Here is a 263878-nt window from a genome sequence, read left to right as displayed (position 1 = left end):
TTTGAGCCCTGGTCTGGGAAGATCCCACATGCCCCGGAGCAATTAGGCCCGTGAGCCACAACTACTGAGCCTGCGCGTCCGGAGCCTGTGCTCCACAACAAGAGAGGCCACGATAGTGAGAGGCACATGCACCGCGATGAAGAGTGGTCCCCACTTGCCGCAACTAGAGAAAGCCCTCGCACAGAAACGAAGGCCCAACACGGCCATAAATAAATAAATAATCAAGTGCACACGGAACATTCTCCAGGATAGATCACATTTTGGATCACAAATCAAGCCTCGGTAAATTAAAGAAAACTGAAATCATATCAAGCATCTTTTCTGACCACAACGCTATGAGACTAGAAATAAATTACGTGAAAAAAATGTAAACAACACAAACCCATGGAGGCTAAACAATACGTTACTAAATAACCAAGAGATCACTGAAGAAATCATAGAGGAAATCAAAAAATACCTAGAGACAAATGACAACGAAATGACGATCCAATACCTATGGGATGCAGCAAAAGCAGTTCCTAGAGGGAAATATATAGCAATGCAATCCTACCCCAAGAAAAAAGAAAAATCTCAATCTACCCTTACACCTAAAGGAACTAGAGAAAGAAGAACAAACAAAACCCAGAGTTAGTAGAAGGAAAGAGATCATAAAGTTAAGAGCAGATATGGTCTTTATTATGTTGAGGTAGGTTCCCTCTATGACAAACCCACAGCAAGCATCATACTCAATGGTGAAAAACTGAAAGCATTTCCACTAAGATCAGGAACAAGACAAGGATGTCCACTCTCACCACTCTTTTTCAACATAGTTTTGGAAGACCTAGCCACAGCAATCAGAGAAGAAAAAGAAATAAAAGGAATACAAATTGGAAAAGAAGTAAAACTGTCACTGTTTGCTGATGACATGATACTATACATAGAAAATCCTAAAGATGCCACCAGAAAACTACTAGAACTAATCAATGAATATGGTAAGGTTGTAGGATACAAAATTAATGCACAGAAATCTCTGGCATTCCTATATACCAACAACAAAAAGTCTGAAAGAGAAATTAAGGAAACACTCCCATTTACCACTGCAACAAAAAGAATAAAATCCCTAGGAATAAAGCTGCCTAAGGAGGTGAAAGACTTGTACTCAGAAAACTATAAAACACTGATGAAAGAATCAAAGATGACATAAACAGATGGAGAAATATACCATGTTCTTGGATTGGAAGAATCAACATTATGAAAATGACTATACTACCCAAAGAAATCTACAGATTCAATGCAATCCCTATCAAACTACCAATGACATTCTTCATAGAATTAGAACAAAAAATTTTACAATTCGTATGGAAACACAAAAGACCCCGAATAGCCAAAGCAATCTTGAGAAAGAAAAATGGAGTGGGAGGAATCAGGCTCCCCAACCTCAAACTATACCACAAAGCTACAGTAATCAAGACAGTATGATACTGGCACAAAAACAGAAATATAGATCAATGGTACAGGATAGAATGCCCAAAGATAAACCTACACACATATTGGCACCTAATTTACAACAAAGGAGGCAAGAATATACAATGGAGAAAAGACAGGCTCTTCAATAAGTGGCTCTTGGAAAACTGGACAGCTACATGTAAAAGAATGAAATTAGAATACTACCTAACTCAGAGGACCTTCAAGATGGCAGAGGAGTAAAATGTGGAGATCACCTTCCTCCCCCAAAATACATCAAAAATACATCTACATGTGGAACAACTCCTACAGAACACCTACTGAACGCTGGTAGAAGACCTCAGATTTCCCAAAAGACAGGAAACTCCCCACATACCTGGGTAGGGCAAAAGAAAAAAGAAAAAACAGAGACAAAAGAATAGGGACGGGACCTGCACCTCTGGGAGGGAGTTGTGAAGGAGGAAAAGTTTCCACAAACTAGGAAGCCCCTTCACTGGTGGAGATGGTGGGTGGGCAGGGGGGAAGCTTTGGAGGCACAGAGGAGAGTGCAGCAACAGGGGTGCAGAAGGCAAAGTGGAGAGATTCTCGCACAGAGGATTGATGCCGACCAGCACTCACCACCCTGAGAGACTGGTGTACTCACCCATTGGGGCAGGTGGGGGCTGGGAGCTGAGGCTTGGGCATTGGAGGTCAGATCCCAGGGAGAGGACTGGGGTTGGCTGCGTGAAGACAGCCTGAAGAGGGGTAGTGTACCACAGCTACCCAGGAGGGAGTACAGGAAAAGGTCTGGAACTGCCTAAGAGGCAAGAGACCATTGTTTTAGGTGCATGAGGAGAGGGGATTCAGAGCACTTCCTAAACGAGCTCCAGAGATGGATGCAAGCCACGGCTATCAGTGGAGACCCCAGAGACGGGCATGAAAAGCTAAGGCTTCTGCTGCAGCCACCAAGAATACTGTGTACAAGCACAGGTCACTATCCACACCTCCTCTCCCAGGAGCCTGTGCAGCCCGCCACTGTCAGGGTCCCATGACCCAGGGACAACTTCCCAGAGAGAACACACGGCGCACCTCAGGCTCTTGCAATGTCATGCCGCAGGCTTGCCTGACATTCTGTACCCCTCCCTCCCTCTGGCTTAAGTGAGCCAGAGCCCCCTAATCAGCTGCTACTTTAACCCCATCATGTCTTGGCAGGGAACAGATGCCCTCAGGTGACCTACACACAGAGGCAGGGCCAAATCCAAAGGAACCCCAGGAGCTGTGTGAACAAAGAAGAGAAAGGGAAATTTCTCCCAGCAGCCTCAGGAGCAGTGGATAATATCTCCACAATCAACTTGATGTACCCTGCATCTTTGGAATACCTGAATAGACAATGAATCATCCCAAAATTGAGGTGGTGGACTTTGGGAGCAACTGTAGACTTGGGGTATGCTTTCTGCATCTAATTTGTTTATGGTTTTATGTTTATCCTAGTTTAGTATTTAGAGCTTATTATCATTGGTAGATTTGATTATTGATTTGGTGGCTCTCTTCCTTTATATATATATTTTTCCCCATTTTTCTCTTTTTGTGAGTGTGTATGTGTGTGCTTCTTTGTGTGACTTTGTCTGTATAGCTTGCTTTTACCATTTGTCCTAGGGTTCTGTCTGTTGGTTGTTTTTTATTTTTATTATTTTAATTTTTTTTACTATAGATTTTAGTACTTGATATCATTGGTGGATTTGTTTATTGGTTTGGTCACTCCCTTCTTTCTTGCTTTTAATTACTTTTTAATTTTTAATAATATATTTTTTAATTTTTTATGTTAATGTTATTCTTTCTTTCTTTCTTTTCCTCCCTTTTCTTCTGAGCTATGTGGCTGAAAGGGTCTTGGTGCTCTGACCAGGTGTCACGCCTGAGCCTCTTAGGTGGGAGAGCTGAGTTCACAACACTGGTCCACCAGAGACCTCCTAGGCCGACGTAATATCAATTGGTGAGAGCTCTCCCAGAGACCTCTGTCTCAACACTAAGAACCAGCTCCACTCAACAACCAGCAAGCTCCAGTGCAGGACACCCCATGTCAAACAACTAGCAAGACAAGAACACAATGTCACCCATTAGAGGTTGCCTAAAATCATATTAAGTTCACAGACACCCCAAAACACACCATCAGACACAGCCCTGCCCACCAGAAAGACAAGATCCAGCCTCATCCACCAGAACACAGGCACTGGTAGCCTCCACCAGACAGCCTACACAACCCACTGAACCAACCTTACCCACTGTGGGCAAACACCAAAAACAACAGGAACTATGAAACTGCAGCCTGTGAAAAGGAGACCCCAAACACAGTAAGTTAAGCAACATGAGACGACAGAGAAATACACAGCATATTTAGGAGCAAAGTAAAAACCCACCAGGCCAAACAAATGAAGAAGAAATAGGCAGTTTACCTGAAAAAGAATTCAGAGTAATGATAATAAAGATGATCCAAAATCTTGGAAATAGAATGGCGAAAATACAAGAAACATTTAACAAGGAACTAGAAGAACAAAAGAGCAAACAAACAATGATGAACAACACAATAAATGAAATTAAAAATTCTCTAGTAGGAATCAATAGCAGAATAACTGCGGCAGAACGGATAAATGACCTGGAAGATAAAATAGTGGAAATAACTACCACAGAGCAGAATAAAGAAAAAAGAATGAAAAGAATTGAGGACAGTCTCAGAGACCTCTGGGACAACATTAAACACACCAACATTCAAATTATAGGGGTCCCAGAAGAAGAAGAGAAAAGGGGACTTAGAAAATATTTGAAGAGATTATAGTTGAAAAGTTAGTCAAGTGCAGGAGGTGCAGAGAGTCCCAGGCAGGATAAATCCAAGGATAAACATGCCAAGACACATATTAATCAAACTATCAAAAATTAAGTACAAAGAAAACATATTAAAAGCAGCAAGGGAAAAGCCACAAATAACATATAAGGGAATCCCCATAAGGTTAACAGCTGATTTCTCAGCAGAAGCTCTGCAAGCAAAAAGGTGTGGCAGGACATATTTAAAGTGATGAAAGGGAAAAACCTACAACCAAGATTACTCTACCCAGCAAGGATCTCATTCAGATGCAACAGAGAAATTAAAACCTTTACAGACAAACAAAAGCTAAGAGAATTCAGCACCACCAAACCAGCTTTACAACAAATGCTAAAGGAACTTCTCTAAGTGGGAAACACAAGAGAAGAAAAGGACCTACAATAACAAACCCAAAACAATTAAAAAAATGGTAATAGGAACATACATATTGATAATAACCTTAAATGTAAATGGATTAAATGCTCCAACCAAAAGACATAGACTGGATGAATGAATACAAAAACAAGACCCATATATATGCTGTCTACAAGAGACCCACTTCAGACCTAGGGACACATACAGACTGAAAGTGAGGGGATAGAAAAAGATATTCCATGCTAATGGAAATCAAAAGAAAGCTGGAGTAGCAATTCTCATATCAGACAATATAGACTTGAAAATAAAGAATGTTACAAGAGACAAAGAAAGACACTACATAATAATCAAGGGATCAATCCAAGAAGAAGATATAACAATTCTAAATATTTATGCATGCAACATAGGAGCACTTCAATACATAAGGCTAATACTAAGAGCCATAAAAGGGGAAATCAACAGTAACACAATAATAGTATGGGACTTTAACACTCCACTTTCACCAATGGACAGATCATCCGAAATGAAAATAAATAAGGAAACACAAGCTTTAAATGATACATTAAACAAGACGGACTTAACTGCTATTTATTGGACATTCCATCAAAAAACAACAGAATACACTTTCTTCTCAAGTGTTCATGGAACATTCTCCAGGATAGATCATATCTTGAGTCACAAATCAAGCCTTGGTAAATTTAAGAACAATGAAATTGTATCAAGTATCTTTTCCAACCACCATGCAATGAGACTAGATATCAATTACGGAAAAAAAGTGTAAAAAAATACACACACATGGAGGCTAAACAATACACTACTAAATAACCAAGAGATCACTGAAGAAATCAAAGAGGAAATCAAAAAATACCTAGAAACAAATGACAATGAAAACACGATGACCCAAAACCTATAGGATGCAGCAAAAACAGTTCTAAGAGGGAAGTCTATAGCAATACAATCCTACATCAAGATACAAGAAACATCTCAAAGAAACAACCTAAACTTACACCTAAAGCAATTAGAGAAAGAAGAACAAAAAAACCCCAAAGTTAGCAGATAGAAAGAAATCATAAAGATCAGATCAGAAATCAATGAAAAAGAAATGAAGGAAACAGTAGCAAAGATCAATAAAACTAAAAGTTGGTTCTTTGAGAAGATAAACAAAATTGATAAACCATTAGCCAGACTCAACAAGAAAGAAAGGGAAAAGACTCAAATCAACAGAATTAGAAATGAAAAAGGAGAAGTAACAACCAACACTGCAGAAATGCAAAGGATCATGAGAGATTACTACAAGCCACTATATGCCAATAAAATGGACAACCTGGAAGAAATGAACAAGTTCTTAGAAAAGCACAACCTTCCGAGACTGAACCAGGAAGAAATAGAAAATATAAAGAGACCAATCACAAGCACTGAAATTGAAACTGTGATGAAAAATCTTCCAACAAACAAAAGCCCAGGACTAGATGGCTTCACAGGCAAATTCCATCATTTAGAGAAGAGCCAACACCTATCCTCTCAAACTCTTCCAAAATATAGCAGAGGGAGAAACACTCCCAAACTCATTCTATGAGGCCACCATCACCCTGATACCAAAACCAAAGATGTCACATAAAAAGAAAACTACAGGCCAATATCACTGATGAACATAGATGAAAAAATCCTCAACAAAATACTAGCAAACAGAATCTAACAGCACATTAGAAGGATCATACACCATGATCAAGTGGGCTTTATCCCAGGAATGCAAGGATTCTTCAATATACGCAAATCAATCAATGTGATAAAACATTCTTAATAAATTGAAGGAAAAAAACATATGATCATCTCAATAGATGCAGAAAAAGCTTTTGACAAAATTCAACACCCATTTATGATAAAAACCCTCCAGAAAGTGGGCATAGAGGGAACTTATCTCAACATAATAAAGGCCATATATGTCAAACCCACAGTCAACATCAGTCTCAATGGTGAAAAACTGAAACCATTTCCACTAAGATCAGGAACAAGACAAGGTTGCCCACTCTCACCACTATTATTCAACATAGTTTTTGAATTTTTAGCCACAGCAATCAAAGAAGAAAAAGAAATAAAAGAAATCCAAATCAGAAAAGAAGATGTAAAACTGTCACTGTTTGCAGATGACATGATACTATACATAGACAATCCTAAAGATGCCACCAGAACACTACTAGAGCTAATCAGTGAATTTGGTAAAGTAGCAGGATACAAAATTAATGCACAGAAATCTCTTGCATTCCTATACACTAATGATGAAAAATCTGAAAGAGAAATTATGGAAACACTCCCATTTACCACTGCACGAAAAGAATAAAATATCTAGGAATAAACCTACCTAAGGAGACAAAAGACCTGTACGCAGAAAACTATAAGCCACTGATGAAAGAAATTAAAGATGATACAAACAGATGGAGAGATATACCATGTTCTTGGATTGGAAGAATCAACATTGTGAAAATGACTATACTACTCAGAGCAATCTACACATTCAATGCAACCCCTACCAAACTACCAATGGCATTTTTCACAGAACTAGAACAAAAAGTTTCACAATTTGTATGGAAACACAAAAGACCCTGAATAGCCAAAGCAATCTTGAGAAAGAAAAACGGAGCTGGAGGAGTCAGGCTCCCTGACTTCAGACTATACTACAAAGCTACAGTAATCAACACAATATGGTATTGGCACAAAAACAGAAATATACATCAATGGAACAGGATAGAAAGCCCAGAGATAAACCCACGCACCTATGGTCACTTTATATTTGATAAAGGAGGCAAGAATATAGAATGGAGAAAAGACAGCCTCTTCAATAAGTGGTGCTGGGACAACTGGACAGCTACATGTAAAAGAATGAAATTAGAACACTTCCTAACACCATACACAAAAATAAACTTAAAATGGATTAAAGACCTAAATGTAAGGCCAGACACTATCAAACTCTTAGAGGAAAACATAGGCAGAACACTCTATGACATACATCACAGCAAGAGCCTTTTTGATCCACCTCCTAGAGAAATGGAAGTAAAAACAAAAATAAACAAATAAGACCTAATGAAACTCAAAAGCTTTTGCACAGCAAAGGAAACCATAAACAAGATGAAAAGAGAACCCTCAGAATGGGAGAAAATATTTGCAAATGAAGCAACTGACAAAGGATTAATCTCCAAGATTTACAAGCAGCTCAATATCAAAAAACCAAACCCAATCCAAAAATGGGCAGAAGACCTAAATAGACATTTCTCCAAAGAAGATATACAGATTGCCAACACACACATGGAAGGATGCTCAACATGATTAATCATTAGAGAAATGCAAATCAAAACTACAATGAGGTATCACATCACACTGGTTACAATGGGCATCATCAGAAAATCTACAAACAATAAATGCTGGAGAGGTTGTGGAGAAAAGGGAACCCTCTTGCACTGTTGGTGGGAATGTAAATTGCTATAGCCACTATACAGATCAGTATGGAGGTTCCTTAAAAAACTAAAAATAGAACTACCATATGACCCAGCAATACCACTACTGGGCAAATACCCAGAGAAAGCCATAATTCAAAAAGACACCTGCGGGCTTCCCTGGTGGCACAGTGGTTGAGAATCCGCCTGCCGATGCAGGGGACACGGGTTCGTGCCCCGGTCCGGGAAGATCCCACATGCCGCAGAGCGGCTGGGCCTGTGAGCCATGGCCGCTGAGCCTGTGCGTCTGGAGCCTGTGCTCCGCAATGGGAGAGGCCACAACAGTGAGAGGCCCGCGTACCACAAAAAAAAAAAAAAAAAAAAAAAGACACCTGCACCCAATGTTCATTGCAGCACTATTTACAATAGTCAGGTCATGGAAGCAACCTAAATGCCCATTGACAGACGAATGGAAAAAGAAGATATGGTACATATATACAATGGAATATACCCAGCCATAAAAAGGAACAATATTAGGTCATTTGTAGAGATGTGGATGAACCTAGAGACTGTCATACAGAGTGAAGTAAGTCAGAAAGAGAAAAACAAATATCGTATATTAACACATATGTGGAATCTCGAAAAATGGTATAGATGAACCAGTTTGCAAGGCAGAAATAGAGACACAGATGTACAGAACAACTGTATGGACACCAAGGGGGGAAAGCGGGGTGGGGGCAGGTGGTGGGATGAATTGGGAGATTGGGATTGACATGTATACACTAATATGTATAAAATAGATAACTAATAAGAACCTGCTTTATAAAAATAAAATAAAATAAAAATTTTTTAAAAAATAAGCTAAGTAAAGTCACCATTTCAAACATCTAATTGTGGTGGTATTGGTGGTAGATGCCAGGGCTCTCCTCTAAGGGGTCACCACTAGCACCTGGGTCTTTGCACAGTCCTCCTTGCACCTAGGTCAGCTGGATACTCCCTCTGACCCAGCGCAAACACCAGGGACTGAGCACCCTGTCTGTGAGCAAGGTGCTCATTTCCCTCTTGGATTGGCTTCTATGTCCATCTCAATAATGAAGACAGGAAACACAAACACAATTTAGCCTCCAAGCAAATATATGACCCAGCTGAAAGGAAAGAAGGATCCCCAATATTCAGGTCTATAGCTGCTCCCCATCCTTTGTCTGACACCCTCATTAGTCCTTCCTCTGCTTCCCCACTCCTCAGCAAACTACTCCCCTGGAAAACATATTTATTGAACACTATGTACCAAAGAGCTTGAGCTTTGTCTTGTCCTCTGGGGCATCAACCCAGGCAGGTTTCATCACCACCCTCTCCAAGAGTCTGGAGCTCCTATCCTCTCCCCCTCCCTTTTCCCCCTTCAGATGTGACATACCTTGGCAGAGCCTCTCCCAGGTCATTACAGTGACTGTCCTGTGGTTCATCTGGAGGGCAAGTATTTGTGTTTTCAGGGAGAAAAAAAGGTGGAGGATCCAAAAAAGGGTGAAGATTTACCTGAGATGGAATTGCATAGACAAGAGAACGTGGGAAGTATTCTCTGTTTCGGTGTTACGAAGTAATGATGACAGCTAATCTTTGTCACTTAATATGCTCCAGGTCCAGAACTAAGCGTTTTATTGGCAGTGTTTAATTTAATCCTCACAAAGACCATATGTAATAGGTAGAGTAGTGCTAAATGGCATGGGGTTTAAGAATTCAAGCTCTGAGGTTAAGTCTGATCCCCTCACCTACCAGCTATATGACCTTGGGCTATTATTTAACCATTGAGCCTCAGTTCCTCATTCATAAAATGAGAAGAATACCATCTAGGATTGTTGGAAGGGTTGGGTGAAATGAGATTATGAATCTAAAGCATTTAGGATTAGAATCTGAGGAGGAGGGGGCGCTTTTTAAAATAATGATGCCCAGGCTCCTTCTTGGACCAACCAAATTAGAATCTTTAAGAGTAGGATCTAGCACTGATATTTTTTTAAATGTTTGCTGTGTGATTCCAAGGCAGGGAAGGTTGAGAAGAGTGAGCTAGAGGTCTTTCTTCTGCACACTCCAGTGTTTGCCCTCAGCTATGACTAATTGGCTTCTGCTTAAGAATGATGACAGAGCCATTAACTAACTACACACAGGGGATATGTTCCCTACATGTAACATCTCAGTTTATCTTTAGAACAACCTACTCAAGCAGGGACCATCCCCCTCATTTTACAGGATTTTCCCTGAGATCACACAGTAAGCGGCAGGCCCAGGATTTGAACTGAGGTCTGTCTGAATCTATGGCATGTGCTCTTCCCCCAACCCTGCAATGACTCTCCAACAGCAGTTCTTTATGTGGGCCATTTGGCCTAGAGAAATGACGATAGAACTAGATAAGCAAGCATAACCCCAAGCACTAACCCAATCAGACAATAGCTGGTGGTTATCTGGCCAAACCTGCCCCCCTCAGGTTGTTTTTGGGCTCTCTCATATGTTTTTAAAGTTTCTGAGTCAATTGCCAACATTTAGAAAAGAGCTGTCACCTAAATGCTAGATTTCTAACTCTCCTCGAAAAATCAGATCTGGTAACACTGGCACCATACTCACAGGGCAACAATGAGCTGGTACATGCTCTCCAGTTCCCCTCTTCCTCATCAGGCCCTCCTCCGTCACTTATGAGTCCTGACTGATCTCTAGGCACTTGATTCAGCCACCCTGTCTTGCATCTTCTACCTCTGCTAGAGCTGGTTCATTCCAGTGTGTGAGAAACAACTGTGTACATCTCTTCCCACCTCTTTGTTTAGTGAATCAAACTGGTAGCTTGAAGTAGACTGCTGTGGAAATATTCAACCCCCAGAAATGGTGAATGCTAATAACCAAGTCTTCTGTTTTTCTTTCTGAGAGCCAGTTTGCCAGCACACCATTATCTCTACTCTTCTCAGCCACTGTCTGGTATTCTGAGGACAGAGATGTGTTCTGAATAAAAAGTGAAGGCAACAGAAACACTTGAGAAACTGTACCTCAGCTCTGCTTAGCAATTGATCATACATTTCTAACCTTGTTTTTATAGTATTTCAATTTAACATGGTGGGTATATACTCAGAACAAACCTCCTGATGAAAACTAAAGCTGCATAATATTTTAAAATATTTTTTTAAATGAATCATTGAGCTGGCAAGAAAACCACGGAAACCAAAAACAAAGTTAAAGTGGGACCCCTGGGAAGTGAACAAGCTCCTAGAAAATCTGTCAAACAATAGTATCATGAGTTTTCACATTGCCAAGGTACAGGGGCTGAGAGACAGAAGATAAAGCCTCATGCCTGCACAAGATCATGAGCAAAATAAGAATCTGTCCCAATGTAAACTGATACAACCACTATGGAAAAGAGTATGGAACTTCCTCAAAAAATTTAAAACAGAATTACCATATGATCCAGCAATCTCACTTCTGGATATATATCCAAGAGAAATGAAATCATCTCAAAAAATATCTGTCTGTCAACAGATGCATGGGAAAAGAAGATGTGATGTATATATTTAAGGGAATATTCCTCAGCCATAAAAAAGGAAACCCTGCCATTTGTGAAAACATGGATGTACCTTGAGGGTATTATGCTAAGTGAAATAAGTCAGACAGAAAAAGGCTATATGATGTCATTTACAAGTGTAAACTAAAAAAGCCAAACTCACAGAAACTGAAAGTAGATTGGTGGTTGTCATAGGCTGGAGAATGGGGGAAATGGGAGGACGTTGGTCAAAGGGTATAAACTTTTAGTTATAAAATGAATAAGTTTTGGTGACTATAGTTAACAATACTGTTGTATACGTGAAAGTTGCTAAAAGAGTAGATCTTAAATATTCTCACCACATACAAAAAACAAGTAACTATGTGAGGTAACGTATATGTAAATTAACCTCATTGTGGCAATCATTTCACAATATATATGTATATCAAATCATATATACCTTAAACTTACACAATCTTGTATGTCAATTATATCTCAGTAAAGCTGGGAAAAAATAATAATTTCATACAAATTAAAAATTTATGTATTAAAAAAAGAAACTTGCCATAAAACTGCGACTCCAAAGAGCCAAAGCGAAGCTGAATGTGAAACTGACCTGCTATGCAGAAGAGGACCCCCTACAGTTTGGTTGTCTTGATCCTGGTGCTGGGTGAATTTAGAAAAGATGTCTAAATCTTCCTTGAGAGCTCATAACTATGGTGTGGTCTACATGTAAGATTGTGACCCAAATTCATGATACCACAGAATTTAAAAATCTTAATGAGTTCAAGTTTTGGGTGCTCCAAACAACCGGCAGAAGCAAACACACACCTCTCTGAAGGAATATCTTGAACCTGCACTGCTAAGCATGCAGATAAAGTTGCAGGAACAAAAGCTCACAATCAGAAAACACAAACCACACATGAAAGCAAGCCCCCATAAGTAACAGCAGACAGAAACAAAAAGTAGGGTCAGACACATGAAGATTTGGGGTATTGGGAATAAGCAGATGCAGAAAATAAGTGTACTTAATGTATTTCAAGAAATAAAAGAGAAGTTTGAAAATATAAACAAGGAAAAAGAGTCTACTAAAAAAAAAAACCCTGAGTATTGCAATTTAGGTTAAAAGTTTAAAAAGCTGAGTGGATTTGAAATCAAAGTACTTCTTTCTTATTTTTAATTTTTTCTCCCCAACTAGATTTTGAGACACAAGCCCCTTGAAGACACAGGGTCCAGGCTGAACACTTCATAGGTTATTGCTTGCCGAACAAAGGAAAGTAGTACTCAACTCTGCTTTTGAAAGTCAGCAATAAGAACTCAGTTTGTGACTACTTTTTCAATACTCTGTTGTAAGATCCAACAAATCACTTCTAAGGGAAAGGAAGACATGAAAGCAGACTTAGTGCAATGCTGCCAGTGACTGGCCTGCAGCAGATGGCATTGGGCTTGGTAAGTGGTCCATCTACTCCACTTCTCATCTTGGGAAAACTTGTGAAGTGAGCATGTGTCCATGTCCACTTGGTAGAAAATCTATTTTAAGTGCCTAGTGATTGGAATTTTAAATACAAATTACTATAAAACATTGATGCGGTACTTAAAGAAATCAAGGCCATATGGAACCATTCATTACTCTTCAGAATGTATGGCATCTCCCTGGTGCAATGTGGCATGTCCACTAACGTGTGAAGATTTCTGGAATAGTCCGATACTAAAGCCCACACAGGGTATGATTTAGGGCTCAGGGGACATCAGATCTGATTTTTGCCTCTCCCAAATCCACACCTGGAAATGGAGCAAACCTGTGAAACAGGAAGATGACAGAGAAAAAATTTTACACTTTGACAAAGTTTGCAAGTATGATATGAAATTCTCAAGCTAGAAAGGTATGAGGCTTGTGCTTATGTTACAGTGAACCCTGGCTATAACATAGAAAATACCACATAAAGCTACTACTGCAGTCGCTGTGAGGATGGTGTATTTGAGCTTGAATGCTATTCATTAACGATGGTTCAAACATCTTAGGAGAAAGTTCTTCACTGAAAGATCTTTTCTCTGAGTCCGGTTCTTCATGGTGGCCTATCAGAGGAGGGTGTTCATGGGACGTGCTTTGTGAGCCCGCTTGGCCCACTCCAGGGAGTGGAGTTCAAGGCGTGTGACCTAAGAGCACCCGGGTTCTCACAAGAGAAGAAATTCTGGTCCATGGTTAAATCCCCTCTTCTCAGAAGGTGGCTCTTCTCCTCATGTTGGGAAAGGCTCACCTGCACTCTTTTTCCCGCTCCCTGGAGTAGTTCACATTCCTTTAGCACATTTCTGTGCCCTCTTAAGGGCTAGTTATGCTCATTTCTGGAAGGATACCTGATGCCACCAAAATGGGTGACAAAATCGCTAAGTGAGACATATGTGAGGAGGAAGTATCTAGGCCTCCAGCATTAAATCTGAACCTCACACATTTGCACAGCATTTTGAGTCCTTTTGTTATCTCATTTCTCAAATGTATAATTTGAAGGCTTTTTTTTCACACTTAAAATGACTTTCATAAAATCTATATATGGGAAACAAATAACTAAGCCAAGTGAATAATTCCATAAAAGAACACAATCCCCCATTTCATAATATATGCAAATGTCAAATCACTATGTAGTATACCTGGAACTAACATAATATTATATGTCAACTATATTTCAATTAAAAAAAAAACCATCATAATCCCTGGGGTACCTGTCCTGTTTGGGGAACTGACCAAACCCAGGTACTTTTGGTCAGGCTTTCCTATTCTCTATGAAACTTCCTTTGGAGTTTGTGGAGATTTTGCCAACCAATAAAAGGATGAGGTTTGAGCTGGGCCTTTTTTCCCCCCACTTTTTGTGCCATAAAAATATGCTGTTGACACGGATGGACCTAGAGACTGTCAAACTGAGTGAAGTAAGTCAGACAGAGAAAGACAAATATCATATGATATGGCTTATATGTGGAATCTAAGAAAAGGTACAAATGAACTTATCTACAAAACAGAAATAGAGTCACAGATGTAGAAAACAAACTTATGGTTACCAGGGGGTAACGGGGGGGAGGGATAAATTGAGAGATTGGGATTGATATATACACACTACTATGTATAAAATAGATAATTAGTAAGGATCTACTGTATTGCACTGGGAACTCTACTCAATACTCTGTAATGACCTATATGGGAAAAGAATCTAAAAAAGAGTGGCTATATGTATATGTGTAACTTGATTTTTTTTTTTTTTGCTGTACACTTGAAACTAACACAACAGTGTAAATCAACTACACTCCAACAAAAAATTTTTTTAACAATGTTGTTGAAGAGTGAATAGGCTGTCATGACAACTGACTGGAAGGGTTGTGAGTGACATGGAGCCTTAAGATGGGAGAGACTGTGGGCTGCACAGGTGGCCTTTCTCCAGTGGACAGGTAGTGGAGAGGAGGGCCCAAAAGCTAAGGGAAGGTCAGTGGCCTCAGAAACCATTGTCAGCAGGCCCCCGGACCTGATGACTCTCTGGGTTAAGTGGCAAAATTAAGTTACTTTATCTGCTGAGTAGAGAATCAGGCCTGATCTGGGGAAACCATAGGCAAAAGAATTCCATGAGGCCCAGACTAATAAAGGTGGCCATTTCGACCCATTGCCCCCCTAAAAATGCAATGTTATAAATAAATTGTTCTTCTCAAAATAATTGATCCCCAGGTGAACAATTAGAGTTGCATTCCTTTCTCAGTAGTATAAGACTTGTTTGTCTATATAGGTTTTAAGTTATTCCCCTCCACTTTTTCACAGTTGCTGTGCATTAATACTGAAATTAGGCCAGGTCGAAATTCATCTGTCATTGTTTCTTAACTTCTGAATTCAAGAAATACTCAGAAGATGAGAATGTTAGATGGCTTGAAAAATTCCTTCTGGAAGTCCTTAATGTTGTCTACTAATGCTACTTCATTCTGTCAGATGTAAAAATTTATTAACCTTGAACGTCTCAACTTATCCAATATGAATCACAGGTACTTAAAATGTTTTTTAAAATACTTATATTTTTTACTTGTCCTATATCTCTGAGAGTGGATCTCCCATCTCCCTCAGCATATACTTTTTTTTCCACTTTTTATCGAGAAATCTAACCCGCTTTCAGAAAATCACAGAACAGTTTAGAGTTTATGTAACAGTGCACAGTTTAATGAGTGGTTACCAAGAGAACACCCATATTAAAAAAGAGAGAGAGAGAGAGTGAGAACACGCATATAAGTAATACCTGGGTCAAGAAATAGAATATTACTAGCACCTTACAAATTCCTGGGGTGCCCTTCCCCATCGAAACCCTCCTCTCTCCTCCTCAAAGTAATCACTCCTAACTTTTGTGGTAATCATTCCTTTGCTATTCTTCATAGCTTTCCACCTATGTTTGCATCCCTAAACACTATCATTTAGTTTTGCCTGGTTTTGATCTTCATATGAATGGAATCAACACCCTCATCTCTCGAAACTCTCCTCATCGAAACCCTCCTCTCTCCTCCTCAGAGTAATCACTCCTAACGTTTGTGGTAATCATTCCTTTGCTATTCTTCATAGCTTTCCACCTATGTTTGCATCCTTAAACACTATCATTTAGTTTTGCCTGGTTTTGATCTTCCTATGAATGGAATCACACCACATATGTTCTTTTGTGTCTTGCTTCTCCCTCTTGATATTATGTTTGTAAGGTTCACCCATGTTGCTGTGTGCTACTGTACGTCACTCATTTTCGTGGCCACATGGTACTCTTGTATGAAGAGTTGTCTATTTATCCATAACCTGTATAGAGATATCTAAATTTATCTCTTGTAATATTGATGGCTAATTGGGTTGCTTCCAGTTTAGGGCAATTGCGACCATTGTTTTTCTGAACATTCCTAGGCATGTGTGCATGAGTTTAGTATATACTTAATAAAGGCACTTCCAGGTCAAAGCCACGTGCATCTTTCAATTCACTGAATGCCAGACAGTTCTCCAAAGTGGTTGTACAGTTTACACTCTCACCAACACAGTATGAATGTGCACCTCATCCACTCTCTCACTAGCACTTGGAATCGTGAGACTTTAAATTTTAAATTTTCTTCTTTTAGTGATGATGGATTTAAACAATTTAGATATAATTAAGATTAATTGGGCAACTGCTAAGAAGCAGTGCCTGGATTAGGAGTTTCTGTACATATTTAATCATCATTAATCACAATAGCCCTATAAAAGAGATGATATTCTCCCCATTTCAGAACTAAGGAAACTGAAGCCACAGCCGGGAGTTTCCCAGCTGAGCCCCTGACAGAACTAGGACTTCATCCTGGGTCTGGTTCACTGTAAAGAGCACGGTCTCTCCACATTATCACGCAGTCTCCCCTCATCATCATCTGGAAGACTGCTGACTGGGTTGGAGTGCCTCCTATGGCCCATCTAAGGCCTTTGCTGGGGCCTGGGGCCTGGCTCTGACCTCACACATGCCCAAATTCAGATGACAGATCTCACCACCCAAAGGAGACATTACAGGATGTTTCCGCTGCACTAACCCGGCAGAACCACATTTCTCTTGTTATAAAGAATTCCTCTTAAATGCTCTTTAACTAGCTTATTCTGTTTCATTTAATGCCCAGAAACCCACTCTCCTCTTTCAGCTTCAGCCTTAGTCCTTTTGCAGTGGGATTTTTCCCTTCCAGACTGAGCTACTGGAGGGTAAAATTGTGTCTTGATCCTATTTGTAAAAAAATCACGGGGACTTCCCTGGTGGCACAGTGGTTAAAAATCTGCCTGCCAATGCAGGGGACACAGGTTTGAGCCCTGGTCTGGGAAGATCCCACATGCTGTGGAGCAACTAAGCCCGTGCACCACAACTACTGAGCCTGCATTCTAGAGCCTATGAGCCACAACTACTGAGCCCGCGTGACACAACTACTGAAGCCCATGCGCCTAGAGCCTGTGCTCCACAACAAGAGAAGCCACTACAATGAGAAGAGCAGCCCACGCACCGCAACGAAGAGTAGCCCCTGCTCGCCACAACTAGAGAAAGCCTGCGCACAGCAACGGAGATCCAACACAGCCAAATAAATAAATAAATAAAATCATGTTTGGGGTGGTGACAGTCAAAAGGTACAAAGTTTCATTTATACAAGATGAGTAAATCCTGGAGGTCTGTACAACATGTGGCCTATAATTAACAATACTGTATCATACACTTAAAATTTTGCTAAGAGGGTAGAGCTTCTGTTAAGTGCTCTACTATGAAACAAAAAAATCTAATTTAAAAAACAACAACCCCCAAAGAAAGAAAGAAATAGGGTGGAAATAAACTTTTCGAGGTGATGGTCTCATGGATGTATACTTATCTTCAAACTCATCAAGTTGTATGTTAAATATGTACAGCTTTTTTTGGTCATACCTCAAAAAATGGTTAAAATAGAATAAAATAAATTATAAGTTGAATGCCCAGGTCAGAGATCAACATGGGAGAAAGAACACAGGGAGCAGGAGATGCGGCTCCCGTTCTCTGCTCCATCCTCAAGTCACTCAGGCCTTTTGACCTTCCCCAGTCTCAATTTCGTCTTCTATAAAAATGAAAGGGCTGATGAGAGAATCTCAGAGGCACTTTCCAGCGCTAGCATCTGTGACTGTGTTAATTTCTTCAACAAGCACTTATCTAACACCTTCTGTTTCCACCCTTTTACAAACAAAACTTCTGGCCCGTATCATTGATACTCAGGTAAAATGCCACGGAGATGTTTTGTTTTCCCTTGTTTCATGTTTGTGGGTATTTGTTATTTCTTCATGGTTTACCTATTTCTAACCTTTAGATTAGTTCTTTTTCAATCAAGGGCCATCTTTGCTGTTTCCCCAATTGATTGTGAGGCCAGGGATTGTGTCTAGCTTGTCTTTGCCTCTTCAGCACATAGGAGGCACTCAACAAATGGAGAAGGAAAGAGAGAAGGAAGGAAGGGAGGACAGATCTTTGGAATCTTCCTATACCTGTGATATCACTGAGCACAGATAGTCGCTATTTAAACTACACTCCCTGCTCACGGAGCTGCCATTGGTAGCAGGCTCTGACCTTTTACTGTATCAGCAAATCATCAGAGCTATACAAAATTACATTACTTTTATTGAAGCCTTTTGCAGGTACCTAATGTAATCATGGCCTTGATAAAGGATGCCAAGTGCTCCTGAGTGCAAAGGAGAAGAGAAAAATATTATAGTAAAGTTACCAGACTCATCTGGCTCCTAACCATAGAAAATCTGCCCTGGAGGATCCTTATTTCTGCTGAATTGGCATTACTGTAAAACAGCCTGCTTTCTGTTCATTTGTGTTAGTATGTTTTAGAGATGCTCTTTAGGAAGGTCTAATTTTCCTTACCTGGGTCCAGCTCTGGGCCCTGCCAACTTCCTGGTGACCCATGATTTACTATGAATATGTCACAATTACACTTGCTTCCAAAGTTGCCACCACGTCCCTAACTCAAGTGTAAAATACAAAATTCTTGTTTTGCTCAACCGTGTTTTCCCGTGCTTAGCCAGGGTGCCCTCCTACACTCATGTGACAACCCCTGGCCCTTGGAAAAAGAAATCTATGGACTTCTGGACCTGGAGTGGGGAGGGGGAATGGGGGAAGATGGGGGGAGGGATAGACTTGCCAACACCAACCCCCCACCCCACTCCCCAAAGTCTAACCACTGGCTGGTTTTGAAGCTTTAATCAGGCTGCTGATTTATTTTTTCTTTACCACTTAGCTCTAAGGTATCCGGGAAGGAGGACTAAACTCTAGGTGGAAGGGTGAATTCTTTTTCAAAGAACTGGAATGAGCCTGTAATAGAGCCAGACTGCCTTCAGCCTAAGTTTCTCTCTACAAGGTTTGCCTTTCTCAAGCCAGCCAGCCCTTGGAGAGGTTCCGAGGGAAGACCCTGTTTCAGTGGGGAAGGCAGAGAGAACTGTCTCAGCTCTATACCAGGCGATGCCAATGAGGAGTTAAGGTCCTGGAGTAGGGGAACCGGTGGGAAACAGACATGACTATCGTACTCTTGCCCTTTTTGGCTCCCCTGGAGCACATCACAGCAGATGCTGTGTGTCAGGCCCCAGAGTTGATTACGGTACAATCCCTCCTCCCCTTCTCCCCTTCCTGCCGTCCCTTTCTACCTCCTCTTCCCACCCTCATAGTCCCCAGTTATTCAGCAACAGAATCCTGGGAGTGGAGGGTCCGACATCAAGTGCCATGTCCTTGCCTGTTTGTCCCAAAGCTCTCAGCCTCTCAGTGCTGTGCTAATGCCAAGGCTCTGAGGACATAGCTTCTGTGGGCCCATTTTTCTTTCTTTTTTTTTTTTTTTTTTGTGGTATGCGGGCCTCTCCCGTTGCGGAGCACAGGCTCTGGACGCACAGGCTCAGCGGCCATGGCTCACGGGCCCAGCCGCTCCGCGGCATGTGGGATCTTCCCGGACCGGGGCACGAACCCGTGTCCCCTGCATCGGCAGGCGGACTCTCAACCACTGCGCCACCAGGGAAGCCCCTGTGGGCCCATTTTTTAAAACTAGATGATAGATTTCTTAAGGGTAGGGATACATCTCAGTCTTTTTCCCCTCCTGGGTTTACAGGAGCTGTTACAACAGCTCTGCCAATATCCTCCAAACATTGTCTGAGATTGAAAAACAGTATCTCATACATCCATGCATTACTAGTTTTGAATGTTATTTAGGCACCATTGTAAACACTTATTATGAATTTTTCTCAATTCATCGATAATAAAGTAGAGCCACAATCATGGGAGAGGCCTTGGCTCCTTTTGACATTAAAAGGGGGCCCTCATATACAGAAAGGTTGGGCAAAAGATATCGATGGATGTTTTTGCCTGTGTGACTGCTGAGTATCCCCATTCCCAGATCCCTGGCTTCCTATTCTTTTGCGATGATGCTAAGGGGAGATGCCAACACTTTCTCATGGACAAGAGGGTTCTGCGCTATTAGGTGATGGGCTTGATGTGTTTGCACTTCTGCCTTAGTTGACCTGCAACTATTGTCATAGGAGATTCACCCTGGGGGGAAATACCCCTTTTTAAAAGGAGATGAGCAACTAATAAAGCCCTTAACATCTATTTCGGGTTTTATAACCACAACCACTAACCACATTCTAATCTTGCATATCTTTTTTTTTTTTTAAACAGACATTTTTCACAGTTCTAGAGGCCAGAAGTCCAAGATTAGTGTGCCAGCATGGTCTGGTTCTTTTTTTTTTTTTTAACATCTTTATTGGAGTATAATTGCTTTACAATTGTGTGTTAGTTTCTGCTGTATCACAAAGTGAATCAGCTATACATATACATATATCCCAATATCTCCTCCCTCTTGCATCTCCTTCCCACCCTCCCTATCTCACCCTTCTAGGTGGTCACAAAGCACCAAGCTGATCTCCCTGTGCTATGCGGCTGCTTCCCACTAGCTATCTATTTTACATTTGGTAGTGTATATATGTCCATGCCACTCTCTCACTTCATCCCAGCTTACCCTTCCCCCTCCCCGTGTCCTCAAGTCCATTCTCTACGTCTGCATCTTTATTCCTGTCCTGCCCCTAGGTTCTTCAGAACCTTTTTTGTTTTAGATTCCATATATATGTGTTAGCATCCAGTATTTGTTTTTCTCTTTCTGACTTACTTCATTCTGTATGACGGACTTTAGGTCCATCCGCCTCACTTCAAATAACTCTATTTTGTTTCTTTCTATGGCTGAGTAATATTCCATTGTATATATGTGCCACATCTTCTTTATCCATTCATCTGTCGATGGACACTTAGGTTGCTTCCATGTCCTGGCTATTGTAAATAGAGCTGCAATGAACATTGTGGTACATGACTCTTTTTGAATTATGGTGTTCTCAGGGCATATGCCCAGTAGTGGGATCGATGGGTCATATGGTAGTTCTATTTTTAGTTTTTTAAGGAACCTCCATACTGTTCTATATAGTGGCTGTATCAATTTACATTCCCACCAATAGTGCAAGAGTACCCTTTTCTCCACACCCTCTCCAGCATTTATTGTTTGTAGATTTTCTGATGATGCCCATTCTAACTGGTGTGAGGTCATACCTCATTGTAGTTTTGATTTGCATTTCTCTAATGATTACTGCTGTTGAGCACCCTTTCATGTCTTTGTTGGCAATCTGTATAGCTACTTTGAAGAAATGTCTACTTAGGTCTTCTGCCCATTTTTGGATTGGTTGTTTGGTTTTTTGATACTGAGCTGCTTATATATTTTGGAGATTAATCCTTGTCAGTTGCTTCATTTGCAAATATTTTCTCCAATTCTGAGGGTTGTCTTTTCTTCTTGTTTATGGTTTCCTTTACTGTGCAAAAGCTTTTAAGTTTCAATAGGTCTTATTTGTTTATTTTTGTTTTTATTTCCATTTCTCTAAGAAGTGGGTCAAAAAAGATCTTGCTGTGATGTACATCATAGAGTGTTCTTCTTATGTTTTCCTCTAAGAGTTTTATAGTGTCTGGCCTTACATTTAGGTCTTTAATCCACTTTGAGTTTATTTTTGTGTATGGTGTTAAGAAGTGTTCTAATTTCATTCTTTTACATGTAGCTGTCCAGTTGTCCCAGCACCACTTATTGAAGAGGCTGTCTTTTCTCCATTGTATATTCTTGCCTCCTTTATCAAATATAAAGTGACCATAGGTGCATGGGTTTATCTCTGGGTTTTCTATCCTGTTCCATTGATGTATATTTCTGTTTTTGTGCCAGTACCATACTGTCTTGATTACTGTAGCTTTGTAGTATAGTCCAAAGACCAGGAGCCTGATTCCTCCAGCTCCGTTTTTCTTTTTCAAGATTGCTTTGGCTATTCAGGGTCTTTTGTGTTTCCATACAAATTGTGAAATTTTTTGTTCTACTTCTGTGAAAAATGTCATTGGTAGTTGGTAGGAATTGCACTGAATCTGTAGATTGCTTTGGGTAGTATAGTCATTTTCATAATGTTGATTCTTCCAATCCAAGAACATGGTATATCTCTCTATCAGTTTGCATCATCTTTAATTTCTTTCATCAGTGTCTTATAGTTTTCTGCATACAGGTCTTTTGTCTCCTTAGGTAGGTTTATTCCTAGGTATTTTATTCTTTTTGTTGCAGTGGTACATGGGAGTGTTTCCTTAATTTCTCTTTCAGATTTTTCACTAGTGTATAGGAATGCAAGAGATTTCTGTGCATTAATTTTGTATACTGCTACTTTACCAAATTCATTGATTAGTTCTAGCAGTTTTCTGGTAGCATCTTTAGGATTCTCTATGTATAGTATCATGTCATCTGCAAACAGTGACAGTTTTACTTCTTCTTGTCCAATTTGGATTCCTTTTATTTCTTTTTATTTTCTGATTGCTGTGGCTAAAACTTCCAAAATTTTGTTGAATAATAGTGGTGAGAGTGGGAAACCTTGTCTTGTTCCTGATCTTAGTGGAAATGATTTCAGTTTTTCACCATTGAGACCTATGTTGGCTGTGGGTTTGACATATGTGGCCTTTATTATGTTGAGGTAAGTTCCCACTACGCCTACTTTCTGCAGGGTTTTTATCATAAATGGGTGTTGAATTTTGTCGAAAGCTTTTTCTGCATCTCTTGAGATGATCGTATGGTTTTTCTCCTTCAATTTGTTAAGAATGGTTTATCACATTGATTGATTTGCATACATTGAAGAATCCTTGCATTCCCGGGATAAAGCCCACTTGATCATGATGTATGATCCTTTTAATGTGCTGTTGGATTCTGTTTGCTAGTATTTTATTGAAGATTTTTGAATCTATATTCATCAGTGATATTGGCCTGTAGTTTTCTTTTTTGTGACATCTTTGCCTGGCTTTGGTATCAGGGTGATGGTTGCCTCGTAGAATGAGTTTGAGAGTATTCCTCCCTCTGCTATGTTTTGGAAGAGTTTGAGAAGGATAGGTGTTAGCTCTTCTCTAAATGTTTGCTTGAATATGCCTGTGAAGCCATCTGGTCCTGGGCTTTTTTTGTTGGAGGATTTTTCATCACAGTTTCAATTTCAGTGCTTTTGATTGGTCTGCTTATATTTTCTATTTCTTCCTGGTTCACTCTCAGAAGGTTGTGCTTTTCTAAGAATTTGTCCATTTCCTCCAGGTTGTCCATTTTATTGGCATATACTTGCTTGTAGTAATCTCTCATGATCTTTTGTATTTCTGCAGTGTTGGTTGTTATTTCTCCTTTTTCATTTCTAATTCTGTTGATTTGAGTCTTTTCCTTTTTTCTTGTTGAGTCTGGCTAATGGTTTATCACCTTTGTTCATCTTCTCAAAGAACCAGCTTTTAGTTTTATTGATCTTTGCTATTTTTTCCATCATTTCTTCTTCATTTATTTCTGATCTGATCTTTATGGTTTCTTTCCATCTGTTAACTTTGGGGTTTTTTTGTTCTTCTTTCTCTAATTGCTTTAGGTGTAAGGTCATGTTGTTTACTTGAGATGTTTCTTGTTTCTTGAGATAGGATTGTATTGCTATAAACTTCCCTCTTAGAACTGTTTTTGCTGCATCCCATAGGTTTTGGGTCATCGTGTTTTCATTGTCATTTGTTTCTAGGTATTTTCTGATTTCCTCTTTGATTTCTTCAGTGATCTCTTGGTTATTTAGTAGTGTATTGTTTAGCCTCCGTGTGTGTATTTTTTACAGTTTTTTTCCTATAATTGGGATCTATTCTCATAACGCTGTGGTTGGAGAAGATACTTGATATGATTTCAATTTTCTTAAATTTACTGAGGTTTGATTTGTGACCCAAGATATGATCTATCCTGGAGAATGTTCCATGAGGACTTGAGAAGAAAGTGTATTCTGTTTTTTTGGATGGAATGTCCTATAAATGTCAATTAAGTCCATCTTGTTTAATGTGTCATTTAAAGGTTGTGTTTCCCTGTTTATTTTCATTTTGGATGATCTGTCCATTGGTGAAAGTGGGGTGTTAAAGTCCCCTACTATTACTGTGTTACTGTCGGTTTTCCCTTTTATGGCTGTTAGCATTTGCCTTATGTATTGAGGTGCTCCTATGTTGCATGCATAAATATTTAGAATTGTTATATCTTCTTCTTTGATTGATCCCCTTGATCATTATGTTGTGTGTTTCTTTGTCTCTTGTAACATTCTTTATTTTAAAGCCTATTTTGTCTGATATGAGAGTTGCTACTCCAGCTTTCTTTTGATTTCCATTTCCATCCCCTCACTTTCAGTCTGTATGTGTCCCTAGGTCAGAAGTGGGTCTCTTGTAGACAGCATATATACGGATCTTGTTTTGTATCCATTCAGCCAGTCTGTGACTTTTGGTTGGAGCATTTAATCCATTTACATTTAAGGTAATTAAGGATATGTATGTTCCTTTTACCAGTTTCTTAGTTGTTTTGGGTTTGTTTTTGTAGGTCCTTACCTTCTCTTGTGTTTCCTGCCTAGAGAAGTTCCTTTTGCATTTGTTGTGAAGCTGGTTTGGTGGTACTGAATTCTCTTAGCTTTTGCTTGCCTGTAAAGGTTTTAATTTCTCCATCGAATCTGAATGAGATCCTTGCTGGGTAGAGTAATCTTGGTTGTAGGTTTTTCCCTTTCATCACTTTAAATATGTCCTGACACACGCTTCCGGCTTTCAGAGTTTCTGCTGAGAAATCAGCTGTTAACCTTATGGGGATTCCCTTGTTTGTTATTTGTTGCTTTTCCCTTGCTGCTTTTAATATTATTTCTTTGTATTTAATTTTTGATAGTTTGATTAATATGTGTCTTGGCATGTTTCTCCTTGTATTTATCCTGCCTCAGACTCTCTGCACTTCCTGGACTTGACTATATCTTTTCCCATGTTAGGGAAGTTTTCAACTATAATCTCTTCAAATATTTTCTCAGTCCCTTTCTTTTTCTCTTCTTCTGGGACCCCTATAATTCTAATGTTGGTGTGTTTAAAGTTGTCCCAGAGGTCTCTGAGACTGTCCTCAATTCTTTTCATTCTTTTTTCTTTATTCTGCTCTGTGGTAGTTATTTCCACTATTTTATCTTCCAGGTCACTTATCCGTTCTTCTGCCTCAGTTATTCTGCTATTGATACCTTCTAGATAATTTTTAATTTCATTTATTGTGTTGTTTATCATTGTTTGCTCTTTAGTTCTTCTAGATCCTTGTTAAACGTTTCTTGTATTTTCGCCATTCTATTTCCAAGATTTTGGATCATCTTTATTATCATTACTCTGAATTCTTTTTCAGGTAGACTGCCTATTTCCTCTTCATTTGTTTGGCCTGGTGGGTTTTTACTTTGCTCCTAAATATGCTGTGTATTTCTCTGTCTTCTTATGTTGTTTAAGTTACTGCATTTGGGGTCTCCTTTTCGCAGGCTGCAGTTTCATAGTTCCTGTTGTTTTTGGTGTCTGCCCCCAGTGGGTAAGGTTGGTTCAGTGGATTGTGTAGGCTCTCTGGTGGAGGGGACTGGTGCCTGTGTTCTGGTGGATGAGGCTGGATCTTGTCTTTCTGGCAGGCAGGACTGTGTCCAGTGCTGTGTTTTGGGGTGTCTGTGAACTTAGTATAATTTTAGGCAGCCTTTCTGCTAATGGGTGGCATTTTGTTCCTGTCTTGCTAGTTGTTTGGCATGGGGTGTCCAGAACTGGATCTTTCTGGTCGTTGGGTGGAGCTAGGTCTTAGCGTTGAGACAGAGATCTTTAGGAGAGCTCTTGCCAATTGATATTACGAGTGGCCAGGAGGTCTCTGTTGGGCCAATGTCCTGAACTTGGCTCTCCCACCTCAGAGGCTCAGGCCTGACACCCGGCTGGAGCACCAAGACCCTGTCAGCCACACGTCTTAGGCTTCTAAAAATGCATCAAGCATCCACTGCACAGAAGTCTGATTTTCTCCTGTTGTAATTCACTTTCCAGTCCTTGCAGATTGGCTCTATTAAGTCACTCTTCTGATGCTCAGCAAGGCTCTAATCTTGCATATCTTTAAAAAACTAAATAGTTGCTGAAAAGTGAATCAACCACCTCAGGGATGAGACCCAAGCTTGCAGCATTTTTCTCCTGAAAGGGTTGTTTTTCAGAACAATCTTGGGAGGTAAAACTTGGGCTTGCCAAATCAGTATTTGGGGGCCTAGTCAGTATTTGTGTCACTGTTTTGCCTGCATGAACCCTGCGTGAACCCAGGTCCATTATGTGTCCTGAGCCAAATGTCATCCCAATGCTCCTGACACCCTTGCTGTTGCCATCCTTGTTGCCATGCATGCAATGCTGTTTGACATCAGTCTCTCTGCAGGTGTCACTGTGGATTGTCATTAACCTCCTTGCTGTGGGCTCCCTGTTCTTGCTGCCACTGGCTGCCAGGTACCCTGGATCCCTGCAAAATGGCCAGTGGCAGGGCACCCTTGAGCTCACTCAGTCACACCACAGGGCCCGTCAGGCTGTGCTCAGGGAACGGCAGCTGTCGGAGCACTAGATTACAGGCTTCTCCAAGCTCCCAGTGCATGACCCCACCAACGCCTCCTTGTTCTAAAGTCGTTTTGTACCAATGACACATCTCCACTTTAATTCTATTTCTCAAGTTCCTTTCATCTGAACCACGAGACTTTCTCCCGATGCCCAATCCAGAAAACATGCCAACTGAAGAAAGTTTCATTCCTAGGCCAGGCTTTCCAGGTCACCCAGAAGCCAGTCAGAGTCTGCTCCGTGACTGTGCTTGGAGAAGGCCAGACGCCTTGAGACACCCTACTCATCAAGGCCCGAGCACCCTGCCTACTCCTCTAGGGCCTTCATCCTAGTTACTCTGGAGTCTTCAGTTCGTTTTAATTTTCACCTCCCAGCCACCATGTGTAAGGCATTCAGAGGGTCAGGATGGGAACAGAAAGAACTTCGGTAAAGTTTCAAGAAGAATGTTCTGATTAAAATGAAAATACATAGTGACCGCAGTTATGTTGCTTCTCTCCCAGCCTTCGATGCTAAGAAACACAGCAATGTGTATGAGATAGGATGAAGTTACTCACCGGAAGGAGTAGCCCAAGCTGGCGGAGCAGCTGGCCAGAGGCCACACCCTCCCCCCACCTCTAACCTCACGAGGCTCCTCTAAGCACAGAGACTCCATGTTTCCCTGGTGAGGACAATCAGATACCCTGAGAAAAGAGAGAAAGTGAACACGAAGGACTAGGAAGAGACAGTCTCTAACTGCCACACACGGTTATGTACAAAGTTTGTTCAGACCAGAATTCATGTTTCTCATCATCTCAGCTGAGCCCGTGAGGGTTCATGAGACAGGCATTGCCTTCAGGTGCAGGGAGTTGAGGCTGAGACAATTATGTGGGGTCACAACAAGACTGAGGTCTCAGCCACAGCACCTGTCTCCAAATCCAGCCTCCCCAGAATCCCCCTGACAAAGAAAATGTCTTTCTCCACTACCTCTGGCACTTGTCAAGAGGCGCCTCTTTCTGGTGAGTGTTTGTAACCAACTCAGTTGGTGTCACTGTCTTCCTTAAGTAGAGAATGATATCAGAATTTAGGGATCATCCCAGGGACCACAGTCACCTGAATCCCAGCGCACTTCACTGTTCCCGGAGGTTCTGGGAAGGTCGGACACACGTGGTACCCTGACGCCAATCTTCCCAGAAAAACACCTTTCACCTGCGACACTCAGGGCACTTCTCTTACCTGCTTTATCACAGTGAGGTAGGCCACAACCAGGACCACCAATTTGCAGATGGAGAAAGAGAGGCAGAGGGCAAGAGGGAGAAGCAGAAACATGTATCCATCCCTGGTGGTTGCATTCACTATCAAACTTCACAGCATCCACTTGTTTGGGTTGGCACCTCTTATTGTTGTACAGAAAAAAAGAAAGTGATTTCTCTCCTTACTAACTTACCCCAAAGGGGGAGCTGGCCCGGCACTGGCAGGTTGTGGTTTTCCTAAGTGGAGCAAGCATCCCCAGGGCCGCCTTCTGCGCAGCCCAGAAGACACAGGTCTTTGCCTGTTTTTACTGATCTCCTCCTGCCATCTTGTGGCCGAGAGCTGAGCATACATGCAAATTCTGATAATTTCCCTTGCTCTGAATTATCAGTCTCTATCCCTCGCAATCCACACCCTGAGAGGGAGAATCCACTGGACCCATAATTTATTTACTCCTTAGAATGAAATAAGTGAAAAGAAACTGATTGTCTGAGAACATGGTAAAGTTACCAAAAGGGAGGCGGAAAACATCAGATGCCAACTTTTAGCAAGTTGATCTTTTGCTGAAATTGGGTAGCTGAAGTGCCCTGAGAATCGGGGCCCTCTCATTAACTCAACTTTGTTCTGAATGCAAAACTAACTAGGATTCAGGACAGATTCTACAAACAAGTCTTAATTTAACCAGTGATGCAGCCAGCCCATTAGTGATATTCCAGAACATTTATGATGCCTCTGTTGCATAGTTCAGCTACATTTACTATTCTCTCATTGTTTAAATTGGGACTGTTCATGTTTTAAGTAACAGCAAATATCAACCAAATCAAAGGAATTTCTTGGCTCCTATAACTGAAAAAAAAAACAAAAGTGGGGGAAAACCTAGGCACAGATTGATCCAGAAGTTCATGTTGTATTAGGCTCTGGGTCCAAGTCTCTGTGATTCTTTCTACTCTGACCTCCACTGAATGTTGGCATCAACCCCGGGCTGCAGAACTCACTGTTAGCATTGCCAGGGCAGGCCTCATATCTTCAGGCTACATGGTCCAAAGAAAGATAGGATCTCTCTTCAAGTAGTGCCCAGAAGATCCAGGAAGCTTCCTGGTCAGAAGTCTGTGGTAAATATTTCCCCCTCTTTGTGAGGACCAGGCTGGGTCCTGTGCTCACCCCCAAGTCAATCACAATGCCCAAGGGGAATGGGATCCTCTGACTCGTGTAAACCAAACAGGGGCCACTCCTGGAGTTGGAGTGGGATCAGTCTCATGCAGCACCCTTGGCTGCCACAAAACAAGGTGGGGCATTGCCAAAGAAAATGGGCGATTTTCTGAATTTTGATGGAAGCAAAGGAATAGATGCCAGGGAGGTAGCCCATACAAGTGTACTACACTAAGTGTGGTCTCCAGTGTTTTTCACCATATACCTCAGTCAATAAACATGATGCAGGGACTTCCCTGGTGGTGCAGTGGTTAAGAATCTGCCTACCAATGCAGGGGACACAGGTTTGAGCCCTGGTCTGGGAAGATCCCACATGCCCTGGAGCAACTAAGCCCGTGCGCCACAACTACTGAGCCTGCACTCTAGAGCCCGTGAACCACAACTACTGAGCCCACACATCTAGAGCCTGTGCTCTGCAACAAGAGAAGCCACTGCACTGAGAAGCCCACGCATCGGGATGAAGAGCAGCCCCCACTCGACGCAACTAGAGAAAGTCCGCGCACAGCAATGAAGACCAAACACAGCCAAAAATAAATAAAATACATAAATTTATAATAAATAAATAAACATGATGCATATTTTGCTGCCAATGTAGCTACCACTAATGTAGCAATATGTGTACATTATAAAACAAAAATATATTTTAAAGGCTGAAATAAAAGAAAAATTGTAAATAGTTGTTTTATGTTATTTTATTTATTAACAGGGGTTCAAAAGCTCTTTGCCGTCAAGACTATGATTGGAAATACTTTATTCTCTTTTAAAATCTTAGCTTAATACTTTATGACTCAAAGCCCTAGTCTTTTTTTTTATTTTTTAATTGATGTATAGTTGATTTACAATGTTTCGTTAGTTTCAGGTATACAGCACAGTGATTTGGTTATATATATATATATTCTTATATATATAACATATATTCTTTTTCAGCTTCTTTTCCCTTACAGGTTATTACAAAATATTGAGTATAGTTCCTTGTGCTATACAGTAGGTCCTTGTTGGTTATCTATTCTATATATAGCAGTGTGTGTGTTAATCCCAAACTCCCAATTTATCCCTCCCCATCCCTTCCTCTTTGGTAACCGTAAGTTTGTTTGCTATGTCTGTGGGTCTATTTCTGTTTTGTAAATAAATTCATTTGTAATTTTTTTTCAGATTCCACATGTAAGCAATATCATATGATATTTGTCTTTCTCTGACTTACTTCATTTAGTTTGATAATCTCTAGGTCCATTCATGTTGCTGCAAATGGTGTTATTTCATTCTTTTTATGGCTGAGTAATATTCTATTCTGTATACGAACACATCTCCCGTATCCATTCATCTGTCGATGGACATTCAGGTTGCTTCCATGTCTTGGCTATTGTAAATAGTGCTGCAATGAACATTGGGGTGCATGTATCTTTTCAAATTAGAATTTTCTCTGGATATATGCCCAGGAGTGGAATCACTGGATCATATGGTAACTCTATTTTTAGTCTTTAAAGGAATCTCCATACTGTTCTCCATAGTAGCTGTATCAAGTTACATTCCCACCAACAGCATAAGAGGATTCCTTTTTCTCCACTCCCTCTTCAGCATTTATTATTTGTAGATTTTTTTGAAGATGGCCATTTTAAGAAAAATTTAAGAAAGTTTATAGAAGTATGTCAGGTAGTTAATAAAATGTTTTTTTCTGGATTTTGGATGTTTGTGGCATTTCTCAGCCTTTGAAAATTTCTTATGACTTAATTATAAAACAAATTTATTAATGTGTTATAACTATTTATACAGTAATTTTCTCATTCTAAGTAAATATTCACTTTCATACTTAATTTTACATTTGGAATCTTAAGTGGGTTCCCCCAAGTTATATAATCTCCAAGTCCCACAAAACCTTGATTCAATCCTGCTGATGCCCTGAGATTTCAAACCCAACTCCTGCCCTTCTGCACCCCTCTGCCACTTGAGTGGTACAAGTTGTCCCTTTCAAACCTTGTTTTTACTTTTGATTGCCTCACAAACCAGCTGTTCTTTCAATTAAATTTTCACGTTAGGGCTTTCTGAATTAGTGAAGTTTATACTTATTTAACACTGAAATCTCAATAGTGAAAAAAAATCCCCAAATTTGGAGTTATTTGTATTTCAACACTCACTTTCATGTCCCACAGTAAAATGCTTTGACAGCATTCTGTCCAGCTGCTTTGCCACACCAGAGGTCTAGTCTTTAGTTTATATCTATACTTGGTTTTAATGGCTTTTATAGAAAAATGAGATACTGATATGTAGATTCAAATTAGGAAAATTATATAATTATATTAATGGCTACACTTCCTAATTCTTGATACTAGTTTTTCAGTTCTACCCACCCTTTACACAGTTTTTTTTCCATCTCCTTGATACCAAAAGGTTTTTTTAATATACAAATGAACCCTTAATTTGGAAGATCATAAGACTTTATGTTTTTAAGTGTGCAGACGTGGGAATTTTTATAGATGATGTCATTTTTGGCCACAAATCACATCTTGATGCAATATTCCCAGACATGTTCAAATTGTTCTCTTTATAGCAGCAGTTACAGTCATTGTAAAGCTGCTTCTTTCTCACTCTTATTTTTAAAATATCACCCATTCTTTCAAGGTACTGATTTTAAAAATACTCATTAGTAGCATACTACTAAACTACTTATCACAGGACATGTTGGCAAATTTATAACAATTAGGGTTTTTTTTCTTTTCTTTTCTTTTTTTCTTTTTTTTGGCGGTACGCGGGCCTCTCTCACTGTTGTGACCTCTCGCGTTGCAGAGCACAGGCTCCGGACACGCAGGCTCCAGACGCGCAGGCTCAGCGGCCATGGCTCACGGGCCCAGCCGCTCCGCGGCATGTGGGATCTTCCCAGACCGGGGCACGAACCCGTGTCCCCTGCATCGGCAGGCGGACTCTCAACCACTGCGCCACCAGGGAAGCCCTTTTTCTTTTCTTGGTCAAAGAAAAATGCATAACTCATCTTTAAGTCCAAAAATTTCTTTTAAACACTTTGACATAAGCAATTTAAAAACCTCTATGTGGTACAAAAGTTTTTCATGGCCAAGTCTATCCTCCACCATTTCATTTACAAAATACTATAAAGATCCTCTTACTGAAAGGTCTTGTTTTTATAAAAGTAGCCATGTCAATGACAACCTGTAACACTAAACTGTAGCGAGAGGTGATTCATTGCTGGCGAATAGACAAGTGAGGGAGCCATTGTCAGGTCTCAGCATTGTGGTTGCCGCCTCGCCCTAAGGACAAGTCACGTGACTCTGGCTGCCTGCCAGTGGACCTAGAGAGGCGCTAAGGGAAAGCCAGATTGTAAAAACAAGTAAGACAATTTTTATTTCTAAGTTTTTAGTTTATTTCTAAATTTTAAATAAGCAATACAATAAAAGAGAACTTCTGTGCTTTCTTCATGCATCTCAGGGTTGTCATGTGCTCCTGTGGTGTGCACTCCCCCCAGTCTGGAGACCACTGCCCCTTGGTAGTACTTTCAGGATGCTGGTCATGCATGTCCCACCCCAACCATGGATTTCTAAGCTTCTTAGGAGCAGGGGCTGTGCCTGGTCCTTCCCATCCCTCCCGAGAACCCAGCACAGGGAGAGCAAAGCTCAACTGCTCCGTGACAATGGATTGATGGATGACTGCATTCTGCCAGCCAGGGGTCCTAGGTTGTGCAGATGCCCGTGCAGACCCAGCTGGAGTAAGGCTCAGAGATGAATAAATCCCAGGCTCTATTCTTTTTTTTTTAAAATTTATTTATTTTTGCTTGTGATTTTTGGTTGTGTTGGGTCTTCGTTGCTGTACGTGGGCTTTCTCTAGTTGTGTAAGCAGGGGCTACTCTTCGTTTGTGTGCACAGGCTTCTCAATGCAGTAGCTTCTCTTGTTGCGGAGCACAGGCTCTAGAGCACATGGACTTCAGTAGATGCGGCACGTGGGCTCAGTAGTTGTGGCTCACGAGCTCTAGAGTGCAGGCTCAGTAGTTGTGGCGCACGGGCTTAGTTGCTCCAGGGCATGTGGGATCTTCCCGGCAGAGCTTGAACCCATGTCCCCTGCATTGGCAGATGGATTCTTAACCACTGTGCCACCAGGGAAGCCCCCAGGCCCTATTCTTGAGCCTTCCTCATGTACTGGGGTGAGGGATGTATAAACATGAGATATCATACAACCCAGGGCAGAATGAAGTAGGAGCTGCAGGAGAAATGCAAGAAGGGGTGTGGGAGAATGGAGTGAAAGAATTTTGGTTCTCATTCATTCTCCTTAGAAGGATTGCAAAAGGCTTCCTGGGGGAGGTGGCATTTTGTTCAGTGGTATAGTTTTTTGTACCATTGAAACAAGGGGAAAGGATAGAGAGAAGAGGATGAAGTGGCCTTTAGGAGATGTCGTCAAGGAGGAGGGCCTGTTGGGAGAAAGTATAGGTGGAGGAGGGAGAGCTCACCATATCACTCTCCAGGACAGACTAAAAAATTCCACAGGTGGTGGGCTGGGACATTATAGTAGCATCTCCTCAGAATTCCAGATACTTTGGAGTTTTAATAAAAGTGTTTGCCTAATGGGTAGAAAAAGTCATTAGATGTGGGTTCACAGATATTCTTCTTCTTCCTCTCACATCAGTAATATGGTCCTACCTTACGGAGGCAATAGCTTTCCTCTGTCTAGGATGCCCTCCCCAGAGGGTCACACAGCTGGTCCCCATGTCAATCTGGGGCTCCACTCAGATGCTGCCTCCTCAAAGGGCTTCTCTGACCCCCCAACTGAGGGGAGAGCACAGGCACTCTCCATCACATCACACTTCTTTTTTGTCTCAGCACTTAAGACCCTAATGTTTTCTTGGTTATTTTTATAGTCATTTGTTAACTGTTCCCTCCACACTTCCCCCACTCCCCCACATACAAATATAAGTGTCAGGGCTGCTGTGCTCACCCAGCACAAGTATTGAGTGAGTGACTTCACCCAGGTCCTCTTAAAATACTTGTTATAAAGTCATTTTGATGAAATGGTCCAACTTAAGATTACCCCAAATCCACTTATGGGAAAAAAGATAGCAGGAGGGAGACAGAGAGAGACAGAGACAGAGGAATATAAGAGAGTGGGAACTGCTCCAGTGAAATCTGATGTACGAGGTTACCAGGCAAATTTAGTTTAACTCTTATTTAAATCTAATTAATTATTTTCTCTTACTTCGGTTAAATAATCTTACTGTGTTTTATGCACCTCTCAAAGGTGCCTTAGGTTATAGAAAAATGTAGTAGAACTAATAAATACATTAAAAATATTTGGGGTATGTAACTTTTGAGAATTTGATTTCTCCACAGATTTCTTTAGGAACAGTAAAGGTATTGTCTTTGTTTCTCAAGTTTAGTTAATCACAGTTTCTCTGAGAGCACTTCTTTGAAATACAGATTTCTAGGCCCATCCACTGAAGATTCAAATTCATTAAGTTTAGGGTGGGGTCCAACAATCTGTATTAAGCTTCCCAGGTGATTCTGCTGGTTCAACAGGTTTGGGGAACAATATATAAATGATCCTATACCATCATCTAGTAAACAACATCAATGGTTCATTCTACTGCTTGAAAGTTCTGTAAGGAAAATAGTGTTAAAGAAATGTAAGATTTTACTTACAATTTGCTGATTATAATGTTGACACTAGGCCAGACTCTCCCTGAACGTGCAGGACACCTCAGGGGGCCTCTTGGGTGGCCGAGGGCCTTTGGCCTCCCTGGGAGGAGAGCAGTGCAGGACCTCAGTCTCTTCTGCACCAGCAGCCGTGCCTGGGCTGGGAGCACCCTGAACCTGTTACCTTCCAGAGAGCAGGAATCACTCTGAACCCTTCCCTTCTTGGAAGAGGCTGCTGCACACATACATGGAGTGACCGTGACTGACAGGTTCTTAATGTGGTGTCCATGGGCCCCACAAGAATCCATGCAATGGCCTTGAGGGTCTGAGTGCAGAACTTGGCCGCATTTCCGTTACCTTGAAAAGAGGTTTCTGAGCATTCATCCTAGGTTCTCAGTGGAGCCCACTACTCAGCTTAGAGAAGGAGGCCGTTTCTTCACAGCATCACAGGGCCAATTGGCCGCACTCCTCGGCAGCCCCACCCCACTGGGGGAGGTTTGTGCTGGGGAGGGACTCGGGGCCCTCCTTACGCTGCTGCAGAAGAAGCACAAACACAAACACTCGGGGCAGCGATCCGCAGGAGGAAGCTTGAAGGTGGAAATGGGCTGCCTCAGCCAGGGTCTGGGGGCAGGAGTGCAGGGGTGACAACAGCTACCATCTGGGCCTCCAAGTTCATGGGCAGGTTCCTCAGGTCGCCTCTCATTCTTCAGAGGGAACTAAAGTGTCAGCCTGAAAAATGGGGAGGAATGGGCATCCCTGTGACCCAGCACAGCTCTCAGGAGGACCATCATAGATGACAGTTACCATCAGATGGATGCCGGCTGTGTCACGTGCTCGTCCCCAGAACACCTGTGAGATAGGTGTCCTTTCCCGGTTAGGAACATACCAGGGTCACGCGGCCGTTGACAGGCAGAGCAGGCTCTTAACCTCAGGTCTGTCTGACTCCAAACAGCAAGCTAGCCCCCTTGGATGAGTGAGAAAAACCAAGGTCCGTAGGCACTGGGCTTTGCTGGGACTCAAGCCAGCCGGCGTCTCCTGGTCCCGGTCCGGACCATCCTACCTCCCACGGAGCTTGGCAAGAGGAGGAAGGAAAGCAGGAACTGGAAGCTGTGCTCTGTAGAGGAGGAGCAGGCGGAGGCATGCTGTGAATGCAGGGAGAGAACAGGTGTGAGGACACCCTCTCCCCAGCCTCGAAACCCCGGGGCACAGTTTCTGCCTTGAGGCAGAATTGAAGGGGCTAAAACTCAGGGGCACAATCTGGGGATGGCCCGGAGCCTTGGAGGAGAAAGCTCTTCTGGAGCCAGGTGTCAAGGTGAGTCTAGAGGCCACACCCAGGCTGCAGACCCAGTTCAGCCCCAAATGAGGAGCTGGGCCCTGGGCCTCACTAGGAGCTGTCACACCAGTTCCAGCAGGAAGAAGGACCTGCTCGCAGCTGGCATCAGAAAGCCACCCTGGAACCCTCTATCTGGTGCTATGAGCCCAGCTCTGAGTATCACTGTCCTGCCCCTCTCCTCTGCCCCGTGAAGGGCTCCTCTCCCACCATCTCCCAGCAGCTCCTTCTCTTCCTCCTCACAGCGTGGGTCACACTGCAGGGATCCCACCGGGAGGGTGTAGCTCACCCATACGCTGGGTGTCTATTTTGCCCCAAACTGAATGTTACCTCATCATGCTTTGAGGATTACCTTTGTGCTGTTAAATTATGTCAGTACCACAAAGGTACAAGCAATTATTTTTAATTCTGTAGACTATGTTACTCTAATCAACAGAAATCAACTGATGCTTCTTTAGCAATTGAATTTAATATTCTTCATGTTACAGAATTTGGTAAAAATATGATAGGTTATTAGTGCAAAACAAGGGGCATGTTTTGATGACATCAGCAGTTTTCACACCATGCACCCTGAATTTTGGGTTCTAAAGATGAACTGTTAAGTCTGGGAGGACCACATTACATCCCAGTTCTCTCTGACCATTCAGAAGAATAACATCCAAGTCATTATATCTCCCTCTTCTGAATTTCCAGAATTTCCACTTAGTAATTTCTCATAGTATTTATCACACTCTGCCCTGTGTATTAGCACTGCGTATCCACACTCAGTTCATCTCCTGGGCAGGAGGGATGGGTCTTGTCACCCTGCACCTCTCCCCCAGTATACAACATCTGTTGCTCTGTCCTTTCTCTGCCTTTTACTAAACTTCCTGGCTGACTTAAGTGCTCTCAGTGTTCCCAGGACACCTGGGCAAGCTGCTCTCTTGGCACTTACTACATTATGTCCATTTGTTGTCCCCAAAAGATCAGGAGCCCATCACAGCGAAGGAGTTTGTCTCATTCACCTCGGTGTGCCTAGCTCCTGGCACAGAGTAGATAGCAAGTAAATGATGAATGAATGAATGATTAGTGAATATCTGTACACGATTTTTTTTTTTTTTTTTTTTTGCAGTACGTGGGCCTCTCACCGCTGTGGCCTCTCCCATTGCGGAGCACAGGCTCCGGATGCGCAGGCCCAGCAGCCATGGCTCATGGGTCCAGCCACTCTGCGGCATGCGGGATCCTCCCGGACCGGGACACAAACCCATGTCCCCTGCATCGGCAGGCGGACTCTCAACCACTGTGCCACCAGGGAAGCCCTGTACACGATTTTTTAACAGTTTTATTGAGATATAATTCACATATCCTAAAATTCTACCATTCAAAGTGTACAGTTCAGTAGTTCTCAGTATATTCTCAGAATTGTGCAATCATGACCACAATCTAATTTCAGACCCCCTGAAACTACTCCTAGAAAAAACCCTGTTCCCATCAGCAATTATTCCTCACTCTTGCCACCACCTCTAGGCCCTACTTTCTGTCTCTATGGATTTGCCTACTTTGGACATTTCACATACATAGAATCATACAGTATGCAGCCTCTGTGACTGGCTTCTTTCATTTAACATAATGTGCTCCAGGTCCGTCCATGTTGTAGTATGTATTGGTACTTCATCTTTCAAATGCTGAATAATTACCCACTGTATGGGCATACCACATCATGTGTATCAGTTCATCAGTTGGTGGATATTTGGGTTGTTTCACTATGGGGCCAGTATGGATAATGCTGTCTATGAACATTCACGTACAAGTTTTTGTGGGGACATATATTTTCATTTCAATTGGGTAAATACCTAGGGGTGGAATTGCTGGATTATACAGTAACTTTAAATGTTTAACATTTCGTGGAACTGCCAAGCTACTTTCCAAAGCTGTACCATTTTACATTTTCATCAGCAGTGTATGAGGATTCCAGTTTCCCTTCCTCCTTGCCAATACTTGTTTTACCTGTCTCTCTGATTCTAGCCATCCTAGTGGTGTGAAGTGGTAGCTCATTGTGGTTTTGATTTGCATTTCCCTAATGAGGTATTGAATATTTTTGCTCAATATATGGAATATATTTTTTCATGTGTTTATTGGCCACTTATATCTGTACACTATTCAATCCAATTATAAACATCAGAACTTCACAGAGAAAAACTTCATAGATGAGGCCCAAAGAATAATGTTAAGTGACTTGTCCAAGGTTATGTAAGCTATAGCAATACAAGGTCTCAAATACACTCCTGACTCCTAACCAGTGCTCTGTTGTTGCCCCGCTGGCCCTTCTGTCAGGTTGCCTCTCGATCCCTACCCCACTGGATGAGCGAAGTGTCTGGATTCCTTATGAGTCAGGATAAGTATATGCTCGAGCTAGCGCTGCTTGATTTTATGCCTGTTGGCCATCTGTTTATCTTCTTTGGAGAAATGTCTATTTAGGTCTTCTGCCCACTTTCTGACTGGGTTGTTTGTTTTTCTGATACTGGCTACATGAGCTGTTTGTATATTGTGGAAATTAAGTTCTTGTCGGGGGCATCATTTGCAAATATTTTCTCCCAGTCTGTAGGTTGTCTTTTCGTTTTGTGGATGGTTTCCTTTGCTATGCAAACGCTTTTAATTTTAATTAGGTCTCATTTGTCCCACTCCAAATAGACTTTCTACAAACCCTAATCGCCAATCCCAAAAATGTCTGTTGTCTTTGTACCTCCCTGGAGTCCCAGTATGCTGGAGAAATTCCGATGATTCTGCCCCAAATATTTTCCATTCTTCTCTCTTTTGAGGGACCTCTGGTGCATCAAATTATGTTGATCATATGCCTCAGTTTATGATACACTGACATCATTTGCCCATGGGAGGCAGCCTTTTTCATTTTCCTCTCTCATCCACCATATTCAATCTCATTTCCTTCCTCCCATAAGCATCCACTCTAGTGTATGCTGTTTCCCTTTAATCTATTTCCATAAGTATATTTAGATTTTGTGTGCCCTAGAAAAATATTTAGTGTAATTTTGCATGTGGGTTTCCAAACTTATGTTAATGGTATTAACTCTAATTTTCCCTCAGTGGTATGTGAGCCTTGTCCATGATGCCATACATAAACACGGTTCGTCGCTTCTGACCCTGCAGAGGATTCCCTTGAGGGCAGAGTCCACCTTCCTTAGCCATTCATTCCCCTAGTGATAGATACCCAGTGGCCTCCAGTTAGTCCATCTTTTTGACACTCAGTTTTCTCATCAGACAAAAACTCTAGTGGTGATAATACCTCCTTTTACATAATGATCGTGCTGATTGATACTTCAAAGTTTTGCCAACTACCATGTTCCAGTTCTTTGCCATCCCATATGGTGCTGTAAGGAGCAATCCTCTTGTCCATGCCCCTACACCCACATCTTTCCTATCCCAGCCCTCAAGGTCCACAATGGCTCAATAAATGGGGGCTATTATTAGTACTGCTGTGGCAGACAAGGCCATTAGCATAAGATTTGGGTCTAGAAGACATGTTTCTGGGCTGTGTCACCTTGAGCCTCCATTTCCTCTTAGGAAGTAAAGATAATCACACCTTCAGAGAATTGCTGTGGATGAAATGATAGGGTAGAAGCGAGTGCTTTGCAAAGTAGGAAGCACTGGTGGGTTAGCTAGTCTGCTGTAGTAGGGATGGAGAAGGCAGGATAGCCTAGGGAAGGAGGAGAAGCAGAGGAAGGAAGAAGAGGAACAGGCTCTCGGAGGCGGCAGGAAGGCCCTTGAGAGGCCTCGGTGTGCAGCACAGCAGCAGCCTCTGCTCTCTGGGAAGTGGCCTGGTGAGGAGTCAGGAGTCCCACATGAGCCCAGCTCTGTGTGGTCAGGGGAAAGACCTCCTGATTGGCGGTTATCAACCCCGGCTACACATTAGAATCCCCTGGGGAGAACCCCACGGGGAGCTCTACCAAGTACCTACCTGGGGTCCCACATCTCACCAACTGCGTCTGACTCTCCGGGGTAGGCCTGGGAACTACAATGTTGACAACCTTGGCTCTCCAACTCCTTGATTCTTAGACATTTTTTTTTGTCAGTTCTTCTCACTGACCACAAGATGGTGCCCTCTTTCTGGGAAATCTTTTGATGTTCGACAACAATCCATTTTCTCTATTAATCCTGAAAGAATGGATTTGAAATTAACAATCTTCACAGCATCTCATTAAGCCAGAATTCTGTGCCCTTGGTGTCTAGCCATGTAATGTGCATCTTTTCCCTTCTGCTGGAAACCGTATTGAGTTGCGATAGGTCATCTCTTGTTTTGCATTCTTCAAGGGACTATGATGCAAAGCAGAGGAGGCATTTATTGCTGCTTTCTGATCATAATCATCACTATCAATAACAATCAATATGTATTTAATCTTTTGCCATTTGCAAAGTGCTCTTTACCAACTATCCTCAGAATAACTTTGAGAAATGGAAACTGCTGTTCTCACTTCTAGATGAGAAAACAAAGGCTCAAAGCACTAGCTCAACGTTACAAAGCAAAAGTTGGCAGAACCAGATCCAGGGCCCTTCCCTCTGTACTCGGATAAGAGCAGGTGCATCAGAGAGATGAGCTCTCAACTGATGGGGCCCCGACAAGTACAGCCCTGAGAGAGGAAACTTCTCAGGATGACCTCTGGAAGACTTCCTGAGCAAGCTTGGAAGATGGACAGATGTCCTTCTGGAATTTCACACTATCACAGATGACAAACAGGTCAGTAGGTGACACATTTGACTGGGTTGAGTCGAGACGAGATGAGGTGACGTATGTGAAGTTTTTAGTGCAAAGCTGTATAAGGCAGCACTCAACAAGAGGATGGATTGTATTATTTGAAATTTTCTGTACCAGGAAAATGAACTGCCGTGCCAGTGGGTAAAATGAATCTGCCTTAAAGAAAAAGTTATAAATTCATCTGAAAATCCTTTTCTACTAGCAAGTGATGTCTTATGAGGTTAGTGGATCTGAGGAAGGTCATTTACAAGATCACAGACTTACTACCAGACGGAGTCCCACAATTGATCAGGAACCCAAATGTCAGGACCCAGGAGCCCAATCCCTCTGGGTGTTTTTACCCCAGATGAAGGGGCTGCAAGTGTAGGTTCAAGTTACTTGGACTGAAGAATGTTTTCAGGACAGAAGCAGTTACATGGAAGTTTATTAAATTAGTATTTTGATCATTTTACTGACTCCAGTGTACATCTTAGCAGTTGTTGGACCCGTTTTCTGTACTTCAGCTTCCCTGTCTGCAAATGGTATAACAGTATGTATCTCACTGAATTATTATAAGGATCAAAATAGTTTATTTATAAAGCACTTAGAACCATGCCCAGCACATAGTAAGCATGATGTGTTTCTTAAATAATGTTAAATAAATAAATGGATATGAGTATAGCCATTTACGTATTTTACAAATAAAATTTTAATTTTTTTCAAAATTCCAAGTAATTTAAAAATTATGTTATTTGCACACTTGTAGGTACAAGGAATATATATATATTCAGGGAGATTAAAATATTGCCTATGACTAAAATTTGAAATCCCACTGAAAATGCATAAATTTGATTAGAACAGTACTATAGTCTTTGGTGCCTTGTAAACATCAGAAATAGGTTAAAATTTCTTTAAGTCTATTATATCATTATTACTGATGTTGACAAATAAGCCTATCAACTGTCTAAAGAAATACAAGAATAATGCAGTGATCAGATTTTTCTTTTTTTTTTTTTAAAGAAAAGTGTTCCTTTTTCTCCACTTGATTTCTTCTAAATTTGGAGATTAGTGGTCATTTTGGAGGGTACTCTTGGCATTTTCCCAACTATAAAGACCCTCAGTGTGACCCTCGGTCACCTCCTAGGTGAGAGGGAGTGTTCCACAGCAATACTCAGCTCAAACCTCCATCTTCAAAGTATGAATTTAAAGCATTTTTTAAAAAGAGAGAGAGAGCATATTTGCTCTGAGAGATTTCATGCAAACCCAGGGAGAAAGACTGGAATGCTGAGAGGATAACTGGGATAGGACTTGGAAGAAAAAACACATGAATTGAAATGTTGCTTTCCAATCTAGGGGTCATTTTCATGTTTCACTTTAGCATTAGTAGAACTACCATATTGTTTCCTGGTAGGAGGTTTTCTTTAAGTCTTTGGTTTCTTTTTCTTGCAGCCTGTTTTATGAAACAGACTCTGTGGAGAGGAGATGGGGATAAAAATGTACCATCTCCAGCTACCTCCTGATAAGCCCTCCTCTGCCTTCCTGGTACGTAGGCCCGAACTACAGGGCCTAGGTAAACTGACAAAAACTGTATTTTAAAAGGAGTTTAAGTTCTTTAGTGCCAAAATTATAGGGCGTTTACACTGAGAACTCCATAGGCTTCTGTGCGTTGAGCCAAGGCTCTAACTAATATCACATTATTGTTTCTATGGAAAAATGAAATTCTTGTTTCAAATATCTGACCCCAAATGAACTTTTGCAACAGAACTTGAGTGGGGGACTATTTCACATACACCCACACACTCAGGGACCGTTCCTGTTTCTATCGATCAGGCTGTCCACCAGTCTGTCTAGCTATTCACACTGTCTTTTTATTAAAGAATAGCATAACTGGCAAAGAAAAGTGAAAACAAAAAGCTAAGATTGAAAGACTAAAGTTAAACATTTTATACTTTTTGAGTTCAAAGCAATGGTTCTATTGTAAGTTCATCTTCACTGAGTTAAACAAAAAAGAATCACTATTAAAACTGATCTTGTTTTTATAGAGGTAGTGTGGTATAAAACATAATACATGATTTTTGTAGCTGTAAACTATGAATCTCAGGGTCAAGCTACTTTTCTAAGCCTCAGTTTTCTTGTCTATAAACAGGGATGATTACATTGTCTCTCTAGGATTAGTTTTTATGTGAGATTTAGAAATGTCTAGCATTAAATCTGGCACACAGTGGTTATTTCCTGTCCTTTCTCCCTTATATCCTGTTTAACCTCTTTTTGAACTCACTGTTTCACTTCCCTAAAAATATTTTCAAATCACATTTAATTTTCAGAAGGCTTGATTTAAATGTTTCTCTATTCTTGGGTACCTTATCTATCCATCTGATTGACTTAGGTTAATGCCCAAAATAGGCTAATATGGATAATTATTAACTTATAAATTATTAATACATAGGTTCAAAGAGCTTACTTATGTTAATTGTAATCATTTATTTAAACTGACTCACCTGTGCCTACTCCCCCAAAATATTTGATTTCCACAAGACTTTGTGGATTTCACTTTTTTTTTTTCCTCTTGAATAGGGATTTAGACTCTTGTAACAGCCTCAACCAAGTCCTTCTGTGACAACAGTTAGCAAAGTCAGGTTGTATGTGAATGAGTCAAGGAATGACCTCAATGGAGGACAAATTGGATTTTATTTAAGTAGGTTCGTCAAGCGTTCTTTCCCATTTACTGTTAGGCCCATTTTACAGCAGAAGCAGAGGCAAGGGTGGCAGTGACATCCTGTGACCAGAGCAAATGCATGTGAGCAGTGGGAAGGAGCCGCGGTCCACAGGGTCCTATGGCCTCAGGTGAGCAGAGCCCATTCTGCTGCTTAGCGTGTCCAGGACTCTGCCCCTCTCAACACTCTCTCACTGGTCCCCATTCCTGGTGTCTGTCCTCCTCCTGGCTGTCAGAGTTGGGGGATCTACTTGTCGGTTGGAATTTGACACCCTTGCTCCTTTTTCTATGGTATCATAATCCTCGATTTTTTTCAGGCAACTCTGTGTCCACTGGAGATCAGGTCCTGCCTGCCAAGCTTGAACTCAGGGTAGAAAACATACTCTCTGTTGTAAGAAAGTCTGGAGGCCTGGGAGATTTAGAGTAATTTATAGCCCCCAACAATCACATGGATAAGTCCATATTCTAAAATGTTATTGCCTTCAGTTTAAAATAAGATCAGAGAAGGGGGACCTTCAAGATGGTGGAGGAGTAAGACATGGAGATCACCTTGCTCCCCACAAATATATCAAAAATACATCTACACGTGGAACAACTCCTACAGAACACCTACTGAACGCTGGCAGAAGACCTCAGACCTCCCAAAAGGCAAGAAAATCCCCATGTATTTGGGTAGGGCAAAAGAAAAAGGAAAAAACAGACAAAAGAACAGGGACGGGACCTGCCCCTCGGGAAGGGAGCTGTGAAGGAGGAAAAGTTCCCACACACTAGGAAGCCCCGCCGCGGGTGGAGACGGTGGGTGGGCTGGTGGGAAGCTTCAGAGCCACTGAGGAGAGCGCAGCAACAGGGGTACGGAGGGCAAAGCGGAGAGATACCCGCACAGAGGATCAGTGCTGACCAGCACTCACCAGCCCGAGAGGCTTGTCTGCTCACCTGCCGGGGCGGGCGGGGGCTGGGAGCTGAGGCTTGGGCTTTGGTTGGAAGCCGGGAGAGGACTGGGGTTGGCTGCGTGAACACAGCCTGAAGGGGGCTAGTGCACCATAGCTAGCCAGAGGGAGCCCAGAAAAAGTATGGACCTGCCTAAGAGTCAAGAGACCATTGTTTCGGGGTGTGCGAGGAGAGGGGATTCCTTCCCTGTCTGCCTACAGAAGGCAGAGCACCATCTAAGCGAGCTCCAGAGATGGGTGCGAGCTGCAGCTATCAGCTCAGACACGAGACACGGGCATGAAACGCCAATGCTCCTGCTGCAGCCACCAAGAATCCTGTGTGCAAGCACAGGTCACTATCCAAACTCCCCATCCCCTCAGAGCCTGTGCAGCCCATCACTGCCAGGGTCCCATGATCCAGGGGCAACCTACCCAGGAGAACGCACAGCACACCTCAGGCTGTTGCAACATCATGCTGGCCTCTGCCACTGCAGGCTCGCCCCACATTCCCTCCCTCCCCCCAGCCTGAGTGAGCCAGAGCCCCCGAATCAGCTGCTCCTTTAACCCTGTCCTGTCTGAGCGAAGAACAGACGCCCTCAGGCAACCTACACGCAGAGGCGGAGCCAAATCCAAAGCGGGGAGCTGTGCACACAAAGAAGAGAAAGGGAAATCTCTCTCAGCAGCCTCAGGAGCAGCGGATTAAATGTCCACAATCAACCTGATGTACCCTGCATCTGTGGAATACCTGAATAGACAACGAATTCTCCCAAATCGAGGAGGTGGACTTCGGGAGCAACTACAGACTTCGGGTTTGCTGTCTGTGACTGACTTGTTTCTGATTTTTATGTTTATCTTAGTATAGTTTTTAGTGCTTGTTATCATTGGTGGATTTGTTTATCAGTTTGGTTGTGCTCTTCTTTTTTAAATTATTATTACTATTTTATTTTTTTTACTTTAATAATTTTTTTAATAACTTCTTAAACTTATTATCTTTTTTTCTTTCTTTTCTTCCCCCTTTTCTACTGAGCTGTGTGGCTGACAGAGTCTTGGTGCTCTGGCCTGGTGTCAGGCCTGAGCATCTGAGGTGGGAGAGCTGAGCTCAGGACATTGGACCATCAGAGACCTCCCAGCCCCACCTGATATCAGTTGGCAAGAGCTCTCCCAGAGACCTCTGTCTCAACGCTAAGAACTAGCTCCACCCAACGACCAGAAAGCTCCAGTGATGAACATCCCATACCAAACAACTACCAAGACAGGAACACAACCCCACCCATTAGCAGACAGGCTGCCTAAAATCATACTAAGTTCACAGATACTCCAAAACATGCCACTGGACGAGGCCCTGCCCACCAGACAGACAAGATCCACTCCACCCACCAGAACACAGGTACCAGTCCCCTCCACCAGGAAGCCTACACAACCCACTGAAACAACCTTACCAACTGGGGACAGACACCAAAAACAACAGGAACCACAAACCTGCAGCCTGCGAAAAAGAGACCCCAAACACAGTAAGTTAAGCAAGATGAGAAGACAGCGAAATACACAGCAGATAAAGGAGCAGGGTAAAAACCCACCAGACCAAACAAATGAAGAGGAAATAGTCAGTCTACCTGAAAAAGAATTCAGAGTAATGATAGTAAAGATGATCCAAAATCTTGGAAATAGAATGGAGAAAACACAAGAAACGATTAACAAGGACCTAGAAGAACTAAAGAGCAAACAAACAATAATGAACAATACAATAAATGAAATTAAAAATTCTCTAGAAGGAATCAATAGCAGAATAACTGAGGCAGAAGAACGGATAAGTGACCTGGAAGATAAAATAGTAGAAATAACTACCGCAGAGCAGAATAAAGAAAAAAGAATGAAAAGAATTGAGGACAGTCTCAGAGACCTCTGGGACAACATTAAACACACAAACATTCGAATCATAGGGATTCCAGAAGAAAGTGAGAAAAAGGGACTGAGAAAATATTTGAAGAGATTATAGTTGAAAACTTCCCTAATATGGGAAAGGAGAGAGTCAAGTCCAGGAAGCACAGAGAGGCCCAGGCAGGATAAATCCAAGGAGAAACACGCCAAGACACATATTAATCAAACTATCAAAAATTAAATACAAAGAAAAAATATTAAAAGCAGCAAGGGAAAAGCAACAAATAACAAACAAGGGAATGCCCATAAGGTTAACAGCTGATTTCTCAGCAGAAACTCTGAAAGCTAGAAGGAGGTGGCAGGACATATTTAAAGTGATGAAAGGGAAAAACCTACAACCAAGATTACTCTACCCAGCAAGGATCTCATTCAGATTCGACAGAGAAATTAAAACCTTTACAGGCAAGCAAAGCTAAGAGAATTCACCAAAACAGCTCTATAACAAATGCAAAAGGAACTTCTCTAGGCAGGAAACACAGGAGAAGAAAAAGACCTACAAAAACAAACACAAAACAATTAAGAAAATGGTCAGAGGAACATACATATCAATAATTACCTTAAATGTAAATGGATTATATGCTCCAACCAAAAGACACAGACTGGCTGAATGGATACAAAAACAAGACCCGGGGGCTTCCCTGGTGGCGCAGTGGTTGAGAGTCCGCCTGCCGATGCAGGAGACACGGGTTCGTGCCCTGGTCCGGGAGGATCCCACATACCGCGGAGCAGCTAAGCCCGTGAGCCATGGCCGCTGAGCCTGCGCGTCCGGAGCCTGTGCTCTGCAACGGGAGAGGCCACAACAGTGAGAGGCCCGCATACCGCAAAAAAAAAAAAAAAAAAACAAGACCCGTATATATGCTGTCTAAAAAAGACCCATTTCAGACCTAGGGACACATACAGACTGAAAGTGAGGGTATAGAAAAAGATATTCCATGCAAATGGAAATCAAAAGAAAGCTGGAGTAGCAACTCTCATATCAGACAATATAGACTTGAAAATAAAGAATGTTACAAGAGACAAAGAAACACACAACATAATGATCAAGGGGATCGATCCATGAAGAAGATATAACAATTGTAAATATTTACGCACCCAACATAGGAGCACCTCAATACATAAGGCAAATGCTAACAGCCATAAAAGGGAAAACCGACAGTAACACAGTAATAGTAGGGGACTTTAACACCCCACTTTCACCAATGGACAGATCATCCAAAATGAAAATAAACAGGGAAACACAACCTTTAAATGACACATTAAACAAGATGGACTTAACTGATATTTACAGGACATTCTATCCAAAAACAACAGAATACACTTTCTTCTCAAGTGTTCATGGAACATTCTCCAGGATAGATCATATCTTGGGTCACAAATCAAGCCTCAGTAAATTTAAGAAAATTGAAATCATATCTAATATCTTTTCTGAGCAAAATGTTATGAGATTAGATACCAATTATATGAAAAAAAAGTGTAAAAAATACAAACACATGGATGCTAAACATAGCCTCCTAAAAAACCTAGAAACTTAGAGAAAAAACCTAGAAAAAAATGAAAATGAAAACACAATGACCCAACACCTATGCAGCAAAACCAGTCCTAAGAGGGAAGTTTACAGCAATACAATCCTATCTCAAGAAACAAGAAACATCTCAAATAAACAACCTAACCTTACACCTAAAGCAATTAGACAAAGAACAAAAAACCTGCAAAGTTAGCAGAAGGAAAGAAATCATAAAGATTAGATCAGAAAGAAATGAAAAAGAAATGAAGGAAATAATAGCAAAGATCAATAAAACTAAAAGCTGGTTCTTTGAGAAGATAAACTAAATTGATAAACCATTAGCAAGCTCAACAAGAAAAAAAGGGAGAAGACTCAAATCAACAGAATTAGAAATGAAAAAGGAGAAGTAACAACTGACATTCCAGAAATACAAAGGATCATGAGAGACTTCTGCAAGCAACTCTATGCCAATAAAATGGACAACCTGTTAGAAATGGACAAATTCTTAGAAAAGCACAACCTTCTGAGACTGAACCAGGAAGAAACAGAAAATATAAACAGACCAATCACAAGCACAGAAATTGAAACTGTGATTAAAAAGTCTTCCAACAAACAAAAGCCCAGGACCAGATGGCTTCACAGGCAAATTCTATCAAACATTTAGAGAAGAGCTAACATCTATCCTTCTCAAACTCTTCCAAAATACAGCAGAGGGAGGAACACTCCCAAACTCATTCTATGAGGCCATCATCACCCTGATACCAAAACCAGACAAAGATGTCACAAAAAAGGAAAACTACAGGCCAATATAACTGATGAACATAGATTCAAAAATCTTCAATAAAATACCAGCAAACAGAATCCAACAGCACATTAAAAGGATCATACACCATGATCAAGTGGGCTTTATCCCAGGAATGCAAGGATTCTTCAATATACATAAATCAATCAATGTGATACACCATATTAACAAATTGAAGGAGAAAAACCATATGATCATCTCAATAGATGCAGAAAAAGCTTTCGACAAAATTCAACACCCATTTATGATAAAAACCCTCCAGAACGTAGACACAGAGGGAACTTACCTCAACATAATAAAGGCCACATATGACAGACCCACAGCCAACATCCTTCTCAATGGTGAAAAACTGAAACCATTTCCTCTAAAATCAGGAACAAGACAAGGTTGCCCACTTTCACCACTATTATTAAACACAATTTCAGAAATTTTAGCCACAATAATCAGAGAAGAAAAAGAAATAAAAGGAATCCAAATCAGAAAAGAAGAAGTAAAGCTGTCACTGTTTGCAGATGACATGATACTATACACAGAGAATCCTAAAGATGCTACCAGTAAACTACTAGAGCTAATCAGTGTATCTGGTAAAGTAGCAGGATATGAAACTAATGCACAGAAATCTCTTGCATTCCTATACACTAATGATGAAAAATCTGAAAGAGAAATTAAGGAAACACTCCCATTTACCACTGAAACAAAAGGAATAAAATACCTAGGAATAAACCTACCTAAGGAGACAAAAGACCTGTATGCAGAAAACTATATGACACTGATGAAAGAAATTAAAGATGATACAAACAGATGGAGAAATATACCATGTTCTTGGATTGGAAGAATCAACATTGTAAAAATGACTATACTAACCAAAGCAATCTACAGATTCAGTGCAATCCCTATCAAACTACCAATGGCATTTTTCACAGAGCTAGAACAAAAAATTTCACAATGTGTATGGAAACACAAAATACCCTGAACAGCCAAAGCAATCTTGAGAAAGAAAAATGGAGCTGGAGGAGTCAGGCTCCCTGACTTCAGACTATACTACAAAGCTACAGTAATCAAGATAATATGGTATTGGCACAAAAACAGAAATATACATCAATGGAACAGGATAGAAAGCCCAGAGATAAACCCACGCACCTATGGTCACTTTATATTTGATAAAGGAGGCAAGAATATACAATGGAGAAAACACAGCCTCTTCAATAAGTGGTGCTGGGAAAACTGGACAGCTACATGTAAAAGAATGAAATTAGAACACTTCCTAACACCATACACAAAACTAAACTAAAAATGGATTAAAGACCTAAATGTAAGGCCAGACACTATCAAACTCTTAGAGGAAAACATAGGCAGAACACTCTATGACATACATCACAGCAAGAGCCTTTTTGATCCACCTCCTAGAGAAATGGAAATAAAAAAATAAACAAATGGGACCTAATGAAACTGAAAAGCTTTTGCACAGCATAGGAAACCACAAACAAGACGAAAAGACCACCCTCAGGATGGGAGAAAATAGTTGCAAATGAAGCAATTGACAAAGGATTAATCTCCAAAATATACAAGCAGCTTATGCAGCTCAATATCAAAAAAACAAACAACCCAATCCAAAAATGGGCAGAAGACCTAAATAGACATTTCTCTAAAGTAGATATACAGATTGCCAATAAAGACATGAAAGGATGCTCAACATCAGTAATCATTAGAGAAATGCAAATCAAAACTACAATGAAGTATCACCTCACACCAGTCAGAATGGCCACCATCAAAAAATCTACAAACAATAAAAGGTGGAGAAGGGGGTGGAGAAAAAGGAACCCTCTTGCATTGTTGGTGGGAATGTATATTGATACAGCCACTATGGAGAACTGTATGGAGTTTCCTTAAAAAACTAAAAATAGAACTACCCATCCAACCTTGCAATCCCACTACTGGGCATATACCCTGAGAAAACCATAATTCAAAAAGAGTCATGTACCAAAATGATCATTGCAGCTCTATTTACAGTAGCCAGGACATGGAAGCAACCTAAGTGTCCACTGACAGATGAATGGATAAAGACGGTGTGCCACATATGTACAGTGGAATATTACTCAGCCATAAAAAGGAATGAAATAGAGTTATTTGAAGTGAGGTGGATGGACCTAGAGGCTTTCATACAGAGTGAAGTAAGTCAGAAAGAGAAAAACAAATACCGTATGCTAACACATAAAATATGGAATCTAAAAAAAAAAAAAGAAAAAGAAAAAAAAAGGTTCTGATGAACCTAGGGGCCGGACAGGAATAAAGATGCAGATGTAGAGAATGGACTTGAGAACATGGGGCGGGTGAAGGGTAAGCTGGGACCAAGTGAGAGAGTGGCATGGACATATATACACTACCAAATGTAAAATAGATAGCTAGGAGGAAGCAGCCACATAGCAAAGGGAGATCAGCTTGGTGCTTTGTGTCCACCTAAGAGGGGTGGGATGCGGAGGGTGGGAAGGAGATGCAAGAGGGAGGAGATAAGGGGATATATGTATACATATAGCTGATTCACTTTGTTATACATCAGAAATTAACACAACATTGTAAAGCAATTATACTCCAATAAAGATGTTTACAAAAAAAAAAAAAAAGGGCAGGGTCCTATAAGGTACCATGGGGGAAAAGGAAAAGAAATAAGATCATAAAGCTTTCCTTGTTTTGAATTGAAATGTAGAGTTTTTTCTTCCCCTCTCATAAAGATGTGTTTCTATTGTGCAGCTACCACGTAGCCAAAGCTCAGAGATGTCCCGACACCCTGCATTTACCGTGTGTGTGTGTGTGTGTGTGTGTGTGTGTGTGTGTGTGTAAGGTTAATTCAGGTGGCTTAATATGAAACCAAAATGCCTAGTCCTACATTCAACTTCAGGAGTGCTGATTTTAATTTTGTGGTGCAGAAATAAGGCCAAGTAAATTGGCAAAAAGTAGACCTAAAAATGGCTTTAACTTACTAATCCACTACATCTTTGACAGCAATTTTAGATAAAAATGGTCCAGAGGACAAAGTGCTTAATTAACGATGAGAAAATGATTCCTTCAAGTCCCATATTAAAGAGTTCTCCCTGCAGTAATGATTTGCCCAGACTTTTATTCATGCAAAAGTGACGGCTACTTCTTGCTTCTGTCCCCTTCATTCCAGTATTGTTCAGTCTGCATTTCTGTGAGTCGGGAAATTGTGCGCTGAAATGCAAAGATTTCCTCTTCTCCAGTAAACATGGCGAGTCCTTCTGCTGAGTCCTGGTTACCAAAAAACAAAACAAAACAACCACCTAGCACCAATTAAAACCCCCACAACTAAAAATTTAAAGAACTAAGTACAGGCTTTAAAAAATACTTTTTGGGTTTATATTTCAAAATATTCTATAAATTTTCTTCATATACAATTTCTTAAATTAGACTAGAGAATCAGCTAATTTAAACCAATAATCAATAAACAGAACAAATTACCAGGGAGAAGACATCAGATGAATAATTAAAGCTGAAACAACACACCAAAATCCAAATAAGAAAATTTTTGCTCAGATGAAAGTTCTCTACAAAATCTAATGGAAGGACATTCCAGACAGAAAAGGAATTTTTCCTCAAAAAGTGCACACCAGAAATAAGTAACAGAAAAACCAAGAAGTTCTGGTATGTCAGGACGAGGCTGAGACCCTCTCCTGAAGCTCCACAGACAGGGCCACATTCCTGAGGGGAGGCCTGAAGACGAACCTCTGAAGAGTCTTTTCCAAACTGGGTGACTGAGAGGTCTCCTGTGGGCCTGGAGATCGTGCCTGGGAGCTTACTTCGGGAAGGCCAGAGCTGCTTTTGCTCTTGAGCTGCTGGGACACTTGATCCTCCCATGTAGCGGCTGAGCTGGGGATCCCCCTGTGAGGCCAGTAAACATTCTGGGACTGGTGATTCTAACACCAGCCTGTGGCCAGAAGTGAATGTTGAATTTTTGTCTCTTTCCTTAGGGGTTTTTCAGAGAAAAGTTCTGGATTCCTAAGTCCAAGTTACTGACCTACTGTACAACTGCATCACCCTATGGTGAAGTGCCCTGATTTCTTCATGATTATTAGCCCCAAGTGCTTAGCTTACTTTGCCCTGTATCTGAACCCTGATCAGAAGAAAAATTTTAAAGCCAATGATTTGAAGGACTTTAGGACTGAGATCATGTAGCCCCTTAAGTGTATTCTTCCAAATTGTTGAAGACTTTATTTGGATGTATCACTCTTAGAGAAATGGGATCATAAGCAGCTATTTATTTCTACATGTAGATTTAAATAATCATATTTTGAAAGTTTACTTTTTAAAGAATTATTGGGCTCATTTTCCCAGATTCCTGAGAATGCATAATTTCTACTCAGGTCAATAAGGAACTGTCTCCTCATTCCAAATAGCCTTTCACCACTGGGGTTGAAAGAATGGGGCTGGCCTCATTCTGGGGGTGAATGTTTATAGTTTTAAATTTTTGACTAATATTTCAATTGCCTACAGTTGAGAAATATACCCTGTAACATTCATACAGAAGGAAATGCAAAGTCACTTCTGCTTGACTTGGGGTGAAGCACCAGACCCCAAGCTCCAGGAGAACTAGGCCAGCATAGGCTGGTTCCCAATGGAGTGTCCCCAGAGCCTGGCACCCACAGGTGTTCCACGAATGTCTACAGAATGGGGGTTAGGAGATGAAGCATGGATTTCTTTTAAAGCAAGGGCCTTGCCAGGCACTTCATAGTCCTGGAATAGCCAGTTCACATGGTTGGATACTGTATCATGCACTCTACAAATCCAGCAGACATGAAGAAGGATATCCAGAAAGGGCAGCATGGTGTAGCAGAATGCAGAATGAGCCCAGAACCAAAGATGGTGCCTGGATCCAGCTCTGGCCTGCCATTAGTCAGTGGTGTAACTGCAGGTCCATTAGTCCACCTCACTGGACTTTGTTTTTATCATATGAAAAAATGATCACGAAGATTCCTTCCTCTCTAAAGCTGTAATTCTCTACATTTAGTGATGCTGATACGTCTGCTATACTGGCTTTAGAAGAGAGCAGCAAATCAGTGGTTAAATACATACTGCATTCCTTCTTCAAAATGTAGCCATGCATCAAACCAAAAACAATTAAGCTGTTTTATAATAAAAAGAGATTATGTTAATATCGCCTACCTGGCTCAGCCCCAAATCATCCATCAGTATTCTGCTTTGCTCCAACTCACTGTCATGATGTTCATACAAAAATAAGCTTGATACGGGAGTTGATGCAGAGCAAATTATGCGCACCTGAAACAGAAGAAAACGAGTAAACGGTGTTAACTCCTTACCTTTCACAAGTTGAAGGTAAAAAATTTCTCATAAAAATCTGTCGTAACAGGGAGCTTGGATTTTTGCTTTTAAAATGTTCATATTTGTTCTAACAGTTTGAGTCTCTTTAAAGTGATATATACATATATATGTATATATATATATATATATATTTTTTTTTTTTTTTTTTTTTTTTTTTCTGTACGTGGGCCTCTCCCATTGTGGAGCACAGGCTCCGGACGCGCAGGCTCAGCGGCCATGGCTCACGGGCCCAGCCGCTCCGCGGCAAGTGGGATCCTCGCGGACCGAGGCACGAAACCGCGTCCCCCGCATCTGCAGGCGGACTCTCAACCACTGCGCCACCAGGGAAGCCCAATATATATATTTTAAAATGGTTCTAAATATATGCAGCAAAACTGGTACTTCGTGAAAATACACTTTTATGAGTTTATAGGATGCGTATTTACAAAAGAACAATAATGCCTTGAACACCTCTCTTTCAATCTAAGTAACAGTTTAACTTTATTTCTACTTCTACACATTTTCTCCAAGTCCTATCTTTATTTTGGAAAAAATATATATTTTAAAGCTTCAATCTATGACATTTTTTTCCTATTTCATTAATCTGTTTTTCTAATTAGAGATTTTAGCTAATTATCCTGAAGTTATCCTAAAGTTACTAAAAATTTCATTAATCTCCATGCTTAAACGTCTAAAAAAAAAGCATAAGCAAAATGTGGTTGTCAAAGTTTCAAAACTGGCAGGACCCATTTACACTGTATCTTCTTCATGAATAAAAATCTTGCATAAATAAGTGAATACAGAATTTCTTTTTAAAAAAATAATTATATGGAAATCTCTCTTTTTTAAAATTTATTTTTGTTTATTTTTGGCTGTGTTAGGTCTTCCTTGCTGCGCACGGGCTTTCTCTAGTTGCAGCGAGTGGGGGCTACTCTTCGTGTGGTGCGCAGACTTCTCATTGTTGTGGCTTCTCGTTATGGCACACAGGCTTAGTTGCTCTGCGGCATGTGGGATCTTCCCGGACCAGGGCTCGAACCAGTGTCACCTGCATTGGCAGGCAGATTCTTAACCACTGCACTACCAGGGAAGCCTCAGCATTTCTTTAAGGTGGATTTCAATATTTGGAAAACGTTCTTCCTATTTCTGGAATAGCTCTGAAATGTAAATAGACAAACCACATAACCCATATTCAGAAAGCCTAGGATCACAGATGTTTCCAATTGCATTTTTGAAACAAAATACTTTTAAAAAAAGCCTTTTGACCATGTCCATATTTTTTCTTATAGTTTGAGTCTCTTTAAAGTGATATTTTTAAACTGCATAGTACTTTACAAATATTCCCCCACAGCTTATACCACCCTCTGAAGTAGGGAACAAAGGTTTTATTGGGCAACCTGGGGCCTGGAGAGGTCTCCACTTGTGATACCACCCCAGATCTTCCAGTTCTAAATTCAGTGGTTTTTCCATTACAACTGAGGTTGACATTTTTACCTGACTGTTTGGAGCCCATCTCTGTGTGCATCAAAGATGCTCCCCAGATGCACCATTACCACTTCGCTGCATAGGTGACTGCTAAGTTCAGTGCACTGCTACTCTACTTATACCCTGAGTTTCCAGATGCACTGCTACTCTACTTATACCCTGAGTTTCCAGAATCTACATTTATTCCAGCATCCTGCCAGACATCCTTCAAAAAGACTAAGCTTGACATTAATATTTCTTGATAATATCATAGTGTTTGAGTGTCCATATGTGATCATATATCAGAAACAGCTTTTTTATCTTTATAAATTTTATTTCCACTAGTTTATATACAAAACATACTCTTCTTGATGTTTAAGGAGACCTGAATTTGTTTTCAGGATTCATAGCCATCCTTTTAAAATCATTATTTAAGTAAATACGCTGATACTTTAAAATAATGTATTGATGTTTGGGACTAGTCTTTCTATATCCAGATAGCCTTCTACCTCCTCTTATAAATTATTTAAATCACAAATGACACTTTTTTCATTACTCAGATGGGAATGCCCTTATTTCACAGATACATCTAGAATACATTCTAGAACAATGTCTGTTTAATGCTCCCAATTTCTGAAATAATTTCGACTATGCTTTAAAAACAGTATAAACTCCAAATGCGTGATTTAGTTAAAGCAAATGTTAGGAGAGTAGTTCTGATATTTCATCATATTGCCAGATAAATCTTTTTGTCTAATGAAGAAGTGAAACAGTGGGGGGAGGTAGGATCAGGGGGTGGGACTAAGGGGTGGGGACCATAAGTTTTCTTTAAGGTATTCATAGCTGAAAGATTAAAAAAATATAAGAGTTTATCAATCCTCCAGTCTAAGAACCACCCACCAATGCCCCTCTCCCTCTTTCTTCTTGAAGCACTGCCCTCTAAAAACAGAGTGCCACCTCCAGGTGGTTTATTCTGGACTCCACGCGATTATTTCAGAGCAGAGCCTCTGGATGAGTGACCCAGAAGGAGACAAGTGACAGGACTTGACCCCTAAGCTCTGGTGTTCTCAGCTTCCTGCCTCTGCTAACTCCCTGCTCGCACACCCCCTGGAAGCATGCAGCAGATTTTGATCGTGCTCACTAAGGCAGGCTGCCCTCGGCGTTGCACCAGAGCCACGCTGGCTGCCCTTCATGCTCAGGCCCATCACAGGGCCTTTGCTGCAAACTCGCCACCCTGGTGAGGGCTTTTCACTCTGCACTTTGAGCTTGGCCATCACATCTCAGCGTTTGTAAGCAGCACTTGAGGAGCTGGTGAACGAGCAGGCTCCAGGCCCCATCCTTGGTCCTCATTTGCTGGTGGGGGTGGGGTAGGCTCTGGAATCTGGATCTTAAGTAGCTCAGATGATTCTGGTGCAGCTGGTCCTCAGCAGGACTTTCCATGCCCACCCCCATGTCCCACACAAAGATCAGTTTACACTCCCCCTGTACTCTCACAGTACCAACTCCCCTCTCTTTCCAAGAAAACATCCCAGTGAGGACTTTACACTCAGCTCTGTGCATGTTCCATTAGTGTTTCTTCAGCACTAGACTATCAGCTCCATGAAGGCAGGCACCATGTCTGGCTTTGCTTGTCACTGAATTAGCACTGTGCTTGGCATGATAAATGTTGTTGAATGAATGAATAAAGGAAACATTAAAAATCTCACCTCTCCCTCCCAGCAGATTCTGGTACTTTCTCCTCCCCTCAAAGTCCCTTCAATTTTAGATTCACTGCTCTATCTCCTTCTGTGCAAGGAAGAAGGAGGAAAAATTGTATCTAACAGTGAAACAATATTTTACTCTAATGTGAAGTAGTACTTATACTTTACTATAAATATATATTTATAGGTATATACTATTAATCATGGCTCACCTTCATTGAAAGCTTACTGTACACCACACGATGTTCTAAGTACTTTACATGCTCATGTACCTCACAACAATCTTATGAGGTAAATACCATTATTGCCTTAATTCAAGTTCAAGAGGTTAAGCTGGTCTTCAAGGTATTCAGCCTGGTCCCAGGGCCCACTCCTTAACCACTAGGCAATACTGCCTCTGATGAAGGGACAAAGGCTCTGCAATTCATGCTAAAACACTTGGATTTTTTTTTTTTTTTACCCAGATGACAGGTACTGGGATTTCTGGGTCAGAGGGAGAGAAAACTAATACTGAGGAGGGCACTTTAGTCATTCATTCATTCATTTTGTTCATTATTTTATCAGTCCAATAATTTATTCATGCAACAAGTATTTATTGAGCACTCAATCTAGGTAAGGCATTGTGCTGTGCATCCTCACAGACAGAGCATATGATACGTCTGGTTGAATGAAGGATTTGGTAATATAACAGACTGTCTTATGATGGGATTTTTTTTTTTTTTTTTTTTGCGGTACACGGGCCTCTCACTGTTGTGGCCCCTCGTGTTGCGGAGCACAGGCTCCGGACGCACAGGCTCAGCGGCCGTGGCTCACGGGCCCAGCCGCTCCACGGCACGTGGGATCCTCCACGGACCGAGGCACGAACCTGTGTCCCCTGCATCAGCAGGCGGACTCCCAACCACTGCGCCACCAGGGAAGCCTGGGATTTTTAATATAGCCCTATTACTATTACTGCTACTACCAATAGTACTTATACAGCATTCAGCTTGTGCCAAGTGTTGTTTTAAATGGTTTACCTGTATTAGTTTATTTTGTCCTCACAACAGTTCTCTGAAGTAAATACTATTATTATCTCCAATTTGCAGTTGAAGAAACAGGTTCAGAGAAGTGAAGTAAGTGGTAGACCAAGATTCCAGCCCAGATAATTTCGCTCCACAGTCCAAAATGTTTAGTTCTGAGAAAATGTACCAGATCCTTACCTTGAAATCATAAAAGTTATCAATGAGCGTTATGAATCTCCGAGCTTGGGTTCTCTTTGCCAGGGTAAATTGTGGAATGTTTCGTAAAAACACTGTATCAAAATTCTTTGACAGTTCCAAATAGTCACTGGCTCCAAGTGGCTATAATTAAAATGAAATAAAGAATAGAAAATTGAAATAAGCCAATTCTGGTTGAAAACATCTTTTTCTTGTCATGGTGTGATCTAGGTGGTAGCTCTGGGGTAACTTGACCAAACGGGGCAGTTCTCAGAGTAGGCTGAGGAAGAGTTCACTATACTGTAACAGTGCTGTAAACAAGTAAGAGAGAAGGCAAGACCCTGGTGGGAAGTGAAAGAATAACTCTGGCCGCCTCCGCTGGTATCTTGTAGGCCCCCACCCTAAACCCGGTCTTTACTCTTTTTATTTATACGACATGACTTTAAACACATCCTAACAAATCCTTCCTATGACTCAACTGCAAACTGTCACTACTGGTAAATAGAGCTGTCTTATCATGGCAGTTGAATATTATGTCACCATTTTGAAATAAAGACTATGCTCCAGCATGAAAAGCATCAGAAAATATTTTTCATTTAATTTGAGGTACAATTACTCAAGTACAATGTAGTAAACACTGTTAACCTCTGTAAGGAATACCAGAGGGTTTGCATGACCAGAAGTAGACCAAGACCTGAAGCATAACGTGGTGCAGCTGCTACTTCTACACACGAGGAGGATGCAGCACTCAAGGTCCACAAAACTATTCACAAAAGTGCCACCTACAGATGTAAAGTGCTTGCTCCTGAAACGGGAAGTTAACTCACGACAGTTATAAAAACGAACAACATTTTTTAAAAAAAATATGTTCCCATCTCTGAACTCACTTCAGGAATGAAAGACTCCACTCTGCTGAAATGTTCCATTTTGGTGATAGCCCGAGCCTTCAGGCCTATCCCAGCCACAATAAATCCCACATCTTGTGGGAAAATGTGTCATTTGCATGGCATTTGCCCTTTGAGAGTATGACTAGCGAACACTCTTTGGGGTTAGGAACACTCCCAGTAGAGTCACTTCTCATTTTAAGTTGTGTGTGGATGACTGTGCCCTGTGAGCAGGAACCAGGAGCAGGGCCAGGAGAGTTGTTTCTGGCCCTGCGAGAATGTGGAGGAGACTAGCAGGCCAGGAGCTGCCTCTGGAAGCTCCTGGATCCCAACAACTGATCCCTGGGACACAGATGGCCAAGCCTCCTCAATTTCCAGCAGAATTCATTAATACTCCTCCCTGTTCAAAAATGTCTCCCTCACTGGGGTGGTAATTTGCATTAAAACTCCTGCTTTCAGAAATGTAGGCAGGGCTATGTTCCTGGGAGAATCAGGGAATTGCAAGGAAGGGGAGAGTCATTCTCACCTTAGAGTCCATCCATTTAAGGCCACCACTATCTTAATGAGCAGCTAAAATCAGTTATATTCAGAAAACTTCTAGTGGAGGTGTGGAGAGGTAAGAGTGAACCGTAGAGTGAAGCTTTGGGGAGGTGGTTCCCTCAAGAACAACAGTTCCAAGAAGGATGCAATAACTATGAGCCTAGGGCAAAAGGGCACAACACCAGAGAGAGAGCACAAAGAATGACATGATGCCTTTGAAATCTGCTTAGAGAGGCCCCTTCCCCCTCCCCCACACCCGCTCTCCTCTCACCAACCAAATAACAAATGGGGCCAGAAAAGAGATGACCTTGTCTTTTCCATTTCCCTTCCCTGGCTGGACAGCCTCTACCTCCAGACCCAGTGCCTGACCTTAGCTGAGACTCCCTGCTCACCTCAGCCATAGGGGCTTGAATGTGCACGTGGTTTATTTTGGTCTAACCTTGACTCTGTTATGAGGAAACACTGCTGTCAAGCTAGATGTGGACCAGGAGGGTGTGTTAACAGAGCAGCTCGGAACAAGGGCTCTAGACGCCTTGGTTTTAATCCTCAGTCTGTAACTTATGAATGGTGTGTCTTTAGCAAGTAACCTAATCTTTCTGTTTCTTAGTTTTCCCATCTGTAAAATGAGAATTGTTTCCTATCTCACAGCATTGTGAGGATTAAACAAAATAATGCATGCAAAGCATTTTACACAGTGCCTGGAACATACATTACCACTCAACCCACTTTAGCTGCTTTTTATTTTTATTATTTTAAGCTCAAATGATTAGGCTCAGTACAAATGAGTTGAAGGTGTGAAGAAATGTCATTCTCAATAGGACCAGGTAGCGTTGCTCTACTCCCCGACTACATCCTAAACCCTAAATCGGCCTTCATGCATTTGCCTGTCCTCAGAGTCACAGCAGGGACCAGATGAGACTGTGGAATCCCATGTAATAAAAACAAATCCCGAAAGGGGGAGGGAGAAGGTAATATACAGTGTCTTCCTGTAAAAAGGAGAACTCATACAATAAGACACATGCTCTGAGGGTGACACACACTAGTTTTCTGAGACCAGTTAGAATTTAGTGTCCCATCTTTTGTAAATCAGAAATTATATGTAAAAAAAATGTAAAACCTCATCTTAGGTATGTAGTTATGTATAATTAAGCTCACTCTTTATGCATGGATATGATTTCTATCAGTATAACTACATGCCCAAGGAAAATCATTATCAGAAGTGCACTGAAGTGCCTAGGGCCGCTGAAAATCAGAATTCTGCCCACTCAGCTATTTTTACAAATTATATACCTTTGTCAGTAGGCTCTGCATTTGCCATTATACTGGCAAATATCCCTTTCCTTCATATCCCTCATACAATTATGTGCTCATTCATGTAAAGAAAACTAAGCTTAATACAGTTACCTATCTCCTTTAAGAACAATAGTCATTGGGGGAAGTTGTTTAATGGGTGCAGAATTTCAGTTTGGGATGATGAGAAAGTTCTAGAGATGGAGAGTTGTGATGGTTGCACAGCATGTGAGTATAATTAATGTCATTGACATGTACACTTTAAAAATGATTAAAGTGATAAGTTTTATGTTATATATTATTTTACCACAATAAAAAAATAGTCATTAAATAAAGGAGAGCTTATTAATTGCCAAAGAAATCCCAATTTAGGCTATGAAGAGAGTAATATCACCTTTTTCTTTAAAAATATGAAAAAGAATGAAATGTATTAATCAAAGAAGGAAGTCTTTTCCCCAAAGAAATCAGCTCCAAAAAGATTAATTTAAAACATAAAGTTTTTAAAAATATATATTTAAAGAGTCTGTTTTCTTATCCTGGCTTCGATGTTGAAGTGTCTAAGAAGTGACACTCAACAAACTTCCCCAGGATTGAATCTGGGGAGAGATGGGGGTTTATTAGTTAGAAACACTATTTTTCATTAATTAAATAAGTTAAATAGTTGTGAGAGAAAATACCATAAGGACTTTGGAATTATGGTCTGTCACGTCTAGTATGTGACCTTGAGCAAGTCTTTCTGAACTTCCATTTCCTCATCTGTAAAAGAGGGATCATAACTTGTCTCATAGGTTTATCCCAAGGATTTGGTGCATTGATTGCACGTAAAATCTTACAACAGTGGTGGTTACATAGCAAGTGATCAATAAATGTTAGTTCTTAACTTACAGAGTTCATGTGAGAAGTAAGTAAAATGATTTATGCATAGTATGCTGTTTGGCATACAACACTTAATAAATAATAGCTATTCTTTTATTAACTATTAAATAACCTTTTCCTCAGCTCACAAAGCCAGGCAAGTGAACAGTTCAATAGTCCAGTCTGACTCTGCCTTTGCAGTCAGGAGGTAAGAGCCACTCCCTCTGGTCCTTCCTGTCTGTGGTCCACCAAAATATCTGCCCTCCTGGCACCTCAGCCCTCCATGAAGTCATATGTAAATGACAAAAATAGCATATGTCTCAGGCCCTCTCCTTCCCACATCTTGTGGTAATAACATGAGCACCTGTGTGTGATAAAGCCCCAGGCCCACATAATGAACAGCCCCTAACCCATTACATGTCACAGAGGAAGTGTTTAATATTTATTGAATGCATTAGTGAGTATATGAATAAAACACAACATAGCCTGGGGAGCAGACCTACTCCTTCTTTTATACCCATTTGTCACCAAAGTAATTGAAACACCTACCAAAAAATCCCACTTTTTCTTAATTGGACCAAATTCCTCAATCCCCAGGTAAGCCTTTGTTATATATCCTACAAAACACATGTAGGAACATTCTAGAAAAGCTATAGACCATAATGTTAACAATGGTTATCTTTGCATAGTGGAATGAAAGATTAATTTTGTTTCTTTGTTATACTTTTTGGACTTTTTTTCCCCAGTGAACTTGTGTTACTTTTTTTTTTTTTTTTTTTTTTTTTTTGCGGCACGCGGGCCTCTCACTGTTGTGGCCTCTTCCGTTGCGGAGCACAGGCTCCAGACGCGCAGGCTCAGCAGCCATGGCTCACGGGCCCAGACATTCCGCGGCATGTGGGATCTTCCCGGACCAGGGCACGAACTCGTGTCCCCTGCATCGGCAGGCAGACTCTCAACCACTGCCCCACCAGGGAAGCCCACTTGTGTTACTTTTGAGTAGCAAAAACAATAATGCTTTTTTTGGAGATCATTTTTATAGCGGGCATCTTATCATTTATGCCTCACCTGTGTGAGATCATAGTATCGGTTTTGTCATGGACATTTCTCTTTTTAATCCCTAAGCTTTCTTAATCTATAGAAGTAGGATTTTTCTCAGTGACATTTAAAAAAAGAAATCATAAGCTGAATGCGTGTGTTCTCCTTTAAAGTTTGACAAAGAAAAACGGATTTGATATTTGGGTTGAAATCTGACTTTGGTTGTATAGTTACATTCAGCTAATGTTTCTTCACATCAGGGAGACAAGGGGGAGGGAGGGGATGGGATGAATGGCAGCATTCCCAAATAGTTCATGTTCAGCCCTCATGGCCCAGCACCAGAGTTCCCAGATCAAAGGCCTAGTAATATCAAAATGCAAGTCTTTGCCTTTAACAGTTGTTGTTTTGTGTGTATCAGTAAAGAGTTTACCCTGTATATTACAAAGAGGAGAGACACATATGAACCTCAGAAATGGTCCTGAGATTAGACAGTGGATGATGTTAATTGTGCATCTTTTCTTTAAAGGAATGAATTGGAATCTAGATTCATCTTTGCAGACCAACTTTCTATAATCAAAAATAACTTGCATATATTTATTGCTACCCTTTGAAGAAAATGAGTGGTGAAAAATAATTTAAAATGAAGATCGACATTTCTATGCTTACCACAATTAAACTTGATGCTTACCACAATTAAAATAATTAAAATTCACTGCAAAATTTTTCTCCAGGAAATTATGCTATATACACAATGAGATCTGTACATGAACTGGAAATAAAAAATTGCTTATATAAAATAAAAAATCAATAGTATACAATATCTATAGCTTGTTAGCGCAGGCTGATATGCTCCCATTGATATCGTGTCTTAATCTGAGCAATTTTTCTCCACGTGAGCTTGATGACCAGCACGTTGTGTTTCTTTTTTCCATAACTGTCAGACAATATCCAGTCCATCTGCACGTGTTTATTACCTCTGCTCCGTTTTCTCTCTCTCTCTTCCCCTTCTGCTCCTCTAAATGAACCTAAGTTAAACTTCATCATCTCCATTTCTTTTATCCTTTCTTTCATATTTTCTTTTTTTCACTTCTTCATGATTCATTTTGGATAATTTCCTCTGACCTATAATCTACTCCACCATGTTTCTCCCCAGCTGTGTTTTATCTGCTCTTAAACTCATCCATTGAGTTCTTAACTTTGGATACACTTTACAGTTCTGGAAATTCTACTGGTTCTTTTTCAAAGTTGATATCTCTCTTTTTATATTTTCTAGATTCCTACACTTAAATTTCCAAGCCTATCTTTCTTTTTAAATCTCTTTGAATATGTAAGCTTAGTTGTTTAAAATATGAACTCATAATTCCAATATCTGGTGTTTTAATTTTATTGTCTTGTCTCCTCATATGTTTAGTTAACTTTGTGTACTGTATTTTTTCTTTGAAAAAAAAAACACTTGTAGAAAGAATTTCAAGTTCAAGGCTTCAAAGTATTCTCAGCTACTTGGCTCACACAAAGTTTGACTGAAGTCCACAGAGAGCTGGTTTACTTCGGGCTCACTCTTATTCCTAGAGTGCAGTCCTTTAGGGCTCCAACCAAAGTGGAGAGCAGTTTACTAGGTGCCCCACCTTTGGCTGGCCCTAGTCTCTGCTTTTTGTCTCACTACCCAGCTAGGCTGCCAAAAGCAAGTTCAGTTCAGCTCAACTTGTTTTTTAAAAGAAGACTGCTAGTGCTCACCAATATCTATGTTTTCTTCATTTTCCTGGGCACACAGCTAGATTACATTTAGGTGTGGCCGTGTGATCAAATTCAGGCCAGTGGAATGCAACAGAAGGTGATATGCATAACTTCTAGATCTGGCCCATAAATACTGCCCGCACAGACTCCTCACTTCCTTTACTCATCTCCTGGTTGAAAAGAGAAGGCTCTGAGGACTTAAAGGAGGGTGGAGGCACAACAGGGATGAAGCCTGGATCCATGAGGGACCACATGGAGCAGTTTCCTGGCCAACCTGCAATGGATGGTGATATGAGCAAGAAACACATGTTTATTTGTTAAGCCTCTGAGATTTGGGGGTTGTCTGTTTCCACAGTTAGCCTATCCTAATACTTCATTCATCCAACTTCTTTCATTGTCCTAACTACAAGGGTGGTGCAAATTACTGACAAAGAGTCCACAATTATTGTAAGTGGATGGCTTCCTAACACTTCCTGTATGAACAAGGATTCTTATTCACATAAGATGGTAACTATCAAAAGTTTCTCTTCAAATTTTCTTCAGATTATCATTAAAATTTTTTAAATCAGGAACTGCATTTAGCCATTTCCAACATCAAATGTGATTCTTAAAAAGCTATATTCATAGAGTTAACTTTTCTCATTACAAATTTGAAAAGATTTTATTTGACAGTTTTGTTCAAATTCAGTGTTTGACATACTTAAAACATCTTTGTATATTTATTTTTCTTCTCATGATTATATAATATACAGAAATATAATAAATGTTTTCACAAACCACATATAGATGCTGCCAAATCATATTATATAGCCCAGTGTGCCATGGTATCACCAATGGTATCATTTTTGATGTGTGACATCTTGATCACTATGACCAAGAAGCTGATACTAATGCTTCCACAGGACCACTCATCCCCTCACTTTCAGTAGCATTCAGTATTTAAAGGTGTCTGGGGCATTCAAATGCATTAACTAAAAAATTCTCGGTAAGATTATGATAATTTAAAATTCATTTAAAATATTTTTGGAGAAATGAAGAATGTCTACGTGGGGTAATCTGATTACAATTATGGCTCCAATTATTTTTGCCTCCTTGTCCACACCCTTTGGATTGTGACTTTCCAGCTGTAGCATGAAGACATGGAGTCTATCTGCACAACTCTACAATCTGGGCTGGACTTGTAATTTATCACAGCCAATAGAATGAGGTAAAAGTGACAAATTTCCAGTTGTGAGCTTAGGCCTCAAGAGGCTTTGCCTGCTTCTGCTCACTCTGTTGCGGCACCTAGGCTGGCCTGCTAGAAGAGGAAGGGACAGAGGAGAGCCAATTGTCTAAGCTGAGAAAGTATCTCAGGCCAGCCTACAGCCAGCCAGCCCCCCAAACAGATGAGAGAGCCCAACCAAGATCAGCAAGGCTGAGTGCTGATGCATAAGTAAGCTCAAAATAGATCAAAACAATTTCCCAACTGACTTCCCAGCTTCCTAGCTGACTAGAGAGTGATAATTTATTATCATGCTTATTTTTTTTAAGCCACTGAATTTGGGGTGATTTGCTGAAATACTATACTTGCTACAGAGAGATTTACTAAGAAAAGCCCATGTTTTAGAAGTCACTAGCAAGTCCAGCACATGTAGAAAAAATATGACCTAGCTTTTATAGCAAAAGATTGGTTTTACACTAAAAATAGAACTACCATATGACCCAGCAATCCCACTACTGGGCATATACCCTAAGAAAACCATAATTCAAAAAGAGTCATGTACCACAATGTTCATTGCAGCACTATTTACAATAGCCAGGACATGGAAGCAACCTAAGTGTCCATCGACAGATAAATGGATAAAGAAGATGTGGCACATATATACAATGGAATATTACTCAGCCATGAAAAGAAACAAAATTGAGTTATTTGTAGTGAGGTGGATGGACCTAGAGTCTGTCATACAGAGTGAAGTAAGTCAGGAAGAGAAAAACAAATACCATATGCTAACACATATATATGGAATCTAAAAAAAAATTAAAAATGATACTGACGAACCTAGGGGCAGGACAGGAATAAAGATGCAGATGTAGATAATGGACTTGAGGACATGAGTAGGGAGAAGGGTAAGCTGAGACGAAGTGAGAGAGCAGCATTGACATATATACACTACCAAATGTTAATTAGATAGCTAGTGGGAAGCAGCCACATAGCACAAGGAGATCAGCTTGGTGCTTTGTGACCACCTAGAGGGGTGGGATAGGGAGGGTGGGAGGGAGACGCAAGAGAGAGGGGATATGAGGATATATGTAAACATATAGGTGAATCACTTTGTTATACAGCAGAAACTAACACAACATTGTAAAGCAATTATACTCCAATAAAGATGTTAAAAAAAAGATTGGTTTTACATAATTAATAAATACATGTAAGCACATATAGTGTCATTTATTTTATGTTCATTTACTTTTGTAATCAATTCTGGAATTTTTATAGTGCAGTATAGAACTTATTTCCAAAAATAAAACATGATTTACTGTACATAAGAACTGGAAGAAAAAAAGCCATAAAATTATGTGGCATCCTTATTTAGAGTACAAGACGACATGGACCCAATTGAATGAAAACAGAAAGCCATAGAGAGAAAGCAAGTTGACATGAAAAAGGAACTGGGGGAGACAAGGACTGACTGCAATAAAATTAAAATTGTAAGAGCATTCTGATAGAAAAATAATGAATTTGAACAGACGATTCATGGAACAAAAATTATAAGGGGCTAATAATAAGCAAACAAAAAATATAGTCAAGCTCAGTAGTAACCAAAGTAAGACAAAATAAGAATGATGTATCATTTTTCATATTGCAATTCTGTAAAGAAAAATAAATCACACTACTCAATGCTGGAAAGCATATAATGAGACATCCATTGCTGCTGGACGAGTAAATCAGTTCAGCTGTTCCAGAAAAAAAGTTGTTGGGTTGTATTAAGAGCCCTAAAAGAAGTCATAAACTTGACCCAGTCATTCTGCTTCTAGAAATCAATCTATAGGAAATAATCAGAAATTCAACCAAAGGCTATGCACAAGGATTATTTATGACTATGAGAACCCAAAAGCAACTTTAAAGTATAACAAACAGAGGAATGGCTCAATAGGGCACATTAATATAATGCAATAATATGTTGCCAACAAATAATGGTGTTTATGAAAAATATGATATGGAAACATGCTTATGGTAAAAAGTTAAGTGAAAAAAGGATAATGAAAATGTATAATTGTATTCAAAACATATATGTAGGACAAAGGCTAAGTAAATATGTAAAAAATACTAACAGTTGCTATCTCTAAGTGGTCTGAGTGATAGACTTAGAGGCATTTTTATGATCTACTTGAAGATTTTTCTGATGACTCTTAAAAAATACGGTTTGAACTGTGTGGGTCCACTTACATGCAGAATTTTTTTGGTAGTAAATACTTCAGTGCTACATGATCCATGGTTGGTTGAATCCAAGGGAGTGGAACCTCGGATGTAGAGGAACAGAGTATACAGAGGGCCAACTATAAATTATACGTGATCTTCAACTGCGTGTAGGGCCAGCACCCCTAATCCTGCATAGTTCAAGGATCAACTGCACTATTTATTCACCTCAGTGTCCCTAGCACCTTGCACAGACCAGGGAACAGAGTCTTGTGTAATACAAGATTGGTGAATAAATGAATACAGTCACCAATTCTTCTTCAAAATCAATTATATTTACTGAATGTTTAATAAATACAAGGTATTGTACTAAATCCTACAAGGACTTTGCAAAACACAGAGAAGACACATTTTTCCACTTTTTTGACTACACTTTTTTGATACCTATGGCAGCTGCAAATATTTATAGTTACGTTTTGCATTAGTTGATCTGCCTATGTAAGTAAACCATAGCATAAGACACTGTTTGAAATCATAATTAGTATTATAAATTCATGCATTGTGTCCTATGAATAACTAAAGCATATGATTATTTTTGAGTACTAAATGTCACCCCAGTTAGTAGCATCCTTAAGTATATTATTTTAGCTCAAAATTCAAGTAGCATTACCAAATGCAGATTCTTCTTATGATAGATAAGGATGACAGTCTCCATCTTTCTACCTGAGCAATTAAAAAGTTTGTCTTTGATGTGGCTGGTTATCTGAATAATTTTCTAAACAGGAACAATTAAAATCCACTTATTCAATGGTTTATGCATTCTCGACTATTGTTTCAAACTCTTTGTTTCTGTGGAAACCTGATGAAAACTTAAAGAACTTTAAATCTATAATGAGTTTGCTAAGGGCATTTGTTTTCCTTAATTACCAGGAACATACAGCTGGATTATATGTAGCACAGTTTCTCTAACAAACTTTTAGGAATAAAGAGCTTGCCTGCTGTCTTCTTTCTCCTGTATGAGAAACGGCACAGCTGTCTGTTTTGGTTTGACCCTGAGGCCGGGAGTGAGGATTTTCTCAATGCCACACCAATGTGAAAGGCACGAGCATTACCACCAGCCTGCCTTCTGCCCTGCAATGAGCAGTTAATCCACTTCAGTGACACGAATGAGCTGCCAGCTTGAGTTTCTTTTTTCTCTGCCTGGCTAATGCTTGTTCTGCCACCATTATTTCAGCTCAAGTAGGACGATTATTATTTCAAGCACTGTCTAGATTATACTGTCCTAAGGGTTACTCTTTTTCTGTATAGACTCCTCTTTATAAATTCCTTGTAGTGATGCCCTGATAGCTCCTAATTAAACAAGTATGTGTGGCACCTTGCTTTGTTTACACAGAAACGACAATATCTCAGATCTTAAAGAGAAGTACCTTTTAATAGGAAAAAAATGCTTGAATGGAATTCAGATGAATGTGTCCTTTTCAAAACAAACAAAAAAAATAAAAAGAATTGACATTAAAACAACTATGTGCACCAAACTAATAAAGATAATAATTAGAAAAAGAGCACTGAAATGTGTGCAAATAATTTCCCAAGGTTGGTCATATGGCACCTTAATATGAGAAATCTCATTAATATGAAGACTATAACATCCAGCTGGGAAATATCTCGCCATTCCAGAAAATACTACCAACTCTTACACATTCTACTTCAGATGTTCTTTTTGTGCTGAGGCAAAGTCTTACTGCTTGATTTATACAGTCGCAATGGCAGGAGGCTACTTCTACCTAGATCTGCCAGATCTTTGCCTAACACTCTATCCCCTCTACGGCCAAATTACAATGGTTAATATAGTATTCTATTGGAGGGGGGTGTCATATTTTTATTTTAAGAGAATTTGTAGAAACAATGACAACAACAACAAAAAAAATCAATGTGGCAAACCAGAGGCAATTGTACCCTTTCCCCACCCTGACGCAACTAGCTCCACGTATCTAATAGATCTCCAAATCCTGGAGATGTCTAATTCTGGAGATTCTGGAACTGAAAACTTTCTCGAAACACAAACCGCATCATATCAGATCTACTGAGTGCCTACTATGTGAAAAACACTGTGCCAGGTTTATTTCTAGGAATTCTTCTAGTTCGACTGGGGAGTAGAAAACCCATTTGACTTATAGCCTGCAGCATAGAAAACCAAAATGAAAAATATGGAGATAGATTAAAAATACAACATTAGAAGTACATGAAGAAGTAGGAAATCATTAGCATCATCATTATTATTAATAAGCACCACTGAGTGTAAGCATCAATACCACTCTAAGGCAATACATTAAAACCACAAAAGAATCTCCATGAGATGGTAAGAATTACTGGAATGGATTATACTAACCACCTGGGACTGAGTAAGTAGAGACCATAATTTGTTAAGCAATTAGCTGGCATCTGACTGGAACGTCCAATTGTTTAACAGACATCTAAAATCTAAGGAGTGTCAAGAGTTGCCCCTTTAGGAAATGAGATAACTGGCTTTGATTATGCCAACAAAATTAACATCATGAATGAGTTCGTGAAGCTTAGAACCCTCTATTCAGAAAGACCCTAATTACTTCTGGAATTAGAAAGTCCTGCCCAGGTAATTTATTCAGTTTAAGCTTTCAATTTAACTATGTATGATAGTCAGAAAGCAGCCTAGAGTCTATACAAAACAGGACTGCTTCTTTGGTTTTTAAGTCTGAGAGAAATGAGCCTTCACAGCCTCCTTCACAGACCTTGGCTAACCATGTCCTAGAATCTACCCTCACCATGGGATTATTCAGCCTGGCTAGACTCTCTTGCTAGTTCTCAGGGTATCTAAAGTTTCTGAATTAAGGTAATGAGAGGGTTATGCTTTAGGTTTTATAAGAAGCCATGGGGGCAAGGGGACTTCCCTAGTGGTCTAGTGGTAAAGACTCCATGCTTCCAATGCAGGGGGCATGGGTTTGATCCCTGGTCAGGCAGGAAGTTCCTCATGCAGTGCGGAGCAGCCAAAAAAAAAAAAAAAAAAAAGCCATGGGGATACTTAGAATTACTAGGTTTTGTTTATAATGACTCCCAAAATTTGTTTAAGCTTTAAGCCAATTCTAACCAGATTCTAGAAAAATGGGAACAACACAAGTGAGCTGAACAAGGCATTATACTGAGCATTTAGCCTAATAAGACAACCCACATTCTCCACGTCCAGGAACACAAGCAGCAGGACAGTTTTCAAAAACATGCCATATACAATGTGTGTATATGTGTATAAGTATTTCACTAGTTAAAGATTTTTTTTTTCTTTGCCTGCGTTGGGTCTTTGTTGCTGCATGCAGGCTTTCTCTAGTTGCAGCAAACGGGGGCTACTCTTCGTTGCGGTGCAGGGGCTCCAGGGGTGCGGGCTTCAGTAGTTGTGGCATGTGGGCTCAGTAGTTGTAGCTCACAGGCTCTAGAGTGCAGGCTCAGCAGTTGTGGCACACAGGTTTAGTTGCTCCACGGCATGTGGGATCTTCCCAGACCAGGGCTCGAACCCGTGTCCCCTGCGTTGGCAGGCAGATTCTTAACCACTGCGCCACCAGGGAAGTCCCAGTTTTTTATTTAAGTTTTAGATTGGAAAGTATTTAGTTTAATGTGGTCCTCTACTGTTAAGTAACCATGTATAATCAATCTTTTAAAATCATAAACAATGAGGAAATTTTACTTTAGCTGCACAAACAGCTAGTTTTTTGAAATGATTAACCTAGATATTAGCAATCCAGCAGACATTGAAAAAAATATTTGCAGGGGGAAGAAAAATAGCCCAATGGTTGCTAGAATCATTTCACAAAATCATTTATTAAAATAATGCTATAATAACCCCCTTCTAATTTCCCACTGCAAAAGGGATTTTCTTAGCTCATTCAAAACAAATGGAAATTTAAACATTATTGTTAAAGCCTCAGATATTATGATATCTGATTGTATAGACTACAGAAGGTAATAAATGTACGTGGCCAAGGCTGATACATGTTTCCATCCTTTTCATTTTCTATTTTTAATTTAATGATTTTAATAAGAATGTACATGATAATGATGAAGTAATTAGTAACAATACTACCAAAATCATTGAAATCAGTAACTGATAGAAGATTAGCACTTGATGGTGAACATAACTGAGCCATCCTGAGCATCCCTCAGTAGAGGGCAGTATTTGCTACATCTCATGGGAGGAAAGGCAATGTTATAAATTCATCTGGCTTTGAGATCTATCTGGAAGAAATTTGAAAGATTACCCCCATATGGTGCAACATGAGGTTCTATACCCTTTGCTACTGGTTCTACACGTGCATATGAAATGAAAGGTCGATCAATGTTAACTCTTCCTTCTGGATTTCAGGGGCATGAAAAGTTACATTTAGGACACTAAAAAGTAACTTTGTAAAGAACTTTAGAATAGCAAAGAAATTATTTTAAATTTGAGAATGATGGCTTCTGAACGTGTTAAAATCTAACAAGTGAAGAGATTTTATTGTTTTTGTTTTGCTTTCTTTGTGAGCCATCATTGGGAAGAAATTGAATCCTCTTAGAGGTGGATATTGGAAAAGCCTAAGCAGAGTCGGAAAAGTAGATATTCAAGAATTATCCTTCCTCATACTCTTCTGCTTTCCAAATCATGGAAATACTCAGTGAAAAATGCTAAATACATACTCTAAAGATATTAAAATATGAAACAGAGCAAGGCTGTGTATGCCTCTCTGTACCGCTGCATACACAAAGGGCCAAATCCTTGAAACTTATTAAGACCAATAGAATTCTTCACTCCATCTTCTTGTCAAAGAGACAACTTTGAATTATCTGCTACCCAAATTTTATTAAAAGATACAACATTCGTGAAAGGCTTGAAAGTGAGTCTATCCAATCTCTAAACATTTAAAACTATTTCTCTGGCTCAAGTCAAATAATAAAGAGAAAAAGCTTAGTTGCAAAGTACTTTTCTGGCCTCTATAGCCCTAGTTTCATTGAACTGTACTTTGTCATTGTGCCCCCAGCTTATATATAAGAATCTGTACAATACAAACTTGTATTAGCAGCAGGAATTGTGCTGAGAAAATTGTCCATTGGTATCTTTCAGACGTCCCTTTATGAAAGGTACAAGTCCCGCTCCCCAATCCGTCCCCACAATCCCCCCCACCCCAGCAAAATCTTCACTTCTGAGTAACTAACTTGCTTCTCTCTTCTAACTTACTAAGTATCCTTTCCCCTCTTTGGCTGGAGGGAGGCTAAGTGTTGATTTAATTTTTCAATTTTAAGAACTTTGTAGAAGTTTATGATATGGATTGATGTATATTAACTTTTCTTGTCTTTCAACTTTTCTCTATTTTCCCTTGCTCTAATTTTTTTAAAGTCTATTTAATTCTATTTGTGTATGTATGTGGGTGTCTTTGTATACATATGGGTACACATACATACAAAATGCTTTTTGGAATCAAGTAAGGTATAAATAAATGCACACTAAAATTAACTTTTTCTATTTCTTTTTAAAGCTTATTTTGTTATTTAGTTTCCTTTAGATAGGCAATAAAACAGAATCAGGGAAATAACATGTCAGTAAGAACTTCAGATAATAAACAGTAGTGCCTCTTAATTTTGTTAGTTAACAATTATGCACTGAACACGTCAGTTACACAGTACTAAATGTAGAAAGCAGTATTCTTAGAGAAGATGGGTTTTCAATGGAGAGGGAATTTGCCCAGTGTAGGAAAGTAGAAATCTATTTCATAAACATGGAATTAAATGGAATTTGGTGAAGACAGAAGAAGCCTGAGAAAAGCAAACCATCACTGGCTTTAGTAAAGCACTGAAGGGGGAGATCAGAAAATGTATTGCAAGGGCTGCAGCAATCCAGAATGATGTGAATATTTAACAATTTGGATTTGTATTATGACATGATAGGGAAATGCAGAAAGTTCAGGAAAGAAGCTGAGAATATAATAATTTGTTGTTTACATAGTTTTTTACATACATTAAAGCTGAAAGCAGTAAGATTAGGTTGCTTGTTATATACTCCTATTAAGACCTTCTACAAAGTAACATCCAAATCCTAAGATGTTACCAATCTAGTAAATTACTTCCATTTTTTTTTTTTTTTTTTTTTTTTTTTTTTGTGGTACGCGGGCCTCTCACTGCTGTGGCCTCTCCCATTGCGGAGCGCAGGCTCCGGACGCACAGGCTCAGCGGCCATGGCTCACGGGCCCAGCCGCTCCGCGGCACGTGGGATCCTCCCGGACCGGGGCACGAACCCGCGTCCCCTGCATCGGCAGGCGGACTCTCAACCACTGCGCCACCAGGGAAGCCCCTTCCATTTTTAAAAATTCAATAAAATGGTGGGAAATTGTATTGCTCCTACTGTACCTTTGATTCATCTATGGTAGTACGTTGGTTCTGTTTCCTTCTACTGACTCTCATGATAACACATTTTCCAACCCCACCCCTACCCATCATCTCTTCCTTTTTCTATGTCAGTTCAAGTGACTTCATTGACCCCTTCAGGCTCCAAACTAACACATCTCTATAAATATCTTCCAGGTCTATATCTTCTGTACTAGACTTCCAATTGTTTGTAAGAGCTCTTCTCTTACCTCTGGTATTTCTGTTAAGGGTGCTGTTCCTCTGGTCATCCAAACTGAAAACGTCAGAGCTCTCAGTGACTTGCTTTGAACCTGAGACCCCTATACATACAGTCCCATAGATTTCTCTCATATCCATCTGTTCTTTCCAATCATGTAAATTTGGCTTATGTCCCTGGTTGAGGGGGCAATTAGGAGCTGAAATCCAGTCCATGCTGTTTGCTAAGCCATGCACCCTGATGAGGGGCAGCATCTACCTAGAGGAAGGGGCACACTTTTTTCCACATAAAGGCATGACTTGCTCACTTAGGTCCATGCTCATCTTCAGGCGTGGCTTTATCTAATGCACACAAGGCTCCACATATGGTAGCAGCAGTGCCAATCTTGCCAGATTATCCAATACAGATCTGTTAAAAAATAGTGACTAGTTTGTTTTATGCTGATGAAGGTTCTAATCCAAACTCTACTACATGATACGCAAACCCTTTTACACTGACTTCAACCCTTCTATCCTGCCTGAGTACACACCACTCTCCCACACATAAACGAAGTTCCAGCCATGACTCTTAAGTTCTCTACATAGAGAATTCTAGATTGTCCGTTTTTTCCTTTCACCCCTTTAAAGATGTTGCTGAACAGTTTTCAGGTCTCTGTCACTTCCAATGAGAAGTTGTCAGTCCTTAATGATATCATTGTTCCTCTAGCTGCTTTGAAAATTTTTTTATCTTTGGTTTTCAACAGTTTGACCATGATGTGCCTAGGAGTGATTTTCTTTGTATCTGCTAGAAGTTTTTTGAGCTTCTAGAATCTGTAAAATTACATCTTTTACTAAATTTCAGCCATTTTCTTCAAAAAATTTTTTTCTGTCCCACTCTCTTCCTTTTCCTTCTGGGACTCCATGACACATGAGTTAAACCTTTTGATAAGTTTCTTAAGTCATGAGACTTTGTTAATTTTTTAAAATTGTTTTCTGTTTTTCAGATGGCATAATTTCTATTATCTATCTTTAAGTGCACCAACTCTCCAATCATCTGCAATCTAGTGTTAAGTGCACATAGTGAACTTAAAAAATTTTAAGTCTAGAATTTTTAATTTTTAGTGTTAGAATTTCCATTTGGTTCTTTTTTATAGTTTCAATTCCTCTGCTAAGATTTCCTATTTGTTCATTCAATTCCAGTATATATTTCCTTCATATCCCTGAGTATAGATATAAAAGCTACTTTAAAATCTTTGTCTCTAATTCCAACACCTGTGTCATTTCAGGGTCATTTTCTGTTAATTACCTTTTCCTCTTTTAAAATGGGTCAGATTTTCCTGTGTCTGCCCACATCTAGGAATTTCGGATTGTATTCTGGATATTGTGAATGATATGTTGCAGAGACTTGGGATTCTTTTATATTCCACCAAAGTATATTGATTTTGTTGTTGTTGCTATTTTAGCAGGTAATAAACCTGGCTAGTCTCAAACTCCAAACTCTGTCTCCTCTGTGATGGGCAGTGACTGAAATCTCTGTTTAATTTTTTTTTTAGCCTTAGTTGCACATATATATAGTTCAGCCCAAGATTTAGGCAGAGTTTATATGAAGAATGTTGGGCTCTTTCTCTGTGTTTCTCTCCTTTCCACAATTTCTCCTCTTATTCTCTAGTTGCTATGGTCACTCTCCTCTGATTCCTCAAGTCAGGAATACTGCAGGTTTCCATCTATTTTTAAATATCCCTTAAGAAGCCAACTGTGATCTGCTCTCAGGCAAAAAACTACAAAAATAAGAATTCATCGGTATCAATCTCTTCTTCCATGTGTGGATAGTTTTCCACTTTCTCCCTGCTTTTGGTTGCTCAATAATGCCTTCCAGAAAATTATTTTTTAGATTTGTCCAGAGTTACAATTGTGATCTATAGGTGGGTTGGTCAAATAGGAGTTACTCTGTCATTAATGGAAGTAGGATCCTCCAGAGTCTTCAAGCCTCTAACCATACTCTGTAATTTCCTACCTCTGTGTTTTTCATAGAAACATAAAACCTCAAAGAAGAGGTCACAAAAGTTGCCCTCATGATCCCTTACCCTTAGGAACAACCAAACAACCACCCCTCATGTGCTCTTCCTCCTCCCATGCACCAGCCGAGTCTCCAACCATCCAGCCTTCAAGGCTCACTTCCTCTTTACTACCCACAGCATTCTGGTCATACAGATCCTGTGGTACTAATTATAATCTGCCTCACATTCTGGTGATCTATATACTAGTCACGTTTTCTCCTCTGAATTAAGATTAATTATGGTGACTGACTCTTAATTCATCCTGTTACCCCCTATAGCACCTAGAACTATGCCAGCTTTCCATTAAGTACAGTAGGTCTCACTTTCCATGGTTTCAGTTACCTGTGGTAAACCCTGGTCAGAAAATTTTAAATGGAAAATTCCAGAAATAAACAATTTGTAAAATTCTAAATTGTACACATGAGCAGTGTGATGAAATCTTGCACAGTCCCGTTCAGAACGTGAATCTCCCCTTTGTCCAGCGTATCCCGCCATTAGTCACTCAGTAGCCATCTCAGGTATCAGATCAACTGTCTTGGTATCCCAGTGCTTATGTTGAAGTAACCCCTATTTTACTTAATAATGGCCCCAAAGTGCAAAAGGAGTAAGGCTGGCAATTTGGATATGCCAAAGAGAAACCGTAAAGGGCTTCCTTTAAGTGAAAAGGTAAAAGTTCTCGACTTAATAAGGAAAGAAAAAAATCGTATGCTGAGGTTGCTAAGATATATAGTAAGAATGAATCTTCTATCCGGAATATTGTGAAGGAAAAAAGGAAAAAGAAATTCGTGCTAACTTTGCTGTTGCACCTCAAACTGCAAAAGTTACAACAGCCACAGTGCATGGTAAGTGCCTAGTTAAGATGGAAAAGGAATTAAATTTGTACAATAAGGTACTCTGAGAGAGAGACCACATTCACACAACTTTTATTATAGTATATTGTTATAATTAAGCTATCTTATTATTGTTAATTTCTTACTATGCTTAAGTTATAAGTTAAACTTTATCATAGTTATGTATGTATAGGAAAAACAACAGTATATATATATAGGCTTAATAGTATCCATGGTTTCAGGTATCCACCACAGATAAAGAGGGACTATTGTACTCAGTAAACATCTACTGAATGACTGGGGAAAAGGGACATAAAATATTAAATGGGTAGGGCTCTCTCTGTTACCCTGCTTCCCTCCCTCCTTCCCTTCCTTCCTCTCCATCCCTCCCTTCCTTCCTTGACCACGGGGCATGTGGCATCTTACTTCCCAGACCAGGGATCAAACCCACACCCCCTGCAGTGGAAGCATGCAGTCTTAACCACTGCACCACCAGGGAAGTCCCTGTTATCCTGCTTTAAAGGTTACTTAAACAAATATCTAGCATGTTGGTTTATTTATTTAGCAAGTTTCCTTCCTGCAAGGATGACATTCCCAAGAGGAGATACTATTTGCTGACCCACTAGAACATGCTGGTGAAAGTTACAACCTTTCCTAGAGTTTACTGCCCCATTAATTTTCCTAAAACATTACTTTATGTACGATGTTCCTGCTCAAAACCTCTGTAGATGACTCTCTGTGGATCAGGGTAAGAACTCTATACTTCGCTGCCTGATTTTATGGCGAATCTGTCTAGGATTTTCATTCTTACTTCCCTTCTCTCCAACATACACTCTGCTCTTATTAGGCAAGTTTCTTCTCTTCCTCCTAAAACATTTGGTGCTTGGCTTCAGATCATGGCTGAAACACCTTCACTCTGCTTGTCTAAATTCTACTCACCTTTCAAGGTCAAGATCATTTTCCTCCTTAAATCTCATGTCTCCTCAGAGCCTTCCCAATCCTTATTATCCTTACCTTTAACTCCTGATGCACTCATAATAATGTACTTAACTAGTGAGCACGGCTCTTTAAAATACCGTTACAGCTGAAAGGAGTGACAGAAATTAGCTGATCACATCATGCATTTTACAGATGAGGTACTTGGACCCAGAGAGGTTAAGTGACCTGCCTAAGGCCAATCAGCTACATAGTATCTGAGTAACGATTCGGATTCATATTTCTTGATTCAGTTGGGCCTCTTTCCACTCTACTGCATTGTTTGGTATTTGGTTCATGTTATTTTGTTTACTAAATTGTAAACTCTTTGAAAAAACTTCTTCCACTCCTTTTACATTCTTCATAACATAGTGGCATACAGATATGGAAGCACTTAAATAGTTGCTGACCACTGAATCATTGTAGCAGTCCTGGGAGGGAAATCTTACATAACATATATTTCTTGATTAACGATAAAAGATAAAAGAGGGCTTCCCTGGTGGTGCAGTGGTTGAGAGTCCGCCTGCCGATGCAGGGGACACGGGTTCGTGCCCCGGTCCGGGAAGTTCCCACATGCCGCGGAGCAGCTGGGCCCGTGAGCCATGGCCGCTGAGCCTGCTTGTCTGGAGCCTGTGCTCCGCAATGGGAGAGACCACAACAGTGAGAGGCCCGCGTATTGCAAAAAAAAAAAAAGAAAAAAGATAAAAGAGTTAAGTAATACTTGACCCTTGACAACAAATAATGTTGCTCACCATCTGGTTCTACAAGAATGAAGTCACTAGCCACGGTAGTAACTGACCTTTAACACACTCTGAAAGGAGTTCAGGGTGGAGATCAGGAAGGAGGTACTCTATGCTCTGGGAAAACTGGCAGAACAGGCCTACACATAGATATTTTCAGATAGATTTTACTCAATTTCTTGCATCTTCTCATACTTAGAAAAGCACTAAAATCATTAATGTAGACATCTGCTCCTCATGACTAGCAGCAACCTTGATGTATGCTTGATTGCACGTATCCTCTTTGCCAAAATCATATATATACTGATCTACCCCTTACCTCTTTGGAGCAGTTCCTCAGAGCTATCTGAGAGGTTGTCTCCTGGGCTAGAGTCCTCAGTAAGTCCCCAAATAAAAATGAACTCACAGTTCTCACGTTGTGCTTTTTTTTCTAGTCCACAACCCTACAATACGTGGAAATCTTATGATTTCTTAATACTATACCTCACTTCTAGTTTTTTTCTCAAAATCTTTTGCCTGACTCCACACTATCTTCACAAGTTATTTTAAGAAACAAAACAGTATATTCTAATAATTCTCAAATTTTCTATAAAATACATCTCAAAGTAATAATATGTCTAGTGAGATGTACCTTATTGAATATTCTAACTAGCAATGTAGTAAGTAATTACTAATTCTGAGTTAACTGATCTAATCTAGGGGAATGTACTATGGAGTATATCAAATCATGTACTTTATGATGAGAAACAGAAAAACTTAAAAATTACAAATCAAAGAATTACTTGATTAAAACATTTTTCTATTTAAAAAAATCAAGCCAGCTGGAGGTTAGCATTAGAAAAGCCATCAGTGTTAAAGCTCTTTTAAAAATCAAGCAAGTACTTTTAAAGTGTTTTATAGTCACATTAATTGATTGGCCTAGATTTTCTCAACCCTTTACCCATCATCTCATTGTATAGGTCTTCTGTTTAGAGAACTATTCCCAATAATTATTTAGGGCTGTGATACATGTATTATTAAAAGCCAAGTGAGATCACGTACTTTAAATTCTTTTTTAAAACTCTCATTTTAGGGCTTCCCTGGTGGCGCAGTTGTTGAGAATCTGCCTGCCAATGCAGGGGACACAGGTTCGAGCCCTGGACTGGGAAGATCCCACATGCCGCAGAGCAACTGGGCCTGTGAGCCACAACTGCTGAGCCTGCGCATCTGAGCCTGTGCTCCGCAACAACAACAGAGGCCGCGATAGTGAGAGGCCTGCGCACCGCGATGAAGAGTGGCCCCCGCTTGCCACAACTAGAGAAAGCCCTCGCACAGAAATGAAGACCCAACACAGCCATAAATAATAAATAAATTTTTAAAAAAACCTCTCATTTTACAAAGTTAATGACCACTTTAATTTTTTTTTTTTTTTTTTTGGTCTGTGTTGGGTCTTCGTTGCCACCCTTGGGCTTTCTCTAGTTGTGGTGAGCGGGGGCTACTCTTCATTGCCGTGTGCCATCTTCTCATTGTGGTGGCTTCTCTTGTTGCAGAGCACGGGCTCTAGGCACACGGGCTTCAGTAGTTGTGGCACATGGGCTCAGTAGTTGTGGCTCGCAGGCTCTAGAGTGCAGGCTCAGTAGTTGTGGCACATGGGCTTAGTTGCTCCGCAGCATGTGGGATCTTCCCAGACCAGGGCTCAAATCTGTGTCCCTTGCATTGGCAGGTGGATTCTTAAGCACTGCACCACCAGGGCAGTCCAATGACCACTTTAATTTTTAAAGTTTTAATTCACACTTCTTAATCATTGTCTGAGCAGACAGACACATTCCTCCCAAAGACCAAAGCAAATATTAAATATTAGTTTGTCATGCCTTCCTAGAGTAGAAGAGGTCTTGAGAGGAATATGAGGAGTTGCTTCTACTACTAGCTCTGATTCTCAAAATAATTTTATTCCTAAGAAAGAGGACATGTTGAAGGCATACAGTTCTTAGCACACTGACTCTTCCCTTGAGGTCCCCTGGGAATTCTGAGGCAACTTCTCCCCACTACAGGGACTGGATACATTTTTTTTTTTAATTATTAAAGTATAGTTGCTTTACAATGTTGTGTTAGTTTCTGCTGTACAGCAAAGTGAATCAGCTATACGTATACATATATCCCCTCTTTGTTAGATTTCCTTCCCATTTAGGTCACCACAGAGCACTGAGTAGAGTTCCCTGTGCTATACCGAAGGTTCTCATTAGTTATCTGTTTTATACATAGTAGTGTACATATGTCAATCCCAGTCTCCCAACTGATCCCACCCACCCGCCTTCCCCGCCTTGGTATCCATAAATTTGTTCTCTACTTCTGCTTCTGTGTCTCTATTTCTGCTTTGCAAATAAGTTCATCTGTACCATTTTTCTAGATTCCACATATAAGCAGTATTACATGATAGTTGTTTTTCTCTTTCTGACTTACTTCACTCTGTATGACGAATACATTTTAAAATCGTTTCAGTTAGCAGCACAACATAAATATATTCAAGAAAATGAAAGCAAATTTTCTCCCTTAGAGAAGCTTCAGGCAGCTGAGTCTGAGAAGTCCATGGCCTGCAGAGCTTAAAATTTTTATTGCCATATTCACTGCATCAGCTAAGGAGCTGTTCTTACCCCAGCTTGGGAACAGAAGCTGAGCAAGACTACTCAGACTCACAATGAGTCCTGCAACAGAAAACTTCGTATGTGAAGAAACTTGGAAAGCACTCTCTCCACCCAGTTTTTCTCCATTCCTTCAGATTCTTCTTACCTCCCTTTTTATCATGGAAATAATGACCACAATTATTTTAAGTGGCCACAGTTTTCTAACTTCTAATCTAGCCCCCCTTTTTTAATATAAAATTTATTTATCTATTTATCTATTTATTGGTTGTGTTGGGTCTTCGTTGCTGAGCATGGGCTTTCTCTAGTTGCGGCGGGCTACTCTTCGTTGTGGTGCGCGGGCTTCTTGTTGCAGTGGCTTCTCTTGTTGCAGAGCATGGGTTTCTAGGCACACAGGCTTCAGGAGTTGCAGCACGTGGGCTCAGTAGTTGTGCCTCGCAGGCTCTAGAGCACAGGCTCAGTAATTGTGGCACATGGGCTTAGTTGCTCCGCGGCATGTGGGATCTTCCCGGACCAGGGCTCGAACCTGTGTCCCCTGCATTGGCAGGTGGATTCTTAACCACTGAGCCACCAGGGAAGTCCTAATCTAGCCCCTTTTTAATGGGCATTTCTCTTAAAGTCCCTTTTCCTTTAAAATAATAAAACACAAAAAACATAACAATTTTAACCCAATATATAGTTATTTCCCTGGAAGAGACAAATCATCATCAACAGTTAGTAAAAACTGATCCTTCAGTCTAACTTCTAACATTATAGAGAATTCTTTTTCTTTCATTTACAGAATTTCAGGATAATTATGTAAATTCAGGTTAAAAGTTACTTGTATACACCTTAACTTTTTAAATCAAATTATGGTATAGGTCAATTATGATGTTTTATTCCAAAAACCTTCTTTATAATTCAGAGGGCCAATATGAAACAGCTGGCTCCAAGATGTATGTTGAAATTTGACATCTTACTGCATATGTCCTATATTCCTTCTCACATTTAACTGTACCCCTCAAACTGGCACAGCAAGGCAAGCATGGGTTTGTAGGGAGGATTCAGGATTAGTTGAATGGTTAGATAAGATGGCTTTCAAGGTGCCTTTCTACACCAAGACTATGACTCTTTAGCTTAAGGGCTGACTAGGAATGAGGGCAGGGAAAGACAAAGGACAGAAAGACTTAGGACTCATTTTTGACATTGGATTCACATTCTACCCTACAAGAATCTGACCCATTCTCTACTAAGCTCTTTGCTATCTCACTTCTGCCCTACCTGTTCCCTATGCTTTAGCCAGGCTAGCAGACTGCCTTATTTGCACATCGTATTACCAGAGGTCAGAATATTTGGGAAAAGGACACACATACGGATCAGCAATGCTACCACAACGGTTTTGCTGCTGGGAAGGTAAAGGGCCAAGGAGATCCCTGGGCTGCCTCAGCTCTGGTGATTAATGCCCTTACTCCCTGATGCTAATCACCACCACTGGCATCCAAACACCATCAGCCTTGACTCTTAGCCAGATAGTAGAGATAAGAGCTATTCATCCTTTAGTATTTACTGAGAGTGTACCAAGTACACAAACCAGAAGTAGTTCCCAATCAGTGGTTTCATTTGGAATACATGAAATGAAATAGAGACAGAACAGAGAAAGAGAAGGGAAACATCTTTTAGCAACTCCCCCAAGGATTCTATTCGATACAGTTTGATAAGTCTAACAATATACAAATTAATATGATATAATAAAGACTAATAGACAGTTGAAAGCCAAAACATATATCTGATGGATCTCCATTCCTTGAATACTAAGAACCAAAGAAGAAAGCTAATGAACAAAAAGTTGATAATGAACAATGTATACACCCATGTATATGCATCAACTGATATATTTTTCTGCTCAGACTTTTTACAAACACACCTGGCCACCTGTCATTATTTTTAAGCACAAATGACAAACTAGTCTTGTAAACAGTTACTTGTGAGCACAGTTATCAGCTGAGGAAACAATTTTCTGCAGGTGTAAAAATTACATTTCTCAATAAGAAAAATTTAGGTATAGTCTGTTTACTCATTAAGCCTTTAGAATTTAGTTTTGGCCTGCTTTCTTTGAATAGGGTACTTTTGTTTTAGGTCCACAGAAATTTAACTCTAAAGAAAGTAGTTCTCAAACTTTTTGCTTTCAGGACCCCCTAGCACTCTTAAAAATTACTGAGGAACCCATGAGCTTTTGCTTATGTGGGTTATATCTCCCAATAGTTACAGTATTAGAAATAAAAACTCAGAAAATTTTAAAATATTTATTAACTTATTTAAAATAACAATGATAAAACCATTATATTCAACCAATAAAATTAACAGAAATAACATTTTTATGAAAATAATTATATTTCTAAAATGAAAACAGTAAGAAGAGTAGCATTGTTTTATACTTTTGGCAAATCTCTTTAATGTCTGGCATAATAGAAGATAGTGGAATTCCCATACCTGCTTCTACAGTCAAACTATTGTGATACGTTGCTTTGGTTGAATCATATAAGAAAATCTAGCCTCACACAAATATATAGTTGGAAAAGGGAAAAGTATTTTAACAGCCTTGTTAGATAATTGTGGATTTTCTTCTTTGCTGCTATAAGAAAACTCAACAAGAACTTCCTTCCAAAGAGCTCACTATGGAAAGAGGGTGAAAAGAGTAACTTTATAGTGGAGACAAACACTACCTCAGACAAGTGTGATCAAGGTTAACATCAACAGTGATAAGTCATGTTGATAATATGTACCCTTGATATGATCTGATGAAAATAGCACTTGACCTCTGTGGTCTTCCTCCCAAAGCCCACAATTCCAGTCAAATCATGAGAAAAACATCAGACAAATCCTATTTGAGGGACAATCTACAAAATAAATGACCAGTATTCCTCAAAACTGTCAGGGTCATCAAAAACAAGGCAAGTCTGAGAAACTGTCACGACCGAGAGGAATCTAAGGAGGCATGATAACTAAAGGTAATGTGGTATCCTGGATGGGATCTTGGAACAGAAAAAGGATACTGGGTAAAAACTAAGAAAGTGTGAATAATATATGGACTTTAGTTAATCATATCAATATTGGTTCATTAATTGTAACGAATATACCATACTAATGTAAGACATTAATAATAGGGGAAGTTGGATTTGGGAGTATATGGAAACTCTCTGGACTACCTTCCCAATCTTTCTGTAAGCTTAAAACTTCTAAAATATTGTCTATTTAAAATTTTTTAAAAACTTGACAAGAAGTAATTTTTTAAATGATAGTTGCAATAGAGTCTGAAACAATATTAGTGTATTTTTTTTTACTTCTGTTATATTAAAATCCATTAGTCTTTCTTGCATTTTAAATGGACCTTCGTCATGCATGGTTTTGTAAGAGTATGCATTGGTTATTGGAAAATATTCATTCAAAGAGTAATGAATATCTTCTAAATGTTGACACATTTAATTTTACAATACCAAAACTTAGCATTTGTTAATATCACCATCAATCTCATCGGAAAAAAATACTTAAGAATTGGGAAGAGGTGTCAAGTTCATGGTGGCAGCAACAAGTTTTCCAAAATTCTATTTTTTACTTGTTTGCTCAAATTTTATCATTGGCAACAAATACTTGTAGTTGTTTTCTTGAAGTGACAGTTTTATCGATACTTTGTTCATTTTCAAGAAAATGTCTGTCAAACACTGTGAGAAAATGTCTGCCAAACCTGAATAACTGTAGTCTATCTGTCACTTATTCTTCCAAGTGAAAATGGTGTTCCAAGAAAAAAGTGACTAGTTTAGCTAGCAACTCAAACAATTGCACAAGTGCTTTTCCTAAAGACAACCATTGTATTTGGTACATAGCAGAAGAGCTTTATGTGTACTTCCTTCATGACAGCGAGTATTAAAAAGACATGTTCTCAGGGCTTCCCTGGTGGCGAAGTGATTAAGAATCCGACTGCCAATGCAGGGGACAAGGGTTCAAGCCCTGGTCTGGGAAGATCCCACATGCTGCAGAGCAATGAAGCCCGTGAGCCACAACTACTGAGCCTATGCTCTAGAGCCCGCTAGTCACAACTACTGAAGCCCACGTGCCTAGAGCCTGTGCTCCGCAACAAGAGAGCCCACCGCAATGAGAAGCCCGCACACCACAACGAAGCATAGCTCCCTGCTCACCGCAACTAGAGAAAGCCCACGCGCAGCAACGAAGACCCTACGCAGCCAAAAAATAAATAAATATTTTTAATAAAAAATAAAAAGACATGTTCTCAAGGGTTGAGATTTAACAATATGAATCATTTTTAATTACTGCTTCTTCAAGGACATTTTAAAGTGGAACTGTAAGTATTCTTCACGGGCAATGAAGAATATAACATGGTTTGGTGCCATTGCCTTGATTCATGCTAAAGCACCAGCAGTTTTATCCACCATTGCTTTTGCACCATTACTGCAAATGTTACCACAGTGGAAAAGGCAAACAGTATCCTAGTATTATTACAGAGAGTTTTTACCTCCAGGACCTCTGAAAGGGTTTCAGGACCCCTAGATGCCTAAGAACCGCACTTCAAAAACCACTGACTTAAGTGATGACATTTCTGACTTCTCCATTACCCTCTGATTGAGCCAAGTAACTATGTCAAGGAAAGGAAAGGAATTCCTAAAGCTCATGTCATGTCTGGAGAAATGAATCTGCCTCACTTTCCTTTACCACACCTCTGATATGGAGGTAATGACAGGGAACAAAGACCACCCAAACATATTCTCTTTTACCCTCCCATAGTTCCCTAAAGCAGGGCTTCCCAACCTTTTTAATGTCATGGCCAGGAGAAAAAAAATGATAATATTTTCACTAAGGAGTAAAGGAATGAGGCTGCCTAAGGCTTGAGGTCCCTGTCCTGGAGGCACAGGCCCTATAATGCCTTCAGGAGGATGGAGGGGTCAGTAGCTGGGTCCACTCCCAGTGGGCATGCCAAGGCATATGAGTTGGACAGTTCTGCACTAAGGTTCTAGCAGAGAGGCGGGTCTCCCAGACTGGAGAATATCTTGTTCCCCAGCCAGCTTCACACTTTATAGAGGGCTCAAAGCTTAGCTCAGATGTGGGAATTCACAAAGTATCTGATTGTACTTCATGGTAGAACCAGAATTATATTAAAGGTTTGATGTAGAACTTTTACATAACATTTTCAGATATACTGTAGTGATTAAGAGCACAGAATCTGACTCCTAGACTACCAAGGAGTTCAAGTCCTGGCTCTGCCACTTACTAGCTATGTGATCTTGGGAAAGTAACTTAACATCTTGGTGCCTCAATTTCTCCACCTATAAATGGGGACAATAATAGTACCTACCTATTGTAAGTATAAAATGAATTAAGACATATAAAGTACTTAGAACGATGCCTGATACATGGTAATATTTGCTATTATTACTATGCAGGTGTTATAGGGTCTCCTAATTGAGACTGCTTCTCTGAGCATGACAGTGTTGAATTGCTGATTTGCAGAGAATAAGAATCCCACAGATAACAAATGATTAGATGTTAACCTGCAGGATTCCAGATCTGAGGAACTGTGCTTGGTGCTGGGAGGGGTACAGGTGTGAGAAGAGGGTAATAGCCCAGGCCTTTTTAGTTTTACTTATGGCATACGTCAAGGGTTTAGAGTTTAAACCTCCTTTAACCTATTAAGATACTAATAGATAAGTTTCTACCTAATATATATGTCTATAAATATATTATTTTTTCTTGGAAAGGGCCATGGTTCAAAAATAATGGTTATAGGCTATCAACCCATCCACTCCTTGCTGAAGGTGTTTTTCATGATAGTGTCAGGATGGGTGGTTGGGTGAGTCTCAGACTTCAGGAGCCTCCCAGAAATCTAGAAGGGCAATCCAATGCTGGGACTGTCCCAGACACACTAGATGCCTGCTTCTTTACCTTGAGCTGGATGTGCTTTCTTCTTTACTGAATGGTTTGTGGCAACTATTTAGCCTGGCTCATAATATCATTATAACTAATTAAGAGTTTTAGGCTACAACTGAAAGTACAATGATTTTAAGAGCCCTCTTCATGCAAAGTGTTCTATAGCTGAATTTCCATAGTTATAAGGTTGCAAAGAAATGCAAAATCATCATAACAAGAAAATAGTTACAAATAAACTGACCACTTAAAAATGTAGCCCTTCCAGAAATAACAAAGATCAGAGTGGAAATAATGAAATAGAGACTACAAAGACAATAGAAAAGGTCAATAAAACTAGGAGTTGGTTCTTTGAAAACATAAAATTGACAGACCTTTAGCTAGATTCACCAAGAGAAAAAGAGAGAGGACTCAAATAAATAAAGTCAGAAATTAAAGAGGAGATGTTACAATTGATACCACAGAAATACAAAGGATAAAAGAGACTATTATGTGTTCATAGTAGCACTATTCACAATAGCCAAAACATAGAAACAACCTAAATGTCCATTGACAGATGAATGGATAAAGATGATGTGGTACATATATACAATGGAATATTACTCAGCCATAAAAAGGAATGAAATAATACCACTTACAGCAACATGGATGCAACTAGAGATTATCATACTAAGTGAAGTCAGAAAGAGAAACACAAACACCATATGATATCACTTATATGTGGAATCTAAAATATGGCACAAATGAACGTATCTACAAAATAGAAACAGACTCACAGACATAAAGAACAGACTTGTGGTTGCCAAGGGTGAGGCGGTGGGGGCTGGAAGGACTGGGAGTGCGGGAATAGCAGGTGTAAACTATTATACATAAGATGGATAAACAACAAGGTCCTACTGTATAGCACAGGGAACTATATTCAATATCCTGTGATAAACCACAGTGGAAAAGAATATTTAAAAAAAAGAATGTATGTGTATAACTGAGTGACTATGCTGTACAGCAGAGATTGGCACAATATCATTAATCAACTATATTTCAATTAAAAAATTAAATTTAAAAAAAGAGACTCATGAGCAACTATATACCCACAAATTTGACAACTTGGAAGAACTGGATAAATTCCTAGAAGCATTCAACATACCAAGACTGAATCGTGAAAAAATAGAAAATTTAGCAGTGAAATTGAATAAATAATCAAAAACCTCCCAACAAACAAAAGTCTAGGACCAGACAGCTTCACTGGTGAATTCTACCAAACATTCAAAGAAGAATTAATACCAATATTTCCCAAACTCTTCTAAAAAACAGAAGCAGTAACACTTCCAAATACATTTTATGAGTCCAGCATTACCCTGATACCAAAACCAGACAAGGATACCACAAGAAAAGAAAATTACAGGCCAATATCCCTGCTGAACATAGATGCAAAAATCCCCAACAAAATATTAGTAAACCAAGTTCAACAATACATTAAAAGGATCACATGTAATATTAAAATGGGATTTATTCCAGTGATACAAGGATGGTTCAACATATGCAAATAAATCTGACACACCACATTAACAAAATGGAGGATAAAAATCATTTAATCATCTCAATAGATGCAGAAAAAGCATTTGACAAAATTCAACATCATTTATGATAAAAACTTTAAACAAAGTAGATACAGAGGTAATGTACTTCAACATAATAAAGGCCATATGTAACAAGCCCACAGCTAACATCAGATTCTACAGTAAAAAGCTAAAAGCTTTTCCTCTCAGATCAAGAACAACACAAAGATGCCCACTCTCAGCACTTTCATTCAACATAGTATTGGAAGCCCTAGCCAGAGCAATTAGGCAAGAAGAAGAAATAAAATGCATCCAAATTGAAGGGAAGAAGTAAGACTGTCACTGTTTGCAGATGACATGATATTATATGTAGAATACTCTAAAGACTACACCAAAAAAACTATTAGAACTAATAAAAAGAATTCAATTTGTAGTGAGGTGGATGGACCTGGAGTCTGTCAAACAGAGTGAAGTAAGTCAGAAGGAGAAAAACAAATACCGTATGCTAACACATATATATGGAATCTAAGAAAAAATAGTGTCATGAAGAGCCTAGGGGTAGGACGGGAATAAAACAGAGACCTACTAGAGCATGGCCTTGAGGATATGGGGAGGGGGAAGGATAAGCTGTGACGAAGTGAGAGAGTGGCATGGACATATATACACTACCAAGCGTAGGGTGGATAGCTAGTGGGAAGCAGCCGCATGGCACAGGGAGAGCAGCTAGGTGGTTTGCAACCACCTAGAGGGGTGGGATAGGGAAGGTGGGAGGGAGGAAGATGCAAGAGGGAAGAGATATGGGAACATATGTATATGTATAACTGATTCACTTTGTTGTAAAGCAGAAAATAACACACCATTGTAAAGCAATTATACTCCAATAAAGATGTTAAAAAAAAAGAATTCAGTAAAGTCACAGAATACAAAATCATATACAGAATTTGTTGTGTTTCTATACACTAACAACCAACTATCAGAAAGAAAAATTAAGAAAACAATCCCATTTACAATTGCATCAAAAAGAATAAAATGCCTGAGAATAAATTTAACTAAGGAAGTGAAACACCTATATACTGAAAACTATAAGAGATAAAGAAATTAAAGATACAAATAAATGAAAGGATAGTCCATGCTCATGGATTAGAAGAATTAATATTGTTAAAATGTCCACACTACACAAAGCAATTATAAATTCAATGCAATCCCTATCAAAATCCCAGTGTTATTTTTCACAAAAATAGAACAAACAATCCTAAAATTTATATGGAACCACAGAAGACCCTGAATAGCCACAGGAATACTGAGAAAGAACAGGCCTGGAGGCATCATGCTCCCTGATTTCAAACTATATTAGAAAGCTATAGTAACAAAAACAGCATGGTATTGGCATAAAAACAGATGCACAGATCAATAGAACAGAACAGAGAACCCAGAAATGAATCCATATATATGGTCAATTAACTTATGACAAAGGAGCCAAGAATATACAATGGGGAAAGGACAGTCTCTTCAATAAATGGTGGTGTGAAAACTGGACAGCCATATGCAAAAGAATGAAACTCGATCACTATCTTACACCACACACAAAAATTAACTCAAACTGGATTAAAAAATTGAACATAAGACCTGAAACCATAAAACTCTTAGAAGAAAACACAGGCAGTAAGCTCCTTGACCTAGGCCTTGGTGATGACTCTTTGAATCTGACACCAAAAACAAAAGCAACAAAAGCAAAAATAAAGCGGGAATACATCAGACTAAAAAGCTTCTGCCCAGCAAAGGAAACCATCAACAAAATGAAAAGGCAACCTACTGAATGGAAGAAAATATCTGCAAATCATATATCTGATAAGGGGTTAATATCCAAAACATATGAAGAACTCATCCAACTTAATAGCAAAAAAAAAAAAAATCCAATTAGAAATGGGCAGATGGGACTTCCCTGGTGGCGCAGTGGTTAAGAATCTGCCTGCCAATGCAGGGGACAAGGGTTCGAGCCCTGGTGCGGGAAGATCCCACATGCCGCAGAGCAACTAAGTCTGTGTGCCACAACTACTAAGCCTGTGCTCTAGAGCCTGTGAGCCACAACTACTGAAGCCCACACGCCTAGAGCCCGTGCTCCACAGAAAAGAGAAGCCACCGCAATGAGAAGCCCGTGCACTGCAACAAAGAGTAGCACCCTCGCCGCAACTAGAGAAAGCCCATGTGCAGCAACGAAGATTAATTAATTAAAAATAAAAATGGGTGGATGATCTGAATAGATATTGTTCCAAAGAAAACACAGATGGCCCACAGATACATGAAGAGATGTTTAACATCATTAATCCTCAGGGAAATGCAATCCAAATCCACAGTGAGATATCACCTTACACCATTTAGAATGGCTATTATCAAAAAGACAAGAAATAACAAGCGTTGGTAAGGATGTGGAGAAAAGGGAACCCTTATGCACTGTTGGTCAGAATGTAAATTGGTACAGAAACTATGGAGAATAGTATGGAGGTTCCTCAAAAAATTAAAAATAGATATGATCTAGCAATTCCACTTCTGAGTATTTATCTAAAGAAAACAAAAACACTAACTTGCAGAGATATATGCACCACATGTTCACTGCAGCATTATTTACAATAGCCAAGACATGGAAACAACTTTCATCCATCAATGGATAAAAGCAAGTGTGGTATATCTATATACTGTAATATTATTCAGCCATAAAAAAAAATGAAATTTTGCCACTTGCAACAACATGAATGGACCTTGAGGGCGTTATGCTAAATGAAATAAGTCAGAGAGAGAAAGACAAATACTGTAGGGTCTCACTTATATGTGGAATCTCAAAAAAAGAAAACAAAAAACCAAGCTCATACATAGAGAGAGCAAATTAGTAGTTGCCAGAGGTGGGGGTTGGGGGGTGGGAGAAATGGGTGAAAGGGGTCAAAAGGTACAAACTGTTAGTTATAAAATAAAGAAGTCATGGGGGTATAATGTATAGCATGGTAGCTATAATTAATAATATTGTATTGCATATTTGAAAATTGCTTAGAAGATAGATCTTAAAAGTTCTCATCACAAGAAAAAAATTTTTTGCAATTATATAAGGTGACTGATGTTAACTATTTAACTGATTTATTGTGGTGATCATTTTGCAATGTATACAAATACTGAATCATTATGTTGTACACCTGAAACTAATATAATGTTATAGGTCAATTATACCTCAATTTTTAAAATGTAACCCTTCCTCAAACTTCCATCACTGCTTAATACTAGTATTTAATCCAACCTATCATATCAATGTCCAATGTCAGTCATCCAGACTGACGTAGTAAACATCCTACAATTACAATATGGATATAAAGCAAACCTATCCATGCAAAGGCACTGAGAAATGGAGATCTGGCTAACTTGAAGAAGAAAAAACTAAACAAGGATAGTGACAACATAAAAACTTTAAAAGAAAAACAAAACTTTAAAAGAAAGTTAACTGAAATATTCATGAATTAAAACAGGACTTTGAAAAAAACAATGATATCCTTAAATGTTTTTATAAACATGATTTTCCATGTACTTGAACAACCAATCATGAAGTGTAGGATATACTATTTTATCATCCTAAAATTCTGTCAAGGAAGTTATGCCAAAAATAAATAGTAATTTGTTCACTGTTTATTTTAGGAATTTAGTTCTTAGTTGTTATTATAGTCCATATTTTTGTCAAATAAGATAAAAATATCTATTTTTATAAGTGTTATCTTAATTTTTCAAGATAAAGTCCCAATCAATCTTCTTCCTCACCACCCCGATACAGTAGACTATGAAGATGTTGGTCTCTGATTAGTGGCTTTTTCCTGGTACTAAGTCTGAAATAATGAGCACATAAAAAATAGAGATAAATACTCAGTAGCTGCTCCAAGAGATAACCTTTGCCTTACTACCTCAAGACACATCAGGTCTGTCCTTCCCCTTTCCTCACTAGGTCCCCTTCTATGGAAGTGGGGGGAGCTTCTCAGATATATAAGATTTTTCTCAAGTGGCAAAGTAAGTAAAACTTAAATGGAAGCCTTAATAAAATTATGTCTAAAGATATTAGGTTATTAGGACCTTGATGAGATTGATGCAATAGAAGTGTAAAGTGTCCGTATCACACAGAATAACCTTCACAACCAGAGACTGACATTATCATCTTGTCAGAGGATTCTAATTCATCCTAATCCTTATTGGTCTTGAAGTGCTTTATTTCTGTGATAACATTTGTAGATTGGATTCTCTCTCTGGTTTGAAAATTATAAATTTAGAAGTCATGAAGTCACAATTTTTTTAAAAAGTAGTCATAAAATGGCTAGAAGGTATAAAAAATATTTTCTCTTCCCCCTGAAAAACAATTCTTTTTTAGCTACCTAAAATTCAAGATAAATCAGAGAGACTAGTTGGAATGATAATTTATACATAATTGAGGTATTATGCTTAAAGATATATGTAACTGACTTTTTCTCAAGATTTACAGTCAATTGAATACCCATTGAGTACTGAGAATTCCCAGAGCTTTTAAAAGACAGAATTCATATCTATAATTAATCTGTAATCAACATCTTTCTCATTTATATGAATATATATGTACATATTTTTTTCTCTGTTGGATATATTGTTATATAATATAGATGTCACAGTTATAAAAATTCACTTTCTTTGACGTTGGCCCAAATAGGTCAGATATTATGACAATAACAGATGAGCCGTAAGAACAAGGAATGGAAATTCTTTTATGTCATACCTCCTTGGATCATGGTATTATTACTTCACCTTCCTTCCCCCTGGTACTAACCTCACCTCATTTTTTAAAAAAATTTTCTTATGTTTGACTTTTACAAAATATCCCTAAAGCTGATTTTAGTTTTGCTTCCAGCAATAGCTGACAGTTCTCTCTGTTTCTAATTTTGTTTTAGAGCCCTTCTAAGAGTAAATTTCGTGCCAGTATCTATAAAAAGCACATGGCTATATACACATGAGTATTTCTCTTAATGAGACTTTTAAATCAGTTCTGACTCTGTGAATTGTATTTTAAAATCTGAATCAGGAAGAGAGGAAAATATGAAGTATTTTAACATGTGAAAAGGCCAATGAGTCTGAACGTGTCTGGATACTCACTCTCTCACATAGCTCTTCAAATGTGCAGTCGGCAACGGTTCCACAGGCTTTATTCAGCCGCAGCTCTCTGCCTTGCACTTTTAGAATCCTTGGTCTAGTTACTATGGGAACATGAACAAAGACTCAATCTTGTCTGGATAATTACTATAAAATTCATCTCTTACAGATAGGAAATGCATAGCTTGATGAATAATAGCACATGATTCAACACATAAATTAGACAAAATGCTGATACAATGACTGCCACTTGAGTGTGGCATCAACCCATATACAGCAATGGAACTTATTAATTGGTCAGTGGAGATTGGGCATTGTGTTCTAAATGTATTCTCTTTCAAGAGAAATTAACTTACGTACAATCATTTTGTTTCTGAGCCAGCTCATCAAACAACTTATCCATGACAGCCTCCACATCAGCTTCACTTGTGCTACAGTGAAAAGAATAATAGAATATGAAATTAATAACACTTGAAGCCAACATCAAACAGCTGCCTGAGCCTGCTTAGCTTTTTGCCCATAAAAAAAAGAACAGGATGTTATGCTCTAAATACAAACATCAGATTTAGAATACACTTAAAAGCAGAGAATATTAACTCTCAGGTAGATGATTCTGCCTTATTTGCATACACTGAAAGACTTCTGTGCTTCTGGCTGTTTTCAGTAATGAGACGATACAGGCAGAGTAAATCCATTAATACTATGTGTACACAATGAGAAGAAAGGCTTCTGGCTCTCTCTTGCATGCAAAACAAGAGCAAATAGACAAGGCAGTCAAGCATCCAGCAAAGTATCCTTTGAAATCTCTACTGTGAGGGTACATGTGAAATTAAATACTGAATCTGCCTTTTAAAAAAATCAAGCCAAGCCACTGACTGAGAGGATCAAACATGCAGAATTAAATTACCAGCTTCAAAATACCAACTTGATCTGCACATCAATAACTTTATCAGACTTTGAGTATAAGGACGATTAAAGACCACACAGTTTCTCTCAAAAGTGTCCTTGTCGGAAACTCAAGAAAACTCTCTCCTTCTGTGATGCCCACCATTGCAGATACTATGAAGTTAGTCTCGACAAAGAATCCTTTGTATTCTAATTAGAAATCACCATATGGCTTAGGGAACCCACATATACAAATGTGATAATACCATGGCTTTTTTTCCTCTCACTTTTTTTTTTAAAAAAAGGACTGATAAATTAACAGTCAATAAAATAAAAATAACTGGCAGAAGAAATAAATGTTGTTAAAAAAACCCTTCAAGTTAAAATATACGTTTACTTCAACTCTATATACAAACTCTATATACAAACTCTATATACAGGATGACCTGCCAATATGCTTAATTTTGACACACAAATCACTCTGATCTAGGAGTGGAAGCAATTAACCTCCATTCTGGACATCTGTCTTAATAAAGTCTTATTGAAAACTAATATGATAAATTATTTTTTTTAGATTAAACTAAACCAAAATAATTTCTCCCTTGAGATAATTATCAGGTGGCAAGCATTTAACACATAAGCACCTAATTCTTCAAATGTTCTATAGTAAAAGCACACAGTCATTATGAAGGGTTTGGAACTGTCACATTTCAAGTAATAACCACTTTACCTCAAGGATCTTAAAAATATCATTTGCAATGGTTGGCTTTGCAGGGGAATGCTATTTGACTTATATAAAGGCTTGTATGATACTTGAATAGAGCTGTATTAAAGTAATAAAATGACACTACAGAAAGAGTGATTATAGAGACTAAACAATTTTAAAGGTACAAAGAAATCATACAAGCCAATGTAAATGTCAATGCCCACACCAAGCACATGTATGTTTAGATGGCTTTGCCAACATCATTCATAGGAATTCATTTGGAATCATCTCCACCTTGCAGTGGAGATCTACACACATACAACTGATGGAGAAGGGAGCTACTTTTTAAGGGCTATATAAAGAAGAAAGCAATGTCAGCCACGCAGGACATCTGCTGGCTTTCAGAAAGTTAACTTGTCCTTAGGTTAGGCATGTTACCCAATAGAGGGCGAGAACTGAATTCTGAAAAATAACTAAAATAGAAGACAGTCACATTTCTCAAAGCGTATTTGGTTAACAAACAATTGCTTATAAACTTCCTCAGTGGTGATTTCTTTGTTACTCTGCTCAAATATACTATAATATTAAAATATGGCTCACTAGACTTTAGTTAGGCTACATGTATGAAATTGTTATATGTGATTTCATTTATAGTGAAATTATATGTGAAATGATACAATTATTTTTATTATAATAGTACCTTATAAGAATTCTATTATATTATCATAAAAAGTTACTCAGGGACTTTCCTGGTGGAACAGTGGTTAAGAATCCACCTTCCAATGCAGGGGACACGGGTTTGAGCCCTGGTCCGGGAAGATCCCACATGCCGCAGAGCAACTAAGCCTGTGTGCCACAACTACTGAGCTTGCGCTCTAGAGCCTGCAAGCCACAAGTACTGAGCCCACGAGCCTAGAGCCTGTGCTCCACAACAAGAGGAGTCACCGCAATGAAAAGTCCATGCACTGCAAAGAAGAGTAGCCCCGGCTCGCCACAACTAGGGAAAACCCACAAGCAGCAATGAAGACCCAACAAGACCCAACGCAACCAAAAATAAATGAATTAATCAATTAATTTTTTAAAAAGTTACTCAGAAGTTACATGTAAAATAAAAAATTTTATTGGTGTAAAGTGGTCTAAAAATAAACATTCATAAAAGCATTTTATGTAGCTCACAACCAAACAGACTGTTATCTATCTAAGCCACAGCTCACAGGCCCAGCCGCTCCACAGCATGTGGGATCCTCCCAGACCAGGGCACGAACCTGTGTCCCCTGCATCGGCAGGCGGACTCTCAACCACTGCGCCACCAGGGAAGCCCCTGGAGGCTGGAAGTCTTAAGATCAAGGTGTCAGCAGGTTTGATTTCTTTTGAGATTTATCTCCTTGGCTTGCAGGTAGCCATCTTATTGCTGTGTCCTCACATCGTCTTTCCTCTGGTGTCTCTTCCTCTTCTTATAAGGACACCAGTCCTATGAGATTAGGGTTCCACCCATATGACCCCATTTAATTAATTACCTCCTTAAAGGCCCTATCCCCAAATACAGTCCCACTGGGGGTTGGGGCTTCACCTATAAATTTTGGGGGAACACAATTCAGCCCCTAACAATGAACATTTGTGTAGTTTATAGTTTGGGGCCACTGTAATAGTTCTACTGTGAACATTCTAGTACATGCCTTTTGGTAAACTCATGTATACATGTTTGCTGGGTATATAACTAGGAGAAGAATTGCTATTCATAGGGTATATCTACATTCAGCTTAGTAGATACTGCCAAGCAGTTTTCCAAAGGAGTTGTAGCAATTTACTCTCTCACTTGCAGTGTACAAGAAATTCTACTTGTTCCACATCCTTGCCAATACTTGGTATTTTCCATCTCTTCCATTTTAGTGATTATGGTGAAGGTATGATAAATAATTTTAATCTAAGTTGCTGCAAATCATTTTTGGAAATGGAATAAAAATACAATCAATGCAAGTTAATCCAGAAGCATTTTCTTGGTAAAATGTCACTATGATATACATGAAAATTTGTAAACCTACTCTTAAAAATACCTAAGATCTCTGGTCTTTTTTAAGTAGGAAATTTCAAGAATGCAACTTTATTGTAAAACTTTCAGCCAGAGAAAATGCCTTTAACTTCAAAATGGGGCTGGTGGTGGTGGTGGTGGTGATTCACTTATAATGGAGAAAAACTAGAGTGACAGCAGTGAGTCTGCAACTCCAGGGCCCTCTTGTCAGTTTTCCAGTGAAACTATTTAAAAAGACAGCAGCATTACCTTACACTAAAAATCTATACCCAGAAATACAACCATGTCTGTGAAACTCTAAAAAAGGATGAGGGTCAGTTAGTTTCAAAAAAAAAAAAAAAATCAAGTTTGGAACATACAACCCAAGGTTGGCAACAGGTATATTCAGAAAACGAATGTACAAAAACCACACAAGGATACAGATTATACAAAAAAAGTGATTAAAATTATAATTATAAACATAATTGAAAATTATAAACATACTTGAAAAATATTTCAGCCTAACCAATAAAACTGAGGAGGGATAAAGCTTGGTAGTCAAAAACAGTTGCATGGAAAAGCTACAGCCTAAAGAAGGCACTAAATTAAACATGATTTTTTAATGTAAAAGGGGAGATAAATTCAGAGTTTTCTTCTGGGGGGGTACAAAAATATCATGTCACATGGATGGAAGAACATGCTCTGCTCAGCTTTGTGTAGTTCAATTTTAACCACAGAGGTATATTTTAAGGAAGAGTGCCTTGAGTAGCATCAAAATGATCAGGAGAAAGTACAGGAATTAAGCTTAGATGCTTTGAATTGTATCCCCTTTTCTCTCATGAGGGGAGACAGAAACATAAGCTCCTACAAGTGAGTAGGGATAAAGAATTTAAGGGACTTTAATTCTGGGTAACTGCCCTATCAGTGGGATGCTGTGTAGAGCAGATAAGATCCAAAATAAAAAACAAATATCATATATTAACGCATATATGTGGAATCTGAAAAAATTGGTATAGACAATCTTATTTACAAAGCAGAAAAAGAGAAAGAGACGTAGAGAACAAACGTATGGATACCAAGGGGACCAGTATCCATGAATACCTGATGATGAATTGGGAGATTGGGACTGACATATAAACACTGTTGATACTATGTATAAAATAGATAACTAAAGAGAACATACTGCATAGCACAGGGAACTCTACTCAATGCTCTGTGGTGACCTAAGTGAGAAGGAAATCCAAAAAAGAGGGGATATATGTATACGTATAGCTGATTCACTTTGCGGTACAGTAGAAACTAACACAACATTGTAAAGCAACTATACTCCAATAAAAATTTTTTTAAAAAAAGAAAAAGAAAAAATCTGCTCACAGATAATCCAAAGGTGGCCATAGCAAGAGAATAAAAAATCATTCTAGGGGCTTCCCTGGTGGTGCAGTGGTTGAGTCCGCCTGCCGATGCAGGGGACGCGGGTTTGTGCCCTGGTCCAGGAGGATCCCACATGCCGGGGAGCGGCTGGGCCCGTGAGCCATGGCCACTGAGCCTGCGCGTCCGGAGCCTGTGCTCCGCAACGCGAGAGGCCACAGCAGTGACAGGTCGGTGTACCGCAAAAAAAAAAAAAAAAAAAAAAAAAAAAAAAAAAGTCATTCTGAAGAAGAAGCAGAATCACTCTTTTCAAATGCTTTTTGTTGGGGGGCAGAGTGTGAGCGGCCCAAGCAGAGCACAAACTCTTTTTCCTTTGTTCTAAATGCTCTGGGTAAAATCCACCCATTTCATTGCTTTTGTCCCCTTTTGTTAAGCTCAGAAACTGCACTGGAGGGGCAAGTTTCCATTTTCTGTTGAGTAGAACTACTCTGTCTTTAAGTCAGAAAAGCCCTGGAATCGACCACTGTTTCGTTGCCAGGAAATTTGGCATAGGAATCCTGGAGTACAGTACCCTGGATTAAAAGCCTGACTGCTTCGGAAGTATGAGAATCATGATTTATTATTCCATAATAAATTAGTAAACGGAGAGGAAAGTAATCAGTCATTTCAATTTTGAGAAAATTTCTATAGCTGAAATAAGGCATTCAACATAAAACTTACACTGAAGAAATAGAATATGTCAAAAAAGACCTTATTGTGCTGAATCATTTGAAATTCTCTACAAAAATTCCAAAACAAGTGGAGGTTTCTAGAAGAGGGTCATACATGAATTTAAATGGAAATTAATTTCTTCAAGAACCTCCTACTTCATTAGGATTGACTCAGAGGAACAGAATGCTACCCACACTTTATCCCTTTATCCCCTTTTAAAAATCAACAGCTTGTTAAGGTATCAACAAGTAGAATAGGGTTGGCTTTCCTTGGTCCCTCTCTCTCCATGTTCTCTATTCCAGAGAGCCAAAGTTGATTCAACGAGGGAGAAATTTCCCCTTCCTCTTAGAGTTCTTGTGCCAAACTTCCCTGGCAGTGAGCCTTCTCACTCTACTGATTCCTTGTGCATTCATGCTGTACAGCTCTTTGTGCTCATACCAAACATAATCTGGGGCTGGAGGCAGGTCTAAGATTAAGTTGGTTTATACTCGCCTTAATATAAAACGGACTTGGTTGCATTTCAAATACTGTAGGTTTGTTTTACATAACAGAACCAGTTGTTAGGATGGATTTTGTCCTAGTATTTATCTTCTTCTCAATCACTCAAAGGCTTAATTGACTGTTCAGAGATCCATTTCAGTCTGAATTTCCCACCCTTCTCAATCACCTGGAGAGTAACTTAACTGGTTCCATTAATCTTGACCTATGCATAATGCAGCAAGCGGAATCTAGCACCTTTAGCTCTCAAATTCCAGACCTTAATCACCTCCCCCTTTCTCAGCCCCAAACTCTACATAAAATTTCTACTAAATCTATATATTGCATTCCCCCCAAATAAATCAGTGGTGTAACATGTAAAATTGCAACTTGGTAGATCTAAAAATAATTATTTTTCATAAAATTTCAGAAAGGCTATAATGATTAAATATTTTAAACAACAGCAATAAAAATGAAGAAGAAGCTGTAGAGTAAGAATCTCTAACTCCTCTTTAGGTGAAGAAGATAGTAACATCCACCTCAAAAAGAGAGGCCAGGGAGTTTTAATAGGTATAAAAAAGGTACACAGCAAAACTAACTAAAGATATAGGACTTCTGCCAGATCAGCTTTACTTATGTTGAAGATTTTTAGTTATAAATGTGATATATTTGAAGATGAAATAACAAGACAAGAATTCTAAGGAAATTTAGCAACTTTCTTCTGTACTTTTATATGTGTAAGTGTATATATTACCTACTCATGTACATGTTGTATATATAGCTTATTTATACTTTACTAGATGAGTACAGTCATATAATTGAATACTTTGTCAATGTGTTTAGGTGGAAATGGTGAGCCAGCTCTATTCTGGTTCTGCCTGGCCTGCTGGGAAACAAACACTGTAACATGCTATTGTCAAATTACAGTTTAATAAAGGAATAGAAGATAAAAGGTGTGCTGAGCTGACTGATGGAAACTGATACCAAAATATATACAAGATGGACTTCTTTCGCTGCTTTCCCACTTTTTAGGTGGTGTTTCAAATAGTTTCAAATCCTTGAAATTAATTTTTAATTCAGCAGTCCTTGTGTTAATATAAGATTAATTAATATTTAAATGTACATCTAAATTATGTCAAATAGGACAATTTTGTGATTTTTAAGAGATATAATAAATGGCCTAACTATGCCTTATAGTACATAAAGCAGAAAACTCTTACTGCTGTATTTTACTAATATACAGTTGTAAGATTGCAATGTCACAGAGCCTTACTCATTGATAAAATATCAACAGGAGTTCTTTTTTTTTTTTTTTTTGCAGTATGCGGGCCTCTCACTGTTGTGGCCTCTCCCATTGCGGAGCACAGGCTCCGGATGCGCTGGCTCAGCAGCCATGGCTCACAGGCCCAGCCTCTCCGCGGCATGAGGGATCTTCCCAGACTAGGGCATGAACCCATGTCCCCTGCATCAGCAGGTGGACTCTCAACCACTGCGCCCCCAGTGAAGCCTCAACAGGAGTTCTTATGACAAAGATACTACTGTGTATCTACTTTTGAGAATCAACTATATTTTCCCACCATAGAGACCTTTTCCCTACAGGTGGTCTTAGGGTAAAGATTCATTACCATTACCAATATTTTAATTATCAAAACATATAGCAACATGCAATGCTTCATTTTGAATTTGAGACATTTCAGTTTGAATGAAACTTTATACTTCTCATAGAGATAAAAGTTCTTCACTAAAAAATGACAAAAGGGCTTCCCTGGTGGCGCAGTGGTTGAGAGTCCGCCTGCCAATGCAGGGGACACCGGTTCGTGTCCTGGTCTGGGAAGATCCCACATGCCGCGGAGCGGCTGGGCCCATGAGCCATGGCCGCTGGGCCTGCACGTCTGGAGCCTGTGCTCCGCAACGGGAGAGACCACAACCGTGAGAGGCCCGCATACCGAAAAAAAAAAAAAAAAAAAAAAAAAAAGACAAAAAATATAATGGAAAACAATCATTAAAAGGATGAAAATATTACACTAAAAATATTCACTTAATGTAAAAGAAATCAGTAAACAAAGAACAGAGAAACAAGAAAGTCATGAAACACAAAGAAAATGAAAAATAAAAGAGCAGATGTAAATCCAATTATATCAATAATAACATAATTTGTGAATGAATTAAACAATTTAATCAAAAGGCAGAGATTGGTAGACTGGATAAAAAAGCTAGTTCCAACATATGCTATCTATAGGAGATATGCTTCAGGTTCAAAGATACAAATAGGATGAAAGTAAAAGGATGAAAAAAAGATACATCATGAGAAAAGCAACCACTACTAATATCAGACAAAACAGACTTTAAAACAACAAAAATGTGATTAGAGACTAAAAGGAATATTTTATAATGATAAAAGTATTAATCCATCAGGATGATATAACAATTACAAACATATATGTGCCTAGAAACAGAGCCCTCAAAATTCATGAAGCAAAAACTGACATAACTTAAGGGAGAAACAGACAATGCAACAGTAATAGTTGGAGACTTCAATATCCAACTTTCAACAATGGATAGAACAACTAGGGAGAAGATCAACAGGAAATAATAAGACTTGAACTACACTATACACAAATTAGACTAACAGACATCTATATAAACACTCCACTCAATAACCACAGAATATACATTTTCTCAAAATGCACATGGAACATACTCAAAGAAAGATCATATCCTAGGCCATAAAACAGGCCTAAATAAATTTAAAAGAATTGAAATTATACAAAGAATGTTCTCTAATCACAGTAGAGTGAAATTAGAAATTGGTGACAGAGTTATTTGGGAAATTCACAAATTTGTAGAAATTAAACAGCACACTCCTAAATAACCAATGGGTCAAAAAAAGAAATCTAAAGGAAAATTAGAAAATACAATGACAATGAAAATGAAGACGTAATATACCAAAACTCATGAGATGTAGCAAAAGTAATACTTATACGGAAATTTATAGTTATAAATGCCTACATTAAAAGAGAAGAAAAATCTCAAACCAACAACCTAACTTCTATCATAAGACCGTGGACAAAGATAAAATTAACATAAAACAAGTGGAAGGAAGGAAATAATAAGGATTAGAGTGGAAATTCATGAAATAAAGAATAGAAAAATAATATAGCAAATCAATAAAACCAAAAGTTTAGTTCTTTGAAAAACTGAATAAAATGGACAAATATTTAGCTAAATGGACTAAGAAAAAGAGAGAAAACTAAAATTACTAAAATCAGGGATGAAAGAGAGGACATTACTACCAACCTTATGAAATAAAAAGAATTATAAGGGAATACTATTAACAACTTGTACCAACAAATTAGATAACTTGGATAAAATGGGCAAATTCCTAGAAGGACGCAAACCACTGAAACCAACTCAAGAAAAAAGATAAAATCTCAACCAAAGAGGAGGGATCTCTTCAAAACTCATCTTATGAGTTTTCAAATATTTCAAATATTCAATATTTCAAATATTTCCAAATATTACCTTGATAGCAAAATCAGACAAAGACACCACCAAAAAGAAAACTACTGACCAATATCTCTCATGAGTATAAACACAAAAATCGTCAACAAAATGCTAGCAAACTGAGTCCAGCAATATATAAAAAGTATTATACACCACAACCAATAGAGATTTATCCCAGAAATGCAAAATTGATTTAAAATCCAAAAATCAATTAATAAAATACACCGTATCAATAGGATAATGGACAAAAACCACGATTATCTCAATAGAAACAGAAAATGCATTTGACAACATCCAACACCCTTTCATGATAAAAACACTCAAAAACTAGGAATAGAAGGGAATGTCCTTAATCTAATAAAGAGCATCTAAGAAAAACCCAGAGCTAACATCATAATTAATGGTGAAAGACCCAAGCTCAGGAATAAGTCAAGGGGGTCCACTCTCTATGATAGAATATACCACTTCTATTCAACATTTCACTGAAGGTTCTAGACAGGAAATTTAGGCAAGAAAAATAAATAAAAGGCATTCAGATTTAAAAGGGAGAAGTAAACTATCTCTATTTCCAGATGATATGATCTTATATTTAGAAAATCCTAAGAAATCTACTAGAAACTATTAGAACTAATAAACAAGTTTAGCAAGGTTTCAGGTTATGAGATCAATACACAAAATCAATTACAATCACCCTTGTAAAGCAATTATACTCCAATAAAGATGTTTAAAAAAAAATCAATTACATTGTTATACAGTAGCAATGAACAAACCAAAAAGGAAATTAGGAAAACAATTCCATTTACACTAGTTTAAAACAGAATAAAATGCTTATGAATAAATTTAACAAAAGAATTATAAATTTTATACACTGAAAACTATAAAATATTGTTGAAAGGAATTAAAGACGACCAAAATAAATGGAAAGACGGCTGTTATGAGCTGAATTGTGTCCTCAAAAAAGATGTTGAAGTACTAGCTCCCAATACCTGTGAATGTAACCTTATTTTGAAATAGGGTCTTTGCAAATGTAATTAAGCTTAGATGAGGTCATACTGGATTAGAGTTGTCCCTAACTTGATAACTGGTGTCCTTATATGAAGAGGAAATTTGGAAACACACACACACACAAGGAAAATAGCAAATGAAGCTAAAGGCAAAGACTAGAGCAATGCACCTACAAGCCAAAGAACTCCACCAGAAGCATGGAGCAGATTGTCCATACTGCCCAGAAAGAACCAAACTGCCAACACTTTGATTTCAGACTTCTAGCCACCAGAATGAGAGAATAAATTTCTGCTTTCTAACATATCAGTTAGCAGTACTTTGTATGGCAGCCCTAGAAAACGAATAAAACATTACATGTTCATGGATCTGAAGACTTCATACTATAGTCCCCAATGTGATTTACAGATTCAACACAATCCCCATCAAAACTCCAGCTGGCTTCTTTGTAGAACTTGACAAGCTGATCCTAAAATTCATACGGAAATTCAAAGGACCCAGAATAGCCAAAACAATCTTGAACAAACAACAAAACAAAACAAAGTTGGAGGACTCACACTTCCTAATTTCAAAACTTAGAACAAAGTTATGGCAATCAAGACAGTGTGGTACTGACATAAAGTTAGACAAATAGATCAATGGAATATAATAATTGAGAGACCAGAAACAACCCTTTACATTTACAGTCAGTTGATTTTCAAAAAAGGGGGTCAATACAATTCAGTAGGGCAAGAATAGTCTTTTCAACAAATAGTGCTGAGGCAGCTAGATATCCACATGCAAAAGAAAGAAGATAAACCACTACCTCATACAACATATAAAAATAACTTGAAATTAACCAAATACCTAAATATAAGAGCTAAAACTATAAAACTCTTAGAAGAAAACATAGGCATAAATCATTGTGACCTTGGATTAGGCAATAGTTTCTCAAATGTGACACCAAAAGCATAAGCAACAAAAGAAAAAATAAATTGAACCTCATTAAAATTTAAAAATTTTGTGCTTCAAAGGACACCATCAACAAAATAAAAAAAAGAATGTGAGAATATTTTTGCAAATCATATATCTGACATGGAACTTGTATCTAGAATACATAAAGTACACTTAAAATTCAACAATAAAAAGACAAACGACCCAATTTAAAAATAGGCAACGTATGTAAAAGAATGAAATTAGAACATTTTCTTATGTCATAAATAAAAATAAACTCAAAATGGATTAAAGACCTAAATGTAAGACCAGAAACCATAAAACTCCTAGAAGAAAACATAGGCCAAACACACTTTGACATAAATCTTGGCAATATTTTTTTGGATCTGTCCTCTAAAGCAAAGTAAAAATAAACAAATGGGATCTGATTAGATTTAAAAGCTTTTCCACAGCAAAGGAAACTACAAAATGAAAAGAAATCAACAAAATATAAAACATAAAGCAACAGAGAGAATAAAACAAAGCTGTTTCTTTGAGAAGATGAATAGAACTAATAAAACTCTCGCTATCATAATCAGAAAAAAAATAGAGAAGATTTGTACCTTTAAAAAAAAAACTTTTTAGTGTCGAAAATTTCACACATATATACATGTAAAGACAATAGTATAATAAACCTGATGTAACAATCACCCACTCAATACGTGGCCAATCTTGCTTCAACTATACCTCCCCTTAATTCTCCCATCCTGGATTATTTTAAAGCACATCCCATACACTGTATTATTTTATCTGTAAATATTTTAGTTTTTGACTATGCTTATGACTAAGTAGATAAACCTATATGTTCCATGTCATGATGCTAAGAATAAAATTTAATCTGTAAATGTCAAAAATGTCCCCAACGGTCTTCTTCCCTTCCCCAGAATTAACCAGATCAATAGCCTGAACCTCATGAAACTAGATAGTTTCTCTAATTGCCAGAGGCAGAAATCCTGTTCCCCACCCTCTCAGGAACAGACTTCAGGAAGGACTAGTCTAGTCTTGTTGAAGAATTGGAAACTGACCTTTGATTCACACTGATTGACAGTGAACATTCAGGCATGTCCTGGGGTTTGTACCTGGTAATTGTACCCGGTGAGCAGGCAGGCACATAGCCAGAGTCTCTCTAAACCACTCATCCAAGAATGATAAACATGACCTGTTGGGATCCTCATCCTGATCAGGTGCTATATGTCAGCTTCACAGGCCAGAAAATCTTCAACTTCCAATAAGAATATGCTATTTGTCTTCTGTTTTACTCAACTGTCTCCATATGCATACATTTCTGTATCTTTTGCTGCCAAATAAATTTCATATTGTTTACCTGTATGGTATCTTCTCTTCAATACCATCATGGCTCCACTGTGACACCATGCACTGGTGTCAGAAGTAGGACTGATATGAATGGAGAAGACTCTAAAAGATACACGAGAGAATTCAGGGAACTGAAGGGAAAGTATAGCAGGCCCACGTTCGGCATCAGTCCATAAAAACTTTGGTGTAGGTGACCAGAGATCTACTGTTTCAATGGGGTTATGTACACAGCCTAACCTATGCAGGGACCCTGGGCAGCCTAGTCCATGGAACTGAAACAAATCACAGTCTAAAAGGAAAGGGGGACTTCCTTGGTGGCAGAGTGGTTAAGAATCCGTCTGCCTATGCAGGGAACATGGGTTTGAGCCCTGGTCTGGGAAGATCCCACATGCCGTGGAGCAACTAAGCCCGTGTGCCACAACTACTGAAGCCTGTGTGCCTAGAGCACGTGCTCCGCAACAAGAGAAGCCACCACAATGAGAGGCCCGCGCACCGCAATGAAGAGTAGCCCCCGCTCACCACAACTAGAGAAAGCCCACGGGCAGCAACGAAGACCCAGCACAGCCATACATACACACATACACACATACACACATACATACATACATACATACATAAAAATTTTTAAAATAAAAGGAAGGGAGCCAGACTTAACAATTTTCAAGTTGCTTCTATTGGCAGATGTTTCAGAGGTTCTTCAGTGGGAACTGAAATAGGAAATGACTGGGCTGGTACTCTGATGAGAAAAACTAAGACTGAAACTGCAGATTCCAATGTCTGGGGCAGAAACACCTGGAATAGTAATGATGGGGGATGAGAAGGTCCCAAGATGCCCTAGAGACTCTGCTGAACCAGAAGGTGGCAACGTTCCAGGCAGAAGACAGATCTCTGTCAAAGTTTTAGGGATGAGAAGATATGACAAACAAGCTAAGAAATGTTTTAAATTTTCATCTATGGTTGTCCCAGTTGGGGGCAGGGGAGTATGTGTAGGGAATATCACAGGCAAAAGACAAGAAATTTTTAATTGTGGGGAAGTAAGTTTTAACATGCATGAGTTCCAGTCTTTGTTTTCACAGACCTTTCTTCTAAAACAGAGCTGTACCTTGAAGCTGTGTGTTTTTAGCCAGCAAACTTTTTTTTAAATGGTGTTCAAAGATATATTCTTAGAAGTAATTTGCTATTTGGAATAGATTTTTCCCAAGTGGAAAATTAAGAGTACTTGAGACATGAAGTTTCCATTGGTAAAAGTATTTAAGAAGAAATTCCTTAAAACTGTTCAAAAGATGGAGGAATACATGTACTATGTTAGCCAGGTAAGAATATGTGACTATTTGGGCTGTGTCTGAAAAGTTGTAACATATATTTTTCATCATTTCAGTATGATCCATAGTCCCCATATACATGGAATAGAAATGGTCTTGAGACAATTTAATTGAGGGATTAAATAACTGAATAACGTATTCAGATATAATTTTGTTGAAGTGGTGGATGACTTTGGTGGATAAGAGCCAAATGAAATAAAGGGAGAAAGTCTGGCTTCTTTAAGGTTAAAAGTCTGATAAATGTCCCCGGTGAGGAGAGACAGTTATCCCTGGGTCTCTCACTCACCCACATCCTTGCTAAGTATGCCAAGAATGCAAGGCCCTAACCATTTCTTAAGGTTTATTTGCAGCGAGAAACCTTGAGGGATGAGGCAACGTCTCCCTTGGGAAAAAAGCAGGCTTGCTTACTTCTGACTATAAATTGGTACATTCCCCAAACTCAGAGTTCCTCTCCTGTAACACAACTCACTGCCTATGCAGGCATCCATCTGCGCCCTCAGCAAAACTCTTCCCTTCCCTAACGGGACTAGGGAACAAGGAGGGTACTGACTCAACATGCTATCTGTGCCTAGAGTAATAAAATTCTTTGTCTCTGACCCAGGTTTCTTGTGTCTTCTGCCAGCATTCATGAAATAATACAGGCAAAACTATTACTTCATAAGTAGGGTAAAATAAATCCAAGGCCCAACACCTCCCTCTACCCCTTTTGGTTCAGTTTAAAATATTCCACTGAGGCCATGGCTTCTATGTTGGGGGTAGGGTGTTTGTATGTGAGTATGGTGGAGATATGGTGTTTGAATAGGAAACCTCTCCTCAACTTCCTTCCTTCCTTCTTTTTAGTAGAAAAAAAGAACCTGCACTACTCAGCTCCTGAATGAAAAAGGAAAAAAGACAGAGAGTGAGGGTGAGTCCACGGTGACCTGACTTCCTCTCTCCAGGAAAACATAACCCTTCACAGAATTTACAGCAAAATGGTCTGGGGCAGCATCCCATGTGCCCCTCAGCAGTGGTGCTTCCTGTCAGAAAAGAGACGCTCATTGTTGCATATATAAAATGATAACCTCTAGTGTCACCAGCCCCCTAGTAGAGAGCTAATCTGAAGCAGTTAAATTCTCTGGAAGGCACAGGATGGGGCCTCCTTTGGCAAACACCAGGTAATTCAAAATAAATTACTGGTCCAAGTCTCTGCCCAAGTGCAAACAAGAAGCCCAATGTTTGGTTGACCTGTATGGATTTTGGCAAACCATAATCCACTCATGGGGAATCTTACTGAGCCCAATCCACCAAGAAACCAGCAAGAAAATGACTTTGTGCTCACCTCTGGGGAGATCAGTTACCACAGAATGAAAAACTGGACAACCATGGAATGTTTTAATCTATGAAAAAGTTTGGATTTTTGCACTCAAGCTCTGTGGCTTACAACGTGCTAAATTTAAATTCTCTTTTTGAGTTAGTTTTATGTGAGATTAAAAACTTCTTGGGATGAGCCAAAAGCAACTGGAACTTATTTATAAAGGTACTCTAGGATTTCTTAATTTAATGTGATATAAAACTACAACTGAAATAGATTACATACAAACATACAATGACTTGTATGAATTAGTTCTTGTGTAACTCAGACAATATTATGAACTATAGAAATTGTTCCATGTCAAATTTTGGAGCAGTTTTTTAAACCTCTGGTAATTCTTGATATTATATGAGTTATATGAATTATGTTTTGGGACATTTTAGATTGGCTTTTGGAAAGTCAGACTAATAAAATACTGAATTAATGACTATTTCTATTTAATTAAAGATCATATATGGGATTCTGCATATATGAAATTCTGAGATAGTGCTTCCCTAGAGGAAACACAGAATTTTGCTTTTCTTTTTTTTAGTTGTGGTGCCAGTGAGATTGACAAAGGGAGTAGTCAGGACTTGTATATTCATGAACCAATTCCAGATGTTTAGGCAGAGGGTAATAAAGAGAAATACATGCTTTAATTGGGCAATATATAGCATGACACATTAAAATCTGTTATAGAGGGGAAAGTAATGTTTTCCTATAGGAACAAGATAAAACGAAACCTAATTAAATCAGAAATGTTAACATGACCCCAGGAACTTTTCTTTTACTCTTTCATGAAAGAAGTTCTACCCAAGGGCTCATGTGAAACAATACAAATGACATCCCTAGCATCCCATCTGGGTATCTAATACTATTCTCCCACTTCTGAGATGACTTTAATTCCTAATTCTCCTCAGGAACACATATCTGCCTTCCCTCTGAGGTGTGCCCCCAGGCTCTATATTCTTGATTATCAGACTATGATAAAGCTCTTTTGATGTTAAATTCATAAATAAATCTACTTTCCTAGGACTTCCCTGGTGGCAAAGTGGTTAAGAATCCGCTTGCAATGCAGGGGACACGAGTTTGAGCCCTGGTCCGGGAAGATCCCACATGCCACGGAGCAACTAAGCCCGTGTGCCACAACTACTGAGCCTGCGCTCTAGAACTTGCTAGCCACAACTACTGAAGCCCGCGTGCCGCAACAACTGAAGCCCACGCTCCTAGAGCCCATGCTCTGCAACAACAGAAGCCACCACGAGAAGCCCGTGCACCGCAACGATGAGTAGTCCCTGCTCGCCACAACTAGAGAAAGCCCGCGCAGCAACGAAGACCCAACACAGCCAAAAATAAATAAAATAAAAATTAAAAAAAAAAAAAAATCTACTTTCCTTGAAGGTTAAAGAATTTACATATTTTTAAGAAAGCCATTCTAGAGTTTCACAGTAGCCTTTGTACATTCTAGTTTTCTGGACTCTGGGACGTTGTTAGATTCTGATTTCCTCCAGTACTTGTTTAAAGTACAAACCCGAATTTCGTTGTGTTAGAACTGTATTACTTTTTTCAAGAAGAGGAAGAGGCAACACAGGGTAGGTCAGAGAGAAAGTGGCTCTGCTGAAGCAAAAGCAGGCTTTCCAACTCCTGTAAGTTCCACCGAGACCTCTCTAACACCTGGAAACAAATTTCATGACTTAGAGTCAAGCAACCATCTTTACTGAAGGAACTCCCCTTTGGGAAAATGTTTTAATTCTTCCACATAAGGATATACTTTGTGGGAAAACAAGGAACAAGGATTTGTTGAAAAAGAATAAAAGGAATAATAATTAATTTATAAGTACCATACATTTGGCAAATCAAGAAATAGGTAGCAAAGCTTCAGGGAAATCTTGTGAATATCAGAAAAATAAAAAGACCAGAAAGCACAAACATAAAAGAAATGGAGAGGGGGCTTCCCTGGCGGCGCAGTGGTTGAGAGTCCACCTGCCAAAGCAGGGGACATGGGTTTGTGCCCCAGTCCGGAAAGATCCCACATGCTGCGGAGCGGCTGGGCCCATGAGCCATGGCCACTGAGCCTGCGCGTCCAGAGCCTGTGCTCCGCAACAGGAGAGGCCACAACAGTGAGGCCCGCATACCACAAAAAAAAAAAAAAAAAAAAAAAAAATTAATGGAGAGGAAAAAGTCCAAGTTAAAGCAGAAAAAAAGTGTTCTAAGAATTTTTCAAAATTATAAAGTACTTAAAGACAAAGTACTGAAGGGCAGATGAAGAACCTCCTATAATAATCATCAGAATCTGAATAATAAACTGAAACAGTGCCCCTGGTACACTGTAAAGTAAGCAATTTTAATTACGTGATTTTTCTAGCTAATTTCTGCTTCAAAAACAGTAAAGTACTTCTGCTTACAAGGTGGCAGAGACAAGAACTTTCCTGAACCTCTCATATGCACATTGTCATCAAAATTTAAATTAGCAGAAACATGCCTTTGAGTTAAATCACAATTAGCCCTTAGACAGACCTATTTACTGAGAACCCACTAGGTGCGCAACACTAGCAGCATACACTAAAGAACACTTTGCACTTGTAAAGCACTTTTTCCTTTTCAGGTTCTCACAAATGACATTTTAAAACAAACTATATTTGTTTTGCAGCATTAACTACACATGCTGAACACATCTATTATTATAAATTGCTCCTACTCAGGAGTGTCTGAGCTTTTTAAAAAATAATTAATTAATTTTTTTGTTTGGCTGTGTTGGGTCTTCATTGCTGTGCGTGGGCTTTCTAGCTGTGGTGAGCGGAGGCTACTCTTCATTGAGGTGCGCAGGCTTCTCATTGTGGTGGCTTCTCTTGTTGCAGAGCACGGCCTCTAGGCACGCGGGATTCAATAGTTGTGGCACGTGGGCTCAGTCTTTGCAGCTCATGGGCTCTAGAGCACAGGCTCAGTAGTTGTGGTGCATGGGCTTAGTTGCTCCATAGCATGTGGGATCTTCCTGGGCCAGGGATTGAACCCATGTACCCTGCATTGGCAGGAGGATTCTTAATCACTGTGCCACCAGGGAAGCCTGAGTCTGAGCTTTTAAAAGACAAAATATATCCAGTTGTACTTGTGTATATATATTTTACATAGTTATGTATGGAAGTCAATCAACAATGATAAATACAAACAGATTGACAAAATAAAACACAATTTTCAGAGAACAGAAATGACACATTTGTCAGAAGATGTCCACAAATAATTAATTACTTGAGCACAATAAAGATATTCTCTTAATACTAGAGTTTCTTAAAAAGGATACTCATTACTTTCTAACCATCTGTCATCACTCCTCCCCAAAAAACTAATTAGGGTTTCCTCCAATCACACATTATAAATCATGCAAATGTGGATGGCAAAAAAGACAGTTTAAAGAAGTTAACATTATAACATTTTGTATTTTAAAAATCACAGGCTTTAGAACTAGGCCTTCATTTTCTAATAATTACCCTGCTTATTTTTCTCATCTTTTCCTGATTAATTATTAAATATTAAACTTCGAAAATTAAAATTTAAAAAAAACTTACAGGTAGTAGAGTTCTCCTGCAGCAGGAAGTTCCCTTTTCCGATAATCTATCCCAGAATCTAGCTGGACCGTATTACAGTATTCCTACAATCCAAACACATAAAATATCTTTTTAAACAAATGGTGGCTTAGAATTATAATCTTTCTGCTATCCTATTTTTTTTTTTAATTTTTGAAATTTTCCTCAATAAAATAATGAATTCGGGACAAAACAATAGAACTCATGTAAGAATCATAAAGTTGCAATATTAAACATTTATTAAGCCAAAAAATATCCATTTAATAAAATTAAGATTTGTAGCATGCCTTCCTCAAACTTTGCTAAAACTGTGCTGTCAGCAAATTCCCCAAATAACCGCTTTAGATCTTTTAAAATTCCAATTTCCATTACTCTGAAGTGAGAAGCTGGAGGCTATCAGAAAAAATAACTCATGGGTCTTAAGCATCACAATGGGAGACAGACAGTCTAAGAAAGCTGCATCAGAACATTAGCATCCATATTTTAAACTGAATGATCATACTAAAGTGATGCTATAGGTATACCTGCCCTTCACTTCTAAATGATAGCCACTGCCCTTGTTCCTTAGCTCCCTCTCCAGCCATCAATGTCTTCAGAGTTCTTTCCTGCTATGAATGCTTCCATTCAACCTGAATGGTCCTATGCCACTGCTGTCCTTGTCTCCTCCCAATTACTCTTTCCCTTCCATCCTCTGGGGTGTATGTGTGCATGGAAACTCCCCACCACACACACACACACCCCTTAAAATTCTTACTATGAAAGCAAATGAACTTTTACTACACCTATGTTGGTCAGTTGGCTTTTGGGGAAGATACACACACACACACACACACACACACACACACACACACTCATTCCAGTAGAACAGTGGTAAGCAAGAGTTCTCAGAACAATTCAAGTAACATTTATAGGCTGACTTTTTTGTTTTCATTCGAAATAAAAATTGCATTAAGAAAATTCATGAGGAAAAACCATATTTTAACAACTTTACTACTTTTATTAATGAAAAACCGAATTTGGAAGCTAAGGTAATTGTGGCGGATTATATTTTCCAAAGATGGCTGCAATGATGTCTCCATCTCAACAGGTTGTGACGTTGACCTTCTAACCATCGTGAAGTAGGGTTTAGGGACTTCCCTAGTGGTCCAGTGGCTAAGACTCAGCGCTTCCAATGCAGGGGGCCCAGGTTCGATCCCTGGTCAGGGAACTAGATGCCATATGCTGCAACTAAGAGTTTGCATGCCATGACTAAAGATCCCGCGTGCAGGGCTTCCCTGATGGCACAGTGGTTGAGAGTCCGCCTGCCAATGCAGGGGACACGGGTTCGTGCCCTGGTCCGGGAAGATCCCACATGCCGCAGAGTGGCTGGGCCCGTGAGCCATGGCTGCTGAGCCTGCGCGTCCGGAGCCTGTGCTCCGCCATAGCGGTGAGAGGCCTGCGTACCACAAAAAAAAAAAAAAAAAAAAGACCCTGCGTGCTGCAACTAAGACCTGGAGCAGCCAAATAAATAAATATTTTTTTAAAAAGAAGAAGTGGGGTCTGTGCTCCCCACTTGAATCCTGTGGCTGTGGTGAAAATGATGCTATACAGTAATATCTGATGTGACATTTGAGGCAGCTTCTTTCTTATTGGCTAGAATACTTGCTCCAGAACCCTAAACTGCCAGGTAAGCATCACCTGTCTGGAAGCAACCAGGAGAGCTTAAAGTAGCCCATAGAGAGCCTTGAGATGACATGAAGACAGAGGTGTTGGAATGGTCTCCAGCTGTTCCAGTTGTAGCCACTGTCATAGTGAGGGAGCCAGAAATGCCACCTGAGATTTTCTCAAATCCCAGAACCACAGAAACCAGAAAGGATAATAATGTTATTTTAAGCCTCTAAATTTTGCAGTCATTTGTTATGCAGCAACAGATAATCAGAAGAGCACTATCTGGTCACGCTTGGGATGTAGCAACATTCTTCCTCCCTGAAATTACATCCTGGGTTGTACTGCTATGCAAGAGCTCTTCATCATCTGTACTACAGGGAAGAGACTGTACACAGTGGCAGCGAGAATGCATTTCCCCTCCTCCTATGCTACAGCTGCTATGGGCTCACAGAAGTAAAATAGGGTGATCAACCATCCCTCTGAGACTGAGAGCTTTCCCCAAGACTGAGGGTTTTTTTCCCGAAAGCAGCACTTTCAGTGCTAACACCACGAGAGTCCTGGGCACACTGGGATAGTTGGTCACCCTCGGAGAGAAGACCAACTGGCCTGGAAGGCTGGGAAAGCTACGGCATTTTGATTTACATATTAGCAATTGTGAATTAGGTTAGAATAAAATAATCCCCAAGAAGAGGCCGCTCCCCTGGGGAGCCTACAAAGCTAAGTTTTTGAACTACACATTTGAAGAACCACCCCTGAAGCTAACAGAGTCACACCACTGTGCAATGCTTGGCCTAAGTAGTCACCCACACCTCCCTAGCTCATCATCCCAAGTGGCTCAAACCCACCCTCAGGACTCAGGCCCTTAACTCATCTCACCAGAAAGAAATATAGCATTGCCCAAATACATGCATTCCACTCTCCCATTGCCTCAGAGACCTGTAAAAAAAAAAAAAAAAAAAGGTATAGCCATACGTCTCTCTTCTTCTCAACTTTGAGTTAAGGTAGGAAACCTGGGAAAGAGACATTTCCTCCCCTGACCGCTGCTATGACTGTGGGGCTGAGCCACCCAGTGCAAAGAAAGAAGGAAATGCACTTGTTCAGGTGGCACTTCTTTCTCTCTCTCTCTGAGGGAAATCTGTCCTGGTTTGGTAAGGGCCAACTATTCATAAGCTACCTTTAATACAGACAATATACTACATGGTGGAAAAGTATAGTCACATAAGTGTATTTCCCCAGGTTCTCTATTTCTTTTAAACAACAATTTATCTTATGTTACTCAATATTCCTAATTTAGTCAAAAATTATTCTTCTTTATTTTTTTTCTATTAAAAAAATAAGGCTAATGAAAGTTATACAAGCTTCAATTTCTCCTTCTGGGTAACGAACTTCTCTCTCATATGAGTGATTAAACCCTACCGAATGATTGCATTTGTACATTCACTAATCACCACCAAGGAATACCTAATCAGCAGCAGAAGAACTATAACTGAAGCCCTTAGATGTTAGCCCTTAATTGTCTGAAAAATACTAACACTCAGTTTATATTTTTAAAGAAAAATAAACCTCAAAATTTCTGATCTTACTCACTTAAGCTAGAGTCTTCAAACCACTGTGCAGAAGGATTGAGGAAGGTGAAAACTAACTTTATTTCCAAGTTGAGGATGAATCTAGTCAAAAGGGCCTGATCTCTAAGCAATTTCCTAATTTCCAGGGATATTTACAAGACCTGTGACCTCCTACCACCATCCAATTCAACCGCATAAAACTAATCAGCCAGCAAAGTGAATTTATTTTAAAATGGTTTGTATATTTACGTATACAAAGGACAAATACAATTACACAAGCTAAAAATGCAATTAGGAAACTTGAGGAGGAAAAGGAGGGAGGTTAATGCACCCTTGGGAGCATATTCATGAGTCAAAGGCTTTTGACTTTGGAAAGAAAAATATGCCTCTAAAAGAACTGTATTCCAACAGTTTGCATTTTCCTCAAGATCTATTGTGTGTATTTTTAGCAATTCTTAATAATACCATTAGAAAAACAGCATCTCACAAAATAACTTTTTATAGCTTCCAGTCTGGCTTTTCCCTTCCCAGTTGGAACAAAAGAACAATAAATATAGTGGAGAAAAATCCTTTAAAAGTACAACATATTAACCTCATCAGCAAAGACTGAAATAATAAAGATTTGCCTCCCTTAAATACTTTTATTATAAAAGTAATATTGCTTACTCTAGAAAATTTGGAAAAACAGAAAAAACAAAAAACAAAAAACCAACCACATAAATCAAAGTTTTATGTTTTATGTAAGTGATGACATTAAATAGGAATTTAAAGATCTAAATTATTGGTGTTTTTCTTGACAGTATTCAACTGTTAGGTTTTATACATTTTTAATAAGTAAGCTTAAAAGGAAAAAAGGTTGAGACTTTTTCTAGTTCTAGGATATAAAATACTTTAATAGCTAAGATCTACCTTTTTGCTTAGTTATTAAAAAGTGTACTTTTTTAAACTAAAAAAAGAGACACATGCTTATTATAAAAAATTCAAATATCAAATATAAAAATAGAAAGTTTACCCCCTTCTCAGAAAAAAGTTTGCTTATCGCTTATATCCTTCCAAGTTTTTTCTTTACACCTACAAATGATGATAGACAGAAAGATAGAGAAATTGGGATCATATTACACACAGTTCTAAGCTTAATCCTTTTTGATACCTTAAAATTTCTGAGAAATAACTATTTAAATACTGAAAAGCTATACTGCATACTGTACTATTTTGTTTGTTAAAAATACAATTCCATAAGTAAACAACAAGTAAGAGCACACAAAAAAAATACTGAATCAAAAAAAGGGTGGGAGACTGGGTGGGGATATCTTTTTAAATTCTACTTATTGTTTGAGGCAGCTATTCATTCAAATATACATACTGACATATACATTCTGACAGCTGCTTCAGTCTCATTTAAAATAATCATGTGATACTACTTCTAAGATATCAATGATATATAAAAATTCAATATATACTTTTAAGCCTTTTATAATTTAAGTGTAACAAACACAGAAAAGAATACAAATAGGTGTTCAGTTCAATCAAGAAACAGAACATTACTAGCACCTCTGAAGCCCCCTTAGTATCCTCTCTTACCTTTCCAAAGGTAACCAGTATCCTGATTCTAGCATCATAGAATTTTGCCTGTTTCTGGAGGTTTATATAAGTAGAATTATGTAGTATGTATTCTTTTGTGAATGGGCTCCTTTATGGTTTACAAGATTCATCCATCCATATGTTTTGTGCAGTTGTAGATTATTGATTGTTGTATCATACCCACAATGTGAATATGCCACAATTTATTGATTCATTCTACTGTTGATGGACATTTGGGTTGTTTCTAGTTATTAGCTCTTTCAAATAATGCAGGCACAAACATTCTTGCACATGATTTTTGGTACATATGTGCATATGCTCTTGCTGGATATATACTGCCTAGAAGAGTAACTGCCTGATCATAGGATAAGAGTATACTCAGCTTTAGTGAATATTGCCAGTTTTCCAAGGTAATTGTGCAACCTACACTCCCACCAGTAGTGTATGTGCATTCGTTGGTATGTATTAGCTACTGGTATAAAGTAATACAATTGATTTTTGAATAGTGTCCTTAGATCCAGCAGTCTTAGAAACTCACTTATTAATGTAATTTTTTGTATACTGATCTGCAGGATGATACTAAAGATATTCCAGGGCTTCCCTGGTGGCGCAGTGGTTGAGAGTCCGCCTGCCGATGCAGGGGACACGGGTTCGTGCCCCGGTCCAGGAAGATCTCACATGCCGCGGAGCGGCTGGGCCCATGAGCCATGGCCACTGAGCCTGTGCGTCCAGAGCCTGTGCTCCACAACGGGAGAGGCCACAACAGTAAGAGGCCCGTGTACCAGAAAAAAAAAAAAAGAAAAGAAAAAGAAAGAAATGACTAGAGATGTTCTATATATTTCATAAGTATGCTGCATTGTTTTATTCACAAAAATGTAAACCTATGGTTTAACAAGTCCCCTGCAAATTCAATATTTATTTTGAATCATCCTAACAATCATCATTGAATACTATACGCTGGGCACATCCCGGGTAACTGGAGATACAATAATCAATAAGATACAGCTTTAGCTCTGACAGTCTAGTAGAATTCAGATATTTTCCTCAAGTTATCATATTCTGCTCCTCCCAATCATAGACATAATTTTTCACAGTTGATTAGTCTTCCACCAATTGCTTAGCTATGTGATTTTAGCCTGTTACTTAACCTCTCTGGAGGTCAGTTTTCTCCTCCATAAAATAAAGGAATTGAATCATGATGCCTTTCAGTCTAAAATTCTTAACATTATTGCTGAAGTTCTCTCACTTCAGGGCTAAATTCTTCTTTGGGCTTTTTGAGTTTTGGAGTCTACCTCAAACCACCTCAGCTCCTTTGCTTTCTCGATCATCTCATGCTCCAAAGTAAATAAAAACATTTTTTTTTTCTCCACTGCCCCACTCCTCCTTCCCTGGCTACTCCAGTTGTCTCTGACACTTAAAACACCCACACCCTATCACTGTAGCAGGTAAGGTCTGTGTCTCTTTTTTTTAATCAAGCAATTTCAGAATTTCTCTCCCCTGCCAAAGGCAGGAAAGGAAGATATTTAACAATTGCGAAGTACCTATTATGTGACTCAACTGTGCCAGTCAACTGAGGTGAATTTCTCATTATAATCCTCATAATAATCATACACAGAACAAAGTAATCATTTTTATATTCCTATTTGAAAGTTAAAGAAATGTATGAGGGGGCTTCCCTGGTGGTGCAGCGGTTGAGTCCGCCTGCCGATTCAGGGGACGCAGGTTCGTGCCCCTGTCCGGGAAGATCCCACATACTGCGGCGCGGCTGGGCCTGTGAGCCATGGCTGCTGGGCCTGTGCATCCGGAGCCTGTGCTCGGCGGCAGGAGAGGCAACAACAGTAAGAAGCCCGTGTACCACAAAAAAAAAAAAAAAAGAAATGTATGAGGGAGGTTATTAATTTTTTTTTTAAATCACTGCCATGGGTTGAATTGTGTTCCCTGCAAATTCATATGTTGAAGACCTAATCCTAGTACCTCAGAATGTGACAGTATTTGGAGATAAGAGCCTTTCAAAGGTGACTGCATTAAAATGAGTTGTTTATGTGGGCCCTAATCCAATATAACTGGTAACACAGACGTGTGTGCACCAAGGAAGGACCATGTGAAAACGGAGGGAGAAGAGAGCCATCTACAAGTCAAGGAGAGAGGCCTCAGAGAAAATCAACCCCATCAACACCTTGATCTTGGACTTCCAGCCTCCAGAACTGTGAGAAAATACATTTCTGTTGCTTGAGCCGCCCAGCCTGTGGTATTTTGTTATGGTAGCCCTAGTGAACCAATACAATCACTAATATTCTTGTTCCATTAATAAGCATACAGGAAGGCACTTTTTTTTTTTTTTTTTTTTTTGTGGTACGTGGGCCTCTCACTGTTGTGGCCTCTCCCGTTGCGGAGCACAGGCTCCGGACGCGCAGGCTCAGCGGCCATGGCTCACGGGCCCAGCCGCTCCGCGGCATGTGGGATCTTCCCGGACCGGGGCATGAACCCGTGTCCCCTGCATCGGCAGGCTGATTCTCAACCACTGCGCCACCAGGGAAGCCCAGGAAGGCATTTTTTAAAAAACAGTAAAAAAGGAAAGAATAGTTGTGAGATTAAAAAAAAAAAAAAAGCCAGGACTGAAGCTAAAAACCACACCTATATATACTTGCTTCTAAGCTGAGCCACAAATCTTACCCTTTCTGCAGCTACAGTTGGAAGGGAAAAGTTTTCCTTTGAATTCGTAGAGCTCCAGAGAGGCCACATAGTTTGTAGGTAGCTGAGCCATGATTTGCCCAGATCATTCTTGCCCCCAAATCCATAGTCTTCCCACCATGTCACACTGCTTTTTTTTTTTTTTTAACATCTTTGAGTATAACTGTTTTACAATAGTGTGTTAGTTTCTCCTTTACAACAAAGTGAATCAGTTATACATATACATATGTTCCCATAACTCTTCCCTCTTGTGTCACCCTCCCTCCCACCCTCCCTATCCCACCCCTCTAGGTGGTCGCAAAGCACCAAGGTGAACTCCCTGTGCTATGCTGCAGCTTCCCACTAGCTATCTAGTTTACATTTGGTAGTGTGTGCATACTACTTTATTAAGCAGTAGCCACAGGTTCATTTTTCTTTCACCTTACACAATTTACAGGATTAATTTTTGCTCCCCAACTCCTCCATCCCTGTCCCAAAGTAATTACCTCTGCTCAGTATAAAGATGCTAATTGCTCTTCTAGAGATCCATGCTGTATGATTCAATTTTTTAAAATTTATTTATTTATTTATTTGGCTGTGGAGGGTCTTAGTTGTGGCACACAGGATCTTCGTTGCTGCATGCAGGATCTTCATTGTGGCATGCAGGATCTTTAGTTGAAGCATGTGAACTCTTAGTTGTGACATGTGGGTTCTAGTTCCCCAACCAGGGATCGAACCCGGGCCCCCTGCATTGGGAGCACGGAGTCTTAGCCACTGGACCACCAGGAAGTCCCCATACTGTATGATTCTATTATGATTTCCTTCAGGTATTTAGTCCAAAACTGTGTATGAAATATATGCATCTATACTAAATCTATACTTTAATGGATTGTATTACAGTAAACTTCCATTTTCTATGTTTAAAGTGTCTGGCCAACTCACAGTTCACTGTTTTTATGACCTTTACTTGATCATCTAAACTGATGTTGTCAGTCTTGGAAGGTAAACTCCAAGAGAGCAGGGGCTGCCTGCTTAACTCGGGGCACAGCACCATATACTCACAGGCCCACAAAGCAGGACTGGAGTCCAATGATGATGATGATCTCCCCTCTCTCATGAGTAGAAAAAGGAAAGTAAAAACTAATCTCTGATGATTACCCTCTTCTGCAAACTACACATGAAGATTCTGCTCATATTTTAAAAGATCTCATAATAAGACTGCCATAAAACCAGTAAGAGAATTTGAGATGTAAATAAGTGGGCCTATCTTTATCATCAACATCATCAAAGAGCAAACATATATGGGCGTACCTTGTGCCAGAAACCTCTAAACTCTTTATATTTCTCTTAACCACTCTAAAAGGTAGGCATTATTATTAATATTCTCATTTTACAGATGGATAAGAAAATAAGACACAGAGGAAGTTATGAAACTTGCCCATTGTCAAAGAGCACAAAAGTGGTAGACTCAGGATTCAAACCCAAGCATTTTGGTTACAGTGTTGATATTCTTAACTACTTTGCCATGTTGCCACCCCAGGATATGTTCAAGCGACCAGGGCTCTTGCTTGGATATACAAAGCAATGCAAAATTCATGTGGGCTTATGGTTACCTTATCTTTGATAAAGGAGGCAAGAATATACAGTGGAGAAAAGACAGCCTCTTCAATAAGTGGTGCTAGGAAAACTGGACAGCTACATGTAAAAGAATGAAATTAGAACACTCCCTAACACCATATACAAAAATAAACTCAAAATGGATTAAAGACCTAAATGTAAGGCCAGACACTGTAAAACTCTTAGAAGAAAACATAGGCAGAACACTCTATGACATAAATCACAGCAAGATCCTTTCTGACCCACCTCCTAGAGAAATGGAAATAAAAACAAAAATAAACAAATGGGACCTAATGAAACTTAAAAGCTTTTGCACAGCAAAGGAAACCATAAACAAGATGAGAAGATGACCCTCAGAATGGGGGAAAATATTTGCAAATGAAGCAACTGACAGAAATCTCCAAGATTTACAAGCAGCTCATGCAGTTCAATATCAAAAAACCAAACAACCCAATCTAAAAATGGGCGGAAGACCTAAATAGACATTTCTCCAAAGAAGATATACAGATTGCCAACAAACACATGAAAGAATGCTCAATATCATTAATCATTAGAGAATTGCAAATCAAAACTATAATGAGGTATCACCTCACATCAGTCAGAATGGCCATCATCAAAAAATCTACAAACAATAAATGCTGGAGAGGGTGTGGAGAAAAGGGAACCCACTTGCACTGTTGATGGGAATGTAAATTGATACAGCCACTATGGAGAACAGTATGGAGGTTCCTTAAGAAACTAAAAATCGAACTATCATATGACCCTGCAATCCCACTACTGGGCATATACCCTGAGAAAACCAAATTCAAAAAGACTCATGTACCAAAATGCTCAGTGCAGCTCTATTTACAATAGCCAGGACATGGAAGCAACCTAAGTGTCCATCAACAGATGAATGGATAAAGATGTGGCACATATATACAGTGGAATATTACTCAGCCATAAAAAGAAACGAAATTGAGTTATTTGTAGTGAGATGGATGGACCTAGAGTCTGTCATACAGAGTGAAGTAAGTCAGAAAGAGAAAAACAAATACCATATGCTAACACATATATATGGAATCTAAGAAAAAAAATGGTCATGAAGAACCTAGGGACAAGACAGGAATAAAGACACAGACCTACTAGAGAATGGACTTGAGGACACGGGGAGGGGGAAGGGTAAGCTGGGACAAAGTGAGAGAGTGGCATGGACATATAAACACTACCAAACATAAAATAGGTAGAGAGTGGGAAGCAGCCGCATAGCACAGGGAGATCAGCTCGGTGCTTTGTGACCACCTAGAGGGTTGGGATAGGGAGGGTGGGAGGGAGGGAGATGCAAGAGGGAAGAGATATGGGGACATATGTATAGGTATAACTGATTCACTTTGTTATAAAGCAGAAACTAACACACCATTGTAAAGCAATTATACTCCAATAAAGATGTTAAAAAAATAAAATAAAATAAAATAAAAATAAAATGATTTTTAAAAAAATTCATGTGAGCTTATTGGGAAGTTCCTGCAGTACTCTGTTAGCCTGCTGGGGAAAGTCCTACTTCTGTTGCTCATATGCTAACCAAGTGAGGCATCTAGTCTTGATGATTATCTGGAGAAGCAGCTATACTGCAATGAACAGATCTGTTTATTTATATACAACCTAGCTCCATACAAAAATGATACAGGGCAGCGTTTTAGAGACTCCGTCCAGATATATTATACCACACATAACAAACTGGAAGTTTTCCTACAATGAGTAAGATAACAGAAACAGATTTGGGTTTCAAGCCTGTTAAGTTCTATGAGACAAGGACCATATCTATGTTGTTTATTATTGTGTCCCCAGTACCTAGCACAGCATCTAGTACATAGTAAATGCTTGGTAAATGCTGATTAACTGAATGGATCATTAGCAAACTCATCTATGTGCAATGCTTAGGTATAAGTTAGTATGTTAGGAACTACAGAAAGAAGCCAACCAGTACAGTCCTCTTCCCAAGGAACTTTTATGGGAATTGACTTAGCAAGATTCTTGCTAAAACTGGACTCAGCACAGATAGACACAGACACTGTAGGCCAAAGTTGAAGCCGAGTAGAAAATAGGGGTCAGAGGAGGCTAACTAAAGTATGGTCCAGGAAAGTCTTTGTTAAAACTCAGCTGAGACAGGAAACTCTGCCAAGAAGTTCTGTCTCCTCCAAGTAAGAGTTCCATCCCAAAGCAGGATTTCCTCACACCAAAGAGATAAAACAGAAAATATTTCCACAACCATAAAACAAAAGTCCTGGGCTATGTTGATTAAGCTGATTATACCCACCACAACCAATTCATGTAGCTTGGAGAATGGCACAAGCTAACTGGTTTAGGTTTGAGTTTCTTAAGTCAATGCAAGTGGCAGGGAAGATGGAAATACCCTGGTGAGTAGACCAGTGGTTCTCAACACTGGCTGCATGTTAGCTTTAGCTGGGAATTATTCAGAAAGTGACGCTCCACTCCCAGGCATTTTTGTGAGGGAGGGTTTGGTTGGCTGAATTTGTCTCTTGTTTGAAGCTCCTTCAGCGATTCTAATGGGCAGCGAAGGCAGAGAATCATTGGCTCGGCCTAATCGGGCCCCACCTCTGATCAGTTCCATGCAAATCAAATGGCTACTACACAAAAGCAGAAAGATGAAATGGATTTGGGGGAAATAACCACAATGTCCACCACAGGTGGTAACTAAAGCCACAGGATGACGGAGGGTTGCTGTTTATGATCCTAGACTCACAGAGCCAGAGATCGGTAGCATTGATACCCTTCTTGTTTATGTTTGGATAAAGTGAGGTGAAAAGGAAATCAGCATTACTCTGCAATGGGGGTAATGGACATAAAAGCCTCTGAGTTGTCAAGCACTATTTGAATGAACAAAGGAAAAAAAATAAAATAACAAGGAAACAAAGGATTGAAAAAACTTAATGTGGGCTAGAGAAATGTTCTAAAGCTGGAGTAGTTTGAGTAGATGAAAAGGGTTTGGAACAAATCTGCCTAGAAAAAAAACTATGGGAATGTACAGAAAGGACAGAAGGAGACCTGGTGGTAAGATACTACAAATGAGTCCAGCAAAGGATTGCAACATCTCAAACACAATGACCATAAGTTTATAGATGACCATAAGTTTTCAACTCACATCTTCTATTGTAAATGAGGTGACATCTTTATCTTTTTGAACACCACCATGATTTGGAACATCCCAATATTCCTTTGAAATAATAAGTTTCTGAATATGTCATTAAAAATATTTTCAAAGTAACTAATTACAAAAATTTTTTTTAAAAAAAGAAGGCAAAGCACCAGCATCTGGTGGCACACCTCATCAAGCTCAGCAAGTATAGCACTAAGGCCAGCACAACAGTTGTAGGGTCTTCCTGTCAGTGTTTGGAAATCTGAGATGGAACCATGGTCCTTCAATCACACCACCACTCTTACCACCTCTAAAAGGAAAGGTGAAACAGCTGACTGTGGCAACTGCTGCTGTGAACCAGAGGTCTTGTTCAAAATGTCAACGACTTAACTTTCTCTTCCATATGCTTTACCTTAGACATACTGATTTCTAGAAAATATGTGGACTCTAGTAAAGTATGCTATTTATCATCTTTAAGCTATCAGGAAATAGGAAATTGTGGAAAGCAAAAATCTGTACTGACTGTCAACCTGGTCAAGACTTTGAGTGCCGTTAGCTTATCAGTTTCCTGATAAGACTTAATTAATTTGGATGATCTAAGATATCAATGTGCATCCCAAATAGCTATGTGGCAGGACGGTGAGCAACAGAATTGATGAAGTCGTGTCCTATCAAATTGTTTTGGCACAGAAATGGAAAACAAGACAAAGAATCCTAATGTTTGTAAGAAGAGACTGTTTCCGTTCATCAGAAAAGTGGTAATCTTTGAGCCAAGGGATGCTACAGAGAGGTTACATGTTTTCTATTCGTTATACAGAGGATGCCCCAAGGCCATTTAATCAAGGAAATAAATATTTAGTCATGGTTATCTTTGTAAAACTGCCACAGAAGAATAAAAATTACAACAGCTACCATTTATTGGTAGTTAATTTTACAACAACCTATAAAGATAGAATTATTGGCCTCAATTCACCAATGCAGTACTGGAAATTTAAAAAGATCAAATAGTCTGATCTCTACTTGTCTGGAGTTATTTAGCTCATAGGGAGCAGAAGACCTGAACTCAGGTCTGCAAACCATGTGCTCTTCACCATTACACATACCTCCTATGTTCAGAATAAGACATAGAACAAAAGTTCAAAAATTCCACCACTCTTAAATATTTTGGTAATTACGATTTTGCAATAACCTGTTGCTGACTCAGTATGTAGAAGCAACTTCTAATAAAATTCCCAGAGCATATTATATTACCTCAACTCCACATGATTTCTTGTCATTTATTTATATCCTACTGTGTCATACAAGGGTTAATGTGGCTTCTTAAAAATATGGCATCTTACCATTTGTAAATTCAATTTCACCATTTAATTATCAGTGACAAATACAGAGTAATTTGACAAAACCAACCAAAGCTTTAATTGCATAGAAACTTTGACTTAGAAATTCCATTTATAGAAATCTAACCTACAGAAAACACTGACTCATGCAACTAAAAATACATTTGTAGGGCTTCCCTGGTGGCGCAGTGGTTGCGAGTCCGCCTGCTGATGCAGGGGACATGGGTTTGTGCCCCGGTCCGGGAAGATCCCACATGCTGCGGGGCGGCTGGGCCCGTGAGCCATGGCCGCTGAGCCTGCGCATCCGGAGCCTGTGCTCCGCAACTGCAGAGGCCACAACAGTGAGAGGCCCGCGTACCGCAAAAAAAAAAAAAAAAAAAAAAAAAAAAAAAAAAAAAAAAAAAAAAATTGTAAACAGGCTTTTTAAGCATTATTTAAAAAGCAAAAAACTAAAATAAACCTAAGTATAAAATAGCAGATTAGTTACAAAAATGATAGTGCATCTATAATGTGAAATACAAAGCAGCCATTTAAAAGAATGAGAAAGAGTCATATTTGAGATCAAAAGATCTCTAGGACACCTCCAAGGGATAAAAGCACAAGTCAGATTAAGATGTAACTATTACCCCACTGATTTACAACAAAACAAAACTGTATGTTTAGGCATATACAGAGACATGTATGCATATAAATGCTTGAAGATATACACTAACTTTTTTCCAGCTTTACTGAGATATAATTGACATATCACATTGTGTAAGCTTAAGTTGTTTAACTGATACACTTGGTATATTGCCAAAATGATTACCACAGTAGCATTCGTTGGTTAACACCTCCATCATCTTACATAATTACCATTTCTTTTTTTGTGGTAAGAATATTTAAGATCTACTCTCTTAACAACTTTCAAGTATATAATACAGTATCCTTAACTATAATCACCATACTGTACATTAGTCATCTCGTAACTGAAAAGTTTGTATCCTTTAACCAACATTTCCTCATTTCCCCCACTCCCAAGCCTCTGGTGACCACCAATATACTTACTCTCTGTTTCTATCAGTTCAGCATTTTTAGATTCCACATATGAGTGATATCATCCAGGATTTGTCTTTCTCTTGTCTGACTTACTTCACTTAGCAGAATGCCCTCAAGGTTCATCTATTGTCTCACAAGTGGCAGGATTTCCTTCTTTCTCTTGGCTGAAAAATATTCCTCTGTGTGTGTGTGTGTGTGTGTGTGTGTGCCACATCTTTTTTATCCATTCACCCATTGATTGACACTTAGGTTGTTTCCACATGTTGAATAACACTGCAAGGAACATGGGAATGCAGATATCTCTTCAAGATAGTGATTTCATCTCCTTTGAATAAATACCCAAAAGTGGGACTGCTGTGTGATATACTAGCTCTCTTTTTAATTATTTGAGGAACTTCCATACTGTTTTCCATAGTGGCTGCACCAATTTACAGCCCCATCAACATTACACAAAGGTTTCCTTTTCTCCATATTCTCCCCAACACATATCTCTTATCCTTTTGAGAGCAGCCATTTTAATAAATATGAGGTGATATCTCACTGTGGTTCTGATTTGCATTTCCCTGATGTGATTATTGATGATGAGCTTCTTTCCATGTATCTATTGGCCATTTGTATGTCTTCTTTGGATAAATGTCTATTCAGTTCCTCTGCCCATTGTTTGAAGTACCCTATTACCAGTGTAATGTTGTCTACTTCTCCCTGCAGATCTGTTAGTATTTGCTTAATATACCTAGGTGCTTCAATGTTGCATGCATATGTTTTTATGATTGTTATATCTTCTTGATGAATTGATCATTTTATCATTATAATGATCTTCTTTGCCTCTTATTGCAGTTTTTAATTTAAAGTCTATTTTGTCTGATGTAAGTATAGCTATCCCTGCTCTCTTTTGGTTTCCACTTGCATTTAATATCTTTTTTCATCCCTTCACTTTGAGCCTAGGTGTCCTTAAAACTCAAGTGAGTCTCTTGTAGGCAGCACATAGTTTGGTCTTTTTTTTTTTAATCCACCCAGCTACTCTGTATCTTTTGACTGGAGAGTTAACCCATTTACATTTAGAGTAATTATTGATAGGTAAGGACTTACTAATGCCATATTGTTAATTGTTCTATGGCTGTTTTATAGTTCCCTTGTTCCTCTCTTGCTGCCTTCCTTTGTGAAAAGATAATTTTCCTAGTGGTATGCTATGACTCCCTTCTCCTTATCTTCTGTGAATTTTTGTTTTGTGGTTACTGTGAGGCTTACATAAAATATATTACAGATACAACAGTCTATCTTACACTGATAACAACTTAACTTCAATCACATGCAAAAACTACCATTTTACTACCTGATCTTTTTTGTTTTTGATGTCACAGTTTACCGATTTTATGCTGTGTACTCATTAACAAATTATTGTTGCTATATAGTTACTTTTAATACTCTCGTCCTTTAAGCTTTATACTAGAGTTAAGTGGCTAACACACCACCATATTACAGGATCAGGGTATTCTGAATTTGACTATGTACTTACCTTTACCAGTGTGTGGTATATTTTCATATATTTTCATGTTACTAATTACTGTCCTTTCATTTCAGTTTGAAGAACTCCTTTCAGCATTTCTTGTCAGGCAGTTCTAGTGGTAATAAACTTCCTCAGCTTCTGTTTGTCTGAGAAAGTTGTTATCTATACTTTACTTCAAAAGAGCAACTCTTGGTTGGCAAATTTTTTTAATTTCAGCACTTTGAAATGAAACACATCCCACTCTCTCCTGGCCTGTAAGGTTTCTACTGAAAAATCTGCTGCTAGCCTTACAGAGGTTCCCTTATAAGTTACAAGTTTCTTATCTCTTGGCGCTTTTAAGATTCTCTCTGTCTTTGATTTCTGACAGTTTTTTAAATAAATTTATTTAGTTTATTTATTTATTCTTGGCTGCATTGGGTCTCCGTTGCTGCATGTGGGCTTTCTCTAGTTGTGGCGAGCAGGGGCTACTCTTCATTGTGGTGCGTGGGCTTCTCATTGTGGTGGCTTCTCTTGTTGAGAAGCATGGGCTCTAGGCACGTGGGCTTCAGTATTTGTAGCATGCGGGCTCAGTAGTTCTGGCTCTTGGGCTCTAGAGCACACGCTCAGTAGTTGTGGCTCATGGGCTTAGTTGCTCCACGGCATGTGGGATCTTCCCAGACCAGGGATCGAACCCATGTCCACTGCACCAGCAGGCGGATTCTCAACCACTGCGCCACCAGGGAAGCCCCAGACCGTTTTATTATAATGTGTCTTGGAGAAGATTCTTTAAGTTGAGTTTGTTTGATGACCTATAAGCTTCATGAACCTGGATATCCAACTCTCTCTCCAGAATTGGGAAGTTTTCTGCCATTATTTCTTTAAATAAACTTTCTACCCCCTTTCCCTCTCTTCTTGTTCTGGAACCCCAATAATTCATAGACTGTTTCTTTTGATGGCATCCCATAGATTATGTAGTCCTTCTTTATTCTTTTTTCTTTGTTCTCCTCTGATTAGATAATTTTAAAGTCCCTGTCTTCAGTCTCACTGATTCTTTCTTCTCCTTGATGAGGTGTGATACTGGATGCTCTCTATTGCTTTTTTTTTTCATTTCATTCATTGTGTTCTTCAGCCTCACAATTTCTGTTTGGTTCTTTTTTATGATTTCTATCTCTGTTAAACTTCTCGCTTTGTGTATTGTTTTCCTGACTTTGTTGAATTGTCTTCATGTGTTTTTTTAAAGCCACTGAGTTTCCTTAAAACAGCTATTTTGAATTCCTTATGGTATAAATCCCATAGCTCTTATGTCTTTGGGATCAGTTATTGGAAGATTATTGTGATCCTTTGGTGGTGTCACATTTCCTTGATTTTTTGTGTTCCTTGACATTTTGTGTTGCTGTTTTCACATTTGAAGTAAAAGTCACGCCTCTAGTCTTTACTAAGTGCTTTCAGGACAGAAATACCTTCCATCAGCCCTACCAGGGATTTTGAGGCTTTCTCAGACCTCCTAAGCAGGGGTCCCCAACCCACAGGCCATGGACCAGTACTGGTCCACGGCCTCTTAGGAACCAGGCCACACAGCAGGAGGTGAGCAGTGGGCGAGTGAGTAAGGCTTCATCTGCCACTCCCTACCGCTTGCATTACTGCCTGAACCATCCCCCCTCCCCATCCATGGAAACCAGTCCTGGCAGCAAAAAGGTTGGGGACCGCTTCTTCTAAGGATACGCCTGCTTGATAATTCTTGCTCCCTATTGTGGAAGAATTTTTAAGCTTGTATGCCTTCTCTGGATCCTGCAACACACCAAGCTGAGTGCTGACAGTCTCTCTTCTGTTTTCCCAAAGGTGGCACTATAGCTCAAGTTTGTGGTCTCTCCCTGGTCTGCATATTCAGGTTGACTTTCTGAACATGCTCACAAATCATCTGCTAAAGCTAGCTCTTAGGAGCACACACAGGGCACCAGCCCCAGAGCGGGGGGTTGCGGGGGAGAATACATAAAGCACTGGGAATGACTTGGACCAGTTGGGGGGGGATCTGTGGGCAAGGTGTCCCAGGGGCTGGTGGGCAGGCTTCTTGATGGCATCCATGAAGCAGTCAGTAGGATCCACCTCTTGTCCTCCAAGAGTCCTATCTGCTGCTCTCCCAGCCTCTTCCCACCCTCCAGTCATGTACCTCATGATTCAGTACTCTGGATGGGGCAAAAGATAAATGAGCCTCTTTGGAAGCATCTGCATAGCTTGGGAAGCTGGAAGATCATTCATGTGCTCTTTCCCCTGCAGGAGAACTCACAGGCCAAGATCCCGCTTGGTCCCAAGCTGTGCTGCCTTGGGCCGACAGTGATGTGGATAAAGTCAAAATATTACTCTTACCCTCTCCAATGCATCCAAATTCGTATTTGTTTTCTGCTCCAACAGTGTGGTGGAACCTCTCCACTAAAAATCCGGACATCCACAAAGGCTCTCCCTAGTTTTTGAGTGATTGTTTAAGATAGTGTTTCCAGGGGCTCCCAGACCATGGTCAGGATGGCTGGAGCTGGTTCATGGGCCACTGCAGGGTCCACAGAAAGGACTGAGGTCTGTATGTGTTGCCTGACACATGGATGGGCAAGCCTCCTCCCAGGTCCCTTGGTGTATATGGTGCTGAATCTGACAGCTCTCACAAAGGTCTGTGGATGGATGCCAAATTGTTGGTGGTGGAGGGGGAAACATGAACAAGAAGTATCTTATTCAGCCAAGATGCTGATGTTACTCCTCCACATTCAAATTTTTAACAGTGGTTACTCCTGAAGAGGAAAGTAGTAATGAGGTTGGGGTGGAAGGTGGAAGGTAATGGGGAGAGAATGTGGGGAGTAGTGAAGGGGGAACTTTCAATATGTAATATATACACATTAATATGGTGTTTGGATTTTTTAACCTAGCACACTTTCATATATATCTCATGAAATTTTATAAAAGGAAAGATTGTAGAGAACTCCATGTATTGTGCCCAAATAGTGGTGCTTGGAAAAAGCTGGTAGCTATCTTACTGAAATCACAGCTATTATACATTTCCAGCTCTGTCATAACAAACAGAATTTTAATTAATATTCCATTCTTCTTCCGCTGTTTACTTTATCCAAGAAAACCAGAGTTCTCATTCTGGAGGTAAAAAAAGAAAAACATAAGAATGACATGTACTGGAAAGAAGTTGATGCATGTACCTTTTGAGAATCTTTTTTTTAAAATTAATTAATTAATTAATTTCTTTTTGGCTGCATTGGGTCTTCGTTGCTGCACACGGGCTTTCTCTAGTTGTGGCGAGCAGGGGCTACTCTTCATTGCAGTGTGCGGGCTTCTCATTGCAGTGGCTTCTCCTGTTGTGCAGCATGGGTTCTAGGTGCACGGGCTTCAGTAGTTGCAGCACACAGGCTCAGTAGCTGTGGCTCACAGGCTTAGTTGCTCCGTGGCATATGGTATCTTCCCGGACCAGGACTCGAACCCATGTCTCCTGCATTGGCAGGTGGATTCTTAACCACTGCGCCACCAGGGAAGTCCCGAGAATCTTTTTTATAAGCATGCTACCAAATGCATAACTGCAGCTCCTATAAGTTTCATTTTCTCCTACAAAAAGGAACTGGGTAATACATTTCCAGGCGAATAGGAACTTCCCACTATACATGCAGCTTTGCAAACTCTATTTTTTCAAATCTAGTCAATTTAGCCACAAGATTTTTCCTTCTTCTGTACAAATAATCAGAGGTAAATAATAACTTTTCTATCTCAAAATATGTAACCATACTATAAATTCACAAAGTCCATAATGCATATGACTCATTTACACTATAATCACAACTTTTAGAATAATAAGAAAAACTAAATCTCAATAATATGTTTCTGTCTATTTTCAGAGAGTTCATTATTAAGACTTCTAGTATCCAGGGTAGCATTATAAATACTCTAAACTCTGGTTCTGCTCTTTCTTCATTGTATTTGCTCAACTATTTGTCATTTCACTATTCATTAGCACTTTTATCTGAAGATGAATAGAGAAAGAGAAAGAAGACAAATTCAATCTTTCAGCTTATTCTTATCTCTGATAAAAGATCTGAAGAGTAAATTTTAAGCTACAAGCTAAAATAAGATTTGGATATCACTATATTTAACTTATCACTGCACACGACTAAAGGTAGATTAATAAGGTAAATTATACTTTTATAAACGAAAGATAAAGATTGATAAATATTTTATCAATATTCTTATTGATAAAAGCAATTGAGAATTAATTCTACCCAAAGACAATAAGATTATAATATATAAATACAGTGAATATATAATGTTAATACACACACACACACACACTGTGCAACGTGGTTTGGAAGAAAGAACTCTCAGTAAAAAGCAGGAAATCTGGGTTCCAGACCTCGCTCTGCCAGTAGCTGGGCAATCTTAGGTAAGATGATCTTAGGCATGAGTCAGTTACCTCCACTGCACAACGAGGTGGTAGGATAAATGTTTCTAAGGCTCCTTCAAACTGTGACACCCTGTGAGTATGTGTGTACACACAAACACACACACACTTACTTTTATTTACAGGCAAGGCTGTACCCATTAGCCTCTACCAGTATGGCATGACTGATGTTCACAGCCCAGCACCCATTCTGATTGGTCTGTCAATGCTGTACCAGTTGTTAAACAGTTTGAATTATCATCCTATCTACAGCCACCCCCAAATTACAAAATGTCTAACATGTGTATAGCCCTGTGCTTGCAGTCTGCCTTTTCCACCCACAATGAGGATATTCCAAAGTCAAATAGGCTCTCTTAACCTCCAGTTGTAACTCAGAGTACAACCCCTTTCCTACTACCATTTCCCCCCTCAAAAAGAGTTTCTACACATTTTGTGTTCTGTATTTCTCAGCTCTCACTATTCATATCTTATTTAGTTCCATGTCAGGTAACTTCCCACATACACTGAAACTATTTTTAGCTTTCTTCCTCTGCCTTCACCTTCTCCCTTCTAAGCCTTTTCCAGTTTTCTCAAGAAAGCTTCTACTTCATTCCAATTAAAGCAAAACGAAATCGTAAGCATGACTATTAAACTAAGAATGATGACAGTGATACATCTAAATAAAGAAATTAAAAGGCAAAACACACACACACACACACACAAGAAAAAAAAGGCAAAACAAACTAAAAAAAAAAAAATTTCAGGGACTTCTCTGTGGTCCAATGGGTAAGACTCCGTGCTCCCAATGCAGGGGGCCCAGGTTCGATCCCTGGTCAGGGAACTAGATCCCGCATGCATGCCACAACTAAGAGTCCGCACACCCCAACTAAGAAGTCCACATGCCGCAACGAAGATCACACGTGCCGCAACTAAGGCCTGGCACAGCCAAAATAAATAAATAAATAAATAAATAAATAATTTAAAATTTTAAAGGCAAAACAAAGGTCCAGTTTCATCAACCTCTAAAATTTGTAGACACATACAGGAGTCCATTCAAAATTCACAAAAATTTCCATTTCATCCACTCATCCTCTATAATTATCAGCATTACAGAAGGTAGAAAACTTATTTAAAATTTGTGATTTTACTTTAATATATTGCTGTTTTATATAACTGTTAGCATTATAATCTCCCAACACACAGTTAATCACTCCTCACTCATTCTGTATCATAGCAGAGTATTTTTCCTATAATGTATTATAATTATTTGTTGGTGTGTCTAATTTCTTGACTAGAACATCCTGATTTCCTTGATGGCAGAATTCACCTCAGGACAATATTCATCGCTGTAACCCCAGTGACTAAGCACTTAATAAATGCATGTTAAAATCTGAATATTGTTTTCTTCTATTTTATCTTAGAAAGGTATAATATTTGAGCTACTTGGGCAATTAGGCTTTTGTAGACTAGCTAGCCCAGGACTTAAACACCACATTTAGGACAATGTTTGGGGGAGAAATCTATCATAGCTCAAAAGAAATAACTTAAAAGTAAACTTCTGAAACAATCTTTTTGAAAATTTGTAGCATGATAAGGGCCTTGGCAGTCTTGTAGTCCAATCCCATCATTTACAGCGGGAAAAAAAGTCAAGTCAGGGCTTCCCTGGTGGCGCAGTGGTTGAGAGTCCGCCTGCCGATGCAGGGGACACGGGTTCGTGCCCCGGTCCGGGAGGATCCCACGTGCCGCAGAGCGGCTGGGCCCGTGAGCCGTGGCTGCTGAACCTGTGCGTCCGGAGCCTGCGCTCCGCAATGGGAGAGGCCACAACAGTGAGAGGCCCGAGTACCACACACAAAAAAAAAAATAAAATAAAAAAAGTCAAGTCAAGCAGATTCAAGAGACTTGCCCAAAGTCAGTGACAGAGCCAGTTTCACAACAGACTGCCTTTTTAACCCACTGTTTTTTCTGCTGTATCATGGAAACCACATAAATATGTGACATGACTGGGTAGTTTCTTCTGTTTTCAGTTGTTAAGAATTTTAAAGATTTAAGTTATTTTAGACATTATGCCAGAGTTTATTCAGTTAATGAACTATATTTTTCTAATCTATGAATCCTAGCAATTATTATTCATTCATTATTGGCTGAGGAATACACTAACAGAGCTTCCACATGTCTTCAGAGACAAATTACAAAGTTCACATTTAGTAACAACAAAAACAAGCTGAATACTGACTACAGATAGTAAGAGTACATTCTGATTATACATTAAGAAGTCTTTTTGGGGCTTCCCTGGTGGCGCAGTGGTTGAGAGTCCGCCTGCCGATGCAGGGGACACGGGTTCGTGCCCCGGTCCGGGAGATCCCACATGCCGCGGAGCGGCTGGGCCCGTGAGCCATGGCCACTGAGCCTGTGTGTCTGGAGCCTGCGCTCCACAACAGGAGAGGCCACAACAGTGAGAGGCCCGTGTACCGCAAAAATATAATAAAAAAGAAGTCTTTTTATTAAGTCTAATTTAAGTGCCAATCTATACTTTGTTCTTATCAATTTTATATATTTGTGTGATTATTCAGAGTGGTCATTGTCTCAATAACCTACATATACTATTTAACACCAACTTAAAAATGGGAAGTATAGATATAGTCAGTAGTAAATAAATATATAAAGTGTTTTGGACCAAGCACCCCTAATATACTATAATTTTGAGAGAGAAAGCTAAATTTACTATAGCAGGAAAAGACTTCTTGGATATCTTGAAGCCTCAAAAACTTGGCCAAACTATTGTTCAGTGTGCACACAGTTTGTGTCTTCATGCTCAGATGTTGTTGAAACAGCAGACTTAAAAGAAATAATGTCAATGAATCCTACCAAGCACTATACATGACCTCTGGGGTAATTAGCAATCATTCAAAAGCAACAAGACTAAAATGTTCTATTCTTTATTACTGTCAGCTCTTATCTTGATCAGCATTTTAATAAAGATGGTTCGTTTCTAAGACAGTTTCATGAATCAGTCATAATTACATTCTGACATGCAGTGAATAGTAAAGCAAAACTAAATATCACTTCATCAACCTTTCTAACCTTTATGCAAGTATTAACTGTAAATAATTTTTACACAATCCTACAACAGAAAATCTGCATATTTCTTAGCTTTGTACATACTTTACCCCAAATGAATTTCCTGTGACCTATACCTGAAAAACACAATCAGCCATAATTATCCAGTTTTGTGAGATGTTCAGGTGTTGCCTTTCAGAGTTCAAATCAACTTCAAGTATAAAAGCCTACTTTATTCTACAAATGGCACAATATGCAAAATGGGTTAAGTAGCCAAAAGCATATCAGAGCATTGTGGCTTGAAAGAAGTGTATCCAGAATCAAAATATCAGAACAAAAATACACTAAAGCAAAGCAGTACTTATAAAAATAGATTCGCAGATTACACACTGAGAAATGGATCACATAGGAGCTTCCCTGGTGGCGCAGTGATTAAGAATCCGCCTCCCAATGCACAGGACACGGGTTCGAGCCCTGGTCCAGGAAGATCCCACAAGCCGCGGAGCAACTAAGCCCGTGAGCCGCAACTACTGAAGCCCGAGCACCTAGAGCCCGTGCTCCGCAACAAGAGAAGCCACCGCAATGAGAAGCCCACGCACCGCAACGAAGAGTATCCCCTGCTCGCCACAACTAGAGAAAGCCCGCACGCAGCAACAAAGACCGAACACAGCCAAAAATAAATAAATATTTTTAAAAAAAGAAATGGATCACTGATGACTACTGCAGAAAATCTTACAAATAAAATATGTTAAAAGAATATTAATTAGAAGGAAATCTGAACATTTAAGTAACTGAAGGGTAATTTTTTTAAAATGCAATTCCAAAATAGCTGATGGAAGAGGGTAAAAATTTATCAGAAATATAAACTTAGAGATAAACTATTCTGATATTAAAGTGTAAACTGTTTTAGCCACCCGCACCAAATACATGATTTACATTAGAGTTTTGAAATAGCTAATTTCTCTTTTTGCTGAGGGCTAATTTTTAAAAATATTTTAGATAGTCAAAGTGAACATAATTCAGCTACCAGAATAAATTGTTACTACATTTTAGATGATTTATCGTTTCAGGTCTCAGAAAATTTGAAAATAAATGCAATTCTTTCTCAAGAATATTTCTTGTGTTCCCAGTAATAGACACAGAATATCCACACAGAGCCAGGCTCCCAAACCTGTATTTCCGCTAAGTCCCTGAAGTAAGTACAGTAAACCTACTGAGTAACATTTTGAAACCAAACTGATTTCCATTTAAGAACTTAACTACAGTGAAATAGAAACATAGTTACCACTTTACTTTCTGTAATTTCAATTTGAAAAATAGGTTCTTTTAAAAACCAGGCTAAAATCATGCTCTATACATTTTCTTATACATTTTAATATAAAACAACCTCACTAGAGTGTTACCAATCTGAGGCAAAAAGGAATATAGTAAGCATCTTTTTCATATGGAATTAAAAACAGAAAAGTATTAAGTCTTTTATGTGATAATTTTTAACTCCTCTATTTAGTTTTCTTGATCATTATTCCTTTCTCTTATTGGAGGTGCAAGCAACGAAGGGAAAATAAGTGCTGATTTAAGAAAACAGATTTCCCAGAAAGAAAAAAAAACTGTGATTAAGACTTAAACAAAAGCTAAAGATGGCTTCCTCTGAGCACTGATGAGGTCTGCTACCTCATTACTAACAACTGAAAACTTGTGATGCATTTTGTTTCAAGAGAATCCAAAAGTCCTTGCTATAAAGCAAAAGGCGGGGGGAAGCGGATCCATTCACTCTTTCTGTATCACCACCATTATGTAAGAAGTATAAAACACTGCCTTTATGCTGCCAAACCACAATGACTCTTCCTACATCAAAGGATTTTCACCACTAGGGTTTTTTCTTCAAAATTTATTCAAGCTAAGGGCAGAGAGACAACAATTCATACACGCTAATTACGTCTAATTATCTATTCCCTTTTCTGACCAGCTCCGACCAGTGTTATTTGCTATCTGGATTTCTCACAACCTCCCTTTGCCCTGTCCATCCAGCCTAACAGTGAAGTCTTTGAAGAAAACAGTTGTGGCTTTTTAGAGTTTTCTCAATATAGAGTTCAAGCAATTAAATAATTATTCTGTTAGTTTTGACACATTTATGCGTTAAATATGAGGACCTCTTGGTTAATTTGACAAATTCCTCACATCTCTTCATGGTTGGAATCATAGTAACACCCTCTCTTACAGGAGCTTCTCCTCATGCTTTCTTTTCATGATCTAAATGAAATGTTGATTGGATTAAAGTTCTTCTCTGCAGACCTCCATGGTGGCCTATGACAAAGAGCTTAAAAGTTCTATTAATTGGCTTGAGTTTTCAGGGAGGGGAAAGGGAGAATTTTATTTCACATTACATCACTAGTCAAGAAAATTGCCACATGTAATTAAACTAATTTGTCTCATGAGTCAAAGAAACAGCTAATTCATATTTAAGACACACTTCCCTTAAACCATTTTCGTCATCAAAGAATTGATTTCTTGTAATTTAACCAAAAATAACTATTTATTATTCTAAGAGAAGAGAATTCAAGACTTAAACAGTACGTGTTTTACATATAAGCAATAGTTTGCTGCATTCCAGTTGGATATAAATATGTAGTTATGTATTTTATATATAATTATACAAATACAAATATATATTTATATATTTCATGGGAAATAGTTATTCTCATTTTATGTAAGACATTGATGGAAAATAGTATTTTAAAAGGCATACATCCAAAATTACTTTTTCATAGGTAGGCTCTGACTAATAGAAAGTGTACATTCTGGTATAAAGATGGACAAAATTACATTTGAAATCCGTATCACAACAATTTTTATTCTAGATACTTATTAATTTCATGGACCCAGCACAAAAACACTAATACAAATAAAGTTTAATGCCTGTACTATAGCCAATTTTTTAAAATATATTTTTTCAAACATATATAATATAGGTTTATGAAAATATCTTAGGTAATTTACTTAATTTATCTGCCTAAAACTTGCTAATTATAGGAATGTTTTGCAAGTCAAACAGTAATTTTTGTACCTTAAAATATTAAATACTAAAATTCAAATGAACACTAGTGGTTTGGGGGGGAAAGCCAAAACTCTTTTCAATTCAGGATTTCAATTTACTACTTTTGTTCTGTCTTTTGTTTCTTTCAATCTTAAGTATTAAAAAGCCAACTCATAAGTAAAGACATTATCACACTAACAAAGGATTAATCCCCTGCTAGGCTGACTCAGGTGACAACACAGTGGAGGTCAGTGGGGCTGACACTGACCTCAAAGGCTGATTCTGATTATTTAGCCCTGTGAAAGCTCTAGTATTGAAAGTTATAATGAACAAACTGACAAATCAATTTCACCAATGAAATGAAAATTGTGGCCGGAAAAAACAGCAAAAATACACTTAGCAAGTCTATAAATCCTTATGCAGGTGGCTGGACAAAGGGTGAACACTGAAGAATTTTATATAAGGGTTATACACAATTTTGCTAAAGTTTATAACTAGAGAGCACACCATGGTAATAGTCTCAAAGTGTTCAGTATAGAAAAAAAAAAAGTTCACTATAGGTATAAGATCCTTCAGAAAAAAATCCTCAGGAAACAAAAACATAAAGGCTAATACATAGCTTAATTTATTTTTTTCAAGCTTTAGATAAAGGATGCATAACAGCTAAGAAACATTAGAAGAAATGAAGAAATGAAGTCATTGCTTGACATTAAACTAATATTATAAAAATAGTAATAATAACAAAACTATTACTACCTTAGATTACAAAGTATTTTTATGTGTTGCATATTTACACTCAACAAATGTTAAACCAAATCAGATTATGATGCTTTCCAAGTGGGCAACTCTTTTACCAGGAAAAGGAAAATTCATATTTATAAATTTAATGCTAGTATCTTATTTTTCTCCAATTTTGTCATCTGACACTCATCAAAGAGAAAATTATACTGTAGAATTCCTTGCTAGTTATTTTTGACCAGCTTACAGTTATCATTTCAGTAATCTATTAATCACCTAACTCAATTAATTTTAAATAGAAGTAAAAAATTTAAGGAGTAGTTTGCTAAAATGTTAGTGTCAACGAGACTTAAAGTGCTGTATAATTGATAACAGATTCCATCATTTTGTGGCAAAAATACTACATACGATATTGTACAGGAATATTTCCCACGAGGGGATTATTTTAGATTTGTCCATACTGTTAAACCAAATAAGAAAATCATAGAAAGAAAGTTAATGAAATTCACATGGAGAATTTTTTTAACTCTAAAAATTATGTATAGCATTTATCTCTTTCAGGGCTCATTACAGAATGAATCAAACAAAATGGCTGATGTAGGTGTAAGTGATGGAGTGAACAGAGAGATTTTTTTACCTAAATACAAAACACCCTCCAAAATATGGAGTGCAAGATTTGACCACATGGGAAGAGCAAAGCTTGCCCGGCAACCCACTTATCAAGAAGGCTAATAATAGCAGTCCAGTTGAAATTAACCTAAGAAACTATTCTGATCAAAATATCAGTTGGTCCCCTTTTTCTTTTAACCACAATAGTTTCAAATAATGTTTACAATGCAGTGAGATTATGTTCAAGTATTATTCAATGCATGTACATTTAAGATACTATTATTTTTAAATGTATACAATTGAAGACATTCTAAGAAAGCTGATCCTAGCAAAGCTGATATTTCTCAAGTTACCAAATTATTTGTAACTGATACTAGACCACCCTCTTGCCTTTAGTTCACCAAGCATCCTCCTTTCAATCAACCACTTATCCAGCAAGTTCTTGAAATGCTGCCTTCTCCAAGACCTACTAATGAATCTATGCTGACACATTAATTTCCATCAAATAAAACAACTCACAGTTTATGGAAAACAAGTGTTATTTACATTTTATTTTTAACAGTTGTTTGTCACTCTGTCCTTTGTATGTTGTATAGATCAGGGGTAAGAAAACCTTTTCTTTAAAAAGCCAGACAGTAAATACTTCAGGCTTTAAAGACCATAGCTCTCTGCCATAACTACGCAACTCTGCAACAATAGTAGTGTGAAAACAGACATAGAAAACACATAAACAAATGAGCATTAAGTCTTTCAATAAAACTTTATTTACAAAAACAGGTGGCAGGCCAGATTTGGCCACTGGCTGTAGTTTATTAACCCCTGGGTATAGACTATCACAGTCTGCTTTAAAATACTGCAGTGCAGAGACTGAGACAGATGTATTTAATTTTATAAATTGGTGCTACGTAGATACCAACAAATGCTTCCAAAACTATATCTGTTTGCATACTTCAGAAGAATTACCTAAATTTTACTAAAATCACAACGAAGATTCTTCAAGAATAAATCAGCAAAATCAGGACATCAAGTCATAACGAAGTTTCAAGTTTGAAGCAGGCACAATAATCATAATACTAACCACCTTTTTATATAAATAAGGGAATGTTAACTACCAAAATGTTTTTATTTTCCACTTACATACAATACAAAACATATTCTGCTTTTATGTTGGGTGGGGGAAAATGTGAGTTTTAAATAAATTCCCAAGCCTCAAGTAAACAGAAGAATAGTAATAGTTATTTTATGAAAACTCAATGAGCTAAGTACTAATCACAACATTTTTAATCTGTAGTTCTCATGCTTCTGTCTTTCCCATGTGTTTTTTCTTCCATGATGAATGCCCTTTCTCACTTTGCCTGGTAATTTTAATTTGTCATTTAGGTCTTAATTTAAACCTAATCTGCCCTTAGGAAATACTCCTTACATGTGCCATCTTCTCTACTCAAACTGCTAGTGTGGGTTGAGGCCCCTTTTTTATATTGTTTGCATTCTGTAGTTAACTCAACTACAGAAGTTCACACATGATATGAAAAAAATTTTGTCTGATATATGGACCAAAGTAAAACACTATTTAATCAAATTCAATGTCCTACCACCAACATTTTCTTACAATAATATCTCCATTAATAAGTTATTAGCTTTGACTGGTAGTACAAAATCTTAAAGTAAGTTCTTCAGGAAGCTTCATGAAGGCTGTAATTCTTGAGTTACCATATATCCAAAAATATACACCTTTGGGCTTGGATTTTCATAACAGCCTAGCTGACAAGAGGATACATCTTTTCTTTTTTAATAAAGTAAAAACTATTCTATTCTATTCCAGTATCAACTTGTGGTGGAAAAGTCTCAGTCCAGGTTGATTTTTTTCCCTTTGGTTCTTCTTCTATGTGATTGTAGGATTCTCTCTTTACCCTTGAAGTGCAGTTTTGCACCAGAAAAATACATTATTCTTTTATCTTTATGTTCTCTCTTTTAGAAATACTAATTATGTGAATATTTGATCTCTGTTGTCTATTTTCCATACTAGCACTTTCTCTGTAATAGTTTTTATCTCTGACTATTCTGACTTCATTTAGTGTGATTCTTTTCTTAACTCTGATCTCTGTATTGCTGATTTTATTTTCAGTAGTGTTGATTCTTTACTTACTTTTGCTAAAACACTTTTCACTTTTTTAATGGGTCCACCTTCAGTCTGTTTTATTTTTGCTCTGCCAGCTCATTTTTCATCTGATTTTACATTTTTTCCTCTCTGATCTCTTATTTCATCAGTACCATAACTTTAATTTCTTTCTCTTTTAACTAGTCCTATTGTATCTTCACTCTCCTTTAAAAAAAAAAAAAAAAAAAGATTTATTATTTATTTTATTTTTTGGCTGCGTCGGATCTTTTGTTGCAGCGTGCAGGCTCTTCGTTGTGGTGCACGGGCTTCTCTCTAGTTGTGGCATTCAGGTTTTCTCTTCTCTAGTTATGGCGTGCAGGCTCCAAGGCACATAGACTCTGTACTTGTGGTGTGTGTGGGCTCTGTAGTTTGTGGCACGCAGGCTCTCTAGTTGAGGCACACGAGCTCAGTAGTTGTGGTGCGCGGGCTTAGTTGCCCTATGGCATGTGGGATCTTAGTTCCCCGACCAGGGATGGAACCTGCGTCCCCTGTACTGTAAGGTGGATTCTTTACCACTGGATCACCAGGAAAGTCCCTAATTTCTTTAAAAATATAACAAAGTGTTATCTGAAAAAAATCTCCCATTTCCTAAGATAATTCTTCTTCTAAAGCATATTCTTCAAGTGCTTTTACTTGTTGGTTCATGCCTACCTCTCCCATCTGCTCCTGATGCTTCCTTCTTATGCCTGCCATTTCATCTTTTTAACAGTCTCTATACATGGTACCCATGGTCAGTCCATTTTGGTTTTTGCTGATTTCTCAGTTTTGAATATGGGTAGTCTTATCCAGGTCTGCTAATTTTCTAGGAAGGGTGGGGAAAAATTTACCTACTTAAAAATGATTTTTATTATAAAAATAATATAGTATCATTCCAGAAACCTTTGAAAGGTTTAAAAGAGATAATTTAAATCATCTATAATCTTATTATTCAGAAATAAGTTCTCTTTAAATTTTGGGATATTTATTTCCATTATTTTCCATGTATGTATATTACTTCCATAGTTGAGAGAATAATATACTCCTACATCATATTTTTTTCACTCATATTATCCATGAGCATTATTCTACATTATCATGTGTTTTGAAAATGTCATTCTAAATAACTCTAGTATATCCCCTCATGTGACTATACCATCTTTTACTTAACAAATCCTCTAAACATGGGAGAGAAAGATGTGCCCATCACTGCTTTTTTTTTTTATAGTTATCCTATTTATATTTTGTATCTATGGAAAAATATGGCTCTGAGCTCCCAAATTACAAAAAAAAAAAAAAAAAATCCTGCATTATTCTTCTTTACAACTAAAAACTAAGAAAGAGACTAATGCTTTTGACCAAGGCAGAGTAGATGAAACTCAATTTTGCCCTCCTGCCATAAATCACTAAAACACTGGAAAAAACATGTGAAACATCTGATGTCAGACATAACACAATGGGTAGCAAAGGACAGCAATCCCTGAGATGTGGGAAGTAAATTAGGCAAGCAAGTATTATATTTCCCCTGGCTTCCCATCTAGAGGCAATTTCTAGACTTCAGCACAACAGTCTAAATGAGTTGAGGAGACAATATCAGGGTTTTGGAAACCTGAGGCAGTTGCAATTTGTATGGTACAGTTCAGTAAGGAGGAAGTTATACAGAGAAAGAGTTGCAGATAATCGACATAGAAAAGGTCTGTAATCTTTAGTTGAATGTAAAATTGCACATGTATATGATGAAACTTGACAAGACTGGGCGGAGAACAATCCACACAAAGCTGGGAGATGTAAGCATTCTGAACAGCCAGAGTAGAGAGACTTCAATGAACACTAAGAGGGGGGATTCAGTAGAGAACCTATAAGGGTGACATCCAGAAGAAGGGTTAAAATATAATCCTACAGTAAAGGTTACACTAGACACGATAAAAAAAATTTAAAAACAAGCCTCAGAAGGATCAGGATGACCTGCAAGAAAAAACCACTTACCAATAAAAGTCAACAGTCTTAAAGGAAATAACAGAGACTCAGTGCAATAATCACAATGTCCATCATCCCATCACAAATTACTAAACTTGCAAAGAAGCAGGAAAATAGGACTCACAACCAGGAAAAAAAAATCAGACCATAGAAACAAAATCAGAAATGACAAGAGATGACAGAATTAGCAGACAAGAACTTTTAATAAACTGACTTCTGCTTTTGGGAAGACAGAGTAGCTATACATTCCCCTGTTCCTCCTGCTATGTACAATTTAAAATCCTGGAAATTATATATAAAACAAACATAAGAAAACACTGAATAGCAGAAAGAAAGAAAAACAGTGAAGGACCTCAAGACCTGAATAACAATAGAATGGTGAGTTCTCTAGTCTTCTTTTGATTCATATAACTCAGACTTAGAAGTGAAGAAGCCAGCGACCCAGAAAAGCCAACAGACACAGACAAATGAGGCTCCAACAAAAGCCTGCTCTCTTTAGCCAAAGGACCAGGAAAACGGCAGCTTAACAAGAAAGAAAACATAACAGTTCTACTGCAGCAAACACCACAGAAAACTGTGGTGCCACCTCCACCCATTCTAGCAAAGGCTGAAGGGAGCCTTGAATTAAACTCTCACAAGGATGTAATGAGGCCCACGAACACTCCTGCTAGGCTAATGCCAAAGAAGGAAGGCCAGGGACTTCCCTGGCGGTCCAGTGGTTAAGACTTTGCACTTCCAGTGCAGGGGATGCAGGTTCGATCCCTTGTTGGGGAACTTAGGTCCCACATATGCCACACGGTGAGGCAAAAAAAAAAAAAAAAGAGATGGAAGGCCACGTAGGGAGCTGGAACTTTCATCCCTGCCAGTCAATAATGAGCATCCTCCCCATCCCCACAATGTCAGTGGAAATTAAACCCCTCCACCAGCAGTAACATGGAGTACCCTTGCCTCAGGTGTCAATAGGCTGAATAGGGAACCCAGATGTCTACCTATGTCTGGCAGTAACAAGGCAGTGCCTCTCCTCCTTCCCGAAGAGTGTCCAAATAGCCAATTAAAACAGAAAGTTTAAATAAGATCCACAAAGATATACAAATGGCCAAGAAGCACAGGAAAAGATGCTTGATATCACTAATCATTTAAGAAATGCAAATCAAAACACAATGAAGGAGACTTACCTGCTGGCGCAGTGGTTAAGAATCTGCCTGCCAATGCAGGGGACATGGGTTTGAGCCCTGGTCCAGGAAGATCCCACATGCCGCGGAGCAACTAAGCACATGCACCACAACTAGTGAGCCTGCGCTCTAGAGCCCGTGAGCCGCAACTACTGAACCTGCACACCACAACTACTGAAGCTCATGCACCCTAGAGCCCACGCACTGCAACTACTCAGCCCATGCACCACAACTACTGAAGTCCATGTGCTCTAGGGTATGTGGCCAACAGATGAATGGATAAACAAAATTGGTATAAACATATAATGGAATATTAGTCTTAAAAAGGAATGGATTTCTAACTCTTGCTACAGCATGGATAAATCTTGAAGTCATTATGCTAAATGAAATAGGCCAGACAAAAATGGACAAATATTATATGATTCTACTTATATAAGGTACCTAGAAATGACAAATTCACAGGGACAGAAAGTAGAAAGGTGGTTACCAGGATCTGGGGGAGGGGAAGAATAGGGAGTGATTATTTAAAGAGTACAGGGTTTCAGTTTGGGAAGGTGAAAAAGTTCTGGAGATGCATGGTGGTGATGGTTGCTCAACAATGTGAATGTACTTAATGTCACTGAACTGTACATTTAAAATGGTTAAAGTGGTAAATCTTATGTTATGCATATTTTACCACAATAAAATATCAATTAACAAATATAAGATTCAAAGTCTCATGACAAATTATTAAATCGTCCAAGTTTCAGTTGAAAATCACTCATACCAAAAACCACAAAGACCTCAAACAGAATATAAAAAAAAAATCAAACGCCAACATCAACATGACAGAGATGTTAGAATTATCTGATAAACATGTGAAAGCAGGTTTTCCCTGGTGGCACAGTGGTTAAGAATCCACCTGCCAATGCAGGGGACACAGGTTCAAGCTCTGGTCCAGAAAGATCCCACGTGCCATGGAGCAACTAAGCCCGTGCACCACAACTACTGAGCCTGAGCTCTAGAGCCCGCGAGCCACAACTACTGAGCCCATGCGCCACAGCTACTGAAGCCCGTGTGCCTAGAGCCCATGCTCCGCAAGAAGAGAAGCCACTGCAATGAGAAGCCCATGCACCACAACAGAAGAGTAGCCCCTGCTCACCACAACTAGAGGAAGCCCATGCGCAGCAGCAAAGGCCCAACGCAGCCTAAATAAATAAATAAATAAAATTTATTTTTAAAAAAAGATTTGAAAGCAGACGTGATAAAAATGCTTCATCAGGACATAATGACTATGCTTGAAACAAGGAGAATTACTACTTCACAATAAAAAATAACTTTTAAAAGTTCCATTCAGAAGCAATATTTAATTATTCTATATCTGTATGCAACTTGCAACAGAATCTCCAAATATGTAAGGTCAATGACAGAATTATAAGAGAAATGGATAAATTCTGTCATAGTGGGAGATGTTTTCCATAAGCCTCTCAATAACTGATGTGAAAAATATGTAAGAATAAAGATTTGAACAGCATAATTAACAAACCTATTGATAACTTAATGGGTATTATATGTATCACACAATAACTGGAGAGTACTCATTATTTTCAAGAATGCTGAGAATATTTACAAAAATTATCCACATATTGGGCCATAAAGCAAGTTTCAACAAATTTGAAAGAACTGAAGTCACAAAGGGCACATTCTCTGACCACAATGCAGTTAAGCATTTATTAAGAAAACAGTAACAAAAGGATAACTAGAAAATTCTCATATGTTTGGAAATTAAGAAATAGACTTCTAGATAAATTCATGGGTTAAAGAAGAAATCACAATGGAAATTAGAAAACACTTTGAACTTGAGTGGAAATACTAAATATCAAAACTTCATGGATGCAGCTAGTCAGAGGGAAATAAATAGCCTTAAATGCATTTAAGAAAGAAGGTTAAAATGAGATAAAAATTAATTTCAGTAAATTTTAAAAAAGAACAGCAAAATAAACTCAAAGAAAGTACAAGAAAAAAACAGGAAACTCCCTACTTAAAAGGCAGTAAAAAGTACATGTAAGAGTTTTCTGTTTTGTTTTGTTTTCCTTTGCTTGTTACAAGCAGTTTCTAGAGGAAATGTACCTGATCATTTCCTATATCCATTCTAGTCCTATGGCTTCTTTTCTTTTTTTTATAAATTGTGGTAAAATACACATAACATAAAATTCATCATTTTAACCATTTTTAAGTGTATAATTCAATGGCATTAAGTACATTCACAATGTTATGCAACATCACCATTATCCATTTCCAGAACTTTTCATCATCCTAAACAGAGACTCTGCACCCACGAAACAATAACTCCCTATTCCCCTTTCCTCCCAGCCCCTGGTAACCTCTATTTTACTTTCTGTCTCTATCAATTTGCCTTTCCTAGGTACCTCATATAAGTGGAATCATATAATATTTGTCCTTTTGTGTCTGGCTTATCTCACCTAACATGTTTTCAAGATTTATCCATAATGTATCACGTTACAATTTCACTCCTTTTTATGGCAGAACAATATTTCATTATATGAATATATTACATTTTGTTTATTCATCTGTTGATGGACTTATGGCTTGTATTATTTTTAATATTTATTTATTTGGCTGCATCGGGTCTTAGTTGCAAGCACACAGGATCTTCATTGTGGCGCGCAGGCTTCTCTCTAGTTGTGGTGCCTGGGCTCTAAAGCGTGCAGGCTTAGTTGCCCCGCAGCATGTGGGATCTTAGTTCCCCAACCAGGGATTGAACCTGTGTCCCCTGCATTGGAAGGCGGACTCTTAACCACTGGACCACCAGGGAAGTGCCAGACCTATGGCTTTTAATAACATATTAGTCCTCCTCATTCTTATTATCTTATGAAAATATTGTTCACTAATAGCTTACATAAGTTTTTGGTAATTTTGCAATACTCCAAGCAACAAATCACAAATTCTTGTGGTGAATTACAAACTTGTTATCACTCAGTTTACAGAGGAAAACGTAAAGGAGAAAAAGGATTTTACACTGTACTTTTCCCCAATATAAATTTCTATCTTGTTTATAATCTTTTTATTAAACTAAGATCCTCTATTTGTTTTAAGTCTATATTAAAACAAAGTTTTGATATTTAGTATTTCCACTTCTACTATACATGTCTCTCAGCTGGGCCAAAATGAAAGAGTAACGCTAGCATGTGTTAATAGGTAAAATGAATATGAAACAACTTTGCCTTACAAGGGAAACTTCATACGCCCACTAAAAAAGCTCCAGGGAAACCAGCTCTAGTGTACATTTCATCAGACTGATGTTTTGTTACATGAAAAGTCTTTTAAATAAATAACATTTTCGATATTTTCTCATCCAATCTGGTATTTAGTTTCCTGGAAATTTCAGTTCATATTTAATTTCAAATTGTGTATTATCTCAGTACTTGTTGGATCTCAAATCAGATTATTCATCTCTTTGGTTTTTCTTCCTCTTTAAAAAAAAATTAAGGGTGGGAAAGGAAAAGGAAATTAAATTCAATCTGGTCAATTTAGTTGTCTATTAGTAATGCTATTATATGTTAAAGTATGACAAATAACTGACCAAAAAATAAGGTTTGGGGTTAAAAAAAGTACAGCTACAAAGTTCCCTGAGAATCTTTTAGCTTGTTTCATTTGTGAGCCATCTCTTTATATTTTGTGTATTTTATGCTACATGAAGAAACTATTTTTAGCATCTATTTTTCTTAGCTTCCCTGTTTGTATTTTGGTACCTACATACACCACATTACTTTGGATTCCTAGCGTGGAGAAAACACTACAAATCTACCTTCTCCTCAAATGTAAAACATGAATACAAAGGGGAAAATATTACTAACAGCATAAATCTTCAAAAAGTACTTTTTCCTATATCTGAAACCATCTCAGAGAAACTAAAATCTTCTGGGAACCTAAAATTGGTCAAGGAAACAGATGTTTGGATAGCACAGAGAATAAAGTTTGGCACTAACAATAGCTCCAACTAAAGTATATTTCAAAAAGATTGTCTGACTACATCTTCAGAATATGTGAATATAAAATGTTTTTACTCCTCCTTCTTGGTAAGAATTTTTGAGGTTTTAGGTCTTTCTAAGAAAAAAAACACAATTCTATCCTTTCTTTATATATGTTGTTATGGACAGGGAAAAATGTGCCTGAGAATTACAGGAATTATATTTTGGCATATATGCTTCTTTTTGGTAATTATTTTACCAAAAACATTTTGCTTTGTGTTATAGGTATCTGTGTACATAGTATATGCCCAACCAGATTATAAATGACTTGCAAGCAAGAAATACAACCTACTTAATGATTATATTATCCATTATGCCTAATGCAGCACTTTGCACATAGTAGGTTCCCAATAAATATTGGTAGAATGTAGAATTATTGAATAATCGTGTAAAAAATTACTAAAATTAACAGTGAAAAAGAAGGCTACTTTATTCTTCATCATATTCTAATGAAGCCTATTTTAAACTCTATGCAGTGATAATACACACAAATATTTAAACTATTTATGTACCTCAACTTGACATAATTTCATGATAACTTGATGGCAATCACACTTAAATATATTACAATATTTTTGTAATAATGCTACTCCAAAATAGCAACTTTAACATCTGGGAAAACATGTTAATGGCCATTAACCTGAAGGAAACAAGGAACATGAAACATTTTTTCAGAAGCCAATGTATAAGTTGAAACATTCCACTATAATATTTACAAGCAAATCTCAAATTAAAATTTATAAAATGCAAACTATCAAATGCTGTAGCTGGACAATAATTTAGACTATATTTTGTAATTTTTCCTGTGTACATATTGATGAATACTATATAAAAAAGATTACTTTCTCCTTTAGTCTTTAACTATTACCATCAAATAACAAAATAAATTCTGCCTGAATGCAAGACCATAGCAATCCTATAAAAGCCCTTGATTATCAGTCAATATGATATTAGTCAGTGAACATAAGTGATTTTCCTTACCTTCAGGACAGCTATGAATGGTACAAAGTTAGCTCTTTGGAGTCCATTTTTATAGAGATCTGAAAGAAAAAATTAGTATTAGCTTTTCACTTCACCTAAATCATTATGTTAGCTTATATTTTAGCCTGGCAAATAAAGTTTTCTACTGATGAAAAAGATAAAGAAGCAAAAGAGAAGAAAAATAACCAAAACTGATCTCTATTCTGGTACTATACAATATTTATTATATTCTTAATAACAGAAAAAATTAACAATCACCGAAAGAATATCAAAAGGCATTCAATCAAATTAGCTTTAAACTATAATAAAAAGCAAGAAAAGAATTTGGAAGATATAACGAATGATCCTAAATCAATAATTCAACATAAAAAGATCTATTTAAAAGTATTTAATATGTGAACATACAGATTCTACTGGGAAACAAATTATATTTTCCTTTTCTCATCTATAATAAAAGTTCTCAGTACAGAAGACTGTGTAACACAGTTTGCCATTTAAGAAAACACATCAACACAGAACTGTGCAGTATTTATATCAAGTTGATATATTTCCATTAAAGTAAATAACATTAAGGCCACTTTCCAAGAAACTACCTAAAAATTAAAACTCCATTCTTAATAGACTGTAAAGTTAATGTAATTATATACCATAAACAGGTAGCTTTTGTTGCCTTATAATAGTGTTTTTTAGATATATGTGTATGTGCCATGGTGTATGTATTTTCATACGCATATACACAGACATAAACACACATATTGTTAAGAATAAATAAATAGAAAGGGGAAACAAATTTTAAGCTTTGCATACGTTTTGTTAATAATGGAGACTTGGGGCTTCCCTGGTGGCACAGTGGTTGAGAGTCCGCCTGCCGATGCAGGGGACATGGGTTCGTGCCCCGGTCCGGGAAGATCCCACATGCTGCAGAGCGGCTGGGCCCGTGAGCCATGGCCACTGAGCCTGCGCATCCGGAGCCTGTGCTCCGCAACGGGAGAGGCCACAACAGTGAGAGGCCTGCGTACCACAAAAAAAAATAATAATAATAATAATAATGGAGACTTGGAATATTCTTTTCAGGAGGTTGAATTTTTATTGCATATAAAACATTCCTTTTAAGGAATTCCCTGGCAGTTCAGCAGTTTAGGAGTCTACACTCTCACTGCCAAAGGCCCAGGTTTGATCCCTGGTCAGGGAACTAAGATCTCACAAGCCGTGAGGCACAGCCTAAATAAATAAATTAATTAAATACTCCTGTTAAAAGTCAACTCTATAAAGTAATGAGATTTAAAAAATAAAAAAGTATAAAAATGAGAACAGTAAAAAGTTTTCCAAATTATAAAAATCACAAGTTAGTGTCTCAATTTTTCTTTTTAAGTATTGTATTATGGGATCCTTTCTATATTTCCTTGTTTAAAGAAAATTTGATAACTAAGATTTCAACTGCCACATTTACTTATGGAAATAAACTATGGTCATTAGGAAACATTTATTCTCTTTAGAAAAATATTCATCATAACCTCATTATAGTGAAGAAAGTATTTGCATAAGCTCTGGTTAATTAAGGACTACAGGTTTTAAATTCAGTTACATTTAAAATTTTTATTTAGTGATATTATAAAAGGTAAGATAATGCAGGCTTTAAATTCAGTTACATTTAAAATTTTTATTTAGTGATATTATAAAAGGTGAGATAATGCTAGCCAGATATTATAAAAGGTAAGATAATGCTAGCCAGGATCTCTTCAAAATGAGATCTTTTTTCCTATAATCAATACCTCGAATGAGTAAAATGGGTAAAATGCAGGAAAAATGGGTTTAAAGTTAGGTATTTTCATAGTCTTCCCTAATTACAAAGTTGCTGGGGAAGGTGCATAAAAACACTGCTATACAATAAGAGTTGACAGCCATGATTGCCAGTAAGTGGTAAAAATCAAAAATGAAATAATTTTTTAAATACACTCGATGTTTATAGCAGCTTTATCATAATAGCTAAAATTGTAGCTTTATCTGTAACTGCCAAAAACTACAAGCAATCCAAATGTCCATCATTAGGTGAATGGATAAACTGTGGCATACCTGTATAATGAAATATTACTCAGCAATAAAAAAGATAAACTATTCATACACACAAAAAAATAGATGAATCTCAAAATAATTATATGGGGTAAAAGAGGCAAAACCCTCCTACCCCTCAAAAAAAAGAGTACCATACTGTGTGATTCCACATATATAAAACTGTAGGAAAAGCCAACTAATCTATAATAATCTAAAGCAAATCAGTTGCCTGGAAAAGGGAGGGATTGGGACACGGATGGCAGGGAGAGATGAAAAAGGGGAGGAGGAAATTTGGGGTGTGATGGAAGTGTTAATTATATTGTTGGGGTGGTGATTTCACAGATGTATACGTATGTCAGTATTTTTAAAATTGTATCCTTTAAATATGTGCCATTTATTGCATGTCAATTATGCCTCAATAAGCTCTTTGAAAATTTATTAGAGAAACATACACAACACTAGTGAATATCAAAAAATGAAATGTTACAGAATTAAAACTAAAATATTACAGTAATGAAAGTTTATGTTAAGGTAACATTTTGGTCTTACGGAGTATCTTTTTTTATGGACATATAAGGCAGGTCCTGACATGTAGTTTAACAGGCATGAACCGTTCAGTAGGTTAATGACAATGAGAAATGTAAAGGCCCACTTGTAATATTCTTGATTAAAAGATTTCCACTCAGCAAAATTAAAGTAGAATAACAATGCTTTAAGTCTTGGAGACTTAATTTTTAAAGGGTTAACTTTTTAAAAAAATCAGCCTTTACAAGGATATATAATTCAAACTTTATGCTCTGGGAAGTATTTTCTGAACAAAATTCTAAACAGAATTCATTTGGCTTGAAAACCTTTAGGTTTTTACAGGACACTTAAGTGAAAAACGACTGTACTCAGAGTTTTTCGCGATTCAAATATTATGCAAATTATCAGTACAATAGATCCTCTCCTGAAATGTTAGCTACCAAAATTTTTAATATTAGTTGTTTAATATTATTTTTCTTAGACATGAAGATTTTATAGTACATTTATATCAAAGTTTGTCATTATTTACTAAATATTATTTTAAAATTCAACAGAAGTTCTTGCCTATTATTTTTTAATGTTCTCTAAACAGAGCTAAATGAGCACTTGGTCATATAAGACAGAGTACTGGAATTATGGGACATTCTTTTTTTTTATAAATTTATTTTATTTTTTATTCATTTATTTTTGGCTGTGTTGGGTCTTCGTTGCTGTGGCAGGCTTTCTCTAGTTGCGGGGAGCAGGGGCTACTCTTTGTTGCAGTGCACAGGCTTCTCACTGCAGTGTCTTCTCTTGTTGCATGCAGAGCACAGGCTCAAGGTGCGCAGGCTTCAGTAGTTGTGGAGTGGGGGCTTCAGTAGTTGTGACTCACAGGCTCTAGAGAGCAGGCTCAGTAGTTGTGGTGCATGGGCTTAGTTGCTCCGTGGCATGTGGGATCTTCCCGGACCAGGGATCGGACCCATGTCCCCTGCATTGGCAGGCAGATTCTTAACCACTGCGCCACCAGGGAAGTCCCAGGGCATTCATTTTTTGAGAATGGTATAAGGACCTCTACATTCCCCACAATGAATAACTGTAATAAGACTTACCGATGAAGTACATGCAAAGAGGATTTATAAAATAATTACAAGGATCTACATAAATACTTTGGAGATGCACATGGATATGCAGATCTTTTCCTTAAAAACCCAGTGTCAAAACGACCAGGATGTCTACTTAGTTATATAAGTACATATGGATTTAGAGTAAGAAAAACTTTTACGATAGGTAATTAAAAGGAGTTTTCCGGGATTCCCTAGTGGCACAGTGGTTGAGAGTCCGCTTGCCAATGCAGGGGACATGGGTTCGTGCCCTGGTCTGGGAAGATCCCACATGCCGCGGAGTGGCTGGGCCCGTGAGCAATGGCCGCGAAGCCTGCGCGTCCGGAGCCTGTGCTCCACAACAGGAGAGGCCACAACAGTGAGAGGCCTGCGTACTGCAAAAAAAAAGGGGGGGGTAGTTTTCCTATAAATTAACACAAAATAATTATATGGCTCTATGGAACCAATCTGATTTACCTTTCCAGGAGACTCCTATTTTAGTATAGATTAAAAGAAAATGGCACCTTTAGGCCACGTAAGCAGGAAGAGCTACTTAGCTTCTTTTTAAAAATCTAACTGGAGTTCAAAAAGTATTTTACCAGATGTATCGATAATACAGCTAATTAAATGTTCCCATTTGATGGTATATTACAATTTTTTATTCAATTCAACATACATTTATGAATTCCTATTATTTGTCTGCACTGAAATGAGTGCTGAAGACAAAAGATAAATAAAAGGAGGAACTAGCATTTAGAGAACACCTACTAGGAGTCAGGCAATTTGCTAGACACTGTACACAAATTACAATAATGCTGCATAGTAAATATTTCTACCTCCATTTTACAGATAAAGAAACTGATACTCAAAGTTTTTAAAATAATTTGCTGAATTCCCAGCCAGTAATTGGTATATCTAGAATTTTTGAGGAAGGTCTTTAATGAAGCTAAAACTCGTAGGCTTTTTCAGAACCATGTTGTGACCAGCTGGACTTGTCACAGCTGACAGACACAACCAGATCATAACCATGATACAAGGTTAAAAGGGATACAAGGTATAAACATAATATACAGAACACGAACTACTCATTTTACCTGGGTTCAAAGGCAGCTTTGCAGGTAACAATGGAAGTAGAGCACCTTGGAAAAATAAGCGGGGTGCCACCAAGCAGAGAAGAAGGAAGCATATCCTAGGCAGAAGAGTCAGCACAAGCTCATGACTTTACCTCTACCTTCTTTTCTTTTTTTTTTTTTTTTTTCATTACACGGGCCTCTCACTGTTGTGGCCTCTCCCGTTGTGGGGCAGCACAGGCTCCGGATGCACAGGCTCAGCGGCCATGGCTCACAGGCCCAGCTGCTCTGCGGCATGTGGGATCTTCCTGGACCGGGGCACGAACCCGTGTCCCCTGCATCGGCAGGCGGACTCGCAACCACTGTGCCACCAGGGAAGCCCATTCTTTTCTAATACTATACAATCTATTGCTCAAATCCCACATTTTCTAACAAGCCTTCCTTGAATCCACTATCGTGGACAGACTTTTAGAGTGGCCTTCCATAATCCCAGACCTGGTCATCATAGCTTTATATGAACACTGGACACCAGAAAAAAGGGACAGTTATCCCCAAGAATAGGAAACAAATGCACTTAGTGTCTGGGGAAGTTTATAGCACTCTGCACAAGGAGGGGGAACCCAAACAGATCCTGGAAGTCTCCCCAACTGAGGAGATAGGTGAGAGTCCAGGGAGGAAAAAGCAGCTAGAGTTCACAGAGCAGCGTACCAGAGAAAAGACAGCTGCCCAGTGAAAAAGCTCTGAAGAACTGCTGAGGGTCCCAGTTAAGTCCCCAGCTGAGTACTGATCAGCATATGTGTGTGAGGAAATTACCTGAAGCCAGGAGAAGAATCATCTGAAAGTACTCAAGGAAACCATCACTGGGGCTCACACATGGCTGGGAAGAGTGCCTGTCTCCACCAGACAGACTGGAAAACCTCTAAATTTATAGGGCATTGAGCAGAATACTGAAAATGGATTTATCTCAGTAGTGAGAAAAATTAGTCCTAGACTAAATGTGCTCTAGTCCTGCCATACAAAAACTTAAAAGCAATACCCAAAAGAATCAAACTGTTTGTAAGAAATAAAATAAAGCTCAAGAATATTTATAGGGATATAAAAATATCCAATACCCAACAAAGTAAAATTCATATTGTCTAACATCTAATAAAAAAATTACCAAGCATGCAGCAAAACAGGAAAATATGACCCAGAACAAGGAGAAAAATCAATCGACAGAAACAGACCTAGGAATGACATAGATGATAAATTTAGAAGACAAGAACATTAAAACAGTTATTGCTGTATTCCATGTGTTCAAGCAGCTGGAAGAGCAAGCATATCAAATAAAGACATGGGAAATATAAAAAGACCCAAGAACTTTTTGAGATGCAAACTTACAATATGTGAGACAAAAAATATATGCTGGATGGGAATGATAGCAGATTAGACACTGCAGAAGAAAATGTTAGTGAACTTTAAATCATAGCAATAGAAACTAGCCAAAATGAAGCACAGAGAGAAAAAAAACTAAGAAAAAATGCACAGAGAATAAGTGAGCTCTGGGACAACTTTATGTAACTCAATATATGTGGAATTGCAGTACCTGAAGGGGAGAAGAGGAGGGCATAGAAAAAATACTTGAAGAAATAATGGCCAAATTATTTCCAAACTTGATGAAAACTATAAACCCATAGATCTAAGTTGCTCATTAAAGCCCAAGCACAAGAAACATGAATAAAACTACATCAAGGCATATTATAATCAAACTGCTTATAACTGGTGATCAAAGGAGGAAAAAACAAAACAAAACCCTTAAAAGCAGCCAGAGGCAAAAATATATATTACATACAGAGGAATAAGGATAAGAACGATAGCAACTTCTCATTGGAAACAATGCAAGCCAGAACATGGTAGAGCAACATCTTTAAAGGTCAAAAAGAGAAAAAAAAAAAACTGTCCACATAGAATTCTATCCTGAGCAAAAACATCTTTTCAAATACAGACTTTTTGTGACATACAAAAGCTGAAAGAATTCATCACCAGAACACCAGAACTATAAGAAATCTTTAAAGGAAGTCATTAGGCAGAAAAATAATATTGGATGGAACCCTGGAATATATAAATGAGTAAAGAGCACCAGAAATGGTAACTGTGGGTTAATATGAGCCTTTTTCAAATTATTATTATCTAAATTCTTTTAAAAGATAATTATTTAAAGCAAAAATAATAATATGGGGCTTCCCTGGTGGCGCAGTGGTTGAGAGTCCGCCTGCCGATGCAGTGGACACGGGTTCGTGCCCCGGTCTGGGAGGATCCCACATGCCGCGGAGCGGCTGGGCCCGTGAGCCATGGCCGCTGAGCCTGCGCGTCCAGAGCCTATGCTCCGCAACGGGAGAGGCCACAACAGTGAGAGGCCTGCGTACCGCAAAAAAAAAAAAAAAAAAAAAAAAAAATAATAATAATAATAATAATATATTGTGGGATTTATAACATATGTGGAAATAAAATGTATGAAAACAATAGCATAAAGACTTGGAGGAGAGAAATGGGTGTATTCTGTGGGAAGTTCTTAGACCATACCTGAAGCAATCTAATATCACTTGAAGGTAGACTGTGATAAGTTAAAGATATATACTAAAATCTCCAAAGCAAACCATAAAACCTTATATAAAACTTCATAAAAATGAAACTACTGAGTATATATTCTTTTGTATAAGGCTTCTTTAACTCAGCCTAATGTTTCTGAAATTCATCCATGTTATTAAGTGCTCATTCCTATTCATTGCCAAGTACCAATACTGTGTATGGTGACACACAAATTTAAAAATCTGAAGGAAAAATTAGGGTGATCTACACATTTATTGTTGTTGATGTTAATTTTCCACGTGTATCCTTGGCTAATGTTTTCAATGAAAACTGCTTTAGAGATGGCAGGAAGATGAAATCCTCTCCATCAATCCCATGAACAGTCCTATAAATTGAATCCATTTTTGATTCAAATAATAATTGCCAGCCTCCATTTTAGATATCCTATGCCATTTTAAATGGTGCAATCCTTTATAAATGATAATGGGGATCCAGGGAAATTACAGGCTCCACAGACTTTTTTTTAAGAACCATGAAAGAGAAACTTAATAAAATGTTACATAAAACCTTCACTGCAAAAATACTACCTTATATATTTATTTTCAGTAAAGTCAAATACCAATGAAGTAGCTTTTCACACCAGAGTTTCTTTTTATAACAGAATTCAATGAACAGAAATATCATGACTGGAGTTGTCAATGAGAAAACAGACCGTGGGTATTTGGGGGAATCCCCTGTGCACAAAGAAGACTCGAAACCAGCCAGGCAAAAAGTAGTGGCAGAGATTCAAAGTCCCCTGTTAACTTTCAGAACCAACTATTTCATTATCAAGTGTGAGAGGCTGAGGGTCAGCCAACAGCTTTTTTTCACTTTGACTCTAAAGGTTGTCTTTGGAGGCAGACGCCCTTACTACCAAATGTGGGGGGTGGGGGGTGGTGAGTGAATGGAATTCTTTGAGTAACTTCTTTAGAGTCCTTTAAGTTCACTGTGGTTTTTGCACTGATCTCTACAAAAATTGTATGGCTGAGTCAGTGCAATCCTTAGCACCTCTCTCCATGACTCACCTTTTGCAATAATATCGCACTTATTTCCTGCCACATCAACTACAAAAATTAGATGGGACTTGCTGTCAAAGATCTTTTAATTCATTCCTTAATGCTGAAAATACCTCTCCTTTTTGGCATCATAAATAATTATAAATGAACATCGGTGGTAAGGCAGAAAATCATTCTTGTGTAGCTGTATCCCAGGATAGGAATTTATGTCACTTGTTTTGGTGCTAGACAAAAGATGCCCTGTTGTTGAACTGATCTTAGGCTCAAAACTGTTTTCCACAAACCACCACACAATACTTGATTTACCCACAACTGTAATCCCTAGTGGACAAACTCCAGCACCAAGGCCCAGGAGTCAGGGGCGCAGGACCCCTGCTGCCATGAACTGAGGACAGAGAGGCAGAGCCCAGCACAAGCATCCTCTGGTGGGGCCAAAGGGACCGGCAGGGCCTGCCTCAGTCAATTTAATCTGACGTTAATAAGCCCACACACATCAGGCTTCGTATTATTACTATTTGTAGAATATATCTCTTTGCATCCATTTACTTTCAATCTATATTTATATTTAAAGTATATTTTTTGATATTTTTAAATCCATCCTGATAACCTCTACCTTTTACTGGAATGTTTAGTTCATTTAACATTTAGGTCTATGATTTTTTAAAAATGTTTATTTATTTATTTATTTATTTATTTAGGCTGCACCACGACTTAGCTGTGGCATGCAGGATCTTCGTTGCCGCGTGCGGATCTTAAGTTGCGGCATGCAGACTCTTAGTTGTGGCATGCATGCAGGATCTAGTTCCCTGACCAGGGATCAAACCCAGGCCCCCTGCACTGGGAGAATGGAGCTTCACCCACTGGACCACCAGGAAAGTCCCTAGGTCTATGATTTTATTATTTGTTTTCTTTTTGTCTCCTCTACATTTTCTTCCTCTGTTCACCTTTTCTTGCCTTTTTTCAATTATTTGAATATATTTTAAAATTCCTTTTTGTCAACTGGCTTTTATTTTATTTCTGTTATTCTAGGGGTTACAATATATACAGGCATACCTCATTTTACTGTGCTTTGCTTTATTGATCTTTGCTGATACTGCATTTTTCCAAATTGAAGGTTTGTGGTAACCATGTGTCATGAAAGTCTATCAGCACCATTTTTCCAACATAATTTGCTCACTTCATGTCTCTGTGTCATATTTTGGTAATTCTCACAATATTTCAAACTTTTTCATTATTATTGTATTTGTTTTGGTGATCTACAACCAGTGATCTCTGATGTTATTGAAAGCAGCTCTTTTGCCCCTTTCCTCTTTGTCCATTTCTGTTCCCCTCTAACCTTAAAAGAACCTAATTATAGGAATGAGATCATTAAGCAATTGAAACTAACTCCCAACGTATGCTCTCTTGAATATACACCATACCTTGTCTAACCTGATTATTTTCCTAGATAAAAAGTAAGAATGAAGAATCAAGCAGTTAAAACATTACTAGCTCTCTACACCCAAGAGCCTCCTTAGCAATCCTGCAGGCAGATCACACAGGCAAGATAATATCTGAAGAAAGAGTCAGCCAGTCTGCACTCAATGGAGAATGATGCAGAACCCAACCTCCTGCCTTGATGATTCACTGAGATTCTCTGCCTCCATTTTTCCCTTTAAAAACTGTCATGGTTGAGGAGAATCTTTGGAGTTGGTCTCTGGACACAAGTCCATCTTCTTCGCAGATTGCCAGCTTTTCTGATTAAAGCACCTTTCTTTTCTACTGATGCTTGCCTCTCAAATTAGTGGCTTATGAATGGCAAGCAGCCAAACCTGGGTTTGGTTACATTACTATTGCAAAAAGATTACAACTCATTGAAGACTCAAATGATGGTTTGCATTTTTTAGCATTAAAGTATTTTTTATTTAAGGTGTGTAAGTTGCTTTTAAAAATAATAATAATAATTTATTTATTTAATAATAATAATAATGCTATTGCACACTTTATAGACTACAGTATAGTGTAAACATAATGTTTAAATGCACTAGGAAACCAAAAAATTTGTGTCACTCACTTTATTGCAATATTCACTGTATTGCAGTGGTCTGGATATCTCCACAGTATCTTAAAGGTATGCCTGTATCCTTAACTTTTCACACTCTACTTAGAATTAATATCATACCACTTCACACAAAAAAATGTAGAAATCTTCCATCCATATAAGTCCATCTAAACACATCCCTTTATGCTATAGGTGTCATATGGATCGTATCAACACACATTATAAGCCCCACAAGACAATGTTATAATTTTTCATAAAATGATCATTTCTATTTTTAAGAAATTAAGAAGAAAAACTAGTTACTGATATTTACTCCAATATTTACCATTTCTGATGTTCTTCATTTCTTCTTGAGGATCCAAGTGTCTGTTAATATATCCTTTCTACCTGGAGAACTTCTTTTAGAATATCTTGGAGTGCATATCTTATGCTGATGAATTTGTTTAGTTTTCTTTCATATCAGAATGTCTTTATTTTGTCTTTATTCTTTTTTTTTTTTGGTGGTAGGCGGGCCTCTCACTGCTGTGGCCTCTCCCGTTGCGGAGCACAGGCTCCGGATGCGCAGGCTCAGCGGCCACAGCTCACGGGCCCAGCCACTCCGCAGCATGTGGGATCTTCCCGGACCGGGGCATGAACCCATGTCCCCTGCATCAGCAGGCGGATTCTCAACCACTGCACCACCAGGGAAGCCCTGTCTTTATTCTTGAAGGAAATTTTTATTTGATATAAAATTCTAGGTTGACAATTTCTTCCCCAGCATTTTAAAGATGTTGTTCCACTGTCTCTGAGCTCCATAGTTTCTAATGGAAGTCATCAAAAGCTAATCATTGTTCCCCTGTATTTAATGTCATTTTTCTCTGGCTGCCTTCTAGATTTCCTCTTTACCTTAGGTTTTTAGCAGTTTGACTATGATGTGACTAAGCAGTGTTTTCTTGTATTTATTCTGCTTGCATTTAACTGAGCTTCTTGAATCTGTAAATTTATATCTTCACCCCAGATTGGGAAATTTTCAGTCATTATTTCTTCAAAAGATTTTCTGCCCATTATCTCTCCTTGCCTTCTGGGATTCCAATTAGAAATATGTTAGAAAGCTTGTTATAGCTCTACAAATTCTTAAGTCTCTGTTTCTTTACTTCTGTCATTTTCTATCCTTCACCTTGGATAATTTTGAGTTCTCTGGCTCTTTGCTGTTATCTCCATTCTGCTATTAAGCTTTTTAGGTTAATTTTTTTATTTAAGATACTGCCTTTTTTAGTTCTAGAATTTAAATTTGGTACATTTTTTATGGTTTCTATTTCTCTGCTGATATTCCTTATCCTTTCATTCATTATGAACATATTTTCTTTACCTCATTTCCCCCAAAGTTATAGTTATAGTTCTTGTTTTAAAGCCTCTGTCTGCTAATTCCAACAGCTGGGTCATATTGGGGTTGCTATCTGTTGATGTTTCTTTTCTCTTGAGAATAGGTCAATATTTCCTCATTCATCACTTTGAGATGGTATCCTGGACCTCATGGATTTTGTTTCTGAAGAGTGTTGATATTTTTGTTTTAGCAGGAAATTACCTTGGTTGGACTCAAACTATAAACTTGAATCTCAGTTCAGTACCCTATCATTAGGAAGCTTGTGGTTTGCTCTGCAAATGTATGGTTCAGAGGCCAGTCAGAGATTTGGGCAGAATTTATACACAGAACTTGAGAACTTGGGGCTATACCAATCTAGGTCTCAGTGGGATTCGTTTTTCATTTTCCAGCAGTAATGCTTGCCCTAAACTCTGCCATCTGGTTCTTCTGGCCAGAAAGACTGTGGGTTTTCTATCGGAATTTTAGTCATCCAATGCAGCACTAACTTTACCTGTCCTAAAGCTGATAGCTATTTTTTAAAAAGAAAGAAAAAAAAATTAAGAAAACAGGAAATTCTCTCTATTTTGGACCCCCTTCCAAGTTTTATCTCCCCTCCATAATCTTTCTGACATTTTTTCACTCTCTAGGATCTTCAGATAGTTGTGTTACATATTTTGTTCAGAATGTATTATTGTTGTCTGCAAGAAGGTCATCTGACTAGGAGCCTACTCAGCCACATCAGAAGAAGTTTTAGTTTTTAATAGAGGAATGTAACCCATTTATATTTCCTGTCATTGACAAGGAATGCCTGATCTTGTTTCATGCTTTTTATTTATTTATTTATTTATTTATTTTTTGCTGTTTCTTCTGCTTTCTAGATTTTGCTCTAAGAAATATTTTTACTTTGATCCCTTGTCTTTTCTAGTAATTTGAAAAGTAGAAGGTGTATTTTAAATTCTAAAATACTTGACTATATATTACCCTAGTTATCAGTGCCACAAATAATGACACTATCGCTCAGGATCTGTAAATTCTCTCTCCAAGAGGAACAAAATTTACAAATATATAAGCAAGCAGTAACTACAAATATTCACTTATACTCAATTCATTGTTATAATCAATTCTCTTATTTCAACCACTTCTTTTTAATAAGTTCACATTTTAAGACCTCTTTCCTCCAGAGGACTTATTTAATCTTTTTAAAATCATTTCATTCTTGGGCTTCCCTGATGGTGCAGTGGTTAAGAATCCACCTGACAATGCAGGGGACATGGGTTTGAGCCCTGGTCTAGAAAGATCCCACATGGCATGGAGCAACTAAGCCCGTGCGCCACAACTACTAAGCCTGCACTTTAAAGCCCGCAAGCCACAACTACTGAGCCCGCGTGTCACAACTACTGAAGCCTGCACGCCTAGAGCCTGTGCTCCACAACAAGAGAAGCCACATAATAAGAAGCCTGTGCACTGCAACAAAGAGTAGCCCCTGCTCATCACAACTAGAGAAAGCCCACTAGGAGCAACGAAAACCCAATGCAGCCAAAAATAAAATAAATTAATTTTTTTTAAAAATCATTTCATTCTTTATTCTCTTTCTACACATTGGCAGAGCTTCTTAAGTTGCTTCCCTTATCACTGATTTTATTTTCTAGTTTTAATTCTACACTTCAGTGCTTCAAATGCTGATTTTAATTGATTTAATTTAATTCATTTAAACCCCTTTATTTCATATAGCTTTCTTTAATTTCATCTGATTTCTCAGTAAAAAGGTTTTCAACTAATCTGTTTGTCTTCTCTCAGTTTAGATCTTCTATATCACAGAGTCTATGTTTTCCTGATTTTTTAAAGAACACAAAACAGAAATCTTCTAATGCTTACTTAATTCTCTTTCCTACTTACTGTTCCCATATTAGGGTATTTTCTATTCACATAACCTTGAAAAAGGAGTGGTATGACTAATCTTGGAGAACCCCTCTAATCAAGATATGTGGTGATTCCCTTCCCTATCCACCTAGTTGTTCTTATACTGTCTGTAATGTAGTTCAATGTTAAAAAGTGATCATTGACATCCTTGCCTTGTTCATTCTTGCAGTAGATATACCACAGTGTCCCCAATAAGCATACTTCTGACTTCTGAACTGATATACATATATTTGGTTTCATATTAAGAAACTTTCCATCTATTTACATGTTATGGAGTGACTATCAAGATGTTGGATTTTGCCAAATGCTCTTTCAAGCTTTTATGGTGAACATCAATAGACTATTTTTCTCCCTAAAAATATTAATATGATAAATTAGTATGTGTGTGTGTGCATGCACCAACTTTCTAGTGATATCCAGTCTTTTATTTACTATAGATACATCAGCTTGAGTTAGAATCACACAGTGCCATTGCCTAATAATCTAAGGCAGACTTATTCTTGGATATTCTAACGCTATCTATAGCATTTTCATTATAATAAATAGCAAATTAAAAACTAGAAAGTCCACAATGCACTCTTCAGTCAATAGTGGACTTTTTTCCTTTAGCACTTTGTGTTTTACTGTCTAAGAAGCATAGTCATTTCAAGTTACATATTCTTTTTCCCCATAAAAATATATTCTTATTTTTGATTGAATAAGTCCTTAAGTTTAATTATTAATTTCAATTTAATTAACTTAATCTACCAGTCTATTATTAATCTGTTCTTAGGGTCTCCATGCACTTAAATCTATAATATTGCTTTTCCCTACTAGAATATCATGAAATTAACAATTTTTTTTCAGAACCTAAAAAGTGAGTAGCAGGGCTTCCCTGGTGGCTCAGTGGTTGAGAGTCCGCCTGCCGACGCAGAGGACACAGGTTCGTGCCCCAGTCTGGGAAGATCTCACATGCCGCGTAGCGGCTAGGCCCGTGAGCCATGGCCACTGAGCCTGCACGTCCGGAGCCTGTGCTCCGCAACGGGAGAGGCCACAACAGTGAGAGGCCCGTGTACCGCAAAAAAAAAAGTGAGTAGCATATATATGATATTTTAATTGTGAATTTTTGTTTCTGGCTCTTCTAATGACCTGACAGTATAATCTTTGAAAAATAAAAATATGTCTATTTGTACATGAGCCATATAAAAGTATTTACCTAAATGACAAAAATGCTAAATAAATCATTTACTTGAGATTTTATAAAAATACAAAATTGAATATAAACTATCTCTAGATATAGTTTATCTAAAAATTTCCCAGCAATTTCCCTACTCCTATGGATCCTTTTTGCTTCAAGTTTAAGAACCTTAACCAGATTACCCTAGAAAATATAAAATAGCACTACAAGTGTTGTATTACAAATATTTTAAATATACTAAACATATTTTGAGCTTGCCAGAAAGTAGGAAAATCTCTGCAGATCAGTAAACAAACAGGAAGCTAAAAGCTAAAGTTGTAATCATGAACTGACACTGGTTTGAGATTTTTAACAACTACATGGTGTACAGGATGAGGCCTCGGACCCAAGCAAGGCAGGACTTAGAAGTGAGGACTAGAAAAAAACAGTGACATAAAGGCAGTCACTCTTTGGTACCTTATTCCCTTCACCCCCTCAAGTGTTGCTTCCCTTTCTTCCTTCTACCGGACTTTCCCAGACCACTCTCCTCCACAGCTATTTTCTCTGCTAAGTTCCTAAATTCTGGTGTTGCTTTTACTTGGTTATCAACTGTTTTCTATTAAAATTATTAATTATTTATTAAATGTTTCTGATAATTTTCTATTAAAATTAATTATTTATTTGTCTATAAATCGAAAATTAAGTTATTAACTGAGAAAAGATGAGTGTTTGTAATCTCCACCAACAATAACCCCTATTCTTGTCCAGAAAATTGACTCATTATAACTAGAAATGGAAGGAATGAGATGAATAATGTGGAAGAAAATTAACACAGCAGCTAAAGAGTTAACAGAGGGGAAGAAAATACAGTGTTCTTGTCCACTGGGCAACATCTTCTGGACTTCTAACCTCCAGATTATTCTGTCTTTATTGAATGAAGGCACCACTACCCACCCAGTTGTACAGGTCAGAAATTTAGAAATTGTCCTTTCCCTTTTCCTCAGTATCCAACCTATAACAAGGTGCTATCCATTTTACTTCTTAACTATCTTTCAAATCTATCCTCTCTATATACTATATCAGGTTTTCTCAACCTCAGAACTATTAATATTTTGGGCTAGATAGTTCTTTGTTTGGGGGAGTATCCCTATACACTATAGGATGTTTTGGCAGAATTCTTGGCTTCTACCTACTAGATGCCAGTAGCAGCACCAAACGCCCCATCCTGTCTAGTGATAACCAAAGATGTCTCGAACATTGCCAAATATCCCTTGGTTTTCAAAACAGCCCCCTAGTTGAGAATCACTGCCTTATACCAATTATTATAATTTCTTGCCCAGTACACTGCAATAGCTTCCTAGTGTGTCTCCCTGAATCCACCATATCACTGCATCCCATCCTGTAACCCATTCTCCATACGATAACCAGTGATATTCCAAATCCAATCTTATCAGTCCCTGCTTAAAGCACTACAGTGGCTCCCCATTTCTCTTAGAATAAAATCCAAAATCCTTACTACTGCTTTAAAAGGTCCTAGCTCTCACTTCTCCAGATTCATCTTGTACCTCACTGTATCCTACTTCCCCTACTTCACTGCACTCTAGCCACACTAGCTACCTTTCAGTTCCTCAAATGGGTCATTCTCTCTCCAACCAATGGGCTTTGCCTCAACCCTCTGCCAGGAAGGTTCTTCTCCCACCTCTCATAACACTCTTAGAATAAGTAGATGCTATTTTTAAAATAATAATAACTATCTGGGGGCTGTGGATTAAAAGCTGTAACCTAAAGAAAAAGTTGAATGCATTCTGATGGCTGGAAAAGAGGACACACTGTATCTGGGACAGAGTAGACAAAGATTAGTGATGACCAACAAGGAGAAAAGATAGAGGACAATGTGTCAAAAGAGTCAGAAAACCTACTTTCTAGACCCTGTTCTATCACTCACTATCCATGTGATTTTTTAATCTATATACAGGAAAATTAACTTTTTTGTTGTCCAGTTCTATGAGTTTAACACATGTAACCACCAGTACCATTGGGACACAAAACAGTCCCAAAACCCCCAAAATTCTCTGGTGCTGGCCCTTCGTAGTCAAACACCTCCCCACACCAGCCCTCGGCAACAACTGACCCATACTTTGTCCTACTTTTTCCTTTTCCTGAGATTCATACTTAATCCCTCTGAGTCTTGTTTCTTCAGTCATGAAATTATACACACACACACACACACACACACACACACACACACACACACACACACCCTGAGGAGATGGTATATATACATACCATCTTCTTTATATTAAAATATTAAGCTACTTATGATGATTGTCTGCCATGGCTAAAAAACCTGGTGTATGTTAAGCATCCTGTCTAGGTTCATATTTAGAAAAGGTTTTCTTTGAATTTGTGGCTAATGCCCAATTTTTGGAATTCTGCATCTTAGACTTTCAGTCTTCTCCAAAAGGATGGCTCCATCTCGGATTTCTGTGTGCCACCTTGGTGGGTCTGTAACTTTGCTTAGTCTTACAAAGCTATGAGCTCCAGAATGTTCCTAACCTCTCCTGTGGCTGTCCTTCCTCAGTGGACCACACTGCAGTAGCTTGAGCAGCTGACTGCAATTTTCTTTTCAGCAGTATTTGTTGGGGTGGAGGAGAGTCAAGCCTCACATTCCCATCGATGAACTAATATGAAAAACTCACTGCCTTGTCTCATAGAGTTGTTACACTAATAAATCACAAGAATGCTATATATAACATTATAAGGATTTTAATAAATGCATCTGACAAAATCATTCATAATTCTCTTATAGTGTAACAGATTAGGTATAACTGTAATTGTTTGAATAACTAGGTCTTAAGGTATTGATTAACTAATTAATGTCTCCCTAAAATACGGCCTCTAATGGTATATATACTACAGGAGTCTAAACTTGGCCCTACACTATTTACACATTTTAGTTAATGAATGGCTGAAGAGACAGAAGGATGATTACTAAGTTTATAAATGTCATAGCTAGTAGGGGTAGTTAAAAAAATTTTATTAGAATCATACTTCAAAAATATCAACACAAATCAATAATATGGAACAATGTAGACAAACTAATAAGCTGAAATGTAATAGGAAGAAAAAAAGAGATCAACTACAAAAATATAGAAAGAGAGAGACCTAGTTTGACAACAGCTCACATAGTAATATCTGGGCATATTAGTAGATTACAAATTCATTATAAGTCATTAATGTGACATGACTTAATTTTAAAAGAAAAAACTCACACTATTACATTGCTCTTTTCAGGTTCAGTTATAAACTCCATGTTACCAATTCCAGTGGTCAATTCTCAAACTCATTTTTCACCTCCTAGCAGCATTTAACAAAGGTGATCATCCATCGTTTTTGTACCACTTTCCTTTTCCTTGCTTGACATTCTCTTGGCTCTCCTCCTACTCACTGGCTGCTCTTACCAGCTTCCTTTAGGACTGATGACTCCTAAATTTATATCTCCAGTCCAAACCTTTCCATTGAAATCCAAACTCTTAAATGCATCAGCCTCATAATCATAGAAACCCTACTTCCCTACCCAAATTAGCTTTTCCTATAGTCTTCCCCATCTCAGTAAACAGCAATTTTATCCTTCCAATTGCTCAGGCCAAAATCTTTGAGTCACTCTTGATCTTTTTTTTTTTCCATACCCCATATTCATTCCATCAGTAAATCCTTTTGACTCTGTCTACAAAATCTGACCACTCCTACCACATGCACTGCTCCATAATGTCCCCTCGGGATTGTTACCGTCATCTCCTAAATGGTCTCCCTACTTCCAACCTTGAAACCTCATCCCCACAATCTACTCTCAGTACTGCAGCCAGAAAGATCCTTTAAGAACACACATTTATTCAACATTCATTCTAAGACTACTTATTGAGATCCATCGATGTGCAAGGCACTGTTTCAGGTGCTTAAAATATGTATATCTGTGAACAGAAGAGATAAAGTTGCTGCCCTCCTGAAGCTTTTGCATCCTGGCAGAGGACAGATAATAAACTATATATATAGTAAATAAGTAAACTACATGGTGGATCCATAAGTGCTATGTGAAAAAAATAGAGCAGGTAAAAAGAAGTGGTGCCAGGAAAAAAGAGCATGGGTTGTAGATTTAAATGGGAGATGAGTCTAGGCTTCATTGGCAAAGTAACCTTTGAGCAAAGACCCAAAAGAGGTAAGAACTTAGCCATGCAGGTATCTGGCAGAATAGCATTCCAGTCAGATGTTAATATTAAGAATGCATAAAATATTATTTTTGGTTCCTTCAACCTTCAACTGACCACATGATGGGCCGAAAGACACAAAATTTAAACTTGTCGTTTTAATCTATATATTCCTGTATTTTAATTCTTAAATAATGTCCTAATAAGCCACAAGTGCTTTTTCAGAAATGATAAATAAAGTATCAGAAACCACTTATGCAGGAAAGCTTTAAGTCTTTTTCCAAGATTCAATTAGGAACTTTTTCTTTCATTTCATTGAGTTTCTTTTATGGCCCATAAAATGCAGTTAGAGAGGCCTCTATTTTTTTGATATGCACACATGGCATATCTAATGCTCAGGGAAAAACTGCAAGTGCATCAAACACGGGAGATCACGTGGATTTAGCTTGCTAAGAATAGAAACATTTTTCAAATATTATACAAATACCGACTGATTTTTCAGATTAAGTTAGTTATAAAACTTAGGATAAAGCAAAGTAATCAGATTTATTAACAATAAAATGAGTCCAAGATTGTGAATTTTTAAAAGCTTGTTCGTTTCTACCTAATTGGATAAGACGTTACAGCACAGTGTTTGTTTTTACCTTCCGGTGGCCTGTTGGATGTTGCCACAACGACGACCCCGTTTTTGAACAGATTTTCAAAAAGCTGTTTCAGAATCATGGCATCAGCAATGTCAGTGACCTATGGACAGCAATACATTTGTTTTATTTTAATTTCACTTCTGCTCTAACAAATTTGCTAATGGCTCATCCTTTTCTTTTTTAAAGATAGAAGTGAATTCCAAGAGAAAAATTCTAATTATCATGAAGAAAAGAGTAGATAATTAAAAGCATGAAAGCCTGCAGTCTTTAAACTTGACTCTCCTTTTTTGCAAGCCTATCATTTCTATGCAAATTATCAAATGATTCTATGTTAACTTATTTTATAGAACTACAGGTGGAAACCACAGATAATTGTCCTAAACATCTAGGAAGTCTTACTAATTAGAACTAACATGACCAACTCCCCCCTCTTACTCCCATCACAGCCTCCCTCCCGGAATAAAGAGGAGAGAGAAAAAAAGAAAAAAAAAAAAAACACAGGCTATTTGAGATTTTTAATACCTTCCTGGCAAAGGTCCCTGAAAAGGTGACTTTAAATGGTCATGGGACTTTAGAAATAAGGACAAGTAGCCAGTGAGACATAATCAGCTGCTGTTGAAAATAGAATGATATGACATAGATACTATTGTGCAATTGTTGCACAAAACAATTCAACAGATGGCCCATCACAAAAATAAGCAATTTCATTGTTCTTTTTAAGTGCCTTCTATTACTGTCCATGAATAATCAAAAGGCACTGCAGTCACTTCCAGCACAGCCAGCCTCTGCTAACCTTCCCAAACACAAATATTCCTTCTACCAAAAAAAAAAAAAACCTTACAAGAATGGTTAACATACTGCTTTAAAAAAAAAAAGCTTCTGACAAAACCAGAAATGCATAATGCAGATAAAACTATTTCATCTAAGTTACAGAGATACATATAACCACTGATCTTTTCTAAAATTATTTTTAAAAATCCACAATTAGCAAGTAAGCTTACTTTTTTAAAAGCTTTTTAAAATCCCCCAAAATAGAGAGGCTCAAGATGGAGGGGACATGGGGATATATGTATGCACATAGCTGATTCACTTTGTTGTACAGTAGAAACTAATACAACATTGTAAAGCACTTATACTCCAACAGAGATGTGAAAAAAAATAAAAATAAAAAAAAAAGCTCCTGACAAAAAAAATCCCAAGAAATACAGAAATTAGGGAGGGAAGAAAGTTGACTTCAAAAAATAAATGAATAGTGAAGACTGATGTTAATCATTGCACCTTCCCCTAAGAATATAATAACATGGGTTTTAGATACTCCCAATGTAAAAATGCTTTGATCTTCCTTTAATAGCACATTTTAGATAATCTCAATAAAACTTATTTTATATTCACAAAATATATCACACAATATATATCACATTGTTATTTTTAAACCATGTTAAAGTACACAGAAACTAGTGGAATTCTTTCAAATTAGATCATAATACTAAAAGTTGCCAACTAAATGGTTATAACACTATGAACAACAACAACCTGGGTGAAAGAGGTCTAAATCACTTTTCTCTTTCAGCTGATATCTTACTCAAAAGTTTAATTATTTCCTTTCCACCTGAACAAAACCAAACCAAACCAAACCAGGATACGGGAATGTGCAGGTCTTTTTTTTTGCTGTTTCAGATTATAACTTTAAAACATTAACTAAAAAACTACTGAAGATTCCTTAAATTAAAAAGACTTCAGGAACTTACAAAGTGGTGATTAAAATGAAAAGGAAAGTGGTACTGATATTATTTAATTTGGAGCTTAGGATCACTGTCAAATTTTGCTTCCGCCAAAACACTCACAGAGAAGGCCCTTTTCAAATGCTTAAACACCAGTGGCATTTCTGATGAGAGGATAGAACAAGCTTGCAAATTTTAGAAGCAACTGCACTTTTAAATTGGATTCCCAATACACTGACTTTTAAAAAGAATAGTATCAATTAAAATCACCCAGTTTTAGAGAATAAAAATGATCATTTGACTATCTCACTGAGGTTCTTGAAAAAAATAAAAATAGCTTTTGTGCCCTAAGGTTCAGAAAAGTGAAGGGACGTTTAGCTTATAACACTACAAAGGTTTAAACTGAAAGTTGAAGAACGCAAACAATAAGGACTTGTGGTTGAATTATAATTTGTTGTTTTTGTATTACAGAATGTTTTTGCTCTAGCAAAGTAAATTAACTTGGAGAATCTATGGCTAATTAATAAAGCAGGAGTCACTTGGTGTAGCTGGATGCCAATGTATACTCTTTTGATCTTGTCCCTGCACTTGTTCAGCTTTGCTGGGGAACAGCAATTTTACAGTATAAGTGAACAGAAGACAATTGGCCATTCTTGAAGAGCGAGCTTTTTTCAGCACCCAGCATTTCATTACCACCAGGAACAAAAGAGAAGGCTACAGATTACCACTAAGGGTAGTCTGCTAATACAGAGAGTGGAGACATTTCATTAGCATTAAAGAGAGAAGATTTTTTATGACCTAGAGTTGCTTTCCATTACGACTCACTTAAGTAAAAAAAGGAAAAAAAAAAATCTAACTGTTAATTTACATGTGTAAGTGCTTGAGTCTCAGTCATCCACTGATTGGTACAGTGCCATGTAATGAGTGACAAACATAAGCATGCATTATTAGTAATTAGTATTAGCACAGAAATAAGCATCTATTTTTATTAGCAGTTTTTAATAGCTTTCCTGTTTTATGAAAATGGTCAAAACTATTCTTTAAATGATATTGATAGCTCACAGAGGAGAATTTTGAATGATATTCTGCTCATCAGAATTCTTTTTTTCTTGGGGGGGGCATATTAGTAAAACATCTATCCAGTGTCCCTAAAAAGAGATGTGAAAAAATAACATTTTTAAAAAATTCGTTCTCCTTCAGTATTCTGATATCTTCAGAATCACAAATGGTTTAATAAGAAATGTTAACATTCAAAGAGAATATAATGAAGACCCTAAAGAAAACTTTATTTTTTTTCAGTAATTAAAACACATAAAAACATCCTATCTACAAATTTCTCAAACAAGATAAGAATACTGCATCTATCACATGTAAAACTGAAATGCTACACTTAGTAAAGATGACCAAGCTAATAAGGAATACCTTCTGCAAATGTAACCCAAATGCTATGAAAACATAATCTTAAAAATGCCCTAAATTCAAGAGAAAAGACTATATTCTTGTTTTTAAGCAGCAACAATTCCCATTCATCCCCCTAGTAAAATAAATATTATATTAATTAACACCACCTAATGGCCAATAATAACTAGTTAAAAATCAAGACCACTAATAGGATTCAATTTGAAAAGTGAAGTGGTGATTGCAGACATACTGTTGTTAAGATTAAAGTGCCTAAAAAATTCTTTGCTAGTAAATCAGCAATGTATCGTACTAGGCTTAATAGGCTTAAGGATAATTTTTAGGTTCCATCATTAAAACATCTACTAAAAGCCCACCCAGTTCTAGGTCTGTATATTTAAACACATAATAGAAAATATATAGCAAAGAGAATACATAACATAGCTTTTACTACTAGTGAATAAGAGCACTGATGATGGATTCAAACATAGTCCAGCTGTATGATCTTGGAAAAGTCACTTAACCTCTCTGATCCTTAATTCCCTCAACAATCAAATAAAGGCAGTAATAACAACTACTCTGCAAAATCGTTACAATACATACAGTAAATCTTCAAGAAATGTTAATTATGACTGTTACCTATATATGTTACGTATGCTAGGTTAAGTCCATATTATTTACGTATAGCTATACAGAATTTTAGCTGTAGATGGAATGATAGATAGCATGGTACAGTAGTTAGGAACACAGAAAGCACTCAGTAAACAGTAGGTAATATTATTACAGAATATACTAACAGATAAAATAAAAGCTTTCTAATAAATAAATGGGCACTAAATCAAACAGTTCATAAAAGATGGATATTAACAGTAAGCAAATAGATATGAAAAAAAATCAACCATAATATTACTTAAAGAAATATACATTAAAACAATGAGATCCCATTTTTCACCTATTAAATTAGACAAAAAATGTGAAGATAATTTAAAATGTTGACAGGAAAAAATGCAGGTTGTTATATATAAGCGAAGTGGGACTTAGTTGGGGGACTACTTCAGTAGTTATCATTTGATACTAAGATTTATTCATTCATCCATTCACTCATTATTATTGTTCATTAATTCATTCTCAAGCACTGTTCTAGACATTTCAGATACGTCAATTAGCAAAACAAAGATTCCTGCCTTCAAGTTTATATTCCTTTAGAGAAATAATGATAATAAGCAATAAACACAATAAATAAGTAAATATATGTCAGAAGGCAATATATGTTATGAAAAAAAGGAGGGTAAGGGGCATTAGAAGAGTGGGGGTCAATGGCAAATTGCAATTTTAAACAGGGTATAGGCCTTGTTAAGGAAGTAACTGAGCAAACATCTGAAGAAGTAAGAGAGTTATCCTGATGGACATGTGGGGGAGGTTATTCCATGCAGAAAGTGCAAAGGCTTGGCTTGTTTGTTCTAAATTGTACAGCTGTTGGGGGTCAGAGTGCTGGTACAGCAATATTCTGGGGTACCATTTTACCCTTTTGATTTTTAGAAAAGGGGGACAAGTAGAGATCTGGACTTGCAATTAATCCAGTTTTTATGTGCTAGAGGAACTTCTCTAAGACCAGTGAAAGATAGTCCAGGATACTGAAACTAGAAAATCTAGGCTCTGCTCAGTGATCACTCTGCCCTTAGGGGACACATTCTTGCCCTTAGATTCTCGCTTTCCCTGGCTCTTCTCCAAAAGGGGTATATGCAAATATTGGTCTTTTCTTGCATGCAGTGGTAAGCTCCAAGGTTCAAGTTTGGTACTTCAGGGGAAACAAAACAGCAAGATTATTAACATTTTTCATTCTAGGACATTTAGGCCAACTTTGCTCAAGGGAAGAGGGTCAACTCTAACATACTAGAACGCTACACTGAAATTTGTGAGCAAAGAAAAGCAACCAATTTGTTTTTCAGTCTTGTTCTGTTGTCTCTGTGCATATTTTCTTCAGCGCCGTGCTGAGAAAGAAGCATTTGGTATAACACCCACTATCAACTACGGTTCCCTAATCTATGAAGAAAATAGGATTGGAAAACGTAGGGAGCATTGAGTGAATCTGAACATATAAGAGATAATGTTAGAGAGGAAGCAGGGGGGTTTGAGCAAGGGTAATGATACCATCTTATATAGCATAATATATCCCACCTTCAAGTTTAAGCCCTTTTAAGTTGGGTTTTCTGTTACCTGCAGCCAAAAGCATCCTAGTAGATATCTCATCTCTTTGCTTTTCTTAGGCTTTGGTTCATCAGGTAAACCTCCTTCCATTAGAGGTAACAGATTTTATATTAAGGAAGATGAGATTCCCTCACAGTACTCTTATTTATTCTATCTTTTCTAGATCATAGGGAAATCCTTCTTGACAGAAGAGCAAAACATGAATTGAATAGTTCCTTTCTCATCAAGACTCTTTGCAAGAAACAGGCACAGGAGATTCAGCTAAACATAAGGGGTTTATACTTGAGACCTCAGGATGGAACAGCACTGAAAGCACCTCCTGGGAACAGGAACTGGAGATTGGCATGAAATTACAGGTAGCTCTGCAGCTGTCTAGGGAGCACCCTAGTACTCCTCCCCCTAATGTGATTCAGCTACTTCCTATGTCTCTTTGTTCCTGTCTCATTACTAAGTGGGCACTTCCCTCTGCATCTTTTAGTTCAAATACATGAGAAAAAGTATATGATTGGCTCAACCCCCAAGCCACACTACACAAGTCCAAGGTTGTTGACAAGCTTGTGGACTGGCTACTCATAGATCATATGTCCAGACATGATCCATTTGACTGTGGGACAGATAGGGTTCTGTAGTATGGAATAAGGCTCTTTAAGACAACTGGGATGAATGAGTAAGTGAATGAATGAATATCAAACCAACTCTGGATAAGGCAGGAAATGACAAACAGAGCCATCACATCCACTTTCTTCTCTTCGTTAGCAAGAAACATTTTATAAGCAAGGGGTCTGTCTCCCTCTTGATCTCCCTTAAATATCCTTAATATATAATTTGAAAAATCCTTTTTGTTGCCTTACATTTCTTTTACAAGATTTGGTTCATCCTGATAGATAGTTGCTTTTGTTTCCTCCTTCCCAACCATGTATCAATCTTCTAAAATCTGAACTCAATGGAGAATGCCCAGAGCAACCAGACAGGTTTCTGTTAGGACCTCACTATTAGGGTGGCATTATGACTTTCATGGGCCCTTTAACCTTCAGAAGCCCCTTCCTCAATTAAAAAATAAATTTACTTTAAAATATATATATATACATATATACATAAATTATATTTTATAACTGTGTTGGTATAAGATAAACATAGTACAGATGCAGACAGATACAGCTGGATTCATTACTGACATATTCATTTCTTCTTCAAATTTTAAAAGAATTTAAATTAAAATATTTTCATGGGCCCCTAAAACTATCATGGACCCTCAGCACCATACCTATTGTACCTAATGGGTAATTTGGCCCTGTTTGCCATAAATCTTCTCAGGATCTGCTTTGCACAACCATATTTTTATCTTTTCCTAATCTTCTTAAACAGTCTTGCCAATGGTCCTCATGTCACAGAAACATGCCAATCATTTCTCTGAATCTTTTAAAATTTACTTTTTTTTTTTTTTGCGGTACGCAGGCCTCTCACTGTTGTGGCCTTTCCCGTTGCAGAGCACAGGCTCCGGATGCGCAGGCTCGGCAGCCACAGCCACTCCACGGCATGTGGGATCTTCCCGGACCGGGGCATGAACCCGTGTCCTCTGCATTGCCAGGCAGTCTCTCAACCACTACGCCACCAGGGAAACCCTAAAATTTACATTTTGTAAGTTAAGGGTAATGAGATTTACCTGATACCTAAGAAATTCTGATGCCTTTACATTCCTCATATACATGATGGAAATAATAATAACTATTTAATAGAATTAAATGAAGTATGTAAAAACACTTTGTAAACCATGAATTACTTTACAAAGGTTGGGTATTAATATACTTTAAAATTTTTAACTTCAATATCTTAATCAAAAATTTAACTGTGATGGATGAAGGAACAAGATAAAACCCCAGAAAAACAACTAAATGAAGTGGAGATAGGCAACCTTCCAGAAAAATGATAGTGAAGATGATCCAGGACCTTGGAAAAAGAATGGAGGCAAAGATCGAGAAGATGCAAGAAATGTTTAACAAAGACCTAGAAGAATTAAAGAACAAACACCTAGAAGAAATAAACAACAAACAGAGATGAACAATACAATAACTGAAATGAAAAATACACTAGAAGGAATCAATAGCAGAATAACTGAGGCAGAAGAACAGATAAGTGACCTGGAAGACAGAATGGTGGAATTCACTGCCACAGAACAGAATAAAGAATAAAGAATGAAAAGAAATGAAGACAGTCTAACAGACCTCTGTGACAACATTAAACACAACAACATTCGCATTATAGGGGTCCCAGAAGGAGAAGAGAAAGAGAAAGGACCCAAGAAAATATTTGAAGAGATTATAGTTGAAAACTTCCCTAACATGGCAAAGGAAATAGCCACCCAAGTCCAGGAAGCGCAGAGAGTCCCAGCCAGGAAAAACCCAAGGAGAAACATGCCGAGACACATACTAATCAAATTGGCAAAAATTAAAGGCAAGGAAAAATTATTGAAAGCAACAAGGGAAAAACAACAAATAACATACAAGGGAACTCCCATAAGGTTAACAACTGATTTCTCAGTAGAAACTCTACAAGCCATAAGGGAGTGGCATGATATATTTAAAGTGATGAAAGGGAAGAACCTACAACAAAGATTACTCTATCTGGCAAGGATCTCATTCAGGTTCGACAGAGAAATCAAAAGTTTTACAGACAAGCAAAAGCTAAGAGAATTCAGTACCATCAAACTAGCTCTACAACAAATGCTAAAGGAACATCTCTAAGTGGGAAACATAACAGAAGAAAAGGACCTACAAAAACAAACCCATAATAATTAAGAAAATGGTAATAGGAACATACATATTGATAATTACCCTAAACGTGAATGGATTAAATGTTCCAAACAAAAGACAGGCTTGCTGAATGGATACAAAAACAAGACCCATATATATGCTGTCTACAAGAGACCAACTTCAGACCTAGGGACACATACAGACTGAAAGTGAGGGGATAGAAAAAGATATTCCATGCAAATGGAAATCAAAAGAAAGCTGAAGTAGCAATACTCATATCAGATAAAATAGGCTTTAAAACAAAGAATGTTACAAGAGATAAGGAAGGACACTACATAATGATCAAGGGATCAATCCAAGAAGAAGATATAACAATTATAAATACATATGCACCCAACATAGGAGCACCTCAATACATAAGGCAACTGCTAACAGCTATAAAAGAGGAAATAGACAGTAACACAATAATAGTGGAGGACTTTAACACCTCACTTACACCAATGGACAGATCATCCAAAATGAAAACAAATAAGGAAACAGAAGCTTTAAATGACACAACAGACCAGATAGATTTAATTGATATTTATAGGACAACCATCCAAAAACAGCAGACTACACTTTCTTCTCAAGTGCGTATGGAACATTCTCCAGGATAGATCACATCTTGCGTCACAAATCAAGCCTCAGTAAATTTAAGAAAATTGAAATCATATCAAGCATCTTTTCTGACCACAATGCTATGAGACTAGATATCAATTACAGGGGAAAAAAATGTAAAAAACACAAACACGTGGAGGCTAAACAATACATTACTAAATAACCAAGAGATCACTGAAGAAATCAAAAAACACGTAGAGACAAATGACAACAAAAACACAATGATCCAAAACCTATGGGATGCAGCAAAAGCAGTTCTAAGAGGGAAGTTTATAGCTATACAAGCTTACCTCAAGAAACAAGAAAAATCTCAAATAAACAATCTACCCTTAGACCTAAAGGAACTAGAGAAAGAAGAACAAATAAAACCCAAAGTTAGTAGAAGGAAAGAATCATAAAGATCAGAGCAGAAATAAATGAAATAGAAACAAAGAAAACAATAGCAAACCAATAAAACTAAAAGCTGGTTCTTTGAGAAGATAAACACAATTGATAAACCATTAGCCAGACTCATCAAGAAAAAGAGGGAGAGGACTCAAATCAATAAAATTAGAAATGAAAAAGGAGAAGTTACAGCGGACACGACAGAAATACAAAGCATCATAAGAGACTACTACAAGCAACTCTATGCCAATAAAATGGACAACCTGGAAGAAATGGACAAATGCTTAGAAAGGTATAACTGTCCAAGACTGAACCAGGAAGAAATAGAAAATAGGAACAGACCAATCACAAATAATGAAATTGAAACTGTGATTAAAAATCTTCCAACAAACAAAAGTCCAGGACCAGATGGCTTCACAGGTGAATTCTATCAAACATTTAGAGAAGAGCTAACAGCCATACTTCTCAAACTCTTCCAAAAAATTGTGGAGGAAGGAACACTCCCAAACTCATTCTATGAGGCCACCATCTCCCTGATACCAAAACCAGACAAAGATACTACAAAAAAAGAAAATTACAGACAATATCACTGATGAATACAGATGCAAAAATCCTCAACAAAACACTAGCAAACAGAATCCAACAATACATTAAAAGGATCATACACCATGTTCAAGTGGGATTTATCCCAGGAATGCAAGGATTCTTCAATATACACAAATCAATCAATGTGATACACCATATTAACAAATTGAAGAATAAAAACCATATGAAAAATTTAACTGTGACAAATACCTGATAACTGTGGCAAAAGGAGAAGGTACTGAGTCGTGTATAGGTTTATTTTGCTTTAAAAAGTTGACACATTACAAGTAACGTATAGAAATAGAACTTTGTTCACATCATTGTTTCCCTGTTTCAATAAAACTTCTGTTTCTAAATGGAAAAAAAATTTAACTGTCGATTCAATTTTGTTTAGAGATATTTTGGTTAAAATACTCATAATGAGAAACCAAGAGAAATGGCCTTCACTGATTCAACACTGACTTCTGTTGTTGAAGTCCACATAACTGCTAACTTGGTGCTATTTTAGAACTAAATCAGGCCCTTCGCTTTCTGCAGTACACCAGTGTACTCAGTGTACCTTCAGAGTAGCAGAGGAACATCTCTATTCCATAAGCCTTTCTTTGGAAGACCTTTGTAGTTCTACAATACAAAGTGTGAATGCCAGGCTGTCTGAATATGATTGAAGGGAGAAAGAAATAAAAATTCCTCCTCCCCAGATGGTTCAGTATAACACCATTCCTGGTAAAAATTCTCCTTTCTCCTCTATCATAAATCGAGACCACTGTTAGCTATGAGTATCGAGTTGCTAGAGGAGACCTACATGCCTCATTTGGGATAAAGGCATCCTGGCCACATCATCTTCCCACTAACCCAGGTTTTTAAGCACAGAAGAACAGGAGATAACTCACTACCAATTTAAACGCATAATTTCAGAGAATCTTAAAACTGGAAAATTCAACTAGGGCAATTTCCTCACTTCATTACAAATACACTGTGAGGCATAGATAAGATGTGTGAATCACTCAGGGCCTGCCTCAGGGTAGGCATATAACAAATGCTGGTCTGCTACTCCTGAAAGTTCTCTGGGCCTTTATTCTAGGCAATGAGACAGAAGTTTCTGCACTCAGCCCCAGAAATATTTTTTCAAAAGCTTTAGGTGTGATGCCCTGTTTTTAAGCTTATATTCAGTCCTTGTAGATTTTTCTATTTTCATTCCAATAATCAATTGCTCTTATGGTAAGCATCTTAGAAAAACCAACTATTACATTTCATAACTACTAAAAAGAGCAGTCAAATAAAGAGAAAGTAATTCTTAACCTAGAGTATCTTCTATTATTATTATTGTTACTGTTATATTATTAATTACTACTATTATAACACTGGGCATGACACAGGATACAGAATAAGCATAAGACATAGTGTTTGCTTTGATGCATTGTTCTTATAAGAAATAAAGATCAGGAAATAATGTACTACCAATTTAAATGCACAATTTTGAATCCTAAAAAAGAATAAACTTTAAAATTTCAACTAGGGGGGAAAAAGAAATTTCAAGTAGGGCAATTCTCTTCCTTCATCACAGATAAGTGGTGAAGCTTAAATGAGATGTGTGAATCACCTGGTTTTTTTTTAATAACACTTTTAAAAAACAGTCAAACATCTTTAAAGACATCGTGGTGTAGGGGAAATGTGAATCCACTGACTAGAAAATAGGGGTAGGCACACTTCCTATAAAAGGCAGAAGAGTAAATACTTTAGGCTTTGCAAGCCATATACGGTGTCTGTTACATTTTCTTTTTCTTTCTTTTTTTTTTTTTTTTTCTTTTTTGCGGTATGCGGGCCTCTCTCTCACTGTTGTGGCCTCTCCCGTCGCGGAGGACAGGCTCCGGATGCGCAGGCTCAGCGGCCATGGCTCACGGGCCTAGCAACTCCGCAGCATGTGGAATCTTCCCGGACCAGGGCACGAACCCGTGTCCCCTGCAACGGCAGGCGGACTCTCAACCACTGGCCACCAGGGAAGCCCCTTTTTTCTTTTTTAAATTACCTTTTACAAATATAAAAATCTTCCTCTTCTCACTGGCCATACAAAAGCAGATGGGCCAGATTTGCCCTGTGCAAGCTGTGGTTTGCTGACCCCTGGACTAGATAATAAAATTAAAGTCATAAAGAGATAATGTATTAAATCAATTTATAAAACTGATAAAATCAGGTACAGAATTTAAATACTCATACTCCTTCAGTATACCATTCTACATCTATGAAACATCTCTACCTTACCTGAAATTCATCGAAACATAAGAGACATGCTTCTTCACTGATTTCTTCAGCTATAGGAGCTATTGGATCGTATAATTTACCCATGAATCCTGGTTTCCTTTTTGGCAAACTCTGTTTAAGGCGGTGTATTCCTTAAATGGATGAAGTTAAACACAAATCAAATATTGTATTAACAGTACATTTTAAATAACTAAAACATATTTTTTAAATCTCTAAATGAAACATAGTGTGAACATAAAATTGAAGTTTAAATTTCACATACAAACAAATATGATTATTGAGGTTGGTTGCAGTTTCTCTACCTCAAAATAAGTTGTTCACGTATTACTATATTCCCATGGTTGTAAGGACATTTTGTAGTCATTCCATCTCCACTCTTCAATCACTTCAGAGATGACAAAGTGATAGAATAGATGATTAGATTGTGACTGATGATCAACACACAGATCTTAGTCCTGAGGATTTCAGAGATGCAGGCAAAGGAGGTGATCCTGTCCTCTATGTCTAGCATATCTAATCAGGATGTTCCCTTGTTTCCAGCCAGTCCCACTTCATTCACTATATGTTACTAAATGCTGAAAGTATTCTAAGAAAAGTACAATATTCCTGCCCTGAGAAGGTTACAGTATAGCTAGTAAACAAATAATGCAAAGATGAAATAACACACCCCTGACAAAGAAATAAAGCATACATACAAGAACAAACTGAATGCCTGCATGCTAAGGTGACACAGAGGAAAAGGCCTAATCAAGAATAACTTTGTGAAACAGGTGAGGCTTAAACATTTCTTATTGATCCTTAGTAGAAAGAGAAAATGCCTGACCTTCACAGAGTAACCTCTGTTCTCTGATTTGGAAGTAATGAATTTGTCTCTAGGACCAACTCTGGACACATTACTAATTGCTTCAATATAGCACAAAACAAATGAAACCAAATAAAATCTTACTTTTAGCAAAAATCTGATTTTTTTAAAGATTAAAAACTTTAAGATGAGGAAAATTATTTTGTAATGTTTGTCCATTTAAATCACTTCTTTCAGATCATTAACTTACTTTTGTGAACATCTAGCATGAAACCATGAAAATGAACCCGTTTTTTCCTCTTCATTTCCACATAAGCATAAAACATGTCCATCACCATTGTTTTCCCTGTACCTTAAAAAAAAAAAACTATTAAACAGTATGTACTGATTGCTCTAATGATTGTTCATTAGCTCTGGGATAATGAAAACACACTCTGCTACTGGAAAGCTTAAGACTATGTTAACTTTTTTAAAAGCAGTGTTTATTTCTTACGCTAAACTACCTAAAAATAAAATGTTGATATTATTCTTTTCTGTTAAAATCCTGTTTTTAGGAAATACAACATTTAGTTAGCATTCCAGGGACTATTTCCTCCAGAGAACTATGCTTTTAAACTGGCAAGATTTACAGATTATTCATTCTTCAGTTTCTCTTCCAAAAGGCACAGTATAAATAAAATAACTTTAATTAATTAATTATTTATTGGGCCATTACAAAGGATGAGGAACTGTCTTAGGCACTATAGGAAAATTTACCAGTGAAAAATTAGAAAATACACATTAGCACCTAACATAAACACTGAAAATAAATAATAGATGTTAGAGCTGGAGAATTGCCAATTATAACACTTTTTTTAAAAAAAATTTATTTGTTTATTTATTTTTGGCTGCATAGGGTCTTCGTTGCTGAGCGCGGGCTTTCTCCAGTTGCGGTAAGCAGGGGCTACTCTTCCTTGCAGTGTGCAGGCTTCTCATTTCAGTGGCTTCTCTTGTCGTGGAGCACGGGCTCTAGGTGAGTGGGCATCAGTAGTTGTGGCACGCGGGCTCAGTAGTTGTGGCTCGCAGGCTCTAGAGTGCAGGCTCAGTAGTTGTGGCGCATGGGCTTAGTTTGCTCCATGGCTTGTGGGATCTTCCCCCACCAGGGCTCAAATCTGTGTCACCTGCACTGATGGGGGATTCTTAACCACTACATCACCAGGGAATTCCTATAACACTTTTTGAAAAAGCTGAGAATACTGGCTTTCAAAATGAGGCTTACTTGAAGAAATTCAGATACAGTTAACCCTTATAATTAAATTATCTAATTTTCAGCACTCAAACTGTTAATCACTACGATCACATTAGTAATCAAAGAGTCAACAGCCTGAGCATTTCACAAGGCATGCACAGGAAGCCTGTTCCCTCACAGAAAGCCCAGAGCTTTGGGGACACTGACAGTGGTCAAGTTTGGTTCACACCCAGCATTCCCCAGCAGGCAGGCCAGGGGATGCTGGTCTTGTCTCTCATCCTCACTGCTTCCTCCACCACCACCTTACCAAAGCATCCAGGCTCTCCTTGCAGGAGCTGCAATTATTATACTATCTTCAAAGGCAGCTCAGGAAGCAAGATTTGAGTCTTAAATCTGTTGAGCTTTCCTCCATTCCATAAGAAAGCTTTGGGCTTTCTGTGAGGGAACAGGCTTCCTGTGCATGTCTTGTGAAATGCTCAGGCTGTTGACTCTTCGATTACTAATGTGATGATAGTGATTAACAGTTTGAGTGCTGAAAATTAGATAATTTAATTATAAGGGTTAACTGTATCTGAATTTCTTCAAGTAAGCCTCATTTTGAAAGCCAGTATTCTCAGCTTTTTCAAAAAGTGTTATAGGACTTCCCTGGTGATGTAGTGGTTAAGAATCCCCCATCAGTGCAGGTGACACAGATTTGAGCCCTGGTGGGGGAAGATCCCACAAGCCATGGAGCAACTAAGCCCATGCGCCACAACTACTGAGCCTGCGAGCCATTTGAATTGTCAGAAAGATTTTTGTATACAAAAATACAATTCACAGGACTTCCCTGGTGGCTAAGACTCCACGCTCCCAATGCTAGGGACCCGGGTTTGATCCCTGGTCAGGGAACTAGATCCCGCATGCCGACTGCAATGCAGACCCAGCACAGCCAAATTAATTAATTAATTAATTAATTAATAATATTTAAAAAGAAAATACAATTCACCAGACAGATTTTTAATGAGAAGACCATTTAGACTGAAAAGTAATTTTTTGCAAAAATATTCAGTACAAGTCTCTTGATATAGTGAGTGGCAGCAAATTTTATATCATTACATTTACACAAAGAAGTAAATTAATAAAGTTTCAAATTCTGCTGCATGAAGCATGGTATACTTATAGATCCAGAAAAGAAGTCATGAATTATCTAACAAAAAATGTGAACAATATATATTTGAACATAATCATTGTGCTCTTCCTCAAAAATGTGCTTAAAATGTAACAAAACCATCATATAAAAAGTTTCTGAAAATAAAAGCAAAAAGAAGAAATCATAAATAAAATCATAAAATAAAATCATAAATCATATTTACAATAGCCAGGATATGGAAGCAACCTAAGTGTCCATCAACAGATGAATGGATAAAGAAGATGTGGCACATATATACAATGGAATATTACTCAGGCATAAAAAGAAATGAAACTGAGTTATTTGTAATGAGCTGGATAGACCTGGAGTCTGTCATACAGAGTGAAGTAAGTCAGAAGGAGAAAAACAAATACCGTATGCTAACACATATATATGGAATCTAAGAAAAAAAATGTCATGAAGAGATTAGTGATAGGATGGGAATAAAACACAGACCTACTAGAGCATGGACTTAAGGATATGGGGAGGGAGAAGGGTAAGATGTGACGACGTGAGAGAGTGGCAGGGACATATATACACTACCAAATGTAAATTAGATAGCCAGTGGGAAGCTGCAGCATAGCACAGGGAGATCACCTCTGTGCTTTGTGACCACCTAGAGGGGTGGGATAGGGAGGGTGGGAGGGAGGATGACACAAGAGGAAAGAGATATGGGAACATATGTATATGTATAACTGATTCACTTTGTTGTAAAGGAGAAACTAACACACTATTGTAAAACAGTTATACTCCAATAAAGATGTTAAAAAAAAAGGAAAAAACTGATAGACTAGAACATGTAAAATGCAAACTTCTGAATATCAAAATCACCATAAACAAAATATTATTTATTTAATCAACATATTTTCATTGAATGCCTACCATGTGTGAGGCCCTATTCTAGGTGCTTATTAGGAAATGGCAGTGAACAAAGCTAACAAAAATCCCTGTCCTCATGGAACTTGGCAGTTTAACATTGTATCTCTTTATATTTTTTCCTCATACACTGTTGGTGGGAATGTAAAGTGGTGCAGCCGCTACGGAAAACAGTATGGAGATTCCTTAAAAAACTAAAAATAGAACTACCGTATATATGATCCAGCAATTCCACTCTTGGGTATATATCTGGAAACAATGAAAACACCAACTTGAAAAGATACATGCATCCCAATGTTCACAGCAGCACTATTTACAACAGCCAAGACGTGGGAGCAACCCAAGTGCCCATCAACAGACAAATGGATTAAGAAGATGAACCCTATGTCACTCAAACTTTTAGCTTGGAGGGACCTTCCAGATTGCTGCACAAAGAAGGTGAATCCAAGTAAAACACCCCGGTCTGAGTGAGTTAAGAGAGATCAGGATTATGGGAGTCCAGAACGCAGGTGAAATTTGCAAGGCAAAGTGCCAGAGAGGAGGAAGCTATATAATGAAAGAGCTCCAGAAACCAACAGGTGGACACTCTTGAGTCTTTGGCTGAATAACAGCTGCTCATGCATAAGGTGATACTTCATGATGTGAGGCAAGGGAAGCTGTGTTATGAACCCCTAGGAAACTGTGTGATAAACAATTTCCAGAGATATTGATACATACAACAACTTTGAATGACTCTCCAATGAATTACAATGAGTGGAAAAAAAACCAAAGCCAATCTTAAAAAGTTACATACTTTTTCATTTATATAACATTTTTGAAATGACAGAATTTTAGAAATGGAGAACAGATTAGTGACTGCCAGGATGTAGAAATGGAGGGTGGATATGTATGGTTATAAAATTATGGGCAATACAAGGGATTCTTGTGGTGATACAGTTGTTCAGTATCTTGACTCATGAACCTACAGAGGTGATAAAGTGTACAGAACTAAATACACACATAAATGAGTATAGCACAGCTGAGATGAAACTCATGGATACAGAATGCTGACTGTATTCCTTGTACTAGGCCATTTTATATAAGGGACCTGAATATCACCAAATTTTGATATCCTTGGGGACCCCTAAAACCAATCCCCTGTGGATACCAAGGGATGACTATACAAGTAAAACTGGAGAAATCTGAACAGGATTGGTGAATTGTATCAATGTCAATATCCTGGTTGTGATATTTTTACTATAGTTTTGCAAAAAGTTGCCTTAGAGGGGAAATGAGTGTATACAGATCTCTCTGAATTACTTCGTATAACTGTATGTGAATCTGTAATTATCTCAATGAAATTTTCAATTAAAAAAATACTTCAAATGAATCAAACTGGCATGCAAGTAATTCATTTAACTTCCTGTCAAAATAAAATTCAACATATAAAAATTATATAATCCTCACAACATTTGAAAAAAATTTTTGACAAAATTCAACACACATACATGATTGCTTTTTTTTTTTTTTTTTTTTTTTTTTTACTTTTTTTTTGCAGTACGTGGGCCTCTCACTGTTGTGGCCTCTCCCGTTGCGGAGCACAGGCTCCGGACGCACAGGCTCAGCGGCCGTGGCTCACGGGCCCAGCCGCTCCGCAGCATGTGGGATCCTCCCGGACCGGGGCATGAACCCGTGTCCCCTGCATCGGCAGGCGGACTCTCAACCACCGCGCCACCAGGGAAGCCCCACATACATGATTAAAAACTCTCAGCAAACTAGGAAAAGAAGCAGACTTCCTTGACCTCATAAAGGACAAATAACAAAAACCTACACTGAAAAGATGCTCAATATCACCAATTATTTGAAAAATGCAAAACAAAACTACAATGAGATACCACTTCACATCCATTAGGATAGCTATTATGAAAACAACAAACAAACAGAAAAATAATGTATTGATAAAGGTGTGGAAAAATGGGGACCCTTGTATATTACTGGTGGGAATGTAAAATTGTGCAGCTGCTATGGAAAACAGTATGGCAGTTCCTCAAAAAATTAAACACAGAATGAGCATATGATCCAGCAATTCTACTTCTGGATATACACAAAAGAATTGAAAGCTGGGATTGAAACAAATATTTGTTCATCAATGTTTATAGCAGCATTATTCACAGAAGTCAGAAGATGGAAACAACCCAAACATCCATCGACAGATGAAGGGATAAACAAAATTGGTATATAAATATAATGGAATATTATTCAGCCTTTAAAAAGAATGGGGAAAAAAAAGAATGAAATTCTGACATATGCTACAACATGGATGAATCTTGAAGATACTATGCTAGGTGAAATAAGCCAGAAACAAAAGGATAAATATTATATGATCCCACTTACATGAGGTCCCTGGAGTCATCAAATTCACAGAGAAAGAAGTAGAACAGAGGTTGCCAGGGACTGGGAAGGAGGGGGTTATAGAATGGGTGTTATTGTTTAATAGGTACAGAGTTTCAGTTTGGGAAGATAAAAATGTTCTGGAGATGAATAGTGGTGATGTTTGCATAACAATGTCAATGTACTTAATGCCACTGGACTGTACAGTTAAAATGATAAATTTTATATTACATATATGTTGCCACAATAAAAGAAACTAATACATTAAACACACACACACCCTACAGTTAACGTCATACTTAACTAGGGAAGACTGAACACTTCTCCCCTAAAATTTGACACAAGGCAAGGATATCCACTCTCATGACTTCTATTCAACATTGTACTGCATCCTAGCTAATGCAATGAGGCAAGAAAAAGAACTAGAAGGCATAGAAATTATAAAGGAAAAAGTTAAATTGTCTATTCACAGATACGATTACGTTCACAAAAAATCCTGAAGAAGCTACCAAATAACCAGGAGTTATAAGAGTTAACATTATAAGAGTTAATAATTGAATTTAGAAAGGTCATCCAAAAAATCAGTTGATTCTATACACTAGCAGTGATCAACTGGAAATTTAAATGTTAACATACAATACCATTTGCAGTAAAATACACGGGAATAAATTTATCAAAAAATATGGCAAACCTCTGCACTACAAACTACAAAACACCACTGAGAGAAATTAAAGAAGATATTTTAGGGACTTCCCTGGTGGCACAGTGGTTAAGAATCTGCCTGCCAACAGAGGGGACACAGGTTCAAGCCCTGGTCCGGGAAGATCCCACATGCCGCGGAGCAACTAAGCCCGTGTGCCACAACTATTGAGCTGTGCTCTAGAGCCCGTGAGCCACAACTACGGAAGCCCACATGCCTAGAGCCCATGCTCCACAACAAGAGAAGCCATCACAGTGAGAAGCCTGCGCACTGCAGCGAAGAGTCGCCCCCACTCACTGCAACTAGAGAAAGCCTGCGCGCAGCAAACGGAGACCCAACACTGCCAAAAATAAATAAATAAATGAATAAGATATTTTAAAATGAAGAAATATACCATGCTCATAGATTGGAATACTCAATATTTTAAGTTATCAATTCTCTGTAGACATTGCTCTATAGCTTCAACATAATCCCAATCAAAATCCCCAGATTTTTTTTAATGAACAAGTTTATTCTAAAATGAACATGGAAATACAAAGGCCACAGAATGATCAAAATAATCTTGAAAAAGACAAAGTTGGAAGACTCACATCACACCACAGAGATGCATCAGCAAAATCCAAGTTGTAGGAAATCCTACAGGACAAAGATGTTTATAAGTATGTATGTATATATGTGTGTGTGGTGTGCACACACCCAAGCATATAACTACCTCAGGATGTAAAATATATTATTACTGTGAGTCATTTTCAAAAATGTTTCAAAGCCATTGCCACAGTTTGTAAGCTTTGGGTGAGCAAAGGCTGTGTCTGTTTTTATTCACCATTACATTTCCAGAAACAACAGACTGCCTGGCACAAGGCAACAAGCATTTGTCAAGTGACTGGAAGAATGAGGACAGATGTTGGAAAAAAGTAGGGAAACCAGCACTAAATTTCACCTGCTTCATGATTTTGCTTTGGTCTCTACAGAATCCTAAATAAAACCTTGTAATTTTCTCAGGATAAGATTCTTACTAGGGGAGTCATTTATAAAACCTAAAAATCTTTTAAATTCTAACTTTTAAGCCTATAGTTGGGAAGCCCAAAAATGACTACTCGAGAGCCCCCTCTAGTGGTGCCCTTTTCACAGCTGACCCCCTGCAGAAGGAGCTAGAAGTGGTATCCTCCACCACTGCCTCCCACCCGAGAAGAATTTTGCTTTCCAACTCCTAACCTTAAAACCAGTCTACCTTTCCACTGGTGAAATTATCAATGTGAAACAGGTAAGGTTAAACCAGGAGACAGCAAAAAAGGGACTGACAAACAAAAACGTACTTTATTCTCTTCTAATGTACAGGAGAAATCATTAACCCTGCCATCACCACTCATTCTGCTAGTCTAGAGCTGAAACCTTGTTGTAAGAAAGCCAGCTGTAGGGTAAGAATGAAGCCACAAAATATTACTACTGCAGCTTTTGACTTCTGCATGAGATATGATAAGTATTTTATTAATGAAAACATTTCAAGATTGAACCATGATGATATCAATGCTCCTGGGGTTCCCGTATTGAGAGTCCATCTGAGTCAATCATCTCAACATACCTATGAAAATAGAGTAGACTGAAGTGGGCATGACAGAGTCCAAGACAAGGGCAGGAATAAGGAGGAAAAGGGATGCTATGAAACAGACATCTCTTTTCCACCAAGTCTCTTTAAAATTTATTACCTGTTTCCCAAGTCTAAAAAAGAAAAATAATAAAGAATAAGAGCCTGTAAAGTCATTCTGAGGCTATTCTCCCAGCCAGCGAGCCCACCCAAAATGAGAATTTGACCTATCTTTTATTACCTATTTTGTAAGTAAACTAATTCTAAACTAAACTGAGTATGGCCACCAAAATGTTCATCTCACTTCCTATTTCAGAATTCCTTTCTTTTCCCCTCTCTACATTATGAAGATGTTCCTAGCCAAAGATTGCCACACACCCAGCCTATGTGAATATCCCGTGTTACACACCTTTTCTAATCCCTTCAAACATTCAGATAAATTACGTTTATTGTACCTCCCTTCAATTCGTTAGAATATGGCTGTATTTTCCAAACTAAAAATCCAACAACTTTCATAGTTGTTTTTTTTTTTAAAGTCCTTTTGTAGAAGTGGAAACAGTTGTGTCTTACTAACCATATCCATTTATGGTTAAGTGGTTAAGGTAACAAGAGAAACAAAGATACTGATTTTAGCAATGACAGAACATGAAAGTGAAGGTATAGGAAGTAAACGTTCTCCAAAGAGGCAAAAAATGAAAGATGACAACAGAATGAGATCTGCTAGCGGTGCCCAAAGGTGCAGACACATAAAACTGCTCAAGTAGCTGGTATAAATTAGATTCTAAATAAGAAGTATATATTGGTCTCAAAAATACCAATTAGCCAATGAACTAAGAAAAAGAATAGTTTGAGCCTCTTTCACATTTTTAAAATCTGCAAGTTTGAAGAACTTGAAGAATCTCTATCATTTGCTTTTTAAATACTAACTAATTCCCTTTTTATTAGATTTGCTAAATCTATAAATGTAAAACAGGCATATAGAGGCATTAGTAAACAAATCAGAAGAAGAGGGAGGACCCAGAAAAGAACAGTTTGATCTTTGAGGCAGTATAACTACTTATTCAACTTCTATTATTTTTCTTACCCTAAAATTCTTATTAAGATAACGAACCTCTGCCACCACTTCCTCACAATGCAAATTTGTTTATCTCGTTACATTAAATGTGCATTTTGAGTATGTAAAGAACTGAATGACAAGCCATAAGGTCAGAGGAAGGAGGAGCCACCTTCATGACAACAGTGAAGGTGGGTAACCAGGGAGAGGTTTAAAACTGGAGAAAAAGATTTGATTGAAGGAAACAGAAACCAGAAACAGACAACTTCAGCAAGAATGAAGTCAGGGAAGAAGCAAGACGTTAACTGATTAGGAAAATCTAGAAAGTGACAGCTCATAAGGTTTCCGAGAAAATGTGAGTCTTTGTGCCCAGTGCATGGAAGTGGGAGACCAAGGAAATGTTACCACTCATATGTTAAGAACGTCTACTCAGGGGCCTCCCTGGTGGCGCAGTGGTTAATAATCCGCCTGCCAATGCAGGGGACGGGGGTTCGAGCCCTGCTCAGGGAAGATCCCACATGCTGCAGAGCAACTAAATCCATGCGCCACAACTACTAGTCCTGCACTCTAGAGCCGGCGAGCCACAGCTACTGAGCCCGAGCGCCACAACTACTGCAGCCCGCCCGCCTAGAGCCCATGCTCCTCAGCAAGAGAAGCTACCACAATGGGAAGCCTGCGCGCTACCACAATGAGAAGCCTGCGCACTGCCACGAAGAGCAGCCCCCGCTCGCCGCAACTAGAGTTAGTCCGCGCACAGCAACGAAGACCCAATGCAACCAAAATAAATAAGTAAATAAATAATTTTTTTTTTTTTTTTAAGTAAAAACAGGGCTTCCCTGGTGGCGCAGTGGTTGGGAGTCCGCCTGCCGATACAGGGGACGCGGGTTCGTGCCCCAGTCCGGGAGGATCCCACATGCCGCAGGGCGGCTGGGCCCGTGGGCCATGGCCGCTGGGCCTGCGCATCCGGAGCCAGTGATCCGCAGGGGGAGAGGCCACGGCGGTGGGAGGCCCGCGTAACGCCAAAAAAAAAAAAAAAGTAAAAAACAAACAGTTTATTTTTTTTTAAGTTATTAACCTGAGTCAAATAGCACTGAGCAATGAGATTCTGGTTTATCTAATAACCTATCTAGAAATGACTTCCTTCCCTAAGATCAACTCTCTTTATACATTAAATAATGTTTGCACCCTAACATGTTAACTAATTCTGCCTTCAACTGCAGTCACCCTATGAGAAATAAAAGTAAAAACTAAGATAACTGCACGTGTCTCCTCTCTCCTATTTTACCTCACCTCATCCTGTTCTTGCTGGTAGTGTACTGAGGGATAGAAATGGAAGTTATCCCTGAGTGAAAGCTGGGAAACTTTTTGTTTGGACCACTTAAAACTTATTTTAACACACTTACCAACATCTCCATAAACATACAGGCCCCTTGGAGGTTTGCTCCTTGAAAAAAGCTGCAAATTAAGAACAAATTATAAATCTCCAACGTGGAAATAATCGAATATCATCATATACATAGCATTGCTAACCGTGCTATATATACAGGACTGAAATGGGCTACTGCACACAATAAGTACAAAAAACTTGATATAAAAGGCTATGAAGCCCCACTTAGGTTTTAATATAGGAGGCAAGAATCATAGTAGCTCAGAGCAAGGCTCTGAAGTCACACAACTTAAGTTTACATCCACTTCATAATTTACTAACCATGTAATCTTCCCCCTCTTTCCCAAATGGGTTCCCCAAACATGACAGCCTAGCTCATTCCCAGCAAGCAAGAGATCAGAAGATTTTTTCTGAAGAAAGTGAATGGTTTCCAGAAATAAAGGCCCAAAGGCACCTAGTGTGGGTTTCTCCCAAAGAAAGAACTGGGTCCCTATCAGATCACCTTACAGTAAAGCATACTAGTCAACAAACCTCTTAAGATGGAGCCTTTAATCAGCTCATTAGTATCTGAAAAGACTCTAAAACAAATTGACAGCCAAGAATCAACAGAAATTTGAAAAAAAAACTCCCATTATGAAAGTTGGAGACCACAGCAAATATACAGGGTGCAAAAAACTCCATGGAAACAGACTACACAGACAGCAAAAGGAAACTTCAAAATAAAATTGTAACCAATATAATTGATATGCTGAGGAAAATAAAAGAAGTTATTAAAACTATAAAGCAGGAACAAAATGCAATTTTTAAAAGGAATATTAAGAACAAAAAAGAGTACTTTGAAATTTAACATATGGTAGCAGAAACAAAATTCCAGAAAAGGGATTAGAAGATAAGCTTGAGGAAATGTTAAAGAAATACAACAGGGGCTTCCCTGGTGGCGCAGTGGTTGAGAATCCGCCTGCCGATGCAGGAGACACGGGTTCGTGCCCTGGTCCGGGAAGATCCCACATGCCGCGGAGCAGCTAAGCCCGTGAGCCATGGCCGCTAGGCCTGCGCGTCCGGAGCCTGTGCTCCGCAACGGGAGAGGCCACAACAGTGAGAGGCCCGCATACCGCAAAAAAAAAAAAAAAAAAAAAAAAAAAAAAAAAAAAAGAAATACAACAAATAAACAATAACAATGAAAGATGGAAAATATAAGAAAATTACAGGATTAAGTCAGGAGGTCCAATATCTGAACAAAAGGAATTCCAGAAAGAGAAAATAGAGAAAAAAAGAGAGGAGGAAATTACCTAAGATTTTTCTCAGATCTGAAGGACGAAATTTCAAGATTAGGAGGACAGATTATATAAGTGTCCAACACAATGAGGGAAATAAGACCCATACCAAGTCACAATCCTGAAATTTCAGACACCAGGCATATAAAGGAAATCCTACAAACATCCAAGGTGGCAGTGGGGTGGGCGTTCAGGGGGAAAGGTGGTGGGGGGCGGGGGGCTGGAGACAGGTCACAAACAACCGATAAAAACTCGAATAAAGTTTGAGGGACAGTGATTACCAATCTAATCCATCCAATCTATCCATCAAGCATGAAAATGGGAAACTGACATTCCATACATACAGGGTCTCAAAAAACCCTCCCCAACAGAAATAGGAACACCTAGGCTCCATGAGACACAGAGGATCCTGGGGAGAATGCCCTGGTAAGACGGAGGGTTGCTCTCTGGAACCACAGTGGCACAAGCAGGACAAGAAAGCAATCAAGTCCAGACCAGAACAGGAGGATGGAGGCCTCAAAGGAAGAAACAAAATGGAACTTCTCTTTGTCTGATATTATTATCAACCCAAATTACCTTCCTGAATTTTGCTCCACTTAGAAGAATAACCTTCAAACTCTATGACAGTTCCTAGACACTTGTGCAAAAACCAAGGTGAGCCAGAGCTGAGAGAGTTCAGAAAGTGTAAAAGCAGAAAGAAGCGAAGGTTATGCCACTTAGCACCAACTAGAGCAGTCAATATTTTGACAGAGAACATTTTCAAAAGCTAGACTTCAGGATCTACTACCTAATGCTTTTGTTTTTTAATCTGTGGATTCACTCCAGCATGCCTCAGAAACCTCTCTCGCTTTCCTGTCCCTCAGCTTTTTCTATAAATCCAGCCTCTGACTCCAGCACGCCCCTTCCAAATGAACCTTCACCATGGTTTAGGCAAAAGGATATTCTTTGCTTTGATTCTGCCAGGTGGATGCCTTCCCTGTGTTCCTCTGCACATTAACTCTCCATCTATTCTTAAATCTCAACTGAAAACAGATGCCACTCCTGCCAAAACCTCTTAATTTGTCTTGGTGTAATATCTTATATGAACCATTCTTGTACATTGGTTATTATATTTTCAATTTGCCAGAAAAAAAGCATCATGCTCCTCAATAATTTTAGAACAGCTTCAAATTAGAAAACTTATATACAACCTAATAATCTCTAAGTATATTCTATGTATTAGAAATCTTTTGAAAGCAACTTTTTGCATAAGGCAACTGGAAATGTTATAGCAATTCTTCACATCACATTTTATAGAAACAGTCCGGGATCTAGTCATGATGTAATCAACATATGCTAAATCAATGAAGTTCAAGCCAAAAATTTAACAAAGATGGGGGAAAAAGATGACATGGAAAGAGCTCAATGCTGCTAAAAAAAAAAAAACAAAAGATCACTTGGGCCTATCTTCTGTTTTACCCAAACTCAACGTATTTTTGAAAGAGCACTTTGGCAAATATTACAGTACACTATCTATTACATATATAATTTATATTACATTATATTTTATGGCAATATTTAGAAGACGATAAAGAGATATGGTTATAGAGTATCAAAGGAAAAGATTCTCAAACATCTGAGATCACAAATATCTCGTATGGCATAAATACTGTTTAAGAAGCAGATTTTACTCCAAATAAATTGATAAACATAATGGATATTCCTCTAACAATAAATGTTAGACATCACCTATCTAAACTATGTTATATACACACCAAGTATTTTCACTTGGAGAGGCAGGTTAGTTTTCTCCTCATAAAATTTCAGTCTTCCAAAAATTACTGAAATTATTTCAAAGGATTTAAAAATCTATATTTTAAGGGGAAAATCAGAGCATTGAATGGAGAACAGTAAGACTATTTAGAAGGCTGTAAAATGGGTTCTAAGGAAGTTTTTAAATTCTTTATTCATAGTGGTCAATTCAGGAAGAGTTAGGTTCACACAGTTTTCTTCAAAATAACTACACAGCCACCCACATAATTTACATGCTCCTAATTTACATTTTCTCACAATTTACCCTATTTTTCAGGTCCATTAAATTTCCTTTCCCAATGTTTTAATTTCCTGTAATGTGTTCCTATGTCTCAGAGCACTCCACCCTGGCATAGTTCCTGGGTGCTGGGGTTCTACATGTGCTCCCATCCTCCACAAGCCTCCTTCATCCTGCTCTCTACCCTAGGGGGCAACCTTGCTGGCTGGCTGCTAGCTGGGTTCAGTCCCTGGGAGGTACTACTTGCAGGAGATAGGAGGGAGGGGGTGGAGAGAAATCCAGGTCATTCTCTCCCGTTGCTTCCCTGCTTCAGTGCTGTGTCTCTAGCAGAGCTGCATCCCTCCAGAATCATTAGGTCCTCATGCCACAGCTACAGCTCTCTGCAGGCTCCTCCTTCACTCCTCCATCCTTTGTTTGCTGCCTTAGGCCTGCCCTGCCCATGACTCTCTAAGATGTCTCTTGATTCAGTCTTTTAAAGTGCTGTGAACAGTTTCCTGACAGAACTCTGATACACGCCCAACCTCTAAAATACACACACTTAACACTAACTAGACAAAGACTTGAAGATCTGAACATGAGTAAGTTTCTCTAGTGACCAGTTGTAAGATTTGTCATGTTACTTATATCTTAGGGAATTTGTGAAGTAGGATGATGACACCTTCTCTAATGTGTTTTTGATAAGGATCCAGTGATACTGTATTACAGACTGTGCAGATGGTAAGCTTAAGGATGATGTTGGAAGACAGTGGAAAGCTATCACCTACCTCCACTAAGCATAAAAGATATAAGGAAAGAGTATTAGAGTTGAACTCAAAAGATCTGGGTACAAATTCTGGTTCGGCTACTTATTAGCTATGTGACTCTGGGTAAGCCACATCAACTCTACAACCAGCCATTTCCTTATCTGTTGGGTGCAGGACACGGCACTGGGGAGTTCCCACTCACTGCCCACCTCTGCACACCTAATCACAAGGCCCACTCACTCATGCTTAAAACTGTAAACTTCATGTACTGATACCTGCTTCTATCCAAACCTATGGACCACGAAGAAGAAACATCGCACCCTTTGACACACCCTTCTCAAAGATCTGAACAACATTAATGTACACTTAAGCTATTTTATATCTATACAAACTCTACCAAACAAATCAAGAATACATTCAAGAACACAGAGCACATTTTCAAATACTGTGCATATTCCAAGCCATAAAGGAAACCTCAATAAACTCCAAAGAATCACTGTATTCCAACCAAAATGGAATAAAATTAGAAATACATGATGGAAGGATAAGTTAAAATAGAAAAATCTCATACTAAGATATTGACTTTCCCTCACATTCCCTCACGTCCACCCAGACTTCTGGGATTGCAATTTCATATAGGAAGTTGAAGGAGGTCCAACCCAACACCTTCTGTTTTCTCTTTATAAAGATGTAGACGTTTGCTGAAAGTGATAGGGGAAGTGTAGTTCAGCTTGAAGGGTGCTAAGAAGGCTCTAGAGAATCGTTACAGAGAAGAGTGAACTAACCAGCGAAACAGATTTGTTGACAAAATGGAGGGACACGCCTCAGGGCTTTCAGATTGTTCTCAACAATCTTCTATACCTGTGCAGTAGCCATGTCCTTTAGGTGAGAATGATCCCACTCCCAGCTCTATCTTCCACAACTGGATGAGGGGTTCAAGGGTGAGCTTATGACTAAGTTCAGTCAAACAGAGTTCTGTTGTTCAACTCTAGGTGAAAGAGAAGCTCTAGTCTTCTGCGCAGTATGCTGTGTAGATGTGATGCTAGTTTGCTACTTTGAGATAAGCCAAGCTGAACACAAAGCCAAAATAATCAAGAGGGCAAGATCAAGAAGATCTCCAAGTAAGTAATGGAGTCAGGGGCCTAATACACTGCACCTGAAGCATACTTATCCCTGGATTTCTACATGAGCCAATGATTACTTGTATTATTTAACCTAGGTTTAGTTGGGTTTTCTGTTATTCACAACTGAAAGCATTCTAACTGATGTCATAATATATTTTACTAGGCCATATTAATGGTTTGATATAAGTATTTATAAAAGTATCTATTCTCAAGAGAGAGCTATAGTAATCAAAACAGTATGGTATTGGTATTAAAACAGACTCACAGATCAATGGAACAGAACAGAGAGACCAGAAATAAATCCACACATATATGATTAATTAATTTATATCAAAGGAGCCAAGGGTATACAAAGGAGCCGAGGCCAAAGGAGACAAGGGTATATAAAGGAGCCAAGATTCAAGGATAGTTTCTTCAATAAACGGTGTTGGGAAAACTGGACAGCCACACGAAAAAAAAAATGAAACTGGACCACTACTTATATCATACACAAAAACCAACTCAAAATGGACTATAGACTTGAACATAAGACCTGCAACTATAAAACTCCTAAAAGAAAACACAGGTGGTGAGCTGCTTGACACTGGTCTTAGCAATGACTTTTTGGATTTGATATCAAAAGCAAAGGCAACAAAAGCAAAAATAAACAAATGGGACTTTATCAAACTAAAAAGCAAAAGAAACAATCAACAAAATGAAAAGGCAACCTACCAAATGAGAAAAAATATTTTAACTCATATGTGATAAAGGGTTAGTATATAAAATACACAAAGAACTCATACAACAATCCAATTAAAAGATGGTCAGAAAATCTGAACAGACATTCTTTCCAAAGAAGTCATACACGTGGGTAAAAGGCACGTGAAAAGATGCTCAACGTCACTAATCATCAGGAAATGAAATCAAAACCACAACGAGATATCATCTTACATCTGTTAGAATGGCTATTACCAAAAAAACAAGAAATAAGTGTTGGTGAGGATGTGGAGAAAGGGAACCCTCATGCACTGTTGGTAGGAATGTAAATTGGTGCAGCCACTATGGAAAACAGTATGGAGGTTCCTCAAAAAGTTAAAAATAGAACTACCATAAGATCTAGCAATTCCACTTCTGGAAATTTATCCAAATGAAAACATTAGCTCAAAAAGATATCTGCAACTCCTTTTTCATTGCAGCATCATTTACAATAGCCAAAACATGGAAACAACTTAAGTGTTATACACACAAACAATGTAAATTATTCAACCATTAAAAAAGAAAGAAATCAACATTTGTGACAAATTGATGGACACTGAGGACATTATGCTATGAGAAACAAATCAGACAGAGAAAGACAACATATGAACTCACTTACATGTGGAATCTAAAAAAAAAAAAACTAAACTCATAGGTATCTAGTCAAGAAAGCATGTCAAGTTTAGGAGACTTACTATAATAAGTATTACAATACTATATACTAAATCAAAAGGGAGGATAATAAGAAAAGCAGCTGTCAGAAAACTGTCATTAAAATTTTTTTAAACGATATGAATAAATTGCCAAATGTCCAATGAGGAAATGTGCTGATGTCACAAGTGTTTTGGGTCCTAGTTGTTATGCATTTAGTGATGCACTCCAAACCACTAAATTCAGTAAAAATTTATGATTTGAATTTTATATATATAAAAGCCCACTTCCACACAGAGAATCTTTTGAATGCGAGGATTATATTTTTTAAAGTAAATATCTGATAATTATTCTACCAAAATTTTATTAGACAAAGTCAAATGTAAAGCATGATTACTGGATTCAAACACACACACAGTTAAAAGAACATCTGGGGGACAACTGAAGAAATCTGAATATGGGTTTCATATTTAGGATTGCCAGATAAAATATAGGATGCCAGTTAAATTTGAATTTCACACTGATATCAAATAATTTTTTAGTACATGTATGTCCCAAATATTGCATGGTACATATACATACTAAAAAACTATTCATTCTTTATCTGAAATTCAGGTTTATCTGGACATCCTATATTTTTGTTTGTTAAATCGGGTGGCCCTATTTTAGATATCATTACATCAATGTTAAGTTTCTTGGGTGTGATAATGGTAATATAGTTATTCAGGAAAAGGTCCTTGTTAGGAGATACATAATGATGTTTTTAGAGGTCAAGTGTTATGATATTGCAACTTACTTTCAGATGATTAAAGGAAAAATATTGAGAGAGAGAGAGAGAAAGAAAACAAATGTGGCAAAATGTTACCCATTTTCAAAATAAAAAGTTGTGAAAAACAAAACAAAATTTGGTAAGGTGATTAATTACTGTATTACTTATACTTTTGAACTAAGTCTAAAATTATTCTAAAAATATCTACATATTTGCATTTTAGAAAATTGCTTTCAAAACTATTCCTTTAACTTCTGCAAAGTAAACATTTGCCATCCATCATTCCAAATATTTTGATTTAATCATTCTAACTTTATCCTTTGTTCCTTATGATATTAAAATTCTAGCATTAGGGCTTCCCTGGTGGCACAGTGGTTGAGAATCCGCCTGCCGATACAGGGGACACGGGTTCGTGTCCCGGTCCAGGAAGATCCCACATGCCGCGGAGCAGCTGGGCCCGTGAGCCATAGCCACTGAGCCTGTGCGTCCAGAGCCTGTGCTCTGCAACGGGAGAGGCCACAACAGTGAGAGGCCCGCGTACAACAACAACAAAACAACAACAACAACAAAAATTCTAGCATTAAAAATAATCCAAGATGATTCTCATCAAAGTTATAAATTAAAACAGCATGTCCTCCACCTTTCTGGGTTACTGTCTACCTGCTAATCAAGTATAATTTCCATTAGGACAGTTAGATAATAAGGGTGATCCTTTAAAATAAAGAGTTGGTTTCAATTTGTTTAAAATGCAGGAATACTCCTTTTCCTGTTTCTCCTTACTCCCCTCACCATTCCATTACTAATTCCTAAAATGAGAGAGACAGTGATTCCAGCTGGAATACTGAGCATAATTACATCTTTTAAAAACAAGCATTATATCATTCTCAACATAGACCACTGTTTAATAAAAGTAGATCACTTCAGGTTTCTAAGAAGATCATTAAAACTAAAGAACTGAACTATATGTTAGCACCCACAAATTCTCTTTAAATGAAAATCTTTTCTTAAATACCATCAGCTGATTTGCAAAAGAACCCTTGTAAACTAAAGTACACCAATTTGTTCAGTTTACTAGTATAATTAAGCCTTTTAAGTATCTAAATAACTAACAAGTGTGGGGGGCAGAGTTTAAACCTCTACAACTAGCATAAGAAATGGCTCAATTTCTGATTATAACAGAATTTGAAGATGCAAATGACTTTTTAATGTTGCATGCATTCAAGCAACAAGCATTTCTAAGTATATGTGTGTCAGTGGGAGACAAATGACAGGAGGCAATTTCTTCAGCAAATCCTTCCAGTTCACTCACTCCTAACTGACATTCGAATTCTGGACTAGCTTAGGTGAAGATAAGCTAGGTGTGACCTACTCCAGTCCACCACTTGTTCAGAGGGATGTTCAGGACTTAAGCATAATTCTCAAACCTACCTGGAGTTTATCAAAAGAAGGATGTGGAAAATATTCCTCAGTCTGAACCTAGTTGAGGTTCTCAATTTGAGGGATTAAAGTGGCCTTCCAGGCTTCTCCTGGATTTTCAAAGAACTGACACTATGGAGGAAATGAGAACACAAACATGTCCACAGAGAAGCAAGTGAATATAAAAACTCACAGAGGGCTTCCCTGGTGGTGCAGTGGTTAAGAATCCACCTGCCAATGCAGGAGACACGGGTTTGAGCCCTGGTCTGGTAAGATCCCACATGCCGTGGAGCAACTAAGCCCGTGTCCCACAACTACTGAGCCTGCGCTCTAGAGCCCGCAAGCCACAACTACTGAGCCCATGTGCCACAACTACTGAAGCCTGTGTGCCTAGAGCCCATGCTCCGGAACAAGAGAAGCCACGACAATGAGAAGCCCACGCACCGCAACGAAGAGTAGCCCCTTCTCACCGCAACTACAGAAAGCCCGTGCACAGCAACGAAGACCCAACGCAACCAATAAATTAATTAATTATTTTTAAAAAACAAAAAAACTCAGAGACACCTATGCTCTCACATAGACATATGGATAGGCTCACAGCCACCAAGACAACTGCCTTCAGAGTCAGCAGAGAATTATTTTGTGAATCTTCAGTGATTGCTTTGTTATTCATTCAAATCTTCATGTTTTTTTCATTTATTCCAGAAACATGGATTGAGCATTGATCACCTACTTTGTATCAGGCAGTGAGCTAAGTTCTGCAGACCTACAAGATCCAGAAAACAGTGACATGGTATTTACTAAAGGAGCATGTGGTCACCAGGTGGGCCATGTGAGATGGGCTACAGTAAAAGGATGGGGGGACAGGCAGCCTTAACAAAGACTCAAAGGCAACAGAAGGCCCCAATCTTGTCTAACAATCTTCAAGTAGCTTCTCACAGCTGCTGCTTTTACTGCCAGCAGAGAACAAAGACAGATGAGGCTGGCAAGAGGCAGGGACCAGGCAGGCTCTCAAGGACCCTGTAGAACATGCTAATGAGTTTGTACTTTCTCTGGAGGGCACTAAGAAGCCTTAAGCAGGAGAATGGTCCAATCAGATTATCCGTTAGAAATATTATTGATACATTGTGGAGAATGCATTGAATGGGAGGAAACTGGAGGAAAAGACAACACTACCTATTACCTGCTCTGCTGACAAGCCACCCTTGCCAGGTGGAAGTGTGGTTCAGGGAGAAATACTTGTGGGGGCTTTTGGTGGTTCATCAGGGCAAAGGTAACTGAAGGAAGCTCTGTGGTGGTCTTCACTGCCAATGAAGGGACTATGGATTACCTTGAAGCTATACTTCACGCTTCTCCTGGAGAAGCTGTACATGGCTGTGGCAGTGTGGCCTGAAATGTGTGTTCAATGTTCAGGTCCTAATATCTACACATCTCCATTGGAGATGATGGCATGGATTGGAATTGCTCAGTTTTTCTTTATAATTTCTCTTGTTTCCAAATAGAGGTTTTCACTCAGTTAAAAACCAATTATAGGGACTTCCCTCGTGGTCCAGTGGGTAAGACGCCGTGTTCCCAATGCAGGGGGCCTAGGTTCGATCCCTGGTCCGGGAACTAGATCCCACATGTGTGCTGCAACTAAGAGTTCACATGCCACAACCAAAAGGTCCGCATGCTGCAACTGAAGATCCCACATGCTGCTACTAAGATCCGGTGCAGCCAAAATAAATAAATAAATATTTTTTAAAAACTGTATAAAGCAAAATCAGAATTACTATTCAACTTAAAAAAACTAATTGAAGGCAAATATCTAACTCCTGAAAAGTTTAATATTGTTAAAAGACAATATAGCTTCTTAGAGTTATCCTTAAGAGATGCCAACTTCAGGGGCTTCCCTGGTGGTGCAGTGGTTGAGAGTCTGCCTGCCAATGCAGGGGACACGGGTCCGTGCCCCGGTCCGGGAAGATCCCACATGCCGTGGAGTGGCTGGGCCCATGGGCTATGGCCGCTGAGCGTGCACGTCTGGAGCCTGTGCTCCGCAAAGGACACAACACTGAGAGGCCCGCGTACCGCAAAAAAAAAAAAAATGATATGCCAACTTCATAGAGAATCTTTAGGTACAACAAATGTGGAAGCAACTGGTGAAGAACTCCGAGCTTCAGGCTTAAATAGATTTATGGAAAAACAACTGAAAAAAAAAATCTAAACAATTTAGAACTATATTAATTGACTGGTAACTTTATAAGGAGAATGAAATCACTAGAACAGAAATCAAAATCTACCACATCCTATGGGTTTTCCAAATAAAGCAATGCCCTTCACCAAAGGGTCGGCCTCTATCTGAAAAGAGGTCTTTCCACTGCCCTTTACTCAGATTCTCACCCTTATCAGCATGCTTTCCTCCCTACTTCTTCCTCCATGTCCTCGTTGCCAGTGGATCCAAGTGAACAAGCCTTAAAATAGAGACCTGTTTTCCTTCTTCATAAATATTTTCTGCCAAGGGATTTTTCTAGTCTCCTGTCTATCCATCCTGATTTTCCTCTCTTATGTGCTGGATTTCCCCCCACCATTCCCACATCCTGAAAAGAATAAAGAATTATCTTTAGGGTTGATTCAGTCTTCACACAAGCCTACTATTGAACATTCTGAATCTGAGAAGAAACTTGAGACCTTTTTTTTTTGTCTCTCTTCAAATGTAATTTTGATTTCTCAATTTTAGTTTCAAAAACTGCTGCTATTTAAGTGATATACTTTTGCACAAATGGAAGCTTTATAGAATAATAATTCTCAGAAATGTTTTATAAAGTTTATTTAAATATTAATCTAGAGTGCATTATTTACATTTTATTATTCTCTTTAAATAGTAAATATTGAATTGAATTTGATTAACAGTCCATTATTATAGGAATAATACTGAATTTATGTAATACTGAAACTGTTACATGACCAATTCAGAAACTGGACACATTTGAAATAGCAAAGCCATTCTATATGCCAGAGCAGCAACCTATTTTAAGACAAATGTGAAAGTAACTTGAATATATTTTTAATTGATATATTTTTTTAACATGTGAAAAAGGAATTTTAAACATAGTGATATTGATCCTTCTTAGAGGCAAATGGTTAATATATATAAACTTAAATATATAAGTTTGTTGCATATATATACATTTTTAAATTTATTTATTTTTTAATTAATTAATTTTTTTTGTTTTTGAGTTGGGTCTTCGTTGCTGTGCACGGGCTTCTCATTGCAGTGGCTTCTCTTGTTGCGGAGCACAGGCTCTAGGCGTGTGGGCTTCAGTAGTTGTGGCATGCGTGCTCAGTAGTTCTGGCTCACGGGCTCTAGAGCACAGGCTCAGTAGCTGTGGTACATGGGCTTAATTGCTCTGTGGTGTGTGGGATCTTCCCGGCCCAGGGCTTGAACCAGTGTCCCCTGCATTGGCAGGCAGATTCTTAACCACTGCACCACCAGGGAAGCCCAGCACATATTTTTTATGGGATTTATGTTGTTAATTTTGATGTATATCCTTAGAACTTTGTCCTTCAAGAGTAAATGAATAGTAATTTGATTCATAAAATTTCTTTATGAGAAACAGAATTAGAAGTCTCAAGTGAAGCAATAATATGGAATAAAATTTAAATCCTTTTATTTAGAGTGCATTTTCAAAGACTGTTCCCATATGCATTTTATACCCATATGAATTTTTGTACTTAATTCACTGACCATTTCTTCCACTGAATAAGGTATTACTGAAATCACAAAACATTAACCTTAATTACACCTGTATTCTTGGCTCCACGGGGCCTAGTACATAGTGAGGACCAACTCTTCTTGTTGTTGTTGAACTGAATTTATATATGATATGAAGGGCATTCTGATAAACAAAGAGATACATTTTCTAGCTAAGCGTGATAAATTTTTCTGTAAAATGAAAAATCATTTGCTTTTCCCAGCTATACAATAGAACTTCTTTCCCCAGTGCTCACCCTGAAGATGTATTAATCTCCTAAATGACAAGAAGACATTTGGCTAATTATTTCCCCAGTATGTAAAATGGACACATTACCTGGAAAAGACAAACTCTGCTGAACATGGGGTAAGATTAAGTCCAATGTACACAGAACTCAGAAACATCTGGCATTCATGAAAAAGATTTAAGGCCAAGAAAACTCAGCTCATGAGATTTCAGAAAGAGGAAAGAAGTTTCATCACTAAAAACCTCTTACTAAGATATTCCCATGTCTTGCTGAGTACTTTTTGAGCTAATAATACCCCTTCCTCACTCAGTCTATTTGTAAGAAGCAAATGCTGAACTAGCAGAGTCTAGAATTATATTATCAGGAAGAGTTATAATTTCCTCAAAATTATTTTCTTAAATCAACTAACCTGTTGAAATATCTCACAGTTACACTTAAAAATACTTTTATTATGGAATATTATAAACACACTAAATTGGAGAAAATACTGAATACCTGGTTACCTGCCACTCAGCTTTATCAAATCTTTATATTTTGAAATATTTATTCCAAAATTTAAAAACACATTAGATAGAGTTGAAGCCCCCCCCTTTGTGCCCTTCTTGCTCAGAGTTAACAATCCTGATTTTGAAGTTTATCATCCCAACATTCCATTTTAAAAAATACGTTCTGATTTACTTATCTGTTTTTGTGGCATCTGCTAGTTATCACCCCAAAACAGACTCTTCTTTGTCCATTTTTCTACTAAGTTGTTTGATTTTTTTTTTCTATTTTTGGTAGGAGTTCTTTATACATTCTAGATATATATAGTCAATTGTTATAGTCAATCTATTAGCCAATTATTTTTGATGCAAATATTTTCTCCCAGTCTGTGGTCTGCCTTTTCACCTTTCTATGGTGCTTACTGTTGACTAGAAGTTTTAAATTTTAGTAGAGTCAAGTGTATCCAACTTTACCTTTATAATTTAAACTTTCATATCTCTTATAAGAGAGTCTTCCTTTCCCCAGGTTCACAAAGATAATCCTCTATATTTTCTTCTAGAAGTTTTAAAGTTTCACTTTAAACTTAGAACACTGACTCTATGGAATTTATGTTTATGTTCAGAGAGGTAGGTACCTAATTTTATTTCTTTTCACAAAGATCATCAATTGTCTCATCTCTGTTTACTGACTAGACCAACTTTTTCCCACTGATTTTCAGTGTCAACTCAATGGTATATCAAGCCTCCATGTATGTTCTAGACTTTCTATTTGTTCCATTTGTCTGTTTGTCTATATAATAAATCAGTGAATAGTTCTGTTGAATAGAGGCAGGTATACATAAAGGGAAGTAATGGAAAATCAGATTGGAAAGCTAGACTAAGTACAGTTCCAATAGAACCTTGAATACTATTAATGGTCTCCCACCAGCCCTCAAATCTAGTCAGGAAGCAGTTATCCATCTACAGCAGGGGTCAGCAAATTATGGCCTATAGGCTAAATCCAGTCTGACATCTGTTTTTCTAAATAAATATTTATCAGAATACATTTATTTTTGTATTATCCACGGCTACTCTGACTACAATGGCAGAACTGAATAGCTATGACAGAGATCATATGGCCCCCTAACCCTAAAAGATTTCCTACATGGTCCTTTACAGAAAATAGTTGCCAACCCCTGATCTAGAGACCTGACCAAAATCTCAGCATAGATTCCATGGCTCTAATGCCTCCTTATGGCCTACATAATTCTGCTGCCATAACCAAAGTAGTCAGTTTTGGCGGACAATGACAGATAAAATTCCTATCTCAGACATTATAAAATAGGGCTATACCCCTTTTCTTTAAATTTATTTTAAGGAATTTATACATTCTCATCTGGCAAAGGGGTGGCGGGGGAGAACTGGATGAAGGTGGTCAAAAAGTACAAACTTCTAGTTATAAGATAAATAACAGGGATGTAATGTACAACATGATTAATATAATTAACACTCATGTATGTTATATGTGAAGGTTGTTAGGACAGTGAATCCTAAGAGTTCTCATCACAAGAAAAAAGTATTTTTTTCTTTCTCTTTTATTTTGTATCTACAGGAGATGATGGATATTATGTGGTAATCATTTCATGATGCATGTAAGTCAGATCAGTATACTCTATACCTTAATTATACAGTGCTATATATCAAATATATCTCAAAACTGGAAGAAAAAACTCAAAAAAAAAAGACATTCTGATCTACATTGATGGCATAATTTTACCTTCAGAACCATGACAAAACTTAAAATGTAATTGGATACATTTGTTAATTATTCCGGAGACTGAAGCAGGCCCATTACACTCTCTCAAATTTCAGACTTTAAATGAGTCTTTGGCATGTGTTAGTTCTCAGAAAACAATGCAGTTTGACTCACTTCCTTACAAATAATGCTGTCACTGGGTTAGGACGTAATCTTTTGTTTCGGCTTTCAAAAAATTTGATACAAGAAAATATTCATTTTAAAATATTTCTGGTCTTTAATAAAGCTGTAGCTATAGATGTCTATTTCATACTCAATGTTGCTTATGATGTTCTGAAGGATAAATTACCAGGAAACAGGGAGGCTTTACCTAAATCACACTGCTCAACCTACTTCACCTATAGGAAATGCCAATTCTAAGAAGAGGAACGGAGAGTATAAGTGCTCACTTCCTTAGCTGGGGGAGAGAAGGGAGGAACTGAGGAAAAACCAGCAAACTGCCTAGTCTTGGATAAATAACTGAAGGGACACAGACAATAGGCCTCCTGCATCTCCTGAGAGAAAATTCCACAGCCCAACATTCCAGGTATCCTATTCATGGCCTCCAGATGCTAGAAGCCAGATCACAGAAAGCATCAAGACCTTATATTAGCCAGATTCAAGGCAGCGCAGGTCGTCTCTACCTGCTATATGCACTGTTCTTGGCAGAGTGAGGAGAGGTATCCAAATAAAACACATAGGTTATAAAAGGAAGTTTGAAATAATAATTTCTCATTAGGGAAAAGCAAAATTATTTTGTGGAGAGCAGGAGAAAAGAAAAAGGAATTTTGTCCCCCACTCCTCTTCCCAATTCCCAGGTTTCTCCTCCCCAGAGATGAAAAACCTGGCTGCCTGTATACACCTGATTAATGGAAACAGATTTTTCAGAGTAGCTCCACACTCTTTAATTCTCTCCCTCCATGACTCTAGAAATGCTTGATCTGGCTGTGTAAAAGTAATTCTAGTTATAGTGATTTACATGAACTACTTACTTACCATTTATGCCTAATTACCTCACAGCACAATAACAATTATGCATACATTAAATGTGTCAGATTAACCTGGCTGTAAGTTTTATTTGATAACAAAAGTAAGGTGTTCATAAATGCTTATTCTTCATAGTTTGTTGCTCATATAGCATAGTCATCTGCTCATAACTTTTTCAAATTTTTACTAGAGAAAACATTTTTATGTAGGTAGGTGAAAGCAGCCTAGTAGTCTGCCACCAATTTTTTCTCACCGACTAATAATTCTGGCATTTTGTGAAGAAGGTACATTTTATTCTAACATTATGGCTTACCCTTACAGAAAGTTTCTTAGGAGTACAATTTTTTTTAAGTCCACCAAAATGAATATTTAAACATCTGCACCAAAAACAAAATCAAATGCCCATATATGCTAACTGAAATAAGTCACAGACAAAGACAATACTGTATGTTCTCACTTACACGCAGAATTTTTAAAAAGCATAATTCATAGGATGGTGGTTACCAAGGTCTGTGGGGTAGGGGAAATGGTAAAATACTGGTCAAAGCGTACAAACTCTCAGCTATAATATGAATAAGTTCTGGGAATCATGGTGACTATAATTAACAATACAGTATTATATTATATACTTGAAAGTCATTAAAAGAATAGATCTTAAATGTTTTTACCACAAAGAGAAACAGTAATTATGTGAAGGGATATAGGTGTTAACTAACTTTATTATGGTAATCATTTTGCAATGTATACAGGTATCAAATCATCACATTGCACAGCTTAAACTTACATGTTATCTGTCAATAATATCTCAATAAAGCTGGGGGAAAAAATCAAATGTCCATGAAATTATAAACCTATTTACCAAACTCAAGAACTCTACATACTAACAAAGTTCTACTGCTGGAAAACCTAACAGTCCAAAGTTTCCTTCTCTGATAATCAGCTTATCAGTCTTTATTTTTAGAAGAAGTAGGTCTGTGGCACCTTTAGAATCTTCAAAACTAAAGCTTTTATATATGTTTTATTCAAATTACATTTGATATTTGGGTCTTTTTCAATGTTTGAAAAACAATGATTTGGTGGGCTTAAGAAACTACAGGACAAATACTATCATAAAGAGATGTCGATCCATTTACTAAACATTCATTCACATATGCATTGGGATTTAACACATATAAGCTTTCATTAGACACATTTGAAACTACCTGACTTGTCATATTTCCTCCTTACATAAGAATTACCCAATAAAACCAGGGCCTCTAGATAGAAAGTACTGCATTTACTTACTGCTAAATAGCTATCTATTTACTAGGCAAATCCAGCATAGTCAATTTATAAATCAAAGGTGGAAGTATGGGAAAATACCCTTAAGAAGAGCCAAATAATAATTTTAAAGAAAAAAAACAGGTTGTTGAATTGGCAACCAGATAAGTTAATTTAAGGAATATTTTATTAAGGAATGGAAGTTCACCAACCCCTGTAAGATGAGCCCTAGGGATGATACACAGTGGGGAGGAGGAAAAGGACTGTATTTCCAAAAGGGAGAGGGCTAGAAAGGGAATAAGATACAACAGTCATGAGAGAAATTTAACTTTCAGATAACAAAAAATGTCTGGTAAGTAAAACATCTTGTTTCCTGGCTATGACACGTAACAAAGCTGTTATTTCATTTGGAAGACCTACTGTATTGCAAACTATAATTAGGTATGCAGTACCTAAGCAATCTGTATTTTCCAAACTTTTTGCTTCTTGACTCACCCATAAATTTTGGAAACACAGGAAAAAGAGAAAAGGTTGGCCATCAAAACAGATAATTCATCATTATTTCACATAACCATTGTTCTGGATTAGCTAACACACTCTGGCTCCCACACTCACAGTCCACTTCTGAGGGAAACCGCCCCGCTCACGGGAGCCCGGGATGGCACCTTATACAGAGATCCAATCTTTGTGCTGACTAGCAGCCTCTGGAAAACTGGTGTGAAAGCTCTGCCCAAACAGGGATGAAGTGTTTGGGTGGACTGTCAGATTTTTACTCAGGAATTTAAACCACGGATACAGGAAAAGAACTGAGAAGCTGGTAGAATGCACAGAAGTGGGTAAGGGCATGGGGAAAAGGAACAAAGAGTAAGCAGATTATGTGAATGGCAGGGTTCTGGAGAATCAATGGGTATCTCCTACTACAAGTCATCAAAGCTTTCAGAGCTGCTGACACTGCTGAAAGCTGGCACAGACTCTGTGAGGCCTGGCTGAGTGATGGAGATGCCCTTCATTGCTATTTTCTTATGTAATCTTATTCTACATCTCCATTTCTCTCTCAAACCTAAATAATTCTCTATTCCTTTTAACCAAAAGATGTTAACACAATGGCAGCCTTTTCCTGATATAAAAATAAAACTATTTCATTACACTCTGAAGTGCTTTTTAAAACATAAAATTACTTTCAGTAGAGTTTTTAAATAAAGTACTACTAACATTGTTATATAATACCTTTCTTATAAAGATCTTATAATAAAAGAATATTTGTGTAGGGGGTTGGGGGGAGGAGGTTTGGTCAGTCAGTTAAAGGAAAAGTAGTTTCTTAGGTTGAACAATATTCTAACTCTTATAACTATTAATACCCCTCATGATTTGAGGATGACACCACTGATGACAATGGCTTCTACAGCAGGATAGGAATGGGAGTTTTCCTGGTGTCTCAGAATTTCAGCAAAAACTCAAAGCTGAGGACAAGGGGAGACAGGTCCCCCTACACACTAAAGAGAGGCACTAATTGTATCCATGCAGGAATTACTTAAAAAAAGAAAAACAAAGTCAAAAAACAGCCCTAAAACCAAAGTAATCAAGGTAGAAAGTTGTTAGCTGGGTAAAGAATTCTGTGGCATTTCCCCCAGATGAACCTCATGCCAAGTGCAGGGGGTCTCCAAGAGAAACATCCAAGGAGATTAGCATTAAGGAAAAAATGGGCTGGATACTCATTTAGGTGAGAAAATCTACAGACAGCTACCAAAGCAGGGTGTGAAAGAATTCATGGAAGAACTTGACACGTGTCTCCAGGAGTATAGGGGTGCACAGGACAAAGACAGACACTGGTGCTTGCTTCCTATTTCTGCAGAAGTCCAAGGGCAGGAGACTGACTGAAGCTGCCCATGCAGATGGGGTTGGAGAAATGAGATGTTATACTTCCCGTGGCCTAAGTAGATGCCATAAAGGTGACCTGGTTAGCACTGTCCTGATAGGACCCCCCCTAAGAAGGCTAAGTGCAAGGGCATGGCCGTCTCAGCCCCATGTAGTGGTGTGAGGTGTTCCGTTGGAGTCCTAAGAGGTCAGTCACAGAGTGGAGCAGCAGGGAGGTCCTCATGGGAGTCCTGAAGAATCCACCCAGTGCCCCTCACAGAAAGCTAGCATGTCAGCATCTACCACACAAAAGGCCCTTAACTGGTCACTTAAGACTCTGCTGTTTCACTCTAGTCTTCTATCCCCCTCATTCTGACCCTAGAGAAGCCAAGCGAGCAGAGAGAGGAGAAGAGAGAGAGAAGAACAAGTCACTCCCTCTTCTCTGCTGCTGATCCTGGGCCAGGCCTAACCCTAGAGGGAGAGAGAAGCTTTGAAATGCATACAAGTTTTCACTTTGACTGGTATTTAGGGTTTTTTTTTTTAAATACCTCAGTATGAAGCTATTTGAATCCCCCTGAAGGTGAAAGAAAGCTATGGAACATCAAGAGGTCAGAAATGGGGATCCAACAGAGCTTGTTTAAAGGAACTGGTAGGAAATTTTCAGGCTCTTTCATCATTGTACCCAACTGCATTTAATCCATTTTTAAAATGCTTACATTTTTAACTGTTCAATCTTTAATGTCACACAAACCTTACCTTAGAAAAGAGGCCTTCTGCCTCTATACTGTATCCTTTAAGGTCCTCATGTAATTCCTGCAAACACTGTATGACTCTTCTTTGATGTTCATCGTCCTTTAGCTCATGAGCTTTGATCAGAAAGTCATAGTGGTCCAGTGGTCCATGGCAAATAGCTAAAGCTTTTGAATAAACCTCTGTAGCAGCAGTTGGAGACATACTCTTGGCTGTCTGAACTGTATAGGCTATAAACAAAAATATATATAAAATTTTAGACTTTCTGAAATGAAGATATTTCATAGTGCTCTACATTATTTCTTAATGGCCACATTAAAACTTTTAACCAGTTATAATTGTATATATTTGAGCAGTTGTTGTAAATATCACTTTGATGAAAATAATAGTATAAAACACATTTTGTAACATAAATATATTTATAAATGTCTTAGTTTAACAAACCCCAAACTCATAAGCTATCACAACAACCCCTCTTCCAGGAAGAATGGAATGTCTGTCTGCTTTGCCTCCACTCCAATGAATGAGCCACCTGGGTTCATCACATCCTTCCTCACAGCAGGGGTGGTACCTTTCTTTGCATTAGGCCTAAATCTGGTTCTTCAGTACGAAGACAGAGACTTAGACACTTGTCACAAAGGGTTTTCTACTTATCTGCTGTCTAAAACAACACAGCATTCAGATGTTACCACATTGAATTCAGCCCACTGCTTGAGAGACTCCTTCCCTTTTCCATCACCTTTAAGTTGAACACAAAGAGTTGAGACACAACAGAGGGTCTGTTTCAAAGCAGGGAGGTGTGTTAATCCTTTTTTTAGCTTCTTGGGGAAGAAAACTGATTGTGGTAAGGCCCAGTTATAACTCCATTCCTTATCTGGGGCAGGTTCAGTGAGCAGCAAACTGGCACATTTTTAGACAAAGATTTTACAAGGGTATTTTGCCATTGTTTCTCTTGTTTCATTGAATATCATGTTTCCTTTGTTTCAATAATATGAAAACTACTTAATTTAGGAAAAAAATTAACAGTCACAACATTATTTCCATCATTTTCTAAAAAAGGAAAAAAAAATCCTTAAATATACCATGACTGTTGGGGATAGGGCAGAGCTATCCTCTAATAACTGTTCTCCCTTTCTGAATAAAGGTTTTAGCTGGGTACAAGGCTGCCTAGTGAAATATTCCATATCCTGGCCTCTCTGGCAGCCAGGATGGTCATGTGAACAATGGGATGTAAGCTGAAATGTGTGCAGCTCCGCTCTGGAGCACTTAAAGGGAAAGGGCGAATCCCACTCCTCCCCTTCCCTTCCCTCCCTCTGACTGGAAAGAAAGTGCCATGACTGCAGCTGGAAGAGCCAACCTGGCAAGGAGAGGCGCACAGAATGCTGAGCAAAGCAGAGCAAAGTTCCCTAACAATGCTGAGCTGCCAAACCAGCTCTGGACCACCTGCCTGGATTTTTATGTAAAATAAATGTCTATCTTGCTTTTCAAGCAGTGTATTTTAGGGTCTCTTTGTTACGGAGGCCTAAATTGTACCCTAACTAATACAGGGGGCTTACAGCCTGCAAAAGAGAACTGGACTAAGGGTCTCCTGGAACCCTAGGCCTCATAGGACCAAGAACAAGGCTTGGGTTCATGTTGAAGCTGGAGACATAGGTTGAGAGTTCCATACAGGTTTCCAGCAATTTGAGATGTTTACCAGAGTGGTATAAGAAACATATTTGCCCTTGGTCCACAGTCCCTAGGACAGAGCTCATAAAACCCTTGGAATTTCCTAAGTGATAGAGTGTTTTCTGTTTATCATAATGAGCCTCTTTCCATCCCACATATGCTAATGAACTCAGGGTAGGGCCCCAAGATAACCTCAGGCCACGGCTGGTCCCCAGAAAGACCAAGTGTTTAGAAAGTTGGAACTTGCAGTCCCACCCACTAACCTGGGAGGGCAGGGGAGGCTGGAGATTAAATTCCATAAACACTTTTTTTTTTGTATTTGAATACTCGAAGCAGCAGCTTTATTTATAATATTTAACAACTGGAATGAACCCAAATGTCCATCAATTGGTGAATGGGTTAATGATGGTATATCCACACAATGGACTGTCACTCAGAAGTAAAAAGGATTAAAACTACTGATAAATATAACAATGTAGATGAATCTTAACCGTATCATGCTAATTGAAAAAAGCCAGAAGCAAAATTTAATTTTATATGATTATAGTATATGAAGTTCTAGAAAAAGCAAAACTTTTCCAGTGAAAGAAAGTAAATCAGTGGTTTCTAGAACCCAGGAATAGGGTTATGGGATTGGTAGCAAAGGGGTAGGAGCAAATTTTAGAGGTGATGGAGATATTCTATATCATGATTATGATGGTGGTTACATGACAGTATACATTTGTCATAACTCATTGAATTGTTCACCTAAAATCAATGAATGTTATTTGTATATAAATTGTACTTCAATAAAGGTTTCACAGGAAAAAGGGAAACTTTGGGCTATAGATGCTGTTTTACAAGTTAGCTTTTAAAAATTATAGGGTTTACCTGGTGGCGCAGTGGTTAAGAATCTGTCTGCCAATGAAGGGGACACGGGTTCGAGCCCTGGTCCGGGAAGATCCCACACGCTGCGGAACAACTAAGCCCATGCGCCACAACTACTGAGCCTGTGCTCTAGAACCCACGAGCCACAACTACTGAGCATGCGTGCCACAACTAGTGAAGCCCTCACGCCTAGAGCTCATGTTCTGCAACGAGAAGCCACCGCAGTGAGAAGCCCACGCACCGCAACAAAGAGTATCCCCTGCTCGCCACAACTAGAGAAAGCCTGCACGCAGCAACAAAGAGCCAACTCAAACAAAAATTAATTATTTAAGTAATTTTTAAAAATTATATGTTTACATGCTTCTATAAACACTCTTGAACAATAAGATATGGAGAGCTTCCAGGATGGTGAAAACATCAAGGTGCCAGGAAGGTGACATACCCAGAGAGGGCACAGAAGCTCCACACCCCTGCTCCCATCCCTTGCCCTGTGCATCTCTTCAATTTGTCTGTTCCTGAGTTCTATGTACCCTTTATAATAAACTGATAAACATAAGTAAAGTGTTTTTTCTGAGTTCTATGACCATTACTAGTAAATTATCAAATTTAGCTAAGTATCAACCCCCTAAATTTGTAGTCAGACATGCGGAAGTGTGGGTAGCTTGGGCAGCCCATTTGCAGCTGGCCTCTGAAGTGGGGCCACTTTTGTGGGATTGGCCCTTTAACTTGGGGGATCTGATGCTACCTCCAGGTAGATAGTGCCAGAACTGAACTGATAGATACCCATTAGTGTTGGAGGATTTGAGAATCTCACAACCAGGGAAAATGCTCTTTTCCACTCCCTGGAATCAACCAAGTAAGAAACCTAAGATAATGCTAATTTCCTTCTCCTCCATCCCACAAACCCTTTCCCCAGCCCTCAACCAGGTCCTCAGCCAATCAATCATCAGTGCTACTCAATTTTACTTCTGAAATACTCTCTAATCCATTCCCTCCTCCCCTCTTCACACAACCACTCCAGCTGGGCCTCTTATTGTCTCTGGCTTGGCCTCCCTGCCTCTGATCACCTCCTGCCTCACATTTACCACGACCACACGACAATCTCTAAAAATATCTTCCATCAACTACAGGGATGATCTTGCTAAAATCTCAATGTGATTTTATCAATATTTTGCTTAAAATTCATCTCATTGTTTAAAGGCGTGGTTTTCTTTTTTTTTTTTTTTAAGGGAAACTTTTTTTTTGGCTGTGCCAGGCCTTAGCTGCAGCACACAGGATCTTTAGTTGCGGCAAATGAACACTTAGTTGCAGCATGTGGGATCTAGTTCCCTGACCAGGGATCGAACCCGGACTCCCTGCACTGGGAGCACAGAGTCTTAGCCACTGGGCCACCAGGGAAGTCCCTAAAGGAGTGGTTTTCAAATGCAATTTTAACAGCAGCACCTTTTTCTACACAAAACTTTCCATCGGATCCCAAATTTATTTAAGAGAAAAGAAGAGGGGGTAACAAAGTCCTGACCTCTTCACATTTCCCTCATTCCCAAGCCCATACCACCCCATTTCCAAAGCAGCCCCTAAGGCCACTTCCCCACCATATAGGATCACATTAAGTAAGAATAGCGTGCAGAAGAGTTAACACAGCAGGCCTGAGACTACCGTCCTTAGCAATGCCTGCTTGCAAAAATGGGCCCTTGGGCTTCCCTGGTGGCGCAGTGGTTGAGAATCCGCCTGCCAATGCAGGAGACACGGGTTCGTGCCCTGGTCCGGGAGGATCCCACATGCCGCGGAGCAACTAAGCCCGTGAGCCATGGCCGCTAGGCCTGCGCGTCCGGAGCCTGTGCTCCGCAACGGGAGAGGCCACAACAGTGAGAGGCCCGCATACCACAAAAAAAAAAAAAAAAAAAAACAAAAAAAAAAACAAAAAAAATGGGCCCTTCACTGGGAGCTTGGGTTCCCATCATTCCCAGAAATGGTAAGAGTGACTCACTGTGCCTAAATGTTTGTATCGTATACAAACAATGTGATTTATGCTGAACACCTAGTTTCCTTCTATAAGTCTGTAATTTTGGCACATGCTAGGCAGAGGGTGCCTTTGTAACCACCACTCAATTCTAGGCATTGAGCTTATAATGAGCTTCCCTAATAGACAACATTTCACACCTGTTGTCACAGTAAGTTGCTGGAAGAATTAAGCATGTTCTGTTTGACTCTCATGGGAGAAGACACTTTGTAAAGCTTGTGCCTAATTTCCTCTGAACGTTGTCCCACACGCATTTTCCCTTTGCTACTTGTGCTCTGTATCCTTTCGCTATAATAAATCGTAGCTGTGAGTATAACCACATGCTGAGTCCTCTGAGTCTTCCTAGTAAATCACCAAACCTGGGGGTAGTCTTGGGGATTCCCAACACAGACAGTGTCCTCATTCTGAGGTTCAAGGAATCCATAATAGGGGTGCAACCTGCATTTTCAGACTACTCCCCGTCTGCTCTCCAAAATGCATCTATTTTTTCGATACAAGAAATGACTGAGTACCACCACATGTAATGGGTAATAGGGAATATCAAAGTTGACTTGTTTTAAGTGTGGTTGGAAGAACAAAAAAATTGCAGCAGTGATGTATCAAGATGAACTGGAAATAGCAAGTAAAATGAATTTGGTACAGAGAAACTGGTTATGAAACTATTCTAAGTGGGAATAATACAGGCCCAAATTAGGATGGCAACAGCAGAAGTGTAGGAAGCGGGGTAGAATGGAAAATGCAAAGGTAGATTCAATAATGTGGGTTGCCTTCTAGTCAAACTGGATTGCTCACCATATCTCAAACATTTTCCATTCTTTCATTTAATAGCCATGCCTTTGTTCACACATGGTCCCAACTGGATAGCCTCCTCCTCCAACCCTCTGCCAGCCTAATTTCTCCTCCACAAATCTCAACTCACCCTCAGCTCCCTACCACCAGATTTCCAAACTCACCTGTATCTACCCCATTATCTTTTCTTTCCGCAGTTACAGCTTAAGAGCTATTTCTCATTCCATCAAGGGCTATTAATGCCTTCACTCATCCTCTAATCAGGGGATTTCAATTTTTTGGAAAAAAAAATCATGACCCAATATACACACAAATATACATAACTGAAAAACAAGTTTCATGAAGTAATAACTAATTTAGTAAAAGTATGAAATAGTAAGAAAAAAAGGATCTTTCTATGCATTATATTCTCTGGTATTTTATACACTTTTTAAAATTATTTATATCTAAAGAACTACTAGATTTAGTTATACTAAATGCCTTATATGATACTTATTTACCTTTGTGTTTTCTGTCCACATCAGAACATATGCTCTTTGAGAGCAACAGTGCCTGACATGATTGGTGCTTATTAAATATTTCTTGAATCACCTCCCTTCTTACATTTTCAGAGATGTCATTCTCTTCATTAATCACCTCTGTAATATATCATCTCCCTTTCCCTCTCTACTAGTTTTTTTCATATCAGCTCAACCCTCTCCTCTTAAAATAATAACAACAACAAACCACCTCCTTGACTTGACACCTGCTCTCCCTCCTTCCCTTCATAGCCAAACCACTTGAAAGAGTTGCCTTTACTTTTTCTGGCCACCACCTCACATCCTGCTCATTTCTCAACCCACTATAATCAAGCTTCTACTGAGATGGCTTCTGCCAAGTTCACCCAATGCCTTTTTAAAAAAAATATTTATTATTTATTTATTTTTGGCTGCGTCGGGTCTTAGCTGCAGCATGCAGAATCTTCATTGAGGCATGCAGGATCTTTCATTGCAGCATGTGAGCTTCTCTCTAGTTGTGGCACGTGAGCTTCAGAGCCCACGGGCTCTCTAGTTGTAGCGCATGGGCTCCAGAGCACATGGGCTCAGCAGTTGCAGCATGTGGGCTTTGTAGTTGCAGTGCACCGGCTAACTGTGGCGCACAGGCTTAGTTGCCCTGTGGCATGGGGGATCCTAGTTCCTCGACCAGGGATAGAACCCGTGTCCCCTGCATTGGAATGCAGATTCTTAACCTCTGGACTACCAGGGAAGTCCCCACCCAAAGCCTATTGTTGCCAAATCCAGTAGCTATTCCTCAGTCTTCATGTTCCTGTTTACAATTATAAAATATCTAATTTTTAAAGTTATTCATAGGAACCATCAGGACTGTGGGCAAAGTACATTGTTTCTATTGGGATCTGGCTTTGGAGAGGCTTAAAGTCCTTTGCTTCCACTTTTATTTTTACTAACCCAACATCTTTATTGAGTAGTTTATACTTCATTCACATTTCTCAAAAAAGAAAACCAAGTTACACTGAAGATGAGGCGTCACTTCAGGCAATCAGCAGACATAAAAAGAGAATCATGGGTTATCTAGTACTGCATATAAGAAGCTTATAAGTTGCCATTCTATCCCAACAACAAATAAAAAGCTGAAAAATCAGCGTTATCTTCTCAGATCCATAAGAGAAGGAAGGACACAGGACAAACTGCTGCCCCCAAGATTGAAAAGAAAGTGATTGGTGTAAATGAACCAATTAAAAGATTGTCAGGGCTTCCCTGGTGGAGCAGTGGTTGGGAGTCCGCCTGCCGATGCGGGGGACATGGGTTCGTGCCCTGGTCCGGGAGGATCCCACATGCCGCGGAGCGGCTGGGCCCGTGAGCCATGGCCGCTGAGCCTGCATGTCCGGAGCCTGTGCTCCGCAACGGGAGAGGCCACAACAGTGAGACACCACAACAGTGAGACACCCGCGTACCGAAAAAAAAAAAAAAAAAAAAGATTGTCAGAGTGGATCAAAACCCAAGACTCATTTACATGTTGACTAAAATAAACTCACTTTAAATTCAAAGACACATACATATGAAAAGTAAATGGATGGATACAGCAGAAACTAACACAACATTGTAAAGCAATTATAATCCAATAAAGATATTTTTTAAAAACGGATGGAAAAAAAATACACCATGCTAACACTAATCAAAAGAAAACAAGAGTAGCTATATTAATTTCAGACAGACCAGCCTTCAAAGCAAGGAAAGTTATCAGATACAGAAGGATGTTACATAAAGATAAAAGAGTTGATTCTCCAAGAAGACATAACAATCGTTAATGTATATGCACCTAACAACAGACCATCAAGTTAAACTACATGAGGTAAAAATTGATAGAACTATAAGGAAAAATAGATGAATCCACTATCATAGTTGGAGACTTCAGTGCCCCTCTACCAAAAATGGACAGATCCAGTAGGCAAAAAATCAGTAAGGACTTAGTTGAACTCAACAACACCATCAATCAACTGGCTAAACTTGACATCTATAGAATAATTCATCTAATGACAGCACAATACACATTATTCCCAAGCTCACACAGAACATTCACCAAGATAGATCACATTCTGGGCCATAGAACACACCTTACCAAAGTTAAAAGAAGAGAAATCATACAATGTCTGCCATCAGACCATGATGGAATTAAACTAGAAATCAATAACAGAAAGATAAATGGAAAATTCTAAAAGATGCAGATACTATGGGACTTTACTGGTGGCACAGTGGTTAAGAATCTGCCTGCCAATGCAGGGGACACAGGTTCGATCCCTGGTGCAGGAAGATCCCACGTGCCGCACAGCAACTAAGCCTGTGAGCCACAACTACTAAGCCTGCCCTCTAGAGCCTGCAAGCCACAACTACTGAAGCCAGCACACCTTAGAGGCCGTGCTCCGCAAAAAGAGAAGCCACCGCAATGAGAAGCCTGCACACCTCAACAAAGAGTAGCCACTGCTTGCCACAACTAGAGAAAGCCCACGCGCGGCAATGAAGACCCAACGCAGACAAAAAAAAATAAATTTAAAAATAAAATAAAATATGCAGAGACTAAACAACACACTTCTAAATAACATATGGGTCAATGAAGAAACCTCAAGATAAATGTAAAAATTCTTCAAGTTAAATGAAAATGGAAGCACAATTTATCAAAATTTGTGGGATGCAGCAAAAGCAGTGATTAAAGGGAAATTTATAACAATGAATGCATATATTAGAAAGAAGAAAGATCTAAAATTAATCATCTAAGTTTCCACCTTAAGAAACTAGAAAAAGAAAATTAAACCCAAAGTAAGCAGAAGAAAAGAAATAAAAGCAGAAATCAGTGGAATTTAAAACAGGAAATCAACAGAGAAAATTAATGAAACCAAACACTGGCTCTTTGAAAAGATCAATAAAATTGATAAGCCTCTAGCCAGGCTAACAAGGAAAAAGGAGAGAGGACACAAATTGCTAATATCAGAAATGAAAGAGGGATATCACTATAGATCCCATGGACATTAAAAGGATAATAAAGGAATACTATGAATGACTCAACCCATAAATTTGAAAACCTAGGTGAAATGGACAAATTCCTTGAAAGACACAATCAGCCAAAATTCACACAAGAAGAAACAGACAATCTAAATAGACCTGCATCTATTAAAGAAACTGAATCAATAATTAAGTCTTCCAAAATAGAAAGCATCAGGCACAGATGGGTTCACTGGCGAATTCTACCAAACATTTAAAGAATTATACTAATTCTCTACAATCTCTTTCAGAGGATGAGAAGCAGAAGGAATACTTCCTAACTCATTCTATGAGGCCAGCATTTCCCTAATACCAAAATAAGACAAAGACAACACAAGAAAACTACACCAATATCTCTCGTGAACATAGATGCAAAAATCCCTAACAAAATACTACCAAATCAAATCCAACAATGTATAAAAAGAATTACACACTATAATCAAGTGAGAATTATCCTAGGAATGCAAGGCTGGTTCAAACATTTTCCTTTTCTTTTTTTTTTTTGGCTGTGCCGCATGGCATGCAGGATCTTAGTTCCCTGACCACGGATTGAATCCACATCCTCTACAGTGGAAGCATGGAGTCTTAACCACTGGACCACCAGGGAAGTCCCTCATTAAACTTTTTTTTTTTTTTTTTTTTTTTTTTTTGCGGTACGTGGGCCTCTCACCATTGTGGCCTCTCCCGTTGAGGAGCACAGGCTCCGGATGCACAGACTCAGTGGCCATGCCTCACAGGCCCAGCCGCTCCACGGCATGTGGGATCTTCCCGGACCAAGGCATGAACCCATGTCCCCTGCATCGGCAGGAGGACTCTCAACCACTGCACCACCAGGGAAGCCCCAACATTTTTAAATGAATTAATGTAATCCACCGCATCAACAGACTAAAGAAGAAAAATCACATGATCAGATCAATGAATGCAGAAAAAGCATGTGACAAAAACTTATACACACTCATGATAAAAACTCTCAGTAAACTAGGAATAGAGGGAACTTCCTCATATTGATAAAGATTACCTACAAAAAACCTACAGTGAACATCATACTTAATGGTAAGAAACTAGATATTTCCCACTAAGACCAAGAATAAGGCAAGGATGTCCCCTCTCCTCACTCCTTATCAACATAGTACTAGATAAATCTGTAAGACAAGAAAGGGAAATAAAAGGTATACAGATTGAGAAGGAAGATATAAAATGGTCTGTTCCCAAATGACATGGTCATATATACAGAAAATACAAAAGAATCAATAAAATAGGGCTTCCCTGGTGGCGCAGTGGTTGGGAGTCCGCCTGCCGATGCAGGGGACATGGGTTCGTGCCCCGGTCCGGGAAGATCCCACATGCCGCGAAGCGGCTGGGCCTGTGAGCCATGGCTGCTAAGCCTGCGCGTCCGGAGCCTGTGCTCCACAACGGAAGAGGCCACAACAGTGAGAGGCCCGCGTACAGAAAAAAAAAAAAAAAAGAATCAATAAAATAACTCCTGGCGGGGGGGGCTTCCCTGGTGGCGCAGTGGTTGAGGGTCCGCCTGCCAAGGCAGGGGACGCGGGTTCGTGCCCCAGTCCAGGGGGATACCGCATGCCGTGGAGCGGCTGGGCCCGTGGGCCGTGGCCACTGGGTCTGAGCGTCCAGAGCCTGTGCTCCGCAGCGGGAGAGGCCACAGCGGTGAGACGCCCACGTACCGCCAAAAAAGAAAGGGCAAAAAAAATAACTCGTGGGACTAACAACTAATTATAGTAAGGATACAAGGTTAATATACCAAAGTCAACTGCTTTCATATATGCCTGCAATGAACAAGTGGAATGTGAAATTAAAAACACAATACCAGGAGGACAGAGAAGATGGCGGAAGAGCAAGATGCGGAGATCACCTTCCTCCCCACAGATACATCCGAAATACATCTACACGTGGAACTGCTCCTATAGAACACCCACTGAAGAAGACCCCAGCCCTTCCAAAAGGCAAGAAACTCCCCACATACCTGGGTAGGGCAAAAGAAAAAAGAATAAACAGAGACAAAAGAATAGGGACGGGACCTGCACCAGTGGCAGGGAGCTGTGAAGGAGGAAAGGTTTCCACACACTAGAAGCCCCTTCACAGGCGGAGACTGCGGGTGGCAGAGGGGGAAGCTTCACAGCCACGGAGAGCACAGAAACAGGGTGCGGAGGGCAAAGCGCAGAGATCCCCCAACAGAGGATCGGTGCCGACTGGCACTCACCAGCCCGAGAAGCTTGGCTGCTCACCCACTGGGATGGGCGGGGGCTGGGAGCTGAGTCTCGGGCTTCGGTCGGATCCCAGGGAGAGGACTGGGGTTGGCTGAGTGAACACAGCCTGAAGGGGCTAGTGCGCCACGGCTAGCCAGGAGGGAGTCCGGGAGAAGTCTGGAACTGCCAAAGAGGCAAGAGACTTTTTCTTCCCTCTTTGCTTCCTGGTGCGCGACAAGGGGGGATTAAGCGTGCCGCTTAAAGGAGCTCCAGAGACGGGCACGAGCCGTGGCTATCAGCACGGATGCCAGAGATGGGCATGAGACGCTTAGGCTGCTGCTGCCGCCACCAAGAAGCCTGTGTGTGAGCACAGGTCACTCTCCACACCTCCCTTCCCAGGAGCCTGTGCAGCCCGCCACTGCCAGGGTCCCGGGATCCAGGGACAACTTCCCCGGGAGAACACATGGCACACCTCAGGCTGGTGCAACGTCACACCAGCCTCTGCTGCCACAGGCTAGCCCTGCATCCGTACCCCTCCCTCCCCCCAGCCTGAGTGAGCCAGAGCCCCCGAATCAGCTGCTCCTTTAACCCCGTCCTGTCTGAGCAAAGAGCAGACGCCCTCGGGCGACCTACATGCAGAGGCGGAGCCAAGTCCAAAGCTGAACCCCAGGAGCTGTGCGAACAAAGAAGAGAAAGGGAAATCTCTCCCAGCAGCCTCAGAAGCAGCAGATTAAAGCTCCACAATCAACTTGATATACCCTGCATCTGTGGAATATCTGAATAGACAACAGATCATCCCAAATTGAGGAGGTGGACTTTAGGAGCAAGATATATTATTTTTTTCCCCTTTTTCTCTTTTTGTGAGTGTGTATGTGTATGCTTCTGTGTTAAGATTTTGTCTGTATAGCTTTGCTTTCACCATTTGTCCTAGGGTGCTGACCATCCTGTTTTTGTTTGTTTGTTTTTTACTTTTAAAAATTTTTCTTCTTAATAATTATTTTTTATTTTAATAACTTCATTATTTTATCCTACTTTATTTTTCCTCTCTCCCTCCCTCCCTCCCTCCCTCCTTCCTTCCTTTCTTTCTTCCATTTTTTTCTCCCTTTTATTCTGAGCCATGTGGATTAAAGGCTCTTGGTGCTCCAGTCAGGCGTCAGGGCTGTGTCTCTGAGGTGGGTGAACCAACTTCAGGATACTGATCCACAAGAGATCTCCCAGCTCCACGTAATATCAAACAGCGAAAATCTCCCAGAGATATCCATCTCAACACCAAGACCCAGCTTCACTCAACGACCAGCAAGCTACAGTGCTAGACATCCTATGCCAAACAACTAGCAAGACAGGAACACAGCCCCATCCATTAGCAGAGAGGCTGCCTAAAATCATAATAAGGCTACAGACACCCCAAAACACACCACCAGACATGGACCTGCCCACCAGAAAGACAAAATCCAGCCTCATCCACCAGAACACAGGCACTAGTCCCCTCAACCAGGAAACCTATTCAACCCACTGAACCAACCTTAGCCACTGGGGACAGACACGAAAAACAACGGGAACTACGAACCTGCAGCCTGCGAAAAGGAGACCCCAAACACAGTAAGATAAGCAAAATGAAATGACAGAAAAACACACAGCAGATGAAGGAGCAAGGTAAAAACCCACCAGACCTAACAAATGAAGAGGAAATAGGCAATCTACCTGAAAAAGAATTGAGAATAATGATAGTAAAGATGATCCAAAATCTTGGAAATAGAATAGACAAAATGCAAGAAACATTTAACAAGGACCTAGAAGAACTAAAGAAGAAGCAAGCAATGATGAACAACACAAAAATGAAATTTAAAATACTCTACATGGGATCAATAGCAGAATAACTGAGGAAGAAGAACGGATAAGTGACCTGGAAGATAAAATAGTGGAAATAACTACTAAAGAGCAGAATAAAGAAAAAAGAATGAAAAGAACTGAGGACAGTCTCAGAGACCTCTGAGACAATATTAAACACACCAACATTCAAATTATAGGGGTCCCAGAAGAAGAAGAGAAAAAGAAAGGGATTGAGAAAATATTTGAAGAGATAAGAGTTGAAAACTTCCCTAATATGGGAAAGGAAATAGTTAATCAAGTCCAGTAAGTACAGAGAGTCCCATACAGGATAAATCCAAGGAGAAACATGCCAAGACACATATGAATCAAACTATCAAAAATTAAATACAAAGAAAACATATTAAAAGCAGCAAGGAAAAAAAAAAAAGCAGCAAGGGAAAAACAACAAATAACACACAAGGGAATCCCCATAAGGTTAACAGATGATCTTTCAGCAGAAACTTGGCAAGCCAGAAGGGCGTGGAAGGACATATTTAAAGTGATGAAGGAGAAAAACCTACAACCAAGATTTCTCTACCCAGCAAGGATCTCATTCAGATTTGAAGGAGAAATTAAAACCTTTACAGACAAGCAAGAGCTGAGAGAGTTCAGCACCACCAAACCACCTTTACAACAAATGCTAAAGGAACTTCTCTAGGCAAGAAACACAAGAGAAGGAAAAGACCTACAAGAACAAACCCGAAACAATTAAGTAAATGGTAATAGGAACATACATATTGATAATTACCTTAAATGTAAATCGATTAAATGCTCCCACCAAAAGACACAGGCTGGCTGAATGGATACAAAAACAAGACCCGTATATATGCTGTCTACAAGAGACCCACTTCAGACCTAGTGACACATACAGACTGAAAGTGAGGAGATGGAAAAAGATATTCCATGCAAATGGAAATCAGAAGAAAGTTGGAGTAGCAATTCTCATATCAGACAAAATAGACTTTAAAATAAAGACTATTACAAGAGACAAAGAAGGACACAACATAATGATCAAGGGATCAATCCATGAAGAAGATATAACAATTGTAAATATTTATGCACCCAACATAGGAGCACCTCAACACATAAGGCAAATACTAACAGCCATAAAAGGGGAAATCGACAGTAACACAATCATAGTAGGGGACTTTAATACCCCACTTTCACCAATGGACAGATCACCCAAAATGAAAATAAATAAGGAAACACAAGTTTTAAATGATACATTAAACAAAATGGACTTAATTGATATTTATAGGACATTCCATCCAAAAACAACAGAATACACATTTTTCTCAAGTGCTCATGGAACATTCTCCAGGATGGATCATATCTTGTATCACAAATCTAGCCTTGGTAAATTTAAGAAAATTGAAATCATATCAAGTATCTTTTCCGACCACAACGCTATGAGACTAGATATCAATTACAGGAAAAGATCTGTAAAAAATACAAACACATGGAGGCTAAACAATACACTACTTAATAACGAAGTGATCACTGAAGAAATCAAAGAGGAAATCAAAAAATACCTAGAAACAAATGACAATGGAGACACGACGACCCAAAACCTATGGGATGCAGCAAAAGCAGTTCTAAGAGAGAAGTATATAGCAATACAATCCTACCTTAAGAAACAGGAAACATCTTGAATAAACAACCTAACCTTGCACCTAAAGCAATTAGAGAAAGAACAAAAAAACCCCCAAATTTAGCAGAAGGAAAGAAATCATAAAGATCAGAGCAGAAATAAATGAAAAAGAAATGAAGGAAATGATAGCAAAGATCAATAAAACTAAAAGCTGGTTCTTTGAGAAGATAAACAAAATTGATAAACCATTAGCCAGACTCATCAAGAAAAAAAGGGAGAAGACTCAAATCAATAGAATTAGAAATGAAAAAGGAGCAGTAACAATGGACACGGCAGAAATACAAAAGATTATGAGAGATTACTACAAGCAACTGTATGCCAATAAAATGGACAACCTGGACGAAATGGACAAATTCTTAGAAATGCACAACCTGCCAAGACTGAACCAGGAAGAAATAGAAAATATGACAGACCAATCACAAGCACTGAAATTGAAACTGCGATTAAAAATCTTCCAACAAACAAAAACCCAGGACCAGATAGCTTCACAGGCGAATTTTATCAAACATTTAGAGAACAGCTAACACCTATCCTTCTCAAACTCTTCCAAAAGATAGCACAGGGAGGAACACTCCCAAACTCATTCTATGAGGCCACCATCACCCTGATGCCAAAACCAGATAAAGATGTCACAAAGAAAGAAAACTACAGGCCAATATCACTGATGAACATAGATGCAAAAATCCTCAACAAAATACTAGCAAACAGAATCCAACAGCACATTAAAAGGATCATACACCATGATCAAGTGGGGTTTATTCCAGGAATGCAAGGATTCTTCAATATACGCAAATCAATCATCGTGATATACCGTATCAATAAACTGAAGGCGAAAAACCATATGATCATCTCAATAGATGCAGAAAAAGCTTTCGACAAAATTCAACACCCATTTACGATAAAAACCCTGCAGAAAGTAGGCATAAAGGGAAATTTCCTCAACATAATAAAGGCCATATATGACAAACCCACAGCCAACATCATCCTCAATGGTGAAAAACTGAAACCATTTCCACTAAGATCAGGAACAAGACAAGGTTGCCCACTCTCACCACTCTTATTCAACATGGTTTTGGAAGTTCTACCCACAGCAATCAGAGAAGAAAAAGAAATAAAAGGAATCCATATCAGAAAAGAAAAAGTAAAGCTGTCACTGTTTGCAGATGGCATGATACTATACATAGAGAATCCTAAAGATGCTACCAGAAAACTACTAGAGCTAATCAATGAATTTGGTGAAGTAGCAGGATACAAAATTAATGCACAGAAAACTCTGGCATTCTTATACACTAATGATGAAAAATCTGAAAGTTAAATTAAGAAAACACTCCCATTTACCACTGCAACAAAAAGAAAAAAATATCTAGGAATAAACCTACCTAAGGAGACAAAAGACCTGTATGCAAAAAATTATAAGACACTGATGAAAGAAATTAAAGATGATACAAATAGATGGAGAGATATACCATGTTCTTGGATTGGAAGAATCAACATTGTGAAAATGACTCTACTACCCAAAGCAATTTACAGATTCAATGCAATCCCTATCAAACTACCATTGGCATTTTTTTACAGAACTAGAACAAAAAGTTTCACAATTTGTATGGAAACACAAAAGACCCCGAATAGCCAAAACAATCTTGAGAACGAAAAATGGAGCTGGAGGAATCAGGCTCCCTGACTTCAGACTATACTACAAAGCTACAGGAATCAAGACAGTATGGTATTGGCACAAAAACTGAAATATACATCAATGGAACAGGATAGAAAGCCCAGAGATAAACCAACACACATACGGTCACCTTATCTTTAATAAAGGAGGCAAGAATATACAATGGAGAAAAGACAGCCTCTTCAATAAGTGGTGCTGGGAAAACTGGATAGGTACATGTAAAAGTATGAAATTAGAACACTCCCTAACACCATACACAAAAATAAACTCAAAATGGGTTAAAGACCTAAATGTAAGACCAGACACTATCAAACTCTTAGAGGAAAACATAGGCAGAACACTCTATGACATAAATCACAGCAAGATCCTTTTTGACCCGCCTCCTAGAGAAATGGAAATAAAAACAAAAATAAACAAATGGGATCTAATGACACTTAAAAGCTTTTGCACAGCAAAGGATACCATAAACAAGACCAAAAGACAACCCTCAGAATGGGAGAAAATAGTTGCAAATGAAGCAACTGACAAAGGATTAATCTCCAAAATTTATAAGCAACTCATGCAGCTCAATAACAAAAAAATTAACAACCCAATCCAAAAATGGGCAGAAGACCTAAATACACATTTCTCCAAAGAAGATATACACATTGCCAACAAACACATGAAAGAATGCTCAACATCATTAATCATTAGAGAAATGCAAATCAAAACTACAATGAGATATCATCTCACACCGGTCAGAATGGCCATCATCAAAAATCTAGAAACAATCTCTACACCCTGGAGAGGGTGTGGAGAAAAGGGAACACTCTTGCACTGTTGGTGGGAATGTAAATTGATACAGCCACTATGGAGAACAGTATGGAGGTTCCTTAAAAAACTACAAATAGAACTACCATACGACCCAGCAATCCCACTACTGGGCATATACCCTGAGAAAACCATAATTCAAAAAGAGTCATGTACCACAATGTTCATTGCAGCTCTATTTACAATAGCCAGGACATGGAAGCAACCTAAGTGTCCATCAACAGATGAATGGATAAAGAAGATGTGGCACATATATACAATGGAATATTACTCAGCCATAAAAAGAAACGAAACTGAGTTATTTGTAGTGAGGTGGATGGACCTGGAGTCTGTCATACAGAGTAAAGTAAGTCAGAAGGAGAAAAACAAATACCGTATGCTAACACATATATATGGAATCTAAGAAAAAATAGTGTCACGAAGAGCCTAGGGGTAGGACGGGAATAAAACAGAGACCTACTAGAGCATGGCCTTGAGGATATGGGGAGGGGGAAGGATAAGCTGTGACAAAGTGAGAGAGTGGCATGGACATATATACACTACCAAACGTAGGGTGGATAGCTAGTGGGAAGCAGTCGCATGGCACAGGGAGATCAGCTAGGTGGTTTGTGACCACCTAGAGGGGTGGGATAGGGAGGATGGGAGGGAGGGAGACGCAAGAGGGAAGAGATATGGGAACATATGTATATGTATAACTGATTCACTTTGTTGTAAAGTAGAAAGTAATACACCATTGTAAAGCAATTATATTCCAATAAAGATGTTAAAAAAAACCAAAACAAAACACAATACCAGGACTTCCCTTATGGTCCAGTGGGTAAGACTCCGTGCTCGCAATACAAGAGGCCCAGGTTCGATCCCTTGTAGGGGAACTAGATCCAGCATGCATGCCACAACTAAGAGTCTGCATGCCACAACTAAGAAGTCTTCATGCTGCAACTAAAAAGCCCGCATGCCACAACTAAAGATCCCACATGCTGCAACAAAGGATCCTGCATGCTGCAACTAAGACCTGGCACAACCAAAATCAATCAGTCAATCAGTAAATATGTATTTTTTAAAACACAATACCATTTACGTTAGCACCCCCCAAAAATGAAATACTTCAGTATAAATCTAACAAAATATGTACAAGATCTATATGAACGAAACTACAAAACTCTGATGAACAAAATCAAAGAACTTAAAAATGGAGAGATGTTCCATGTTCATGTATAGGAAGACTCAATATTGTCAAAATGTCAGTTTTTCCCAACTTGATCTATAGATTCAATGGAATCCCAATTAAAATCCTAGCAAGTTATTTTGTGGATACTGACAAAATAATTCTCAAGTTTAAATGAAGAAGCAAAAGACTCAGAATAACCAACACAATACTGAAGGAGAAAAACAAAATTGGAGGACTGACACTACCCAACTTTAAGATCTACTATAAAGCTACAATAATCATGACAGTGTGGTATTGCCAAAAGAATAGACAAATAGATCAATGGAACATAATAGAGTCCAGAAATAGGCCCACATAAATATAGCCAATTGATCTTTGACAAAGGAGCAAGGGCAATACAATGGAGCAAAGATAAGTCTTTTCAACAAATGATGCTGGGACAACTGGACATCCACATGCAAAAAAAATGAATCTACACACAGACCTTAAACCCTACACAAAAATTAACTCAAAATGCATCATAGATCTAAATGTAAAAGAAAAAACTATAAAACTCCTAGAAGATAACATGGGAGAAATACAGGAGACATAGGAGAAACCTAGATGAGCTTGGGTATAGCTTTGACTTTTTAGATACAACACCAAAGACACAATCCATGAAAGAAATCATTGATAAGCTAGACCTCATTAAATTTAAAACTTCAGTTCTGCAAAAGACAATGCCATGATCTCAAAAGACAAACCACAGACTGGGAGAAAATATTTGCAAAAGACCCATCTCATAAAGGACTATCATCCAAAATATACAAAGAACTCTAAAAACTCACAACAAGAAAACAATCTATCTGATTAAAAACTGGGCCAAAGGGGACTTCCCTGGTGGCACAGTGGTTAAGAAACCCCCTGCCAATGCAGGGGACACAGGTTTGAGCCCTGCTCTGGGATGATCCCACATGCCACAGAGCAACTAAGCCTGTGTGCCACAACTACTGAACCTGTGCTCTAGAGCCTGCGAGCCACAAGAAGAATATATCTGACAAGTAAGAATCTTAAAACCTATGTATTGATATCTCCTCTGAATTTTGCTGTGAACCTAAACTGCTCTAAAAAATATCAGTCTTTTTAAAAAGGAAAAGAAAGAGAGAATCAGTCAGGCAAGACACTCAAGGCTGAGAGATTAGCCAGCTTAGGCCTGGACAGCAGCTGTATAAATTGAATCACAAAAGACTTCTCAAAAGCTGCACTAAATTAAATCTGTTACTGCATCAGTGTACACAAATTATGAGATGCTGCTGCCATATTATTTTGATTTGTATTAATTTGTCTTATTGTACTCCAAATGGACAGTGGGAAAATGCCATTCTGAAGATCCACAAACTAATCTACAAACATAAATGGAAGATTTTAGAGGCACAAAAAGTCTGCATTGTTCTAATACCTCAATTTTGTACCTTATTTCACTACTTTCTCCTAAACGAAGTTTAAGGAAGATCCCACTATACTCCATAGCCCACTTGTTATAAGATTTAGTCAATTCATGATGTCTTAGCATCTGAATAATCTACTATAACTTTCTAGATAGTATTTTAACAATTACTTCAATTTTTCTCCCCAAGGAAAATAAATGTTTTCCCAGGCTTTGAGTGTATTTGTTATTACTTCAATTCCCACAGCTTCAACTTTTTTTCAAAGTGAACATAACCTCCAGATTTTATTGTCTTCACAATAAAACAAAAAATGAAGTTTAGAACTGGAGTACTTAGCCCTTTGTCTTACCTCCTCCCAGTTCAAAATGCTTTCTGGTCTTAACCGTCAGCACTCTCTAACTAACTCTGCAGCACTTTCTAGGCTCAATGCATTCAAGCCTCAGCACAATCTCCATTTGTAGTTTTAGCCTTTTTTCCAGAAAAGCAGCTTAGTCTGCTTCCTATCATAAGACCGCTTTCTCTGGGCATTCAGAGAGTCCTTGCCCTTCTCATCCTGTGTCACTCTGTGGGTTTAATGCTTGGCAAACTTCTGACAGTTTGGCAAGTTTCAGGTATATATGCCAAGTTTGTCTGTTTGTGGGGGTGCTATCGGCAGGGGAAGAAGTGATTTCCCCCAATATTTAAGTTTTCATCTGAAGACAGAAGTTTAGAATAAAAAACTTCTTCTGAAGTTCTGCAGTCTTACAGTCTATGCTAATATATTCCACTTAAACAATCTCATGGCATTAATAAGTAATATAATAGGGACTTCTCTGGTGGTCCAGTAGTTAAGACTCCTTGCTCCCAATGCAGGGGACCCAAGTTCGATCCCTGTTCAGGGAACTAGATCCCGCATGCTGCAACTAAGATCCTGCATGCCACAACTAAAAGATCCCACACACCACAACGAAGATCCCGTGTGCCACAGCTAAGACCCGGCACAGCCAAATAAATAAATAAATATTTTTTAAAAATAATAAGTAATATAATAAACCACACTTATGCTCTCCTTAATGGAACATAGTAACCTATAACACAGAAAGAAGAGGCAACTCAACAGCAACAATTATAAAAGAAATTAGAAAAAGGCAAATTGTCACTAACAGCCCTAACAATAATTGTTATACACACGTAGGTTGTTTTTTTTTAAACAAGGTCTTGACTTGGGGTCCATGACAAGTCAACTGGCAGGGAATGGGGGGGATGGTCTGAGAGCCCTCTGAAACTAAAAGAAAATTGTGTGTGTGTATGTTTGTGCATTTTGTCTGAGGTAAGATCTCTAAATATACAACAGATTCCTTCAGATTTTCAAACTAGTGAACAAAAACTGATTAAGAACCACTGTTTTAAAAATAATTGTCAAAACAGTTGCAAATGAAGCAACTGACAAAGGATTAATCTCCAAAATTTATAAGCAACTCATGCAGCTCAATAACAAAAAAATTAACAACCCAATCCAAAAATGGGCAGAAGACCTAAATACACATTTCTCCAAAGAAGATATACACATTGCCAACAAACACATGAAAGGATGCTCAACATCATTAATCATTAGAGAAATGCAAATCAAAACTACAATGAGATATCATCTCACACCGGTCAGAATGGCCATCATCAAAAATCTAGAAACAATCTCTACACCCTGGAGAGGGTGTAGAGAAAAGGGAACACTCTTGCACTGTTGGTGGGAATGTAAATTGATACAGCCACTATGGAGAACAGTATGGAGGTTCCTTAAAAAACTACAAATAGAACTACCATACGACCCAGCAATCCCACTACTGGGCATATACCCTGAGAAAACCATAATTCAAAAAGAGTCATGTACCACAATGTTCATTGCAGCTCTATTTACAATAGCCAGGACATGGAAGCAACCTAAGTGTCCATCAACAGATGAATGGATAAAGAAGATGTGGCACATATATACAATGGAATATTACTCAGCCATAAAAAGAAATGAAACTGAGTTATTTGTAGTGAGGTGGATGGACCTGGAGTCTGTCATACAGAGTAAAGTAAGTCAGAAGGAGAAAAACAAATACCGTATGCTAACACATATATATGGAATCTAAGAAAAAATAGTGTCACGAAGAGCCTAGGGGTAGGACGGGAATAAAACAGAGACCTACTAGAGCATGGCCTTGAGGATATGGGGAGGGGGAAGGATAAGCTGTGACAAAGTGAGAGAGTGGCATGGACACATATACACTACCAAACGTAGGGTGGATAGCTAGTGGGAAGCAGTCGCATGGCACAGGGAGATCAGCTAGGTGGTTTGTGACCACCTAGAGGGGTGGGATAGGGAGGATGGGAGGGAGGGAGACGCAAGAGGGAAGAGATATGGGAACATATGTATATGTATAACTGATTCACTTTGTTGTAAAGCAGAAACTAACACATCATTGTATAGCAATTATACTCGAATAAAGATGTTAAAAATAATAATAATAATAATAAATCCATGGATAATCTGTTCATTGATTCATTCACTCAGGTTTCTTGAGAACCAACTATAGCTCAGGCACTATTCATGCCTCTGGTGAAACAACAATTTAAAACAAATTTCTTTCCTTATGGAGCCTTCCCTCCAGTCAAGGGGAAGAGAGACCAATAATTAAATAAAGAGCAACAACAAATCACATAATAATCAGTATGCTTGTGAAAATAAAACAGAGTGATATCCTAGGACCTCTGACCAACAGCATGGCGTCCCCAGGGAGCTCAACAGAAGTACAGATTCTCAGGCCCTACCCTAGCGGTCTGAATCAAAGTTTGCATTTTTAACAAAATACATAGGTGTTTCATATGCACACTGAAGACTGAGAAGCACTGCGCTAGGGAATGACTGAAGACTCCTATAGATTATAAGGAAAAGCTTTCCTGTGGAAGTGACACAAGTTGACACCTGAATGCCCAAAGGAGTCAGCCCTGAGGAAGATCTGGGAGAACTTCCCAGGCAGAGCGAAGAGCTCTGGCAAAAACCCTAAAGTGGGGCTTCCCTGGTGGCGCAGTGGTTGAGAATCCACCTGCCGATGCAGGGGACACAGGTTCGTGCCCCGGTCCGGGAAGATGCCGCAGAGCGGCTGGGCTCGTGAGCCATGGCCGCTGGGCCTGCGCGTCCGGAGCCTGTGCTCCACAACGGGAGAGGCCACAGCAGTGAGAGGCCGGCGTACCACCAAAAAAAAAAAAAAAAAAAAAAAACCTAAAGTGAAAATGGAAATAAGCTTCACATTTTCAAAGAAAGAAAAGAAAGTTTACGTGGCTGATTTAAATGAACAAGGTGGAGTATGTTACAAGGTGAAGTTGCAAAGGAGAGGAAGGACCAGATCGTGTAGGGTCTTGTAAGCCATTGTAAATAGTGTGAATTTGATAGGATTAAGATCAAGTAGAAGGTTTTGATCAGGGGTGTGTCACAATTTGTTTTTTAAAAGATTAATCTGTTTGTAGAAAATAAGATAATAGAAATGCAAAAGGAAAGCAGAAATGAAGGAATAGTATGGTATTCAATAATGCTATTATATATTATATATAATATACATATATTTTTATATATGTATGTATTTTTATATTGTATGGTATACAGTAAAACTATTATACATATATATAATACATATATATATAAAATACATATATATGTAAATTTTTTTAAGTGGAAGCAGAGAGACTAGTTAGGAAACTCTTAACAATAGTACAGTTCAGAGATGTCTATGATTTGGACCAGAGAGTTAGCACTGCAAGGTAGGTAAACTGACCAAGATCATATAGTTAATGACAACAGCAGCAACAACTGCTAACCTTTAGTAGGTACTCACTAAGTGCCAGGTACTTTTCTAAGTACTTTACATACCTTCATTCATTTAATCTTCACAACCACCCTATGATGCAGGTACTAACATATTCCTACCTTAAAGGTGAAGAAACTGAGGCACAGAGGGACTAAGTACATTGGACGATAGTTATCATTTATAACTCTGCAGGTTTACGAATTGCAGTGCCCCTGAGCTCCATTTTTCAACTCGCTTTTTTGTGAGCAGGTCGCAAAACCGCAGGATTGTTTCAGGCCCTACTCTGGGTTCCAGGGGGGAAGGCTGAGCCTGTGGTTAATTCTTCCTGATGGGAAATTAGAGTGACATGTGCCTGTCCAAACACCAACAGCTAGTCTCTCATTGGTTCCCCCTCTTCCCGTTCATCCTCTGGAAAAATTGCAAACTGTACAAAACAAGAGGTTAAAGGTGCTGATTCTCCAAGCGGGGAGATTGTTAGTAAAGTGGCTGGAATGGCAAACCCGAGCACCAGGAGATGAAAAATGAGGTGCGTTTTTAAACCTTTCCCGCTCACACGGTATACCATCCTCTGGGTTTCCTGTGCATGTTTTAGCTGTAAGAAGATTCCCTTGAACCTGGAGAGTTGGAACCCATGGAGTGGGTACCATGTAGTAGTATTTTAAAGGGTCTGTATTTGCTCACACAACCTCACACAACCTCTCAGCCCCAAGAGTGTCCAACCGTATGTCTCATCCAGCTGTGGGTGTAGATGTGGTCAACGCAGGTTGCATCACAGCCCCTGAACGAATTTTGTAAGAATTTGTCTCTCTTTCACTGTCTTAGTTTATTATTTTTGAAATTTATTTTTACAACGGGCCTTAGCTGATTTTTACTGCTGTGTTTATGCAGCTTTACACACACTTGATTCACTTACAGAGAGATATCAATACATAGGTTTTAAGATTCTTACTTGTCAGATATATTCTTCTGGGGTGAATATGGGGTGTTGAGTCCAGTTCATTGAGCAAGTTGTAGGTCTTGTCTATTACATATTTGGTTTATGGAATGGTATCTATGCTAATTTCAAACTCTTATTTTATGCATCACCCCACCTCACCTTTCCCCATAAGCAGGCATAAGTGTGTTCCCTAAATGTGTGACTATCTGTCCATGTTCCCATAGCTAGGTAGTGGCAGAGCCAGCATTTGTTACCTACAGGTCCAGCAGGGAGGCAGGATATTATAGTGGAAGCAGCATGGGCTCTGGAGTCATACCCTCTAGATTCATCTCCTGACTCCACCATTTTGACTCTGGATCATGGCAGCTTGGGCATATGATCACCATCCTGGCCAATGATGCCTAAGAGGAAGTCAGCTTCTGCCAAAGTTTCTCCTGATACTCTTCAAAAGGAGACCAGGACAGAAACTCATTCCTTCCTGCCTTTGTACTTTTACCTGTGAAATTAAGATAGCTGGACTGCTGCAAGCACCTTAAGAACATGAGGGAAAACGTTGCCCACACACTGAGGACAACAATAATCTTGACATATGTTGTGATAGTTAATTTTATTTGGCAACTTGACTGGGCCATCGAGTGCCTATACATTTAGTCAAACATTATTCTGGATGTGTTTGTGAGGGTGTTTCTGATGAGGTTAACACCTGAAGCAGAAGACTGAGTAGACGGTTCTCCCTTATATGGGTGGGCCTCATCCAATCACTTGAAGCCCTGAACAGAACAAAAGGCTGACCTTCCCCTTAGTAAGAGGGAACTCCTTCCGCCTGACTGCCTTTAAGCTGGAACATCAGTTTTCTCCTGCCTTTGGACTCAAACTGAAACATCAGTTCTTCATGGGTCTTAAGCCTGCCAGTCTTTGGACTAGAACTATACTATGGGCTCTCCTGGTTCTCAGGCCTTCGTACTCAGACTGGAATTACACTACCAGCTCTCCTGGGTCTCTGGGTCTCCAGCTTGCTGACTGTAGATCTTGGGACTTGTCAATCTCCATAACTGCATGAGCTGATACCTTATAATAAATTTCTTTCTAAATGTATATACATCTTATTGGTTCTGTCTCTCTGGAGAACCCTGACTAAAACATATGTTATAAGGCTTAACTGTGTTGACACTGTTTCCATAGAGCTGAGAAATAACAACAAAGGGGATGTGTGGTCTCTGTGTTCTTTGGTGCTTTAAATTGGAATGGAATTTCAAATTCTATACAAAGGTAGATAGTTAAGAAAGTCTTAGAGATATTCTTTAGAGACTTAAGCAAAATGGTGGACCAGACTATTTCAACAAAAAGTAAGCATTCTCCTTTCAGAAATGTTATTTTAAAGGTTTGCTTCACCCTTAAGGGGTTTTTTTTGTTTTAATACCTGAGGTTAAATAGTTTTTGAGAATCCATCTCCAACTTCATACTCAAAATCAGTAGAGATGTAGTTTAATGTGCAGAAGTTTTACATACAGCTTGTCAGTAAAGTGGGTTTCAGCTCAAAAACATTCTGTAAAGATTTCTCAGCTCAAAAGTATCCTATGATTAAAGGAAAGAATTGAAGATATGCAAGATAACACATGACCATACAAATTTAAAGAGTTTTCAAGGTAAAGAAAACTATCTTTTTGCATTATTCCTTCCTAGACGGTTGTATGTTCAGAAATATTCAATACGATTTGTGATGAGTCTTGACTACTTCAAGGCATTACATGTGTTTACTTCAGTAGAATTAAGGATATTATACAAAATTAACAGATTACAAGAGGTATCCATGTAACCCAGAAAAGTTATATGCTTTAGGTTCATTTTAACAACTTAAGGTTTTCTTTGCAGACCTTGGATTCATTTGAAAATTTATGAGTGATAGAATTCTGAAAGGTATTCTATATATTATCTTCTCCAAAAAAATCTAAGGTAGGTATTGTTATTTCTTACAAATGAGGAAACTAAAACACCACAAAATGTTAGAAAATTTAAGTGAATAGGCAAGACAGGATCTCAAGCTAAGTGACCCCAAACTACCACCAGGATATTGCCCTCATTAAAATCACCATAACACTACAGACAAGTGAAGATTGTGCTCCCATGTATCACAGCCAGGCAACAGAAAAAACACAAACCTCTCTCAGGCCCTCTAATTTGAAGTTCTCAAGCCTCCTGGAGCAACCAACAACCCACTCCTCCGGGGTCTCCATCCTACTCAGGCCCAGCTAGAGATCTCCCCTGACTGCACTCTGGGCTCAACCTGCCTCTGCTAATAAACGGCACTCTTGTAAAAACCGGCAGCCGCAGCAGATTTTTTTAAAATTGAAATATAGTTGATTTACAATGCTGTGTTAGTTTCAGCTGTACAGCAAAGTGATTCAGTTATACATATACATATTCTTTTTTCAGACTCTTTTCCATTATAGGCTATTACAAGATATTGAATACAGTTCCCCGTGCTATATAGTAGGTCCTTGTTGTTTATTTTATATATAGTCGTGTGTATCTGTTCATCCCAAACTCCTGATTTATCCCTCCTCCCGTCTTTCCCCTTTGGTAACCATAAGTTTGTTTTCTATGTCTGTGAGTCAGCAGCTTTTTTACTAAAAGCCCAAAGTTGAAGTGTTAGAGGAAAGAAATTCCTTTCCATATAAATCTAAAAGCCCTTATATTTCACATAGCTGGCTTTTAAGAATTTTGACTGACTAGATTTAGGTACACCTTTTTGAGCTTTGAGAACAAAATCTGGCACTAAATGAAGACCTAGCCCTCAAATACAAAGATGACACAAAGTTAGGAGACAAATCAGTGCTGCATCACAGTCAAGATGATGTTGCCGTGCTACAAAATGGGATAAAAGTACCAACAGGTGCAATTAGGTTCAAAAACTTAATTATACTGAAAAGAATCATTTGAAAACCTATTAAATAGAAAAACTGAATAAGCAACAACTAATTCCACAAATTATAAAGCAGCTATAGAGTGTAAAGCTCTGTACTAAAAACTTCAAACACAGCTAGCTAGACAGGCACTGTAACTGCACTCAAAATACCAACAGGGCACTGGGGGAGATATAAACAAGTGGATAAACAACTTTAACAAAGTGTGGTATGAAGTAAAGGGAAGAGGAGGATGCTATGAGATCACAGAGCCAAAGCTAGTAACCTAGCTTAAGGAGATAAGGGTACTCAGGAAATGATGTTTCAATTGAGAGCTAAAGGACAAACAGGAGTTAGCCAGGGAAAAATGGAAGGAAGGGAAGGAAATGCATTAAGCTGTGAGAAGCCTGTGAAATATGAGAGGATAGTACACTAAAGAAAATGAAACAAGTTCAGTATTGAGATATAAAGTGAAAGGTACAGCGGGCTTGGGCTACTAGAAAAATATAAAGGAACCAGGTGACACAGGGCCTTACAACGATAAGCAGTTTGAATTTAATCCTGAAGTTTCCAGGAAGCCACTTATGAATTTTAAAGAACTCAGTGGCTTAATTATACCCCCTCTTAAGCAAAGGAGAATACTGGAAAACATTTTAATGGCTTTATCTTTCTGACATATTAGCAATGACCTGTTGGAAATACAGTAGAAAAAAAAATGGATCCCACTTACAATTAAGATAAAAAGTCTAGGGCTTCCCTGGTGGCGCAGTGGTTGAGAGTCTGCCTGCTGATGCAGGGGACACCAGTTCGTGCCCCAGTCTGGGAAGATCCCACATGCCGCAGAGCGGCTGGGCCGGTGAGCCATGGCCGCTCAGCCTGCGCGTCCGGAGCCTGTGCCCCGCAACGGAAGAGGCCACAGCAGTGAGAGGCCCGTGTAACACAAAAACAACAAAACGAAACAAACAAACAAAAAGATTAAAAGTCTAGAATAAAGAAGAGTCATAGTAACAATCAATTTGTAAGATCTATGGGAAGAAAACTAAAATCGTTCTCAAAGGCATAAATGAAAATTTGGGAAACTGGACACAGTGTTATTGAAAAGAAATGCACAACATTATAACATTGTCAGTTCTTCACAAATTAATTTGCAGATTAAATACAGTTCCACCAAAATCCATTCCAAAATCCTTAGAAAATCATGAAGATGCAAAGTAATGAGAGGGATCTTGACTACCAGATGAGAAAATAAATATAAAACACTATGAGCAAAAGATCAATGAACAGAATAGATATTCCAAAAAGAAGTCTTCATGGAATAATTTAATATATAATAAAAGAGGGAGGCATACCAAATATTATCACTGTTCTTTTATCACCCAACTTGTAATTATCTATTTGTTATTTATTTTATGTCTGTCTCTCTCAACTAGACTGCAAGACACAAGAGGGAAGGTACCATGTCTATTTAATTCACTGTATACCTAGCACCTACAATGCCTGGCATATGATAGGCACACAATAAATATTTGTTGAATAAATAAATTAAGCAATGGGATCCAAGAGATCATTCAACAAGTGACATCTGGACAACTGGAAGACAAAAGAAAAATTAATTTAGATTATCCCCTCATACTGCATACCAAAATACTTTCCAGATGGCTTTTTTTTTTTTTTTTTTTTGTGGTACGCGGGCCTCTCACTGCTGTGGCCCCTCCCATTGCGGAGCACAGGCTCCGGACGCGCAGGCTCAGCGGCCATGGCCCACGGGCCCAGCCGCTCCGCAGCATGTGGGATCTTCCCGGACCAAGGCACGAACCCGTGTCCCGTGCATCGGCAGGCGGATTCTCAACCACTGCGCCACCAGGGAAGCCCTCCAGATGGTTTTAAAATGTAAATATATAAAAAATTTCAAACCAAAAAAATAAAGTATACATGAATATTTACCTAGTCCAGTGGTCTCTGCAAACTACAGCCTGCAGGCCAAATTGGCCATGCGCATTAGTCTACTATCTCTGGCTGTTTACACACTACAACACCAGAGTTGAGTATAGTTGTCCCTCAGTATCTGCAGGGGATTGGTTCCAGGACCTCCTGCATATACCAAAATCCACAAATGCTCAAGTCCCTTATATAAAATGGTGTAGCACAATGAATAGTTGGCCCGCTATATCTGCGGATGCCAAACTCACAAATATGGAGGGTCAGCTAAAGTTGTAACAGAGACCATGACAGGCAAGGACAAAAGTATTATCTGAATGTTTACAGAAAAAAGTTGCCAATCCCTGATCTCTCTTAACAGGTATGGACTTTCTAAACCCAATCCCGTCTGGACATCACAATCACCTGTGAAACTCAGACTTAAGGACTCTCAATTAAACCCCAGTAGGAATGGATCAAAAACGTAACTGTAAGAGCTAAAACTTTAAAATGCTTAGGAGAAAACATAATTGTAAATCTTCGTGACCCTGGATTAGGCAATGATTTCTTAGCTATGACACCAAAAGCAGCCAAAGAAAAAATAAATTGGACTTCATCAAAATTAAAATATTTGCATATCAAAGGACATTATCGGGACTTCCCTAGTGGTCCAATGGTTAAGACTCCGTGCTCCCAATGCAGGGGGCCTAGGTTCAATCCCCGGTCAGGGAACCAGATCCCACACATGCTGCAACTAGGAGCCCGCGTGCTGCAACTAAGACCTGGTACAGGGCTTCCCTGGTGGCGCAGTGGTTGAGAATCCGCCTGCCGATGCAGGGGATATGGGTTCGTGCCCCGGTCCGGGAAGATCCCACATGCCGCGGAGCGGCTGGGCCCGTGAGCCGTGGCCGCTGAGCCTGCGCGTCCGGAGCCTGTGCCCCGCAACGGGAGAGGCCACAACAGTGAGAGGCCCGCGTACCACAAAAAAAAAAAAAAAAAAAAATGAACAGGATGCCTCAAAAAGAAACAATAAAGGCAGAAACTACCTTCCCACCTGACATTTAACTACATAACCAAGAGGTCCTCTTCAGCTCTATTATTCTATGATCCCATGAAATGTTATCTTCATATCTTGCTGCATAGCAAATAATTAACAACTTGAGTTCCTTTGAAAATAGTATTCATAAGCAGTATCTTACTAAATTAAGATAATTTACCTTAGTGACTTACCTGCATACTATAAATCAAATTTCAACAGCTTTCTTTGAAACATCATGATGAAAGCAGTAGCTCATATTTTCTAAGACCCTCTAGATATTCAGAATATCCAGAGAAAAGGTAGTTAAGTCCAGGATAACAACAACCATCCCTGGTTATCTATAGAGGCCCTCTGAACAATCTTAGAAAAATCAAAACTTCGTTTTCTGGAATTCAAAGCACTGAAATCAGACTGAGCACTTTGCCATTGTTAATATAAGTGAGTCTCCCGGAAAATCAAAATGGTTTTAGTAATTATACATAGAGTTGAGTTCATCCCATTCCTATTCACTGACTGGAATCCACCACCTCTAGCATTTCGATATTAATATTTCAATTACTCCCAGCATAGCCCTACATTTATATAACATTTCTTATAATTTTCAAAGGACTTTCTCATATTATATAATAACTTATCGGGGCCTCATAGATGACATGTGAGGAAGGCAGAGTTAGGATGACTAATCCCATTCTACAGATGAGAAAAAGGAAATACCAAATTAAATGACTGATCCAGTACCATGGGATGAAACCAAAATCACAGTCTAGTCTTTCCAGGTCACATTTTATTATTCATCTGGTATCCCATATGTTCATTAGTCCTACGACAGAACTGATCAAAATTCTTCTAAGTAACAGTTATGGAATAAAATGAGCTTCACTTCTTCACAAAGAGAAAGAAGATTGTTGCCAAAAAAGAACACATGCTTAGTTAAATGAAATCAAAACTATATAAGGAATTTAGATTTCCAGTTTAAAATGTTTACCCACTGCTGTGAGAAAAATGCACAATCAGGAAAAGCACATTTAATATTTCTAAAGGGCTGGATTAAAATTTCAGCTGTAACTTCATTACTGTAATTATATTTTTAATGCATATTTATTAAACATCCATTCAAATACTGTGTTCACAATTATTCATGAGTGTTTTGTACATTTATGTTGATTTTAACAAACTGTAAACAGTGGCCACTGACCAGAAATGTTCTCCTACAATGACAGAAGCCCATGCTAAGGTCACAGGCAGCCCGTTTATGCTCTATTATGTTCTATTCATACCCCAAAGAGAAATATTCAGCTGCTTTTTTCGAAAACTGCAATGGTCACCAATGACCCAAAAAGTCAGATTTACCAGTGACATTAAACACCTATGTTTGATTCAGTGATGAATAAACAAAGTGCAGAATAGAAGAAAATCAAATCTTAATTAAACTCTTTCTTTAAAAAAACAACATAAGCCATCATCAAGGAATGCATTTACTTTATTTATAAAAGGATGATTTAGGGGCTTTAAAAGGGTGCTTTTGATTTAAATAGAAAAATTATGAAAACTAAAACTAAATGCTTGCCAGTTATCATTCTTTTCCTTTCGAAGCTAGTTAATCTTAAATGTGCCAATGTGTGTAACCTTACAAAAGGAAAAAAACAGTACTTATATTTCATAACAAATCAGTAAAATACTGCCTAAAAATCTGAATAAAGCTATTCTGAAGTAATTATAGGCATGGCCTACCGTACTGAGTAACTCCTTAATATTCACCCTTTTCAAACACTATTTAATAAGGAGATCTAAGGGGTCTATTTTCTTTCAAACAATAAAGAAAAATAATGTCTATTTGTTATGTTCATTTATTTTAAATTTTTTTACACAAATGTATAAATAGGAATTTTTAAATGGAATCTACAGGAATTACATTTAAGATATAAATTGCATTATGAAGCTTTGATGTAACTACACTAAGAACTACATGTTCAGGCTTTAAAAATTGTTGAAAACTGGCACACCTGTTCAAGAATATGGATAGATAATGTGTTGAAAAGTATCATCTAGGATGAGCTGAACGGAGAGAAGAAATAAGAAGGACAAGTAGGACAGTGAAAGAAGGTTATGAAAAAAGATTTTGGAGATTAAAGTATGAGGTACCTCCACAGCAGGGTACACACAAAAATGTAACCTCAACAGAGGACCTTAGGCAAGGAAGACAAAACACAGCAGGAAGAACAGACATATTCAAAAGGCTCTTAAAAGAGAAATTAGAACAAATCTTAGTCACAAGTAAGAAAAAAATATGAGTGGCCTAGGGAAAGAGTATTAGATATAGTCAAGCTGAGGCTACATGACCTTCTGTCAGAATTTATAGAGCGTATTATTGCACTGGGCCCTTGACATCTATTATTTCTGTGGTACTTTTGTGAAAAGACAAATCCAAAATAGGTAAAACCAGGATTTAAGTGGTTAAGAATCCATCTTGCAATTCAGGGGTCACCGGTTAGATGCCTGGTCGGGGAACTAAGATCCCACATGCCGCAGGGCAACTAAGCCCGCACGCTGCAAATAGAGAGAAGCCCACTTGGCGCAACTAAAACCCGACGCAGCCAAAAAAAAAGTTAATATTTTTAAAATAGTGAAACCCATTTAAATATTCATCATTTATTTAAACAAAGAGAATGAAGCTCTTGAGGTATAACACAGTGCAAATCTACAGTAGATCAATAATCCATCTCTGGACTTCTAAAGTTCCTTTCTAATGGGTTCTACTCTTGAACCCACCCTATTTCATCTGCCCACCCTCCACCCCAGAACCACATCTGGGCACTAGCTATGCCATGTAATAAGTTGTGCTATGCTTAAAAAAAAAAATTGAAAGAAACCATTATCATGAAGTTAATCAGTCTCAGAAGCAGGCATGAACCTTCTTTTCTAATATAATAATAAACATTAACGGAAATCCAAGAAACATGAAGTTTCACACAGGGTGTTCATCTAATTGGGTAATAAAAGTCCAAAGTCCATTTTCTTAACCACTAATCTATACAACCAATAAATAATACTAATTCATATGGCTGAGTTCTACTCACATTAATACCTAATCAAGATCTCCAATGTACATGTACTAAAGAAGAGATTGTGAGCTAAAGGTAAATACGAATCTTCAGTTAATACAGAGATCTAAAAGTATAACACTGAGATACAGAAGGACACTACAATGATAAGAAATCACAAGGTGTGACTGTCATATTATCTTGTCTCTATGAAATAAACTTAATTTCTGGGACTTCCCTAGTGGTCCAGCAGTTAAGACTCCGCACTTGCACTGCAGGGGGTGCGGGTTCCATCCCTGGTCTGGGAACTAAGATCCTACATGCCATGCAGTGTAGACAAGAAGTAAAAAAAAAAAAAAAAAACCAGAAAGAAAGAAAGAAAGAAACTTAATTTCTAAGGCTAGCTTAAGTAAAATAGATACGCTGATTTTAAGTTTTAGAAAACTTAGAAGCGTTCTCTTCCTTGGCTTCTCTCCAATCTCCCCTGTGACCTAACTGCTCTCGTGATGAGGTCACCTTCTGCTCATAAAACATCAGTTTTCCTCAAGAACTCATCCCTAGCCTTTTCTCCTTTGCATTCTACAAATATTCCAAGGCTAGTTCTTCCACTCTCATGGCTCTCAACACCTCATATTTCCTTTCTTAGACTCAGATCCCATATTTCCTACAACTACTTAGACTTATTTACCTGGAATTATCACTAACACCTCAACTTTAACATATCCAAAATAGAACCTCCCCCTAAAATGCCTCTGGCCTTACTTTTCATTTGTTTAGTTTCCTTTGATAGATGGAATCTGATGCCATTAAATTACCCAAACTAGGAAACCCAAATTGACCTTAACTCCTCTCTTTCCTTGTCTCCCCCAAATCCTGCCAATTTTACCAAAGCAGGGTCTCTGAATTCCCTCCTTTGCTGCCCTGCTCTCCATCTTTACCACAGCAGTAATTCAGAGCCTAAATCATTCTCCCTGAACTACTACAACTTCCTCCTAAATAATCACCAAGCTTCCCATCCAGGCGTTCCTGACCTGCTTTTCAGGTAGCCACAGGGATAATCATGCTAAAATGGACCTGATCACTTCTTAAGAAATCTTCAACAGTATCCCCCCGAGACTACACATCTTTGCATACTACACAGGACTCTTCTAACCTAACCAGAATCCAGCCCACCTGCCAAGTTTCATCTCTAGCTGCTCCCCCTGAGGGACTATACATACACCAATAAGGGCCAGGTGCAGCTCACTTCCACACTTTTGCTAAAAAGCCCTCTCCTCTCAAGCAGAGCTGCTTTCTCTTCTGTAGTCCTACAACACTTCAGATGGGCCTAGATTATGGTGGTGTTAATGTTCATTGTCATGGTAAAGAGCTAGTAGAACACAGTGGTTGGTTAAGTTTGTGCTTCTGGAGGGAAAATGCATGGGCTCAAATACCACTTGAGTGGCCATTCCTGTTTAGTCGTTTATAAAATAGAGATGACAATAACTTTATAGATAGCACAGGGAACTCTACTCAATACTCTGTAATAACCTATATAGGGAAAGAATCTTTAAAAGAATGGATATATGTATATGTATAACTGAATCACTAAAGTGATTCAGTTTCACCTGAAACTAACACAACAATGTAAAACAACTATACTCCAATATAAAATTTTTTAAAAGAAACATTAAAAAATAAAAAATTTTTAAAAATTTTAAAATTACTTTATAATAGAGTTTTTATGAAGATAAAATTATGAGAGAAAGAAACGGCTAGCAGACTGCCTGGAACACAGAAAGGGCTCAATAAACATTAGCTATTGTAATTCCATCTCCCAAGACTATAAACTATTCAAGGCCTGGGAGCCAATTTCATTCACTTTCCCCCTCCATACACTTAATACAAGACTTCAACTGAATTAGCAATCTCGACACATTTTCTACCCACACCATGACCACTCTGATTTCTAATAAAATGTTTCCCCACAGGACTTCCCTGGTGGCGCAGTGGTTAAGAATCCACCTGCCAATGCAGGGGACACGGGTTCGAGCCTGGGTTCGGGAGGATCCCACACACCGCGGAGCAACTAAACCCGTGTGCCACAACTACGGAGCCCCCATGCTGCAGCTGCTGATGCCTGCGCACCTAGAACCCGTGCTCTGCAACAAGAGAAGCCACCACAATGAAAAGCTGGTGCACTGCAGCGCAGAGTAGCCCCCACTCACCACAACTAGAGAAAGCCTGCGCTCAGCAACAAAGACCCAACGCAGCCAAAAATAATAATAATAATAAATAAAATACACAACATAAAATAAATTTTAAAAATAAAATAAAATGTTTCCCCATAACTATCTGGAGATTGGAATAACTGTTACATTAAATGAAGATACACTTAGACCTAAAAGAAAACAAGCAGTAATATAAAAATTGACATATATACTTAAATTATTTAAGATACCAAATTTTATTGATACTTTCAATTGTTTAATAATCTAACAAATGGAAATACATATATCCAAAAATGGAATTCATAAGTTGTACTTCCTAAGGAATTTAAAGTTAGGTGATCTGAATGAACAGCATTTTAGGACCCCTAAAGTTTTCACATTTCCAGTTTCCAAAATGTCTTAGAGCCAAGGCTGGCATTAAAGCTTAGATGGGGACTTCCCTGGTGGTCCAGTGGCTAAGACTCCATGCTCCCAATGCAGGGGGCCCAGGTTCGATCCCTAGTCAGGGAACTATATCCCACATGCTGCAACCAAGAGCCCATGCAGCCAAATAAGTAAATAAATTAAGGAAAAAAAAAAAAAAAGAAAGAAAGAAAGATTAAATGAAGCATAAAAACAAAGAACATGCTCTTCCTTTCCCCTCATTCCTTTCCTTTATCTACTTCTTTCTTTTGTTTAACATTAAGTGTAATGTGCTTCCCTCACATTACACTGCACTAAACAGTAGGCTTGAAAAGATGAAAATAAGGAGATAAAACAAACGTCAACAGTAAATAACCCCCCAAAACATCAAGAAAAGGATAGAAAACAAACTTAAATCAGACTCTAAATACTGAATAATGTTTCAACTTAAATTTTTCTTTTACTAAAAGAGGGGGAGGGAGTAACTTTAGTTACAATTAAATTGACCTCTAACTGCATTTTCATCAAACGTCCACATTCAAAACAAATTCTGCCACTTAACTAGCCAAATAACTGCTGCAACCTTGGGTTCCTCATCCCCAAAATGAGGATAATGGGAATTAAACAAGATAAGCACTTATCATATTGCATGACCCAGAACAAACATTAAGGCTCATGTTGTTATGCTAATGTTCCTTAAATCCTAATTTTCATAAATTATGGTACATGCATTGAATGGAATTCTATTTTAACCATTTAAAACATGAGGTACAGGGACTTCCCTGGCAGTCCAGTGGTTAAGACTCTGCGCCAATGCAGGGAGGGCCCGTTCAATCCCTGGTTGGGGAACTAAGATCCCACATGCCTTGTGGCAGCCAAAAAAAAAAAAAAAGAGGCAGTTCTACACATATTTATATGGAATGATCGCCAAGATATACTACATGAAAAAAAAGAGAAAGGACCAGAACAGTGTGTATAGTATATTATCATTTCTATTTTTCTTTAATTCAGTTATTTATAAGTATATATGGTGGATATATACAGAATGTCTCTGGAAGAATACATAAGAAACAAGTATGAGAAGTTGCCTCTGGGATGGAAAACTAAATGGCTGTGGGACAGGAGTGGAAGAAAGTCAACATTTTACCGAATTCCTTCTTGTACCTTTTGAACTGTGTGTTATTTGCTTGTATAGCCTATTCCAAAATTCTTTTTTAATAGTTTATATTAAGATCGAAACCTCATGCTACCAAAATATTCCATTATACAGTAAGTGGATTATGCTAAACTTTACAGTAAAACCTAAGGTGACTTAATCACAGTTTTACTATTAATTTCAACTCTATTTATGATAATAATCAAAGATTGACAGAGTTTTAGCTAAACTGTCAATAAGAATCAGTTTATTAAGATGTATAACGGTGGGGTGCCTGGAGATTTTTTTTAAAAAGGAAAGCGTAAGTATGTGGATGAGGGAGCAATAAGAATAACGTCATTCATTCATTCAAAAAATATGTCTGCCCATCAGGCGCCACTGTGCTAAGTGCTGAGGAAACAATGACACCCAGTCCTTGCCTTTGAGTAGCCCGCAATTTAGTGGGAGTATATGAATATAGTAAAACTAGCACTCCTGTGGCCTTGGTTACTCAAAATACAGGTTCATTCATTCATGAATAACAATTTGAAAGAATGAATGACTGATGCAAGCCCGGTGACAAAATATGCCTCGCTGAAGCCTCTAGGACTTGAAAAGAACACAAAGAATCAATCCCTCAATCTGAGAATGTCTGTACACTTGCATTCCCGCAATCCAGAGAGCCCACGGGGCCTGCAGGTGTCAGAGGTACAGTCCCGGGTCACCAGCCTGGAGAGCTTGGGATGGGGCAGGTTGGAAGAGTTCCCAGGCCTCAACCCCACACTTGAATCCCTTCAAGCGAGGTACTCCCCACACCTGGGTTTACAGGTCTCTAACAGCCAGGAAGGAACAAACCCTGGGTCGACCTCTAACCCTCAAAATGAAAGTCACTCTGGGCCACCTCCCTCAGTGCTCCTTCATGAGCAGGCAGTAACAGCGGTGCAAGAGAGGGTGGAACTCCTCTCGAAGAAACCTCTCGAAAACCGTGAACCAAGGAGGCAGTTTGGGGAGCTCGAGGAGGGAGGGTGACTGCCCCGAGACTTCCCCGGTCATAAGCAGTCGTCTCGGCTTACTCCAGATACAGTCACTAACCTTTACAAAAGGGGTTTCCAGGGGCGGTGACCGAAGTGGGGACAGCAGCGGCCCAAGCCCTGCACCGGACACATCTTCCTCTCAGCCGGCTCGGCGCTAAGCGCAGGGTAACCAAGGGCGACCAAGAGGCCGCCATCTTGAGCTCCGTACAGGGGAAGGAAGAGGAAAACTTTATTGAAACCCAGAAGAGAGACAGTAGCACAGACAAATCCAGCCGTGCTCACGGAAGGCTCCGCCCGACAGAACGAAAGGGAGCAGCGGAAGAACGCGACCTCTAATAGCGCGAGGGCAAGCTGGACTCCGGTGCCCTTCGATCCCTCCGGGCAAAGCAAACCGGGACTACGACTCCCAGCATGCAGTGCGGCGGCGCGGGGGCCGGGCGAAGGGACGCGGTGGAGGGCAGCTTTAGTCTGGGGTAGGGGCAGTTGTCCGCCCTGCGCCTGCGGCAGCGGATCTAAAAACATTTTCAAGGAGTTAGAACGTGTTTGCCGCGTGTATTCAAGTAACCACTCCTGAGCCTTTTCGGTTAGCTTACCTGACCGAGATTCCAAAACCTAAATAAAGTGTAGGTGATCCAGTGGGCCTTCTATTTTAACGAAATATTGTTACCTCCGTAAACGGTTATCCCCAATTTATTTGCCTCCAGCGTCCAACGCATCTTTGGCAGAGTACGTGAAATGTTCTCCTACCACTTTTATTTTCTGTATTTCAAGAGCATAAATCATTTTCAATGTGGCATACACTCAAATGTTTTGAAAGAACATGGAAAATTTGTGTAACATGGGAAAGCCAATGGCCCGAGATGGACAAGTAGATAGAGTGGCTGTGGGACAGTGTATCTAAGGAGGAATTTCTAAGTGATCTGCCCTAATTTGATTAAACAAAAAATGTTTTGAGTCACTATGATAACTGTATTGGGAATACAAACTGCTGTCCAGAAGAGGAAGGCAATACGGTAAGGAAGGATAAAGAAAGCGACCAAAGATTCTACTAGGTGTTCTGGAATCAGTGAAAGAGCACTTTGGCTGGGAAATCAGGAAGGCCTTCTAGAAGCTTTACTTTTAACAGGAAATGAAGACCTTCCAAGAACAGGGAATCGAGTCAGCTAAGGCAGGCAGGCAAGAAAATCTGGACTAGGGACTTTCTTGGCAGTCCAGTGATTAAGACTGCGCTTCTGCTGCAGCAGGCACGGCTTCCATCCCTGGTCCAGGGAGCTATAATCCCGGGTGGCGCAGTGGGACCAAAAAAATAAAAATAAAATAACTGGATTACAGGAAGGAGAAAGCCACGTTTCAGACTACACTAGAAAGAGTTCCAGGAAGTTAGGTAGTTGGTCTACAATAGAAGATTCCCAAAGAAACAGGAAAAGGAGAGCATATAGCATGGTATAATATTTTGGAGATTTCTCTACTGACTCTGTCAAATCGTTTATAGAAAAATTATTTTCTGTCTTTCAAAATGTCATTTCACATTTTTTTCTATCTTTAATTCCATTGTCTGACACAACAAACTATTCCTCCATGTTTGTTTCATTTAATGTTACTAATTTTTGGTGTGACACTTTGTGAAAGGCCTTTTGAAAAAACTGGACTGTTTCTTCCTTGACTTACCTATTCATTACCCTCAAGACTTTCAGAGAGTGTCTGGATATCATTTTGTTTGCTCTGGGAAAACAACTGCTTGTCTTGGTCTTGGTCAATGAAATTACCTCTTAGTAGAGATTCCAAAGGCTTAATAATTATGGAAGTGAAATAGGAACTCATTGATAGTTTAATGCCAAATTGGCAGGAAGATCTGCAGGAAATTTTCACATGACTGTGCAAGTGGACAGAAACATGGCAAATGAACCTTACTGTGTACAAATATGAGGTAACTTGGAAATAATTTAAATTCATTTGTTGTATTGAAGAGTATTATGACCAGAAAACTTATTAAGTAGCCACTGTAAACTATTTTATTAAAGTACCAATCCCAGGGCTTCCCTGGTGGTGCAGTGGTTGAGAGTCTGCCTGCCGATGCAAGGGACACGGGTTCGTGCCCCGGTCCGGGAAGAGCCCACATACCGCGTAGCGGCTAGACCCGTGAGCCATGGCCACTAAGCCTGCGCATCCAGAGCCTGTGCTCTGCAACGAAAGAGGCCACAACAGTGAGAGGCCCGCGTACCGCAAAAAACAAAACAGAAAAAAAAAAAAAAAAAAAAAATCCCCAAATCCTGCTGTTCCTGCAATTGCTAAAACAAAAACAAAAAAAAAGCCCTAAAAGGAATTTTGAACATTATCAGAAAAAGTAAATCAGAAAAATCACAAAGGATTATCTTTTCCTACTAAAAAATCTCCCTAGAGAAGTGCCAATTAGTTCTGGACTCTAATCTCAGGGACAAAACCAGGCCAGGGCTTCCCTGGTGGCACCATGGTTAAGAATTCACCTGCCAATGCAGGGGACACAGGTTCGAGCCCTGGTCTGGGAAGATCCCAAATGCCGTGAAGAAACTAAGCCCGTGCACCACAACAACTGAGCCTGCACTCTACATCCCGAGATCCACAATGACTGAGCCCACGTGCCACAGCTACTGAAGGCCGCATGCCTAGAGCTCGTGCTCCGCAACAAGAGAAGCCTCCGCTCGCTGCAACTGGAGAAAGCCTGCGTGCAGCAATGAAGACCCAACACAGCCATCAATCAATCAATCAATGCAATCATTTTTTTAAAAATGATGACAAAAATGGGAAAGAAAGTGGTTGGTCGATAACATACTATGGTATGTGAGTTCCTGGAACTCACAAACCTGTTTTCCACCTCAAAGCTTTTACATTTCCTTTGCCTTCTACATGGAATGCTCTCCTCCAAGATGTCTACTTGGTTCACTTCCTTGTGTCCTTAGTTCCTTATGCTACCTTGCCTAACCACCTAACTACCTAACTTCCTCCTTCCTAGCTTTATTTTCTCCAACATCACTATATATACTTTACTAATTTTTAGCTTATTATCTGCTCTTCCTAGAGTTTAAGCTCCATGTAGACTGGGATTAATGTCTCTTTTGTTCACTGCTGTATCCCCAGGGCCTAGAATAGTGCCTAAGTTAGTACACATTCCATAAATGTGTATTAAGTGACTGAATGAGTTGTCTTAGTACAAATACAAAATTTATCATCATTTTAGTCTTCCTGTAAAAACCAGACTACCTGCTTCATGAAATCAGTGGTGCTCCTAATATTTTGAGTCCACTTGAAGATTAATAAAAAACACCATCAAGGCATCCCTGGTGGCGCAGTGGTTGAGAGTCCGCCTGCCGATGCAGGGGACGTGGGTTCGTGCCCCGGTCCGGGAAGATCCCACATGCCGTGGAGCGGCTGGGCCTGTGAGCCATGGCCGCTAAGCCTGCGCGTCCGGAGCCTGTGCTCCGCAACGGGAAAGGCCACAGCAGTGTGAGGCCCGCGTACCGAAAAAAAAACAAACAAACAAACAAACAAAAAACCATCAAATTCAACATCAGAGAAGAAATTGGAATACAGCCAAAGAGCCCTTATTTTTCACTTATTTATTCATTCATTTATTTATCATCACACATGTTTCCTCATAATTATAGGTTCTTCTAATTTAACAAAGAAACACTTTAGCTACAAGAGACAATATGGTTCATTTGAAGACACATAAGGAATGATTTAAACCATAAAAACTCATTTTCTGAAGTCAGAGTCAAAATATCTAGCTTCTAAATTCCAATATTTGTAATTAAAGATCCTTAGGCAAAAATATAATTTAGGTTACTTAATTTCAACAAATTAAATAAATAAGCCTAAGTGCCTTATTACCTATGGAAATTTCTAAACAAGATATACCCACCTCAGTAATATAAATTTATATTAAGTATAGATTTTGTGGCAAGCAGTCCATTCCTTCTAATAAGTAAGAATTACACATCTGCTGAACTTCCAACAAAAGCTACCATTTTTTTCCTTAATGAAACACTATTTCATCTGTAACTAGAGACTGGCCAAAGACAAAATATTTGAAGTCATGTTCACTGCTCAACTCTTTATTTACTTTCTTTCTACTTATTTTCAACAACAGATTCAAAATAACTGGTTTGGTTTGTTTTTCAGGTTTTTTTAATTGAAATATAGTAGATTTACAATATTATATTAATTTCAGATGTACAGCATAGTGATTCAGTATTTTTAGAATATTCTCCATTAAAAGCTATTAACATTATAAAATAACGGCTATAATTCCCTGTGCTATAGAATATATCCTTGTTTCTTATCTATTTTATACATAATAGCTTGTATCTCTTAATCCCATACCCCTACCTTGCCACTCCCCCCTTCCATCTCCCCACTGGTAACCACTAGTTTGTTTTCTAAATCTCTGTTTCTGTTTTGCATCTATGTTAATTTGTTTTATTTTTTAGATTCCACATATAAATGACATCATACAGTGCTTGTCTTTGATTTATTTCACTAAGGATAATATTCTCTAAGTCCATCCATATTGCTGCAAATAGCAGAATTTCATTCTTTTTGTGGCTGAGTAATATTCCATTGTATATATAATTTGTTTATATATATACATATACATATATACACTACATATATATATAAACACACATATATATAAACACATATATACACCACATACACATATATGGTGTGTATATATATTCCCTCTGTTCATGGACACTTGGGTTGCTTCCATATCTTAGCTATTGTAAATAGTGCTGCTATGAACATTGGGGTGCATGTATCTTGTTGAATTAATGTTTTCTCATTTTCTAGATATATACCCAGTAATGAAATTTCTAGATCATATGGTAGTTCTATTTTTTGTTTTTTTGCAGTACGCAGGCCTCTCACTGCTGTGGTCTCTCCTGTTGTGGAGCACAGGCTCCGGACGTGCAGGCTCAGCAGCCATGGCTCATGGGCCCAGCTGCTCCGCGGCATGCGGGATCCTCCCGGACCAAGGCACGAACCCGCGCCCCCTGCATCAGCAGGTGGACTCTCAACCACTGCGCCACCAGGGAAGCCCTATTTTTAGTTTTTTGAGGAACTTCCATACTGTTTTCCATAGTGGCTACACCAATTTACATTCCCACCAACAGTGTATAAGGGTTACCTTTTCTTCACATTCTTGCCAAAGTTTGTTTTCTGTAGACTTTTTGATGATGGCCATTCTGACAGGTGTGAGATGATACCTCATTGTGCTTTTGATTTGCATTTCTCTAATAATTTGCAGTGTAAAGCATCTTTTCACGTGCCCATTAACTGTTTGTATGGCTTCCTCGGAGAAATGTCTATTCAGATCTTCTGCCCATTTTTGGATTGGGATTGTTTGGTTATTTTTGATTTTTCTTTTTTTTTGATATTGAGTTGTATGAGTGTTTTTCAGTTTTGAATATCCTTTATCAGGATATTCTTTTTTTATCTGAGCCACACGATAATATGTCTATTTGTCTATTTACCTATATATTTCCTCCTTAAATATTTCTTACCCAAATTTTAAGGGGGAAGGAGAGGCTTTTTTTTTTTTTTTTTTCTTTTTTGGTGGTACGCGGGCCTCTCACTGCTGTGGCCTCTCCCTTTGCGGAGCACAGGCTCTGGACGCACAGGCTCAGCGGCCATGGCTCACGGGCCCAGCCGCTCCACGGTATGTGGGATCTTCCCGGACCGGGGCACGAACCCGTGTCCCCTGCATCCGCAGGTGGATTCTCAACCACTGCGCCACCAGGGAAGCCCAGAAGAGGCTTTTCTTATGTAATTTCTCCACATGCCCTCTCTGCCATCTTTCTTTTTAAAATAGAAGCAACACCCAACCATTTCTAACCTCCCCAAAATCCACATGCAAATTTGTAATCTGGGAGCCACCTTCAATTAATTTCTCTTCCTCATGATTCACATGCAATCTTTCATTAGATATAATTGACTCTATCATCTTAATATGGCATAAATCCACCAACTACCACTGGGTCTTCCTCCTGTCTTTCTGAGGGTAATACAGTCATCTCCTAACTGGCTCTGTCTCTCCTCTGATCCATCTTGCTATCAGGTTTGTTTCCAAAAATGTGACCTATCTGACCACATTGCATCACAGATTCTGAACTTGCAATGCCTCCCTACTGTCTACCGAATGAAATACAATTTATTATGGACCTTTAGAAAATCAAGATCTGGTTCCTAACCTACCTTACCATCTTCTCATAAGTGATTGAAACCCAGTGATTTAACAAGTATCTCATTTGTTTTCATGAACCTCCATATATACTATCCTCAAAAAACTGGAAAACTGATCTCATCTTCCCATGCCCTACCTCCATCTTTATTTCCTAAATGCATTCTGATACTTTTCTTATTGGGTTGGGCAAAAAGTGCCTTTGGTTTTTCTGTAAAAATAAAAGACACATTTTTCATTTTCACCAAGAACTTTATTGAACAACGTAGTCACCCTTTTTTTCCACTACCTTCTGCCATTTTTCAGGCAACTTCATAATCCCATTTCCCAAAACTTTTTATCTTTTTGAGCAAAGAACTGTTCCAGGTGCCTTTTACAGTCTTCCAGGGAATTGAAATTTTTTCCATTAAGAGAACTTTGTAAAGGCCTAAATAAATAGAAATCCAAAGGTGTAATGTCTGGTGAATTCAGTGGATGAATCAGAACTTCCCAGCCAAGCTTTTTGCTTGGTCATCAAAGAAACAAGCAGTCTTGTGTTATCCTGATGGAAGATTATGCATTTTCTGTTGACTAATTCTGGACGCTTTTCATCGAGTGACGCTTTCAGTCGGTCTAATTGGGAGCAGTACTTGTTGGAATTAATCGTTTGGTTTTCCTGAAGGAGCTCATAATAGAGGACTCTCTTCCAATCCCACCATATACACAACATCACCTTCTTTGGATGAAGACTGGCCTTTGGTGTGGTTGGTGGTGGTTTATTTCGTTTGCCCCACAATCTCTTCCGTTCCACATTATTGTACAGTATCCACTTTTCATCGCCAGCCACAATTTGCTTTAAAAACGGAACGTTTTAGGGCTTCCCTGGTGGCGCAGTGGTTGAGAATCCGCCTGCCGATGCAGGGGACACGGGTTCGTGCCCCGGTCTGGGAAGATCCCACATGCCGCGGAGCGGCTGGGCCCGTGAGCCATGGGTGCTGAGCCTGTGCTCCGCAACGGGAGAGGCCACAACAGCGAGAGGTCCGTGTACCACAAAAACCAAAAAAAAAAAAAAAAAAAAAAAGTTTTCATTACATTTAAGTAGAGATCCTATGTGGAAATACAGTCAGGAAGGTTTTTTTCGCTTATGTGAAACCCAAACATCAAAGAGATTAACATAACCAAGCTGGTGCAAATGATTTTCAATGCTTGATTTGGATATTTTGAGTATGTCAGCTATCTCCCGCGTGGTATAACATTGATTGTTCTCAATGAGTGTCTCGATTTGATCACTATCAGTTTCAACTGGTCTACCCCACCGGGGAGCCTCATCCAGCGATAAATCTCCAGCACGAAACTTTGCAAACCACTTTTGACATGTTCAATCAGTCACAGTATCTTCTCCATACACTGCACAAATCTTTTTTTGCTTTTTAGTTCCGATTTTACCTTTCTTCAAATAATAACGCATAATATGCCAAACATGTTGCTTTTTTCTTTCATCTTCAATATTAAAATGGCTACACAAAAATTCACCAATTTGGATGCCTTTTTTTTTTTTTTTTGGCTCTGTTGGGTCTGTTTCTACGCACGGACCTTCTCTAGTTGAGGTGAGCGGGGGGCTATTCTGTTGCAGTGCGCGGGCTTCTCATTGAGGTGGCTTCTCTTGTTGCGGAGCACGGGCTCTAGGTGTGCGGGCTTCAGTAGTTGTAGCTCACGGGCTCTAGAGCGCAGGCTCAGTAGCTGTGGCACACGGGCTTAGTTGCTCCATGGCCTATGGAGTCTTCCCAGACCAGGGCTTGAACCCGTGTCCTCTGCATTGGCAGGCAGATTCTTAACCACTGTGCCACCAGGGAAGCCCAGATAAGTCTTTTTTAAAATGCATTCTGATATGACAGCTGACACATACAATCTAACAAAATTGTTTTGAATGAAGTTAAAGACAACTAAGTGCTACTAGAGCCATCTTACAGAAAAAAACCGAACAAACCTTTTGGCCAACTCAATAATTAGAAAAAAATAATTACTGGGACTAGCAGATATAAACTATTATATATAAAATAGAGGGCTTCCCTGGTGGCGCAGTGGTTGAGAATCCGCCTGCCGATGCAGGGGACACGGGTTCGTGCCCCGGTCCGGGAAGATCCCACATGCCGCGGAGTGGCTGGGCCCGTGAGCCATGGCCACTGAGCCTGCGCGTCCAGAGCCTGTGCTCTGCAATGGGAGAGGCCACAACAGTGAGAGGCCCACGTACCACAAAAATAAATAAATAAATAAATAAATAAAATAGATAAATAAGGACTTTGCTGGTGGCACAGTGGTTAAGAATCCGCCTGCCAATGCGGGGAACACGGGTTCGAGCCCTGGTCCGGGAGGATCCCACATGCCGCGGAGCAACTAAGCCCATGCGCCACAACTACTAAGCCTGCGCGCCCTAGAGCCCGTGAACCACAACAAGAGAAGCCACGGCAATAAGAAGCCTGCGAACCGCAACAAAGAGTAGCCCCCGCTCCTAGCAACTAGAGAAAGTCCGCGTGCAACAGCAAAGACCCAACGCAGCCAAACATAAATAAATTTTTTTAAAAAATGATTCTTAAAAAAAATAGATAAATAAGTCCTACTGTGTAGCACAGGGAACTATATTCAATATCCCATAATAAACCACAATGGAAAAGAATATGAAAAAAGAATAGGTATATATATGTATAACTGAATCACTTTGCTGTACACCAGAAACTAACACAATAGTAGTTCAACTATACTTCAGTTAATAAAAAGAAAAATAGAATTATGAAAACTAATAATCAAATTTTAGTATTTCCAGGGCAACTCCAAGAATGTTCCAGGTTTAATACTGCATGTGTATTCAGTATTCATCATTACAAAAAAAAAACCTTCATGTATATGGATATCCAGACTTATGAGAAAAATTATTTTTAAATCTTCAAGGTACCTTAAAGATCTGATTTTAACCCAACCATTTTACATATTGAGACTCAATGATCCTAGAGATAAGTGACTTAACCAAGATAATATAGGCACCACTCTTTCTTGAAGTTACCTGAAGAGTAAGAGGGACTGAAAGCTTATTCAATTAGATAGTTCTTCAAAAGGCCCTTAAATCATATATATACATAGACAAAAAGCATACCATACTATATAGAATTCTGATTGCCATGCAGTGATAGTCATGACCAATCTAGTTTTGTTGTTTGGTTAAATTTGATGCAATGCATATCCAGGCAATCAAATAGACTCAAGTGTTTTTCAGTTCTATAGATTGCTTCTTCAGAGGAACTAAAATTAAATTAAATTGCAGCTCTTCATCAAAACTCACAGATGCAATCATAAAGCTATATGAACTCATTTGTTTATAAGTATTAGCACTTGCACCTGGTGACTACACTCAGAATTAGCCATGATTTGGCCTAGACTTCAAAGGAATCAGCTGGGTGTTTTGTTTTGTTTTCAAATGGACCTCTTGGGAAGATTAGTTGGATAAGTAATTACCCAACTTTACTGATAGCAGAGAAGTTCTCAATCTAGAGTCTCTAGATGATAAAACTTAAATACCTTTTAGTCATGGACATATCTAATTCAAGAAGGGTGTCTTCTGCCAAAACCAAGACTGGAGAAAACTAAGGGACCAGATGAGGAAAGTGTCATGAGATCTCTAATGTCTATAAACACCAATTATAAGGGCCCAATTTTCCCAGCATGTATCTCAGTTAGCCCAAGTAATTCTCTTCAACTTCAAAGGGAGAGATGTGCATCCACAGATCTGAGTTTGCCATATCCAGGGCTTACTCAGCAGGAATACACACTATAATTCATGGTACCAGGCTTCATTTCTTTAGTCCAAATCAACTCAGCTGGATTTTGAAGCTTTTTTTTTTGAAATAATCAACTGTCCCTTAAAATATCAAATCCACTTGGCTTTATTTCACATATCAATACTGTTGATTACCTAAGATAAGCCATAGTTTGAGTTTATAGATTGATATGCAAGATGTGTATTTTAGAGCTGTATGCTATACTACTATGTAGCTTTACAGTATTAAATTACTAAAATTTATTCTGGCAATGATTTTATGCATAGCAAAGATAAAAACAAGAGATATAATTTCCTGTGTTTGCTGTTCAACAATTTTTAAAAAAATATTATTCTGCTTATAGGTACTGTTTTTCAGCTTTAATTTGATACTTTAATACCAGGTAAATTATCTTTTAATGTAATTACTTTTATATAATAATTATGATCTTGAGAGTCTGCAAAGTGATTAAAGGGCATTTTCTAAGAAATAGATTTCTGGATTTAAATTATACAGTTTTTCTGCTTATAGTTTTGGTGTTATCTAATTTATTATTATTACTATTATTAAATAGTTTTGAAGTGGCAAGTATAGAGTTAGACATTTACAAATATCTGAGATGTTAGGTCTATAATGTTTTTAATCACAGATTTTGAAAGCTGACACAAGTATATCCCCCGTTATCCTTTTTTTTTTTAGCATTTATTAGTTTTGACTCACTCTAGCATGTTATACACATAGCACCTGTGCCCATTTAGCAAAGAATTTCAGTACAAATCACTCTGAATTGAATAGATATCTCTAAGAAGCATTACAATTGTTGCAATATTTTT

The 263878-nt window shown here is 38.6% G+C and overlaps 1 protein-coding gene and 1 long non-coding RNA gene across 4 annotated transcripts; both read right to left on the bottom strand.

Moving 5' to 3' along the window:
• Positions 1 to 33937: 33937 nt before the first annotated feature.
• Positions 33938 to 41768, bottom strand: LOC136792449 (uncharacterized). The gene is made up of 3 exons (XR_010836242.1): positions 40385 to 41768; positions 35109 to 36244; positions 33938 to 34033 (listed from the first exon to the last, which is right to left on the bottom strand). It is a non-coding gene; the product is annotated as an uncharacterized lncRNA (long non-coding RNA).
• Positions 41769 to 52139: 10371 nt separating this feature from the next.
• On the bottom strand, positions 52140 to 253425 carry AFG1L (AFG1 like ATPase). Of its 3 annotated transcripts, XM_059083931.2 has the most exons (14): positions 253096 to 253425; positions 214921 to 215144; positions 195105 to 195156; positions 184971 to 185072; positions 183919 to 184049; positions 171957 to 172056; positions 152300 to 152358; positions 116593 to 116652; positions 114052 to 114134; positions 95250 to 95320; positions 94893 to 94993; positions 58733 to 58873; positions 54217 to 54330; positions 52140 to 52305 (listed from the first exon to the last, which is right to left on the bottom strand). In XM_059083931.2, the coding sequence occupies exons 1-14, from the start codon at positions 253229 to 253231 to the stop codon at positions 52177 to 52179; spliced, it is 1503 nt and encodes a 500-aa protein (XP_058939914.1). In that variant the 5' UTR covers positions 253232 to 253425; the 3' UTR covers positions 52140 to 52176. The 3 variants fall into 3 exon arrangements, with proteins under 3 accessions (XP_058939914.1, XP_058939915.1, XP_066867667.1); XM_059083932.2 differs by lacking the exon at positions 116593 to 116652; XM_067011566.1 differs by lacking the exons at positions 58733 to 58873; positions 116593 to 116652.
• Positions 253426 to 263878: the final 10453 nt, after the last annotated feature.

The sequence above is a fragment of the Kogia breviceps genome, chromosome 13, assembly GCF_026419965.1.
Source record: "Kogia breviceps isolate mKogBre1 chromosome 13, mKogBre1 haplotype 1, whole genome shotgun sequence".
NCBI classification, from domain to species: domain Eukaryota; kingdom Metazoa; phylum Chordata; class Mammalia; order Artiodactyla; family Physeteridae; genus Kogia; species Kogia breviceps.
The sequence above is the reverse complement of the archived record's forward strand: the minus strand, read 5'-3'. Positions and strand labels throughout refer to the sequence as shown.

Bases quoted from the DNA above. Each gene is read 5' to 3' on its own strand.
- AFG1L (XM_059083931.2), bottom strand. From the start codon at position 253,231: ATGGCGGCCTCTTGGTCGCCCTTGGTTACCCTGCGCTTAGCGCCGAGC. The intron at 172,057-183,918 runs GTAAGGTAGAGA...TGCTGTCCATAG, and splicing joins TATGTTTCGATGAATTTCAG to GTCACTGACATTGCTGATGC. The intron at 95,321-114,051 runs GTAAGTTTTTTT...TTTTCACTGTAG, and splicing joins GCAGGAGAACTCTACTACCT to CACAAGTGAAGCTGATGTGG.